Here is a 207,114-nt window from a genome sequence, read left to right on the forward strand (position 1 = left end):
ATTACTCGAAATAAAACAAATATAGAGCCCTATTTCACACATTATGTAAAAAATACTCAGGTGAGTTAAAAATCAACATGTAGAATCTAAGGAGTTTTAGAATAAAATACAAACTAATATTTTTCTTACCCTGAAGTAAAATATTCAAACCCAGAAGCTATAAAGTAAAATATCGACACTATGACTATATTAAACATTTAAGACTATATAGTAATATACATATAAAAAAAGTTAAAGGACAAGTAATAGAATGGGAAAGTACTTGCCACACATCTAAAAAGGGGTTAATAATTGTTGATTTGGATTTTTTAGGGAAAAAAATTCTACAAACATTTAATCAAAAAATGGATAAAAGATACCAAAAAGTCACTTAAAGCTTTTTTAAAAAATAGAAATAGCAAGAAATATACAAAGACAAGTTTAGTTTCAACAAAATTAATAAAGTAACAATTAAAATAACACATCATTGCCACAATCAGTTTCATAAGTATTAAAAATAGTGGTAATATCGAGTATTGGTGACCATGAAAGGGACTGGGTATTCACAGACTCTTCTACTTCATCTTCATAAAGCAGTCCTTTTAGCATATTTTACAATGTTGGTTTGGTTAAGGTATATTCTTCTGGCCTTCTTTTGTCTGAGAAGCTCCTTATTTCACCTTCCATTTTAAGTGAGAGCCTTGCTGGGTGGAGCAGTCTTGGTTGCAGGCCTTTGCTTTTCATGACTTGAAATATTTCTTGCCAGTCCCTTCTGGCTTGCAGGGTTTCTGTTGAGAAGTCAGCTGCTAGCCATATTGGGGCTCCCTTATATGTTAATACCTCTTTCTCCTTTGTTGTCTTTAGGATTCTCTGTTTGTCTTTGATATTTGCCATTTTAATGATGATGTATCTTGAAGTGGGCCTAATTGGGTTCCTCTTGAATGGACTTCCTGGGCTTGTGTGACTTTTTCTTTCCTCCAATTAGGGAAGTTTTCCATCATAACTTTTTCAAACAGGTTCTCTATCCCTTTCTCATCCTCTTCTCCTTCTGGTATGACTATTATACGGATATTATTATGTTTCAGGTTGTCTTGCATTTCCCTCAATGCCTCTTCATTCTTTTTTCATTTTTTTGCTCTTTCTGGGAGCTTTTTTCTACCTTGTCCTCCAGCTCACTGATTCGGTCCTCAGCTTCATCTAGCCTGCTTTAGATTCCTTCTACTGTGTTCTTCAATTCAGAAATTGTATTCTTCATTTCCTCTTGTGTCTTATCAATAGTTTCTATGTCCTTTTTCATGCTGATATCATTTGCAGTAAATTCCTCGTAGTTTCCCTGTAGTTTTTGGTAATTCTCTCTGAGCTCACTGAGCTCATTGAGCTTCTTTAGAACTGTTGTTTTGAACTCAATATCTGATAGTTTACTTGCCTGTATTTCATTTAATTCTCTTCCTGGGGATTCCTCCTTTCCCTTCAAGTTGGGGGGGCAGGTATTTCTTTGTCTTCCCATTATTTGTGAGACTCTTCTCTTTTGCTTCTGCTTCTTAAATTGATCTGTCTTGATTTCCTGACTTTGTGATGTGAACTTTTCCAGTAGGAAACTGCTGTTTTTACCTTCTGGATCTGCCTCTGATGATGTCAGATGTTCCCTGTCTGCCCTTAAGCTGTCTGTTTGAGATTTCCAGGAATCTACTGTTGGTGGCTGTCTCCTTCAGCTGTTAATCTAGTCACTCTGCACTCAGCAGGTGGCTTAGCACAGGGCGGGGCAGAGTCCCACCTGGGGGTGGGGCTATTGGGTCTTCTGATGCTTCTGCCAGTCAAGGGAGTGGTCTCTGCCTGAGCAAGATGGCTGCTGCTGCCACATGGCGGTGAGTCAGCACTGAGATTCCACTCTCTCAGTTCTCTCCCCAAAACCCCTTCCCCAGTCTCTCCTCAGGTGTCTCTAGTCCACTCTGCCCCCACCTTTGCCAAAGACCAGGGTAAGTGGCTGCAAATAAAAATTTATATGTTGGCCCTATAAATGGCTCTTTGCATCTCCAGCTGCCTGTCTCTGGCAGAGAGCGACCCTGATGCTTTTCACAGCTGGCTGTTTTCTGTGTACTTTTTGGGCTCTGGTGCTGTTCGCTGGAGATACCCGCTTTTGGTTTAGACTGACTCTTCTCAGGGGGATCCAACTGGCCCTTTCAATATCCTTCTGGTGCTGTCACCCGTGGGTGCCCCGACCGCCTTCTAGAGTCTCTACTGGACTCCTTACCAGTTAGATTGCGCTAAAGCCGATTTTTCTGTCTCTGAGGTTATAAGGCTCCTCTCTCACTATTGTTCAGTTGTTTGTTCCAGGTGATTTCTTCACCATTTAGTTGTAATTCCAGATTTGTCCTGGGAGGAAGTCAGTGTGACTTCCACTCACTCCTCTGCCATCTTGATTCTCCACCTAGTTTCAATATATTCTTAATTTGTCTTCTAATTTATTAATCCTATGTTCAGCTATGCTCAATCTGCTGTTATGCTTATCCAATGAGCTCTTAATTTCAGTTATTATACTTTTTAAGTTCTAGAATGTTCATTTATTTTATTTTATTTTATTTGTAGATCCACCTACCTGGTGACATTTTCTCTCTTTTCATCAATTTTATCTATCTTCATTTTATTCAACATAAATGTAGATGGGGATAATTTGAATTTTTAAGTATAACACATACAGTGAAATGTGTAAAGTGTGCTGCTAATTGTTAATGCATAGCTTGACAGGTTTTCACATTTGTATATATCCATATAAGCACCATCCAGATCAAGATAACATTTCCAGGCACTTCTTCCCCACTCAGTTATCACTGCCCTCTGCCCAAGAGATAATTACCATTCTGACTTCTATCACCATCAATTAGTTTTACTCTTTTCTGGACTTCATACATGTTGCCTTGTGCATCTGTCTCCTTTAACTTAATATAATGTTTGTGAAATTCATTTTTGTTATTTATCTATCAGTACTTCATTGTTATTTATTGCAGTATAGTATTTCATTGTACAAATAAAGCAAAATGTATGAATTCATCCTTCAGTTAATAAACGTTTGGCGTGTCCCCAGTTTTGGGCTATTATGTCTAAAGCTGCTATAAATATTCTTATAAATGTTGTTCAGTGAATATATTTACTAATTTCTCTTAGGTGTATACCTAGAAGTAGAAATGTTGAGTCAGAAGGTCGGTATATATTTAGCTTTAGTAGACTCTATTAAACAGTTTTTCAAAGCCGGTTGTGCCAGTTATTAATTTATTGCCTATTAGCTCCAAATCCAACCTTAGTTACTTGTCCTATGTTAATGGAGCTGGACCCCGTGAACATTTCTCCTTTGTCATTTGGCATAATGTTAAGCTTTGCCAGTAGAGAGCACTGAAAGCCACTGTAGGAGAGAGGCGTCTGTTCCTGGTTCTGACGTGCTCACTTGGCAGTTTCTTGCAGCACATGGTTCTGCACATGTGGTCATGCAGAAACACACAGCTCATCTTTATGGGCAGCTTCCTCCAGACTCCCAGAGGTTGACTTTCCAATGCATCACTCCTACAGGAAGTCTTCCAGCAACTTCCACAGTGTGGCACCTTTCCATGGAAGGCTTCCCTCAGCACCAAAGAAGAATGTTTTCCAGTGAACTCCCTCTGCATGGAACTTTGGTGAACTTCATCATTCAATGAGCCATGGTTGCACTGACTCCAAGAAGGTATGGATCTTAACGTTGTGGTAGAAGGAGAGGGTCAGGACCTCTTACAGCTTTGTTTCTTCCTTGGGTGCTCTGCCTTAGTCCTAGAGGATGCCCTCTGTATCTGCTCTAACTATAATGCTTTAGAGTTATCTTTCCCCTTAGTAGGTAATCTCCTCTTGTACTTACTAACTCTGTACATTAAAATTTCCTTGTCCAAACCACTGTAGATATACCATTTTACGCTTCTACCAGCAATTGTATGAGTTCCAGTTCCTCTACCATCAGTTATTTTAAAGTCTTGTCTACTAACTCCATCATCAGAATGATTTGTGTATCTGCTTCTATTGTCCATTTTTTCTTTTGCTTATCAATTATATTTTCATGCTTCTTCACCTGCCTAGTTATTTGTTGCTATGTGCAGACATTGTATATAGGGGTATAGAGACTTCAGATGATGTAATTTGCCAAACAAAGTGTTCCTTCTTTCTTCTGTTAAGCAGATGAGGGTGAGGGATGATTATCTCAACTCAGTGAAGAATTGAGCTAGGTTGGGGGTGAGTTTCAGTCTTTACAAGACAATCTGTCCCTGGTTTACACCTATTCCTCAGATGTGAATTTTGATTGAGAACCCTCAGGTCTCTGTGTCTTCAGCCATGAAAGACTGGAGATTCAACTCTGCTCTTCAGAGGTTCCCAATCCAGCTTTCCTGGCCCTGTCCCCATGGAGATGTAAAATCTGGCAAATATCATGAGGGAGGAGCTGGCCTTGTGTTTGAGACAGGCCCTTTCTTCTTGGGGAGCCTTTGTTTTTTTAAGCACGACGGGACTAGGGAGGATTTCACTCTGCTTATTAGAAGCATTCTCAGGCCCAGAACTCAGCAAATGTCACGTGGAGAAAATTGGTTGTATTTTTAAGGCCACCTGTGTTCCAATTTGTCATTCAAGTACCATGTGGCCACTAAAAGCTTTGCTGGTTTATCTTTCTTCCATTAGAGGTCTTCCTTCTGGGCAAAGCTTGATCATTGGCCAGAGCTCCAAACTGGCAAATGTCCTGGGGGAGGGGAGAGAGAACAGCTGGAGCGCCTCATTTCATTTCATTGTAGTAGGAGCGCTGGCCCGCCACAGCCTACTGCATCCTGCTTAGAAGACAAAATTTCCTAGGCCTTTGAAAATCCAAGCCCTTTTCTCTTTTCAAACTATTGTCCTAGCATGTATTTCAAAATCTTAGCATTGACTTTTCTTTCTTGACAAATTTCTGCTATAATGTCACTGCCCTGAGGCTCTGGGTTGTCAAAATACCAATCAGTGTTTTTCAGACTATAGGTCACAACCCATGAAATCAGTTTAGAGGTCTTGCTAGCATTTTTTAGTGAAACAGATCAGAATAGATTAGAACGCATACACATAGTCAAGATAAGTATTGCTTCATGAAATTTTTGTGTGTGTATATGTGTGTTCTGATTTGCAGTGTAAGCCTATTTCTTTCCTGTGAGATGCAGCCTAAAATGTTTAAAAGTCACTGGACTTTCATTTAAACAAAGGAAGAGTCATGGGGGTGAAAACAAACATAATAGTTGAGTATGGACAACTTTTTGGAAAAGTTTGGCCATGAGTAAGGAGTAGACGGATTGAAAACTGCTCTTCTGGCCCCTAGAAAGCAAGAGAAGCCCATATGAGGGATAGATCATGAGCGTCAGGAACCATAAACACCAGAGGAGGAAATCTAGGCCTAACTTCAAATGAGGCGGGAGCGGGGTGGGGAGGTGGTCACAAGGAGGGCTAAAGATGAGAACTGACTTAACAGGCATTAGTAAGAGCCATGAAAACCCTGAGAAAAGACTATATAGTTCTTGGTGCCATAATCATGGGCAGCCCAGGGAAGAAAGGCCTGTATTTGGCACAGAACAAAGGTCAGCTGAGGGGATGAATTGGCATGTGGTAGGGCGAGGCTCTTCTGCTAACCCATAATTGGTGCTCCGGGGTCAGCAAAAAGATCCAGTTTCAGCCACAGGTCCAGAGAGACTATGACAGAACAAGTGCTAGTATCCTCTTCACCTTTTCCCTGCTTTCCTAACACTAAACACAGACCACTGACCTGCCCATAAAAGCCAAAGACACAGCAGACTGTATCTCAGTCTACTGGTTGGGTGGGATTGGGCTTGGGGTCTTCTTATGTCTGAAACAGGGTGGGTGTGACCTTCTGCAAAGGTCATTGGGAGGTGTGCAGGCCCACCACTCTGCCCATGTCTGGCACACCATGGGTGCTTGGGAGCCTAGAGCTGCTTTTACCCCCAGGGACCACGCTGGGCAGAGAATTCTGAAGGAAGATTGTGCCACAATGGTCTGGCTGGCTCCTGGCTGTGAAGTACCCCAGCCCCCCAGGATTGCCACTTAACCCCCAGGCACCAGCTTGGATCAGCTCTTAAGCATGGCACTCAGTAAGTCTCGGGCAGAGAGGCACGCACAAGATACATCACAATGGGTGAGGCACATTTGCCTACGTCACTGAGCAGGAAACTTCTACTCTGGGTCAGTCCAGAGCCTCTGATGTTTGCCCCATTCCAGGAACAAATGTCCTGTGGCTGGCCTTGGAGACCTCAGGACCTAAAACTTGGGCCTGCCTCTTGCCTGGGTTTTTGGCCAGGAATCTGGCCTTCTACCATGCCCCGAACACACCTGCTCAGCCATGTGGATCTGCTGGAATTTTTGGAAAGACAGCTCACTCATGCCTCAGCATATAAAGGTTTTCTATCTCTGAGTGATTTAGCTGATTGTTATTTGTCTTTAAATCCCTGGTTCAGTCATCACTTCTCACTCTCCCGTCTCTGCATTCCTGCACTGGTTAGGTACCCCTCCTCCGGGCTCATGCACCTCCCTATTTCACGCCTTTTAAAAATTTTCATTAACTTATTTTTAGAGTGAGGGGAGGGGAGGGAGAAAGAAACATGAATCTTCTTACATGTCTCCAACCTGGGACCTGGCCTGCAAACCAGGCATGTGCCCTGATAGGGAATCGAACCAGCGACCTTTTGGTTTGTGGTATGACGCCCAACCCACTGATTCATACCAGTCAGGGACCCCAGTGGCTTTCTTTTTCACACCACTTATGCCTCAATGGCACTGCGAGTTTGCTTGTAGGTAGGTTCTGCAATAGCACCTGGTACATAGTAGGTGCTCTGGCAGTGATTACCGAGTGAATGAACTATCAAACCTACATCTCGCTTTTCTTCTCAGTGACCCTGTTCTCTGAAGCTCCTATTTGCCAGCAACTGAGCCATGTCATATCCAGGCTTCGAAGAGCAGAGGAAACAGCCCAAATGGGACAGGCACCCTGTTGTAAGACCCCAGCCACAGCCTGCAGGGTTTAATCTCATCATTAGCGAATCTCAGGTACCTGTGTGTGATTACTAGCTGTTTAAATTATATTTCTGAAGAGACAAATTATTAAAGATTTGGGTATGAAAGTGGTATAAAGGCAAATCTTTGACTCTTGTGCATACGTCTCAGCTCAAGCTGAGGGTGACAGTCTGAGGCCAGGAGGGAATGGGCCCAGGAGAGAATGTCTCTTCACAGAAGGACCCACGAGGGCCTGACAGACACCCAAAACACACATACCCCTGCCTGCCTCCCTCAAGCCCTGTGGTAAATGGAAGGGGGAGGAAGAGGCAAGTTCCGGGAAAGACCCAGCGAGGCCAGATGAACATCTGCCCTTAAAGTCCGCCCTCCATCAGTTCTGCTACTCCCTACCAAGGTGACACACACTTGATTGCACCCAATCCATGTCCCCCTGGCATGGGGACTCGGAGTCCATGGTGCCTTCAGAACAGCAGGCAGAAGTGGGGATGCAAAGGGCACAGCAGCTCTCACCAAATGGCTGCATCGCTCTCTGGGATGCCAATCAAAACCTGCATCAAATTGGGAGGCCCAGCACGGCATGAAGAACTCAGGGAAGTAAGGTCTCTTTAGGTCTGGGATGAAGGGTAAAGGTCTCAAAGTGATAAGGGTTCCCTGGATGTGGAAAGCTATTCCAAGTTACCACCAACATCCACCCACAAAAAGAACATCCTCAGAAATGACACTGATAATCAAAACTACAGCGAGATACCACTTCACTCCCACTAGGATGGCTATGATAAAAAATGACAGACAGTAAGAAGTGTTGGTCAGGAAGTGGAGACACCGAAATTCTCATCCATCATCGGTGGCAATGCCAAACAGTAGCTGCCTTGGAGAACAGTTTGAGGAGTCCTCAGAATGTTAAACGTAGGTAGCATATGACCCACAATTCTACTTCTAAATATATATCCAGGAGAAATGAAAACATATGTTCATACAAAGACTTGTTTATAGCAGCTTTATTCATAATACTCCAAAAGCACAAATAACCTAACTGTCCATCAGCTGATGAGTGGAGAAACAAAATGTGGTGTACACATACAATGGAATACTATTCGGTCATGAGAAGGAATCAAGTGCAATACAGAGCAACCTTGAAAACACGTGCAGTGTGAAAAGCTGGTCACAAAAGACCACATGTTGAATGATTCCATTTATATGAAATACGAAATGTCCCAAAGAGGCAAATCCAGAACTAGGTTAGTGGTTTCTAGGGGGTGGGGAGAGGCGGCAAGGAGGAGGGACTGCAAATGGGTACAGTTTTGGGGGGGAGGGGAGCGGGTTATGAAAATGATCTGGAAACTGGTCATGGTGAGGGTTGCATAGCTTTGAGAATAAACTACAAACCGCTGAACTGAATACTTTAAAAGGTGGAATTTTATAGCATGCGAATTGTATCTTTATTTTTAAAAGAGGGAAAGATGACGCCAGTGAAGGAGTTAGCGGAACTGAAACGAGGAAAGGGAGCGTGAGTGTCGCCTGTCCCCATCGCATCCATCTGAACGAACTTTGGGCCCAGGGATGGTGTACCAAGAGGGCCTGGAAAAGCAACTCTGGAGGCAGGATCTAGAAAGACACCCGCCTGGGGATTCTAAGAGAATGCGGTTAAAGTGGCGATCCGGGATCGCTTAGGACTGGGGAGGCTCAGAAGTTGACCGGGCCAAGCGGAGATTTAAAGGTTGGAGCGCAGAGGCTCTTAAAGGGGCCCCGGACAAATTCCCATTCTGCGTCCACCTTAAAGCCAGCTCCACGGCGCCACGGGTGGGACCTGGGTAAGTGCGCAGGGCCGCGGGGGAGGCACCAAAGCCAGCTCAGTTCTGTGGCCGGACTCGCGCGCCCTGCTGTGTCCGGGGCACTACGCGCGGGTGGCTGGCACTCGGCAGGCAGCGCGTCCCAGCGCCAGGGTGCAGGCGGGGGCTGTGGGGTAGCGGCGTGGGGCCCGTCTACCCCCGCGTCCCGGCAGCGCTCTATTTTTAGCAGGCGCTGTTGCAATATAAGGAATGCGCCGCGCGGCAGGCGCTCCGGGCGCTCGCGGGCTGCGCGGTCGCTTTAAGGAGGCGCCGGGGTGGGGACGGGCCAGAGAGGCCGGCGGGCCAGGAGCCATCAGTCCGGCTGGAGCATGAAGGAGGCGACCTGAGTGCCAGAGCCCAGCCGGGGCTGGAGCGTGCGGTGAGTGGTCGAGGCAGTCGGGGACAGGAGGGAAGAAGAAGGGAGGGCGCCCGGCCGCGCGGCCCCCGGCCCGGGCTGGCGCTTTGTTCCGGGGCCCGGAGGTGTGGCCGCCCCCGGCCGGGCCGCGCTCTCCTAGCTGAATGGGCTTTGGGACTGGCGGTGAGTGGTCTTTGACCCCAACGCAAGCTTCTGAATAACGGTGTACGATCGATCGAGAATTCGGCCACGACTGAGACTCCAGTGGGGAGGGCCTGCCCACCTCCCAAAGAGCCTCTGTTACGATAACTGCCCTTGGGTTCCTTGTCTGCCCCGGCGAGAACCCGCGGGGAGGTGGGCAACGCTGCTTTGGGAGTCGGGGGGCTTTCTCCCCCTTTAAAATGGCGTTAACAAGCGCTGGGGTCGGCGGGTGGAGTTGTCAAATTTAGCTGAATAACAAAAAGCTGCCTTCTTCAAAAACAACTCCTCACTGCGCTTGGCGCTCTGGTCACAACTAGGGCTGGGCTCATTCATTGACCAGACGTGGCTGGAGCCCCCACCGTGTGTGGGGCACAGTGCCAGGTGCTGCTCCGCGGGGACGGTGGGGGTGCAAACTGAGCCATAGCCCAGCGTGGTCGGTCCCGGGATCAGGGAAGCTCAGGGGTTCTGAGAGTAGACAGTGTGGAAGGTCAGGGAAGGCCTCCCAGAGGAGGTGATGCCTGGCCCTATTAGACTCTGTGGCTGAGACGGAAGTCTGTGCTGACTGGGGACAAAGCTGAGCCTGGAAAGGTAGACAAGGGCCACTTCGTCATGGTCCTGATCCCAGAGCTCTGGGCTTGCCCCTCTTCCCACCATGGGCCCCTGCTTGGGCTAGCATAGTTTTTCCTGTTCTAGGACTCAACTGTTCTGGACCTGACCAGAGAGGGGGACTGGCAAGGCTCAGAATTGTGGCCCAAAGAGAGCGACCTCCCTGGCAGCAGGAGTAAGAAGGAGCTCTGACTTGGAAAACCCGGCAGCTCTACTGAAATAAGAGCAGCCAACACGGCGCATGCAGACCAGGCATCGGTGTGCTTGATCATCATTTGAAAAGACTCAGAAAGATTTTATTATTATCCTCATATATGGGGTGAACGGGGGCTAAAAGGGTCCACAGCGTGCCCAAGAGCTTTTCTAGAGATCATGCTTTAGACCGTGCAGCTGTTCAGGACCCTCCCGTGAAGGTCAGGCTGTCCTGCGCTTGAGGGCTCCAGGTGCAGCCTGTGTTAGGCTTTTGCTCTGTTGCTGTTCTCTGGTGGGTTGAAGTGAGGGGTGGTGAGCGGTTCGTATGTATTAATAACTGACACGTGCCAGGGGCTTTGGTCTAAACAAAGCACTTTGACGTGACAGTTCTTAGAATTTCTCCTGCTCCTCTTCTGAGGGAAGAAACTTGAGCTGGCTAACATTTTGTAAATCTCCTAATTTCCTGTAAATCGCATGTCCCTGCGGACTGGGGTTTAAAATGTTTCAGGCCACTGGGTTTCACCCTTGGGTCTGCTCTCACTGCCTCGCAGCCAGTTAGCTTCTCTGTCTGTGGTTTATGGTGTTGTTTGTCCTTTCTGTGCCAGGGCAGGCGGCATGGGGCTTTGATGCTCTGGGGTTTTCAAGGCTGCAGGGTCTGCCAAGCCTCTTTGTGGGGAGGAGTGGGTGTTGAGTAAACCCAGTGCTCTGGTGGAAACTGCCGCCCCCTCAACATTTTCTTATGGAGAAGGAGGGTCAAGACCCTCTGCTGAGCCCTGGTGAGGCAAGCGACAGTCTTCCAGAGTTGCCAGCTTTGCCTCTGCATAAAGCAGTTAGTATTTTTCCACTACACTCATGTTTTCATCTACATAAGACGTTTTGGTGACAGGTATAACTTTTATTATTAGCTCTAAGCACAAGTATTTCACACCTTCCGTTGTCTAGGCTGCTTATAAAGTGACAAGTTACCATCCCTGGGGTTGGTTCTCGAGCTTGAGTGATGCTGGAACCAGGGGTTCTGATGAACTGAACTAGCTTCCAGGGTCCTCACATCAGTCAGAATCGCATGTTGAGCCTTCTAGAGTGAGTGAGTTCTCAGGGAAATGTGACCTCTATTTTATATTTCACATCTGGTGTGATCCTTGTTCTACCCATGAAATGCCCCCAAATGGAGTGTGCTTCCCCGCAAGTGATTGAAAACATACGTGCTCATGAGCATTGCATCATTTATACAAACCATACTCATATGAGCTAAGTGGGAACACATTCTTGGGCAAAGGTGGAATGTTCTCGAGCGTCCAGAGGGTGTGCATGGAATTCCAGAAGCTCTGTACCTTCCAGGCCCAGGACAGGTATCTGGCTGGCTCTAAGGTACAGTTACTTTTGTCTGGGGATGAGAAAAAGGAAGGAGCTGGGGGAGCTCCCTGTGCCCTGGGGCATCTGGCAGGTGCCCACTCTCTAGAGGCTGAACAGAGAATTCAAGCTCTGAGAGGAATTTTGTTGATGGACTCTAAGGACTTGCCAACCCTCATAGTCTTGGGTGATACCACTGGGCCCCTATGGTACTGGGTCAGTGGGGATGCTTTTGGCTGCAAATAACAACACCCAAGCAATAGTGGATTAAGCAGAGTTTAGATCTCCCAAAAAGATGCTCTCGGCTCATGTGAGGTCTCTGTACACGGGGATGGGATATTAGTGCCACTTCCAGCAAGTTCTTTCATGGGACAGGCAGCCTCTTGAATATGCCAATGAGAAGCCCAGAGAAAAATTGCTTGGGTGTACAAAATCGGGCATACAATTCAGGGGATTCTGGGATCTCTGAAAGCGAGACCTGGATTCCAGTTAGTTCCCCTGGTCTAAGCCATGCTGCCTCACTCCTGTTTACTTAGGCCTTACTGTGTCGCTGTACCTTCCCACCAGACCAGCATGTCTTTATGGTAGAGACAGTGTCAAGAATGGAAATAGAGAGGGACGGTTGTCAGTTCTCAGCCTGAGCTGAAGTCTGTGCAGTTCACCAGCGAGTCTGTGTTGTGGAACTCTGACCAAGAGGGCAATGCTGCCGCCGCCTCTAGCTTCAGACAAACCACGGTTGCCCTCCTTGGTGCCTGCCATGCATTCCTTGGTGCCCATCTCCAGCCTTCGGGGTAGCCTTCCTGCTGCTTGTGATGAGGTTTCCCTGCCTGTTCTCAGAGACTCTACATGCTGGCCCTCCTTGGCCTAGTCCCCGCCCCTGTGCCCCTAGGCCCTTTTAACTGGTGACCCTCCTTGGCCTAGTCCCCGCCCCTGTGCCCCTAGGCCCTTTTAACTGGTGACCGTGGCCCAAGGCAGCTTTCTGAAGCCATCTCTCTTGAGCAGGTCATAAAGTAGCAATGTCCTTTAGTATTCATTGTCCTTTAGTATTCTTAGTAGCTTCACTAGGTGGGGCCTGCTGATGGCCAATGACCAATGGCCACATGACAGCGCGGGTCATTACTGGTTGCTGAGGTGATATTCTGGGTCTCAGAGGGGCATATTCTCATCAAGAGAGCCTGGCATCTGTCTGTTGAAATTTACATCTGGGTTGTATTGCTAATGAGATTTTGGAAAGCACCAGGAGAAGATTTGGCTGTGAAGCGTGAGCGGAGGGTAGGGTGGAGAGCGGGGAGCTCTGATCCCTGGCTCCCGTCCTCTCTGACTATCTATAGGGCCTGGGGTGGGTCCCGTGCTGCAGGGGCCCAGGCACCATCTGTGACTTCTCTGCTGAGCCCTCAGGGTTGTCAGGGGGATTAGGTGAAATACACAGATGAGAACAGGCTTGGGAAACCAGGAAGGGTTATAAAAATCAAGAGCATTATCAGCATTCGAGCAACCTTCAGATAATGAAGCAGAGTCCCAGAGGGGGCCCCGGGAGCCGATGTGGCCTGGGTTCAGACTCAGTAGAGCGTATTTCCCGTAGTGGTGAGGGCGATGATTTTAGGTGGGACACAGACAGCTTTTAGTAGTTATATAGTTGTTTATACTTAGTATTAAAAATGCAGGCATCACATCAAATCTTTTTTTTTTAATGGATATTTAGCTCAGACTAAGGCTAAAGAAAGATTTTTAAGTGATCCCTTGAGTAAAGACTGGGAAACTTTCAGCAGGGGTCCCTCCCATGCAGCCTGTGAGGCTTTAGCCAGATCCTTCTAGAGACAGGGAGCTTGTTGCCCCTCAAGTCAGTCCACTCCACTGGGGGATGCGCTCATCCTTGCAAAGTTCTTTCCTTTCTCCCCTTACGCTGTCCCACTGGGTCTGTCCCATATAAACCTTTGACAATCATGCATTTCTCCAGCACCAGCAGCTCTACTTGCTTCAACCGCCCCTCAAATGGCTTGGTCTAAAGAACCGCCCCTCCGTGCGTCTGCCCGCCTGTCCTTCCCTCCCAGCTTTCCTTCAGCAAAGACTGGTGGGCCAGGCACTCTGTATTCGCCATCTCTAAACCTCACAGTTTTGCTGTTAGCCTTTTACAGGTGAGAGGCCTGAGGCTCAGGGAGTTTAAGCAGGCCACCACAGTGCTGCTCTGAGAGAAGCAGAGCCTGAAAGGAGCCTGACCAAGGTCTGCCTGGCCCCAAAGCACACGCTCCTTCTGTCACTCTGCACTGCTCCCGGAACTGGAGGACCGAAATGGACACGTCTCTTCTCTCCTGCTGCTCATGGGACATGTCCTGTGGGGGTCTGACCGTGTATGATCAGTGCTACAGGGGAGGGAAGGCCTCACGAGGAAAGGGGACAGATCAGCCCATGCACAGCGGTGTTAGGAAGCAGCAGAAGCCACAGAGGTGCAGAAACAGCTGTTTGGCAGAGAGGCAGACAGAGAACCCGGATGAGAGTCAGCCACGGACCCCTAAATCATTTGTGATTTGTTATATTTGAATTAAAAAAAATAACAATGGAAAAATATAAGGGATAATATAACAAACAGCATGTACCCATGACTCACTTGATCCTTTTCATGACAAGGCAGGACTTAAAACATATCCCTTATCTTTTGTGTGGGCCTGTCTCAGCCTGTGGTGGCCTTTTGGAAATGCCACATGGTTGTCCATGGAGGTTGAGGGTAAATCCTTTTGTTGCCTCTGACCACACGGGGGAGAAACCACAGGGGAGCAAGATGAGGGTGCATTTTTGGATTTAACCTTTTTCAAAAAGGGTGATTCACCCTCAGAAAACACCTGCCTTGACCCTTGTAGGCTCAGGCAAGACTGAAGAGCATAATTTAGTTGCAGCTGCCCAAACTGAACTGTCATTTAAATGGTGGGTTATATATTTGGAAAAGAGAAAGAATAAACATGATTTTCTTTTTATAATTAGATGACAACAACTCATTGAATAGCTCATGTTAAATGATCTTTAACAAAATACATTTTCTATTCTAAAGTATAGAACTACTTTAAAGGAAGGAAGACTACAGTACAATATAGAACCTTTCTAATCCCGAACTTCACCTTTCCATTTTTCCCTTTTCTCAGCTTGCCCAGCAAGAAGGTGCCCAGGTGCCTGGTCCCTAGTCCTGGGAGGGTCGGGGAGGGGAGGCAGCCCTCCAGCCGCAGAGGGTAGAAGGTCTCCATGACAACAGGAGGCATTTCTCACCCAGCTGTTCACAGCCTTCTTCCCACTCCTGCCTGCCTCCGGAGCTGGAGCCTGATTCCATACCACTTGTGTGGAACTTGGGCTTCAGTCAGAACATTTAGCAGAGTAGTGCTTTTTAACACTGACCAGAAAAAGATTCAAGCACTTCTGGAAAAACCTTCCACACTCAGGCAGATCCCGTTTTCAGGGAGTCACACACCACGGGGGGCAAAGATTTGAATTCATTTCATAATAGAACACTGGGGGCCTGAGGTGGCCCTGGAATCCTCTTCATTAAGTGGTGAGAATGAGTTGAAATGTTTTCTGTCCCTGTGTTGCTTACAAAGAACGGCACTGCCGGTGTCCTTCTCCCTCACGCTGATGGAGACGCTGCAAAGCCAGCGAGGGCTGGACACCTGAAGACCTCGGGAGAATCTGCTTTGTTGGGGTTTGTTTCCCCTTTGAAGTGATCAGAGACTGTACCAATGAAGGCAGTTAAACATATTATAAAACCAGTTCCTATTTGATTATACAGAAATACACACACACATTTATGTTTACAGACTGGCCTTTATTTATTTTTTTCCCAAATCCTGATGGTTTGGGTTATTTCTTAAATTCCTCCTCTTATTTCTAACCATTTCTCCTTTGACTCCAGCCTTAACATCTCTCACTTAGATTGCCGCAATAGCATTGCAACTGTTTTCTTTATTTCTGATTTTGCCCCCTCTAAATCCATCCTAACGTTGACCAAAATGAAGTATCTCAAAATTAAATTTGAGCATTTTACTCCCTTACTTATAGAACTTTTAATGAATAAGAGGAAGGGACTAGTCCTACCAGATATTTAAATGGACTACAGAACTAGAAGAACTAAAGTTGTATTGCTCTGATGTAGAAATAAACCGGTCATTGAAATAGAAGAGTGCCTCCCCGAAAGTTTGTCCCACTCCTGCCCTCCCCCCCAAGTCTTTTTATTTGAAATGAGGCTACGGGTCCACGTGTTAAAGAAAAGTTCTAGTTTTAAAAGAATCTGCTGTACATACTGTATGTTAGGCTGCCGCTCATACACCAGGTACCCAGGTGAAGAGCGAAAGTATTCACAGGCCTGCGCCGCTGTGTGGAGGTTGCTGAAGGTGTGGTGAGTTGGGGAGGCCCACCCACCCCTTAGGAGTTGACCCTTTGGGGGCGCTCTGGGGGTATGTTCTTGCCTCCCCAAAGCGTTACATAATCATTTCAAAAGCAAAATTAATTTTAATTCATTTTAGGTTTCTTTTCTTCTTATTCTTTAGAATTTCAACATACCTTCTTGAAACTGCCTCCCCCCTTTAGATAACTCACAAATTCCCCCTTGATATTTTCTCTCCACTGGAAATGAGGTCTCAAGGAAGAGAGAGCAGCAAACCCATCTTTCTTGGCGAGTACCATTCTCTCACAAGTAGGCCCAGCAGCCCAAAATAGCCCCTGTCATGTTCTTCCTTCAATGCCTGCTTTATTGGAACCGGAGATGATGGGAAGGGTGGAGCCACTGTCCCAAAGCCTTGGGGCATCTATGGAAAAAAAAAACAAAAAAAAACGAAGCTAGTATGAGATCTGTCTTCTCATCCATCCCTCCACACCCACATTCCTCAGGTTGAGATTCCTTGGGCAGTAGAGGCGGGAAGACCTCGTGCTCCTCACTCCGAAGCCCTTCTTTTCCTGCTCAGGAAGCCAAGCCCCGGGTGCCCTGGTGGCACTGCCAGGGCTAAGGTCGGCTGGCGTCGGAACCCTCCCACCCAGCCCCACTCCCCGACCCCAAGCCCTGCCCTCCTGAAGTGGGCAGTGGCCTGAGTCCACTTCTCTGGGACTGGGTGGGTGTTTCCTGCATGTTTGAGATTTTACGGAGGAAATCAAAATAAAGAAACAAAGCCTTTGTGTTACTTCTGGACTCACACTGGGGCCTGCTGGAGGGATGGAAAGGGGGAGCAGGAGCAGGTCACTTGGCACTTCAACAAAATAACCATTCTGATAAAGCATTTAACAGGGACATTTTTCTATTTAGGGTTGGCGTGATTGAAGAGGAGAGCTGGGTGGAAGGAGAGGGGCCCAGGGCGGGTCCCTGGTGGGGGATCTGGACCCACCAGCAGGGCTGCAGAATTGGCAGCCAGAGGGGCCTCGAGGGACTCTTAGCCCTCCCTCCCTCCCTTCCTCGGGAGACCCCCTGGAGACTGGGCAGGGATGTGGGCATGGGCTCCAACTTCTGTCCCCTCCCTGTTGTCTGTGTGACCTTGGTCCAGCCCCCACTGCTGCGAGCCCCCTTCGCCATGTTTACAGCAGGGACAATGCTGCTGTAAGGCAGAGGCCCCAGTCACGCCGTCCCTCTTTTTGCTCTCGTCTGGTTATGTGGGGTCAGGTCCTCATCCCACATGTGTGGAACTGGGGAGGTGCTGCCCCCAATATTTATTCATTTTTCTCAAAGGACTTCTCCTTGTAGAATCTCTCTGAATATATAATTTTTTTTTTTAAATTACCTGAGCACAGACAAAATCTGCACTATTTCTAGGGATTTCGGGGTGGGTACTGTGCCCTCTGGCCGCTTGGCCCCTGGCAGGGTCAGCTGCTGCACTTTGCATGCTGTTCAGTAGTCTTTGGCTTCCTCATTTCCTAAGCCCTGCTAAGCCATTAGGCTGTTGTGTATAACAGGCTTTCACCAAGGGCTCAGAACAGGGCAGAAATTAACACTTCAGACATTCTCTCCTTGTCTGCTCAGGCCTTTGGAGAATTTCTCCCTGTCTCTGCCTCCTCAGGCCTCCTTTACTGCCATTTAACAGGGGCCAATTTTCCTGGACACTTTCCCCAGAGCGTCTGAAAACTCCAAATTTCAATTACTTTTGGTTGGAGAGCAATAATGACAGCTATTCTAGAAGAGGCTGTGGGTCTACCTTTTACATCTGAAAAGAGCCATTAAAGATCTTGTCTAAATAAGAGTTCTGCCCCCCCATCCCTATACCTTAGTTTATCTGCAGTAAGAACCAGCGGGGGCCCTGGGATTAGCACTGTCATTAATCCTGGCCAGATCCAGTCCCCAGGTCAGGCCTGCTTTCCCAACTGCCAGAGCAAACCCAGGTGTTAACTCCCCCCATCCCCCAACCCCGTTAGAATAGAACATTTTGCAGAGTAGCTGTCTTTATTAGAGCTAATGTAGGTCAACAAATATTTATTGAGCACCTCCTTTGTGCCAGGCATGTGCTGGGGACCACAGATACACTGGAGAATAAAACAGGGGACAGGCCCTGCCTTCCTGGGGCTGACAGTCTCCAGGGGGATGATGCATTGCCTCATAAACAATTAGGCAACTGAGTACCAGCATGCAGAGTACCGGCATGCAGAATGCCGTCAGGACAGTTGGGTGTTTTGTAAGAGTGTAACAGTAATCTCACGTAGCCTGGTGTCGGGGCGGGTTGGGTGGTGAGGGAAGTATATGTAAAGTGTTTGGCACATAGTCAGGACTTAACAGGCATTGTAATCATAGACCCTGGCCACAGGACTCAGCTTGATTCTACCTTCAGAGGTTGGCTATTATCATTCACCAACAATAGTTTTGCACAGAGACGTTGTAATTTTTCCAAGGTCACACAGCTAATTCATGGCACAACCAGGATTCAAAACTAGGTCTTTTGGACCCATTCCCATGCTCCTAACTTTTGCTCTGCCTCCTGCTTCGCCCACTGTGGATCGTCCTCATTAGGTGGGCTGTAGGGTGGAATGTAGCTCCGCAGCTTTTCCCTTTACCTGCACCCCTGAAACGAGCCAGCATGGATGGTGGGTTGCGATTATTCCTCCAGTCGTCAGAAATAAAACGTGCTCCTTTGTCAAACCCTGGGGTGGCCCAGCAGTAATACTGGCTGGGGTCACTCTGTAGAGCGGACTGTGCGAGGTGATTCAAAGGGAGCACCTCTCTTCCTCCTCCCCTTGAGCGCTTTGGAATGATCCAGAAAACACAGTTCCATGTGGCCCCAGGCACCCTTCTGGCCTGTTTGGTGAAGTGAGGTCTTCAGAGTTCCTACAACGTACTGATGGTAATAATAATACCAAACACTTAATGTGCCAGGTACTGTTCTAAATACTGGCATATATTAGCTCGTTCTGTCCTTAAAACGATCCTGTGAGGTGGATACTGTTATTAACAGGCAGGGAAACTGAGGCACAAACAGGTTAAGCAATGTGCCTAAGGTCGCGCACCTAGCAGAGGGCAAATGCTTTGATTTATGGCCTTTAATAAAAGTGCTGTATGCAGAAGACAGAGGGACAGGAGGCTGGGCCCTCGGCCAGTAGTGGCTTCTGGATGGGTCCTACCCTTGGGAATGGAGCGGATTTGTCCGCTCTGCTGTTTGTCCCCTCTCTGCTCTTCAGGGTTTGCCATCTAGTCCAGCCTGGTCAGGCTGCTTATGAGGGTAGGAAAAGCTGTTGAGAGTTTGAGGAGAGAGATGTGAAAAGTGGCCCCCTGCCCTTCCAGCTGAATGGGCTTCAAATCCGGAGTTTGGAGGGGTCCCTGAGAAGGCATCCCACCCCACCTTCCGCCCTGTGCCAGCCAGCCAGACCCCTCCCTCTGCAGCCAGCTCCACAGCCTTCGCAGAGGAAAATCCCGTACTGCCCCAGGCTGCTCATTGCCGTGCCCGCCTCATTTTCAGGAAGTTTCCCTCTTATTTTGTCTTGCTTGTTCTCTAAATCTGATTACTCTTTTAAAATGGAGATTAGGTCAGCTGTCCCCACCCCAGGAAAGAGTCTAGACCCTGTTTCTTCCCATCTCTGGATCAAACAGAAAAAATTGTCACATTTTTCATTGATGGTGTTTAACAATTTGAATGTAAATGATGGAAACAAATCAAAGCAACAGTCATTTCTGAATGTGCCTTTCCGCCCTCCACCTCTCTGGGCTCTGACGCACTCCAGGGGTGGGCTGTGCCCACCCCCTAATGGCTGCTGGACTGGAGCGTCTCCCTCACGCTGAGAACCCTGCCTCTCATCTCCAGTGTCATCTCCACTTCCTCTAATCTCGCATCACTTTGCAGCCAAAGCCAGGCCAGGCCAAGGCGGTGCAAAGAACCGTCTGCCTGGGAGTGGCCACGCCATCCGATGTGCGCATGCCTGAGGCATGCTCCAGGCAGCCCAGGGTGGCAGCAGGTGCACTTGTGGGCTGGGGCCACCCAGGGCAGTGATTTGTTCAGTGTCTATAATGTGTGTAAAACTTTTTCATGGGTAGCCAACATTAAAAAATCAGTCTCATATCAAAATTCAGATTCCTAGCTACTCTTTCAAAATGATGTCCCCAGCCCAGAGGGCAGAAGTGATCAGGGAGCTGGGTCCCAGGAGCTGCAGGGGGCACAGCGTTTGGGAGTATAGGTGGCAGGAAAGGAGCCCCTCATTGTCACCGACTCCTCCTGCTGAGTTGGTGCCCATGTGTGTTTAGTGGTTCTCCTCGCATGGCATCTCCCTTAGGGCCCCTGGCCTCTGTACCCACCCGGCTCCCAGAAATGCAGACAGCAGCCTCATGGAGCGTCTCTCTGCAGAAAGCTGTGCCAGGGCTCTAAGGGGACCCTGAGATAAAGAAGACAAGGTCCAGCCCTCTGTCCCCCTACCCCACCTAGTAGGGGACATACAACAGTAAAACAGCTCCCCACTCCTAGAGTTGAGGGGGAAAGAGGAGGCGTGCACTTCCAGAAGAGGCAGAAGCTTTGTGGTCACTTGCAGATGGAGATGTGTGGCCTTGTACAAGCCACAGAGCCTCTGTGACCTCAGGGTTCCTCATCACTAACAGGGGCTAAACAACGCCTTCAGGGTGAGGAGTCAAATGGAATAATGGCTGCAGAGTCCTCTGGCTGCCCCCTGTCCCCTGGGCGGCCCTAGGCAGACACAAGCAAGATGGCTCCTTGGGAGGAGGCCTGGAGAGGTAGGAGGGGGCCCATGAAGGAGAAGGGGGATCACGCTGGGAAGCGGGGTTTAAGAAAGGTTTCCTGGGGAAAAAAGGGAGGCCGCTCCTTCCAGTTGGGAGTGTTTTCACCGGCAGGGGAAACGCGGTGCAGGCGGAAGACACTCGTTGGCAGACTTGGCGGTGCCCTGCCAGGGGCTGGAGCCCAGACACATCAGGCGCCGGTCGTGTGCCACTGCCCGCCCCGCCCCCCGCCCCCCCCCCCCCCCACGGATGCCGTACTTGGAGTAAGCGGGGTCGGGGGGTGGAGGCTGTATGAGAGGGCAGGGGTGCCCCATGCCCTGTCAGCAGGGAGAGCTCCAGGCACCCATGGGCCGTTTTTCCAGGAGGAACAGTGTGTGTGCTCAGGGGTTGCTTGAGGGGCAACGAAGCTGGGCTGGCGGGGTGGGAAGGCGGCGCTGGCGGAGGGGCCCGGGCAGAGGTGAGAGCCTAAGCACGGAGGTGGACGGGCCCCGGGCCACAGAGTTGCTAGGCCTCAGCCTCCGATTTGAGTGAAGGGATGCTTGAGCTGCTGGGGGAGAAAGAGGAAGAGAATGCCAGGCGAAAAGGCGGGACAGGGGCTCTGGAGGCCGGGGGCAGTGGGCGCCGCGGGCCGAGTCCAGTTTATGAAGGGCTGAGCCCGAGCCGCCCAAAGAGGCGCAGTGAGGACGCAGGGGCTCACAGGAGCCTCCCCAGGGTGGGGGCTGAGGGGGCAGCTGAATCCGAATCGGAGGGGGTAGGACAGCGGCCTGCCAGGCTTTGGGGAGTGTGGGGGCCCTCCTTTTGGGAAATCCCAGAGCGTCCCTGAGCTGGCCCTCCCTGGCAGGGCGACCACGAGCATGACTTTCCCGTGGGCGTGCAGGTTTCTAAGACTGAGACGTTCTGCTTAACTACAGGTGAGACTGCCCCGGCCCTAGGAAAATATTAATAGGCCCCCAGGGCTGAGAAAAAGAATTTAAACATAAAGTTACTTCCTCCTTTCTGCCCTGAGCTGCCACTGAAGGAAGCTGTGAGCCAGGCGGTAACAGAGGGGAGGTGGGACACCCTGCCTCTCTTCCCATCCTCCTCCTCAGCGCTGGACGTGGGAACACCTTGGGGGCCTGGGGTGGGACCTCTGGCCTTGAGGGCCAAGAGGCCAGGCGGCAGCATCCTCATGACTCGGGAATGCCAGTGGGACTTGTGGCTCTGAAGGGTTGTGTGGACCCTGAGACACTGGGGCCCTCACTGGCCCCTTGGGTTCTGAGAACCTCTCAGGCTCGCCAGGGACAGGTGTCCCGAACCAGCTGGGAGGTGAGTGGGGCAGAGTTTTAGTTTTTAGTTTCCAGTCCGGGTGCCAAATCTCAGCTTCGCCTGTCCTTTACCAAGCTGTGCCCTTGGGCAAATGCCTGAGTCTCTCTCCTTCTCCCTGCTGGCAAAAGGGGGGTGTTAAATGCCACGCATGCGTTCCTGACCTCAGGCCTTTGTGGCTGTGCCACACGCCATCTCTGTGATCTTCCTGCTCCCATATGACCTGTAGCCCTTTCCCATTTGCTTCCCCTCACCTCTGAGCTTCTGGAATACCCAGTTTGCCCTGTGCACGTTATCCAGTCTCCGCTGGTCTTTTCTCACTGGTTAACCTCACTGTGGTCATCAGAAAGGTTGTGGAGCCCTTGGATTGGGCAGCTGTCCAGCCAGCTGACATTGTGCCCCTGCAGGCCTATGTGGAGGGCAGCGTCGGAGGGCCTCCCGGACACATGGGGCCTCTGTGTTCCCCCTGCCTCGCCCTGCAGCCCGGCGCTGGTTCCTGCATTATTCGGTGCTGTGAAGCAGCCACTGTGTGCCAGGCACTGTTTTTGGTGCTAGAGATGCAACCATGAAGACCCCTGGTTGTTTAGGAGCCAAGAGGAGCCTCCTTCCCACTCCCCTTACCTCTGCCAGCCTGTTTACCTGGTGCCTCCTGGGCTTTTCGCACCTCTGTGCTTTACATCCTTGCAGCTTCTGTTCCTCACCTAGAGTACCTTCTCTCTATTGTTCACCTGAGCTAATACCTATGTGGCCTCCAAGATGCCATTTTAGCATTGTCTCTACCAGGAAGCCTTCTGCAATGCCCCCAGGCTGGGTGAGAGGCCCCTCATCCTCGTGCTCCCACTCCCACATAACTTAGCCCCGTGTGCTGTAGCCCTCCGTCTGCCTGCCCCCTCCCCTATACCACACATACCAGGTGCCTTAAGGCCAGGGGCCTGCACTCATACGGCCTGGACTCCTCAGGTCCCAGCACCAGGCATACTGTGTGTGCTCTGGGAGGATTTACTGGATGTGTGAGTCTTCTGCAGTCTGAGCAAATACGTATCATAAATATGGCGGCTTTCCCAGTTTATTCCTCCTAGATCATAAGACTGGGGCCTTTCTGATGTCGTGTGTCCTGTTTTTTCTCTCCAAAGAGGCATCCAGAGAGGGGCTAGGTTTTACAGTGGAGAGCACTTATGGATTTAAAGACCAGAGAGGGAATCCATATTTAATGCTGAGTTCCCAGTATTTTGGTATCTTCAGCAGTCTATTCAGTGAACAAGCATCTCCTGAATTCTTGGGGAAATGTCTTTAAGGAGCTTAAATCTCATCTGTCATTCAGTCAGCAAGCATGTGGGGGCTTGCCATCCTAGCGCATTGCTGTGGGGAGGACAGTGGCAGGCTGAGCCACTCTGCTGCCCTCCAAGGCAGGATGGGAGAGTGGGGACCAGCCTGCAGATGATGGCATGAGAGGAGGGTGTGGAGATGGGCTGAGCTGAGCTGTTGCCTGTAGAACCTGCTGGTTTGCAGGCATGAACTCAGGAAGCACTCTGGAGAGGAGAGAGGGCTTCCTGGAGGAAGGGGACTTGAGACAGACTTGGAAGGATACTGATGTTTATTGAACACTCACTATGGGTCACAGGCTGGGCCACGCAAATAAGTGTGTGGCCTTTCATGGCCATTGTGAAGCAAATACTGCCACTGTCCCCACCTTTATAGACGAGGCAACCAAGGTACAGAGGTGGGTAACTTGCCTAAGGTTGCAAGCTGTCTGAGTCCATAGCTTAAGCTCCTTGGTAAGGAGTTCCAGGGGAGAGGCCAGCCTTAAGCTGGGGAGGGAGCAGTCTGTGTGCAGGACCACAAGGAGACAGGTTGGGGCTGGGGCAGGACTGGCACAGTGGAGAGGGTCCCTAACTCAGCTGCTGGAAAATGAAGGCGTCAAAGCCACTTGGCGCTCCCACAATGCACGCAGCCCGACAGCCCCCGCTGCCTCCCTGGTCCTCAGTGCAGGAGGCCACCTGGCAGTACCACACCTGTGTCCTGTTTGTAGACTTTATCCTAGTAGGGATGAGGGGCACATCTGTTTTCAGTGACTAGTATTTGCCTTGGGGGCCTCTTGGGCACTGGTGTCCTCAGCTGTTCCTGCCCCAGGAACAGTGATCTGGCCTTGGAGGACTCTCTGACTGTGACGCCACCTCCCTGGCTCACTGCTGCCCTCCTCCTGGAACTCTGGGGTCTGCTGCCCAGACTGACTCCACCCCCGCCCCGCCTCGGCCAGCCTCGAGAGGATGCCTAGCGTGACAGGCTGGCCCTGGGCTCTGGAGCCACAGGACATGGTTCCAGGTCCTGGCATCGCCTGGGTGATCTTAGAAAAGTCATTTTTCTCCTTTGTGTCTCAGTTGCTTCAACTGTAAAATGGGGATAATCAAAGTCACACCTCATAGGGTTGTTGTGAGAATTAAATGAGTGAATTTGGTAAAATCTCCCAACAGCATCAGGCACTTCACTTACATTAAGTGTTTGTATTGTTTTTTAACATGATCACGACTGTAGTTCTTACACCAGGGGGTTTCTGCGCACCTGCTCTGGCACTCGGTGCTGGGGCATAGATCCTAAGCTCTACAGATGGCTAAGCTCCAGGAGGCACTTTCACACCAGCGGTAAGACCTAAGTGTTAGTTGTGGTATAAAAGGAAGCACAAAGTAATTGGAGGTGGTAAGCCCAAGGGCATTGTATCCCACATCTGGCTGACTTCCAGCATTGGTCTTTACCTGGATCTCTGGACCCTGCTGGACCATTTCTGCCAACAGTTTGGGTGTGAGGTGTGATCCCAGCAGAGGAGTTTGGATTTGATGGGATAGAAAAGCAGGAGCTGATGTAGTAACAGAAGACTTAGGTAATACAATCTGTTCATCAACAGAAGGACCTGGTTATCTCCAGAGTAGTACAGTGACATGCCGGGCTTGCATTAGCAAAGCGACAGAAGGGCTGGAGTTAAGTCTTGGGTTGGGGGGGTGCGGGGGGTGTGTGTGTGTGTGAAGCCTTATGGGTTATCTCCATAGATAGCCAGGCAGGCTATCCCTAAAGGTTCTAAGCTCTTCCCACAGAACAGGATGGCCACTAGGTGGGATGTTTTGAAGGGGACCATATGAGTTTTGGTTTAGATTTGGGTTAGCAAACTGGACCAATCAGTCACCCAGCTCTGGTTGCCAAGGGTGCCGCATGAAAAGGGTTCTAAGACTGAGCAGGAAAGAAGACCATGGTTGATTAATGATGTCTGCTATGGCTCTGGGAGCGGGTGGGGCAGCACCTGTGTCACAGACTCACCGTCTAAAGCCAATGATGTTTAATGTCTTTTCCGGCAGAAAATAACACACGTGGTTGGGCGAGCAGTTAAGTCTTAATAATGAAGTGAGAGGAATGCATTGGTAGCTTCCTGAGAGAGTTGAGTAGAGCAGTGACAGCGCTCGGCTTGATCAGCAAAGGTGCGAGGCAGAGGGCTGGAGCAGAACCTTGGGGAGGGAGAGTGAAGTCCTGAGGGATACCAAGTGGCCTAGACCCTGGCAGGGCCACACACCATTTAGGCACAGCCGCAAGTCAGCAGCCCTGTGGAAGCTGCCCATTTCTGGGAATTGTGCAGAGGGGAAGGGCAGCTCTTGGAATTCAGAGCCATTTCCTCCCCATGGGTTGGGTCACTCCCCTCCCTGTGCCCTCATCCCCCTGAGCTGGGCGCACCCAGATATCACAGAGATGACATTAGCTTCCTACGGCTGATTCAGCTCAGTGTGACTAGAAGTCCATTCACTCTCCTAAGAGCTCCATTAATACAGAATATGTTCCCCTCTTCCACCCTTATTTTCCTAAACAACTTGTAGTTCAACTGATGGGGTTCAGGAGAATCTGCAAAATAATTAGTATAGAAATGAGAAGCAAAAGCAATACAAACTAAGCCTTCAGTGATGGTGGCAGCACCCCTGGGAGAGGCTCTGAGTTGGCCACTGCCCCTGCTTTGAATCTGTGGTCCTATAGGCAGGGCTAAGGAAACAGCCACAGGATGAACCCTATGGGTTAGTGAGTCACAATTACAGTCAAAGAAAAGTCCTTTGATGCTGCAAAGCTGATTGTCTGAGGAGCTCAAGGCAGTGAGGTGCGATGGTTCCAAGCATGACCTTTGGCGTCCAACCAAGGCACCGCAGGTATCCCCTAAATGGCAGTGGTGTTACCGCTCTGTGGCCTCTCCTGGGCACCATTGGTTCCGGCCAGGACTCTATGACGCTGCTTAGGAAGTGATGGTGGCTGGGGAGATGCGGTGCAGAAAAACGGGCAGTATTTTAGGGTATTCTTTTGGGAAGCAAAATCTGTAGAAGCCCTAGAAACTGGGAACCTGGGGGGAAAGGGAAAGATTTGGTGATAAAACTGCTGAGGATCACTATTTGCTGGGAGCCCACTGCTGTCCTAGTCATTATATCTGACACAGTATTGAGTCACCAAGCAGCCCTAGGTACTTAGGGCTGTGGATGGAGCAGGCTAGTGGTCTGAGTCACTGGCATCTACCTGGAGGGAGACTAGGGGCAACTGCTTTGACTATCACAGCAGATATGCCTTTGCTGGGAAGTCCTCCAGTTTTTGTTTTTGTCTTTTTAAACTGGGATGTTACACATTCTTGAGCATCCTGTTTTCCTGTTTTACAAATGGGGGAACTGAGTCTGCTGGAAATTAAGAAACTTGCTTCAGGTCACACAGGGCGTCCATATCAGAGACATGAGTGAACTCTAGTGTCCGGGCTACAGAGTTGAAGGCTGTTACTCCGCGCAGTCCGTTCTGAAGAACAAAGCGGGGCTTTGCCCAAGACTGTCCCCAGGAGGGCTGGGCACCCTCGCCCCCTCCCGCCCAAGCACACTTGAAAATTGCTGGGCGAGGAAGTCATTCTGGGGTCATCAGTCTCCCAACCTCACCTCCTAGGGGTGTGAGCCTGCCCATCAGAACAGGCATCACCCCCTGCTACTTGGCCTAAGGGAGGACAGGGTGGGTCGAAGGCTGCTTGGGGGCAGTGTGGAGTCATTGAACGGACCCTGAGCCTTCCACGTGTTGGGCCTGTCTGGTCCTGTGAGAGGTAAGGAAATGAGGCGGCATGGCTCTTGTCCTCATAGAACTTCCAAGCCACTTAGGGAGGTGAATCAGCTGTTCAGGAAACAACTTGAAATTATGCAAGATGGTGCTAACCCTGGAGAGAGAAAGGAGCAAAGGATAGATAGCAGCCCCAAAAACTTATTTCTTGGCTTAAAGATACATGTTATCAGGATTGTTGAGGCAGCGATATTGCCTTTTAGGAAGAAGTTTCCAGTGGAAGCAACAGTTTGGGTTGCCTCTTGGCTGGGAAGGGCTCTCAAGAGGTGGTTGCCATGGGAACCGGCACCCATTTGCCAAGTGGCTGCTGTTCCAAAAGTTGGTTTCTAAGTGGAGGGGCTGCCTGGAACCTCAGAGCCACTTCCCATGGAAACAATGTTCTAAATGATGGGTGATGTTCCCACACAGGCCTATTTAATCTGACTGCAGTGGAGCTGAGATGGCATGGTGGCGGGGGGTGGGGGGGTTTTCTCATGGGGGAAGGGTAAGAGGCTGGGAATGCAGAGCCTCAGAACAGAGGAAACATGAGAAAGTCTCTCTCTGTCTTCCTCCCTCCTTCTCTCACACACACACACACACACACACACACACACACACACACACACAAAGTGAGGCTAGAGAACAAAGATTTGAGCTCCTCCCCTCAGCTGGGCACATTTCATGCATTTTAGTTTTATGCCTAGGACAATTCTGCAAAATATGATTCTCTAACCAACCCCATCTAACAAGTGAGAAACTGAGGCTGTAACGGGCACATTCCCAAGATCATTCAGCCGGTCAGAAGGAGAGAATCCCGCATGGAAAATCAGCAGGGAAACTTAAGGAGAGCCTTGGGTCCACCGTATACCACCGTCCCATCTCAGAGGGGCCATCCATGACTCCCCAGTGGCAAAGAACCAACATTCTATTTTTTAATTTAATTTTTTTTATTCCTTAGGTAGTGGTTTAGTAATAAAAATCAACTAAGATATAGTATATAATATGTTCTTCAGTGGGAAAAATTCTGACAAATGGAGGAGCACCAGAAAATTTATGGAGTTACCATCACATATGCGAAGGAAATATATGCTTGAGATGATACAAGTATAACTTAATCATTTGTATATAAATCTTACTATGAACTGTCTTCTGGTTCACAATTTGCCATTAACAAATTATTCTTTAAATTTATTTTTATTTTTGGTTTTAGGAAGAGGAAGGGAGGGAGAAAGAGAGGGAGAAAAACATTGATGTGAGATGAAACAGGTTGCCTTCCGCACACGCCCTGAATGGGGACTGAGCCTGCAGCCAAGGCACGTGCCCCAAATGGGAATGGAACCAGCGACCATTCAGTTTGTGGGACAATGTCCAACCCACTGAACCCACATTGGCTGGAGCATTATCAGATTGTTTTAATAAATTCAATTTATACAGATTTTTCTAAACTCCCTTTAATTCTGTTTCCTAAGTACATCATTTTAAGCATTTCTGACATTGAACAAAGGGAAAATCAATATGTTTAATGACACCACAATTTTTTCAAAACTATTTTCAAATAAACATATGAGATAGTGATAAATTAATTACCCTGTGTAAATATCCCAAATTTATAGTAAAACGCCTATGTCATCTATTATTAACATTTTAATAACTAGGAAGATAAATGAGAACATGCTGCTACAGGCATATGCTGCAGCTTCGGTGCCAGACAGCCACAGTAATGTGAGTGTCGCAAGAAAGCGAGTAGTAATATTTTTGCTGATGTAGGGTCTTGCCTTCAGTTTGTAAAAAACACAACATCTATGAAGCACAATAAAACAGAGTATACCTGACCCTGTCTGGGTAGCTCAGTTGGTTAGAACGTTGTCCCAATACGTATTGCCAAGGTTGCAGATTCGTCCGCAGTCCGGGCACATACAAGAAGCAACCAATGAATGCATAAAGAAGTGGAACAACGAATCAATGTTTCTCTCTCTTACCCTTTTTCCCTCTCAAGTCAATAAATTGAAAAAATAAAACAAGGTATGCCTATAGTAAACTATTTTTTATGAAGCAGAACACGAGTCTTTGAATATTTTAACATCCTAGTGTTAAAGCTATGACTCACTTATTGTGCATATTGTACCTTAGACTCTATTCTAATTTTAAAACTGTTTTAAATCATTTTTTAATTTTCAATTAGTTGAAATTCAATATTATATTAGTTTTACCCCCGTGATTAGACATTATATAACTTACTAAGTGATCATCCCAATAAATCTCCTACCCATCTGACACTATCCAAAGTTATTAGAGTATTATTGACTACATTCCCTATACTGTACTTTGCATCCCCATGACTATTCTGTAACAACCAATTTGTACTTCTCAGTCCCTTCACCTTTTTCGCCCAGTTCCCCAGCCCCTCTCCCATTTGGCAACTGCCAGAATGTTTTCTGTACTTATGATTCTGTTTCTATTCTGCTTGTTTGTTTATTTTGTTTTTATACATTTGGTTGTTGGTAGATATCTATTTATTGCCATTTTATTGTTCATATTTTTATCTTTTTTCTCTTCTTCTCAAAGAAGACCCTTTAACAATTCGTATAATACTGGTTTGGTGGTGATGAACTTCTTTAGCTTTTTCTTTTCTGGGAAGCTCTTTATATGTCCTGTGATTCTAAGTGATAGCTTTGCTGGACAGAATAATCCTGGTTGTAGGTCATCGCTTTTTATCACTTTGAATATCTCTTGCTACTCCCTTCTGGCCTGCAGTTTCTGTTGAGAAATCAGCTGACAGTTTTACGGGACCTCCTTTGTATGTTACTAATTGCTTTTCTTTTGCTGCTTTTGAGATTCTCTCTTTGTCTTTAACTTTTGAATTTTTTTAATTATGATGTTTCTTGGTGGGGGCCTCTCTGGCTTTGTCTTGTTTGGAACTCTCTGTGCTTCCTGGACTTAACGTCTATCTCCTTTACCAGGTTGGGGAAGTTTTCTGCCATTATTTTTTCATATTGGTTTTCAATTTATTGCTCTCTCTCATCTCCTTCTGGCATCTGTCCCCATGATGTGAATGTTGGTATGCTTGAAGTTGTCCCAGGAGCTCCTTATACTATATTCATTTTTTTTAGATTTTTTTTCTTTTTGTTATTCTGATTATGTGTTTTTTGCTCCTTATATTCCAAATCATTGATTTGATTCTTGGCTTCATCTACTCTACTGTTGATTCCCTGTTGCCAACTCTGTGGTGGGGGAGGGGGCTCAGAAAAGGAACAATGGCCTCTGCCAGTGCTTTTGTCTGGCAGAAAGCTGCCCTCCCGGCTCTCGCCCTGTTGCCAGACTGTTCAGTTACCTCCATATATCCCTGGTTCCTTTCAAGCTGCTGCCCCAGTTCTGGAGCTCAGAGGGAGTGAGTCTGAGTAAGTCTGTGTGTGGGCCCTTTCAGAAGAATACCTGAGACTCCAGAAACCCTCTGTCTCTCAGCCACAAAACCTTCTGGTTTGTACAGCCAGAAATTATGAGGACTTCTCTTCCTGGCACTAGAGCCATGGCTGGGGGTATGGTGTGTGGCTGGGACCCCTCAGTCCTCAAGGGGGAATTCTGCAGCCAAAATATCCCTCCTGATTTTTATCTGCTACATGTGGGTGTTGGACCAGCCCATTCCGCATCTCTATCCCTCCTACCAGTCTCCATGTGGCTTCTTCTTTAAGTCCCTAATTGTAGGACTTCCGTGCAGGTAGATATCAGGTGGTTTTGAATGATGGTTGAATGATGTAGTAATTTTGATGTGGTTGTGGGAGGATTCGAGTACCGCATTTACCTATGCTGCCATCTTGACTGGAAGTTAAGAACCAACATTCTAGAGTGATCTCCAAGGTGCTTTATAGTTGAATAGGCTGTGAATTTAAGCATTTTGCTCCTTAAGTACCAACCAACTTTTTATCCTGTGGTGATTTTCAACATAGCCTGTGATGACTTTTAAAAAATCTTTCCCTGTGCCACATAAGACCAGCCTATTTTGTAGGAGTGTAGTGCATGCTCTTTGGCATTTTGACTGCCCTCCCCATTTACAAAGACATAATTTAGTCAGGGATTATTTGGGGGGAGGTTGAGGACTGAAAAAATATGCCCATCAGGAGATTTGGCCAAGAGCCTAATGAATTGGGGAATTTTCTGGACTCCTTCTCCCATCCTGGAAACCCCTTTTTATTCTTCCTGAGCTCACAGTTGGTTCCAGAAAGGTCTATTGGTGTGACTAGTTCAACCAAGTAGAGGAAGGGAGACGGTCCCAACCCCTGGCTGGGAGAGTTGCCCCTTAGCCCTCTGCATGGTGAGGCCAGTGCTGCGGCCAGTAGGTGGTCTGGTGGTTGTTCAGAAGTGCAAGGGTTGAGCTTCTAGTTCCTTCAGTGAGTGCCTGCTCCGTGCTGGTGCTGTGCCAGCTTTTGTGCTACAGACAGGGGCCAGATACAGTTCTTGCCCTTCTGTGCAAAATAAGTGTGTAGAAGATTTTAGGTGTGACAGTGGCCTCCGCACCAGCAGCTCCGGGTTTTGATCCCAGGGCACAGGCACAGCGTCTCCGGGGAGTACAATTCCAGGGCTCAGGCCTGACCTGTGAAGAGGTGTTTGCTCTTGCTGGGGCCTCAGGGGTGTGCAGAGGACTCAATGTGACCAAAGGGCACATTGGAAGAAAACAAAGTTGGTTGGAGGAGAGAGTAGAGTATGAGAGGCTGCAGCACAGGTACTGACCAATGGAGAGGTCAGCGATGGCAGCTGATGGCAGCCAGTGACAGCCTTCAGTGTCTATGAAGGAGCCCAGACTCAACCTGTCAGCTGCGGGCAGCACTTAAGAGTTTTTCACCACAGGGATCCAGTCCAATTTTGGCGTTAGCCGTGCATTCCAACGCTGTTCCATTGAGCCTGAGTTGGGAGGGAACCCTGAGCTGGCTCCCGGGGTCTCTCAGGGTCTCTCGGGAACTCAACTCCCGAGTTCTGGGCTCTGTGGGAGAAGGGGGGCTCTCATCTGACCGTTTTCTGCCGGCCGCCTTGCATGGCAAGCAGAGTGCAGTTTTTAGTAAGTCCCCAGGTGATTCTGCTGTGGGTGGTCAGAGCGCTGACTCCAAAGTTCAGTTCATGTTCTCTATCATGTTTACTAGAGTATTTCTTATCCTGTTTTATTTTGAGAAGAAACTTAAGAGAAACAATTTTCCTTCCCAATACCTTCCCACCCACTTAGTATTTTTTGTTCATGTCACTGCCAGCAGAGAGTGGAAGGAGCTTTAAAAACAGCCTCTTTCATAGACAAGTGCATTTGCCCTGGCCCAGTGTCACCATTCACCCCAAGCCAGGACAGCAGTTAAGGAGGGACAGTGAGGAGCTGACACCACTCTCCCCTGACCTGAGAGGCAAAGGAAAGAGGGAGCTGGCTCTCTCCCACCTTTCCCCACGTCTGTCTCCCTCCAGCTCCTCTATGTCCCCTTGACCCGCCATCTCTGTCACGTGGGAGAGCTCAGTGTGCAGAAGCCTCAGCTTATCCCACCTTCGTAGGGAGGTATAGAAACCAGATGCTGGGGCTGCAGCTGGTCCCTGCTCCCTCTGTCCTGCACTAAAGGAGCTTAAATCTCCCTTGAAAGAAAGGGAATCACACATTTTAAGGTGGCCTGAACATTTGATTTTGTTGGTAACATTTTAATATTGTTAAGCTTTTCTGGCATACAAATATAATACATGCTTCTTATAGAAAATAGAAAAATTGAGGAAGTGCCCTGAAATCTGCATTAGAGACAGTCACCTGCCAATCCTCTCTCTGCCTGGATCCACATCTAGATGTGTAGGTTCACAGATGGGTAGCTTCATGGACATGCAACCATACATACTTGATGTTTTGCAGCCTGTTTTTTAATATACAATATGAACTTTTTCTAGGCAAGTGAATATATCTCTTTTTGACATTTTCGACATCAGTTGACATACAATATTATGTTAGTCCAGTGATTAGACATCATATAACTTACTAAGTGATGATCCCAATAAATCTCATACCCATCTGTCATCATATATAGTTTATTAGAATATTATTGACTATATTTCCTATGCTGTACTTGCATAGTATTTCATTGTTTGGATAACTTTTTCTTTAACTTACCCCTTCCAACATTTAAGTTATTTTCATATTTGTCCTGATATTAACATCTCTTACACTTGTCTGCCTATTAGAATAAATTTTCACGTCGGTATAGCTGCAAGAGAGGGTATTTCCATTTGAGATTTTGATATATTTATGCAAGTGTAGTCTCACGCCAGTGTGGACAGATTTGCACTTTCACCCTTACTTCCCCACACTGCAGGGAAATCCTAAATGTCAACATCAAGCTTCAGTAACTGCAAACGATTACACAATGACTCTCGCCTGGAGCCCCATGCAAATCAGTGTGGCCACATAACCCACATTTTTGTCTAACACCCTTTCTGCTGAAATGTAGACTTGAGGACTCTTTTGGAGAGGAAAATAACTGTAAAAAACCAGCCCTTTAATCTGCTAGGTGAGGGAACCATGGCTCAGAGAGATCAGTGGCCTTCTCAGACTGCAGTAATGTGCAGGGGACTCCCGATCCAGTGCCCCGCCAAGGCAAATACCTCCTTGCTCCCTGCTATGAGTCCTTAAGTTTCCCGGTCACACATACACCACCATGCCTTTCCCCCTCCCAATGTGCACACACACTGGGGAGGATCAAGCTTTCACCCCCTCAGCTCAGGGTTAGTTCTCGTGCTACCCAGGAGGTGGTGTTGCTTCTCCCCCGCGGAGCCTGCAGTTAGCAGTATAGGTCCCTGGCAACAACCCTCAGATTGTTCTTAGGTGACTCCCTCCTCACCCCCACCAATGTTTGACATTTGGTGATGTCACCCCCCCCCTCCTGGAGCCTGTGGGCTTCCCTCATTAGAATAGGTCCTGGTTTCCCTCTATTTTTCTTTTATTTAAATTTATTTATTTTTATAGAGAGGGGAAGGAAGGGAGAAAGACAGGGAGAGAAACATCAAAGTGCAGTTGCCTCTCGCATGCTCCCTACTGCGGACCTGGCCCGCAACCCAGGCACGCGCCCTGACTGGGAATTGAACCAGCAACCCTTTGGTTCACAGGCTGGCATCCCTCTATTTTTCTGAGTGCTCCTTCCATGCTCCCTGCCTGCCTCTTCTTGTTGTCATTTTGTGACACTCTTTCCAAAGATCACTCCTTACTTCTGTTGCCTCTTCACAATCATTCCTTATATGTTAAAGCCCAATTATTCTTAGCATCCTCGCTTCATATTTCCAGCCCCCTCCTAGTCACCTTAACTCAAGGTTTCTCAACTTTGGCACTATTGACATTTTAGCATGGACAGTTCTTTGTCATGAGGGTCTGCCCTGTGCATTCTAGGATATTTAGCAGCATTTCTGACCTCTGCTGACTAGATGCCAGTAACACCCACTTGGCTTTCACAACCAAAAGTATCTCCACACATTGTGAATATCCTGGAGTGGAGAGGAGACTTGCTCCTGCATGAGAACCACTGCCTTAGCTGGGCTCCATGTCATTAAAACAAAGCTGAGCCCTGCTCTTCCCTTCCGCCTCCCCAACCGGAACAGCGGTAACCAGATGCCACAAGATTCTAGCATGCCTTTGTGCATCATAAAAGTCAAGAAGACAGAGGGAGAAGAGCCAGGATCACAGAATTCTGAGATTTGCAAGGGGCCCCTAAGACCTTGAGCTCAAGTGTGCTAAGCTATCGGGCCCTTCTTTCCCTTTAAGCAAAGGAAGCTTCAAATCCTTCTTAGCACCGCAGACTCATAGATCAGAGTTGATGTGAAAGGTGAACCTCTGTGATGTCCCTGCTCAGACTAACACCCTCACGTTTATCTGTACAGGTACAGTGCGACACTTAGTGGTGGGAAAGCTTCTTTGACATGGCTTTTGGCTATACGTATTAAAGACCACATGACATCTAGTAGTACTATGTACTACTGGCCCCAAGACCAAGCCTGACACAAAGCTGGCATTCAGCAAATGATTGAATAAATCATTTTAACAGTGATTGACTCTGGGTGGTGGGACCAGGGGTGACATTTAAATTTTCTGTAGCAGTTTTATATTTTCAGAACTTTCTGTAATTGGGAGTGGTTATTCCTCTATAAAAAGGCAAGAAAAGCTATGGATGTTTTCCCCTAGGTCAGACAGGAAAAGGTCCCTGCCTCATTCCATGTGTCTTGCCTCCCCAGGTCTGATCCACCAGAAACATGGCAACCAGCGCTGTCCCCAGTGACAACCTCCCCACGTACAAGCTGGTGGTGGTGGGGGATGGGGGTGTGGGCAAGAGTGCCCTCACCATCCAGTTTTTCCAGAAGATCTTTGTGCCTGACTACGACCCCACCATCGAAGACTCCTACCTGAAACACACAGAGATTGACAATCAATGGGCCATCTTGGACGGTGAGACCTGGCCGGCAGCCCCTCAGGGGGCTGAGGCGTTCCATGCCCAGGGTCGGGAAGGTTTACAGGGTTCAGTGGGGCATGATGGTTTTCTGCATGTTGCCATTAGGAAAAAATTGGTATTATGAGACAGTTGGTACAAGGCCATGTATGGTTTCCAGGGTGAGCTCTGAACAGCTTTGTGGAAACCAAAATGTGTATTCAACAAAGAGGCAGGGCTAGAATCATGCCAGTGCGGTGATGTCATATTTGTTAGTTCTTGCGGATCAGAAGCTCTGATTAATATCCACAGATATCTCTAGCTAATAAACAAAAGGCGGGGAGGATAAATTTCTTAATAATCATAGTTTATTTGGTAATGTCCCTTGGTGGGGGAAAAAACTGGCATCTGACGTTGTATTTCTAGTTGAGGCTAAATTGGTCTAGATTTGCAGTTCTCAGAGTGTGGCAGCCAGGCCAGCAGCATCAGCAGCCAGAGAACTTACCAGAGATGAAAACCCTTGAGTCCTACTGATTCCGAAATTCTGAGGGTGAGGGTGCGCAATCTGTGTCTTAATAAGCCGTCCAGGTAATGCTGAAGTTAGAGAGCTGCTACTCTAGATTCTTCATGATTATTACTCTATACTCTGAGTCTCTCTCTTAAACAAAGAGCCATTAATCCTAGAATGTCTTCTAGGGGGGAAGCTTTGAAAACCACTGGGATACAAGTCCTCTGTCAGATATGTGATCTGCAAATATTTTCTCTTAGCCTGTGGCTGGTTTTTCATTCTTAGCAGTGTCTGTCAAAAACCAGATTTTTAATATTCATTATGTCCCCTTTATCAGTTTGTTCTTTTATGGATCATGCTTTAGCTGTTGTGTCTAAGAAATTGTCACCTAAGCCATGGTCACAAAAGTTTTTCCCTACATTTTCTTCTAGAAACTTAATGGTTTTAGGTTTATCATCTACCCTGAGTTAATATTTTATATGGTATGAGGTACGGAACAAAGTTCACTTTTTGGTATGTGAATATGCAATTGTTCCAGCACTATTTGTGGAAAAGATTGTCCTTTCCTGACTTTGTATCTGTGATGAAAATTGTTTGTCCATGTATTCCATTTCTTTGATCTGTATGTCCATTTTAACACTAATACCATACTGTCTTGATAACTGTAGAATTTATAATGAGTCCAGGAATCAGGTACTGTTAAATCTTCAACTTTGTTCTTTTTCAAAGTTGTTTTGGCCAGCCTAGGTCCTTTGTATTTCCATATGAATTTTAGAATCAGTTAAATTCTAAAATTCTAGATTTTGATGGGGATTGTGTTGAATCTATAGATTTGGGAGAATTGACGTCTTAACAATGTTGAGCTTCCTGCCCATGAACACAGAATCTCTCTCCATTTATTTAAGTCTTCTCTAATTCTCTCACCAATTGTTTTGTGGTTTTGAGTGCATAGATCCTTCACATATTTTGTCAGAGTTATACCTACATCTGTGTTATAAATGATATTGGTTTTTATTTCAGTTTTGAATTTTTTGTTGCTAGTATTTAGAAATACTATAGGATTTAGTATATTAATCTTATAACCTGCAACCTGGCTTAACTCATTTATTCTAGCTTTTTTGTAAGTCCCATTGGATTTTCTGCATAGATGATCATGTCTGTGAGTAAAGATAGTTTTACTTCTTTCTAGTCTGGATGGTTTATTTCTCTTTTTTTCTTGCCTTATTTCACTGACTAAAGACATATTTGTCTTGTTCTTGATCTTAGAAAGCTTTCACTCTCCGCATTATGATGTTAGCTGTAGGCTTTTTTTATAGATGCCCTTTATGATGTTGAGAAAGTTGCTTTTTATTCCTAGTTTGCTGAGTTTTTATCAGGAGTAGGCGTTAGATTTTGTCAAGTGCTTTTTCTCTGTCTACTGAGATAATTATATGATATTTCTTTTTTAGTAAGTTAATATGTGAAATGAACATTGCATCCCTGGGATAAACTTTATTTTGTCATGGTGAATTGTGTTTTTATATGTTCTTGGCTTTGATTTGCTAAAATTTTGGTTAGAACTTTTGTGTGTATATTCTTGAGAGATATTGGTCTGTAGTTTTCTTGTAATGGTGGCTTTATTGAATGGTCTGTAGTTTTCTTGTAATGGTGGCTTTATTGAATGCCTGGGGCAGCATGCCCCCTTCAGTTTTCTACAAGAGTCTAAACAAAATTAGTATTATTTTCTTCTTAAATGTTTAGTATTTACCTAAGAGGACATCTGGGTCTGAGGTTTTCTTTTTAGGAAGAATTTAAACTACAAGCTCAATTTCTTTAATAGATACAGGGGTATTCAGGTGATCTATCTTTTTCAGTGAAATTCCATAGTGTGTCTCAAAATTTTGTTTTAGTTCATCAAAATTATCAAATGTATTGGCATAAAGTTGTTCATAATGCTCTCTCTCTTTTTAAATCTTCACCCCAGGATATGTTTATTGATTTTAAAGAGAGGAATGGAGAGAGAGAAGTATCAATTGGTTGCCTCCCATTTACGCCTCAACTGGGGTCTGAGCCCACAACCTAGGTGTGTGCCCTGACCGGGGATCAAACCGGCAAACTTTTTACAGTGGGATGATGTATCAACCAACTAAGCCACCCGGCCAGGGCCATAATATTCCCTTATTGTCCTTTTAATATCTGTAGAATCTGTATTGATGCTACTGCTCTCATTCCTAACACTGATAATTAGTGTCTTTTCTTTTTTTCCTGATCCTGCTGACTAGAGATTTATCAATATTATTTGATTTTTTCAAAGAACCAACTTTTGAGTCCGTTGATTTTTCCCATTTGGCTCCACTGATTTCCACTCTCATCTTTATTTCCATTTTTTGTCTGCCTACTCTGGATTTAATTTACTCTTTTTACCTACCTTTTTAAAGTAGAAACTGACGTCATTGATCGGAACATTTGTTTTTTTCCTAGGTATTCATTTGCTGCTGTAAACCTCCCCTAACTGGTCATTTAGCTGCATCCCAAAATGTAATAAGTTATGTTTTTATTTTCATTCAATTTAAAATACTTTCTAATTTTCCCTTTGATTTCGTCTTTGACCCATTGGTTATTTAGAAACGTATTATTTAGTTCTCAAACATTTAGGAAATTTCCAGAGATCTTTCTGTCATTCATTTCTGTTTTTATTTTATTGTATCAGAGAACATACAGTATAGTATTTGAATTCTTTAAAAGTCATTGAGGCTTGTTTTATAGCCCAGGATTTGGTCTGTCTTGGTAAATGTTCTACATGCACATGAAAAGAACATGTTTTCTGCTGTTATTGGATGAAGTATTCAATCAATGTCAATTAGATCAAGTTAGTTGATACTGTAGTCAAAGCCTTCTATATCGTGATTTTCTGTCTAGTTGTGCTGTCAGTTACTGAGAGCGAAAGGTGTTGAATTTCAGAATATTATTGTGAATTTGCCTATTTTTTTTCCTATCACTTTTTGCTGCAGGTATTTGGACACTATTATTAAGTACATGAATGTTTGAGACTGATAACATCCTCTTGATGAACTACTCTTTTATTATTGCAAAATGACATTCTTTGACTCTGCATTTTCCCTCCCTGGACCATTGTGTGGAAATTCTCTCCAGACAGTAATCTGGGCATTTATAGGTACCCTCCCCTTTTTTATATCTCATCTTTCAGGGGTCACCATCCTTTGTTGCCTGAAGTTCAGTGTCTTGAAAACCATTGTTTCACATATTTTTGTCTGGTTTTTTTTTGGTTGTTTCAGGTGAGAAGGTAAATCTGGTCCTTGTTACTCCATCTTGGCCAGAACCAGACCAAATCATAACTTTAAAAAAAGATACAACTTTGTGTATATACTAAAAACCACTGAATTATAAAATGAAAAATATTTTTAAAGGATGAATATTATACTATTTGAATTATATCTTAATTTTAAAAAGCACCATCCTTCATGGGCCTGTCTGCAGCCCTGGAACTTTGAACAAGGTACCTGATGGTACCATACATGTTCCCACCTCAGGGACTTTGCGTTTGGTGTTCCCTCTGCCTAGAACATTCTTGCTGCAGAAATACATTATCATTTCATTCAGGTCTCTGCTCAAATGTCACGTAATCTAAGAGGTCTTCCCTGAGCAAACCATCGACACCAGTACCCACCCTACCCTGTCATTTCTATGGCCCGCTGAACTCTTTTCTTTGTTCTACTTTTTACTGTTGAACATATGTTTGTTTAATACATTTATTTGTTTGGTTCAGTTTTTATTATTCCCCACTAAAACATAAATTTATGAGAGCAGGGACTTTATTTTATTTACTGCTATATCCTCAGCATCTAGAAGACTGCTTGGCTCATGGTAAAACCTCAGTAAATGTGGAGCGAATGAAGGAATGAACCCTGAACAACATATATGCAGTCACAGGTTTGATGTGCTAGCTGTATTATTTGTAACATATATTAAAATAAATATATATAACTCTGGCTGGTGTGGCTCAGTGGATTGAGCACTGGCTTGTGAACCAAGGGATCACAGGTTCAATTCCCAGTCAGGGCACATGACTGGCTTGCAGGCCAGGTCCCCAGTAGAGGGCATGCAAGAGGCAACCACACACTGGTGCTTCTCGTTCTTTCTCTCTCGCTGCCCCTCTCTAAAAATAAATAAATAAAATCTTAAAAAATAATAAAAAATAAAATAAATATATATATATTAAAATTAGAAATGTACGGTTCTGGCTGAGAAATGTAGCTCAGTTGGTTAGAGCATCGTCCCAATATGTCAAGGTTACAGGTTCAATCTCTGATCAGGGCACATACAAGAAGCAACCAATGAATGCATAAATAAGTGGACAACAAATCGATGTTTCTCTCGCTCTTGCTCTCTCATCAATTTAAAAAAAATTTAAATAAATTTAAAAACTTACATTTACGAACTTTCTAAAATCATCTCATACATCACCCATTTGAATATATATAAGGTCTATCCGGAAAAAGTTGAGCCATTGTTAATATAACAAAAATGATTTGCCTGACATTTATGTAATCTGGCAGCCAAGGAGCGTGGACTGGAATGTGTGTGTGTGAACCATGATGACTTCACTGGACTAGTCAGTGGAGGTGGTGACACTGTTGAGTGAGCATGTGTACTATGTGGCCATCACATTCAAAATGACTGAATAAGTAGAGCAACAAATCTGCATCAAATTTTTGCATAAGCTTGAACATTCCTCCGTGGAAACTATTTGATTATTCAAAAGGCTGCAGGTATGAGCAATTGGTGATTGGCAGCTTCTTCATGACAACGCACCCTTTCATATATCACATCTTGCGCAGAGTTTCTTGGTGAAACATTAAATCACCCAGGTGACTCAGCCCCACTACAGTCCATATTTGGTACCCTGCAACTTCTGGCTTTCCCCAAAACTAAAATCACCTTTGAAAGGGGAGAGATTTCAGACTGTTGATGAGAGTCAGGAAAATACGACAGGGCAGCTGATAGTGATGGGGAGGGCTGTGTGAGGTCCTCAGGTGGCTACTTTGAGGGGGACTGAATGTACAATGTTTCTTGTATCATGTATGTTCTGCAATAAATGTCTCTTTTTCATATTACATGGCTGGATACCTTCTGGACAGACTTCGTACTTTGGGATATAATGAATTCAAGGAATGTAAACAGGTTTCTTTATTATAGGACTTAACCTTCAATATATGAACATACATTGCAAGCCTATTGGTGGAATATATTGTCTTTAGGATTTCCTTAAAGGACCATTTTCTGCCCACCATTCTAGGCTATTCCACAGAAAACATTATGAAAAATATCGCATAATGGATGTAAGAGAATAACACCATGCCTGGTATATAGTTGGAGCTCAATGAATATTATTTCTCTCTACACCTACATAAACTTTTTGCACTTTTCAAAAAGTAACTTATGGTATTATATTTACTTCCGAGGGAAAACCTTTTCCTCCAGGGTGGTTTTGAGCAAGGTTTTGTGATAGCCTTTATAGCAGTAGCAGCAGGGGAGGGAAGCATGGCCAGACACTGCTGTGCAAGCATGAATTTGAAAGGTCTGTGTTCGGAAGCTCCTGGGCTCCCCAGAGGGGCCATGCCTCTCAACCTGCCGCCGGGGTCAGGCCTGACTTAGGGCATTGCCCACCCAGGCCTGCCTCAGGAGCCAAGTGATTCCCACTGTCTTAGGTTAGCACACTTCTCCACTCTACTAGGTCTTCTATAAAGAAAAGGAAGGCTTAAAACATTGTAGCTAAATATTAATTAGTCCAGCATTTAAAAAGATGCCCCATATTTTGGGAAGTTTAATCAAAGGCTGGTTGGTTAGGCTCAAGTATAACTCTGACCCCTTCTGGGGTGGTTTGCAGCCCTGGGAGGGACAGGAAGCCCTGAGGTCTGGCTCCCCTGGAGGCTACACCACGGGAGGGAGGGTGCTGGGGGCTAAGCCTGGGATGCCTCCCCTGTGCTCTGAACTCTGGGGTCCTCTTCTTCCAAACTTAGAAAGAGTAAAAGTGTGGCAGCATGATAATGCTAATGATAGTGACAATGATGGTGATGATAAGGGAGAGGGTGATAATTATGATGACAATAATGATATTTATTGGGCAAGTACTGTGTGGAAGGCCAGAACTAAGCACTTTCCACATGCCCCCTTTCAATCTGTGCAAACACTATTGTGGTAGTTTCCGATATTTTCTCCTTTTATAGATGGAGAAAATTAAGCACAGAGGTTCAAAGGGCTGACAATGGTTTGAACTCCCCTTTGTCTCCTATACAGTCAGCCTCCCACCTTACACAGCTGGTCCCCGTGCCTCTGGGAATGGGAGCCGAAATGCGGGGCGGGGCGGGGGCGGGGTGTGGTCCGCATTATCAGGACCAACAGGCACATGCACTTGCCCTTCCTGCTCCTCACCCAGGGTCCGTCAGAGGCCAGGGGCTTCGGTTCTGATCTGAATCTCAGATCAGAGATTCATGAGTTTGATCAGGAAGCCTTCTCTGTGAGAAGCCTTCTCTGTAAGAGAACCTGTTTCTTGTTTTCTTTAAAGGTGCCTCATTGCCCTAGTCCTCCCAGAATCTAAGAGACAGGAGATGGCTGACTTGGGGGCCCACAGCCAGGCTTTCCACTGCCTGTGAGACCCCCAGGCTTTGGAGCAAATCCGCTCTGAGCTCTTTCCCACAAGGGTTTGAGACCTTTGTCTCATCTTTTATAATCGAGGGTCCAGCTCTGGGAACATCTTCTCCCCGTCAGGTCCCCATCTCTGCTGTGGGGTTATATCAGCTCCCCCACCTCCCAGGTCTCTGGCCCTCTCTTCTGGTGTCTGACTTTGTACCCCACTTCACCCTGGCCCTCAGCTGTGTGGCTCACTGTACCCCAGTTCCGAGGCTTTGTGAATCAGAAAGACCCGAGCCTTAGCAGAGTGCTGGAGGGGTCTGTGTGTGTGTGTGTGTGTGTGTGTGTGTCTATATGGTAAAATATACATAACATAAATTGATCATCTTAGTTATTTTTAAGTGTGTGGTTCTGTGGCATTAAATATATTGTCATTGCTCTGCAACTCGGACACCAGCCATCTCCACAACTTTTTTCATCTTCCCCAACTGAAACTCCACACCCATTAAATGATAACTCCCTACCTCCCTTCCCCAAGCTCCTGGCAATCATCATTTAACTTCATATCTCTATGAGTTTGACTATTCTATGTACCTTATATAAGTGGAATCAAAAAGTAATTGTCCTTTTGTGACTGGCTTATTTCACATAGCACAATGTCATTAAGGTTCATCCATATTTAATATGTGCCAGAATTTCCTTCTGTTTTAAGACTGAAAAATACTCCATTGCATGTATATACCACATTTTGTTTATCCATTTACCCAGCAATGGACACTTGGGTTGTTTCCACCTTTTGGCTGTTGTGACTAATGCTGCTGTAAACATGGGTGTACAAATACCTGTTCCAGTGCCTGCTATCAATTGTTTTGTTTTGGAGTCCTGGGTGCCTAGTTTTTCTGTTAGGTTGGAGCTGGGAGGTGCCAGAGCTCTGTGATGGCAGCCCCTCACTTTATACTGAAGAAACTGTGGTGCACGTGAAGAAGGGATTAGCCTAGGGTCAGACCTAGCTAGAGACAGAGCTGGGCCTGGGAGCTCTTGACTCTGCAGAGCACACCCCCATCCTGCCATGCCACCCCCTACACTGGCCCAGGTCTCAGGCTTGCAGGGTAGGAAGATGATCACATCTTCTGCCCACTTACAAGAAGGGCAGGTGTTTCTGGGCCTTCGCACTCATATGCCACCCCAGCCCCACCCTCTGCCTGGCCAGCCTCTGGAACCTTTCATCTTTCTTCCATCCACAGAAAACAGCAGTGGGCCCAGAGTTCCCAGACACCCATCCCACCTGGGGGCTCTTGGGCCAAGCTCCACAGCCATTCGGTCCCCTATATGCAAGGCAGGGGCTCAGTCTTTGCAAGAGCAGAAGTCCTGGCTCTTCTCCTGTACCCTCAGAAGCTGGGACATTTCCACCCTGGCTTCTGCCCAACCCTCAGACACAGCGCTGTTGTCTTCCCAGAAGGCCCTGGACCTGGCTTTTCCCCGAACACTGGAGTTCACACTCTTTCTGGGGGGGGGAAAGGGGAGGACACTAGGAGGGCAGTGAGAGGAAAAGGGACATTCATTGAGAGTTTCTTCGGAGCCGGGGGTTTACACGGTGGGCTTCTGTGCTTGGCAGCCCACAGGGCAGCTGCAGAGCAGGCGCTTCTCCATGGCTCCAACTAGGAGTGGGGCATATCCTCCCCTTTTCCTGCCTGCAGTGATATGGAAGGAATTTTCCTCTTTTCTACTGGCCTGAGATTATGACGTCCAGCCCTGCAGGCCCCTGCCTGACCTTTCCTCCTGGTTCCGTCAGCCGTCACCGCTTGGGTACTTCTCGGAATGTGGAGCTCACTGACCTCCAAGGTGCCTGGGGCGGTGCGTGCTGGGGGAAAGCCCGTCCTTACACTGCAGCCAGATCTGCCTCCCAACCTGTCTTTCCCTGTTGCTCCTTCTGCCCTCACAGCAATGTTAGCAGTTACCCATGACCAGGCTTTTCTTGAAGGCCAGACCCAGGGCTAAGGGCTTTGCAAATATTATTTTATTTCATCCTTGTAACAGTTCTGCTAGACTGGAGTGTACCACTTTGCAGGTGAGCACAGCTGCTCTTTAGCCAATATCCACCAGTATTACTGTACTGGTTGATAAAATGGTGAAATACATCCATACCATTGGAAAACTGCTGCCACCGCTGCTGCCCAGTACCTGCCCAGCAGCCCTCTGATTGGTCAGGCCCCTGCAGGTGAGGGCAGTAAGACTCAGAGTGGGGAAGTAACATTTCCAAGGTCACATAGCTGATTAGAGCCCCATTTCCGCTGACCCCAAAGCCAAGGACCTCAATCTTCCTCTGTGCTCCCCGTTGCCCCACTAGGCAGCCTGGGAGCTGAGGGGCATACTGTTAGCCCGTTACCTAAAGTCAGCTCAGCAAGGCTGAGTGATGAAGGTGGAGCGCAACATGCCCCCTCCTTCTGCAAAGTCACAGCACAGCCCGGGGTTGCTCCAAGCTTGCCAGCACCCCACACCGCAGGTGGTTTTCCTCTTACACTGGTGACAAGCAGGTCTTACCCTCCTGCAGTTCATTTTGGGCTTTGCCCTAACTCCAGAATATCGTGTGACCAGTTTGGGCTGGGTGCCCCAGCCCAGCAGGTTTGAGATCTCACCTGTCTGCCCTTGTGTTGGATGATGCCACGAGCTCCAGGCCCCAGTGCTGGCCCCCCAGTTAAAGAAGGCGGGTGCCAGGAGCTCAGCAAGGCTCGGACCCAGACGGGCTTGGGTTCAAATCGTGTCTCTTCTGCTCATTAGCAGTATGAACCTGATCCGGTCACTAACATCGCCCTGCCTCGGTTTCCGCACCTGGAAGATGCTGGTCTCCTAGAGTGATCTCGTGGTAGAAATGGGATTATAGGTCAACAGTTTGCTTCCCTGTTCCTCTCTACTCCCCACCCCCCTTCAGGCGGCCATCTGTCACTGCTTGTTCCTGAGCACTGATTACATAACCGGGACCCTTCGCTGCCCTTTCACCTTTCTTCTCTTCCCTCCCTGAGAGTGACATGTGGAGGGGCGGGGTTGATGCCCAAGGCTCCTCTAAGAACCCCCCCAAAGCCATGGTCCGCCTCCCCAAAAGGATGTGTACCCACGCATGCAATTTGTCCACCAACTCGGGATTCATGGTCCTCACGAAAACATATCCCAAGACCCCCTCACCTCATTCCCCAGCCGCGTCCCCAGGGGCAGGTGGTCAGCACTTCTCCCTTGGTACCATCTGAAGTCAGGTGCTGGCAGGTTGCGGCCACTGCCAGAGGGAATCTTCGTTGAGCTCCTGGGAGCCAGCCACACCAGCCACTGCGTTTTAGCCCCCCCCCTTCGAGAGTCCCAAGTGGCTTGCTTGTCTGTGCCCTGGCCAGCACTTTGGAGAAGAAGAAAGCAGCTCTTTTTCTGGGAACAGCACATGGTCGATGCAGCCAGCCCTTCCGCCTGGCGCCCAGCCTACTCCATCCACGCCCTCACCCAGAAAGGGGAGTGCGAGTTACAGCGAAAGAGTCCTCATCAATCTTGATACTCAACTAGGTGGCATTACTTATGGAAGTCTTTTCCTAGGAAGGACACAGGCTTCGCCACCGGCCTCCCTGTGAAACCAACACAACCCTCTGCCTCCCGCGGAGGGTCTGTGGATTAGAGATACAGCCCACAGGAGGCAAGGTCCCTGGAGGCACATTGCCCCTAGAAATTATCGTCTCTATTGTACTTCACCCTGAAGAGTAGTACATTACAGAAGTTAAAACATCAGTTTTCAGCGATTTCCCTTAAAGCTGGCCTGGGCTGTTTGAACACAGTAACCACTTTTGGTGAAGCATGCGCATGATTTGTCCAGTTGCGCTGCAGGTACTTTGTGAGCTCTCACTGGGTACTGAAGCTTTTGGGGGACCTGCCCTTTGGGCCCCAGCCCATGGTGGGGAGCTGAGCCAGGCCTGGAGGTGCAGGCGTGGGAGGTCCAATGCATACATGATAAGAAGGCTTCAGCAACAGCCTCAGGGGCTGGGCCCTCGGTCGGGAGGCAGGCTGTGGCTGGCTCGAGGGCGCTGGGAGAGCCCTGCAGAGGCACTCTGGCTGGAGGTCACAGGTTGGGTGAAGGCTTGGAATCAGGACACAGTCTGGCTGGTTCTAAGGAGGCCACACTTATGCTCTCTGGTTGGAGAAAAAATGCTGAACCAGCTCAGGCAGCTGGGCCTTGGGGATGCAGGAGTGCCCCCCTTCCCAGCACATGGCCTTGAGCAGATCCCTTTAACTCCCTGAGCCTCAGTTTCCTCATCTGATCTAGGGGCCAGTAGTACCTTCTTTTCGAGGCTGTGGGAGGACTGAGAGAGCGTGTGTGTCTGAAGCCCCTGGCACCGTGCTTGCTGCCAGTAGGAACATGGTGGGTGGCCCTACTTTTAGCCAAAGAGCTCGGACTGTACCCTGGGCTGCAGGCCAAGGCCAGATATCCCAGACCCCATGCCAGGGTTTCCCTCGCTCCAGAAGCCCTGGAGAAGGAGGGCAGTGGAGGAGGGAAGGGAGGGAGAGAGGACAGTGAAGTGTGTGGGGGGCCCCGCCCGCCTGCCTGGGCCCCATGTGCCACACCAGCATGTAGAACTCAACTTCTAAAATCCACAAGGTCCAAGAGCAGCCCCAAGGTTTCTACTTAAAATACTTAAATATTCCTCAGCAGCACTGCTGCCCCATCAGCCTTCAAGTGGGAGGGCTGGGGCAGGCCACACAGAGTGGCACGGTGCTGGCCCTTTGTCTCCAGAATCTGTTACTCTCTTCTCTGTCCTTCTCCAGCCTGGCTGGTGCACGCACGCGCGCGCTTTCTCTCTCTCTCTCTCTCTCTCTCTCATGCACATGCGCACACACACACACTGGCAGAACACCTCTTCTCCCACAGTGACTAATACTTTTTGTCTTGAAAGTCCTCCTACCTTCATGACACCAGGCAGGGGGAATACAGGCAGAATCATAATTTCTTAAAAGCATAGCTGCCCACTATCTCCAGCCTCCCCCAGGAAGTCTTGGAGGCAGAGCTGCTGACAAGGAGCCTGTGGCCAGGCACTTCCAGGTGTACATGTGGGGAGGGGACAAGGGATGGAACTCCATCCCAGACCAGGCCCCCAGCTCAGCCCCCAGCTCAGCCCCCACCTCCTCCTCCCTGGTTGAACCTGTCGTCCTGGGGCCCAAGGTTTGGAATTTCCAGGCGCGCTCAATTCTCCTCTCTCCCCTCAGCCCCCACCGCTGTTCCCCACGTTCTGTGTCCTTGGTGTGCCCCCCTCATTCTTTTCTCTCCCTCTCAAACACACCTCCAAGGCCTCCCTGCCTCCAGAACCGTCCCTCTTTGGCTGCCAAACTCTGACTATATCTCTCCCCTCTCTGAACCTTTAACAGCTCCCCAGTGCCCACAGAGTTGAAACGACATATTAGCTTAGCACCCAAGGTCCCCAGCCTCCGGTATCCCTGTCTCCTCTTTCTACCTCCTCTTCCCCCTCCCAAACCTTCTGCCCCAGCCCCCCAGCCCCCCAGCCCCCCTCGCTGCTCTCTTTTCCAGGCTCGAGGCCCTTGCTCATGCTGTTTCTCTGCCTGGAAGACCTTTCCCCAGGCCACGTCTTTTCATGTCAAATTCTGTTCTTCCTTCAAGGTCAGGATTAAATGTCTCCTCTTTGCCAAAACCTTCCATTATCCTTCCAAGCTGAAGAGACTGCACCTCCACCATTCCCTAGATCTCCCATAGTGTGTATCATTTTCTGTTGCATATTATTATTTTTCTTTAGTCCAGCTGGCCTCTAAGTATCTTGATAGCCAGATGCATCTTAGTGTTTAGCCACTTAAAGTACCACGCAGAGCAGTTGGCACAGAGCAGGTGCTTAGAAAATAATTGGTGCCCTGGCTCAGTGGACTGAGTGCTGGCCTGCAAACCGAAAGGCTGCTGGTTGGGCTCCCCATCGAAACATGTGCCTTGGTTGCAGTCCAGGTCCCCAGTTGAGGGCATGCAAGAGGCAACGAATTGATGTTTCTCTCCCTCTATTTCTCCCTCCCTTCCCCTCTCTCTAAAAACAAATAAATGGGACTTCATCAAAATTAAAGACTTTTGTGTTTCAAAGGACACCATAAAGTAAAGACACAACCCATAGAATGGAAGAAAAAAACTGTAAACCATATATGTGATAAGAAGAGACTTGTGTCTAATATAGATAAAGAACACCTTCAACTCCATAATAAAGATACAGAAACCCAATTTAAAAATGGACAAAGGATATGAATAAATATTTCTCCAGAAAATATGTACAAGTGGCCAACATGCACATGAAAAGATGTTCAACATCATTAGCCATCAGGGAAATGCAAATCAAAACCACCATGAGATACCAGTTCACACCCACTAGGATGATTGTAATTAAAAACAGATAACAAGTGCTAATGAGGAAGCGGAGAAATTGGAACTCTTATAAATTGTAAAACAATGCTGCCACTTTGGAAAATACTTTGTCAGCTCCTCAGAAGATTAAATATAGTTACCATATGACCAGCAAATCAACTCCCAGGCATATATCCAAAAAGAAATGAATGCTCGTACAAAAACTTGTACACAAATATTCAAGGAACAGCATGACCCATATTAGGGAAACAGTGGAAACAACTCAAACTCAACTGATGAATCAGTAAAATAAATGTCCTATATCCATGCACTGGAATGATACTTAGTAATAAAAAGGAATAAAGTACTGATGATGCATGCAACATGAATGAACCTTGAAAACATCAGGCTAAGTAAAAGAAGCCAGTCACAGAAGACCACATATTGCATGATTTCATTTATATGAAATGTCCAGAGCAGGCAATTCTAGAGGAAAGAAAGTATATGAGTAGTTGCTTAAGTTTTGGGGAGCTGGGGAGGAAAGATGATGTTAGGAGAAAGTGGAGAATGTGTGCTGATAATGGATACAGGGTTTCTTTCTGGGGTGATACATGTGTTCCTTTTAAAGATTTTATTTATTTATTTTCAGAGAGAGGGGAAGGTAGGGAGAAAAACAATGTGTGGTTGCCTCTCGTGTGCCCCCTACTGGGGACCTGGCCTGCAACCCAGGCATTTGCCCTGACTGGGAGTCAAACCGGCAACCCTTTGATTCACAGGCCGACACTCAATCCACAGAGCCACACCAGCCAGGGCAAGAAATGTGTTCTAAAACCAATCATGGTGAAGGCTGCACAACATTGTCAATTAAAAACCATTGTAGTATTGGAACTTTTAGAGATTTACATATAAATTCTATCTCAATGCATTTGATATTTAAAAAAGAGCTTCGCCAGGACAGATAGCTACAGGATGAACGTTGATACTGGCATGTACACTTAAAGAGGTGATGTTAAAATTTCAAACCCTTAAATAAGCATGTATAAAATAAAAATAAAAAATAAAGTCTTTTAAAAAAATATATATAATTGGTAAATGGATAACTGATATACCTCTTGGGTCCCACATGCAGGCCGCTGCTATTCCCGAAAGTGGGGCGGCCTGGCAGTCCCCACAGACCCTCAGGCGGCCTCTGTCCCGCTTGTTAGGGTTATGCTGGGCTCTTACAATGAGCGAGAAGGTTTCTGTGTTTCCCCTGCTCTGGAACAATTTGTAGATTACAAGAATAGCGTTATACCATTCATGGGGTAGATTTTATTTAATCATCTTCATCAATGATTACTGGCCTTATTGAACTTTTATATATTTTTGAACCAATTTTGCTTATTTATATCTTCTTAAATGATTTATTTCATCAAGAATCAAAATGTATTGCTATAAAACTGCATATAGTTCTCTCTCATAATTAGATATATATCTATACTAATAATCATTGGCCTTTTCTCATTCCCAAAGTTTATTTGTCTTTTCTTTTTTTCTTTGATAAGAATTGGTAGAGGTTTTTTGTTTTTTTTTTATTGGTCCTTTCAAAGAATCAGCTTTTTATTTGTAGTTATCAATACTTTTTCCTTTCTTCCATTTTCTTAATTTTTACTTTTAGTGATGATTTCTTATTTCTTTGGTTGTATTTATTTTTCCTTTTCTAGCCTCTTGATTTAAATACTTACTTAATTTTTAGTCTTTTTTGTTTTCAAAAGTGCATTTAAAGCTGTATTTTTCCTCTGAGTGTCACTGTGGCCTCACACCAGAGGTTTTGTTACTGTTTTCTAATTTGCTTTTCCTTTTAACGAGAGTTCTAGAGGTATGGCTTTTAAAATGTTCTTTAATACTCATGTTTCTGTTAATTTCTGATCTTATTGTATTATAGGCAAAAGATGGCTTATATGATTTTTGCTTTCTGGAATTTGTCGACATTTTTATTTATAGCTTAACATATGGCCAATTTTTGTGATGATTTCATGTGTATTTAAAAATGCTTATTTCCTGTTTGAGTGTAAAGTTCTCTCTGTGTCTTGTCCAATTGTCCGTCTATCTCAAAGGGAAGCCTGTTCAATTCTCCCACAATGATTATGGAATTTGTCAGTTCCTGTTTTTAAGAATCAGATAGATATATATATCTATCTCCACACACACATATATATTTTAGTTAACATTCTTAGATGCTTAGATTTGTGATTTTGGCACTTCATGATTTTCCTATTATAAATACCATGGTTTGTCCCATTTATTGCTTTGGCTCTGTATTCTGTTTGTGGATGCATGTGGCTGGCATATTCTTTCATTTTTTTATCTCTCTGTGTCATTTTGCTTTATATGTATTTTTTGTAGTAGTAGACAAATAGATTTTGTATTATCTGCTTTTTTGAGGTATAAGTGACATATAACATTATATTAGTTTCAGGTATATAATGTAATAAGTCAATATTTGTCTATATTACAAAATGATTGCTACAATAAATCTAGCTGGTATCTGCCATTATACGTACTAAGAAAAATTTTTTTGTTGTGATGAGAGCTTATAAGATCTATTCCCTTAGCAACTTTTGAAGGTACAATATAGTATTTTTTTACAATAGTCACCATGCTGTAAGTTATATCCATGGTTTATTTATTTTATAACTAGAAATTAGTATCTTTAAACCACCTTTATCCATTTTGCCCACACCTCTTCCCCTGCCTCTTATCCCTGCCTCTGTCAACCACCAATTTGTTCTGTGTATCTGTGGGCTCCTGATTTCAGTCTTGGAGATGATTTTGGATTTGACACCAAAAGCAAAGGCAATAAAAGCCAAAATAAACACATGGGACTAGTCAAACTAAAAAGCTTCTGCACAGCAATGGAAACCAACAACAAAATGAAACAGTAACCTACTGAATGAAAGAAAGTGTTTGCAAATGTATAAAGGACTCATACAACTCAATAGCAAAAAGAAAGAAAGAAAGAAAAAAGAAAAAAGAAAAAGAAAAGAGTCCAATTATAAAATGGGCAGGGAATCTGAACATTTTCCCAAAGAAGACATACAGAAGGCCAGCAGGTACATAAAAAGGTGCTCAACATCACTAATTATCAGGGAATTAAAATTAAACCACAATAAGATATCATCTCCTATCTGTTAGAGTGGCTCTTTTCGTAAAGAAATAACAAGAAATAAAAAATGTTGGCAAGGATGTGGAGAAAGGGAGAAACTTTGTGCACCGTTGGTGGGAATGTAAATTGGTACAGCCACTATGGAAAACAGTACGGAGGTTCATCAAGAAATTAAAAATAGAAATACCATATCCAGATATTCCACCTGTGAGTAGGTAGCTGAAGAAAAGGAAAACACTAATTCAAAAAGATATATGCCATGTTCACTGCACCATTATTTACGAATAGGTTAGGTTAGGAAACAACCTAAGTGTTTATTCCATAGGTACACACAATAGAATACTGTTCAGCCATTAAAAAGAATGAAATCTTGTCATTTGCACTACATGGTTGGATCTTGAGGGCATTATTCTGAGTGAAATAAATCAGATAGAGAAAGACAAATACCATATGATCTCACTTACATGTGGAACCTAAAAAAAAAGGAGCAAAAACAAAACAAAAAAAAATAAAACCCAGAACTTAGATACAAGATATCTTATATTCGCAGGTGAACTCAACCCATTTGCATTTATAGTCATTACTTATAGTTAGATTTATTTCTGCCATCTTATTTCATGTCTACTGTTTTAACTTTCATATGTTTGTTTAGTTTATTGCCTTTTGTTGGATTGGTCCCATTTACTTTGTTCTGTTTTTCTTTCTAATTATTAGGAAGTTCTGAGTTTTATTTCTATTCTAGTGGTTATTTTATATTTGCACACATACACATGTATAGATACACACACACACACACACATATATATATATATATACACACAAGTGTGTGTGTGTGTACTTACATTTTTCTATCAGCATTTGGATGTAATCCCAAATGAGGCAAGAACTTTAGTAGTAATTTACTTTTTCTCAGCCCCCATCCTCACTTATGGATCATCATAGATTTTATTTCTAAACTGTCATTTCTAAACAGCCGTAACCAGTTGTGGCCGTGGTTACAGGGGGGTAAGCGTTTCACCCCAGAAAGAGAGCAGGGCTAGGAGCACATGGGTGGGGCAGGGAGAGGAGATAGATGAGGGGGCGACCCTTTGCGGAGGTGGTTCTCCCAGCTTCCCACCCCGCTTCCAGCCCTGGCTCCCCTTCCCACCGTCCCTGTGACACCCTCGTCCCAGGAGGCAAGTGACCCTGGTTCTGCAGGGCCACTCCTTCTCCTCGGTCATCCCGGTATTGGTCCACTCAGGGGCGGAGGAGCCTTCTAACCCAGATGGCCTTGCCCGGGGCGCACCCACAAACAAGCTGTCCTCTCTTGGGGCTGCCAGGCAGAGGCACTGTTTGCATTTACAGAGGAGGAAAGGAGGCTCACAGTCAGGGCACTTCCCCAAGAATCCCTGTGGAAGGGCCGCAGCAGGGATCCAAGCCCAGGGCTGGGGACTGGCCAGAGGGACTTTGAAGCAGAGTTGATCACAGATTGTAGGAGGCTTTTCTGTAGACAGAGAACTGAGGCCTGGGAGCACCATGGGTTGGGATCAGTGGGGCCACAAATAAGTCAATTAGAGCCTCACACTGAGGTGGCTGCGGCCCCATTAGGACCCTCAGAGCACAGCCCAGCGAACGTGTGTGGAGTTAACGGGGACAGTTTGTACTGAGCCGCTGAGGGGACAGCAGCAGTGTAGGGGTCTGCAGGCCACAGGGGCTCCAGGGTGGCTGGTGACAGCCCTGACGGGCCCCCTCCCACCCCAGTCCTGGACACAGCTGGGCAGGAGGAGTTCAGTGCCATGCGGGAGCAGTACATGCGCACAGGGGACGGCTTCCTCATCGTCTACTCCGTCACCGACAAGGCCAGCTTCGAGCACGTGGACCGCTTCCACCAGCTCATCCTGCGCGTCAAGGACAGGTGAGCACGGCCGGGCCAGGCTCTCTGGCTCCTGGCTCAGAGCAGGCTCTGAATGTCTGTCTCTCGGTCAGACTTTCATCTGAAAGCGGAGGCGTACGGGGGCAGAGCTGAATTCAGAGCCTGGTAGCTCCGACTCCTACCTTAGTTCTTTCTACAGGACTGCTTCCTGTACAAACTGCTTCCAAGGCTTCGAGGGGGCAGCCCCTCCCATCCCTCCTAAATGGTCCCCACCAATGAATTAAGGGGTCATAAGTAACATTTCTGTTTTTCAGCTCCAATTCAACCAATTTTTTATTACAAAGGAACGGTTAGGGTTTTTTCTTCAGTATACATTGTAATTGGTTAAATCACATTTGAATGTGAGGCCCAATTAAAGGCTCATTTTTTTTCTTAGCATTGTATGTAGTAGTTAAATATTTGGAATCTGTTTTAAGCCTGACTGGTTTTATCAGTTAATTGTCTCTTAAAGAGACAATGTAAAGAAAGTAAAAAGGGCAAACTTCGAGCAAATCTCAGTAAATTCCAAAAATTCAGTTAATACCTACTTCAAGGGCAAAATGTTAATAACTTCACAAGGTAAAGGGATACACAGTTCTCTCTCTTTCATACATGTGCGCGCGCACGCGCGCACACACACACACACACACATTCTCACACACACACACAAACTCACACCCACACAAAACTCTAAAAGAGAAATGTGGGTTGAACCCCTGACTGTAGGAATTTCCAAAGAGAAAATATAAATGACTCAGATGTACATAAATATCCAAGCTTCTAGCTAATTAAAGAAGTGCAAGGAAAAATAATAAAGTTACCATTTTTACTTGTCCAGTTATAATTTTCTTAATAAAAATAGTGCTGACAGAGCTGCTGCCAGACCGGCATTTTGTCCACTTTTGGGCAGCAGTTTGGCCACATATGTCCATGGGAATCTTCAAGGCGCACATGCCCCTTGACGCTGCCCTTCGTCGTCCTGATTTTGCAGCTGCCACGCGTTGGGTGCCACGTGTAACACACCTTGGCCCCAGCGCCCTTCCTGAGTCATGACTGATGGCACAGCAGTCCTGCTCGGGTGGTGCATCAGGGTGGTCGAGAGACGGAAGGGAGCAGGTCTGGGCGCCTGGGCCCTGGCCCAGCAGCCCCTCGGTGCCCTCACTGACAGTTCTGAGCCCGGGGTTCCCCTGTTTGGGGGGGGCGGCCCCTCACTTACCTTGCAAAAGGCCTAAGCCTTAAAACCAAGACAGGCTGCAGCCATCAGGCCCCTTTCTTCCTGGAGATCGGAAGAAAGGATTCCAGTCAGCCCCGGGCCACTGGGGTGGCCGCTGCTGTGTGCTGTGTTATGCCTGAGGTGTGGCTGCACCGCCCTCGCTAGGGGTGGGGACAGCAAAAACTCAGGAGGCGCTGTTCCTTTGTTTCCCAGGGAGTCATTCCCGATGATCCTTGTGGCCAACAAGGTCGATTTGATGCATTTGAGGAAAATCACCAGGGAGCAAGGAAAAGAAATGGCGACCAAACACAATGTAAGTTCTGCGTGCGCCCACGCGTGTGTGGGGGTGTGTGTGTGTATTGGGGGGTGCTAGGGGCTGTATAAAAGTCAACACCCCATCACTCCTGCAGTCTGTCTGTGTGAACGGAACTCGAGCCTCGTACGTGGTAGGCCAGGTTCCTCAGAAAGGCTTAGCGGGCACATGTGATGTGGGATATTTTGTGAAACAAAACAAGACCAGAGAGAAAGCACCCCCTTGTCAGTCATTAGAGGCTCTGGTGTATGGAACAGGTACCTTCACATCCGGTTGCAAACTGTGGCGTGCAAGCCCCTGACTGGTGCCTGAGGCAGCAGATTGCTGTCTGGACCGTGCGGAGGACTGGCTCTGTCCTGTCTCTGAGCCAGCTGCCTGAGGATGCTCAGAATCCTTGAATCGGCTGCTGTTCACTGAGCCCTGCTCTGTGCCAGGTGTCATGCAGTTGGGGGTGTGGGAAGGTGGGTGGGCACTCCTCACAATCACACATGGAGGTAGATTCAATTATTTCCACCTTACAAGTACTCAGAGTGAGGTTTGCCCAGGCCATGCAACGTCAACAGACATGTTGGTCCCATTTGTAGTTCAGTGTGATGTCCCTTTGCCGTCTGGATGGTGCTGGGTGGGGTCACTGGACTTCCCCGCCTCTCCCCACAGCGGCACAGCCGTGCCCCTGGCCTCACTGGTCGCTAATGTAGAAGCCCACCGTGCCTGCCAGGGAGGCTGCCAGGCGGCCCCTGTCCTCTGCCCAGTGGGCCCAGCCCTGTGAGTAGAGGGAGGGGGCTCACTGCGAGGTCGTTCTGCTTGTCTCTGCCTTCTCTATTCACTCACATACTCATTCGACACCCCTCGGCCCTGGGAAACACAACTCCTTTTCTTCTAGTGACAGGAACAGACAATAAACAAAGCAAGTTAGAGTGTGTGGGGTGGCACGTGCTGTGGGAAAAGAGTGAATCAGGGAAGGGGTTGGGACTGTGGGGTGGCGGGGCGCCTCTCCTCACAGGGCGTCAGGGAAGGCCTCGCGGGAAGCGTGTGTGCCAGCGAGGACTGGGAGGGGGCAAGGGAATAAGCCCTGTGGGTATCAGGAAAGAATGGTCCAGCAGAGGGAATACTCAGGGCAGAGGCCCTGAGGCAGGAGTTTGAGGAACAGCAAGGAGGCCTGTGGACCTGGAGCAGGAATAGGAGGGGCAAGTAACAGGCATGCAGCCAGGGAGGTGGTGTAAGGCCTTCTGGGCTTTAACTCCGAGTGAGGGGGAAGCCTTTGGAGGGATCTGAGCGGGGAGTGATGCCGCCTGACTCATGGCCGAACAGCTTCGCTCTGGTGGCCGCATTGAGAATGGTCCGTGGGGACGTGGGTGGCAGCAGGGAGACCCGTTAGGGGCTGCAGTAACGGGGAGGGGGGGGCAGGCTGACGTGGGCTCGCGTGGCGCTCACGAAGGTGGCAAGAAGTCATTGCGTGTTGGATGTATTTCTAAGAGCCAACTGAATTTGTTCACAGGTGGGATGTGGGGTGAGAGAGGAGGAAAGGAATCGAGGATGACTCCAAGGTTTGGACATGAGTCACTTTCAGAAAACTGGAGTTACAGTAACGGGGCAGGGGGGACGCGGGGAGCTAGTGGGTGGGGAGGCCAGGAGCTCGGTTGTAGAGCTCTTTAGTGTGAGTAGCTGAGACAGCAGCCAGATATACCAGTCTGCAGGTAAATCTGGGACGTCAGCAGCGTGGAGATAGAATTTAAACCCACGAGCCCCACGGGAGTGGCAGCACATACTGGGGAAGCCTGGAATGAGGCTGGGACACAGTGCTGGGACATAGTGGGGAGCTGAGGAGGAAGCAGCAGCAGAGACTGAGCACTCAGTGCTGTGCGAGGACCAGAATGCCGTGTCCCCGGGGCCAGGCAGAGGAAATGCCTCAAGAGGAGGGACGACCGGCCAGGAATGGTGCGGCTCAGAAGTCTCTAGATGAGGCCTGGGAACTGACCACTGATTTAGCGTTAGATGCAGGCCCCCTCCACTGGCCCAACATCCTGGACAGAGAGGGGCCTAAGGAGCCATTTTCCACTCAGTCTTGAGCTTCATACAGTGACCTGGAGAGGGTTTGCTAAGACCTCCTGTGTTCCTCCCGGCAGCCCTGGGAGGGTGTCTGGGGAGCGGGGAGGGCGCTGCAAGGAGACCCCACCAGCCCCATGCTGCAAATCAGAGTGGACAAGACACAGGAGGTTAGGTGGCTTCCAGGGGCCTCAGGCTGGTGAGTAGTACCCCCCGCCCCCGAATCCAGGTCTCCGGTCTCTCAGCTGATACTTCTTCTAAAGCTAATGCTGCTGCCTCATTTATCATTTGACCAAATACTCTGCAAGCTGCTATTGAAAACATCCTAATTTTAGAGCTCATAAAACCAGTTTCTCTTCAGCTGACCCAGGCAGGTGGCCCCGCCCAGTGCAGGAAGGTGGCATTCCCTAGCCCTTTAGTGGAGTCAAAGGGTACTGCTGTTCACTGCCGGGCTTCCCTTGGTTTAAGTCTCATTGCTACCCAAATCCTAGAATTCTAAGAACCCGGATAATACACAGCAGCATGTCTTCAGTGGTAGAGGCAGGACCCCCAGAAAGACAGTGGAGGGTGTCTGGGGGCTTGAGATACTACAACCCATGTACTTCTGCGTGATGCCGTGAGACAGGCAGCAGTGGTCTGAGGCTCTGGAACCTGGGACTTAGGAGCCGGCAGAATTATAGGACATGAAAGGGCTCCATGTAGGCCCCGGCCCCAGCTACCGTGCCTTCCCTGTCCCCCTCTGGGTGCGCACAGGGAAGCGCATTGTCCTGACCTCATGACGTCACAAAGGACTGTCGTACCAGGTGTACTGGGGCACTGGCCACACCTGGAAGAAGCTCTACAGGTGACCTCAGTATCCCCACCTGCCCAGGAGAGGCCAGATGGGAAGTGGAACATGAACTTCATTCAAACCTTGAATCTCCACAGTATGGCCTTGGGCAAGTACATCACCACTTTAAGCTCAGTTTTCCCAGCTGCAAAATGGAGATCCTTGCTTACCTCAGAGGGTTGAGGTAAGGATTAAGGGAGGTCGGGGCTGTTGAGACCTACCTGGGGGACAAACAGCCCACAATCATCTCAGTGAACATCCTTAGGTCTATTAGCCGGGGGCGGGGCGGGGGACACTTTCAGGGCTATCAGAGGCTCAATATCTGTCAAGTGAGTGTTTCCAAGGCCTGAGCCCTGCCCTTTGTGCTCTGACCTTTGTGTCTGGTCAGCTACAAGGCCCCCTCCTGCTACGGCGGGCAGCAATGAGTGAACATGTGATCTCTCCCCGTGATAACTGATGGAAGGGTCTTTTATGACGTGTTTGCAAATATTCCTCTGGAATAACAACTTACTGCCCCCACCATGTGTTTCACGTGCTGATCATTATTCTATGTGCTGTGCTTTTCTTTTTCAAATGTGTTGTAATGAAATGCCTTAATTTTGTAATGAGGAAAAAAATCAGGAAAAATAGCAAAGTTCTTCAGGCCCATCACAGCTGGCTTACCCGCCCCCCCCAACCGTGAGGCGGCCTGCGTGGGCTGTGTGATCCCCACACACCGTCACTCGTGGGGCAATGGGGGCGAGCCCTTCCTGGCTTTGTGGGGTCCCTGTCATAGGAGGGGACGAGCGCTCAGGACTGTGTCCTGACCTCATGGGGCCTTTGTTCTCATCCCCATGCCAGGCTTGGTGTGGACATGGCCCTCGTGACCTGTCCTGCAGGGTCACCTCGGCCACTTCTCCCAGTGCCTGGCTGCCTTGCAGCCGGTGCTGGTTACCATGCATCACACATGCAGACACAGGCCTTCTGTGAACACGGCTGAGCTCGGAGCTCACGGCTGAGCTCGGAGCTCACGGCTGCAGACCAAATGCAAGCTGGGCCGGGCAGCCTTGTCAGGGTGGGAGGCACAGACTGGCCAGGGGTCACCAGGGGTCAGCGCCCTGGCGATGGCGGAGCCTTGCCTCGGCCACTCCTGCCAGAGTCCCCTCTGGAGGTCTGGGAAGAGGGCGGAAGTCCTCCCAAGGTGGAGATACAGACCTCAGAAAGAAGAGATGAGAGGAGTCAGAACACATTTTAGTTTGAAAAATGAAAAATCTTTAGTCTTCAAATATATAAAAAGATCATTTTAATTCTATTTTTAGGGAGCTATTAAATATCTGTGTGACTAGAGAACAAGAGGGACTTGAAAAAACTGTCAGTAAAACTTTCCAGCCTTGGTGAGAAGCCACCAAGGGACTTGAGATTGTTGGAGCCAGGCTTCTGTGGCGCCTTTAAAGGCACACGGTTCCTCAGGATGTCTGAGACTTTGCATTTTCAGGGAACAAGTCTTTTTGGATCTCAGTGCCACTTTTATCAAAAATGAGTTTTGACTTCTAGATTTCGTACATAGAAACCAGTGCCAAGGACCCACCGCTCAACGTGGACAAAGCCTTCCATGACCTGGTTAGAGTAATTAGGTGAGCACTACCTGCCTCTCTGGAAACGGGACCTCTGTCTGCAGCAAGATGGGCACCAGGCAGGCTGGAGGGACAAAGCTCCTCGATCCAAGGCTGAGGCTGGGCATCTCTGGGCCTATTTTTAGATTTCTTGTACCTCCATTTATTTCTTCACCCCTCCCTTCTTCCCACCTACCTTTGCCCGCCCAGCTATCTGTGAGGGAAGCCGATCGCTAGCTAAAGGGAAGTGCCTTCTGCCTGTGGCAGCAGCTCAGTCTCCTCTCTGCCTCCCACCCTGGGTCCTGCAGGTCACCCCGGTGAGGCATCTCCCTCCACCCTGCCCTCAGTGTGCCCCCAACACCGCCACAGACCCAGGGGCAAGGGAGGAGAGGGACAGGGAGAAGCCAGGCCTGTTCTGACTTTGATTTTCTGTCCTCCCCTGTCTCAAAAGGCAACAGATTCCTGAGAAAAGCCAGAAGAAGAAGAAGAAGACCAAATGGCGAGGGGACCGGGCCACTGGCACCCACAAACTCCAGTGTGTGATATTGTGATAGGCCTGAGGCCCTGGGCACAGTGACCACAAACTGGCCAGCCCTTGGGACCCCTCTACTGCCTAACCTCACTGAAAACCATTTCTAACCATGACCCTTGAACCGAGGACTTGGCACAGGAAGGAAGAAGGGGGGGGTGGGCAGGGAGGAGATTGGGTTCGGCTTCACCGAAAGGGCACAAGGAAGACACGGGGAAGCACCGCTGCACCAGAGCAGCACCCCAGCCTCTCGTGCTGATTGAGCCCGGTTCCTCCCCACCCCTTGGTGGCTGCGTTGTTTCTTTGAACTGCGATGTGCTAGTTTGAAGTGGAAGTCTTAATCTACCACATACAGAGTGCAAAACAAGCCATGACCCAACTCCCCCCTTGTCTTCAGTCCACGGTGTCTGACATTGGGTATCTTTTGTAGATTTTTAAATTATTTTAATGAGTATTATTGTATCAAGGGGGTCTGTGTCCACTGCCTGGTAAAGTTTCAAGTCTTTAGCAGATCTCTCTGATAACATGTCTGGAATAGTGTGGCGGTTTTTTGTTTGTTTGTTTTTAACTGAGTTTTCCCAGCAGTGCCAAACTCAACTCAGTATGAAAGTGCAGTGACTGAGAGACTGGAAGTTAATGGGACTGAAGCTGGAGGCCCCAGGAGAAACAGACCCTGCTCATGGCCTATAAACTGGAGAGATGAGAGATGTGTTTACCCGCAGGGCTTTACCGCAGATGCTAGGAGACAATTTTATTGTGCTGAGGGGAGAGGCTGGCACGAGCTTGTCCGTTCTAAAGCGGAGCTTTGTTATCCTGGAAAAGTATAAACTAAAGTAAGCAGATCTGCCCATATGTTCCTCCTTTTTCAGTCAGCGTGGGTTCACTTCTGTTCTCCCCGGCGGGGACAGGGCTTCCTCACCCCGCCCGCGCTGCCGGGGCCTCTCCGACACGGACCCACTGACACAGGCCTGTGTGCTGCTCCGCATCAAAGTAAGCCAACGTGGACGCCAGCCAGGAAATTCTGGTGCGTGCTGAATCTTACCCAAAAGTGATCCAATACTGTTATTTCTGAAACAGCACCAAGACCTGAAACCATTTTCCCTCTGAATCAACTGACGACCACTTCTTAAACCCAGTATGTAACAGCCCCCTTTAAGCCTTTGCACACTTAGCACGAGGCTGCCTTTGGGGCACCTACTTTGCTTAACCCCTCGGATCTTAACTGTAATACATGAGCAGAGTAGAAAGGAAGGTTGAGATGATGCTATCGCTCTCATACATGTTTCTACGAGGGGGCAGTTACCCAACTCCCTGATGATGTCCACCTCCCCCTCAGGTGCTGCTGGTGAGAGCCAAAGACGGGATTTGGGGGCCGGGTGGGGGTGGAGGGGCAGCTGAGAGGAGGTCAGAAGGTGAGGTGGCCCAGCTAGTAAACCTGATTTCCTAAGCGTCACGTATCAGGTCACTAGGTACCCCAGGACAGCCCCAGCAGGTGGCCTGGCCACTGTTTGGAGAAGGGATCCCAGAGAAAGTGAGTGCCCAGCTGGATGTCGAGACACCTGGATCCTTCTCCGGTTTTGAAAGTGTGCTGAGTTCCGAACTTGGCCAGACCGCCAGCACCAAGGGGCCAGCCCAAGAGCGATCCTGCTGCAGAACGAAATCGTTGAGACTTTGGCTGGAAATCAAACTCTTTATCTGTGTAAATGACCCTTTTTTCTCACCCTAAAAGAAAGGATAACAAAGAACATTCCATATCAAGCACCTCACAGCTCCCCAAGATCCTATAATGTTGACTAAGGGGCATTTTAAACATGAACAAGACAAGGCTCTTTCCAACCCTTATGCTCCTCTGAGCCAGCAGCCCGTGTGCAGTTTGATGGCAGCTGCAGACTGGAGGTGAGGAAGCAGCGAGGCAGGAGGGCGAGTCAGGGTGGCGGTGCTTTGCATCCAGGCCGTGGTGGAGTGGGGCAGGAAGCCCTGCACGGTGGGCAGGGCCCGCTGCCGGAAGACATCTGCGGGGCACGGGCTGCCACCAGCGTGCCCCCGCGCACTGTGGCGTCCACAACTCCCTGAGCACTACATGGAGAGTCTTGGAAGCAGATCAGCTGATGTAGAATGAAGCCCTTCACCATGAAGGTAACCAGGCAAAAGGGGTTCCAACTATTTCTAGTCCCCCACCCCCGCCCAACAGGGGCAGTGCGCCTGCCCCTCCCGTGGCCCCATCTTCCAGGGCATCATCCTGCTCTCGGCCCACAGCTGAACTCTGCAGCGCCCTAGAAAGAGAAAGTGGTGACGCGGGTGCCCTCTGCAGCCTCTGCTGTTGAACCAACGGTCCGCCTTCATCTCCTGTGACCTCATTTTCCTCAGAGGTGAGATGGGTGAATAACACTTTTGAAAGACAGGTTTTTGTGTTTTAGAGAATCATGGGCCCTTGTGGCAGTGAAGGCTTTCAGAAATGTGCCCTGGGCTGTCCTGGTACGTTTTTTCCATGGTCACCTGGCGGGGTCAGCCTGGGAACCAGCTGGCCATGCTACTCCATGACTGAGGAGCCCAGCGGGACTTGTGTCTTTTATGACATCCCAGTGCTCCCACTGTGTTTCCTAACTGCCTGACTGGTACATCCCCTGGAGCACACCCTTCCTGAAATCCCCTCACCTCATGCCTTTGCACTGTGTTCTCAGATTTCCTTCTAAAATTCTGATACCCTCCCCCTTCAAGGGCTCCTTTTCTCCCCAGCAGGTAATCCTAGCACCCTCCCCACCCCACGGCCTGGGGGTATGGCCACTGACTTCCTCTGCACTTTGCCACACAGGGGAAACTTAGATGGTTTTTCTTAGGACTTCGTCCCCCACCTTCCTGTGGCACTTGCTGTGGAGAGTACCTGGTGGCCCAGTGTGGCCCGTCTCACTTTGCCAGATGTGACCCACTAACACATCGTGGCAGCTCTAACTCAGAGGCCCTTCACGTGTTACAGGAAACCCAGAGCCATAGACAGGCTTCCTCCATCAGCGGCCCATTGGATTAGAAATTCCATGTCGGCTTTACTTAGAAGGAAAGATACTTGAATAACGGGGCGCCTGTGAGCGCCCGGCATCTGTTACACAGGATTGATAGGTGGCCGTTGTCATGAAATGAAAGTGATGCCTGGAGATCTCGGTGATGCTTGAGCCTTTTATGTAACTTTTTATTAAGTCTTTGTGTATCTCAGTTCATTAATAAAGAAAAGAGGAGGAGCACCTCTCTGTCTTATTTCCTCTTATTCAAATACTCCTGAAGTTTTGCGGAGAACATGGTGAGGTGACGGTGTCAGGCTCAGGACATCCATCTCTTACAGACAAACCTGAAGTAAGGACACTGCTGGGGGCCATGCGAAGCGTCTCCTTCCTGCAAGGAGAGTGCAGCAGTGGGCGGAGATGTGGCCTCTGACCTTCGGCAGCGCTGGACCCGAGCTCTGCCACCTTTCTGTGCCTTGGAGCAAGTTCCCCGCCTTAACGTTCAGCTGCCCTGCCCGTGAGTGGGCCCAGGGGTGCACCTCCTCGGTACACTGAGGGCTACAGGAAGCGTGGGAGCCCATGGTAAGGAGCCCAGAAATGGTGCTCTTAGGGTATTTTTTAATGTAAAGATTTTTTTTTTAACATTGATTTTTAGAGAGAAAGGAAGGGAGAGAGAGGGAGAGAAATTACTGGGTTGACAAAAAGTCCATTATGTTTTTTTCCATAAAATAAACATTTTTCATTTTCACCAATAACTTTATTGATTTGGATACCTGAGCATGTTGGCTGTCTCCCCTTACTGGCTTCTAGTGGGTAGAGGCCAGGGATGCTGTTAAACATCTTCCAATGCATAAGACAACCCCACAGCAAAGAGTTATTTGGCCAAAATAACAATAGTACCAAGAAACTTTGCAAACTACCTTTGACACGTTCGATCAGTCACAGAACCTTCTCCATATATTGCACAAACCCTTTCTTGCATTTCAGTTGTGTTTTTACCTTTCTTGAAATAATAAAGCATAATACACTGAAAATGTATATTTTAAATATTAAAATGGCTACACAAAAATTCACCAACTTTGATGTTTTTTTAAATGCACACTGATATGACAGCTGTCACAATACAATCTAACAAAATTGTTTTGAATTAAGTTAAAGACAACTAAGCACTACTAGAGCCATCAAATGGAAAAAACATAACAGACTTTTTGGTCAACCCAATGTTTATGAATTCATTGGCTGATTCTTGTATGTGTCCTGACCAAGGATCAAACCTACAATCTTGATGTATTGGGATGACACTCTATCAACTGAGCGACCCAGTCAGGGCTATAAAGGACACCTCTTTCGTTGCCTAATGTTGCTCTTCAGGGAAACTGCCCCGTCCCCACCCATAAGATCACAATCTTTTGTACAATGCCTTTTCATTTTTTTTAAATTAATTGAACCTAGTGAGTGCTTGGCCAAGCTGAGTCCCTCTTTTCTGTACCACCAGTTCTCTCTCTACTGGATCCTGCCCATCTTAAAACAAGAACGAAGACTTCCTTTGACCCACCCCCTCTGCCAGATATCACCCCTTGCTTCTCTGCTGTCTTTTGCGGGAAGCTATCTTAAAAGAGTAACCTATACTTACTGTTGTGAATTCCTCTCATTTGTTTCTCTTTATACTGCTCCAAAGAGGATTTCACCCATCATTCTACCACCACCCTTTCCAAGGTTTCCAATGGCTTCCGTCATGCTAAATTCAGTGGTTGGTTTGCATTCTCATAGTTGACCTTGCAGTGTTGACACAGTTGATTATTCCCTCTTCCTTGTTAAACTTCCTTCCACCAGCTTCTAGGCTGCTGCCATCTCCTGGTTTTCCTCCTTCCCTCATCTCCTTTGCTAGTTCCTCCTTCTCCACCTAACCTGTTAACTTTGGAGTGTCCAGGAGCTCAATCCTTTGTCCTCTTCTTTTGCCTAAACTTACTCTCTCGGCGATCTCATCCAGTCCTGAGCCTTAAATGCCTCTTATGTGCTGGTGCCTCCAAAAGGCGTATCTCCAGCTTGAAACTGCCAAACCCCATGCATGTGACCAGCTGCCTACTTGACATCTTCACTTGGATGTCTCGAGTAGAGCTCCTCAAAGCTAACATGTCCAAAACTGAGTTCCTGAGCCTCACCCGCCCGTGCCTCCTTCACCATTATCTTTCCCCAGTTCAATTGATGACACTCTATCATCACTGCTGCCGCTCAGTGCTTCTAGTTGCTCAGGCCAAAAGTCATCCTTAATTCCACTCTTTCTCTCACGCCTCGCATCCAGTCTGTCAGCAAATCTTGCTGACTCTGCCTGCAAAATACATCAAGAATCCAGCCATTTCCATCACCTCCACTGTTCACATTCTAGCCCAAGCCACCAGCCACCATGCCTGTTTCACCCTTGTCTTCCTGCCCTCTGTTCTCAACATAACAACCAGAGGAACTTTCATAAAATGGAAGTCAAATGATGTCTCCACCCCAGTGGCTCCTCTATCTCATTTTTAAGACATGTCTGCAGGGACTATGCCACTCAACACCTAGTACTGAGCTGGTATTCATTACCCTCCAGAGAAGGGAAATCAGATTCATTTATTCAGGCAACAAATACTTACTGAGCTCTGAACCACACAGCAGGGGACAGCAGAGGACACTAAAACCCAGTGTCTGTGTCACAGGGGTTCACAGAGGACCAGGGATGGTGAACCACTATGACCTGTGCACGGAGGGGCATTGCTCCCCCTGGGGCTGCCACAGGGGAGCGTCATCATAAACCTCGTAGGTGAGGACGTTGTTAACGGACCAGAGGAAGATTTCAGAGACATGCAGGGCCCACTAATTCCACTACTTTTGAAGATTATAGGTTTCACTTTCTAAGGTTCCCAGGTCCATACCAGAACTATTAACAATAAACTCCACCTCCACCTTCACACATTTCTGAAGACGTAGTGGATTAAAGTTCCTGGTGTCACCCATGTGAGCATTGCAGCAACAGCATCTCTCAGGAGCTTGTTGGAAATTCAGACTCTTGGGCCCCAGCCCAAACTTCTCAGTCAGAATCTGCATTGTAACAAGAACCCCCGGTGATTCAAGTACACAGCGGAAGTTTGAGCATCGCTGCCCTCGAACATCTACTGCGCGTCAGAATGAAACCTAGCCCTGGACTCACTGTGCTTCAGGGCCCAGTTCAACCACGTCCAACCAGGAGAAGCCTCATGGGCATTCATCTCAACAATTAGTTTGCTCCTCTGTCTGCAACCGCTGCAAGATTCTTCCTGACCAGGCAGTGAGCTCAGAAGCATCCCCATAGTCAGCATGTGGTTCCCTTAACTACGGGTTTTTACGCAAAGGCAAGTAGGCCCCCAGTTTGCTTCTCAAACACTCTAGCATTTTTCCTAAAATGTGGGCAACTATGTTGGATGTAAGAAACAAGAGCACACTGACAATCGGAGCTGAGAACACTTGAAGGCCCCATTCTTCAGGCACACTGACGGTGAGCTCCTGCGCAAACTGGAGATCCTCGCTCCCCAGGGCTTTCACTTTCTGGGCTCCAGTTGTGCCAAATAGCTCATTATCATGCTAATGTGGAAAACTAAACAAAAACACAGATAACAAGAAAGCCGAGTTTACACAGATCCCAGAGCTACTGGATGCTTTCAATGGGATGTATATCCTGGCAACAATGTGGTAAACCATCAACTCCGATAGGAACCCAGCTTCCTGGTCAGTGCCTGAGCTGACAAGCAGAGGTAAAATAATTGGATAAGTGGTTCTCGAGGTCTGGTCCCCAGGCCAGCAACTTCATTGTCACCTGAGAACTTGTAGGAAATGCAAACTAACTGGCCCCATCTCAGACCCACTGAATCAGAAATTCTGAGTTGAGGATGACTTAACAAGCCTTCCAAGAGTTTCTGATGCTCCCTAAGGTTCGAAAACCCCTGAATTAATACATGGAGGTCAAAATTAATAATCCCATCACATGCAAGTAAATGACAGCTTGGTTTGTTCTCACCTGCAAGACAGCAGCTGGCTGTCCGGACAGAGTTGCCCAGCTCCTTCCCGCCTCCTCCCTGCATCTGGACCCACGGGACCCCAGGACAGGGGCAATTAACCTTGGCTCTGTGGGGCGACAGGAGGGCTGGCTGACACTCCACCCCTGTCAGAATCATGCAGAATTATGTATATATGTGCAGTCTTCTGGGGACACAATCATATTTTATCAGAGTCGCCCTGCGCCACCCACTGTGAATACCCAGCAGAAAAATGAACTGGCCCCTTGACCTTCCTTTTCTGACTTCAGGCCCTCCTGATAGTTTCATGGCTGCTGAGAGCGGGAAGAGGAAATGAAAGGAGCAAAGATCCATTTACCCTTCGAAGAAGCTCTGACAAGATTCATTTGGTTGACACATCCCTGCGCTCTCCCCCACAACATCCTGAGGAAGGGGGCCAGCCTCCCTTCTCCCAGTTCCCCCAGTGACTAAGCGTGTGACCCACGCATGACTCACTCTTTGCCTCCCCCACCGTTGGTTAGCACCACCTGCCACTCAGGCCCCAACACCCGGGTCCAGAACTGGCAAAGAGGGGGAGCAAACCTGGGTGCTGTGGCAGCCCGGGGACTACTTGGGTGGGGGCCCAGCTGGGAAACGGAGGCAGAGGAGGGATGTGAGGCAGGTAGCAAAGCCACTTCAAGTCTGATGCCATCACAGCGCGTTCAGTCACCTAGGCCAGTGGTTCACAAAGGACTGTGTATTAGATGTGGACTCACTTCAGGAGGCTGGGGGGAAATCTTGAGGCCCAGGCCACACCCTAGAGAATTCGGAGCAATTGGCCTGGATTGGGACCCAGTTGATTCGGCCATACAGCCAGGGCAAAACCCCGAAAGGGTTCCATTCTGGTCCCTTGGATACTATGGCTTCTCAGTGATGATTGGTTAATAGAAGAAACAACCACCTGGAGGAGCCCGTGCCTGAAATCACAAAGGACCCTGGTTTCCCAGCCCTTTGTAAATGGACGTTTACCACGGGTATCTTCTCCTTTCATCACAGCAGGTCCTTTCAGAGCCTGGCTGGACCTGTTGATTCATCTGGGCACAGTCTGTCATGATATCTCATTCCTTCACTTCCCTTCCGTTTTTATGGAAGGCCTGGTTGTACAAAGTTAACACAATGTTTATTAAATGCATTAAAAATTATTACAGATATCAGCAGGGGCCTCCATGCCTTAAAACCTAAGCCAGGCAGGCTCCTGCTCTCCTTCTTCACGCCCCATCCCATGGCCTATGGCAGCCCCAAGGCCAGCTGCAGACCTCAAATATTATAGTTCCCAAGGGTCAGGTTCTCAGTGACTCCCACTCCTGCCTGCTCCACCGCCTCCCTACTCTGAAGTGCAGCTCCTGCCTCAGTTTTCACAAAAAAAGCCCACTCTCAGTAACCATCACTGAGATGGTTTGCTAGGGACTTGGGGGGTCCCAGGGATGGTCCCTCCTCTGCTCTCCAGGCCTCTCATGCTACACAAGACCCTCCACCAATCTCCCTCCTCCCCCACCATTAGCCCCTATCCTTCTTATTCTTTCACCTCCACTGGTTTGCTGTCCTTTGCTGTGATCCCATAATCCCTTTCTGGGTTGAGGTATGGTTCCAATGGTTAATAGGATGACCAAGGTTTCCAGTTTGCTCAGGACCGAGCACTTTTCTGGGACATGGGACCTTCAGTGCTAACTCCAAGACAATCCCAGGCAAACCAATAGTTGGTCACTCTAGTAGCAAGAATTAAACATCGTCACCTTGTTCTATAACAATATGAGTCACTACCAGGTGGGAATTCTCAAACTTTATCAACCATAATAATCACCTAGGAGGCTGGTTAAAATGGGGGCTTTTCTGATTCAGTAGGTCTCTGGTGGGGCCTGAGAATTTGTACTAATCACAACTTCTTGGGAACGTGATATGGCGGGTCTGGTACCACACTTGGTAAACCTTGAATTATAATCCACGTTATACATTTACAAAGTAAATGCACAGCAAATACTAGTGACCAGCAAAGATTTTATTGAGCTCTTACTGTAAGCCAGGCTCTATGCTATTTATATATATTATTCCATTTAATCCCCACTGGCAGGCACCCTGTGGGGTAGGCGATATGGTGCTTGTTTTATAGAGAGGAAAACCAAGGTCCAAGGACAGTCCAGAGTGAGTGAGCCCGAACTTGCACCCAGTTCTATCTGGCTCCTCGGATTACCAAACCCCGCCTCCCTCCGCCCGGCCCCGCCCCGCCCCGCCCCGCCCCCGCACCTTGCTGAGCACAAGCTCACCCCAGCTGGCCACCCCACGCTTTCTCATATCAACTTGTTTGAGGAAAATCTTTCCATGCATTTCCCACACCCCTACTTTCTTCCAAGTGAGCTGAATGCAGATCAACTTGCCCTGGTGATTCGGCAGCAGCATTTTGAACCTAGTTCTCTGTCATTTTCCTGAGCTTCTTCACTGGGCTTCCTCCCAGGCACACAGCCTCAAGCCCTGTCCCTCCAGCTGCCTTCATTCAGCCCTTTCTCTGCAAGGCCAGGCCAGCCCAGCACTTAGCAGAGTAGGTGAGACCCCAGAGCCCTCACGTGCAGTCTGGAGGCCTATGGTCTCCAGCCCAGGGCAGCACCCCACAGACAGGGACCCCACTTGGCCCTCCTCCCTTGTAGGCAGCCTGGAGGAGTCCTTGATGCAGGACACCACAACTGTTCTTTGAGGTTGGCATTGCTGAGATTCTGACGTTTTTGGTGCACAGAGGCTGCGTGGGCGTGGTGGTGAGAGCGCAGTACCCAGGTCTCGCCCCACTTTGCAGCTGGCCAATGACCTTAGGCAAGTTACATGACTTCTCTATGCCTTGACTTCAACTTCCTCATTTGTCAAATGGGGTTATTGGGCTATTGTTCGGTTTGAATTAGATATAAACTTTCAGAAGAATGGCTGGCACATAGGATCTATTTAAATGTTAGCCAAGATCCCAGAATCAGTCTTTAAAGATTTTATTTACTTATTTTTAGAGAGGGAGACAAACAGCAATGTGTGGTTGCCCCTTTCGCACCCCCTACTGGGGATGTGCCCTGATTGGGAATTGAACCAGAGACCCTTCGGTTCGCAGACTGGTGCTCAATCCACTGAGCCACACCAGCCAGGGCTCAATTTTTATTTCTTACAGAACGCTTATTTATGAACTCTCTTCAACTTCTAGTGGAGATTTCACTTTTCCTATTTATTAGTTTTTATGTATTAAGTTTACTGACCACTTATATGTATTGCAAAAATTTTCCTAGAATGTAAAATTTTTCTCTTAATTTGATTTATAATTTATTTTTACACCGTAGATATTTTTATTTTAAATGTTCAAAGCTCTCGTTTTATCCTTCATGATTTTTGCCTTTCATGTAATGCTAATGGGGTCCTTTCTCATTCATATATACACATTTATACCTTTACATATATACTTTTTTTCTGGATGACCTCCTATACACTAAATAATAAAATTAAATAGTTCTACTTCATACCATTATAGTGAAGATTAAATGTGCTAATTCATTAAAAGCTCTAGAAACAATCAGTGGCACATAATAGGTACTTTATTATTCATTTAAACATTAATCCATTGGAAATTTATTCTGGAGTTAGGTGTGAAATAGGTTTTAGCTTTGTGTTAAGGCAGTTGTCCCAACATTATTTATTCAATAACACATTCTGTCCTCATCAAAAAGCTTGTACCAGAATGTACAGAGCTCTGAGTTGAGCTCACCCTGTCACTCAGTACTCTTCCTGGTGCTAAGATCAAGGGCTTGTTCTAACAGGTTTCCTAAGGAGAGGGTGCAGGACAAGTCATTCTCAGCTGACTCCTATGTCCATTCCTGGGCCAGGTTCAGTGCCTCTTAGCCTCAGTCTTTCTACAAACCCTTCACTTTGGCCTCTAGAGCTAATGAGATTCCTGTTTCTCTCATTACAACTCCTCCCACAGCCCACGGAATCTTCTTGGCCAAGGTCACTGACTGCCCCCCAACCCTAGTCAGCATGACCAGGTAGGAGGAGCCAAGGGACAGATAGGACCTTTGTTTTGCCCTGGGTGGTAGTGAGGGGGCAAAGGATTCTCTGTCCCCTGGCGGCCACCCATACAGGTTATCTGGCCACTGCTGGTTCCTGGGTCCAATAACCGCCAGATTTCCATGGTCTGAAGCTCAAAAATGTTAATTCTTTCTTCTCTGCGAGGAAGTTTTTCAGGAGGGACACACATTTGTTTCTGAGGGACATGGTATCAGAGGTTAGGGAAGGAGAGGGATTTACTGCCCGAGATGCCTCTTTTCCTTACGCGGAGAGCTGCAGGCCACTCTTCAAGGGCTGCCTAGCCCAGGCGGCACTATTGTCAGGGCATTTCTGTGAGCCGCACCCCCCTGGCCTGCAGGGCAGCCAAGGCAGGTGCTGAGAGCTTTCCGCCAGGTTACTTCTCATTGAGTCTGATGAGGAGGCATTACACACCTCTCAGGTGGGGAAACTGGGCTTCAGAGAAGTTAAATAACTCTCCTAAGGTCTCACCGCCCGAGGCAAAGCCAGGACTCTAAGCGTGCCCTCCATGCCAACCCCAAATTGGGATCGAGAGACACTTCCTCACAAACGTTGTGGCCTTAGCAATCATTCCAACTCTGCGTGCCGGAGCTCCCTCATCCGAATAACAGGGCTCATAAGGGTCCTTATATCTGTATTTGTTGCGAGGATTAAATGAGTTGGTGCATTCAAAGAGCTTAGATTACTCTGTCATACACATAGAAAGTTCTCAATACCCCAAGTTGCTCTTTATAGCATTATTATTGAGGTAGCTCCAGCTGGCATTATTATTCCAATATGAGGTGCCCACCTCCCCTTACCCGCGCCCGCCCACCCTCCGCCAGCCCCCGCCGGCTCGGAGCACGCAGGGGAAGCCGGACTGGTGTTCTTTTTTTCCACCAGGTGGCAGCAGCGCAGAGCGAGTGGATCCGTTCCCAGTCTCTGCTTTGTTTGCAGGGAAGCACGCCCGCTCTACCCCCCTACCCCCACTCCGTGCTCCCGCAGAGACCCCGCACCACACCCATTATCAAAGGTCTGACTTCTGTGCCACCTGCCCAAATTCTCACACCTACTCTCTTGAGACATCCCGCCTTGAAAGGCTGCCTGTACCCAGATACATGTACACCCTGGGGACTCAGGGCTGGAACGAAGCAAGTTCACAGTTTGCGATTGCCAATGGCTCACACAGGGCCAGGCCTTCTCAGGAACCATTTGATGAAGCCCTCTGAGTATCATCTTCCCCACCCCAGACAAGGCTGGCTCCTTCTGGACGCTTCGTGCTAACAGCCAGACCCTAATCCCTCTTGGCTGATGTCACATGCTTTCCAGTCATCCATTGCTTCATCTGCTTCAAGCTTCCCAGGTAAACACGAGGAAATGTGGGGGCTCCAAGGAGTTTCAGGCAGGCTCTCCTTGATTCGAATCTCTCCAGGCTCCAAACAGGTTCACAGTCCCACCACTACAACCGCGTTAGGAGATCCCAAGGCCCTGACCCCTGTCTGGTTGACGCGGCAACCAGAGTTTTACAGAATGTATGAGGACCTCAGCCACAGATAGAGCCAGCAACAGGCAGCTTCTAAAGCCCCACTTTGGGCCAGTGGTTCTCAAGGTGAGGTCCCAGGGCAACTGTTGCACATCACCTGGGAACCTGTAGAAGATGCGAATTATCCCAACTCCAGGGCTATTGAATCAGAAACTGTGGGTGGAGGAGCAGCTAGCAATCTGTGGTTAACAGGCCCTCTGGGTGATTCTGTGACACTCTCTCCTCATCTGTGGCTGCAGGATCCTGCCCCACAGACACTGTCAAATCTCTCTCTTCTGAGGCCTAGCAAGTTTAGTTCATCATTTCTAAGGGGCTGAAGCGTTTGTCAATGGTATGATTGGTGGGTTGTGTGGTACGACACCCGACATGGTTGTGATAGGTATTTTCCCATATGATGGTGTTCAAAGCTATTGTGGTTTTAGTTTTTATCTTGATGAAAACATGGAATATTTTCATTAAAGTTGCTTAGCAAATAGAACACTGACTTGTAACAGCCAACTTCACAGATGATCAGATTGCATGATCAGTCTTGTTTCTGACAGCTATTCTATTTTTTTCCTCTGGGGCAAGAGGAGGTTGCCCTGAGACACTGATGTGGCCCTATTATAGCGTGAAGGGGGATCACTCCGATACATATGGTGAAAGAGGAAAGATAGACTTGTTTCCTGTAAAAATGGAGCTGGTGGCATGTAAACAAAGCTCTCTCAATGGCTCTGGAAACGGCCAGAAAATAGATTTTTATCTAATTACAAGTAAACTTGTATTTTTTTCTCAGGAACCCTCAATCCAGTTCTTATGATTGTAAGAATCGAAGTGTAGTGGGTTGAATAGTAGCCCTCCAAAAAGATATGTCTAAGTCCTACCCTCCAGAACCTATGGATGTGACTTTATTTGGAATTAGGGTCTTCACAGATGTAATTAAGTTAAAGGTCTCATGATGAGATTATCCTGGATTTAGGATGGGTCCTAAATCCAAAGTCTGGTGTCTTCATAAGAGAAAGGAGACAAGATGAGAGCCACACAGAGGGGAAGGCACGTGATGATGGAGGCAGAGGTTGGAGGGTGGCATCTACCAGCCAAGGACCACCAAGGACTGCGGGCAGCCACCCGCCACTGGGGGAGAGGCAGGGAACGGGCTCTCCCTCCGAGCTTTCCGAAGGAACCAACCCTGTCAGCGCCTTGGTTTCAGACTTCTGCTCTCCAGGACTATGAAAAACAATTTCTGATGTTTTAGGCCACCCAATTTGTGGGAATTTGTTACAGCAGCCCTGGGACACTAACACAAGGACATCCCATGCTGCTTTCTGGCAATAAATGTGAAAGCCGAAAAAGAAAATGCATGATTTTCTGACAAAGATTTTATTGCCAGATACAACAATCCAGAAGGAAATAGAAAACTCAAAACAGTTCAGTAATAATAAAATAACTTGAAAAAGTTGTTAAAGATTTATCACTTTATAAAACACGATGCCAAGATTGTTTACAGCCAAGTTTTACATAACTTTCCAAAATAAACAACTCCCTTATTCAAACTATACAAAATATAGAGAAAAAGTCCCTAAGTCATTTTATAAACATAGAACATAGAAATATCTCTGTATGAGTCTGATAAAGCAAGTAGGAAAAGTAAATGAGAAATTTTACATATGAAAATAGATATAAACATTAAAAACATATTAATAAATCTGGCAGTGTGTAAAAAGAATTCTATGCGATGACCAGGAAGATTATTCAGAGTAAGGGCTATTAAAACAGCACTTCTGAGATCTGGCTTTTGGCAGAAGCCCCACAGGCTGAGGACAGGAGTGGAGGGGCCGAGCACCTCCCTTTCTCACAGGAGCCGCCTGACCTTGGCCACCTGCTAGGACTCTCCAGGCCATGAGGTTTCCCTAAGAGGATGAGAAGTAGGAGCGAGGAGGTGTCTGGAAAGTGTTTGTCGATGAGCACCCCCCAACACACACACACATGGTCTTCTACCTTAAGTCAAAGGAGGAGACCCTGAAACGTGAGGGACACAGGAACCAACAAAGAGTCAGAGTCAGAGGCTGGGGCTGGAGCTGCCCCTTGTCTGGCAGCAGATTAGGAGTGAGGAGCGCCTTAAGAGAGGCCCGCACTCCCGGCTTCAGCAATGGCATGTTCATATTTCCTGTGGGCTGGAGCTGGACCCCGTGGCAGGGAGTGGTATTTAGTGGAGACTCCCACACTGGGCAGAACGGCAGACAGGGGACTGGGGGGGAAAGTCAACACTGCCACCTTGAGGAGGCATTGCCTGAGTGAAAGGCTCTGAAGGTGGGAGAGCCGCAGTGTCAGGGGAGGAAGGCCCCCTCAGTGACTGTGAGTGCAGCGCACTCCCAGGGTACGATGCCAAGTGACAAGGTACCAAACTAGTGGACCTTCCTTCTCCTCATCTCTGTTCTCTCCCCAAGGGCCCCGTGTGATAGTTAATTTTATGCGTTAATCTGACTGGGCCATGGAGTGCCCAGATACGTGGTTAAACATTATTCTGAGTGGGTCTGTGAAGGTGTTTCCAGATGAGATTAGCTCTTGAATCAGTGGACTCAGTAAAGAGGGTCGCCTTCCCCAATGTGGGTGGGCATCATCCAATCCATTCAGGATCTGACTAGAACAAGGAGCAGAGGCGGGGAGAATTCACTCTGCCTGGCTGCTTGGGCTGGGATATGGTCTTCTGCCCTCAGATTAGGAATTATACCACAGGCTCGCCTGGTTCTCAAGCCTTTGGCCCCAGACTGAATGACCCCACCAGCTCCCTTGGGTCTCCGGCTTGCAGCCCCACACAGTGGAACTTCTCATAATCATGCGAGCCAGTTCCCGATAATAAACAAACAAACAAATCCTCTTGGTTCTGCTTCTCTGTAGAACCCTGAGTAATACTGCTCCCAAAAGCACTTAGGAAAGAGCTGATGCCCTGTCCCCATCACAGATTTTCCAGTGTGAGGCAGAGCTAAAGGTGGACAATTTCAATTAGATAAAAGGTTGGAGTTTAAGTATGGTATTGAATAGGGCTTAAAAAAATTATGTATGTATGTATGTATGTATGTATGTATGTATTTAGAGAATGGAGAGGGAGGAGAAAGAGAAGGAGAGGTCGATTTGTGAGAGAAACATCCATCAATTGCCTCTCCCATGTCCCCAGCTGGGGACCCGGCCTGCAACCCAGGCATGTGCCCTGACCACGGAATCGCACCAGCAACCTCTCAGTTCACAGGATGGCACTCAGTCCACTGAGCCACACCAGCCAAGGATGAATAGGGCTTTTTTAATTACTAAAATGGAACTGTTTTAGACCAAAAGCAATTGGAAAAGCTGAGGGCTGTCCAAGACTTCATCCAGAGCAAGGAAGAGCATTCCCGGAGGGTGGGCTGGAAGGGTGGTGGGGCGAGGGTGCTTTCTGCGCGCACCTTACTGAGCAGAGACCTCTGCGATAAACACATTCCGTCAGGAATGCAAGTATGGCTCAGTAGTCGGTCATTTAAAAATTATGAGGTTGTATTTGTAGATGTTAGGAAGACATTTGATAAAATTCTGTACACATTCCCAATAGAAAACACTGGATAAAATAAGAAGAAAGAAATCACTAAAAATTTTAGACCATGTATTCAAAACCAACAACTATTATCTACTTTTATTTTAAAAATTCAGAAAAGTACAAAGAAAAACAAAAATCATTTATATTCCCATCACCTAGAACTAATAAGTTGGCATATTTTCTTAACTGTTTTTTTTAAAAGAATAATTATTCTTCACGAAATATGTTTTGTTAAAAAGAATTTAACAATGAAAAAAAGTGCAACTATGAAGATTTTTTAACCAATCAGAAACAATTATTATTATTATGTAAACGGCATTTCCGGTATCTTTAATGTTGGGTTGGACAAAAAGGCAGTTACTTTTCCCCCCATACAATGGCTCTAGTAGCACTTAGTTGTTTTTAACTTTGTTTGAAACAATTTTGTTAGATTGTATTGTGACAACTGTCATATCAGTGTGCATTAAAAAAACTTATTGAAATTGGTGAATTTTTGTGCAGCCATTTTAATATTGAAAATGGAAGAAAATATGCAATATTTTTTTATGTATTATGCTTTATTATTTAAAGAAAGGTAAAAACACAATTGAAATGCAAAAAAAGATTTGTGCAGTGTATGGAAAAGATTCTGTGACTGATCAAACGTGTCAAAAGTGGTTTGTGAAATTTCTTGGTACTATTGACATTTTGGCCATAATGCTGTGGGGTTGTCATACATTAGAAGATGTTCAGCAACACCCCTGGCCTCTGCCCACTGGAAGCCAATAGCAGGAGATAGTCAACATACTTAAAATATCTAAATCAATAAAGTTATTGGTGAAAATGAAAAATGTGTCTTTTATTTTATGAAAAACATTAAATGGACTTTTTGGACAACCTAACACATATTTACAGATAGAAGTTAGAGAGATATGCATGCATACACACAGTTATTAAATTTTACTTAAATTTTCATCTATGTTCATGAGAAATACTGGTCTGTTATTCACTTTTTCTGTCTTAATCTAGTTTTGGTATGAAGGCCCTAAAGTGAATTGAGAAGTGTTTATACTTCTCTATTTTTTAAAAAGATTTTGTATAGATTTGATTTTTTAAAAAATGTTTCATAGAGTCAGTGAGAGGAGACTTCTGGGCCTGGAGTTTCCTGTGTGGGGATTTTTAAATTACAAATCAAATTTTTAAAGAAAATTTTAAAAGATTTTATTTATTTAGTTTTAGAGAAAGGGGAATGGGAGGAGAAAGAGGGGGAGAGAAACATCAATGTGCTGTTGCCTCTTGTGTTCCCCCATCCAGGGACCTGGCCCGCAACCCAGGCGTGTGCCCTGACTGGGAATCGAACTGGTGACCCTTTGGTTCGCAGGCTGGCACTCAGCCCACTGAGCCCCACCAGCCAGGGTACAGATCCAATATTTGAAATAATATAGGGCTATACAAATTTTCTGTTTCTTCTGGGGACAGTTGTGACAGTTGTGGTAGTTTTTGTCTTTGAAGGAATCTGTTCATCTCATTTAGGTTGTCCAGTTTTGTGGGGCATAAAACTGTTTACAATATTCTATTCTCGTTATTGTTTTCATATCTGTAGAAACTGCAATGATATCCCTTCTTCCATTCTTATGTTTTTTTAATCCTCATCGAGGATATGTTTCTTGATTTTAGCGAGAGAGGTGGGGAGAGAGAGGGAACCATCAGTTTGAGTGAGACATCAATTGGCCTCCTGTACATGTGCCCTGACCAGAAATCAAACCGGCAACCTTTTGGTGTAGGGACGATGCTACAACTGACGGAGCCCCCCAACTAGGGCCCCTCTTTCATTCTTGATATTAATATTTTATGTCTTCCTTCTTTTTCCCCGGGTCAGTTTAGTTAAAAGCTTATCAATTTTATTGATATTTTCAAGGAATCAGTTTTTGGTTTCATTGAATTTGCAGTTGGTGACCTATGCTCTATTTCATTAATTACTTCACTTGTCTTTATGATTTCTTCCCTTCTTTCTACTTTAGTTTTAATTTGAACTTCTTCTACTAATTTCTTGCAGTAGAGGCACAGATCATTGACTTTAAATTTTTCTTCTAACATAAGCATTTAAAATTAGACTTTTCCTTTTAGCCTTACTTTAGCTGCACCTTGCAAAATGTGATGTATTGTACTTTATCATTAGATTAAAATATTTTTCAGTTTTTCTTGTGGGTTTCTTTTTTTGACCCATGGATTAGATAGAAGTGCTTTGTTTAATTTCCAAATATTTCAAGTCCTTCTAGTTATCTTATTATTGAGCTCTAATTTAATTGCATTGTGGTTGGAGGAAATACTCTGTATAATTTCAATTCCAATTTTATGGCTTAGCATATTGTGTACCACATATACTCGGAAAGTATAGAGTTGGCCATTTTGTCATGCAGCGTCCTACAAATATTAATTAAGTCAAAGTGTGATAGTGTTGTTCAGATTTTCTAAGTTTTTGCTGACTTTATGTCTGGGTCTATCACTTTCTGAGAAAGAAGTGTTAAAACCCCCAATCATGCTTGAAAATTGTCGATTCTCCCTTTGCGTAATTTTTTTTTTAATGGTAGAAGGAGAAAAAGGAAGAAAAACACACCAGATGGAACAATGAGTGGTACAGCAGACTAAACCCAAATATACCATTTTTTACTGTAAATACAAAAGGACTAAACATTACAATTAAAGACAGAGATTGCCCCACTAGTTTTTAAAAATGACCCAACTTTATACATATGATACACTTTAAATATAAGAACACAGAGAAGTTGAAAGTAGAAGGATGGATAGGGATACTCTCATACCAGCAGCAGGTACAAGAAAGCTGGAGTGATTATATTCATCTCTGGCAAAATAAACTTCAAGACAAGGAGAACCATCAGAGACAAACAGTGACATTTTATAATAATGAAGTGGTGAATTCATTAGGAAGACAATTATAAATGTGTCTGAGCCTAATATCAGTTTCAAACACATGAAACAATATTTGACAGAACTAAAAGAAGGAATAAACAAATCAACAATGACTGGAGATTTTAACGCTCTTCTTAGTAACTTATAGAATAGCTAGACAAAAAGAATGTAATGATGTGGAAACTCTGAACAATATTATCAATCTTCTTGATCTAAATGACACTTTATAAAATATTATACCCAACAACTACAGAATATTCTGTCAAGATAGACTGTATGTTGGGGCATAAAACAAGGACTCAACACATTTCTGAGGATTGAAATTATATGAAATATATTCTCTAATTATAATGGCATTAAATAAGAAATCAATAAATTTAAAAAAATCCCCAGCTTTTTGAAAATTAAACAGGAACTTGTAAATAATCAAAGAGGGTGTGTGTGTCGGGGGGGGGCATTGTTGAGAACTTTTAAGGATACAATCTTTTAGCAGATTGCAGTATAATACAGTATATTTTTTAACTATAGACACCATGTTGCACATTATATCCCCAGAAGTGTTTTCTGTGTTTTAAATGATATACAAATGACCAACAAGCATATGAAAAGATGGTCAACATTACTAATCATCAGAAAAATGCAAATCAAAACCATATTGAGATATCACTTCATACCCATTAGAATGACTACCAAAGGGGGAAAAAAACCTAGAAAATAACACATGTTGGTGGAGAAATTGGAACCCTTGTGCACTATTGGTGGGAATGTGAAATGGAACATGCGCTGTGGAAAACAGTATGGAGGTTCCTCAACAAATTAGAATTGCCAAATGGTCCAGAAATTCCCCTTCTGGGTATATCACTCCCAAAACTGAAAGCAGGATCTCCAAAAGATATTTGTACATTCATGTTTATAATCACATTATTCACAACGGCCAAAAGGTAGAAATAGCCTGAACCCATTGATTGATGAATGCATAAGCAAAATGTGGTCTATACATATGATTCAACTTTGAAAAGGAAGGAAACTGTTTTACATACTACGATGTAGATGAACCTTGAGGACATTATGCTATGTGAAATAAGCCAGTCACAAAAGTCAAATCCTGTATGATTCCACTGGTATGAGGTCCCTAGCGCAGTCAGATTCATAGGGACAGAAAGCAGAACGGTGGTGGGCAGGAGAAGGAGGGAGGGTGGTTTGGGGAGTTAGTATTTAATGAGTAAAGAGTTTCAGTTTTGCAAGATGAAAAGAGAGGGATAATGTGATTGTTGCACAACAATATGAATGTATTTATTACCACTGAAATGTTCACCTAAAATGGCTAAGATACTAAAGACCATGTGTATTTTATTGCAATAAAAATTTTTTAATTATACGGATAATGCATAAGTACATTCTTTCTGTAAAAACTCAAACAATACAGACAAAAAGCTAAAGTCTTCCTTGATAACTTCCCCATCTGGCTATACAGCTTTATACACACAGTGTCTTACTTAATCCTCATAACTACTCAACGATTGAAGAATTACTCTGATCTCTGTTTTATAGGTGAGAAACTGAACTGCTGAAAAGCTAAGGATCTGTCCTGGAGTCAGTAAGTGCTTGGGTCTAGATATAAACTCAGACAAATGAATTACAAAGACCCTGCTCTTACCCAGTGCCCTCTCACCTCCCCCTGTGTGTCAAACTCTGTGCCAGCCACTGAGAACATAAGATGTATCAGGTGGAGCTGCTGCCCTTGAGGAATTCCCAGCCTGATGGAGAGGGCAGACACAAAGAAAATTACTCTTCCGTGGTTGGTGTGGCTCAATGGATTGAGTGCCGGCCTGCGAACCAAAGGGTCACTGGTTTGAGTCCCAGTCAGGGCACATGCCTGGGCTGCAGGCCAGGTCCCCAGTAAGGGGCATGTGAGAGGCAACCACACATTGATGTTTCCCTCCCTCTCTTTCTCTCTCCTTTCCCCTCTGTCTAAAAATAAACAAATAATTTTTTTTTAAAAAATTAAAAAAGAAAAAGAAAATTACTCTAGATCCACAAGGAAATGCAAGAGTAACGCTAACAACATCTACATAGCAGAGGTTATTTATCTTACTATTCCAAAGGAGAGATGCTTTTATGAAATATTAAGGCTTTTTTTAAGATGAAATTGCAGATACACTTTTAGTCTTCTTTTTTTACTTAGGTCTCATCTCCAATGTGACTTCCTCAGAGAGCGCTTTCCAAATCAGCCCTAGCTAAACAGCCCTCCACCCAACACCAGTCCCTCTGTCTCACATCAGTTACTGCATTATCTTCATGGCACTTGTCCTTACCTGCTCTTTTCTTGTTCTTAGACAGTTTATGGTCTGTCTTCCCCTAGTAGAACATCGGCTCCGTGAGAGCAGGAATCCTGTCTATTCTGTTCACCCTGAATCTCCTGTGCCTAGAATAGTGCCTGACACTTGGCGGCTGTATTGGTTTCCAAGGCTGTCAAAACAAAGTACCACAAACTGGGGGGCTTAAAACAATGGAAATTTATTCTTTGCTGTCCTGGAGTTTCACTGCGTGAACTTGGAGGTTCAGACCTCCACCTGCTCTGACAGTTCACAAAGGATTAGACAGAAACTCAGGGCGTGACAACTGCCCCTCAAGCTCCCTAGGGTTTGCTCATCGTTTCTGTTGTCATTCACCCATCACTTGCGGTGCTGGGTGCCTCAAAGATGAGCAGAATTGGCCTGGCCCTCGGAAAGTTCTGGTCTGATGATGCAAGGAATGAGGATCCAAAATAACACCCGCACAGAGGGTGAGGAGTGCGGAGGCAGAGGCTGTTTCGGGCACAGGAGGGACCTTGAGCTCGGCCAGGTAGGGCTGGCGGCTAGGTCTAAGCTTGATAGTTGCTAGAAAAGGGAGTGCGGGGCTTTGGGGTCCACAATGGGGCTGAGAGGCCTTAGAATGCCCCTTAAGAGTCCACACTGGAGTGTATATTGTAGACTGGGTGTAGGAAACAAGTTTTAGATGATGTTTATGTATGACAAAACATTTGTGCACAGGCCTCGGTGAGTCATATACCGTCTGGGGCAGCACCTGGTCCACCCGGGGTTCTAATTGGGTGTTGCAGCTGAACCCTCCGCTGACGCCCGCGCGGGACATTGAGGTTCGAGGGCGCCCAAGAAGACAGCATCATTTTTACACCGAGGCAATTGCCAGCCCCGCGGCCTGACCCCGCCCCCTTCCGTCTGGACCTGCCCCTGAGGGCGGAGACAGCCTCGGTCTGCGGCTGGGAGCTGAGAGGCACTTGCAGCTGTGTATTCCCAGGCCCTGCGCTCCAGTGCGCCCTGCAGGAAACCAGCTCAGAGTGCCAGGGCCGGCGACAGCGTGTCCCGCAGAGCAGGTGCGACTTGGAGGTCTGGTACTTACCCTTGAAGAACAGATGTGCCCAGACGTCGGGGCGCGTGGGCCTGAACCCAAGTGAAGGTTTTGGAAAGGGCAAGACGGCGTCGACGAGATGCAAACGGAGAGGGCTTGCGCCCCTGGCGCACCTGGTGCCCCCGGTGCCCCCAGTGCCCCCCGACAGCAGCGCGCGCCCGGCCCCGAGCCACGCGTGTCCAGCCAGCTGCTGCCTGAGCTCTACACCTTCGTGACGCGCGTATTGTTCTACCTGGTGCCCGTCTACCTAGCCGGCTACATGGGGCTCAGCATAATCTGGCTGCTGCTCGGCGCCCTGCTGTGGATGTGGTGGCGCAGAAACCGCCGCGGGAAGCTCGGGCGCCTTGCGGCCGCCTTCGAATTCCTAGAAAACGAACGCCAATTCATCAGCCGCGAGCTGCTGGGCCAGAACCTGCCAGCCTGGGTGAGCCGGGCCGAGCTGGGCGGGAGTTGGAGATGGGGTGGATGTCCTAGGAGGCTGGAAGAAATCTGCGGTCCGTCGGAGAGCTGGGACGCGAGGACCGAGGGAGGGCGGGAGCCCGGTGACCCGCGCACTTGGTCCCCCACTGCACCCAGCTCACATACCCTGGGGGCGGTGATCGAGCCCCTCGCTGCCCCTCGGTCTCATCCCCACCTCTGGTTCGCCTGCGCTGGGAGAGGGAACCTGAGTTTCGTTTAGGGACCCAGAGCCTGGGAGAAAAGTCACGGGCAAGCCACACCCAGGGGAAACACAAGGGCGTCTGGGACTGCGGAGTTACTCGGAGGGAAGCAGAGGGCATTTTTTTTTTCCACCCGCCTGTTGATTCAAGGAAGGAACGCTACACGCAATGCTGATTGACAAATACAGTGACAGATACTGCAGACTAGTTGCTTCACAGAGGTCGTGACAGAGGGAGGGGCAGGGCTAGAGATGGGAGTGCGGAGATGGTGCTGAGCAGGGGCACAGGAGAGGCTGGCAGGGCTGGATCACCAGCTTCTCTCCCACCCTCTGCCTGGTAAGGATGCTCAGGCTCGCCCAGCTGCACACTCATACCCTCACACTCCTTCTACTCCCTCTGCAGATACAAACCTACCTCCTGGATTGGAATGGCCTGGACTATGGTTTCTCACACCTCTGGTACTGAGAATCACCTGGCCCACTTAACAAAATCAGGTTCTGGGCCTCATCTCCCAACTTGCAGATGGGACTGAGGCACCCTGGTCTGTGGCAACCCCCACCCCCCCGCCCCGGGTGCTGTGAAGGGGGGGGCTCCAATCTTCTCTAATTTCTTTCAGATAGACTCAGGCCCACAATGGGAGGTGCCCAGTGGCCACCAGACCCCTCATGTCATCTGGTTTGGGGCCTGTACTCTAATCAGCCAGGCCATCGGTTCCTCACACCTGCCCGTGCCAGTAGCATCTAGAGAGGGGTGAGGAGAAAATATTAGAAAGTCCTCTAAGACTTACAGCATTAGTTTGTTAGTGTTGACATAAAATACCACAGACAAGATGACTTGAAAAACAGATATTTATCAAGATCAAGATGTTGGCAAGGTTGGTTTCTTTTGAGGCCTTTCTTCTGGCTTGTAGATGGCTGTCTTCCTCTGTGTCTTCACTGAGTCTTCCATGTGTACATATCTGTGTCCAAACTTCCTCTCATAAAGTCATTAGTCAGATTAGATTAGGGCCCACCCTAATGGGTTCATTTTAACTTAATCACCTCTATAAAGACTATTTCCAAATGCAGTCACATTCTAAGGTACTAGGGGTTAGGACCTCGACATGAATTTTGGGAGACATAATTCAGCTCATAACACTAATATTTAATATATGGATTGACTGTAAAGCTTTATAAATAGATTTGTGTATATTGGGGATGAGAGGGCCAAAGACTTTTACTGCTAAGGATGTGCAATATAAAGACACAGTGACCACTTTGCTAGGACAGCAACCATGGGTGCGGTGTTTGGGGCCTGTCTCCTCCAGACCTTCATCATCCGGGTTGTTCTCCAGGGCTTTGTATGGGCCCAGAGAGCAGGCCTAGATCTGTCCACACTCCTTGCTCACTGTTGAGGGGACCCAGGTTGCCTGTCAGACCTTTGCTGTGACTCCCATGGTAGCTTCAGACCATGAGGGTGGACCCGTGAGGCCTCACCCAATGGCAGCCTATCTTTCTGCTCCTTATATCAGGAAGGCAATGTTTCTGAAATTGGGGCGAGAATCAGATCTGGTAGGGGCACGACACCCACCCATCCTCTCCCATCCCTATGCATGCAAACACCAGAGAAATTATTCTGGTGCTTTTGGGGGGATGGGACCCCTCCCTCCAGGACTACATGTTCCTAGCCAACAGGGTGCCCAGCCTGACAGGTAAGACAGAATACAAGAAGGTACCTCCTGGGTTTTCACCCCACCAACCATTCTGCACGCCTGACCCAGCTGGATGTTGGGACACAAAGAGGAAGGTGATGATGTCTCACCTACCTACAGGGCAGCCTGGGGCAGAAGGCAGATGCATATAACAGGTAACCACCATAGAGGTCTCAGGGAAGCTGGAGACAGGAGTCTGAACAGGGTCCAGGCAGGGGGCACAGTCCTGGAGTGAAGGACACCATGCATGGCTTCTATATCCAGTGGTCCCCAGACCGCAGCCTCCTGCTTGCTGGGCAGAGTCCTGGGAAGCCTGGCCTCAGCCTGCATTCTCCAGACTCCCCTGGCTGGCATGGCTGGCTAGCTTGGCGGCCAGGGCCTGGATAGCCTTTTGGATTGAGACAGGGGTGCTCACTGGGCACCCAAACAGAAGGAGGCCGGGGCACATATTGGAGGTGGCGTGTCCAGCATATGAGGGAGTGTGGTGTGGTCTGGCCTGGCTGAAGTGTTCAGGATAGAGGCAGGCTTGATGGAGTCTGGGCCTGATTCTGAAGACCGCAGGAGCTGTGGAAGGTTTTGTAAAGGTCCTGTAAACCCAGCACAGAGGGAGGAGTGAAGCAGGAGGAGAGAGACCCATTGAAAAATTGATCTGAGCCAACAGGCTGGTAGTGGCCCCCAAGAGGAGGGGATGGGATTCTAGGTGTTTGGTGGCCTCTAGCACAGGGTGAAGGAGGGACCCAGGGGTCTTGCAGTCACCTTCTGATTTGGGGAGCTGGGTGCCCATGACTGGCATTAGGAATTCCGAATAAGAGACAGGTCTGGGGAGGCTGGTTGTCTGTGTGAACACCCAAGAAGAGCATGTAACGTGGATGCAAATGTGGGCTGACCGGCCTCATGAAGGTTTACAAGCTGGGAGATGAGGTGGAAAACCTGGGACCTGCCCAGCTGAACCGTCTCCATCCTCCCCTGCCTGCCGAGGTACACGCGCTGTTTATGAAGACAAAGAGAAACATGGGCCTGGGAACGGTGGGGGCAACGTGACCCTCGCCCACAGTTTTGGAGCCCAGTAGTCTATCCTCACAGGCACGCCTTTCAGCATGCCGCCGTGCCTATTTTGAGAACTGACTTTCTTGCATGGAAGTGGGGTCGATGGCTTAGGATCTCCTTTGATATCAAGAAATACTTTTACCAATTATTGTGGCAAACCTATAGTTGGGGGATTGAAGAAAAACCGAGGGTCTCCAGGGCCTTGGCTGTGGCTCGTGTGCGAGCCATCCCCTGTAGAGCAGCACCCAGGGGGCGGGGGTGGGTATCCAGCCCACCTGCTGCTTGGAAAGCACACCTCCTTCTGATTTACACCAAGCCCCCGGGAGGGACAGGGGCCAAGGCTAGGCTGAGCAGAGATGCCATCACTGTCCCCTGCCAGGACATGGCAGTCAATTCGCAGTCGAGCAGGCTTTCCTGTCCTGTTAGATGCCTTCACAACACATTGTTCCAAGCTGCTGCCTCCAGGTGATCTTAGGCATTGTTTTCCCTTGTTGGGTCTCATCATCCCCACCTGTAAAAACCTGTAAAAGGCGGTTCCTCCTAGTCAAATTTCAGGCAGCCCTCCTGCTCCTCCCCTCATTCCCTTCCATAGAACATATAGCTCAAAGGAGGGATTCTTCAGTCTTAAAAGGGATCAGGACTGAAGAACCTGTGGCCATCCTTGTCTTGTGAATGTGGCCGGGGCATGTGGAGAGAGAAGGCGGGGTTCCTCCACGGCTTGTCCTCTGGACAGAGAAGCAGCTGCCATGATTACGTGTGAGTGTTCCTCACACACAGTTTTTAGGTCTGTTTTTGAAGGAATTAAGAGCCGCCTCAGTCAGCCCTCCCTGCCAGAGCTGGGGACTGTGGGGACAGCATAGTGACAGGAGTGGAGTCCTTGGTGCTACCGAGCTGGTGAAACTCAGCTCACCTGTTGTTGAGCTGCAGGCCTTGGCGGCCGTTTCCACATGCAGTCGGGGTGAGCTGAGTGAAAAGCTGCTCGTTCAGAGCCAGACACAAGCGAGGACTCAGTGGGGGCTGCTGCTGCGTTCCCAGTTTCCCAGGCCTCCTAACTCTACCTCTCCCTACTGTGAAACTCTTTCCCAAGTGTCCGAGCCACAGATGTCGCTCTGGAGCTGGGTGACCGCGGCGGGTGGAGCAGGGCACGGAGACTCCCTCCTGGGGCCTGGCGCTGCCTGGGACTGTCCTGTGGGTTCGTGGATTCCGGCTGCGGGGCCCAGAAACCGCTTCCCTTCTGATCCTCAGCGCCGCTCCTCCACGCTCTGGGCTCCTCAAGGCCCTTCTTTCTGGGGTAACTGTGGCTGCTTCTCCGCCCCCGCCTCCCATGGCAGGGCCCCGGGGAAAGCTCTGCGGGCCGCACTCCTGGACTCGGGACTGCGTGCAGTGATGGTCCTTCCTCAGGCCCTTGACCAGCACTCAGTTGCCGGTGGCTTCGTTTATTGGATCTTTATTTAGCGCCTGCCATGATTGGGCTCCTGCAAGGGGGACAGTTTGATGACAGCCTCTTCTGGCCCCAGGATGGGTGGGAGGTGTTTGGCGGATGAGAGCCTGAGGCCAGGTAGAGAGGGAAGAACTCAGAAAACTTGGTGTTTTGTCTGTCTGCGGTCTCAGGTGTGGCCAGGCTGGCTCTTCTGCCAGCTGATAGCAATCAGTTGGCAGCCTCGTTAGGGACAAATTAACCTTTGTGTATCTGCTGGGGTGGGGCGGGTTGATACGACATGGTGGCAGGTCTGGACTTGGAGTCTATGTTCATTCATAAGGAATCATGCCAAGGTCCCCTGTCTTCTCTGGGTCCCTGATTTCTCTCTGGAAATGCTGAGGATTTAGGAGGTGTCCTATAGAGTCTTTTTAGCTCAAAGAGTCTGCCATGATTAATCAGTCCCCAGCTGGCCTTTCTCTGGTGCCCCCTGCCCACTGGACCCTGTTTGCCCAACCTTTCTGCCTACCCACCACCTCACTGGGAGCATCGGAGGGATGGCGGCTGAAGGGCGAACCATCGCCCAGAGTGGGGAGCCTCCCAAGGCTCATAGTAGCATCCCTGGGATGGTCTCTCGAAACCTCTGTGCCAGCCATTCAGGCAGCCAGCCAGGGTTGAGTGCTTCCCTTTCCTGAGAGTTTGGCATTCCTTCCATGGGTGGAGCGCCAATCTTCTAGGGCCCAGGCTCTCATGGTCTGTCCTGTACTGATACTTTTGTTAATTAGGGGAAGTAAATGCAATGACAGCTCTGAGCTAGGCTGGGCACTCTCAAATTAGATTACAAGGCTCAGTTCTTGGAGCTAGTGTGTGGAACCTGGTTTTAAACATCAGGACTGGTTGGGGGCCACTTGGAACTGGGGGACTTCCTACCCGTGAAGTCCCTGAAGCCCTGTGAGGTCATTCATACGGCTCAGAGTCAGGTTTGTCCTCAGGAAGTGAGAGGCATGGCAGGTTTTGGTCATGCCTCTGGGTCTCTGCCCCATGTCTTAGAGATGCTTCATGGACTTATCATGTCCTGGGCCAGGGTTGGGCAAGAGAGGGATAGAATGTGGGCCCCTCCCTCCAGGCCCAGCGCAGGGATCTTAGGCATCCTTTACTCAGTGGGCAAACATCTACCGAGGGCTTCCAGTCTGTCAGGCACAGTTCCACAGGCTGGCCCACACTGTGAGTGACACAGGTTCCCGCCCTTGAGGAAGCTGCGGGTTAGATGGGATTCAGAGCCTTGAGAACAGTCTTTTCTGACACAGCGTGATTAGTCCTACAAGGCAGCAGTGCATGGCTCTGCGGAAGCCTGGGGGAGGCCGTCTAGCCCAGCTGGAAGTGGCGCTTCGGTGTTCCTGGCTGCAGTAGGGGTTAGGGATTCTGGGCCCAAAATTTTCCACGGTTTTGGCTATTTGAGTTCATTATCCCACCCTGGGGTGAGCAGATTCTGGACAGTAATGCCTGATAACCCAAACTCCCATGAGACTGCCTGAAGCTTAATTTACAGGGGGGCTGAATCTTTCTGGAACAGCGGTGTCCATGGCAACCTTTCCTCCAAGCCAAGTGCCTGAGAACCTGAGCGATTCAGAGGTTACCTGGTGGGTGAGGATTGGGGCCAAAGGTGGGACAGCCCCTGTCCTCCTCCTCTGTCGTGGCCCCCTGTCCAGTGCGCAGAGACGTGTGGAGAGCTGATCTCCAGCTTCCATTGGCCTCTGGCCTCCTGGCCCGGAGCTATGACAGCATCTCTGTGGAAATGTCCCCAGTGGCTTTGGGGTAGCCACTGGGAGGTGTGAGCTGGCTCCGGATGGTTGTGGGGCCACAACGAAACTATGAAGCTACGTCAAGGAGGCAGGGGTGTGGGGGAGGGGCTAGCCTTCCCTTCCTCCTTCCTGCCTCACCACCCTCCATTCAGCGTCATGTCTGGCAGAGTTCTAGGACTTTTTAAATCTCAGGAAACCTAGAGCTTATAGCCCCAAAGTGTTCACATGTGCTTAGGGAAAGTGATTTTCCCCTTTCCTCCTCCTCCCAAATTGCAAATAGCAAAGAAAAATTAAGATGTCTTCCCCATGGGAACTCTTAAAGGGACAAAGGCCCATTCTCTTTACATACCCTGTCATTTCAAGCCAAGGGTCTGAGAATGACTCCCTCCCACCACACCGGGAGGCGGGATCTGGCTTCTGCCAGCCCACGCTCTGCAGGAGAGCAGGGTGCACACTCCTGCCCCAGAAGTCCCCAGCCAGCGTGCCAGGAGCCACGAGTCCTCAAACACTCAGCATAAAAAGCAGAGGAACTTCTCTAAGGATGTAGGATATTTCAAGACCCCAGAATCGCCCACTCCATTTCTTTGCCCATATTGTGTATACTTTTTAAAGTAACTGGTTATAAACTGATTAAAAATATGGCCTTTCTGGTTATAAAAGTACAAATATTCCCATTTTAGGAAATGGCCTAAAAGTAAAAATTAGAATAAGCATATACAATCTCCCCCATCCAGAGAGAGATTTTGTTTGGGTGTACTTTCATTGTATACAAGGCATATATGAAAGCAGTCCTCAAAAACTTGTACCCTTTTTTCATATTAGTTTTATGTTCTTAACATATTACAAACATTCTTCAAAAACATGTTGAAGGATTATGGTACCCTTAATATCAATATACCATAACTTGCTTAGCCATTTTTCTAATGCTGATCATTTCAGGTATTTCCAAGGTTGCCCTGTTCACATGGATAGCTGAGGTGGGTGACGTTTTCTGTATCTATCTGCAAATTCTCTTTCTGATCTGCCAGTCGGGCTCCCTTGCCTCTTCCTTCAAGTCCAAGCTCAGACACCTGCTCGAGGACCCTTCTTCTTAGGCCCCTACTCCACTTCCCATGCTGATTTGCATCTGCCTATATTTATGTCTGACTTTTTCCTCCAGACTGAACGCTCTTGTAAGGCAAGGCACATATCTTGTTCATTGTTGTACCTAGCTCAGTGCCCAGTACTTAGTTGGCTCTCAATAAAAATGCTACGGTCAATGTCCGTATATAAAACTTAGTCCATGTTTCTGAAGTTCCTTACTATAGATTTCTATTTGTTAAATTATATGTCAAAGCTCATGAACATTTTAAAGATTCTTGTTTCCACTTCACTGTGACCTTATCAGTATTGTGTATTATTATTTTTTGATCTTTCACTAGTTTGATATACAAGAGGATAAGTTTGTTAACTTTTAGGCATTACCAAAGCTAACTGAATCGTTGAACTGTCTGGCATTACCATTCCACTCAGGTCTCCTTGACAAAATGACTCTGTGAGCAGCTCCAAGCCCTTACGTCTCAGCAAAGGTGACAGGAGGCTCCTGGCACCAGTGTTCTTGTCTCTGATGGCTGCCTTTGGGGTTTTATCCACTCAGCTTTCCTTCTGCTGGGCCCGGTAGACTTAGGCCAGTGTGTAGGCTGGGTGTGTTGTTAGGGATTGTAGATTCCAGAGCAGCAGTGGAGAGAATTTCAAGTTGGCACAGGAGGGCTTTCCCCTCCAAGCACGGTTAGCAGGGTAATTTTGAACAGAAGAGTGGGCAGATTTAAAAGCAGTTTTTATGGTTGAACGTTTACCTTTTAAGAACAGAAGGCTGAGCTTCTTCAGGAGAAAAGTAAGTGAAATCGAGGGACTGTTTCTGGTGGAAGAGGAACCGCTGTCTCAGGAAGACAGGAACCAGCCTGGGCTCCAGTGTGACCCCCCTGCGTGGGACGTTCCTGCAGGACGCCCCGAATGAGGGCTCTCCCCTCTCCTCTGAGCCTGGGGCGGGCATTGGCAACATCAGTCCAGTCAGCCGGTGTGTGTGCATGAGGCTCCTCCCCTCCCCGCCCCCAGGAAAGAGGGACTGTGACTTTGTGTGCATGTGTGATTCTGTGAATGTCTCTTTATTTGTATGTGCGTCTGTATGTGATGTGTGTCTTTGTGAGTATATCTGCATGTCTCTGTATCTCTGCGTCTGTGTGTGGCATGTGGCTGGGAGGAGCTACAGTGTCTGTGAAAGAGCGGGGTTCACCTGGTGACGGGCCTGTTAAGTGGAGCCCTCCACCGTCTGCCTCCTGAGAGGGCCTGGAGGCCAGAGCCCCCACACCCAGCCCCCCGTGGGCCCCGCCTGGGCCTCTGCCCCGGGGGATGCCACCATCGCTCTGGCTCCGCTGTGGAATATTTTCTCCTAAACAAAGAAAAGAAATAAAGCATGTGACCACCTAAAGATTGCTGGGGGCCTCGCTGGTGGCCTCTGCTAGCCAAGAACTCTGGTTTAAGCTTGAGTTTCCTTTACAATCTGTTTCTCGTCTCTAAGCACTCATTGCTGCCACTCCCATGACAATGTCTAAGAAATGCGGTTGTCAAAATATGAGTGCACTTTGTTGGGGAGGCTGGTCCCAGGCACACTAAGGGCAGAGAGAGGTGCACGAGCTGAGGGAGGCCTTAGATGTGGGCTGAGCCCTGTCTATTTAAACTTCCCTAAGCGTGAGTGCAGGGGGACTACCAGACATCTGAGATCCTGGTGATTTGACCTGCTGACTTTGCAATTTCCAGGCTTTCTTTGGGGACGTGTTCATACCTGTAATGTGTCAGTTAGGATAGCATTCCCATTTCTGTGGGGAGGAACCTGGCTACAAATGCTGCATTTGTCCCCATTTGGAAGTGGATTTTCATCCATTATCTCTCTCGAGTGTAGATCTGGGCAGCACAGGAATTAACAGTCAGTGGGAAACCTGAGGCTGGAGGCAGTGAGTCAGGACCAGACCCCAGTCCTCATGCCCAGGCTACACTTCCTACTCCTGCTGCCCAGCTGCAGAAAGCACACAAGGCGGGAGTGGGTGGGGGAGGCTGGCTCAGCTTTTAGGGGGAAGGGCAGTGCCCAGAGACTGGTAGAATCATGATGTGGTTTTTTTCTGCCTGAGAGCTCTTCACTCCCCGCCCGCCCCTCCTCCCCAACCCTGAAGGCTTTTAGTGGCACAAATGATACTCCTTTTGTAAAAGAATTGAGGTCCGTGGGTTGCTGGTATAAATTTGGTGTTCTCCCAGGAGTGACAGCTGGAGACCCATCCTGTGACTCTGGAGCCCTAATCAGGAATCCCAGGGGGCACAGGGGCCACCTTCTTCCAGGGCTGGAGCAGGTCTTCCAGCCTGGAGCCCTGGGTACTCATCCCTCCAAGCCTTCTTCCACCAGCATCAGAACGACCTGGGGAGCTTGTTCAAGATGCAAGTTTCCAGGTCCCTCCCCCAATCCTCCTGAATCAAAACTTCTGAGGGCCCTAACCAAGTATCCAGGCTTTTATGAGCTGCCCAGGTGATGTTTTTGTGAAGAAAAGCTTGAGAACTACTGCCTGAGTCTAGCCGTTTGCATTGCCAGATTGTGTGGGTGTCTCCCCCTGCATGGTCCCAGATACTCCCAACATCATGGGGACTGGAACAGAAGCTCAGTGACTGTAGGACTCAGTCTGATAGTGAGCCACTTCTCTTCTTTTCCTGCCTTCCCTTTGTTTGCCTAGTGAGGGAAACACACAAGACAGGCTCTGATTGGGTCCCTTTTCTGCACCTCACTATGGAGTCCTCTCCTCTTGGGCAGACTGCCCCATGGACGCCTCACAGGCATTGGGCCCAACCTGTGTGTGGCTGTCTTTAGCGGGGGTCACAGCTCCCTTGGCCAGTCAGTGGAGGCCAGGGACACAACAATCAACTATGCTCCCTCCTCTGTGGTCTCAGCCACTTTCACTATGGCATCTTTTCTCCATTCACTTTATCTATCTATCTATCTATCTATCTATCTATCTATCTATCTATCTATCTATCTATTGAGAGGAGAAGGGAAGGAGAAGGAGAGGGAGAGAAACATTGGTGTGCGAGAGATACATCAATCGATTGTCTCTCACAACCAGGTGTATGCCATGACTGGGAATCGAACCAGGCAACCCTTTGGTTCACAGGCCAGCACTCAATCCACCACTGAGCCATACCAGCCAGGGCAGATTTCCCCATTTTCTATTCTCCTGTCTCAGTGGTCTTACAAAGTGCAGAGCTGTAGGAACCAACAGACTCAGAGAATTTGCTGGGCTTTGCTTGGATCAGGTAGAAATCTACACAGAGCCCATGTGACTTTGTTCTTGGCATGTACCTGAGCTCATAGGTGTCCAAGTGTTAGAGGGTCTGTACAACTTCCAAAAAGTCACCACTTCTGGGGCATTTACTCTGAGCCAGGAAGGGTGCTGAGCCAGGAACCCTGGAGAGTTGGCAGCAATGTATCCATCTTGTGGATGAGAAAACTGAGGTTAACAGAGATCAAATTTTAAATGTACAAGGAACAGGTTAACAAAACACTAATAAATGGATTTCAAATACTGAAATCTCAGGAGGAGGATGGGGAGGGGAAATAGATGAGAAAAATATTTCAAAGCTGGGCTCAAATCACACCCAGGTGAGAAGATCTGATCTCTAGTCTCTGAGTCTTTCATCTGCAAAATGGGGATAATTGTGTTTTTTCGCTCTCACTATACAGTGCTGGAGAGATCAAGTAAAAGTGTCTATGGAACAGCCTTTGTGAGTGGCAAAGCTTGGCCAACCAGTGAGGACTCGGGACCCATGAGGGCAATACACTGCTCAACTAGACTTTCTGTCCAGGAGGAAAATATAATGTGTAAAGAAGAGGGGTGGAGTGCAAAAGTGTAGACAGCCCTGAGCTGGGTCTCGGCTCTAGCTCTACAGAGCTGGTGATTTTAAGTAACTTCTGAGCCATAGTTTTCTTATCTGTAAGCTTGTTAACCTAAAAAATAACAAGACCTTTCAGAGTGAGAGGCAACATTTATTTGAAATCAAAGAATAGTTCTTTGGGAAGTGCTGATTAGGGCAAAAACTCAAATAATTTTTTGATTAGAGGACAAAGGCTACAGGTATTTATGAGAAAGGGAAGGGGAACAATTACATCAATAGAAGGAAGGCACTGTGGATTGTGTGGTTCAACGGGTTGAGTGCTGGCCTGCAAACTGAAAGGTTGCCAGTTTGATTCCTGATCAGGGCACACGCCTGGGTTGTGGGCACATGCACAAGAGGCAGCCAATTGATGTTTCTCTCCCTCTCTTTCTCCTTCCCTTCCCCTCTCTCTAAAAAATAAATTAAAAACCTTAAAAAAAATAGAAAGACAACATTTCTATTGATGCAGATAAGCTAACATAGTGATGCTAACTCCAAACAATGTTTTAAATTTTTAGTCTGGTAGTTATCAGTCTGGTAGTCATAGTATCTCCTTTCTTGTTATCTTTGCAGTTGTTTTGGGGGGATGGGGGTGTATAAAGTTACTTTGGGCCTAGTCCAAAGGTGATTTTTGCCCTGCTCTGACATTCCAAAGGTTTGAGGTATAAGATGTGCAAGCTTGTTCCTTCAGGATGGCAGCTATGGCTCCATTTATTATTTTTTATAATCTAATAAGGGATTAGGGGGAGTATTAAATGGCATGAGATAATGTGAGCTCAAAAGGTTTGAAAATAGGATTGGAAAAAGATACAACTGGGCAACTTCGAAACAAAAAAAGCTGGAGCAGCAATTTTCATATTAGACAAAATAGAATATATCTCAAATATTTTATAAAAACAAAGAAAGGTGATATATTCTCTTAAGAGAAAGCATAATTAAGAATATATAATAATCATGGCCTTATATATACTGCATAATATAAACCTGAAATATAAACCAACAACTGACAAACAGCACAAAGAAGAGATAAATCAATAGTTGAGCCTAAAATCTTTAATACTGTCCTCTCTGAAAATGAAAAGTCAGTTAGACAAAGAGTGAGCAAGGATAAAGAGTATTAAAAGGACATGATTAATAACTTGACCATACATGGAACAGTCATAGAAATGAATCATGTACTAAAGCCACAATGGCATTATCAATATATTCCAATGAATTGCCACCCTACAGACTGTTTAGACCACAAAGACATGAAATTAGAAAACAATAATAGCTATAGAAATCTCACATTTGAAAACATTACTATTAAAAAACCATTGTTTAAGAGGAGGTCATGGAACTTATAAGATAAACAGAGAGTAGAATAACAATGAAAATGCTAGGTTAAAAATTGTAGGGGAATTTATAAGAATATTCAACTCTAAGATTCATAAAGTTCAACTCTAAGAACATAAAAACAACAGATTTTTTTAAAAATTACAATTTACATTCAATATTGTATTAGTTTCAGGTGTACAGCAGTAGTCTATCATACACTTCACAGAGAGCAACAGATTTAGATCAAAGAAATAAGAAGGAAGGAAATAATAAAGATAAGGATGAAAATAGAAATTATAAAGGAAAAGGAAATGGGAAATTATTAACAGCAACAAAAGTTAGTTTCTAAAAAGATCAATATAATAGGCAAAATTTTTGTCAAAGTTTGATTGTGAAAAAATAGAAAAGATGAAAATAAGATATGGAATGAAAAGGAATACAAATATAACAGATTTAAAATAATAAAATATTATAAACAACTATATATCAATACATTGGAAAACCTAGATGGAATACATTTCTAGAAAAATATAAATGCCAAAATTACCACGATAGGAGATAAGGAGACTTTGAATATACTACTAACCACCAAAAAGAAAAATGATAATGCACCACCCCCAAAAGCCTCAGACTAAGATGGTTTTATTGGTAAGATGTACTGAACTTCATGGATCAGATAGTTTCTATATTTACAAGTTGTTCCAGAAAAGAGGAGGCCTAGGAAAGGTGTCCCAGTCATTTTACAATTTATTATAAAATCTTTATACCAAAACAAGGTATGAATTATATAAGAATAAAAATTGTAGGCATCACTTTAAATCATGGGTGTATAAAACCTAAATGAAATATCAGGCTGACTAACTATGTTACAAAAAGGGGGGTTTAACCCAGGAGCTTGAGATGGTTCTGCTTTACAATGAAACATCAGTTAAGTTGACCACAGTAGTGGATCAAAGGGGAAAAAAAAACAATCTCAATGGTTATGAGGCTATATTGAATAGAGTTCAATACCCATTAATAATGAAAGGCCTTGGAAACGTAAGAGTTAAAAAGGACTTCCTCAATCTGATAGAGGCTGTCCTTCAAAAATCTACAGCAAAAATCATGTTTGACTGAGAAACTTGCCTTTGAGGCAGGGACAGGGCGAGGTGCCCGCTGGTACCACGCCGGCGGGAGCAGGGCGAGAGGTCTTGGCCAATGAAGTCACACAAGGTAAATGACAGGATAGGGCAGGGAGCAAAAGACAAAAATGGTTATTATTTGGAGATTATAAATGTATATAAGTAACCTCTGAGAATCAGTGAATGATGACAACTACTAAGAGATTTCAACCAAGTTGCCCAGAAAATGAAATTTCTAATAACCGAAAAACCCACAAAGTAATCTAATAACAACAACAACAACAACAACAACAACAAAAAATGTACAAGACTTTAATAGAAAGCAGTTAATGATCCTACGTGAATAGGATCATTTAATCAAATAGTTCATTTAATCAAAATGACTAGAGGGAAATATTCTATTCATGGATGCACACTTAATATTGTAAAGATGTCAGTTCTCCCACAGATCAATCTATAAATTAAAAAAAATTAAGCAATCAGAATCCCAGGAAGATTTTTTTTTTTTTGAAGAATGACAAGATGATTCTAAGTTTCATATGGAAGTATAAGTACCTATTTTCTAAAAATCAGCCTGAAAAAGAAAGGCAGCAAGAGGGGATTCATCTTAGCCCAGATAATGTTGCAAAGCTAAAGTCATTGCAACAGAATGGTACCAGCTCAGGAAAAGGCCACGGAGCACAATGCCAAGTTCAGAAGCACATGGAAGCTGGTTTAGGAAGGAAGTCGCTTCACAAGTTAGGAGAAAATGTACCACTTCTTTTTTCGGAGGTTGGGGGGTTTGTGATCTTAGAAAACTTCCTTAGAGTGTAAGAGAAATGAAATTATAAGCCTATCTTACCCATTATTAAATATTCTAGACAGACTGTAGACCTAAATTCAAGAGCTAAAATATGAATCCAATAGATAAAAACAGGATAACTTTGAGAATTTGGAGTAAGGAAAGATCCAAAAAAGACCAATGATAATGGAAAAATAGACTAATTTGTCTATGTCAGACTGAACATGGGGTATGGGGAGTTGCTCCATAGGTGTCAGTCTTTTAATTTCTTTTTTTTTAATTTTTAAAAAGGTTTTATTTATTTTTAGAGAGAGAGGAAGGGAGGTAGAAAGGGAGGGAGAAAGAGAGGGACAGAAACATCAATGTGTGGTTGCCTCTCAAGCACCCGCTACTGGGGATCTGGACTGCAACCTAGGCGTGTGCCCTGCCTGGGAATCAACACCAGCCAGGCGTCCGTCTCTTAATTTCATTACCTGTTTCAGAACCTATTCAGGGACACAAAGGGGGTGGCCTGGTTCTTGTATTGACTCCCTGGAGAGAGATGGTAGGTGCTGAGAGTCAAGCCCTTCAGGCAGGGCCTTCAGAGGGCCTGAGGCAGAACGGGGTGACTCAGTGCTCTCTTATTTTCTTGGTCTGATTTGCCGCTCTGCCCGGGAGCTCAGGCTCACCGTCTGGAGGAATCCCTTAGCAAGAAGCCTCAAATACAGGTGTGGGTGGCTCCAAGACACCAGGCAAAGCTGATCAGTGCAGGCCCTGGGCACTCTGTTGCTGTCCTAACTGTCAGGGTGAGTGTGGGTCACTCTGACGCAAGCGATGGGCTGGTCAGCGATACCGCCCAGCCACCCCTGACTGAACTCCAGAATCATGCCAGCAGCTTGTTCAAAATAAAGTGGAAGGCCCCGCCCTGATGCAGACTGATTCAGTAGGTGGGGCAGCTCAGGGATCTGTCTGACTAGATCCTACGTGTGGCCAGGGTTTGACTGCCAACTTGGATCCCCTTTCCAGGTCCAGCAGATCAGGCTTCTCAGCTCCCAGAACCGCCTGGGGGCAGCGGTTTGCACACGGTTTGCCCTGGGGCAGGATGGGCGGGAAGTGCTGTGGTCAGGATGGGAGGAGAGGAAGAGGTCCAGCCAGAAGGTGCCCGTGAGAGCCCAACTGTAACCAAACTCTCCTCTGCCATGTTCCCTTCCGCCTGCCCCTCTTGGCTCTGACCTTACACTGGAATGATCTGTGAATTGCCTGCTTCCTTCACTGGCCTGGGGGCAAATTGAGGGCAAGAACCTTGCATTCATTCATTCATACATCCATTCATTCCACAAATATTTATGAAGACATTCATATGCCAGGGTCAGGCCCTAATAAGGAGCAAGGCTGAGTCAGCCCACTAGAGCTTCCAGTCTAGTCAGGAGGCAGGTTATAAGGCGAAGCAGCTCTAATAACATGTGTGAAATGCCATGATGGAGACACGCAATAGGGACACCCATCCCCTGCTTGAAAGGTCTGAAAAGGCGGCCTGGAAGAAGTGGAGTCTAATATGGTGGTGAATGGAGCAATCGAAGGGGAGCAGGGACGTGTGTTCCAGACCCACAGAATGGCATGTGCAGGCCATGGTTGGTCAAGGTGCTGTACTGAGAGAAGGAGGGGATGAGGCCATGGTGTGGGCTGGGCCCCTCGCAGGGCCCACATGCTGGCGTTTTTACTGCAGCACCGCGCCCTGCGGTGGGGGCAGTGAGAGGGTCCCTCCTCCGCTCTCCAGACACCCAGCTTGGGACCTGTATGGGGAGCAGGCTGCTTTTCCCGAGCTGGGCAGGTGGGCCTGACTCCTCTTCCCCCTCACCCTGCTCTGTTCCTGGTGGCTGGGCCAGCTCTCCCTCTGGAAACCAGGTATTCCTTCAGCACCTCAGAATAGAAGACGCTTCTCTAGGTTAGTATGGGCCATGCCCAGAGCTGAGGAAACTGAGGCTGGGCAAATGGCATGGTGTCCCAGGAGTCTCAGAAGCGCTGGGCTCTGACCTCTCAGGCGACTGTAAACTGTGCTCCAACGAAATTCAGTTGCTCGATCCCTCCTTTGGGAATGGCTCTCCTCCTGGGCAGGTGGCTCGGCCAACATCTGAGTTTGGGCCTGCAGGGCATCTTGGGGATTGACGGGTGTGCACTGGGTGTGGGAGCTGCGTGGGCACCTCCCCTCAGTCCCTCGGCAGTGGGCCCCGGGGCGCCAGATGGGAAGGGCAGGCCCTTTCTCCACCTCGGGAGGTCCTGGGCCCATCTGGAGCTGGCCTTGTGCACAGGGACTTGGGGCCTGGCAACAGCAGTGGCCATTGCTGACATTTTATTGATTCATGCTTTGTGCAAGCTGCTCATACACTCTTTGTCCTTTCTGTTCATCCCAGAAACCCTGGGCGGGACAGGAGGGGTAGGGGGTGGTTTAAAAGCTCAGCAAATACTTTTGGAGATGGAGACTCTTGTGAGGAGGGCGTCAAGCTCCCTCAAATCATGTCAGGCAAAGGTTAGCCAACAGGATTTTCACTTTGTCTTGGGGAGCTCCTCTCCCAGGACGTGGCAGGGCTCAGCCAGCAGGCACTGGCTGGGGGCCGCGACCTGGAGGGAGCTCTGCAGGGGACCTGCCAGAGGGCCTGCCTGCTGGGGAAGGGGCGAGGCTTGGGCGGGGCTCCTGGGAGCCGAGCAGGGTCCCCCAGCAGCCCTGCTCCCCAGTTGCCAATGGGAACCACATGATGCCCTTTTTGGCTTTTCAAATTGACAACAGTTACCTTTAGAGTCAGCACAATCACAATGTATCCCTAAGTGAAAAAAAGCATGCTACAGAAAAAGCACTGTGACCTCAATTTCTATGAAAACTACACCTACTTGTTTCTGGAAAAGACTGGAAGGAGATGTATCAACCTGCTAACAACCATCACCCCTGGGTGATATTCTGTAATAAAATATTTTCCCTTTGGCTTAGCTACATTTTCTAATTTTTCTACTGAGTATTACTTGTGTCATTAAAAGGAATAAGGGGGACAGAATTTGTCAGGAGCAAGCTCAGTGTTACCCTGGGGGAGGCTCAAGGGGAGCCTCAATGGGAGGTCCCAAGCTTCCACTGGGAAGGCGGGCCTTAAATGCACAAGTGAATGAGAGGGTCCCAACCCCTCTTCTAGCTGGTGGGCCCAGGTTGCGGGGGTGGGGGGAGAATTCACCCCAGAGCCGTCCATGAGGGCACCCCAAGCCACCCCAAGCGTGGGACAGAGCTGGTGTCCCCCACTGTGCCTGTGCCATGACTGTGCGCAGATGTGTCTGGTCGTTTGCAGCCTGCCCCGCCGGATGGTGCGATCCTGGAGGGCAGGGGTGGCTCTGAGTCGCCGGCCAGGCGCCGCTGGGCGCTCGGTGCCAGTGGGAGTGAGGGCCTGCCCTGCAGCACTGCCAGGCGGCTTGGGCAGCCCGTCTGCCTCCCAGGGGCCTGCAGGTCTCAAGTCTAACTTCTTGGTCTTCTGTTTCCTAGATCCACTTCCCGGATGTGGAGCGGGTCGAGTGGGCCAACAAGGTAAGGCCAGCATGGCCCCTGGGACTGGCGTCCCTCCAGGCCTGGCCCGGCTGCTGGGTCACCTGCAGGATGGGGGCAGGGCAGCGCCGGGACGACGGCCCTCACTTGGGTTGCAGCCTTCTGCCTGTCTCTCCCCTTAGCGCTTACCGCCCTCCTGGTTCTTCTCATCACCAGACCATGACTTTTCTTTAAAAAACATATTTTTAACTGTGCAATTAATGCATAGGTGCAGCAGAAAAGTTAGAAAATACTAGAGAGAAAAGCGCAGCCTCCAGTGGCCCCCAGGCCCGGGTTAGTGCCTCCTCAGGAGAGCAAGGGGGCTGACTCCGTGGCTGCCTCTGCCTGTGGCCTAGTTCACAGCCCAGATCCGCCAGCACTGGCTGGGTGACCTTGGACAGGTCGCCTGACAGCCCAGCGCTGGCTCCCTCCTCTGAGCAATGAGAATAATTATGGTCCCTGCCCGTGAGGTTGTTGTGAGGATTAATGAGGTAATTGGTGCACCGCAGTGCCTGGCGCATCGTGGGTGCTGGCGCAGCTGTCATGGCAGGCGTGACTGCTGTTGGATCACATGGGGAAGTCCCTGCGGACTCTGCTGCCAGTTGCTCCTGGGTTGGGCTCTGATACTCCAGGTCTGGCCCCCAATCACCCACTCCCCCCCTTGCCGCCCCTTACAGTGAAATCAGAGTCTGATTCCTGCCTGATCTGCCCAAACCTGCCCCAGATGTGAAGGCTTGCACCGCCCACCTTGAGTCTCCTAACTTTATCTAACACAAACCTTACCTCTTATGGATAGAGGTTTAGCCCAGAGCCAGAATGATTAGGTTAGATATAAAAGGACTTCCTGAAGGTTTTTGATCTATGGTTGTTATTTTACTCTTACCCCAAATGCCATTATGAGTGGATCAAAAACTGTTCTCAGCCTCCAGGTAAACTTTGGAGGAAGCAGTTGCTGCTTTAAGAGGAGTGGACAGGTCTGTGCGGATGCACGCAGGCCCAGGGCCGCCCGGGCTCCCCTTGTGCTGTGCCCGCACGGGACTCTTCTGCGTGTCGGCCTGTTCCCAGGCCCCGCATGCATGAGATCTTCCTTGGACCAACACACACAGACCAGTGGGATGAAGCTCCCAGATGGTGAGACAGTATGTAGACAAGCCACATGCTAGGGCACCAGGTATGTCCCAAAGAGCTTAGCACTCAAGAGGCACTTGGCAAATAGCAAAGCAACGAGACAGGAAGATGGGAAGATGGAACCAGCCCCGAGAGGCCCCTGAAAGATGGGGACGAACCTCACGCCTCCAGGCTCCTCCAGCCACGGGTTTGGTAAGGAGAGGTACATCTTTAAACTGAGGTCCAAGTCAGAGAAGGAAGGGGAAGAAGCCTTGCCCCACACAGAGCTTGTCGGCTGGCTCACCCTTCCTCCTCACCCCTCTCTGATCACCATGTCCAGCCGCCAGGCCCCGTCTCTGCCACGTGGACTCTCCCCGGGCCCTGTGCTTGTTCCCAGACCAGCACCGTGAACCATTCTGCCGTAGAAACCTGCTATAGAAGGCAGCCTTTTCTGATTGCTAGGAAAAAACTAAATCCACAGGAAACAATTTAAGTTTCCGTGATTTTTTTTCTTAAACCCCTAGCCAGCTGCTAGTTATTTCTCCCACAATGAAGATTCAGATAATTTATGTTTTAGCACAGAGCTGAAGGGCTTTGCAGCATGAGGCTCAGCGAATGACTATTTCACGGTGCTCTGCAAAACGGCACCAGACCTTGGGGCCCGCTGCCTGCGCCGAGTGAGAACCACTGCTCTAGTTACCCGATGTGCGATGGCCAGGTGGACAGATGGGGAGGCAGGTTGGGGGGCGGGCAGGCAGATGGGTAGTGCACAGTAAGGATCCCATGGCCCTCGTGTGCATATGCAAGTATTTAAATTAGATTTTTTAAATATGAAATTTTAATGTTAAATTTTTGAAGTGAAACTTCAAGTTAGACTTTTAGCAAGAGCTGTGATTAGCCCAGAGATGGCCACGCTCCAAGGCCTTAAAGCTCCAGACAGCATGGGTCTGGGGTGGGCGCACAGGCCTGACCACCAACGCCTCTTCCCGTGCTCACAGATCATCTCCCAGATCTGGCCCTACCTGAGCATGATCATGGAGAACAAGTTCCGGGAGAAGCTCGAGCCCAAGATCCGGGAGAAGAGCGTCCACCTGAGGACCTTCACCTTCACCAAGCTCTGCTTCGGACAGAAGGTCAGTGCCGACTCTCCAGGGAAGCGCATCCTGGGCCTTCTGTGAGGCCTTCTCTGTCCCCATCCCTGTCCCAGGTCACTTTGCTCTGTGAGAAGATTCCACTGGGCTTCACAGGGGCCTGGCCCCCACGCTGTGCTTCCCAGCCCCTGGGCCTCAGTCTAGGCTCCTTGGCTCCAGATCTCAGCCCCGCCACCTCAGTGGGCTCCAAGGAAGCCGCGCTCACAGAACCAAGAGGAGGGCTGGGAAACAGTCCCCAATGTCAAAAGCCAAAGTTTGAAAAGATGCCACGTGAGGCGGAAGCCAGCCAGATATAAGATGCAGGAGTCTCACTTGCTACCCCCAGGCTTCCGCTGGGAGAACACACCCTCTCGGAGTGGACAGCGTGTGCCGCTCTGCTGACGACGGACTCCGGCAGTCAGCGGCACAAGCCCAGGCTAGTTCAGTGAAGATGATAGGTGGCCCAAGGTGAAAGAAGGTTCAGTTTAACACACCTAACGTCATATCCCTATTCTAGGCTGTGTTTCTGATTCCACCCCCCTGCCCCACTCCCCTTGCCCCGAAGGGCCCCCTTGATAGGAGCTGTACTTAGGTGATCTGGAAATGCACGCCCCAGGCAGAGAGCCACTGCGATGTCCCTCACCCAGTGAACTGGAGGTGCTGGCCTCTGCTCTGCTCTAGAATAAGCGGGGGTCTGCCAGCCACAGGGCATGGACCTTGCTCGAAACCGCCAGCCCCCACCGTGGGGTGGTCAGGCTTGCCTGAGCCCTGGACATTCTGGTACTTGACACTCCAACTCTGCCAGGACTGACTGTGCCCAACATATGCTGGTTCATTTATTCATTTCCTGTTTTACTCACGTGTGACTTATTGAACATGGCTATGTGCGAGGTACCGTAGACAGAGGTGGGCATGGCTGTGTCCCTGCCTTCAGGAAGGTCACTGTCTTGTTGTGCAGGCAGATGCATACGCAGGTGGATGACAACATGGCAGTGTAGGCAAGGTGGTGGAGGAATGCATGGATTCAGGAGGGGAGAGGCATGGGCGCTGTGGTAGTCAGAGAAAGCTTCCCGGAGGCGGTGATATCTAAGTTGGCATTTGTAGAACTCAGCAGGCTGAGAGCCAGGCAGCCTGCACACTGCTGGGTTTATAGCAGAGTGTGCTCAGCAGGGCTGATAGTCTGCTGGTGCCCGTGGGATGTGGAACCGCTGAAGTTGGTCCCTTGCTGGCAGCAGAAGCAGGCCTCAAGGTGGCTGGTCCTGAGGGATGATTTCTGTCACACCAGGAGGACCTGGCCAGGGACTTGAAGGCTGGCTAGACACCCTGGCCCTGCAGAAGAAATACCTGGCTCCTGGCACTCAAAGCCCTTCCTGTCCTGTCTCCTCTCTCCTAGGCTTTACCCCCACTCCTCCATTGTGGGGACCGCAGGAGGCTCCTTGGTGACCTTCCTGGGCTTGGCCAGGACCCAGGGCACTCACCCCAGGCCCTTCCTTCATCCCCATGAGTGTTTACAGCTTCCTCCGATCGGTGTCCATGCCCAACTCCACACTGTGCTGTGATGACCTAGGGCCAGTGACATATCCTCTCTGAGATTGTTTCCTCCAATGTAAAAGGAAATGATCCACTTCTAAGGGTGGTTGTGAGGCGTCCCTAACAGGCCCAGCCCCAGGGCTGCTCCGCGTGGCTGTGTGAGCAGCAGCGCTTAGACAGGCACCTGGCCGAGAAAGCCAGTGGAGGCCAAATTCCAGCCTTGAGTCCCTCCCCTAACTGAGCCCTGGGCTAGGACTGCCCCACCAGCCAGCGCAGATGCTCAAACGGTGGCTCTCCTTCCTTTGTGGTCAGGCCCCCAGGTGGGCAGCCTGCCCTAGGACTGGGCTGCGCAGGTGGGGTCCTGGGGCCAGCTGAGCTGTCAGAGGGTGCCTGCAAACTGACCCCTGCTTCAGGGGCAGCAGGCTCCAGGCTGTGAGAGGTCGGTTACAGCCACCCCCCCAACCCCACGTGTTTCCACTGACTTTTCTGGGTCTTTAACATCAAGGCCCTGGAGGCCAGGGTATAGCCAGGGGCTGTGGGCCTGAAGTTTCTGCAATTCTGGGAACCTTCTTAAAGAAAAAGAATGTAAAATATAAAATTAGGACAAAAAATGAATATCAAGTAAATATGAGAATGAGAAAAAAAATCATGGCAATTTAATATATCACACATATCCAAAACTCTGGAAAAACTGCATAATAATGTTAATTACCTGCTCAACACTTCCCTATACTACCTTTTTCCCTACATATTTGGCTCTATACTTTTTGATAATCTTTTCATGTGACAATGCCTATGTGAGTATCGCTTGCTATGGGGAAAATAGAGAGATAATGGAATCTTTCCTCTAGTATGGTTGATTGAATTTTTCTTTAATATTTTATTATGAAAATTTTTAAAAACAAAAGATTGAGAATTATGCAGTGAACCATCTGGGGTGTACAATTAACCTTTTCTGTATTTGCTTTAATACATATCCATGCCTGTATCTCTCTTGCCATCTTTTTTTTAAACTCATTTCAAACTAAATTCCAGACATTTGTGAGTTTCACCCCTAAACACTTCAGCGTGTGTTTCACTTACTCAAATTCAAATGAAATTGATTTTTTTTATTCTTGACAAATAATAACCATGCCCCGTGCCAATGCCACCTGACAGGAGGAGAAGAATCTGGGCAGAGCGGGGAAGAAAAGCAATCTAGGAACTCAGCCCTTGGCCCCAGCAGCTGGGGACTGTGGTCCTGGCGTGGGACACCCGGATTCCTAGGGTGAGATCACCCAGCCAGGGACTCTGCCCTCTTCCTTCACCCCTCAGAGGGCAATTCCTACTCACCTTCCCGAACTGTTTAAATGCCAGCTCCTCCTCCAGGAAGGCTTCACTAATCTCTGCCCACCCCAAGCTGGGCTGGAAGGTGCTCCGGAGTCCCCAGATGCCCATGTGAGGGTATAGGCTGCCCCTCCCCCGCCCACTATCTCCTTTGCTGGGCTGTGAGCCCATGAGGGCAGACTCAGTGACCTTGCTCCTTGCCTTGTCTCCAGGCACCTGGTGCAGAGCAGGTGGTGAGAGAGAGAGATACAAGGGTACACATTCTAGGGAGGGAAGTATCGGGGTGACAAAGGCGGACAGGGGCTACAGGGTGGGTTTCTGGGTTTGCGCCTAACCCTAGGAGTGCAGAGGTCACATTGGTTGTCACGGACAATACCCCGTGCTGGGGGGAGGGGGAGCAGCAGCCATCTCTGCTGCAAGGCCTTTGCTGACCCAGGCCCCCGCCCCACCCCGGCATCTCTTCCAGTGCCCCAGGGTCAACGGCGTCAAGGCGCACACTAACAAGCACAACCGGAGACAGGTGGTCCTGGACCTGCAGATATGGTGAGCCCTCTCGCCCGCGGGGGCCAGGTGTGGGGTCCAGGGCCACACTCTGTGGGGCCAGCCAGCTTGAAGCTGGAGTGGCATATACACGCTCTAATTTGGGGTGTGAAAGCCCCTCAGAGCACACCCCCCACCCTTGCCCTGGGCTGGAGCACAAGGTCCCTGCTTGGGATGGGGAAGAGTGTCAGGAGAATGAATGGATGGTCCTAGGGGAGCCGCTGCCCTCTGACCCCGCAGCCCAGGTCCGGCTTCCCCCATCAGGCCGGGCCCTCAGCGTGCTCTGGTACCAAGGCCCAGGCAGCCGCGCTCCCTTAGAAGCCGGGGCCAGGTCACCTAGAGGTTCAGAGCAGCTGCCTCAGGGAGGATGTGCCAAGAGGGAGCGAGGGTGACAAGGAGATGCCAGGACTTGTAGGGAGGCCCAGGGAGCTCCAAGCACAGGCTGTGGGAGGCCAACCGGAGACCTGGGCTCTGTGTCACCTCAGAAAAAACCAAAGGATGCAAAGACACACGAGTGACTGGTTCAGTGGGTTGGGCAAGAGCACCTTTTTGGAATGAGGTTCGTAATAGGCTTGAGTTGATGAGAAGGGAGATAGAACCCAGGAAGTCTTCCTGGGGTGGTGAGATTTAAATTGTGTTTTAAAGAAACAAGGATCAACTCCTGAGGTTCCAGAACGTTGCTGTTCCTCTCCAGTGTCTCTCATATGCTGTCCTTAGCCCAGAGGCCGGCACTGAGGGCACACTGGGAAGGCAGGGGTCAGCTCTGGGAACACCCTCCCCATTAGAGGGCTGGTCTCAAGCGTGTTGGCATGGTGATGGCCATTGGGCATCCTGGCCCCAAGGCACTGCCAAAGATCTTGTATGAATGCTTGGGGCCTGGCGAGGTCATCTGGCCCGCCCACCCAGTTTCCTAGTCAGCTCAGGCAGCTCCCAGAGTTCCCAGGTTCTCCCCCCGACCCCTGATCCCTTTGGGGGCACTCAGATGTCATTTCTGTGACATCAGAGATATTTGGTAGCTGCCTTCTCCCCCAACTTAGCCTACTGAGGTTCTTCCACGGGGTTTCCCGATCTTTAGCCTCAAAGGCACTCACCCTGGGCTCCCTGTGCCCATCACTTGGTGAGAGCCACCAGCAGGACTCAGGCTCCTGAGAACATTACCTTTTCCCTCTCCGCCACCCCCAGCAACAACCGGGGCAAAGGCTGGCTGTAAGCAGTGTGGCTGCTCTGTCCTCAGGGAAGAGACCTGGGCAGAGATGGGGCAGAAACACAGCCGCGGCAGATGGGTGGGTGCTGTGTTCACCAAGAGCCCCTCCTTCTCATCCATGGGGTGCTGTGGGACAAGGCGGTGCTCAGAGTTGCTATCCTCATGGGCAGAGGTGGCACTGTGCTTGGGCCTCCTGGGTGCAGGGACCTGGGGCTCTGCCTCCCCGAGTCTGGGCCTTGGTCGGTGTCTGCTGAGAGCCGAGGAAAGCTGAGACGGTGAGATAGTGAACCCACATCCAGGTGAGGCAGTGCTCAGGCTGGGGAACCGCCGCCTGGGCGGGGGCCGGTGGCGCTGGGCAAGTTTCCCAGCCTGAGTGGTGGATGTGCCCCTCTTCCCCACCTTCCCTGTCCCTCCCCACTTTCAGCTACATTGGGGACTGCGAGATCAGCGTGGAGCTGCAGAAGATACAGGCTGGTGTGAACGGGATCCAGGTGGGCGAAGCCTGACGGGACTGCCCCCATTCCTGTTCCTGGGGCGGGGGGGTCAGAGCAGCAGAGGGGGCGGAGGGGGGGACAGACTTACGCTAGAGCAGGCTGCAGAAGCGGGTGATGACACCGAACACAGGCTGGTAATGACTGAGGGACTCCAGGCCAGTGGTCACATGGCCAGGGAGGGATGGCTGGGCCTCACCAACCTGCTGCTCCCTCACAGCCCTACGCTTGTCTCTGTTTGTAAAGTCCCACAGAGAGACTTTGGTGGCCCAGGGGAGAGAGAGGTTCTGTTTCCAGGGTGATGCAGACCCCATGCTTAGAAACTTAGGTGGATCGAGAAGGTGGGACTACCTTGTAGCAGAAGGAGAGGAGCAGAGGGGGACCCACTCCTGGGCTGCCGCTGGCTGGGCCGTCCCAAAAGGTGGGTCCAGTGCACCATGGGGAGGCAGTAGGGGCCAGCTCATGGCCTCTGGGGAGCTGGCAAAGAAGCGTCAGGTTTCCGTGTCCGAGTGTGGTCCCTGCTGTGACAGCAGGCGGTCCTGGCATTTGGGGTGGCACGGGCATGAATGAGACAGCCGTGGCCTCAGCCGCGCGCAGCAGGCGCAGGAAGACGGGAGGCTGAGGCCCCTCACAGGCCCTCTGTGCCATCCAGTTGCAGGGCACACTGCGGATCATCCTGGACCCCCTCCTGGTGGACAAGCCATTCGTGGGAGCTGTGACCGTGTTCTTTCTTCAAAAGCCGGTGAGCCCCATGGAAGCGAGGGGGGCCTGCCGCTCCCTGAGAGTGAGCCTGTGCCCGCTGGGCCCCTGGCACTGGCTCGAGCCATGAACGGAAGCTGCCTAAGCCCACCTGGGCCAGGGCACTCCACACACCTGTCCCATGTACTCTAAGGCGCCTGAGGTCCCCACCTCTGCTCCCCTCAAGACCAGAAACAGCTCAGAGAGGTGGCTTGCCAGGGCCACACTGGGTCCACGCGCACCAGCCACTCCTGCGGTCACCCTGGCAGGAAAGCCTGACAGCCCTGGCCCACCCTGAGCAGGACTGGGAGGTGCCCTCACCTGCCAGGCACCCTGCAGCGGGTGCCCCCTAGCAGGCCGGGTTCTCCATGTGGGTGGGTGTCAGGCACTTGGCAGAGGGTTCTCAGTCCTGGGCCTCCGGCTCCTTGCAGCCTAACAGCCCCCCTCTGCCCCACAGCACCTGCAGATCAACTGGACAGGCCTGACCAACCTGCTGGATGCGCCAGGAATCAAGTAAGTGCCCGTGAGAGCCGCCAGGTGGAGCCCCAGCACGGGGTCCTCAGGATCTATGCAGTCAGTGAGGGGAGGTGCCCAATGGCCACCCTCCCTCCTGGCTCCATGTGTGAGGAGTAGGGGTAGGCACCGAGTCCCCGCCTCCAAAGGGAGACGCGTTGGCATGTGGGGGGTGGGTGAGGAGGGCTAACAGTGTTGTCTGGCCTCCGTGGGCAGGCACTGTGCCCAGAACACACACACACACACACACACACACACACACACACACACACACACACACACACGTGCACACATACCCACGTTGTGGGTGCACAGGGGAAATGGTCAGATGAGATATCCTAGCAGAGCCATGCGGGCTAATGAGGCTCCTGGCTCTGCTGGTTAGCAACTGTGTGACTTTGGGCTACTTGCTTCACCTCTCTGGGCTGTTCCTCAGTAAAAGCAGGGCCCGGTTCCTCTGTCTCGGGGTCCCTGGGAGAACATTTAGGGGTGTGTGGTGGTGGCAGAGTGGGAGTGGAAACATGCGAGTGTTCTCTCATCCTTCTCTCACCAAGTGTGTGGTGACAAGCCCATGTGGCCGCCCCCAACCATGGTCCAAACACCAGTGGGGCAAGGGGCCCTACAGCAGGCGCCAGTGAGGAGGGGCTGGTCTGGGCAATCCCACCTCCCTGGGGCTGGCAGGGCAGGGGTGCTACACTGAGAGCCACAGGCTCCCGGAGGAGAAGGGCTCCAGCCCTGAGTGGGAGGGACGGCTGACCAGCCAGGGCACGCACCTGCTGGCTTGCCAGGCTTGGGCAGCTGCCCCTATCTGCAGGGAGGACCCTTTGCTTGCTCACTGGGGGACATTCCCACTGATCTCGGCACCCTGGACCCAGAATCCAATCACAGATTTCTTCATCCAAAAAATATTTACTGAGCACCTACTGTGACCAGTCCTTTTCTGGGAACTGTCCCTGCTCCCTCTGTGGGGGAGAGGGAGTCAACCAGTAGATAAAGAAAATTTGGATGCGATGTCATGGCTGAGGCAGCAAACACTCAGCTGGCATTTACTGGGCACTCAGCACTGTTCTCAGCACATTGCACATGTAAGTCATTCTCGGAAAAATGCTAGGAGGCAGGTATAACGATCCTCGGATTAGATATGAGGAAACTGAGGTTCAGAGGTTAGCAAGGTCACACAGCTTCTCGTGCAGCTTCAGGCCGTCCCTCTTTGCTCCCGTGCTGTGATGCCTTAGGGAAGAACAAAGCAGGACTAGGGGCACCACGGTCACGGGCTGTCGGTACCTAACGCCCCACAGGCCCTGTCCACACAGGCTGGGGTCAGGGCTGTGCCCATGCTGGCGCTCTGCTCCTGTGCCAGCTCCGGGGACGGGTGGAGGGGCAGGTGGCCTGGGGGAGGTCGTGCCACCCCTCCACAGCGGGTCATGCCCACTGTCCCCAGTGAGGTGTCAGACAGCCTGCTGGAGGATCTCATTGCCGCCCACCTGGTACTGCCCAACCGCGTGACTCTGCCCGTGAAGAAGGATTTGGATGTGACCAACTTGCGCTTCCCTCTGCCCTGCGTGAGTACCTGCCTCAGCCACAGAGCACAGGGCCGTGTGGGGGAAGACGCATTTCACAGGGTAACCCTTACTCCTGCCCTGTGGGGACATGACTCCTCCCTTTTATAGGGCGAAGGCTGAGTCACGGGGAGGCAGAATGACTTGTCCAAAGTCACCCATCTAGGGAGGGCAAAGCCCAGGTGGCCTTCCTTCCTGGATCCTGGTGCCCCTGTGGGGCCCGGGTTGGGGACTGTGGGCAGTAACCCTCCGGCCCCAGGAAACTCCAGGAGCCTCCCATCCTCCTCCAGGGACAGGAAGCTCCCCGACTCCATCCTTGGGGTCTACAGGGAAGGAGAATGTTCAGTAGAGCCAGAACGTGGGGCTTTGTCGAGTGCTCAGCACCACGGTCCCCTCCAGCTGTGGCGGCCCCTGAGGACAGCCATGTGGTCTCCCCACGGAAGGTGCCCTGGCTGTGGCCCGGAGCCCTCTGGGCTGAGAGTCAGGGCCCCAGGAGAAGAGAAAGTGCCATTTCACCGTCAGCACCAGGCATGGCAGCAGCCTACTCGGGCCAGGCAGGAGGGGCCGGCCGGCCAGAGAACACAGACACCCTCTCAGCCTTCCCATATGGTGCCCGGGCTCTGTCCCACACCACGGGTTAGGCAGTCTCCGGAAAACGATACAGCACCATCACCTACGTCATAACTACTAAAAACATTGTCCTTAGGGTATATGCCACTCGAGATGTACTGTCAAGTGGCTACTATTTAAACTCCCAGGGAAGAGGTCCTCTGTGCGTGACACCAACTGCCCGTGAATATTTACATTGATTTCACTCCTTTTTCTATTTTTAGAGTTTAATTTTACCTTAACTTCCTTTTACAATCATTTAAAAACATGGGCACGCTTCCAAAGTCCAATTTTAAAAACCAAATTATATTTTAAGGAGTTTGGCTTCTGTCCCTTGTCCCTCTACCTAATCTCCACCTTCTCTCTGTACATCATGGTTTATCCTTCCACTCTCTTTCACGATTGGTGTTCCAATATGAGCAGATACGTACACTTGGTGATGTGTGCGTGTCTGGTTGTTCTCAGATTCCCGCTCTGGCGGACGGCCGCACACGCCGGGTTCCCCCGCTGCTTCTGTCGGGTCAGGAGCCCGGCACCTCGCCCACGACCGTGTCAGCAGGGCCGGTCCTCATTCTGACAGCGGTACAGCTCTCTCACCAGCTCTCGACTGATAGGCAGTTGAGTCGTGTCTCGTCTTTTGCTCAAATATACCGTCATGAACAGCCGTGTACATCTTTTTATAGTTTTGCAGTGTGCCCTTAGGGCTAGAAATGGGGTTGCTGGGTCAAAGGAAAACTACATATGTACTTACTAATATTTTAAAAAAAAATAATTCTAGGCAGGAAGGCTGATAGCCCCTAAACTGCATTTTTCCCAGTTCTTGGCTCTGTTCTGTCTTAAGACATAGCGCAGAATATAAGGGGTCCGGTGCTGGGGCCTCAGTGCTGGGGCCTCTGTGAGCACAGGAACCCATTGGTAGAGCAAGCAGAGCCCACGGGGCTGTCTACACCTGGGCACTGGGAAGAAATGACACCGGAAGTTGGTCTACATGCAGGTTACAGAGAGGGGCTGAACACAGGAGGAAACCTTCTCGGGTGGTTGGGTTTGGCATGGTTGTTGGCACAGGAGGAAATGGCTGCAGTTGAATAAGCCATTCACTTGGCAGGTCGGCAAGGCCAGCAGTCTGGGTGCGGCTTTGTGATGTAGCCATCGCTTGCTGTGCAGCTTGGCCAGGAGACTGCTGTCTGTGGCTTCTGACTCCCCACCCAGACCGCGGAGAGGGGGAGATGGGCTGGGGTGGTGTCTGATGGCTTTGGCTCTGATATTGCGGGCCTCGAGGGCTGGCGCAGGCCAGGAACCGTGGTGAACGTTGGGCTGGGCATTTTCCAGGGGGTGATCAGAGTCCACTTGCTGGAGGCGGAGAAGTTGGCCCAGATGGACCACTTCTTAGGGATCCGAGGCAAGTCAGACCCCTATGCCAAGGTGAGCATTGGCCTGCAGCATTTCCGGAGCAAGACCGTCTACAAGAACCTGAACCCCACCTGGAACGAGGTGTTTGAGGTGAGGGTCTCTGCAGACACAGTTGGCTGCTTTAATGTCTTCCAGGCTCCCCTCTGGTTCATGCTGGGTACAGACGGGGAGCCTTGCCCTTGCGTCCCAGTCGGGCAACACTGGGCGGAAGGAGCGGGCCTCGGGCGCAGGCAGGATGTTCTGTGCAATTCCCACTTCTCAGATCCACCAGGTTCCCAGAGGTGGGCCGCTGCGGCCCTGCTGGCAGGATAGCTTATAGATGAGTCCCCACATCCTTTTCCCACCACAGTCAGCTGCTTTGTTGGAAGTGTTCAAATCAAAGTAAAAGAGAAAACCTAGAGGCAGTTCTGCCCCAATCCTCTCAGCCAGAGCCAGACACCAGGAACCTGAAGTTCTTCCTTAAGTTCAACCACGACACCTACTATGTGACGGGTTGGCCCCACAGCCTGTTAAGGGCTCTAGAAGCTGCAAGCCCCGTGCAGAACACACAGCAGCCACTGTCCCCGAGCATCACCCTGCCGTGGGCGTGCACCTGTTGCCTCTGATCTCTGCACCCTGCAGGAGGGCACCGCGCCCTTCTCACGGGAGGGGTTTTCCAGGCTCTGAGAAGGGCAGGAACCTTCCCAGAGCTCCAGGCTGGTGGTGGTGGAACTGGATTTTGGCTCCCCTTGGGTCATGTGAGAGCTCTGCTTCATCAGCTGTTGTGGCCTGCAGGTCAACTCACCTCTCTTCCCCTCCAGTTCATAGTCTACGAAGTCCCCGGGCAGGACCTGGAGGTGGACCTGTATGACGAGGATCCTGACAAGGACGACTTCCTGGGCAGGTGAGGAGGGTTGAGCTCGGCGTGGGGTACGGGGCCTTCTATCCCTGTGCCTTCCAAACCTCCCTTCTAGAGGTCTCTTGAGTGCCCAGCCCTGGGCTGGGGCCTGGGGTAGGGAGATCCCCAAGGTTTGTATACCATAGGCTCTGCTTTCTGGGCTCTTGGTAACGCACCCGGTGTCCCCAGTTAGAGCAGGGGCGGGAGGAGAGCTGGCGTGGATGGCCAGGTCCCCAGTGTCAAGGAACCCAGGCCGCTCATTCAGGGGCAGAATGCAGAGCCTTGGCTGCGTGAGGACTGACATGGCTTGGCTGGGGCTGCCTGTCAAAACTGCAACTTTACATGTCTTTTGGTCCAGCAGTCCCACTTCCAGATCCTATAAAAGCATTGCACCTGAAATGTTTATTGCAGAACTGTCTGAGGTGGCAAAGGGAAAAAGCAGGAAATAACCCTGGCTGGGTGGCTGAGTCATTCGGAGCGTTGTCCATTCACCAAGACGTTCCCGGTTGGAGTCAGGGCGTGTACAGGGGGCAACCAATCGATGTTTCTCACACTGATGTTTCTCTCTCTTTCCCCCTTCCTCCCTCTCTCAAAATCAATAAAATATGTCCTTGAGTGAGAATTAAAAAAAAAAAAAAAGCTAAAAACAATTGGAATGTTCAGCCTCAGAGGACACTGACTGAATGAATTTGCCATTGCCAAGCTAGAGGATATTCTGCAGCTTTTAGAAACGATGAGTGGGATCCATGTGTGTTAACCTGGAGGATGTTCGTTACATTTGAGGAAAGGGGAGAGAGCGGTTGGGAGTGGCCTGTGCAGTGATTCATCTCACCAGGAAGGACCCTGGTGAGGGTGGGGTGGGGGGTGTGTGTGTGTCCATGTGAACACACAAAAAGGTGTGGAAGTCACACAACAGGCTACTCATATTGCTCATCTCAGAGGGTGGACTGGGGGGCAAAGAAAGAATTTTACACAAGTCTTCATACTCCTGCAGCTTGTTTCCGGGAACACAGAATTTTAGAAAGTATGAACAAAATAAAGTGGGAGGGGCACAATCCGACAGCCTAAGAAACAGCTCACAGGCAAATGCTGCTTATCTTTTTTCTCATCTTAATAAAGAAGTTGTAGTTTTGGTAATGTTGCAGATATGAAGTGTGGCTTGTGATTCACGTTTTTTTGTAACTCATTTCAACATTGTTTTGAGCTCAAGCACACTTCTAACAGTCACATAGAATTAATTTCCTCTCTGGCTTGAGTCAGGGTAGGTGGGAGGCAGGCTGTGAATGTGGGTGTTCCCTCCCGTCTCACCCATGCCAACTATGCTTGTCCTGTGGAAGGCATGGGGGCAGTTTGGAAATGGAGAGGCAGTCGGGGTTGTTGCAACGACTGCAGGAGGTGGTGCCACTGGCATTTAGAGGGCACCAGTCAGGGAAGCCGAGTTCCTGCAGTGCAGGGGCAGTTTTGCACAATGAGGATTCATTCCACTCAAATGCCAGTAGCACCATCACTGAGGATCTGCAGCCAATGTGTCCAGCAGTACCTGCTCACTCCCCTCTGGGGATGGCAGCCACCTGCCTCCTCGGGCACCACGCCCACGGGCAGCAGCACTGATGGCTGGATAGCCCTCCCTCTGCTCGAGCTCAAAGTGGTCTCCCGTTGGTTCCTTGGCATGAGTAAGATCCTGTCTTGAGGGCCCCACTCAGATATTTGAAAATAGATCCCAGGGTAGGCCTCCACACCGTCGGCTGCTTGGCCCCTCGGAGGCCGAGCTGACCCCACTCCCTGTGTCTTCCAGCCTGCAGATCTGCCTCGGGGATGTCATGGCGAACAGAGTGGTGGATGAGGTAGAGTTGGTGTCTCCCTGTGGACAACTCTAGCAGGTTGCTTCAGCCCAGCAAGTCCTATGAAATGGGCCCCGTCCATGCTGAGCCACACGTGCTGGTCTTCAGGAGCAAGAGCTGGGCAAGACACAGAAGGGTCCAGGGAACCCGCCAGGGCCTGGGTTGGAGGAAGCTCCCTGGAATGCCCACAAAACAAGGACCTCTGGCCGGGGATGGTCACTTTATAGGGGAGGGCAGGCTGGGCCTGGGTAGGAGGGCTTTTCCATCCCCAAGTGTAGCACTTCAGTCCTGTAACCACGTCTCCCAGTCCCTCAAGCCCAGAGTCCACCCTGCCTGAGCCGGTCCCCCTTTTCCCCGAGCCTCTGTTAGGGCCCCACCAGGTCCCAGGACTGAGCTGCCTGCAGAGGGTCGGTAGCACCTCACTGGCCCTCCCCTTGAGCTTTTCTGTCCCTGCTTGTCTCCCCACAGTGGTTTGTCCTGAATGACACAACCAGTGGGCGGCTGCACCTGCGGCTGGAGTGGCTTTCTCTGATCTCCGACGCTGAAGCTCTGACTGAGGTGAGTAGGAGGGGCGGGGGCTCCTGAGCAGAAAGGAGGCGCTGCGCTGCGGTGGGGCTGGCCATGTGTGGGCTGTGCGTGGGGAGGGAGGGAGCTGAGCTCCCGCATCTTGCTGAGTCTTCAGGCCAGCCCCACCTTTTAGAGAACATGTCCTTCAGCCCAGCCTCCACACAGGGCAGCTCCTGATCTCTCTCAAGAGCTGGCCTGAGCGTCTCAGCCACCTTCACGGAAGCTGGGATCCTCAGCTCTGTTGGTGCCTGTCAGCCCAAATCATAGGGAAAAGCCACCCTGTGTCTGACTTAAATCCGCCACACTGCCGTCAGAGTCTAAGCCTGAACAAAAAGCTAGGTAGTGAGGGATCTTACGGCCAGTCCGGAGGGCTGGCTGCCTGGCTTCCTCCTGCCATGAACAGGCTTCTTTCTAAAACCAGTCTGTCTGCCAGTGCTGAGGGTCTGTGTCTGCTCACAGGACCATGCTGGCCTTTCCTCTGCCATCCTCGTGGTCTTTTTGGAGAGCGCCTGCAACCTGCCGGTGAGTGGTGACATGGTCAGTGTCACGCACACCCTGCCTTTTGCCCATCTGTTTCTAATGCTCACTTGCCATGGAAATTCACAAATGTTGTGTTGCTCATTCACCCTTCTTGTACTGCAGAGAAGCCCTTTTGACTACTTGAATTGTGAATATCGAGCCAAAAAACTCTCCAGATTTACCAAGGTAGGAATGTGTGCGTGGCTGAAAATTTGAGAGAGAGCAAGTCCTAACTCCTTTTTCCCAGAGTAACCACAGCCCATGTTTTCCGGGTGACAGTCTGCACATCAACAGCCTGGGCATGACGAGAGCTGCTGTCACCGTCTACTGTGTGCCACGCACTGGGCCTGGCAACTCAACCCCCACATTCGTGTGCCTGGGTCCCATCCTGACTGTCGAATTTCATTGCCCTTTTACAAATATGACTCAGAAGGTTAAGTGCCTGGGTCACGCACGACATGGGTTAAGTGCCTGGGAGCCGTAACTTGAATCCACCCTGCGTGTCCCTTAGCCCCAGCCAGGCTCAGCTCCGGCCACCTGTCTCTACTTGAGCCTCCCCCTGGAGTCAGCCCTGTGAGGCCAGCACAGCAATGGCGGCCCCGGGGCCGGCAGCACTGGGTAGTCTTCTCTCAGAGGGAAGCAGGTCCCACTGATGCTCCCGAGGGCTGGGAGGTGGGGCTGAGGGTGTGGTGTCGAGCTGACACTGATGGTGCCCCTGTGTTGTTGTGGATTTGCTCCCTCACAGAATAAGGTCAGCAGAGACCCTTCCTCCTATGTCAAGCTCTGTGTGGGCAAGAAGACATACACAAGCAAGGTAAGACAGATGGGTGTGTCGCCCTAAGGAAATGGGGCTCCTGGCCCTTCTCAGGGAGAGAAGCAACAGACAAGAGAATTAGCTTATGCTGAATGCCAAGTATGTGCCAGGGCCCATTCTAGGCACTTTATATGAGTTTATTGTCTTCAGAGTAACTTCATGAAATTTTATAGTTCAAGAACCTGAGGGTCAGAGATCAGTGACTTACCCAAGGGCACATGCTAGAAAGCAGAACTGTGGTTCAAGCTTAGGTATGGCTCTGAGCTGTGTCCTTTCCGCCCCGCCGCCCCCCACCCCCCGGCCTGGACTCCCAGTCCAGCAGCAGAAATCCTCCCCTCCCAAGGTGGCACTAATGCTAGTAGGATTTTCAGCCTCTGTAAAACTTCTTGGTAAAGCTCTTTGCTTTTGAGTCTGGCCGCCCTACCTTAGTGCTTCCCACACGCTGAAGTGTGTGTGGGATTCCTGGGCAGGTACAGAGACCACCACCAACGGTACCTGGGGGCCAGAGTGAGAGCAGAGGGTGGCGTTACCCTGCTCTGCCCAGCCAGATCCTTTAATGCTCTCTCCTTCTTCTGTCCCCAGACCTGTCCCCGCAGCAAGGACCCTGTGTGGAGTCAGGCATTCTCCTTCTTTGTGCACAGTGTGGCATCTGAGCAGCTGCATCTCAAGGTTTGCTTGAAGCTGGGCTCTCGGAACAGAACTAAGAGGTGTCTAACCTGGGAGGCGTGGGAGCTTAACGTGTACCTTGAGCAGATTCTCCTGGCAGGAAAGTCAGCACCTGTGTGTGGGAGAGGATACTGGGTTCCTCACATCTTAATGAAGATAGTGCCTAAGGGCACTGGGTAAGGGGCTGTGGAAGGACAAACCCTCAAGTCCCTTGGCTCTCCCTGGAAGAGTCTGTCTGGTTGTTACACAGCACTCAGAGTGGCCTGTATTGAAATCTACTCAGGACATTAATGATGATTTTTTTAAAAACTCCTCACCTGGGGACATTTTTTTATTGCTTTTAGAGAGAGGAGGTTGGGGGGGGGGGTGTGGGAGAGACACATCACTGACTGCTCTCTTGCACGTGCCTGGACACGGGATTCAAACCCACAACCTGGACCTGCGAACTTTTGGTCCACAGGATGCTCCAAACAGCCGAGCCACACCGGACAGGGCAATGATAATACATTTAAAAATATATATATATTTTAACCCTTACAAAAGATCTGTAGACAAGAAATAATCTTTATTTTACACATGAGCAGAAGCTTAAACTTGTCTAAGACCCCATGGCCAAGAAATGGCAGAACTAGGATCTTTAGGGGGCCTCAGCCCTGTCTGGATGTCTCATCACGGAGCAGCACAGCTCATCAGTCCCTAAAGCCCCATGGCCCTGGGCATTTGATAGACATACCTTATATGGATCATAGCTGCTGCTACTCTTGAGTCTCTCCCCTCCGGACTGAAGGTAGGGGCCAGGCCTGGTCCCATTCTCAGTTTTCAGAACAGGACCAGAGACCAACAGAAGCATAGGACATACTTAACTGAGGTGAAGTGAGACTTGGCCGGGGCCCAGACCGTGGCGGTGATGAGGGTGGGGCTTTATGACTCTCGTTTTGTGGCTGGCTCACTGCCCAGGTGCTTGATGATGACCGAGAGTACGCTCTGGGAGTGCTGGAGCTGCCCCTGTGCCAGATCCTCCCCTGTGCAGACCTGACCCTCGAGCAGCGCTTTCAGCTGGACCACTCAGGCCTGGACAGCCTCATCTCCATGAGACTCGTGCTTCGGGTAACTCGCTTCTCTCGGCCCTCAGGGGAGGCAGGGGGTGGAGCTCTGGCTCAGGAGCAAGGTGGTCTGCCCCAGTGCTAAGTACCTCCTCTATGTTGGGAAGAAGCTAGGAGATGGATTTGTACTTTTCATCAGTTTTGGAATATTGTCAGCCATTATCTCTTTAAGCATTGCCTCCCCCATTCTTTTACTCTTTCCTTCCAGAACTCCTTCCATGCTGAACTTTATCTTCTCCATGCCTTGACCTGACCTCATCTTCATATTTTCTATCTCTTTGTCTCTTGCTGCTACATTCTAACTTCCTCAGATCTTCCAGTCCCCTAACTCTTTCTTTGGCTATGCCTAATCTGCTGTTTAACATGTTCATGGTTTTTATTTCAAAGGCTATTTTTTATTCTAATTTTATTTTTTTCAAATACACTTTGTCTTTTGCATTGTATTTTATTGTCATTCCATCTTTAATCATCTGAAAATACTTATATAATGTAGGCCTGTTAATTCTATTATCCAAAGATCTTGGCAGTTGAATTTTACTGTTTGTTTTGTCTCCTGATGTTTTTTCATGATGATTCATTTCTGTGTTTGGCAGCTTGGGTTGCAAACATGTGGTCAGTGTTCCTTTGTAACCTGGATTGAGGCTGTTCACTTCCAAGGAGACTGCTGTTGCTGAAGCCAAGAACCTCAGGGGCACTACAAACCTGGGTTCTTTTTATACTAATTTTTAACTTGGGGTTTCAAAACACCACAAGTATATGGGACCACCCAAATTCATATGAGAGAGGCCTATAAGGTGTCTCACTCTCAGGAAAGACTTTTTTATTTCCTCCAGTCTGAGTTCAGGCTGAGACAGACACACTTCTGGTCGCCAGCCTTTGATGGTGGGTGGAATGTTTATCCTACGCTATTTTTTCACTGAAGAGAGTCTACCTTCACGGATCCTACATCAACTACCAGACTCACATTGATCAAGGCCTCTTCTCCAAACTCCTTAGATTCCAAGTTGGTAAATGACCCTAGGAAAGCTTAATCATTATTTTTTAGTTTTATCCTTTTTTCTTTTTAAACCCGAGGGATTTTATTTACTTTCCTGTGAATTTGGCTGTGCATTTAAAAGGATGTCTGTTTATTTTATTGGGGCATTCCTACCAAGATATTTTTCAGAATATTTTGACCTCCATATGGATGGCAATGGAGGCTCTTAGGAAGGTCCCTGATAATTAATGAATGAAGGGGAAAAGGAAAGGAGAAACGCAATGGCTGAGGTTTGAAACTTTGGTGCTAGGACCACAGGGGTATGTCTGGGTAGGAAACACATTTTAGGGAAAGCAGTGGTGAATAAGGTGACAGCTGGAAAACGATCATTTCCAGAAGGTAGCTGGTGATAGATGTAAAGGTTAAGGTGAGAGCAAGGCTGAAGGAGTGGGTCTGGGAGTCCTCTGCACAGGGGGAAAGCACGTGCTGAGAGTGGCCAGGTCTCCTGCAGCCAGTATGAGTACAGAAAGAAAGGACCAGAGCTGAGTCTTCATGAAGACCCACTAGTGAGGCAGGAGGAAGGAAAGGACAGAGAAGCACTGGTGAGAGGGGGCCAAGGGCAGAGAGAGGTTAAGGAAAAATATGGTCTAGGGGCAACATTACATTGGGTTGATGGTCAGGAAGGAACTGAGTCTGAGAAATCTCTTCCTCCCAGAGGAAAAGGAGAAGGAACCACTTTCCAGAGGTTAAGGTGAGAAGAGAGGTGGAGAAAATGTAAGTGGTGGGCGCAGCCCATAAACAACCCTGCTTTCTGCTTGCAGTTCCTACGTGTGGAAGAACGAGAGATGGGGAGCCCATACACAGGACCTGAAGCCTTAAAGAAAGGCCCTCTGTTCATTAAGAAGGTGGCCACCGACCAAGGCCCCAAAGCCCCACCCCAGGGAGAGGGTCCTGCAGACTTGCCATGTCCCCCAGACCCTGCTTCTGACACCAAGGAAGTCTCCAAGAGCAGTACGACAGCCACCAGTGCCACCACTATTGCCACTGAGCCCACACCCCAAGAGGCAGGCCCAGAGCCGAAAGGCAAGGACAATGCCAAAGGTTTCTGTGAGCCCATGGGGGAGAAGAAGAGTGCGCCCACCATGTTCCTGACTGTCCCAGGCCCCCACTCTCCAGGGCCCATCAAGTCACCCAGACCCATGAAATACCCCGTCTCCCCATTCGCATGGCCGCCCACGAGGCTGGCTCCCAGCATGTCCTCGCTCAACTCCCTGGCCAACTCCTGCTTTGACCTGACAGATATCAGCCTCAACATTGAGTATGCACTTCTCTGCTTAATCTTTTCTAAAAATCATCTGCTTGAAAAATAACTCCCTCGATGGAAAAGCACCTATGAACTGGCTTTTCTGTTCAAGTTTTGGTTTTTCACAGAATGCTTTATGAGAGGCAGCATGGTGTGGTAGAAAAACATAGGTTGGGGCGGAGGGAGCGGGGAGAGCACAGAGCACGTGTGCACCAAATAGCCTGGTGTGGCTCTAGCTATACACCAACTGTAGGAGATCTTGGACTCTGGCTCGTCAGTCTCCTTACAGGAGAAAACTTTCCTGAATTCTAGAGTTATAGTGATATAATATGGAAAGTTTAGAATATGGAATTACATAATCAATGACTACCACTTAAGTGTTTAGTATGGGCTTAGCACGTTACATGATTAAATCCCATCTTCACAATAACCTTAAGAAATAGAACTTACTGTACTAACGGTCAAATAACTCACCCAAGTTCCATAAGAAGCCATGATATAAACACAGATCCCACTCCAGGCTTCATGCTCTTCCTGTGGTAAAGTAGGACAATTTACGAGGATGCTGGATGGAACTGATTTCCAACTGAAGAATTTTAAAATTAACCCACATGTTTTGAATGCCAGACATGCTCTGTCTTGGGGGTTGGGGGGAGGCCAACACTTGTAATGGTGACAGAAGTGACAAGCCCCTTGTTTACAGAGGCAGGGATCTCTGGCAGCGGCGGCTGGGTGAGATTCAGCTCACGGTACGCTACGTGTGTTTGCGGCGCTGCCTCAGTGTGCTAGTCAACGGCTGCAGGTAAAAGGATGCTGGGGCCAGGAAAGGTGACCAAAAATCAGAGTGGCGGCACTTGGAACATTGGCAGGGGTGGGCAGCCCTAAGGTAGACACGTGATTCAATGAGAACAAGTGAGCTTTGAAGGCTCTCATGCTGTAAGTGACAAGATCTACTATGGTGCCAATGGGTTCCAGAGCCAAGGGCTTTGCTCGGATGTTAAGTACTGCAAAACTTCCGGGGTAGTGGAAACCAGGCCATTTCTCAAGTGGTAATCAACTTCCTTTAGATGGAAAAATACTTGGCTCTACTCCAAACTTTACAAAAAAGCGTATTTTCAAAACCATGCATCTGATGTTTTGTCCTCCAAATTCTACAGACTTTTGCTCTGCTGGTCGTCTAGACTACTGGGCACTTTTTATCCTCAAGGCCATCTAAAGCTGAATGGCTAGTACAGCTTTCTCCAAATGAGTAATTTCAATGTTTGAAAACCAGGACCTTTTTTCTTCAGAAACCTGACACCTTGTACCAGCAGTGGAGCTGACCCTTATGTTCGTGTCTACTTGTTGCCAGAAAGGAGATGGGCAAGTCGTAAGAAAACCTCGGTGAAGCGGAAGACCCTGGAACCCCTGTTCGATGAGACGTAAGTGGGCCAGTTGGCCTGCCTATAATGCCATTCAAGCACTTGCTGAGCACCTGTTGTGTGCCTGGCAGCATGCCAGGTCATGTGAAGGGCTAGGGCTAAATGGGACAACAGGGTCTATGGCTTCATGAAGCTTCTGTATACATTAGTGAAAGAAAAGGACTGCCAGGGCAGTTTGGCAAAACAGCTAACCACTTTTCTTGCTCATAGGGGCTAGTGTTTGTGATTATGTAATGTTCCACACTCTCTTTAAATGAAGCCTCTTTGGCAGTAAAAGGATTTGAATTTGGTCAAATATATTTCCTTTGAATCTGTTTTAAAGCAGCAGTTAATAAACATACCTTGAACCAAAGGACCTAAAATTTCCTCCAAAGCTCCAAGTTCTTTGGCCTGTCCTCCCTCCTGCAACAAAGCATAGGGGGAAGGTAAAACAGATACCCTCCCCTAGTTTGTCCTCCCATATCATCGGGGATGTTGCTTGTTTTTGATGGCTCTGTGGTTTCAAGTCTTATCCTAAATATTTTTATTCTTGATTTCAAGTTGACCGCAAGGTACAGAAACCAAAATCCCATCACTGCTTCCTTCTGTGTCAGGATCCTGAGAAGACATTTCTAGCCAGCTTAGGAAGATATACCTGATAATTCTGGTTTCCTCTTGTCTTAGAATAACTGCTCATTTTAGCTTTTACTTCCCTTGCCTTTGGGACCAAGTTCCCAAAGACTCCTCTGAGACCAAAGTCCGTAAGTTCAGTGCCTATGTTTTCTGCTATGTATCTTACTGTTCCAGGTCTTATATTCAAGTCTTTTATCCATTCTGAGTCAATTTTTGTGTATGGTGTCAGATAGCTGCCTAGTTTCATTCTTCTGCATATGGCTTTCTGGTTTTCTCAGCACCATTTATTGAAGAGAATTTCCTTTCTCTATTGTATGTTTTTTGCTCCTTTGTCAAAAATTGGTTGCCCATATACATGTGGTTTTATCTCTAGGTTCTCAATTCTGTTCCTCTGGTCTGTGATTCTGGTTTTCTGCCACTACCATACTGCTTTGATTACTGTAGCTTTGTAGTATAATTTGAAGTCAGGGAGTGTGATACCTCTTGGCTTTGTTCTATTTTCTCATGATCACTTTGGTTATTCAGGGTCTCTTTTTCCATACAAATCTGAGGATTTTTTTTTGTTCTGTTTCTGTGAGAAATGTCATTGGCATTTTGATAGGGTGTACATTAAATTCATATATTGTATTAGGCAATATGTTCATTTAACATAGTTAATTCTTCCAACCCACGAAGATGGAATATTTTTCCATTTCTTTATGTTGTCTTTAATTTCCTTCAACAATGTCTTGTAGTTTTCAGTGTAAAGGTCCTCACCTTTTTTGTTAGGTTTATTCCTAGGCATTTTATTCATTTTGTTGCAGATGCAAATGGAATTGTTTTCTTCATTTCTCTTTCTGATATTATATTGATAGGATACAGGAATACAACAGATTTTTGTATATTAATTTTATATCCTACAACTTTACTGTATTTACTCACTGTTTCTAATATTTTTTTTGTGAACTCTTTAGGGTTTTCTTATATATAGAATCATGCCATCTGCAAATAGTGATCGTTTTACTTCTTAATTCACAATTTGGATGCCTTTCACAGGATGGAACAAAAATAGGTTTACAGTTGCTCTTAAGAAAACACAGTTAGTTGGTCCGAAGGTTGTGGGTTATTGTTAAGCTGAAAACACAGTTAATAGTACAAGAATAAAGTCTGTTTTGCATACTCACAACTATAAATTTACTTTTGTCCCACCCTGTATATCTTTTTCTTGCCTAATTTCTCTTGCCAGAACTTCCAGTACTCTGGTGATTAATAGTGATGGGAGTAACATTCTTGTTCCTGATCTTAGAGGAAAAGCTTTTGGTTTTTCACCATTGATATATTATCTGAGAATCTGTTATATAGGGCATTATGTTGAGGTACTTGCCTTCTATACACATTTTATTATTTTTATCACAAATGGATGTTGTATCTTGTCAAATGTTTTTTCTGCATCTATTGATTTGATCCTTCGTTTCGTTAATGTGGTCTATCACATTGATTGATTAGTGTATATTGAACCATACTGCATCCCTGGGATGAACCCCACTTGATTGGGATATATTATTCAATTTGCTAGCATTTTGTTTAGACTTTTTGCTTCCATGTTCATCATGGCCTGTATTGGCCTGTAATTCTTTTTTTTTTTTTTTATGTCGTCCTTGCCTGGTTTTTGGTATCAGGGTAAGGTTGGCCTCGTAAAATGAATGAGAAAGTATTCCCTCTTCTTCAATTTGCTAGAAAAGTTTGAGGACAGGTATTTAATCTTCTCTGAATGTTTGGTAGAATTCTCCATTGAAGCCATCTGGTCTTGAATTTTTGTTCTGTTGGGAGGTTTTTGATTACTGTTTCAATTTCCTTACTAGTGATCGGTCTATTGAGGTTTTTCAGTTCTTCATGGTTCAGCCTAGGAAGGTTATATAGTTCTAAGGATTTGTCCATTTTTTTCTAGGTTATGAAATTTGGTGGCTTAGCCCTTCATAGTGTTCTTGTATAATATTTTGTATTTCTGTGGTATCCAATGTAACTTCTCCTTCTGACTTTGAGTCTTTTCTCTTTTTTTCCTTAGTAAGTCCAGCTAGAGGTTTGTCCATTTTTTCCAAAGAACCAGCTATTTGTTTCATTGATTTTTTTTTCTTTTTGTTTTCTATTTCATTTACTTTTGCTATTTTTTATTAGTTCCTTAGAACTAGTCAATAGAAGGCTATTGACTTTGGGCTGTTTGTTCTTCTTTTTCTAGTTATTTAAGGTGTACACATGTTAAGTTTAAAGTTTATTTTTCAATTACAGTTAACATTCAGTATTATTTTATTTCAGGTGTTAGGTTGGTTTTGATTTTTGTTTCTTAACGTAGGCCTATAATGCAATAAACTTCCTTCTTAGTACCACTTTTGCTGTATTCCCCAAATTTTGGTATGTTGCATTTTCATTTCTCTATTTGATCTTTTATTTCCTCTTTGACCTAATAGTTCAGTAGTGTGTTGTTTAATCTCCATAGTCATGGTTTTTCTAGCTTTCTTCTTGTAGTTAATTTCTAGTTCTATACCATTGTGGGTCAGAAAATACTCTTGGAATTATTTCAGTCTTCTTAAATTTATTGAAACTAGTTTGTGCCCCAACACATGGTCTAGACTTGAGAAGAGTGTATGTGTATTCTATAGTTTTGGAATAGAAAGTTCTATAAATATAGATTATGTCCATTTGGATATATTTCCTTATTGATTTTGTTTGTATTATCTATTATTAATTGGGTATTCATGTTTCCTACTATAATTGTACTTTTGTCAGTTTCTCCCTTTAGTTCTGTTAGTAATTGCTTTATATATTTTGGTGCTCCCAGACTGGGTACATTTCTATTGATTAGTATTATGTCTTCTTGAAGAATTTTCCCTTTATCATTATAAAATGACCATCATCTTTGTCTTACTACCTTTCTTTTTTTAATCATGAAATCTGTTTTGTCTGATATAAGCACTGCTATACCCACTTTTCTCTCAATGCTATCTGTCTGAAGTATCACCTGCTACCCACTCACTTTGAGCTTGTGTTTGTCTTTGGAGCCAAGATGTCTCCTTTAGATAACATACAGTTGGGTCTTGTTTTTCAATCCATCCTGATATTCTGTGCTTTTTGATTGGTGAGTTCAGTCCTTTTACATTTAGGGTGATTACTGATATGAGTACTCACTACAGATATTTTATCTTTCATTTTCTGGTTGCTCTGTATCTCCATTGTTTCTCTTCCCTTGTGTTTCTGTCTGCTATTTTAATTTGGTTATTTTCTACAATTTTTTTTTTCATTTCCTCTTTTTTTGGGGGTTACATCTCAGCTCCAGATTTTTGTTTTGTGGTTATCATTAGGTTTATGTAAGAAAAGTTCCCTACCTATAATAGTCCTTTTTCTTCTGATTGCATCTTATCCTCATTCACTTGTGCAAATTTACTCCTTTTCTACCTCCTTTTTTGTTTTTTCTTTCATAAATTATCCCTTTTTATGATGTACAAATAACTATTCCTTTTATAAATCTATATATGAGTCTTTTTGGACCAAATCTAAGAATAAATTCCTTCAAGAGCTACACTTTGAGTTTATCAGGAAAGTGTGGGAGAGAAAACTTTTTTGTTCAATATTTATTGAATTTTATGCCAGGCGCTATCCTATATTATAGAGCCACACCAGTAAAACACTTTGTAATAAAAGAGAGCTCTAACAGAATTATAAAAAGATGTCAAAATTGCTACATAGAAACACAGGAAGGAGAGGTCTGACATTTGTGGTAAACCTAATCTGTTGGTAATTCTCTCAAAACTGTGTCAGCAATATATGTCTGGAATACCTGGAGGGTAGCCTGGCAACCTCCATCCTAAAGCTAAATATAGAAGGAGTCCAGAGGCCTCTTTAGAGTACTTAACCCACACTACACATATTATAATTAAAATGTCAAAAGTTAAATATAAGGAGAGAACCTTAAAAATAAGAGAAAAAAACTTGTACAATGGAACAACTGTAAGAGTTCCATCAGGTTTTTCCGCAGAAACTTTGCACGTGAGAAGGGAGAGACACAGTAAATTGAAAGTGCTGGAAGGGAAAAAAAAATTCCAACTAAGATTATATTACCTGGCAAAGTTATTCAGAATGTAAGGAGAGAGAAGTTTTCCAGATGAGCAAATGCTAAAGGAAGTCATCACCACTACACTGGCCTAACAAGAAATGTAAAAGGATTTCTTTAAGCCAAAAAGAAAAGGGTGCCGATTAGTAACAAGAAAATATATAAAAGTTTAAATCTCATGGGTAAAGATAAACATATAATAAAGGTAGCGGATTAACCACTTATAAAGCTGGTAGAAAGATTAAAAGACAAAAGTAGTAAGATTAAAAGATGAGAGTAGTAAGTGTAACTATAATTAGCTAAGGAATACACAAGATGCAAAATGTGGGGTCAGAGAGTACAACTATAGAGCTTTATAATACATTCATACTTAAATTGTTAGCAATTTAAAAAAAGACTTTTCTAAATATAAGTTATATATAAGCCTAATGGGATCACAAAGCAAAATATAGTTGGTAGAGAACTACAAGACAGCCAAAAAAAGAGACAAAATAAGTATCAATAATTAAATATAAATGAACTAAATTCTTTAAACAAAAGACATAGAGTGGCAAAGGCATGGAAAGAGATATTCCACACAAATAGAAACCAAAAGCAAGCTGGGTTATATATAGTTATCTCAGACAAAATAGACTTTAAAACAAAGGCTGTAATAAGAGATAAAGGGGTCAGCCCAACATAGGAGCACCTAAATATATAAAGCAAATATTAGCAGACCAAAAGGAACAAATAAACAGCAATACAATAATAGCAGGGGACTTTAATACCCCACTTTCATCAGTAGATAAATCACTAAGACAAAATCAATAAGGAAACATTGGGCTTAACAAATATATACAAAACATTCCATCCAAAAGCAGCCAAACACACATTCTTAAGTGCTGATGGAACATTTTTTAGGATAGATTATATTAGGCCATAAAGCAAGTCTTAATACATTTAGGAAGACAAATCATGCTGAGCATCTTCTGCAACCAAATGCATGAAATCAATTATTTTTTATTTTTTATTTTTTATTGTATTTTCCCATTACCATTCAGTCCCTTTTACCCCACTCCTCTCCACAATCACCACACTGTTGTCCATGTCCACAAGTCCTTTTTCCTTTTTGCTCAGTCTCTCCCTTCTTACCCCTCTTAGCTGTCATCCTGCTCACTATGAGTCTGTCTCTATTTTGCCTGTTAGTTCAATTTGTTCATTAGATTCCACATATGAGTGAAATCATATGGTATTTATCTTTCTCTGACTGGCTCATTTCACTTAGCATAATGTTCTCCAGGTCCATCCATACTATCGCAAAGGGTAAAACTTTTTTTTTATAGCCAAGTAGTATTCCACCGTGTAAATGTCCCATAGTTGTTTTATCCACTCACCTACTGATCGACACTTGGGCTGCTTCCATATCTTGGCAATTCAGAAATCAATTCTTATGTGAAGATTAAATAACTTGCTATTGAACAACAAATGGGTCAACAAAGAAATCGAAAGACAAATTAAAATGTCTTGAGACACATGAATATACAACATACCAAAATTATGGGATGCAGAAAAAGCAGTTCTAAGAGGGAAATTCATAGCAATAAAATCTCTAAACCAATAAACAAGAAAAATCTCAAACCTAATTTTACACCTCAAAGAATTAGAAAAAAAACATCAAAGTCCATATTAGCAGAAGTAAGGAGAAAGCAAAGATCAGAGTAGAAATAATGAAATAGAGGCTAAAAAGACAATAGAAAAGATAAGTGAAACTAAGAGCTGGTTCTCTGAAAAGAAAACATTGATAAACCTTTAGCTAGACTCCTCAAGGTAAAAAGACAACTCAGATAAAATCAGAAAGGAAAGAGGACATGTTACAACTGATAACCACAGAAATAGAAAGGATCATAAAAGACTACAATGAATAATTACATACCAACAGATTTAACAACCTAGAAGGTAAGGATAAATTCCTAGAAACATCCAACCTACCAAGGCAATCATAAAGAAACAGAAAATCTGAATAGACCAATTACTAGTAAGGATATTGAATAAGCAATCAAAAATCTTTCAACTCCACTTTCCTTGTTAGTTCAGTATGTTCATTAAATTCCACATATGAATGAAATCATATTTGTCTTTCTCTGACTGGCTTATTTCACTTAGAATAATGTTCTCCAGGTCAATAAACACATGAAAAGATGCTCAACCTCACTAATCATAAGAGAAAGGCAAATTAAAACCACAATAAGGTATCACCTCACACCTGTCAGAATGGCTGTCATCAATACATCAACAAACAACAAATGCTGGCGAGGATGTGGAGAAGGGGGGACCATTTTACACGGTTGGTGGGAATGCAGACTGGTGCAGCCACTGTGGAAAGCAGTATGGAGATATCTCAAAAAATTACAAATGGATCTGTTTTTTGACCCAGCTATTACACTTCTGGGAATGTACTAAAGGAACCCAAAACACTAATCCAAAAGAACATTAGCACCCCCATGTTCATTGCAGCATTATTTTTAACCACCAAGATATGGAAGCAGCCCAAGTGTCCGTCAGTAGATGAGTGGATAAAACAGCTGTGGGGCATTTACACAATGGAATACTGCTTGGACACAAAAAAGAAAAGTTTACTCTTTGTGACAGTATAGATGGACTGCTGCGGGGAGGGAAGATTAAAGTGTGGACAGACTGGGCAAAAACAAAAAAGGACTCATGGACATGGATACAAGTGTGGTGATTGCTGGGGGGAGGGGGTAAAAAGGGATTAAATGGTAATAGAAAAAATACAACAAAAAAATTAGGAAATAAAAACACCTTTCAATTACTGAAAGTCCAGGACTAGATGGTTTCACTGGTAAATTCTACCAAACATTCAAAGAATTAACACCAATCCTTCTCAAACTCTTCCCAAAAATACAAGAAGGAACACTTCCAAACTCATTTTATAAGGTCAGCATCACCTAAATACCAAAACCAGACAAGAGCACCAGAAGAAAAGTAAATGAGAGGCAGCATCCCTGATGAATGTAGATGCAAAAATCCTTGACAAAACATTAGTAAACCAAATTCAACAATACATTAAAAGGTTCATACACCATGATAAAGTGGGTTTAATTCCAGGGATGCAAGGATAAATGGTTCCAGATTTGGAAATCAATCAAGGTGATATACCACATCAACAAAATGAAGGATAAAAATATCATCTCAACAGATGTAGAATAAGTGTTTCACCAAGTTTTTCATTCCTGAGGAAAACTCTCAACAAAGCTGGCATTCTCAACATAAAAGGGCCATTTATGACAAGCTCACAACATCACGCTCAAGGGTAAAAAGTTTAAAACCATTCTTATAAGAACAGGAACAAGACAAGTTTGCTATGCCCATTCTTGTCACTTTTATTCAACATACTGGAAGTCCTAACCAGAGCAGTCAGGCAACAAAAAGAAGAGGCACCCAAAATGGAAAGAAGTGAAACTGTTACTATTTGCAGATGACATGATATTATACATGGAAAACCCTAAAGAATCCACCAAAAAAAACATTAGAATCATCAAATCCAATAAACTTATAGGATACATAATCAACATAAAAAAATACATTACATTTCTATACACTAATAATGAACTATCAGAAAAGAGGAACTAAAACAATCCTATTTACAATTTCATTATAAAGAGTAAAATGTCTAGAAATAAATTTAATCAAGAATGTGAAAGACCTGTATACCGAACACTACAAGATACTAATGAAAGAAATTGAAGCAGACAAATAAATGGATAGTTTGTGCTTATGAATTGGAAAAATTCATATTGTTAAAATATTCATACAACCCAAAGTAATCTACAGATTCAACTCAACCCCTATCGAAACTCTAGCAGTATATTTCACAGAAATAGACAGACAATCCTAAAATTTGCATGAAACCATAAAAGACCTAAAGCAATCTTGAGAAAGAACAAAGCCTGAGGCATCATGTGCCCTGATTTCAAACTATATTACAGAGCTATAGTAAATCAAACAGCATGACACTGGCATAAAAAGACACATATATCAGTGGAACAGAATTGAGAGCCCAGAAATAAAAGCACATATGCATGATCAATTAATTTACAACAAAGAAGGAAAGAATATACAGAAAGGACAGGCTCTTCAGTAAATAGTGCTGGGAAAACTGGGCCACTGTCTTACACCATACACAGAAATTAACTCAAAATGGATTAAAGACTTGAGTGTAATATCTGAAACCATAAACTCCTAAGAGAAAACATAGGTGGAAGCTCAAAAACATAGGTGGTAAGCTCCTTGATATTGGCCTTGGTCATTTTTTGGATGATACAAAAAGCAAAGGAACAAAAGCAAAAATTTAAAAGTGGTAGTAAAATTAAAAAGCTTCTGCACAGCAAAGGAAACCATCAACAAAATGAAAAGGCAACTTTACGGAACAAGAGAAAATACTTGCAAATCATATTTCTGCTAAGAGGTGAATATTAAAAATACATAAAGAATTCATACAACTCAATAGCAAACCTCTCCCAATCAATTAAAAATGGGCAGAGGATATGAATAGACATTTTTCTAAAGAAGTCATACAAATGGCAAAAAAGTCATGAAAACGTACTCAGCATCAGTAATCAGAGAAATACAAATCAAAATCACAATGAGATACCACCTCCTGGGAACCCTTGGGCACTGCTGGTGGGAATGTAAATTGATGCAGCCACTATGGAAAATAATATGGGGGTTCTTTGAGAAATTAAAAATGGAACTACCATATAATGAAGCATTTCTACTTCTGGGTACTTATCCAAAAAAACCAAAAACACTAATTTGAAAAGATAGATGCATCCTGATGTTCACTGCAGCATTATTTACAATAGGCAAGGCATGTAAACAACCTAACTACCCATCAATGGATGAATGGATAAAATGTGGTGTACACACACATACATACTCACACACAGTGGCACATTATTTACCCATAAAAAAAAAGGGAAATTCTACCCTTTGTGACAACAAGGATGAACCTTAAGGGCATTATACTAAGTGAAATAATTCAGACAGAAAAAGTTAACTATGATCTTATATGTGGAATCTACAAAAGAAAAAGCCAAAAACAAAAAGACTGAGCTCATGGGGACAGAGAACAAACTAGTGTTTGCTTGAGATAGGGGGTGGGCAAAATGGGTGAAGAGAGTCAAAAGGTACAAATTTCTTGTTATGATTAAGTCATGGGGTTGCAAGGTACAGCATGGTGACTATAATCAATTATACTGTATTACATATTTTAAAGTAACTACGAGAATGAATCTTAACATTCATCACAAGAAGAAAAAAATTTTTATACTTATGTATAGTGGTGATGTTAACTAGACTTATTTTGGTGGCCATTTTCAATATATACCAATATTGAATCATTATGTTGTGCACCCGAAACTAACAATGTTATGTCACTTATACCTCAATAAATATTTTTAAAAATCTTACAAGGAGTCCAGAGGATTCTTGTGAGTACATGACAAAGCCTGTACACTAAGATTTCTCTGCCTTACTCCAAAGGAATAACTGGAAATAGTCCAGTTATTTCCCATGCAACTCCAGAAAACCTAACTATTCAGCATCCTAGCCTTTAGCTGGTCAGAAAAACTTAGAAACATTTGAGGTGGTCCTATGAGCAGGCACTTTTCAGAGTGAGACGAGGCAACTTTAAAGAGTGGCAGTCATGTCCTGGCCAGGTGGGTAAGCTGGTTGGAGTGTCATCCTGTACACCGAAAGGTTGTGGGTTCGGTCTCTGGTCAGGGTGAGTAAGGGAGGCAACCTATTGATGTTTTTCTCTCTCTCTCCCCCACTCTGTTTCCTCCCCATTATATTCTCTCTAAAATCAATATACATATCCTTGGGTGAGGAGTGAAAAAAAAAAGTGACAGTCAAGGTAGAGTCTGAGAAAGCAAGAAGCAAATTGCAAAGCATAGTAGTCCACAACACGTAAAGAGAGGCAGATGGGCTCTTGACACTTCCTGGGTGTGTGAGTAACACAGGACAGTGATTATGTATAATAATGATGCACTGAGTATCTACTATAAGCCAACACTTCTCGATCCTACTCTCAATCGTCTATAGCTTCGTTTTAAAAGTAGGAAGATGGATGTAACTTTAGATTTTAAACAAAAGTGATGAAAATATGTAAATCTGATTTCCTGGTGTTTTGCTTCTTAAAGATTTGAATTTTTTGTTCCCATGGAAGAAGTACAGAAGAGGTCACTAGATGTCGCAGTGAAAAACAGTAGGCCACTTGGCTCACACAGAAGGAAGGAGCTAGGAAAAGTAAGTACAAGAACTCTTAGTACTCTCTCCCTCCTAGTACTCTAGCTGGAGTTCATTGGTGGAACACACCCTTGTAGAAATTCTGATGGGATCATTTGACTATTACCGGAACAGACTTCAAGGAGAGTATAGTTGCCATCAAAAAAAAACATAGGTGTTTTTTTTTAATAGTCTTGAAACTAAATAATGTAGATGTATAAATTAATGATAAATCTATTTAACAAACTTGAGAATACACAAATTCATTATTGCCCAAGCAGTTGGACATCTACTATGGTAATAAGTATTGTTTTGATATATACAGCACTATTGTGAAGCTTGGATCTCATTACATCAATATTTTGCGGTGATAGGATTTTATTTAAAGTAGTAGAGGAAATACAATCCTCAGGAAGATGCCAAAGAGAGACAAAAGAAGAGTGGTATTTGTACAATAGTTAGTAGTTGTATTCTAATAAATACCTCCTTATGCTCTTTTTAAAGACCACTTCTATGAAGTAGGTGATATTATTCCCATATTTACAGTTGAGGCAATTAAGGTATCTTGCTTTAAATTACCAATCAGTTAATGAGTAAAGGTAAGTTGTCCTCTCTGTAACATTCATAACTACATTCTTGAGGTCTACAGCAATTCACCTTTTTCCAGGACACTGAGGTCAGTGTCTGTACTGCCCTTCTGGACAGGTTCCATGTTGAAAGCCAAAGGAAAGAGTCCCCACTCAAAACTATAAAAGCCAAGGGAGCCCTTTTTATCAATTCCATTTATCCCAGTCTCCATTTAATGCATGTGTGTGTGTGTGTGTGTGTGTGTGTGTAAGGGAACTAATTATTTTTTATTTTTTAGGTACTGATTGATTTATCTAAAGAAGATCTGATTATGGGCTTCTCACGATGGTAAGCAAGCCCTTTCACTCTATCACGGTAATCTGCTAGTCCAGACATTGCCTCAGTTGCCCATATTCTCTCTCCAAAGATTTCCCTTTTCAGCACATTTCAGCTCCTTTGGTTATCAAGGAGGGAAGCTGATTGTCACCTTTACTGCCTGCAGATCTCACTTACCTAAAGGATCTCTGTCAGCTCTGTCCTTAATCCTGGCTGGCCGGTTTACAAAGAGATGGGTTCTGCTGGCCCCATACAGGCCAGGCTGGCTAGACTGTCCTTACACTACCATGACACACTCTCGGTACTAACTTAAGTCCAAACCCAACTGTCTTACAGGTATGAGCTCACTCCAGATGGACAGCCCAGAAGTTGATGATAAGCAACAGTATCACCTTTATTTATTTATTATTTATTTTTTAATCCTCACCTGAGGATACCTTTTATTGATTTTAGGGAGCGAGAGAGAGGGAGAGTAAGAGGAGAGGAGGGGAGAGAGAGGGAGAGAGATACACATCAATGTAAGAAAGAAATACCAATTGGTTGCCTCCCATATGTGCCCCGACGGGGGATCAAACCCACAACCGAGGTATGTGTCCTGACCAGGAATGGAACCCTTGACCTTTTGGTGTATGGGTGATGCTCTAACCGAAGCCGCCTAGCCAGAGTGGAACATTATCACCTTTATATTAAAATGTGTACATATGTATATTTTGTAATTTAAATCACAACAACCATTTGAAAAAGATATATACATACATTCTTGTATGAAATTTAACTGCATGACTGGATAGTATTAGTAAAAGCAAGAACTACTCTCTCTTGGTTGGATTTAATTGTTCAAATCCCCTAAGAAATGGGGTATTTGTGGCTAATAAATTATGAGAACCTCAGTGGTGATTTTTCACTTTTGATAGGTAATTACAGACCATCTGACTTAGGACTTGCCTGAATGTATGTGTCAAAAGTGTCCTGTCTCAGACACAGTGGGTGAGGGAGGTCTAGTCCTGGAGCAGCCAGTGATATCCCTGGGGCAATGACTGACCAAAGGAGATGGCTTCTTTTATGGGACTAAAAGGTGACCCACCTCCAAACTGCTAAGAGCTAACCGACCTAAGCCCTCTGGCTGCCCCTTCTGGTCCTCCTCTACCTGGGGATTTGTCCCTGTATCTGAATTGGAACTAAAATGTACTTTTCTGATGGCAACAATGATACAGTGATGTGCCTAAATACCTTGAGTTAAATACTCCAGTGTGGGATAGGATGGGACCAAACTCCAGAACGTGGCATTATTTCCATAGGGAAAGGCAAGCCAAGTTCCAAACCCAGGACTATGCCTCCACTCCCTTAACGGAGCCCTGGAGGCTGCTGCCGAGTCAGTGCCGGAGGACCACAGGGGCTTTCTGCAACTCCTCAGACAGGCAGGGGAATTGGGCTCCACTTTTCTATGAGAAAGCTGGTTCACATAATAAATTACATGTAAAAAGCAAACTATGTAAATTGTATATTTAAACAAGTGCCTCTTTCACATTTCAAACTTTATAAAACCAAATATTCTTATGCTCTGATGTTTCTGGAGCTGTTAACAAGGTCACACTCTCATCTCTCATCCACTCAGGCAATAACCCCTTGCCTTCGATTTCCTGTCCCCGTTCCCCCCTGCCCTACCCCCTGTATTCACTGCAGCTTTTCTGAATAGAACCATTTTAAGAGTTTTACTCTTACTTTCACCTATAAATGACCTATTATTTTCTCTTTTTACTTTATTGATGACACTATTACCTAAGTCCCCATCCCCTCGACTTTTGCCCGGCTCCACTCAGCCCCCACCCCCTTCCCTTTGGCCATCAGCACACTTTGTCTGTGTCCATGGGTCATCCATGTATGTTCTTTGGCTAATTCCTTCACCTTCTTCCACACAGTCCCTCTCTCCCCACTCCCTGCTGACAGCCATCAGTCTGTTCCATGCATCTATGTCTCTATTTTGTTCATTAGATCCCACGTATAAGTGAGATCATATGGTATTTATCTTTCTCTGACCAGCTTTTTTCACTTAGCATTATAAGGTCCATCCATGCTGTCACAAAAGGGAAGATTTCCTTCTTTTTTAAGGCCACATAGTATTCTATTGTGCTACAACTTTTTTATCCACTCATCTACTGATGGACACTATCAATATGTGAGTGGATAATATTTCCTCTTTTCTATAAGACTAAAGCCCACTCTTTAATTTGCCTTTTAAACCTAACATAATCTGGTCTCCAGTTTTTTGCTCCTTTATTTATATGCAGATGCTCTATTCCAGAATAGTCCAAGTACTATTTTCTGATGATGATTAAAATCCTGCTCAGCTCTTAAAGGCCTACCTCAAATCCTCCTCCACTGGGCCAATCCCCACTGAAAGGGCCTCTTCCCACCACTTACAGCGTTACTGTCAATATTGTGCATTTTTCATTTTAACAATTTCTTGTTTTATAACATGTAATTTTTAAAACATGTTTGTTAGGTATCTACATGCTAAGCAACTACTTGTAATGTGTTTGGTATTTTATGCTTCCACTGTCTCCAACGGAACTATAAGCTACTGGAGTTTCACCATCATCCAAGATTATGCTAAATACATGACAGATGTGTAATAAAATGTTTCTGCTGAGATTTCTATTTTGAGTAACCAATTCTCATAATAAAATGGGGCAAATGATGCCTGTCATATCTACCTCACAATGGCACTGTCATGTTCAGGGGCACAAAAATGGTAAAGTACAAAAGAAGTACAAGGGATGTTTCATATATCATATCCTGAAATTAGGCAACCCTGAAATAACTTATCAAGATGACAAAGCAAACATGAGAAAACCTATCTTTCCTCTTCCAAATATATAGAAAATCTAAAGCATGAACATTTGATTTTTTAAAAAAAACTTTTATATATATATACACATATATATATTCATATATATATATATATATATATATATATTTAGAGAGAGAGGAAGGGAAGGAGAAAGAAGGAGAGAAACATCAATGCAAGGGAGAAACATTGGTTGGTTGCCTTTCACCCAGACCGGGCACCGAACTGCAACCCAGGCATGTGCACTGACTGGGTATCCAACTAGTGACCTTTCACTCTGTGGGACGATGCCCAACCTGAGCCACAGCGGTCAGGGCAGCACGAACATTTATTTTAAAAAATGGTTGACTAAAAAAGTAATACAGGTAAAGTTGCTGGTGGCCCTAAGAGGAAATCTAAAGCAATGCACAGGAGCTGAAGGGGTTAACAAATGTTGAAGGGAACCAGATGTTTAGCATACACCAGATAGGAGGGAAGGCTATAATGTGAGAAACAAGGAGCCTGAAAATTTAGTGTCATCAAGAAAACACCTTGGTGGCCAATAAACACAAGGAACTGGTTGTCAGCAATGGATGAAAACAATCAGCTAATCTCCCCTCCAGGAGCACAGGATCTAAAGTTAAATACAACTCACTTGGTATGGGAATCCCAAAACTTGAAACTAATGTGGAAAATTGGTTTAGAACCCGAAACCTTGGGAAGCCCTGTAACAGGCAACCACAAAACTGGCCCTTGGGGTTGCCATGCCAATCTGGGGTTGCCATCAAATAAGAAAAATAGCCAGTACGCGTATTTCAGCAAGAAGGAAAATGTAACATTAAGTCAGAAGCAGTGTGTGGGATACAGTGGAGAGCAAAGAAATCTGTAAAATATACTGGTAAACTTAAATCCTAATTGTTTAAAAAATACACACAAGCAAGCAACAAAAAATTTTTGCAAACATTGGGTTCAAAAACAATGTTACTAAAATGTTAGAACTAGCCTTGATTGGTGTGGCTTGGTAGATGTCATCCCATGAAGTGAACGGTCACAAGTTCGATTCCCACTGAGGGCAGGTGCCTGGGTCACAGGTTGTCACCTACAAGGGCACAAACGAGAGGCAGCCAACTGATGTTTCTCCCTCCGCTCCCTTCCTTTCCCTCTCTCTAAGAATAATTGAAATCTTTTTAAAAATGCTAGTGCTAACATCGAAGAAGGGACATGAGGCTTTTTCAGAAGAAAATTAAAGTGTTCAGGTCCTTATTTAGAAAGCTAAAGATAGTTTTATATTTTTAAAATTATAAATAAGTGGCGGTTACTAGTTCATTGCCTCGCAGCTCCAAATCAACTCTTCTTTGGCCGGTTTCGACAGAGCAGACACCGCAGACTCCAGTCCTTTGCCAGGGGACTGGATGCCTTGCCAACAGAGGGCACTGGAGAGGGACTGCAAGGCCAGAGCAAAAGGAAGGACTTCCCCCCGCCCCGCCCCGCCATGTGCTGTATTCCATGGCAGCTAGCAAAGTGGCTTTTGCCTTCTCATTGGACAATGACTCACAAAGTATATATTTACAATTCTAAAATAAACAATAAAATAGAGAAACAACAGAGAATCAACAGAGCTGAAGTCTAAAACTTCCAAATCGATAGTGAAGAAATGGTAATAAAGAAAAATCAACCCCCTAAAAAATAGACGGGAAAAAAGCACACAGAATATGATAAATAAAAAAATACAAAAGATGGTCCAAATACCTCTAACTATATTTTTAATCACAATAAACCCACTATTAAAGTCTAGAATGTTAAAGTCCATGAAAATATAGTTATATACTGTTTATAAGAGGTTCACTTCAAATACATTAAATTATTGAAAATAAAAGGATAAAACACATACACGCAAACACACCCTGAAGGATAATTTAGATTTCTATTTATAGTAATGGTAGCAAACATCATACTGAATGGTGAAAAAGTGAAAGATTTCCTTTTGATATTGGGGGCAATAAAGGGCTGCTTCCTATCACCCCTTCTACTTAGCACTCTACTGAAGCCTGTGTAGCAAGCCAAGAAAAAAACAAGTCTATCTGGCTGAACCTGTTATATGCAGATGATATGACTATGAGCATAAAAATCCAAAATAATTTAAAGATGAACTGCTAGAATTAATCAGAAAGTTTTTAGCAAGGTTGCTGGATACAAAGTAAATATTAGAAAAGCAACTGTAGTTCTCTGATCCTGCAACAGTTAGAAAATGAAATTTTAAAAAGATATTTTATAAATGTATAAAAAGTCAAATACTAGAACATACCCAATAACAATTATAAAACTTTAAGAAATGTTAAAATAAACCTAACCAAATGGAGAACTATGCCACATTTGGAGTTGGAAGATTCAACACTACAGATGCCAATTTTCCCCACTGAATCTATGTTTAATGAAACTCCAATAAAAATCCCAAGCGGGTGCATTTATGTATGTGTGTAACTTGATAAGCGGATTCAATGTTCTTGGAAATACAAAGATGGGTTGAAATACAACCCATCTGTATCACTGTACCAGCTGGCATGGTTGGGAGAGTCCATGTTCGTCTTCAGTGAATTCTTTTTGAAGACGCTTTCATTGCGTTTGTCATTTCATGATGGGTGATTTATGAGTGCACCCACTTACACTGCGCTGAGTGTTCATCAGCAGTTTTTGACCAAAAACTGCACGACCCTCATGACCCATCCTCCCTATTCACCAGATCTCACTCTGAGCAACTTGCTTTTGTTTCCCCAGATGAAAAAAAATCCTCAAAAGAAAATGTTTTGCTGATGTGAAAGAGGTGAAACCAAAAATGGCAAAAACATTAAAAAGCATCAAAATTGATGAGTTCAAAAACTGTTTGAGCAGTAGAAAAAGCATCTCCATAGGTGTCTTGCATCAAATGGAGAGGACTTTGAAGGTGACTGGAGTTTAAACATGCAACAATAAATACACAATTTTTTATAAATAAATTCTGGGGTTTTTGGGTCCCCCCTCATATATGTATATCAGAACTTAACAAAACTATATACTTCCTATTTGTATAGTTTATATGTCAACTACACAGAACAAAATTCTAAGCAAATCAGGAGCTAAATAGTATTTTGCAGTACTTTACTGATATTTTAAATAACTGAAATTGGGTTACAGTAACCCTGATAAAGACGGCTTACTAGTCGTCTTACTGCCGGCGCTGCCCCCCCCCCGGTGGTCCTCCCAAACACGCCCAGGCCTCTGAGGAACAGTCCGAAAATCCTGTTTTAAACTAAGAGTTAGCAGACTCTCAAGCGAGCTGACAAACTTTAGATTAACATAATTTTTAAATTACATTTCTTCCTTTCAAATACTGTTAAGTTTCCAAACTGTCTCACAGCAATTACTTGCACTAATGTAATCAATTCGGAGTATTGATATTATTGAATATCTAAATATTCTTTTTTATCCAACCCTTAAAGACATGGGTTCTTTCACAAATTATGGGCTCGTGTTTGGAAATGTAACCGCAGGATAACAAAACAAAGAATTTTAAATCTAGAAAGAAGCATATGTCTAATCCTTAAGATCACAACACGAAAGATCTGGATGCTTATCTATTGACATGTAGTCTCTCCATTCTACCTTGCTGTTTCCTGGAAATTCTTTACAATACTCCATGCAACAAACAAGACTAACTGAGATGTCTTCCTAAGCCTATTACTTATGAAAGTGAGGGGGTGGGTGCCAGGGCTGTGGTGGTGGGGAAGCAGCAGTAACTCCAAGTGGCTTGTACTCAGAGATGTGAGGCAGAACACTAGTCCTTTAGGAAAATCAGACTGGAGAGGAGAACCAAAATGGCGGAGGAGTGAGTGGAAGTCACACTGACCTCCTCCCAGGACCAACCTGGAATTACAACTAAATTGTTGTAATCTCAGCTGGAATGAACAACTGAACGATAGCGAGAGAGGAGCCTTTTAACCTTGGACAGACAAAAGAATCAGCTTTAGTACAACCTAACTGGTAAGAAGTGCATTAGAGACTTGAGAAGGTGGGCAGGGCACCCACAGGTGGCAGCGCCAGAAGGATATTGAAACAGCCAGTTGGATCCCCCTGAGAATAGTGGGGTCTAAACCATAAGCAGGGATCTCCAGCCTACAGCACCAGAGCCCAAAAAGTACACAGGTAACAGCCAGCTGCAAATAGCGGCAGGTTGTTCTCTGCCAGAGACGGGCAGCTGCAGACACAAAGAGCCATTTAAAGGGCCAATGCATAAATTTTTGTTTGCAGCCACTTACCCTGGGCTCTGGCAAAGGCAGGGGCAGAGTGGGCTGGAGACGCCTGAGGAGAGACTGGAGAAGGAGGCTTTGGGGAGAGAACGGAGAAAGTAGCTGGCAGGATCCTGGTGCTGACTCCTCGCCGACATGGCAGCAGCCATCTGGCTCAGGCAGACCACTCCCCTGAGCAGCATCAGCATGAGAGCACCCTGCCCACAAGAGGGACTCTGCCTTGTCCTGTGGTGTCTCTAAGCCAGCCTGCTAAGTGCAGAGTGACGAGATTAACAGCTGAAAGAGACTGTGGCTCCATAGCCACAGACGGTAGATTGCTGGAACTCTCAAACAGACTGCCTAAAGTCAGACACGGTCAACATCTGACATCATCAGAGGCAGATCCAGAAAGAAAAAACAGCAGTCTCCTACCATAGAAGTTCACACCACAAAGTCAGGAAATCAAGACAGATCAATTTAAGAAGCAGAAGCAAAAAAGAAGAGCCTCACAGATAATGGGAAGACAAAGAAACACTCCCCAAGTCGAAGGGAAAGGAGGAATCCCCAGAAAGAGAACTAAATGAAATGGAGGCAAGTAAACCATCAGATATTGAGTTCAAAACAATGGTTCTAAGGAAGCTCAATGAGCTCAGTGAGCTCAGAGAGAATTACAAAAAACTACAGGTAATCTGCGAGGAACTTATTGCAAACTATCTCAGCATGAATAAAGGATACAGAAACTATCAAGAAGAGACAAGAGGAAATGAAGAATACAATTTCTGAATTAAAGAACACAGTAGAAGGAATCAAATGCAGGCTAGATGAAGGAGAGGATCAAATCAGAGAGCTGGAGAATAAGGTAGAAAAAAAGCTCCCAGAAAGAGCAAGAAAATGAAAAAGACTAAAAAAGAATGAAGAGGCATTGAGGGAAATGCAGGACAACTTGAAACGCAATAATATCCATATAATAGGGATACCAGAAGGAGAAGAAGAGGAGCAAGGGATAGCAAACCTGTTTGAAAAAGTAACCATGGAAAACTTCCCTAATTGAGGAAACAAAAAGTCACACAAGTCCAGGAAGCACAGAGGGTCCCATTCAAGGGGAACCCAATGAGGCCCACTCCAAGACACATCATCATTAAAATGGCAAATATCAAAGACAAACAGAGAATCCTAAGGGAAGCAAGGGAGAAATGGGTAGTAACATATAAGGGGGCTCCGATACGGCTAGCAGCTGACTTCTCAACAGAAACACTACAAGCCAGAGGGGAATGGCAAGAAATATTTCAAGTAACAAAAAGCAAAGGCCTACAACCAAGACTGCTCTACCCAGCAAGGCTCTCAATTAAAATGGAAGGTGAAATAAGGAGCTTCTCAGACAAAAGAAGGCTAAAAGAATAAACCTCCTCCACCAAACCAGCACTACAAAATATACTAAAGTGACTGTTTTAAGATTATGAAGAAAAAGAGTCTAAGAATACCCAGTGCCTTTCATGGTCATCAATACTTGATCTTACCAATATTTTTAATACTTATTAATCTGATTGACAATGATGTATTATTTTTTTACCTTATTATTTGTTGAAACTAAACCTGTTTTTGTAAATTTCTTGCTTATTTCTATTTTTAAAAAGCTTTAAATGACTTTTTGGTATTCTTTATCCATTTTTTGATTAAATGTTTGAGAATTTTTCCCTAAAACAACCCCCCAAACTATTAACCCTTTTATAGATGTGTTGCAAATACATTATATTGTCAACATTTTACTTTATACCTTCTGAGTTTGAATATGTTACTTCAGGGTAAGAAAGTTATTATTTTGAATTTTCTCCTAAAACTCCTTAGATTTTACATATTGATTTTTAACTCACCTGAATATTTGTTGTATAATGTTTGAAATAGGGTTCCATATTTGTTTTACTTCAAGTAATAGTGATCCATACACCTTATATGTTGAATAAGCCTTATTTTCCTCATTGATTTGAAATATTAATTTAATCATATATTACACTGTTAGAAAGGTATATACATTTGATTCTAGAATGCTCACTTTATTTCATTGATCTACTTGACTATTTCTGTGCTGGTGTCATGATTGCTGAGACTTTATAATGGATTTAAATTTAATATTTTCTAATGGAGCTTAAGTAACTAAAATCAATCTGCATTTAAGAAGAAAGGAAGGAAGGAAGGAAAAAGAAAGAAAGAAAGAAAGAAAGAAAGAAAGAAAGAAAGAAAGAAAGAAAGAAAGAAAGAAAGAAAGAAAGAAAGAAAGGAAGGAAGGAAGGAAGGAAGGAAGGAAGGAAGGAAGGAAAGAAGGAAAGAAAGAAAGAAAGAAAGAAAGAAAGAAAGAAAGAAAGAAAAGAAAAGAAAAGAAAAGAAAAGAAAAGAAAAGAAAAGAAAAGAAAAGAAAAGAAAAGAAAGAAAGGGAGAAAGAAATAACTCCTACCTTTTGCGACAACATAGATGGAACTGGAGAGTATTATGCTATGTGAAATAAGCCAGTTGGTGAAAGATGAATACCGTATGATCTCACGTATAAGTGGACTCTATTCAACAAAATAAACTAACAAACAAAATAAATCACAGGCAAGGAAACATGGAGCAGACTGAAAGTGACCAGAGGGGAAGGGGAAGGGGAAGGAGGACAATGGTAGAAAGAGGGAGAAGGGACTAGACAAAGAACATGTATGAATGACCCATGGACATGGACAACAGTGTGGGAATTGACTGTGGGAGAGAGGGGCGGGGTGGGATGGGTAGGAGAGGGTAAAGGGGGAAAAACTGAGACAACTGTAATAGAATAAACATGATTTAAAAATAAAATTAAAAGAAAAAAAAAAAGAAAGAAAATCAGACTTGGGTACTGAGAATAGAGTAAGTAGACAGCAGCAAGGGAGAACCTGCTGCCCAAAGAAGGCTCAGCCTAGAAAGAGAATATGATTCATTATTTGTAAGACAAATAAGTCACTGAGGACACTTATATTAAAAAATTCTTCACAAAAATTTTATTTAAGATCTCATGCCTTATAAAAAATATATTACATCAAGATTGCAAAAAAAGACACTTTTTATTGAGAGACTTTTATTTACTCACCTATATTATCTGGTAATTCATTTCCTTCCTTAGCACATTTCCTCCTCCTTCCTTTCCTTCCTCCTGCTTTGACAGGACAAGTGCCATGGGGGATCTCCTAATAGAATGTGCCATTTCCCGGCCAGAAAAGCAATAGCTTCCTACTGGCTGGACTTAAGAGAGCCACTGGCATTCCTGTTCCCAGACCAGAAAGGTCACTAAACCCTGAACTGAAATGTGAACTTTTTATTACTTTCACTCTTTCCCTGAGTTTCGCTTTTACTCACACATTTTACTTTGAAACAATCTTAAATTTTATGCACTCAAGAATTGCTTAAGAAATACTGTAATTAAAGGGTAAAACTAACTTACTAGTTTAACTTAACAACTGTTTCCTACATAAGGATCTTAAAGTTAATAAAAATTATGAGTAGGGGATCCAACACTAAGAAGGGGAGGAATTATGAGAGTAAATACATTTTATAATCCTTGTCTCAAAAGTAAGATCAATCCTACAAAATACTTAGAATGTTAAGAATGCAATTTACACAGTAAAAATGATTTGTTTTCAGTATGAAAGTATTTTTAATTTCTTTACTGCAGGTACAATGGCATCCAAGTCATCAATTTCTGTAATAAAAAACAAGAATAATAAAAGAGTAGCTTTATCTAGTGACAGGCTGAGATGAAGTGAGAATCTCTATGCAAAGGCAAACATTAAACCAAAGGCAACAAAACTGGTGCTTTTGAGCACACAAAATTTTTCTCCAATAGTATGATAAGAGTATCACTAATTCAGACACAGATGCTTCACAGAGCATCTTTGTAAAATTTACCACATGCCTACAAGCATCCACTGACTCTGAAATTAATCTCATTAAAGGTATGCTCTTATTAACAAATCCTACTGGCTACATTTATAATTATGTTATTACCTCTTTAAATCTGTATAATTACATGGGTGACCCTACATGGTGAAATCCCAGGTAGAGGCTGTCTCTCTCCTGGGTCCCTGAGGACTTCTTTGCATGGAACACAGTCCTATCCTTAATTCTCTTGGAAAGATTTCTCATTAGTAGGATCACTCTTAAGTCTACCTTTTAGCATGGAACATACCTACCTAATAAAAGGCGTGAAGCTTCACAAAGCATAAATCTCAGGTGCAACGTATTATAGAGCTTAGCCACCCCAGCTTACCAGATAAACCAGTTTAGGTTTTTCTTGGCCAGGTTCTTTCTGAATCTGATTTTTCTTCCTAATACTATTTTCTCCCAATTGGCCTGTTAGAACTCTGTTTGAAAGCTCCTGGCTTCTGAGGAAGCAAGGTCCTTTCTCTCATATTCTAGACTCCAATCCTACTTAAGGTAAGCCCCACTGGCAAGTTCTCTAGATTATTCTGCTAGGCCACTGTTCGTAAACTCATTTGCTTTACATAAAACATGCTTCCTTGGGCCCTGGCCAAGTAGGTCAGTTGGTTAGAGTGTCATCTGAATACGCCTAGGTTGCGAATTCAATCCCCGGTCAGGGCACATACAAGAATCAACCAATAAATTCATAAATAAGTGGAACAACACATTTCAATCTCTTTCTCTCTCCCCTACCCTCTCTCTCTTAAATCAATAAACTGTTTAAAAATGAATGAATAAATAAATAAATAACAAGCTTCCTTGGAATCCACCTCTCTCCCTCGATGTTTAGTTGGATTTTGGTTGTTCTTCCTTTTGCCTAAACACATGACCCATGTTGTTTAAGCTCCTGATTTCAGTCAGAATACTTGTCTGGATCCAATTATAAAGCATCAAGATAAAAGAAAGAAAAAAAATATATAAGCAAATCTACAATAGAGAATTTGGTTCACACATTACATCATAATAAGGCACAAGATCAAGCTATTCCCTGACTTCATTCTGAAATCACACCAGATTTCTCATTTCAATAAATGAGAAATCCACCTTATAAATGAACCTCAGAGAGAAGAATCCTGGCTGATATGAGATTTTCCTCAGCTTATATGAAAGGAAAAATGCCCTTCTCCATAGCTGGCATTCAATACACAACTCTAGTTCTAGATGCTTACTATGACATCTAGTAATAAAAAAACAGTCATGTTTGCCAAAACAGATTTAGCTTTACCAATGTTGTAATATTTAACTAAAAAGCAGAGCTCATCTGCAGACAAGCCAACTTGGCTTCTTGAAGCAAATGATCTCCCATGAACCATGCTGATAATATTTGAGAGGAAGTATCTATAGGAGTCTGAAATAAGTGTTACCAGTACACCAAGTAAAATATTTATTAATAATGAGAACTTCATTATTTAAGTTAATTGCTACCCCAAAGCAAGCAAAATCGTGTTATTCTATGAGACAAGGCTTGTTAGGATACAAGGCAACACATTTCTACAATTTCATGTCTCATCTTAAGTTTAACTTTCAAATTACATTTTGCCATTGCAAACATTGGAATATGCCTAAAGCACACTCACTCACTGTCTCCCCTGCTTCCACCCTATATAAAAGTGGTCCTAAAATGTCCTTTACATTCACTAGGCTATATACGCCAGTCAGATGCTTCTTCCATTTCTCATCTTTTTACCAAATTTTAATTTATTCAATCCCTTATCTTCTACTAAACTTCATTTCCTTCTAATTTGATTTCCGATGTCGAAGAGCCATTGTTAAGAAAACAAAAAACAAAAACAGCCCCCAATCTTTCAAATGAGCTACATAAAAATAGTTAGTGAATAAATCACCTTAAACTTTAAAAAGTGTTCTTAATAGTAAGATAAATTATTTTTACAGCCATATATAATCACACAAAATAAGAGCCTTAGGTCTCTATTTTGCCTATAATTCACAAGCAAATTCCCCGTCAATATGACAGAGAATATTAACGTATCTCTCCCATTCCATAGATTTATAAATTTATCTCTTCCTTTCTAGAGATGTTTAGTTCTTATCACCAGAATAAAAATACTTTGTATATTTGAATAATTTAGTAGATAGGTACTATTTTTAAAAAGGAGGAAAAGAAAGAGAAAAAACACCTTACAAGGTCATGAATTCTATCAAGATTTCTGACTACGTAGTGACAGAGTCAGGGCCTCCCCAGACGAATGGCCATTTCTCATCTTAAGGTCCCAGAACAAAAGCAGCCCCTTGCTCGTTAAGGGATATGTGCTTCTCTCTTCTGTAGACTACTCCCGACCATCTCTAACTGCACATTAGGAGTGTGTTTCCAGAACTGTTAGTGGTTGCCAAACACTTTCTACCTAACGTTCTAAGTAAAAACATAAATCCAGTGACTACGGAACATTCTTCCCTCCAATCCACTGACATTTTAAGACTTGAAATTTAAACATGATCAACGAAGATCTTACCTAAGATCTCAAGTAGCTCATTAGTGAATGCCTGAAATGCTGGAAAAAATTCCTCATGTTCTTCCAATTTGATGATAATGCTTAAAAAAAAAAAAAAGCACAGTTTACACTGAATTTCCAATTTAAATTTCTTGTACCTGTTAGAATATAGAACATTTTCAAAATAGAAATTTTCCTGCTGATTTAAATATAAATTTAATGGTAATTTACTGCAATCTTTCCTTTTGAGCTCTTTGTTCATTAAATACCACTTTTCTAAAAAAAAAAAAATCTATTTTCAGTGTAAATTTATTTATATAAAGTTTCCCTAATATGCTTAGCTCACGGATTCTTAAGAGACCATGTTTTTTATAACATATTAAAAATAACTGACTTTTATATCCAATATTCTATTAAACAGTAAGTATCAGTAGTCAGTAAAACTGTGGGACAGGAAAAACGACCATTGTTGACATAAATGTTCCTTTTAAAAGCATCAAGTATCAGAAAATTCAAGTGTCAGACTGGGTAAGGGTTCTTCTTTGAAAACATGCAGAACATATGGACGATATATGTGTTTCCCTCCCCCATGTTTCAGTATAAAATTTGTGCGTGGTGGAGAGGGGAAGCTATATATTAGAAATGCCTAGTTTAAAAAATATCCTTAACATTTTATGTTCTAATCAAATATGGTAGTGTACTAAAAATAGAACGTGCTTATATATTCTAAACTCACATGAAGTTGCTAACAAGGTTTAAATTTCTCCATATATAATTTTCCCCTGGGAACAGGCTTACAGCAATAATGCTGGATTATATTAACTTATCCACCTTATGCAAACTTATAGGCCCTACAATCTACTTTTATCTTTAAAATACTTGGCATTCTCTCCATCCCTAAGGTGTAACTTTTAAGTTATTTGAAAGATGCTATTCTGAACAGGAAAGGTAAGTAACTTATGAAGTTGTAAAAGTTTTTAATTTCACCGCTCCAAGCAGTCTGGATGATATTTCGTAAGCTATTTAAAATAAATACCTTTGAAGGTCTTCAGGTCCCAATACCTGCATAACCTGTTCATTCACATCCTCATTAATCAGCCTACACAATTTTCCTACTGTGCTCACCAGCACACACAAGGAGGATGAACTATCTGCAAAAAGAGGTATAAAAGAATAGGATATTTTAAGAGAATTCTCAAAATCATTAAATCAAATACTTAACACTTCAGTTTTCCTCAATTGTTTTACTTTAAAAAATTTTTACCTACTTTTTGTTGATTTATTAGGAATAATTCTTAAATGAGGGCCCAAAATGAAAAAGGGTCATCACCTAATTCTAAGAGTTCTTGGAGGTTTCTCACAGCATTGTTCATTTCTCCAAGTCTAGTATAAACTTCATTCATTCGGGGATAGACTCCATTTAAAGAAGGCACATCAAATAATTTTTGGAAGTGAGAAACAATAGCTTGCAAAGTTTGAAAGTTTGGCAAATTGCTGTCCTGTCCAAAAAAGAGAGAAAGAAAGATAGTTTGCACCTTATAATACTTCCAAATCTTTAATTAAAACTTTTAAAAGAGAAATAGAGTCCTAGTAGAACAAATATTAATATCCATATTGTTATCAGTTTTAATATTACATTAAAATGTAAACATTTACATAAGTATTAAGCATTACCTTTTCCTTATTTTCAATTTCTTCCAACATGGTATCTACTATAAACAACAGATCTTCAACTCTGATACCTTCATTTTCATCCTGCTTCTTTAAATTATGCCAAGGCACCAATTCTGCAGATAGTATTTTCAAGGATTTATACAGATCCTTTATAACAAAAGAAATGACATAGTATTATTGATTTAAAAAATAGTTTCCATAATTATGCTAATAAAATTATGTTTCAATATCTTTAAAAATCAGGATTTATGCTAGGGTTTAATAAATACATTAACCAGTATCAGTATTTTTTTTTTCTAAATACCATTACCAGTTTAGAAAAAGTCTGTTAAATTAGTTCTCTCCAGGTAAATATAGGCCTTACATTAAAACAATCCATATTAATTATCTTGAATCTGGATGTGTTAAGTAGTTATATGTCATTAGCATGTGTTATTTAAGTAATTGGCTTGAATTATTGATGGATAAAATATAACCTTGTTCTTTATATTTTGGCCTTAACATTTTTATAATACTTACTAAGATGTAATTCACATAGCATAAAATTCACCCTCTTTAAGTGTACAATTTGGTAGTTTTAATAGATTTACAGAGATGTACAACCATCTCCATTATCTAATTTCAGAACATTGTCATCAACACAGAAATAAACCTGTATCTACTCGAAGTCATTCTCCATTCTCCCCTGCTCCCAGCCCCTGGGTAGCTACTAATATTTTGTTTCTATGGATTTGCCTATTGCAGGCATTTCACATAAAATGGAATCATACAATAAATGGCCTGTTGTGACTGACCTTTTTCACTTACAATAATATTTCCCAGATTCATCCATACTATAACATATATCTCCTGGAAGATTTTAATTTGAAAGGGTGCCTAAATTAATTCTTAATATTCATGATGGCCTACTTAAGTTTTCTTGACCTAGACATGTTGCTCTAATCAATTTTAAATTGTGCACAAGAGGCAATGCTACTGAGAGTTTAGAACTCTGAGACTGGTCAATTGGTAAATCTTTACTGAACATCTATATGTGCCTGGCACAGTGCTTGGCCCTTTAGAACAATGCTGCCCAAAAGAAATGTAATGTGAGTCCCAGTTTTAAATGGTGTAGTAGCTGCACTTAAAAAAGTAAAAAGAAAAGAGGTGACATTAACTCTAACAATATATTTTATTTAACCCAATATATCAAAAATTGTATCATTTAATACTTAATATTTTAATTATTTTTTCCATACTAAGTCTTCTAAGTCTTGTATTTTATACTTACAGCATATCTCAGTTGGAACTAGCCACATTTCAAGTGATCAAATCTACATGTGAAGGTGGTTACTGCATTAGCGCAATTCCAGAATACATAAAGAAGTATGTAAGAAATTCTTTTTCCAGCTTCTTTTAGTCCTCCACTTAACACTTTCCAATTAATTAATGCTCAGGTCTCACATATTGATATCTTTAACCTTTCATCTGATAAGAAGGCAATTACCTATTTTAGCAACTCAAGGCAATACATTCAGTGTCAAATGAATGTTTTAAACATTAAATGCCACCAGAATTTGAAAAAAGTCAGCAAGTCACAGCATAATGATACTTTCATTAACCTATGCTCCATCAACAAGGTGCAATCATAAACAAATGTCTATGGTGAAAACCACACCAAATATTAGTTTTGGCTTGAGAATAAAAGTATTAACAAAATTAAGAAAAGGAGGATGTTCTGGTGTACTTAGCAGTGCAGAATGGCTATAGCACAGTCCATCAAGCAAGCCCTAAGAAATCTAAAAGAGAGTCTCCTAGGTTCTCCACACTGCTCAGCTGCGGGGACGCAGAAGTACAAGCAAGGTCCTGTCTGACTTCGGATGACTGGCCTCGAGCACTGGAGACTGGGCCCACAGTGTACTGGGCGAGGAAAGCTAAGAGTCTGGAACGGTGGGTGGGAAAGACAGAGGAAGGAGGCAGGTAGCTAGCTAGCTCCATGCCTTTTCCATCCTTCTCTTTTATGCCAAATCTAACCTGAGAAAAAAAACTAATCTGGGAAAATGGTTGCCCCAATCTTATAGGCTGCTACAGAATGGAAAACCTTTCATATGAGGAGGCCTCAAATTGAGTATAGTTTCTCAATCTGGATTCTGAGTCTGCAACCAGGTAAATATCTGAAGCAATGCCCCAAATCCACAAGTTACTTCAGTGGCAGAGCCACGAAATTCCTCCAGGGAGTTGGGGGGAGTCCTCAGGATATTCTAATTATAAAGCTGACTTTCCTTGTCTCCTTCTAGAGGGAAAACCATACAGTAGCAAAAACTCACCACCACTGTAAAGCTTTCCTTAGGAGGCCCCTCCTTCTCCAGAATCAGGGTACAAGTTACCTGCATCATTCACTTGGTACTTCATGGCCTGTTTTCTTTTCTTCCAATGGTATCATGAATGGTTGAATTTTATTTCATATATTTTAGAATGTTTTGTCTCTCCAATTAATCTGAATCTTGTGTTCACCTTTTCCAATACCCCCCACAATGCTTTGAACAAAGTAAATAATTAATAACTATCCATTTATCTGATTCTTCCCTTGTCTCCTTTCTCTTCTAGTCTTTCCCTGGTCTTGGGAAGGCTGGGGCATTTTCTAGCCCATCTGCCCTGAGGAGAAAAGTAGAGCCAGCACTGTTCCCTCCTCCTGAAGAAACCCCTGACAAGCAATGGTTGGGGAAATGCCATGACTTACCCCAACCGCTAACTATTTCACCCTTTTCTGAACATAAACTGGAGGAACTCAGGCCTATAAGATAGGTATGTTAATCCAACACTGTCACTCAATTAAAAAATTTTTTATAGCTCTATCTGAACCTTATTTAAAACAGGAAAGAGAAATTTGGCTGAATGTGAAGATTCTTTCATCAGTTACAGGTGTGTTTTCATTAAATTTTTTTATTTCAGTATCATCTCCAATTTGTTGCTTTGAAATGTGTAGTTCTGCTTTATTCTTCTGACAAATATTGAACATTTATTATATATCAGGAGGTTCCTTAGCAAATGTCAGAGAACAAAGACAAAACTCATGGAGCTTACACATTCTTACACTTATCTTCTGCATCATTTACACTTCATGCAATAAGGCTTCTATTGATACACACTATTCCTAAATCACACCTTCATGAACAGAGATATGCTACATATGTATTAGCTACTGAAAAATCTAAAATTTAAAGGGAAAAGAAATTCAATACTATTGATATTAGAAATTTGCCTTTCAGTAAGCTCATTCAACAAAACATGAAAAAACCTGAAGTTAATAAAGAATATGCAATAACTTGATAAAGTGAAGAAATTTTTATCTTCCATGGATGGACAGAATAGGTAACAGCATTGGCTGCTCTCTGACCACAATCTGCTCTACAGTATAAACAGATAAGGAGATAAGCTTTGAAAAAAAGGAAAATAATTACAAATACCAAGAGAAAAAAAATCCTCAATTAAAATGGAATGAAAAGTAAGACATTACATCTGAAGGGGAATAAGGGCCACAAAAATCTGTAGGATAGGGACACCAAAAAGATGGAGATGAAGGTAGACCAGGGAAGGACCTAGAAGAGCAAGGTGGATCTACTATAGATTCTCAACAAGGCAATGGACCTAAAAATGTCTTGTTTGGTAGAACCTTATAGGAGGCAAAGTTAATAATAGTAATGACAATATCAAATAGGTAGTACTTCAAACAGATATGTAAGTAGCAAGATTCACAGGTAGATAAGAAGCTAAGCCTCTTCAGCTTTACAGTCAAAACAAATTAAGCCTAGTCCTATTAATAAAGTACACAGACTCTAATTGATTTTCAAAGCATGTAAAAAATATTCAACCCCTTACCTTTAGGGAGGTCAGTTGATCTGCCCACATTTCTATTATAGGAACAAGATGCTCAAATCCACAATTTTGAACAAAATGTTTATTAAAATGTTGGGTTCCTCCTTTACTCTGTTTATAAATTATTACTGGAGCTCTTGGATTGTGAATAATTGAATTGATGCTGCTCAGCACCTTTAAAAAAATGTTTTTAGTTGAAATGTTTACCATAGTCCTATAAAAGTGACATATGTTAAAGTAGTGCTTTATATGTCAATATAATGTCATTGTCAGAGTTAATTTTAGGCATTAAGAAGATCTTTAATAAGACTAACACTTGTAATGTTTTGGAAGTACAACAGCTCCATAAACATGATTAAACATGTGAGTTCTAATGAGAACCACAGAATTCACAAAGAAACTAAAATGCATTTTTAAATCATTTGGACTTAAAAGTAGTTATGACCTATTATAATCCACATAGAGAAAAATAATCATCCAGATATCCTTAGCTAGAGTCCCACATTTCCCTTTTTCTATCCCCTCATATTTAAGCCAATTTGGATGTTAAATGGGGCATTTCCTGTTGTTTCACAGCTTTAGCTGAAGTACAGAGTAAAGACAATAAATTATAAAAGCCAACACATTCTAAAGAGAAATCCTGGAAATATTATGTGGGTCTTGCTAAGAGGTGATTAAAGCAATCCTGGATAGCGACCAGCCCATTTAAGAAAATGTTAAGAAATTCAATGGACAGGATTCACCAAGATGAGTGTATTTTTAAAGAATGTATAAAACCAGTAAGTGAAAAAGTGCTGTGTTCTTTTTCTTTTCTCCCCATAAAAGCTACAGGTCTCTTAAGGATTTGACTTCTGATGCTTATTTACAAGCAGTTTTGTTTGTTATTTTAGTGCATTTCAATATTTCATTTCTATTATATTTAAACTCTTTGAACACCATTTTAATGGAAAAAATTTCCCTCCACTAAATTATCAATGACAGCGAGAACATAGTCCTCCCCCCTCTGCCTCAGACAAAAGGTAAGGAGGGCAGGCAGAACCCATACAAGAGACCAGGGAGCTGATGCTAGCTGTGCGCTTCAGAAGTTCATAGGGCAATCCCATTCCATGACGGAGGAGATGAACCAAAGGAGATTACATGTATGTCTAGCAGTATGTATCCAAACTTTGTGGTGATGGCTTGCAAAAATTATTGCAATTATTTCTCTTCTTTATAGCCTCCCCCCTTTTTCAATGTACCACTGCAGGTTCTCCCATCAAGAAATGGAGTCTATTTTCTACTCCTTGAATCTGGATTGGTCTTGGGCCTTGCGCTGGCCCATAGTAAAGGAAGTAATGGTGTGCTAGCTCACGGCCTAAGAGTCACGGCACCTTGATTATTTCTGTTCTCTTTGAACTCTACTGCCACATGGACAAGACCAGGCTAGATGGCAGATGATAAAAGGCACATGGCTCAGTCATCTCCAACACCCTGTGCCCATGTCCACCCAAATTCCAGAAGCAGAGCCACTAAACTGACTTGTCTCTGACAGCACATGCATGAGGGAGCCCAACCAAGGTCAACGGAACTGTCCAGCTAGCCAAGCACAATTAAAGGGCTGTCACTAAGTTTTAGGACGGTTTGTTACACAACAAAAATGAACTGATACATATGTAAAGATAAAGATGGAATAGAGCAAGGAGAAGAGGCAGCAACAACAGAAGCCTGCCTTTTTACACTGTACTTGGGTAAAAATATACCCTGTGGCAAAATGAACACTTTGGAGGAGAATCAAGCTGTGCTTTCGTGGGATAAAACTAACTGTTGCTGAAGAACCCTAGGGGACTATCACTTTCCAGGAGGAGGAGGAAAGGGTTCCTAAGAGGTCAACTAGAAAATGCACTGCCCAGAAAATGAATGATACATTGCCAAGGTCCCAATGTTGGTGGGGAGGAAATAACTACATACACGAACTGTTCATCTAGAAGAATAAATGTGCTAATATAGCAAAGGAAAAATTTTAAGAACAATGACAAGGTTTTTAACCTAAAAGGTATTAAAACTACAAAAATTAAAAGAATGTGAAAATAGCATAGAAATAAAACAGACTAGAGTCTAGAAACAAATCTATGCATACAGGGGAATATGGTACATGATCAAGGTTTCATTTCAATATTCGGCTGGAAACTGCAAACTCAAATGCCTAGAGACACCAGGTAAGAGCATGAATGAGCGAGGCAAGGATGGGTGGGGACCATGGCCTACTGAAGAGCACAGGCCTGTACATGACGAGGAAAGGCACGATTCTGCTCTGACAATGACTGCACTGGATTTGTTGCCAGATTCTCTTTTCAAGAGAAGCTACAAATTAAGAACTTAAAAAATAAAATCTCTTAATTTAAAAAATATTAGTAATAAATTCAAAGTTTTTTGAAAACCCTGTGTGGGTCCAATAAAATAAAAATGCAGGCCCAGTTCTGTCAGTAAATGACCAGGTTTAACTGCACATCTATTCGATAAATGCTCATCTATCTATCCTATAAAATCAGTAAGGTATGATCTTTACATCATACCACATAAAAAGTTAAATTTCAGATGAACTAAATAACTAAATAAAAAGATAAATCATACAAGGACTTTAGAAAACAGATTTACTTATATAATAATAACCCTAACCATAGCAACAACAAAAACAATAAAAAGCGAAATGGCTTAAGGGAGGAAAGTAGGGAAAAAGATAAAATCTTTCCAAAATCTTATGAGCTTTTTACTACCCTGCTTTGAACTAAGCTCTTTTAAGGGCTAAGCCAAATTCTAAGTTGAAGAAACTACAACATTTTTAGCTAAATAGATATGCCATGACAAGACAAGACAGGATAAGCAGACACAAAAACAGGATACAAGTCTTCCTTACCAACCAGTAATTTATTACACTGTGATTGAAATCAAGGTTAACTCCAAACATCAGTCTCTTTGCCAGCAATTCAATACCTGAAAGTATCTCTGGTCAATTAGGGACTGCTGCTGGTTATCTTTGCTGGGTTCATCTTTTTTCTCTGTGTCCTCAGCCTTGTTTTGACTGATAAGATCCTGTAATCTAAAGGGGGAAAATCAAGATAATACAAAATGCTTTCCTAGACACTGTATTAACATAACGAACTGAGCCAGTGATCCAGCTACCCTCCCAAAAGCTTTATGTCATTTTAGATATATCTATGTGTACGTGTGCACACACACATGCATGTGTGCATTTTTACAAATTTTAAGTCATACTGTCACTGGAAAACAAGAGGGTTCTCTCAATAGACCACAAATTAGAAGGAATCACCAAAAACAAAAGGGATCACACTGAAGAAGAAAGTTCTAACCACTCCCCAATACTTGCAAAAAAAATATATATATATATATATATATATATATATGAAAGAACTACAGCAAAAGATGGAAGCAACATCCTAGGGATCCATGCTAGGAGGCCACAGGTAAGGGAGGCAAGAAGCAATGGGCAGGGCAATTAGTTTGGGCACTGTAGCAGCAAGAGCTAGAGAGTATGGCCCTTCCTCCTTCACGTTCCATTTATGCCAAAATACAGACAAGAGTGATGCCTGGGTCAGTAAAGAGGGCATGAAAACCCAAGAGACTATTGTTCTTGGAATGCTAGGGGAGAGTCTCTTTGCCCAGAAACCTATCTATCTATGTATGAGTATCCACCTAGTAGCAAACCACTGACCTCCTCTAAGTATCTCTGAAGTCAGCCTGTAGTAGACATTCCACCTACCATATATTTGAAAAAAGTGGTCTCTTATTAGACCCATCTCAAATTAACCATTTTACTGGTAACTTTGAGCATGCCTATTGGTTTCCTACAGAAGCTTGACCCATCAAACTGATTCCATGACTCATTAATGAATTTGATCTGCTATGTGTAAAATAGAATAGCAATGTGCCATCATGTCATTTGCCTGCTAAAAAACAATCAATTGCTTCCCACTGCTTTGCGAATTAAACCTAATCTCCTTGGGTTGGCATTTGAATCCTTCCATGATGTCAGTCCTGACCCAATATTCCTCCTGACTCCTTTCTTACCTCGTCTTACTACTACTACCCTATCATTATCTACTCCAGTCACATGTATTGCCCTTGATCTTCATTCAACTGCTCTTCTCTGCTCTCTGGTGAGAATATGACCAAAAAAATAAATAAATGGCATAAGCTCTGGGTAAAAAGTCAACCTTTTTTCTCTAGTAGACACAAAGATCTCAAATCCTACTTAATCCTACTTAATCCTACATAATTCTACTTGATTTCCTACCTATTTACCATATTAACATATTGTTCTGAGGAGTTTTGCCAAAAGGCAGTGCCAGGAGGATATTATCTAGAATACAAGAGACATAGAAAAGTCAATATGCTCTCTAGTGGGAATACAAGTAAATTGATATATTTGAATTTAAATGTTAGATAACCTTGCAGTCTTGCTCCCTGAACCTTTGGAATGTTTAAACTGGGCAAAATAATCTTTGGACTGGACCTAAAACATCACTGTATTTCAAACAACTATTTGCAAAGCTAACAGGAAAGTAGACATTCTGGAATGAAAATTCAAGACATTCTTTAGAATTAGCACTACCATGTTTAGCTAAAGAATATCTTAGCCTATCTGCACCTGTAGAATTCCCTTCTTTACTTACTAATACCAATAGAGATTCCTATCTTCTATTCATGTAATTATTCCCCTCCCTTTTCTCATAAAAGCCCTTTGCCATTAACTCCAATCTGAACACTATTTGAGTTTCTGCCTGAATCAGTGCTTCCCGAATAGCTATTCTCTTGGATCTCAAACAAATGCTTGTTGTCTCTCACTTTGGCCTTTTATTTTTTAGATTAACACTTCTATTCACATAATTGTTCTTCGTTTCTCATAAAAACCCCTTGCCTTTATACTGTAATTGGTACACTATTTGGGTTTCTGTATCAATCTGTAATCAATTCTTTTTGATCCTAAATAAATACTGTTGCTTCTCATTTTTGACTTCTTTCCTCTAAGTTCTTAGTTTACTAATCCTCTCATGAAAAATCTGCACCATCACCACAGATAAAGTGACTGCAGAATCTTTACTCTTTCCTTTTGCCAGTGCCAACACTGGCCTCTGTGGTCCCTGAACTTTCTCCATTCTGTTCTTGGATTCCTTTCGTTGTTTTCTTGAGGAATCATCAATCATGCCAAAGCCAGTTGTCTTGCCACCACCAATATGGGTTTTGAATCCAAATACAAAGACAGCATCTTGTTTTTCTGGAATTTGTCTTAGGTACCCATGCCTTCCCAGGGAGAAGGCCATCATCGGTGACCACTGTTTCTGTACGAGTCATAAACTTTCAGTCCAGATAGTTATTGTGCCATTCATGATGGCGGTGACCTTCAGGCAGCTGGAGAGGAAAAGCTTCTTCTTTTTTTTAAATTAACAGTGTTTGAGAAACCTATGTTGTAGCAGAACAAGCCGTACTCAGAAATATGCTAGGGTTGTTTTGTAGTTTCCAAAGCAGTGAGCAGGACCTGAAGGCCATAAAAATGTCCTAAGAGTGGCTAAGGAATACTATGTGTTTCTTTGTGCAATCTAGGAAAACTAAAAAACTGTCCTTTTAACTTAAAATATGCTGTGTTATCTCTGTAAGTTTCTATGCGCAGACACTTTAGAGCTTTTGTGCCTGCTGAAGCCTTTCCATGATCCCATTCTGAAGGTAAGGTATGAGCTGAAAAGTGGAATGAGAATTTTCTTTTAAAATCATGCTAATTTAGCCACAATGATACAAAACACATGTGCACATGCATCAATGTGAGCTTCTCAAAGTTGTATGTTCCCTGAGTTCTTTTCCCTACATTCCTATGGGGGTTTTTTTTTCCCTTTTTTTCTTTTTCCTTAGGATTTCTAAAATTTTTTTTAAAATTTTATATATTTATTTTTAGAGAGGGGAAGGGAGAGGGGGAGAGAAACATGAACATCTGGCTGCCTCTTGCACACTCCCTATTGGGGACCTGGCCTGCAATCCAGGCATGTGCTCTAGACTGGGAATAGAACCGGGGACCCTTTGGTTTGTAGGCCGGCACTCAATCCACTGAGCCACACCAGCCAGGGCTCCCTAGGGTTTTTTTTTAAATGAATAGAATGAAAAGAGGGGCAGTGCCCTTCAATTTAGCAGTTACAACTCTGAAGACAGTGTTTTTCTAGGAGGGCATCCAGTTCCAGGCCAAAATTCCACACCATAGGCAATTTATGCAGGCTTTGCCTGGAAAGCCTCATGGGGTACACTGCTCCTCCCCACACCAGACTTGGTGCACAGACTGTGCATCGAAATCTCTTGAAAGAGTAGCTGTCAAGAGTTCAGCGCCCCCAACCTCTCCCCTCCCCCCGACTCCCAGCTGGCCATGCTCACATGAATGTCAGCATTCCCAGGTGCCTCCATTCTGAGGCCTCTTTATAGGGAAGCTCTAAGAGAAGCAGTTTTCCCTTCTCCTTAAGAGGTGGGGAAAGCCTTAACTTTTCTTTTCTGCAGTCTGGCTCTATTTTTCCACTACTGGACCTTCTCCTAAGCCCATGAAATGGTAGGAGTCTTCTGTGCCAGGCTCCTAAGGCAGTGAGATGTTTCCCCCCATCTGTTCTACACATCACTGACTGACCTTTGCCTGGTGCCAATCCCTGGGAAGTGGAACTCTAGAACCCAGCCTTTTTCTTTCTGGCTCCTTGCTTATACGTTTGCTGTAAGTGAATGAAGCCTAGATTGTTAATTTCAATTTGGCTGATTGGTCTAACTGACCACCTCAACGCTTATCATCTCAACACCAGAGTGATAGGATTCTGATTTTGTTTCCTCCTAGCAAAATAAAAATACCATTGAAAAATTAAATGGAATTGTGCTTTGTTTATCTTGCACTAACAAACGTGTTTGATCACTTCTTAGCAACAGAATTTTTTTAAAGATTTTATTTATTTATTTATTTTTAGAGAAAGGGGAAGGAAGGGAGAAAGAGTGGGAGAGAAACATCGATGTGCGAGAGAGATATTAACAGATTGCCTCTAACACACCCCCACCTGGGGAACTGGCCCACAACCCAGGCACATGCCCTGACTGGGAATCAAACTGGCAATCTTTCAGTTCACAGGTCGGCACTCAACCCTGAGCCCACCAGCCAGGGCAAACAACAGAATTTTATAATTAATCTCTTTGTAATATTAACTTAAACAAGAAGACTCCATGTTAAATTAAACCATTGCTCCTAGGGGAAATACAGGGTCAGGTTCCTTCATGCATCTGGTTATTGTTCCTCAACTGATCAATAAATAACCTAGTTTTATGTGTGTTAATGTTTAAAGAAATAGCTAACAGGACTATAATTCATGCCTAAATGAAGTTTACCTAACATATGTAGTTTTTCTATAAGGCACATTACAGTGCTCATTACAGTTGTAGGGACACTAGACAGCACTTTGACACTATACTTGAGGACCACCTTGGAGAAATCACCAATAAAAAGTACAAAAATGACAAAGAGAAAGTGGCACTGTGATAACAAAAAGGATCCTAGTTTATAGTAAGAAGGCTGAAACAAGAGGGAAGAGCCTCATCTTGTTCAGCAGCTGGAAGTGTTTGTGTTGAGCATGTCCATGAATGATTATGAAAGTACAGCAAATATTGATTTTGGGATTAAAAAATAAAATTTAGTAGGTAGGCAAGTTCACAAATATGGAATCTGTGAAGAATAAGGGTTGACTATGTTATCTCTGTATATGTAAGTACATTAATGTGTGAGTTTATCTTAACTGATAAACTTGTCTTGAAGTCAATGAGATTCCTTTCCAAGGGATCAAGATATATACACTCCAAAATATGCCACTCCAGCCCTGGTCGGGTAGCTCAGTTGGTTAGTGTCACCCCAATACACCAAGGTTGCCGGTTCAATCCCCAATCAGAGCACATACAAGAATCAACCAATGAATGCAAAAATAGTGAAAGAACAAATCAATGTTTCTCTCTCTCTCTCCATCCCTTCCTTTCTCTCTCTAGAAAAGTCAATTAAAAAATATGCCACTTTAAAACTCCCTGGCTGGTGTGGCTCAGTGGATTGAGTGTTAGCCTGTGAACCCAAAGGTTGCCAGGCAGATTGATGCAGCCAATGTGGCAAGTAGTACGGTATTTCCTCAAAAAATTAAAAATAAACTGCCTTTTGCCCCAGCAATTCCATTGCTGGAAATATACCCTAAGAATCCATTTCAAATAACTTATTCACCCCTGTGTTCACAGCAACATTATTTATAATAGCCAAGTGTTGGAAACAGCCTAAGTGCCCATGATGAATAGATTTAAAAACTGTGGTACATTTACACAGTGGAATACTACACAGCAGAAAGAAAGAAGTTCTACCTTTTACAACAACACAGTTGGAACTGGAAGTTATTATGCTAAGTGAAATAAGCCAGTCGGCTTACTGAAAGACAAATACCATATTATTTCACTTATAAGAGGAATCTAATGAACAAAATAAACTAACAAGCAAAACAGAACAAGAGTCCTGGAAACACGGAACAGACAGCTGCCAGGAGTAGGTGGGGAGGAGTGAATGGTGGAAAGAAGGGGAAGAGATTAGTCAAAGAACATGCATGAGTGACCCATGGACATGGAGAGCAGTGTGGGGACTGACTGTAGGAGCGGGGGCTGGGCTGGGCGGAGAAGGGTAAAGGGGGAAAATTGGGACAACTGTAGTAGAATAAACAAGAATAATAAGGTAAAAAACAGTGAAATAAGAAAATAAATAAAAAATAAAATAAAAATGCCACTTTAACCTAAGAAATATTTTAAGCTGAAGGGGTTTGAAAAATGGCAGGTACGGGAAAGACTCTCTGAACTCCCCTTTTCTTTCTTGAAGCAGATCATAAGACCCTCAAGTGACAGGCACCCTCCCTGTACCAGAAGGAAAGGGGCGTCTTCATCTGTGAAGACAGAGAGACAACATGAAGAATCTGAGTTTCCTCCAGTTTCCTACCCTTAGCTCACTCTTTTGTCCTATCACATTTTCCCACAGCTTTCCTCTCTTCATCAAATCTAGTATAAAAACACTCAGGCTTAACTGCTTGTTCAAGTCTTTATTTCCTTAAGGAGGCTCCTAACTCACCTAAAACTTACATTCAATATATTTGTGTGCTTTTCTCATGTTAATCTGTCTTTGTCAGCTTAATTTTCAGGCACAGCGAGAGTCGTAAAAGGGTCTACGAAAAGTTTTTCCTCCCCTACACTTTCTCCTGACTTTTTACCTCCTTACTTCCTCCTTTCACTAGTTGCTTCTCAACCAATTTTCCCATCTCAGTTAATGCATCAACAGTTACCTAGTTACTCAGGCTTAAAACTTAGGAGTCTTGATTTTTCCTTCCCAGCTGCCTATGTTCAATCCATCACCAATCCTCTCAGTGCTACTTCTAATATTCCAAACACTTACCATCTCCATGACTACCATCTCTGACCATGTCACCGCCACCTCTTGTCCAAAAACTCACACAATAACAACTCTTATGCTATTTTACATTTAAGTACTTCTATATCAAAACTGTTTTGTCTATTTTCACTGTCCTTTTCCCTTCACGTAATCTCCTTGAGGACAGGAACCTTTTCTATTTGGTTTAGCACTGTAATTCCAGTACCTGAAATGCCAAGCAGACAGTAAGAGATATTATAGGTACCCAAAATGTCAAGCAACAGAAGTAGGAAGGAAACAAAAATATTAATTGAATGAACAAATGCAGCTTTTCCAAACTTTCCACTTCTCTCTTTTTAAGTTTTCCTTCCCTACTGTTTTAATTTAACTCAATATGTAATTCCTGGGTATCCAGAAAACTTGCCTTTCACTGTGGCATGCTTTGCCATAAGAAGGTGGAAACACAGCTGTGACTAAAAACTGAAACAGCTTACACTAATACATTTAATACATCTCACACATATATTAACTCATATAGTTTTGAAAATATTTCATCCCAATGCTCCCTCAAGTCCTATTCCCTTGAACCAAAGAGTACCCATAGATTTCTTTAGAAAATACTATCACTATTGGAGGACACATTTTTTGAAACTTCTCTGAGTACGTGCTTTTCAAAGTCAAGAAAGATGCAAGTGGTGAATATGAATGACTCATTGCATTCATTCTGGCACTTTTAAAGTATGATGAAGCTATATATTCTTCAGGTCATGGCCACTACCAACAAAAATTTGGGGCTTGTCATTTCTAATTTCAGTGATTCTCTTACAATTCCTCCATGACCTTGAAAGATAATTTTCTAGTTAAAATCTTGCCCTTTATTGTATCAGGCAAATAAGTTTTTCTTCTTCTTGCTTAAAATTAACATACAGCTAAATCAAACTGGAGACCATTATGCTAAGTAAAATAGGCCAGGCAGTGAAAGACAAATACCATATAATCTCACCTATAAGTGGAACTTTAACAACAAACAAACAAATGAGCAAAATAGAGACTTGGAAATAAAGAACAAACTGCCAGTGACCAGAGGGGAGGGGAAAGGAGGATAAGGGGGGAAAGAAGGGGGAGGGGCCGCAAGGGAACACGAACAGAGGACTCACGGGCACGGGCAATGGGGGCGACTGACTGAGGGAGTGGCAGCGGGTGGCGGTGGTGGGGACCGGGCAGGGGAGAGCAATAGGGAAAAAGGCAGGACAACTGTAACTGAACGACAAGAAATAAATTAAATTTACATATAGCTAAATCCAACACAACAGAAATGTTTTTAACCTGTGGAGCCAGAAATAACCCTTTTTAGTATCATTTCCCTCCACCAGCCTGGTAATTTCAAGCCAAGCCCACTATGAGGTAAGCATGAGGTAAGCTAACCTGTCAAATACAAAAGCTTAATAAATTTGTAACTTTGGTAAAATATAATTACTTGATGTTTTTCTTTAGGGCTTTCTCCAGTTTCTTCACCTGTTGTTTATAAAGTCTTAATTCATGCTGTGTGGGCCTGCAGAAAATAAATCATGTTGAATATATTCAATTTATTGAATAAAACTATAAAGATATTTAAGAATGAACAATAGAGTATACCTTGTTACTTATAACAAATACGCTTGTTAAAATTCTTAAAATATTTCATGACTGCTACTGAGGGGTTTATTGAACACTGGATTTCTTCTTCTCTGCATTCCCTGTTCAAAACTTTTTACCCATTTTTATTGTTGTTAACCTAGTAATTGTCTTTTATAGAGAAATATTTCAAATGTACAGACAAGACTAGAAAATAGTAAAATAGTTTTAATATTTCTTTTATAAGTAGTTTTACACTATCAAAGTTGACTATTAAGATTTGTTTCTAATTTTTAACTAAAACATTTTATATATACTTAGAACTCCATGTGTCCCTCATTAATGTCATTCCTCTCCTTTGCATTAACATAGAAAACCACTATCCCAAATTCACTGTTCATGAGTCCCATAATGTTTTAAAACTTTTACTGTGTATTTATATAATCATAATTTTACATATTACTATGTGGCAGGTTCTTAAAATTTATAAAAGTGGCTTAAACTGTAGGTATCAGTTCTCTCTCGATTAAAGAATAAGCTTTATGAGAACAAGATATTTGTTTTGATCATGATACTATACTAGAGCTTAGGATAGTGTCTTAACTCATAATAGGTGTCCAAAAAGAAGTTGTTGAAAGAAAAGTCTCATTCCTTATTACTCACTGTCAACATGTGGAGCCTCATACTTTTGTGGTTAGGTGTGCTGTATATAAATATGCCTTTCTGTTGTATGCCACTTAAACTTTTTAGTTATCCCACAACATAGGGATAAAATGAAATAATAAGATGTTCTAAAGGAATTTGGGAATGGGAAACCTGCTACTATAAGACTGAAGCTACTTTGAGTTCCTACCCAGTTTTATCTTTTTAATGTAGATTCTGATTTTCTCACCTCACTTGCCCACTTATGTGTTCTTGTTCCATCCATCATATTAAAGACAACTGACTAAAATGAATATGAGTATGAATTTCCCCAAGAGTAGTTTTACAGTAAAGGGCTAGAATGACTTATTCAAATTCCAATATGTTTATTTTCCAAAGGTTACATAAAAATGACTTAAGTTTCTCTTACCTGGTTTCCAAATCTTTTTGGAGATTCAGCTTTTCACTTAAAAGTACATCAATCTTAGCTTTTGATTCCTTCAGCTGATTCTGTAATGACTGCAATACATTTCATAGAAAAATAGTTGACTTTCCTAGATAATTATTTTGCTTTATGAAAAAGTATTCATGAGTCATGTAGTCCCCATACCATGAGAAGGCCTTTATAAGTTGGTGAGGCATCAAGACTTCTGTAGTCATCTTCTGATTGACTTTCATCTTCTTTATACTGCCTATGAAAAAATACATGCAGTATACTTCTTAAGAAAAAAAATCTATCTTCAAAGAAAAAAAAATCTAGCTAACATAAATTAAATCAATCCAATAAGGGTTTGATAGCCTAAATATGAATTAAAATTTAAGCCAAATTTCCTACTTGTTCTCACGGAGAACGGTGTTAGGTATAGGTACTATTGTTGTATATCTGTTCATTATCACCTTAATTAGAATGTGAGAGCCATGCAAACTAGAACTTTGTCTTGTTTCCACAGTGTCTCATTGTCTAGAAGAGCATGAGGTATAAGAGTGAAAAAAAACACTTGTTGAATGAATAAACAAACAAAGCATACTGTTTTTTCCTTCTAGTGCTTTTAAGCCACCAAAACCCCCCCCAAAAAACTATATGAAGAAATGTAGAGTATAAGTGGCAAAGCTACAGATGTAATAGTCCTAATTCAAGTCCTTACACCACCATTAACCAGTTGTGTTATCTGAGTAGTAGGTTAATCTCTCAGATTTGCTTTTGCATCTGTCACATAGAGATAATATCTGTCATATATGTCTCACAGGACTGGTGTTAAAAGTAAACAAAAGATATTAAAGCACTCTGTAAACTGCAAAGTACTACTAGCAAATCACTATTATTATTTTTAACAATCATGCACTAACACTGAGCTAATATGGTAAACACTAGTATGTGTGGCTAATGAGCACCTGAAATAGGACTAGTGTGACTGAAAAACAAAATTTCTCATTTAATCTTAATTAAAATAATTTAAAATCTGAAGCAGTGTAAAATATTTTTCTGCTAACGACAACCTTATGATTTAGGGCTAAATTCGACTTTGTTACATGATGTTAAGGTACTACTGTTGTAGCCTAATGTGCACTGAGTGTACATGTGGCTTGTAGTACCACGTGCAAACATACCCCCTTTCTAGTCAGTGTCAATGGATTGATTCAGTTTGAGTAGTTTTTCTTTCCTATAAACCCATATAACATTGTAATATGTTTATTCTGATACTGCATTTATGGTGCTACCTATACAAATCATAATTAATAATTAAATAGATTTATCATTTTCCGAACTAAATTATTTTTACAATTTAAAAAATAATTATGAAGAGATTTTTAACAGAAATAAATGGAGGTAACATCTGAAACAGTACAACTGGGACAATAAAAAGACCGAAAGAAGGTATGTCATAAATTTCCTAATGAATGCTATTTTGATTTGCTGCAGAACAAAATGAAAATGCTATTGGTTCACAAGTGAAAAAAGAAAAAACAGATAAATTGGACATCATAAAATTTTAAAAATTCTTGAGCTTCAGGGACACCATCAAGAAAAAAAGACAACCCACAGGAGATATTTGCAAATCTGATAAAGAACTTGCATCCAGAATACATAAAGAACTCTAGCAACTCAACAATAAAAAGACTAATCTCAATTTAAAATTAGGGAAAGGACTTGAATAGACATTTCTCAAAAAGTAAATGTAAATGACAATAAGCATTTAAAAAGCCTCTCAACATTATTAGTCCTTAGGGAAATGCAAATCAAAACTACAATGATATATGACTTAAAACCCACTGGCATGGCTATAGTTAAAAAGATAGACAGTAACAAGTGTTGATGAGGATGTGGAAAAATTGGAACCCTCAAATACTGCTTGGTAGAAATGTAAAACAGAATCACATAACTCAGAAAACATGTCTACACAAAATCTTGTAAGCAAATGTACATAATAGCATTATTTATAATAGTTAAAAAGTGAAAACAACCCAAATGTCCATCAACTGATAAAAGGATAAACAAAATGTGGTATATCCATACACTAGACTATTATTCAGACATAAAAATAAGAAATACTGATACATACTATAATATGAGCCTTGAAAACATTATGCAAAGTACAAGCCAGTAAAAAATGATCACATACTGTATATGATTCAATTTATACAAAATTACCAAAATGGGAAAATTCATAAATACATAAAGTAGATTAGGGTTTGACTAAGAGTTGTGTTGTAAGCAGGTAGGGAGGACAGGGAGACTAATTGCTAATGGGTATGGGTTTTCACAATAGGGTGATGAGCAAGTTCTCAAACTGATTATGCTGATAGGGACATAACTATGGGAATATACTAAAATCACTGAATTGTACCTGTAAAATGGTGAATTTTATGGTATGTGAATTATACCTCAATAAAGCTGTTATTTTACAAAGTTAGTTGTTATATAAAATATTTTAAGATAAAAAATAGAAAATGTTAACAGGCATTTTCAACAAATACACAGTCAAAAAAGCTTTGAAGTTAGCCACTGAAATCAAAATTAAACCTCCAACAAAATCTTATAATTTTTTAAGCAGAATCTGAGCTTGTAACTTTGGTCAGCTATAAAACATTCTGACGTCTTGCATAAAAACAGAAATTGTTTTTAAATGTAAAAATAGTAAAATAAGTTATTTCAGGTATGAAAATTTTGTATGAAAATTATAACGAAACAAAACATTTTATATAAAGTGAAAAATCTTCAATTAAACCCCAAAACAACTGCCTGTAAAATACAAGATCTTTCTTATAATGTCAAAAATCAGTTAATCCAAAAATTGAATAATGTCAAATATTTTTATCTTTTGATGAGCCATATGCCCAATTAATACTTTGGGAATGTTTTGTCTCAAAAAGACTTCCAAATTTACCAGGAAATGCTTCAGACCTTAAAAAAAAACCAAACTAACATGTGGTATACGTGTTTTTGAATTTTACATATCTGTCAAAGAAGAATTTCAGCTATATATGAAAAAAATAATTTTTTATCACAATGAAAGATGCTCCAACTTTGTTAGGTCAAAAATCCAGAGTTATTGGAATTTAAAAAAAAAAACATGTTTCTCTTATTGCTTTTTTATACTGAATAATACATACATATTGGAAATACTGGTGCTCAGTTTTCTGAAGCAGATATGAAAAGTGTCATATATACAGTTAAAATTATTCAACACACATGCAAATGCTGTGCCAGTTTGTTAAACTGTTGAAACAAAGAGAAGACAATGAATTTTAATGATCTGTTTTTTGCCAATGCTCATTGGTTGAGTTATGGAAGTTACAAAGATTTACTACACTGTTTAACTTGAATTCGGTATTTTCTAGAAAAAAACCCTGGCTGGTGTGGCTCAGTGGATTGTGCCAGCCTACGAACCAATGGGTCATCAGTTCAATTCCCAGTCAGGGCACATGCCTGGGTTGTGGACCACGTCCCCAGTAAGTGGCACACAAGAGGCAACCACACATTGATGTTTCTCTCCCTCTCTTTCCTCCTCTCTTCCCTTCTCTAAAAATGAATAAATAAAATCTTTAAAAATATATATATATTTTCTAGAAAAAAGATGGTTCAATACTCAAAGACAAAAAATGGTTATGTGATTTATGTTTTTCACCAATATGACTCTACATATGAGTAAGCTAAATTTGTTGCTCCAAAGAAAAAACATTATTTGTGACTAGCTCATAGGTATGAGAATTTATATTGAAAGGGAAACTTTTCATAATACAAATCAGTATTGATTTTTATATTTTACACATTTTTCTAATATGAGTCAATATGTAGAAAATTTTAGTTTTCATTAGTAGTTCATGTAAACTGGCTATTAAAACAAGAAAACTTTGAAGAACTTTTTGTTTCTATTGATAGATTTAGAGTCACTCTTCAATTTTACAATACCCTTCCAAGTTAAATAAGAGCTAGTGAATTTATTTAAGTTGGATATAGTTTTGAAACAGATGTCTTTGATTCAAAGTCAAATCAATTATTCTAAAAAAGAAAAACAAGTTTTGGAAATATGAATGGAAATATTAAAGAAATAACTATTTTTTATATTTAATTCAGTTGCTAGAAAAATTTAGTTATGTTTAGAACAAGTTGGATATCTATACCTATTTTTCAACTGTAAACTTCATGAAATCTAAATACAGATCAAGTATTTATGATGAAAAATTAGTACCTGGAGAGATCCAAGATGGCAGAGGAGAAAGTGGAAGCTACACTAACCTCCCAAGACCAATCTGGAATTACAACTAAATTGTAGAGAAATCATCCTGAATAACCAACCAAAAACAGCTGGAGAGAAGTGTTATAACCAAGGACAGACAGAAGAAACCACTTCACCACAAGACTGGTAGGGAAAGCAGAGGAGGCAGGATAGGACTAGCTGGGCTCCCATGGGTGGCAGCTGAAATTCTGGAGGGATATTTCAGTAGCTGGGGGGGGGGGTTCCCCCATGAGAAGTATGGTATCTAAACCCCCAAGCTGGGCTCCCCAGCCTCCAGTACCAGAGTTGGAAAGAAACCCAGATAATATCCAGTTGTGAAAAGCAGCAGGGTTTCTGTCTGCCAGGGAGAGATGTCTGGAGACCCAGAACCTCTAAAAGGGCCAAAATACAACATTTTGTTTACAGCCACTTACCCTGGGTTCCAGCAGAGGGAAGGCAGAGTGGACTAGAGAAGCTTAAGGGAAGTCTAGGGTTGGTGGCTCTGGGGAGAAAACTGAAGGAATAGCTGCCAGAACCCCTGTGCTGAGTCACTCCCTATACTGCAGAAGCCTTATTTCTCAGGCAGAGCAATATCCTCCAAGTGGCATCAGCCTGAGGGGAAGCAATAGCCCCATCTGCAGGAATTACTCTGCCCCACCCTGTGGAGCTTAACCTGGACTGCTGAATACAGATTCATTAGTTTAACAACTGATCAGTCTGACAGCTAATTAGTTTAACAGCTAAGGTGGAAAATACAAAGTGCGTCCAAAATGAGAAGACAAAGAAACAGACCTCAAGTGAAAGAACAAGAGATTCTCCAGAAGAACTAGGTGAAATGGAGGCAAGCCATTTATCAGCTAGAGAGTGCAGAGTAATAATTATAAGGAAACTCGACACCATGAAAAAAGACATAGAACCCATAAAAAAGGACCAGTTAGAAATAAAGAATGCAATATCTGAAATAAATAATACACTGGAAGGAATAAACAGTAGGTTAGATGAAGCAGAGGATTGAATCAGTGATTTGGAAGACAAGGTAGAATAGAACACACAGGCAGAACAGCAAAAAGAATAAAAGATTTATAAAAATGAGGAGAGCTTAAGAAACATTTTAGACAACATGAAGCATAACAACATCTGCATCATGGGAAAACCAGAAGGAGAAGACAGCAAGCAAGGACTCGAGAACCTATTTGAAGAAATAACCAAAAATATCCCTAATCTGGTGAAGGAAAAAGACACACAAGTCTGGGAAGCTCAGAGAGTCCCAAAGAAGCTGGACCCAGAGAGGCCTACACCAAGACACACTGTAATTAAAATGACAGGCTTAAAGACAAGGAGAGAATCCTAAAAGCCACAAGAGAAAAGTAGGTAGTTACTTAAAAGGGAGCACCAAATAGACTGTCATCTGATTACTCAACAGAAATATTTCATATCAGAAGGGAGTGTTGTGAAATATTCAAGGTGATGAAAAGCAAGGATCTACAACCAAGGTTACTTTACCCAGCAAGGTTATCATTTAAAATCAAAGGAGAAATAAGAAGCTTTCTGGAAAAGAAAAAGCAAAAAGAGTTTGTTAACCTCAAACCAGTAATACAACACATGTTGGAGGGCTTACTTTATGAAGAAGAAAAAAAGAATAGAGAAAAACAGTATAACAATAAAATGGCACTACGTGTGTCTATCAATAATCACCTTAAATATAAATGGCTTAAATGCTCCAACAGAAAGACATAGGGCAGCTGAATGGATAAGAAACAAGACCTGTATATATGCTGCCTCCAAGACACCCACCTCAGAAAAATATACACAGACTAAAAGTAAAGAGTTAGAAAAAGATATTTCATGCAAATATAAAGGAAAAAAAACCAAACAAACTGGGGTAGCAGTACTTATATCCAACAAAATAAATAGACTTTAAAACAAAGTCCATAGTAAGAGACCAAAAAGGACTCCCTATAATGAAGTTCTCCTATAAAGGGAACACTCCAACAGGAGGATATAAACCTAGTAAACATTTACGCACCCAACATAGGAGCACCTAATATGTGAAGCAAACCTTGATGGACATAAAGGGAGAGACTGACAGAAATACAGTCATAGGTGGGGATTTTGACACCCCACTAACTTCAAAGGGTAGATTTTCCAGGCAGAAAATCAAAAAGGAGACCGTGGCCTTAAATGGTCAAATGGATTTAATTGATATTTTCAGAGCATTTCATTCCAAAGCAGCAGAATATACTTACTTTTAAAATACACTAGGAACATTTTTTCAGACAGACCACGTGTTAGGACATAAAACAAGTATCAATAAATTTAAGAAGACTGAAATCGTATTAAGGATCTTTTTGGACCACAATGCTATGAAACTAGTAATCAATCACCAGAACAATGAAAAACACATAAAAACATGGAAGCTAAATAGAGTTTGTTATATTGTTATTAAACAATAACATGAATGGGTCAATGAGATCAAGGATGAAATCAAAAGATACCTTGAAACAAATGAAAATGAGGACACCACAATCCAAAGCTAAAAAAAAAGAAAAAAAAAATTCTAACCTTACACTTAAATGAACTTGACTAAAAAAAAAAAGCCCAAAGTGAGTAAAAGGAAGGACATAATAAAGATCAGAGCAGAAATAAATGAAATAAAGTCTAAAAGAAGGTACAAAAGATCAATGAATTCAAGAGCTGGTTCTTTGTAAAGATATACTAGACTGGCAAACCTTTAACCAGACTCAACAAGAAAAAAAGAGGACCCAAAAAAATAAAATCAGAAATGAAAGAGGAGAAATAACAACTGAGACCAAAGAAATACAAAGGATTGTAAGAAAATATTATGAACTACTATATGCCAACAAACTAGACAACTTGGATGAAATGGATAAATTCCTAGAAACACAATCTTCTAAAAATAAATCAAGAAGAATCAGAGAATTTGAAGAGACAGATTATACCTAGTGAAACTGAAGCAGGGAATGAAGCAGAAAGAAAAAAGGACTCATGGACATGGCCAACGGTGTGGGGAGTGCTGTGGGGAGAGAGCTATAAGGGGACTACATGATAACAGAATACAATAAAGATAAAATTTTAAAAATTTAGTGTCTGAATTTAACTAAGCTATGTAAAAATATTCATATTTCTATGACTTAATATGAAAAAATGAAATAACTTGTTAATATTGCTCTTACTGATTACATATTGAAATGATATTTAGAATGTTAAATAAGATATTAAAATTCATTTCATTTGTTTCTTTTTACTTTTTAACTTGGCTGCCTGAAAATGCAAAATTATGTCTGTGTCTTTTATTATATTTCCATTGCAGAGTGCTGTACTAGTATCTCTCAAATCTCCTAAAACATATTCTAGCCTTGAACAAATGGCCATTTTAGGAAAGATGGTTAATCACAAGGGTAACTAAGTAGCTATTATATATAACAAGTGCTTAGGTAGATATAAACTATTTCACATTTAACAAATGAGGAAGTAATGTTTAGATGAGGTATACAACTTGCTGAAAGTCACACAAATACTAACTAGTAGTGGCGAGATTCAAATTGAAATCTGCCTGGCTACATAGCCTACGCACTCACATCATTCCCTATATGTAGTCCAAAATATCTGCTATTATGGCTACACTTGTTCTCAAGAGAAACCTAATATGGAGGATGATTTTAGACGAGACTGGGCGCGTTCAGGGTGATACGGCCTAGACTGGAGGATGATTTTAAATGCATGCACACCTAAAGGAAAAGGATTTCAAAAAAGAATCCTCATGCTATTTTCCTGTAGTCCTTTATTTAGCACTGAAAGATTTTCCTGAAGTAGAAACACAATTCTAAGCATGTCCCCAAGCCCTCATTTGGACCTGCGACCCCCACAGCCAAATTCGTCCCCACCCTTTCTCCAGTGGCCTCCAGAAGCCTCAAAGGGGGGCCAAATGTTGAAGATGATGCTACTTACGGGATAAAGAGAAAGAATGAAAACTAAAAAATCTTATGTCTTATTTTCTTCCCTAATCCAAATGTGATCATGTTCAGGAGATCAGAAGTGAACCTCGAAGTCACCTGCTTCCATTTCCTAATGCCATTTTTAAAATTTCTATCTAAAGAGAATAAAATCAGACAAGAGAATTTCACTCAACTACTAATTCACTATAAAACTATTTTCCTTGGGGTAACTTTTCAAATGCCCCTGACATCTCAGAAGAAACTCCATTTGAGCCTCCTAGGTTTTCTTCCTTTGTTGTTTTCCTTAGCTCTTCAATCCTTTCCACAAGCAACAGAAATACTATTGCAAATAACGAGCAATATATTCCATGTAATCTATATTGATATATTAATATTGGGTAAAGAAAAGTAGGTAGAGTAACACAGCTGAGAGCCTATCATTTTAAAATTTACCTTTCCTTCTTCAGAGGTTGTAGCATGCTAAGACTTCCAGACCACTACAATAAAGCAAAGTCACACAGTGTTTTTGCTGACAAAGGGTCTTGCCTTTAATTTGTAAAAAATGTGACACCTCTGTAAAGCACAATAAAGAGAAGTGCAATGAGACAAGGTATGCTTGTATTCACATTTCTACAGCCTTGATTGCTGCTTCCTTTGCTTTCTGAGTTTCCTTATGCATGGAGACAAAAAGGAATACCAGCTCACAATATTCAGGAACTGTCCTTCACAAGTCCCTGTGGGGAGGCCTTCTCAATCCCATGCCCTAAAGCAGAGCCCCCAAATGGTAGGGTGCTGTGCAAAGGGCTACAGATGTGCCAGAATAGTCAGCCCCCTCAGCCCTCAGGAAAACTGGGTAAGGCTTGGGGTGTTCAGAGTTCCTGAGCCAGGTGCTTCCAACTGCAGCTTTGTCTGGTTACCCCAGTGTGGCACACAAACATCACTTTTGGTGTTTCATGATGGGAAAAACCTTGAACAATGCTGACTCTGCAAGAGGCCCATGTCCTTGTCTGTCTTCTTCCCTGGTCTTGCTCCTCTAGCTCTGCAGGTACATGCCTCCTTCTCCTATGCTTCCTGTTTTTGTCCCAGTTAGGCCTCCAACTATAGCCTGTGTTCCCTCATTTTCTCCTTTCACTTCTTTTTTCTTTAAACTCTTCCATCACCTCTTCTTTAGTAACAATACTTGTTAATTATTATACTTTCCTTTTACAGTACTCCTGCTTCTTCAGGTGATGCTAATATCCTATCTGTAGATCTCAAAATCCACCTTGAAGCTGCCGCTGTCTCACTATCAAGTTAGTACTCACTCTTAGAAAGGGGGCTGAGCTTATAAACTCTGTTCAGTCCATGAACTCAAAACCCTCTCCTTAAAAGAGACTCCGCATTATTGCAAAGTTTAAATGTCTTTTAATTTTCTCATCTGTAAGAACATTATTTATAATGTAGCTACTATTTTCTTCCTACCTCCTTCTCCCTTAATGAGAGACATTCAACCCCAATATCTGACCTAAGCAGTTTGTACAGGCCAAAATATTTCACTTTAGCTACAAAGGTGATGATGGGATTAAGTGAAAAATTCATTTTATCCAAGTGTCTCATTCTTCGGTCTCAGAGTTTCACTTCAAATTCGTGACAACCAAATTCAACACTGTTCACACACAATGGCATCGATCCTTTTGTCGTTTTTAGTCAGAGAACCCCAGTTTGCACGACTTCAGAGGCAACCTCTCACACCATATTCTACATGAAAGGCTTCAATGATGGCTATGCTAAACCTTCCCTTGCTAAAAGTCCCAAACTCTCTTCATTATCTAGATCAGCAGTCAGCAAACTGCCGCTCGGGGGGGCTACTTCTAGCAGGCCATTGGTTTTAATAATTAAAGTTTTATGGAACCCATGCTAATTCATTTGCATATCATCTATGGCTGATCTCACGCTACAACAGTAGAGTAGCTGCAAGAGACTAAAGTGTCTAAAGTGCCTAAAATATTTACTGTCTGCCTCTTTACAGAAAAAACTTCTCCAACCCCTGAATCTAGATTAACATTTACTTAAGGACATAGGCATCAGGTTGTAACTAATACTTGGTTTGGGCCATACAATATTTTTTAAAGCATTGAGTTAATTGTGAACATTAAAAATCTGATTTCATTTGTAAATCAAAGCTTGTAGCTTCTCCTGAAACTCCAGCAGATCTAGCCACGCTGGGCACATATGCTTGCATGGCATTAGCTGGGCGAGAGGGTTCAGTAACCGCCCCCTTAAGACAGGGGGTGCACAGCTCTCCACTTTGCCACAGTCCCCATCTAACCACCCCCAGTCATTGTCACTGTTTTCTTGATTCTGTGAGTGTAAGAGTTTGCGGCCTCTCCAGCCATGAAATTCTTCATTTTCCTTCTCTTTACTCTTGCATATTATCACTGTTAATTTTAACGTCAACTTGGCTAGACTCTGGCGTCCAGCTGTTTGGCCAAACAACAGTCTTGATATTGCTGTGAAGTTATTTTTCAGATGTGATTAACATTTTAACCAATAGACTCTGAGTAATACAGATTAACCTTCATAATGTGGGTGGGCCTCGTGCAATTAGTTAAAAGCCTCAAAAGCAAAGACTGAGACTTCCAAAATGGACAGTATTCTGCCTCCTGAATATCTTCAGTCTCGACACTGCAACATCAACTCTTCCCTGGGTCTCCAGCCAGCAGGCCTGCCTCATAGATTTCAGACTTGCCAGCCTCACAATCAATAAACCAATTCCTTTAAGATATATCTTTCTCTCTACATAAATGTACACCTAACTTGTTCTGTTTACCTTAAGGACCCTAATACACATACTTATAACCCTATCACACACTTTTGCCATATTAAAAGAAGGAATGCTTTCCTTTTTTCCAAGACAAATGATGTCTTCCCATTCCAGCTTCCCCCTGGTCCAGCATCTGAATGACTGCTCTCTATAGATTATGACCTTTATCTATCAATATACCAACAAATCCCTTGAATTCCAAACTAACTGGTTTAATTACAATGCCATAAGAAAGTCTACACTTTTCTATGTAGGCATTTTTGCTCATAACATCCAAGCAGTATAAAATGACTTCTACTTCTTTACCTTTCTCCTTTCCCAAATTTTACTTATTCTTCAGGCTCAAGTACAACCTCCATATGCTGTGTAAAAGCTTCCCTGGTCACTAATTTGTTCTTGTTTTATACTCCTATATTACTGTCTGTATAATTTTTAGTAATTATTTTGACATTATTAGTGTTTTTAAATCTCACATTATTTTTCTTAATTATTATGTGGTTACACTTTATCTCCCTTAACAGATTGTAAAATTCTACAAAGGACCACATCCAGAACTTTGTCCTATCTCTGTAGAATCTAACACCAAACCTACCATCTAAAAGATAACAATTTTATTTGAAAATCAGAAGGCCCATGAAGTTACTTACAATACTGCTTTATGAATAGAATGAAGTAAAGAATTATTCTATCATTAGTTGTTCTTTTCTTGTCTTCCCTCCATCCTACTCCCTTTTTTTTAAACAGTCCCCAAAGAGCTAGAAGAAATCAGCAACCCGAACAGTTCTGTCACTGGTCCTGACAATAGTGCAGTGATTGCGGGGGTTAGGGGGGAGGTAGAAGTGGAAGAAGGTACAGGGGTATAAATGGAAGTGAGAAAAATACAATAAAAAATGAAAAAAAAAAAGAATACTAGAATGTATGCTTGACGAAAATGGAGAATTTATCTGCTTTGTCTATTATGATATCCTTAGTACCTATGAAGGAACATGGCACAAAGAAGGTGCTCAAATAAATATCTGTTAACAGAACTGTTCCATCTATAAGCAATGAAACAGAATAGCTACTGTTTTAACTATCTTATATTAAAGCACATTAGACTATTTGGCTTTAGATATCCTTCAGCTGTTTTAGGTTAGTCAAAGGCCATTATTTTAATCTTTACCCTTAATCAGAGGTGACAAGTGTGTTTTACTCTACATGCCTCATTTTTCACTATGACATTTTATCTTTATCTCATATAAATCTGCATACTAATTAAACTGTACTTTTGGTAATGTAATCCTATGCACTTTGTGAATATACTCAGTAACTATCCAATGACTCATGACATCAGTAGAATGAATTATGATATTTCAAAATGTAAAGTAAATTATATTTTTTCTGTGACTAATATCTTGGTGAAGTAAATATATATATTTAATATAAATGCAACAATACATTTTAAAATAAGTAGTAAAGTAGAGTCTTAAGATCTTTATTAAAAAAAGTTCATAGTTACATATTACTTAGATTTCCAAAGCATATTTTAAGTTTCAAAGGCTATGAAAACTTTTGGTGTGATTCATGACTGGATAATTACTTTAAAAATTGTAATACATAATTAGTCATACCTTTGTTTATGAAGTTTTCTAATTTTAGATTCATAGTAATCAATTAGGCAAAGCAACCTAGAACCCAGAAAATAAATCGAATTATTTTCAAAATGTGATATTGTAGCATTTACTATTCTCTCTACATAATTTAAAATTACAGTGACAAATGCACAGATAATCTAGCAAATTTACATTTTAAGTAGTTTTGCCACAAGTATTATACTAAATCATATATTTTATATTATTTTCAAAGTATAGTTTTAAAAATAACCACAAACATTATATCTCAACATATTAAATGTATATTCTCCTTGTCACAACAATTCTGCCTCTCTCTAGCAATCACGCGCACAGAAATATTTGCCCAAGTTTATAACTCAAAATGAACAAAGTTGCTCATTGTACCATTATTTAGAAAAGTGAAAACTGAGAAACAATTTATTCTTCAACAGGGAAAAAGTTAAATAAGTAAGGGCGCATCCATACTATAGAAAATGATGCAGCATTAGAAGAAATAGTGTGGACTTCGGGTCAAGGTGCCTTGCCTCCTCACACAACTACATCAAAATTACAACAAAAATCACTAAGAACTGTCGGAAATTGAGCTGAATGGAAGTCTGACAACTGTAGAATTAAAGAAACAACATCCCTCCAGACTGACAGAAGGGGCAGAGACGAGGAATGGCCTGGTCCCATATCCACATAAGGTGGATAAAAATATGGGAGGGATTATCTCCGGAGCAGGGAGTCCAAGTCCCACACCAGGCCACCCAGGCAAGGGTTCCCCTGCCAGGGAGATAAGTCCCCACAACTTCTGGCTACAAAACCAGTACAGACTGAGTCAGTGAAAGAAACTTCTGGAGTCCAAGCAGTTCCTCTTAAAGAACCCACACACGGACTTACTCAGACTCACTCCCTCTGAGCCCTGGCACTAGGGTAGGAGCTTGAAAGGCACAAGTGACATACAGGGAGGAACTGAAGTGTCTGGCATCAAGGCAAGAGCTGGGAGACAGCTTTCAATTGGACAGAAAGGTAGACAGAGGCCACTGTCCCTTTCCTGAGCCCTCCCCCAACAGAGCCACAGAGCCAGCAGGCAGGTGCCATATCTGAAACTCCATCAAAGTGGTTAACACTGTTTGCCCTGCCCTGGAGATCCCCTGAGACTGCATCCCACCCAATATGGGTTCACCCAAGCTGTTTTTCCATAAGAATGGCTGGTCTTGGCTCATGATTTACAACTTCCTAAATCCTTTCAAACAACTAACAGCCAACATTAGTGAGCTCCCAGCCCCCATACCTCTTGCTAAGTGGCCCCAGGTATGGCACCAGCAGCAGCCAGCCTAGATTTACAACTTGGTTTCACCTGGGAATCTCCAAGCCCAGCACAAGTAGCAGCCATCTCAAATCATTTTATAACTCAGGCAGGCAAACCACAGGTGGGGGCTGACCTTGACCTGCACCGCCCAGGAAACCCTAGAGCCTGCACACCCAGTGGACAGCGACAGACCACATTAGAGCACCACCATCCTGCCCCTAACAGCTGATTTTCCATGGAGGGCAGAGGTTGGTGTTCAGTGGTCAGCCAGTCCTTGTAGCTGACTGATATGGGTAAATCGCTCCCATTGATTTGCCAGCAGTAACCAAGGCTCAACTACAAGAGGAATGTGTACTCAGCCCACATGAAGGGCATAGCTCAAGTATCCAGCCTGGGTAATGGGGGAGGCTGTGCCACTGTACCCTACGGGATACCTACTACATTAGGCCATGCTACCAAGATACGGAGTCAAAGCAGCTCTACCTAATACATAGAAACAAACACAGGGAGGCTTCCAAAATGAAGAGACAGAGAAACATGGCCCAAATGAAAGAACAGGCCAAAACTCCAGAAAAAGAACTAAATGAAATGGAGGTAAGCAACCTATCAGATGCAGGGTTCAAAACACTGGTTATTAGGATGCTCAAGGAACTTACTGAGGACCTCAGCAACATAAAAAAAATCCAGTCAGAAACAAAGGATACGCTAATTGAAACAAAGAGCAATTTACAGGGAAATGACAGTAGAGTGAATAAAGCCAAGAATCAAATCAATGATTTGGAATATAAGGAAGCAAAAAGCAACCAATCACAACAAGAAAAAAGAACCCAAAAAAACAAGGATAGTGTAAGCCACCTCTGGGACTAGTTCAAGCATTCCAACATCTGCATCACAGTGGTGCCAAGAGAAGAGAAAGAGCAACAAATTGGAAATCTATTTGAAAAAATAATGAAACAAAACTTCTCTAATTCGGTGATGGAAATAGACATACAAGTCCGGGAAGCACAGAGAGTCTCAAACAAGATGGATGCAAAGAGGCCCACTCTAAAACACATCATAATTAAAATGCCAAAGGTTAAAGATAAAGAGGGAATCTTAACAGCAGCAAGAGAAAAGAAGTTAGTTACCTACAGGGGAATTCCCATAACACTGTCAACTGCTTTCTCAAAAGAAACTTTGCAGGCTAGAGGGGATTGACAAGAAATACTCAAAGTCTTGAAAAGCAGGGACCTACAGCTAAGATTGCTCTGTCCAGCAAAGCTATCATTTAGAATTGAAGGGCAGATAAAGATCTTCCCAGACAAGAAAAAAACTAAAGGAGTTCATCATCACAAATCTATTATTATATGAAATGTTAAAGGGATTTATTGAAGAAAAAGAAGATCAAAACTATGAACAATAAAATGGTAATAAATATATACCTGTCAACAATTGAATCTAAAAAACAAACTAAGCAAATAAGAACAGAGACAGAATCATGGATATGAAGAGCATTTTGATGATTGCCAGATTCAGGAGGGGAGGGTGTGGGGGAACGTGTGAAGAGGTGAGGGGATTAAGAAGTACGAATTGGTAGTTACAAAATAGCCATGGGGATGTAAAGTACAGTACAGGAAATGAAGTAGCCGAAGAACTTACACGCATGACCCACGGACATGAACAATGGTGTGAGGATTGCCTGAGGGAGTGGGGGGTGCTGGGTGGAGGGGGGTAAAGAGGGAAATATCGGGACAACTGTAATAGCACAATCAATAAAATACAATGAAAAATAAGAAGAAATAATGTAAATTTGTATGTCCTCATAAGGAGTAAGAGGAAATGACTGTTGTATAGCCAAAAGTATAATATTACTATTTTTTTTAAAAAGAAAGAATTGTATGTGATTTTGTATATGTATTGACAAAGAACTCTACAGGTTCTTAACTAGGGGATAATATTATAATCTAGAGAACACAGTTCGGTGTCACAATGACTAGATGGGGAGGAGGTCGGATGCTAAAAGTTCATCAATGAACACAACAACCCCACACAATAAAAAACTGTCTCTAGTGTTGGGAAACACTAGGAAGAGCACAAACCAAACTATTAAAAGTGGTTATCTCTAGGATGTTGGAATTAGGAGAGGTAAGCAGGTCTATAACATTTTACTTTAAACACTTTTATATTGTTTGAATTTTTATAAGCATGTACTGCTTTTGTAATTTAAAAAAATCCACAAAGAAAAAGAAACTAACACTATACTTTCACATGTTATTCTTTTTAAAGTAAGAATTCATACTATGTCCCTCCTATCTTGGGAAACTTACCCATCTCCTCCCTTCAAAACTAATTCAACCAGTTGTGCTTTTAATAAAACTTTCTGGATTATTCTTTCTCTTTGACCTTTCCCCATCCCAACATATACCAGCTTTCATATGATCCTGCAGACATGCTTTAATCTCCTTTATATCCTTCACAAGCACCCTCACCCCTACGCTTCTCCCTTTTGCTACCATTCCATTTCTATCTTTTCCTTCTAGAATCACCCTTCACTCATTCTGGGTGATTGTTACCTGCTACCTTCAATAAACTTTCAGGGAGGAGTTGCGTGTCAAACTGGGAATTCTGAGCAAATAAGACAGGAGGAAGGCAAACACATAACCTGATGAGGCAGCATGTAATACTTCCTAACAACCTCTCCTTCTTCAAACACTCTGTTCCTTGGTTATCCTGACACCCAAATACATGTAACTTCTCCTTTGCCTCTTCTATGTCTATCTGAAATTTGGAAGTTCTCTGGAGTTTGGTCCTTATTACTACAGACCAAATATTTCTACATGGCTGACGGATTTCTAAGAACACGTCCATAAACAAATTCGTCATCTTCCCTCCCCATTCCCCAAACCTAGCATGCAATCTAACAATCTTTTAATTCCCCTCCTTCTTTCAACAACCATAGCCAGTCAGTCTGGACAATTTCTGTCCACCTCTGCAATAACTCGCTTTTCGCCTTAACACAGCCTTCACTTCATTACCTCTCACCTAGGCTATTATAACTCATTACCAACTTGCCATTCTGTCTCTAGGCTTAATTTCTTTGCTTAGAAATCCTGGAGATTTTTATCCTACTACATAGAGTAGAACCCTGTTTATGAGATATACATAACCATTCTCAAGATAAAATCAGTTTTAAAAAAAAATGATGAATCTATCTACATATCAATTTATGAAGCAAACCTTACTGTCTATCCAAGATGGTGTGAGGAACTCTTTTGCAGAGATAAGAAAACACTCTGTTTTGAGTGACAATGCGCTCTTCCTCCTCCTTTGTTAATCTATAAATATCCTTTTGCAAAGAAGCAATAGTCTCTTCTTGCTCCAATCGTTTTTTCTTATAATACTGACATTTTGCCTATAAGAAAATTTTCAAAAAACATAATTAGGATATGTACATCTAGAACACGCTGTCCTAACAATACTGTACACAAAGCCATCTTCAGTTTCTATCAAGCTGCCTCATTCAAGAACTTCAGTACTGAGGCTGTTATTTAAAATGGGCGCTAGCTCCAGAAACTGTCATAAATGCAAAAACGTTAACAAGTAAAATAGGTATAAAATGGGGGAAATACCACTGGGGAGTTCTGAGCTCCTAAGTTGAAAGCCATTGAAAAGGTAAGGAGAGAAGCAGCAGGAGAAGAGGAGAGAGAAATGAAGGTGACTTGGACCAGAGTGGAGACTAAAAGAAGAAAGTTTGGAGAGGAAAATTCAGGAACTCGGTTATAGACATGTTAAGTTCTAGAAGCCTATTAGATATCCAGTAGAGATACCAAGGAGGCAGTGGGGTATGAATTGGGAATTAAAGAGGTCTGGGCTAAAGGTTTAAATTAGGTGCTAAGAATTAGACTGAGCATCACCAAGAGAGTTAGAGTATATAGGGAAGAGAAAAGGTCTAGGAATCCCAACACTGAGAGGTTGGGGAGATGAGAAGAACCAGCAGCAGGGTTAGAAGGAAACCAACAGAGGAGAAATTCTAGAAACCAAGGGAAGAATCTCAAGAAGGGAAAGTAGTAAGTCAAGAAAGGTAAAGACCACTGAATGAATTAAATGGAAGTTGTCTGTGACCTTGATGTGCTGTTTTAGTACAATCATGTAAAAAAAAAAAGACAGAACTCAGTACCTGTAGAGCTTTATGCTCCTTTTGAAGATCTTTTATTTTATTTTGCTGCTGGCAAACCCTATTTATGGATTCATCCTCTAATTCGCCAATTTTGGATTTCACGCTCTCCATAGTTTGTTCCAAGTCATTAGCTCGTTGTTCCTGATCTACTGCTCGGCATTTTTCTAGCTGAAGGTCTTTTCTAATAATAAGCACAAATCATATCAACAAACCTACATCTAACAACATCAAGAATTTCTAAAATTTCTTTGCATTCTTAAAATTTCTATCTTATAACACAAACCAAGAGAAGAAATATATGATACCATTACATATTTAAGCTAAGCTATTTCCAAAAAATTACATATTAAAAATATTTCTTAAACTGGTATTTAATCAAAGTGAAAAATTAAATTTCAAGATTCTTTTCAAGGCAGTTATTTCTAAAATGCATTCCACTTGGATACTAAAAAATTCAAGAGAGATCTTTTTTCCATTTTCTTACTTAAGCTGCTGATTAGTTTCTATGAGCTCCTGGATCATGTTCTGTTGACGGGTTGTTTCTTCCACCAATGTTTTCAAGTTCTGTCTCATCCTTTGTGATGACTGTTTGTCAAAAATGATGAGATCTACATTTTTAAAATGTAATACAAATAGTAAAAATAAAGGTAAGGAAAAATTTTTAAGAAAAAAATATTCTAAGTGAAAAAAGAAGCATACAGAGCAAGAATAGGCTCTGATTACCTTTCAGATCTGTTCTTTTGACTAGACATAAAGGTTTTAGGCCATGTGTCATCAACAGCACATTTATGCTCTCCCATTCTGCCTCTTCCTGCTACAATTACAAAGGAGAGAGTAAAGGATCAACTTTAGAATATGAAGTGAAGAAACATACTCTTGTATATAATTTCCTTTGTTTTCAGAGCTTTTTATTTTTACAAGATTTTATTTATTTAGTTTTAGACAGCAGAGAAGGGAAGGAGAAATAGAGGGACGGAAACAGCAATGTGTGGTTGCCTCTCGCACATCCCTTACTGGGGACCTGTCCTGCAACCCAGTCACATGCCCTGACTGGGGATTGAACCAGTGACCCTTTGGTTCACAGGCTGGCACTCAATCCCCTGAGCCAAAACAGCCAGGGCTGCTTTCAGAACTTTTTATCCAAAAGTTTTTAATATGAATTTTCATGCACATTCAATGATTAAAATTAAAACAAAGTAACTAAAAAAAAAAAAATCTCATAATTGCAGTGAACCACACCTTAGGTTTTTTATTTAACTGAACCAGACCAGGTTCCAATCAAAAGAAATAGTTGCAAACTAGGTTATATTAATCGAATATTAAAGAAAAGATAAGTCACTTGAAAACACTTTCCACTTAGTTTAACAATGACTAAGGTCACAGAAAAAAAAAAAAAGGGAAGAAAACAGAAAAAAACCTGACTCGTTAGAGCCAATAATTTAGGTATTTCCCTGTATAATGGACCTGGTCTAGCTATAAAAAGAAGTCTCTCACCCTGGCTGGGTGGCTCCGTTGGTTGGAATGTCATTCCATACACCAAAGAGTTGTGGGTTGGATCTCTGGTCAGGGCACATACCTAGGTTGCAGGTTCGATCCCTGATGGGGGCACATGTGGGAGGTAGCCAATCAATGTTTCTCCCCCACACCAACCCTGGCCTCTCTCCCTCTCTCTTTAAAAAGCAATGAACATATCCTCAGGTGAGGATTAAAAACAACAACAATAACAACAAAGGAGCCTGTCCATCCATCTACGTAACTGATTCTAGTAGAATCGCTCTGTAAGATATTCTCAAGTCTTGTATCCCTGATTCTAAATATGTAATTACACAACAGAGCTGAGTGGGAAATTCTAACTTTCTAGATTAAGTGAACAAAAACATAACAGTGGGAAGAAAAAAGTAACATGGACATAAAATAGGAATAGAAATAGAGATGATTTTTTTAATGACACATTTACATCCTTGATACTGATATAGTAGTTCTATAATGGGCTTTTAATATTCGGTATAGTGATATATATTTTGAAATTACTGTGTGAGGTGCTCTGCTTGCTTTTTAAACTATTAAAGTGTATTTATGAAAAGGCAATTTGAGTGATTTTTCAGTGTTTAAATGCTTGAAAAAAAACTCTCCACATCCAAATGCCCCTCTAACATTAAAGATTCTATGAAAACAAAAAAGGGACAAATTACCCTGATGACTCTTTGATAGCATTATGACTCACAGAGCCAAATAAATGTTTCCTTCTGACTGCTGACTTTCTGTACTTTATCTTTTCTACACTGCTCTCCTTCCTACAACCTTTCCTCTTATTTATGCTGTAGGTCCTCCGGTCACAAAGATTAATGACACAACTAAAATTATTACTGATATCTGTTTTAGGTGCCAAATGCTCTGCGTGGATGTCTCAGCAGAGGTTTAGTATGACTCATAAACACAAAATGCTTTGTAAATAATAATGTCATGAACACTGAATGATCAAATTATACATGGTGTTTCCTGATACCTCCTTTAAGAGAAAGAATAACAGTTGTTTGCAAATTCTGAACAGAGCTACGAATGGCATTTTCCAAAGTATGTTCTGCAGAACACTAGTCTTATGAAATATAATTAGGAAAAGCTGTATACTAAAGTCTCCTTTTGGAGACTGATAGTATTGTGAAGTCTTAGAATAATGAAATCATTAAACAGTCTTTAACCCAGCATGTCCCAAAATTATTTTACTAAATAACCTTTTTATTTTATTTTTCAATTACAGTTTACATTCAATGTTATTTTGTATTAGTTTCAGGTGTACAGCATCATGGTTAGAGAGATAATCATATACTTTAAAAAGTGTTCCCCTCAATATTTCCAGGACCCGCGTAGCACCATACATAGATTATAATATTATTGACTATATTCCCTATGCTGTACTTTAAACGCCCCCAAAAAGAACCCTTTTAAAGTTAAGGTTTTTCACACTTGTGAATGTAGTATTCTTTGCCACATACTTTGAAAAACACTGGTTTCAAATATTTAAGTTTACCTGTTTTTCAGTCATGAGTCTGTTGGATGATTTACTGGACTCCCGGGCTGTGGGGGCTGCCGGAGATACACTTTCGTTTGCAGAACCAAAGTAGAGACTGGCAATGAAAAATGGTGAGTTGCCTAAATTAAGAGAGAAAAGTGCAATAAATGTTAAATGAAATTTTATTTGAAATAATCCACTACGCTTGAGCAATTTAAGTCATTCCTGTGTCAAAACTTTTGTAGCTTCTTAGAAAGCTGATTTAAAAAATGATTAGAACAAAGCCTATCTTATAATGTTCTCCTCTAGATATAAAACAATATGGGGTTTTACACACATATCAACATAAAGGAAAATATTTGTTTTAACTAGATAATGTGAAAAGCACATGATGCTAATAAACTGTTATCTTTTGGAAGCTGCTTCTCAAAAAACTGAAAGAATTGTGCCTGACCCACAAGTTACAGGCCAGTCTAACAACTTGCTAGACTATTTCCAAGAGTGAATGGAGTGCCACTTTCTTAGGTGGACTTTATTTCTAAGTAGATCAGAGCTTAGCAACAAAGGATTCTATTTGACACACACACACACACACAAGTTTACGTTCTGTCTAAACCAGGGGTGTCCCAAGCGCAGCCCATGGGCCACATTCGGCCCTAGATGGCTATGAATGCAGCCCAACGCAAAATGGTAAATTTACTTAAAACATTACTTAGTTTTATTACTAAGTTTTATACTGTTTTATTACTTAGATAGGTACATTTTCTATATTAGTGATCACAAACTTGGGACCTGCTCAACGATTTTAAAAGATTATTGAAAGGGCTGCTGCATAATTAGGGTTATTATATGAGGACCTTTTTGTTTATCTGTGGTGATAGATATCATGAAAATTATGCAAAGACCTTTTTTTTGCTCATCAGTTTTCATTAGCGTTTATGTATTTAATGTGTGGCCTAAGACAACTCTTCTTCTTCCAGTGTGGCCCAGAGATGCCAAAAGGTTGGAAACCTCTGGTCTAAACTACCGTCACTTGCTGTTGTTATCTAAGATTCTACCAGTCTATAGAGAAAAATTTCCTTGGATTATTTTATATACAGGTATAATTCCTCCTCTCCAGAGGCACAATCCCACATATTCATTAGCATCATGAAATTTTAGAACTTGAGAGGACCTTGGAAATTGTTTAATCCCAAATCTCTAGCTATTCATCACTGGCAGAAAAGAGTTTCAGGAGAGTTATACCAATATATCAGGTACTAAAGCCATCTGAGGCCCAGAGAAGTGAAATGATCTTCCCAGGAATGATCAGAGGTAGTCCTCCCTGTTGCCAATTCAGTATTTCTTCCAAAGCATCTTTCTGCCCTTCTCTATCTGCTTCAGAGAGTGAAGTCCAACTAAACAATTTACTCGTCACCAATAATTTATTTCTAGCTAAACCCAGTAACATATTACCAATTCTCAAATTCTGCCATTTTTGTGGTTTCACATCAGAGTTCTTTCTCTCTTTAAAATTTGGTCTCTTTCAATAACTCAATCACCCACTAAATTCAATCCTCCTGCCTTTATTTTAAATAAATATCCTTTTCAGAAACGTCAGGCAACTTCAGTTGCTATCATCTTTCAGCTAGTTATTTTTTTTTTTAACTTTTCTTCAGAGAAAATTTTCAAAAATACACAACAGTAGAGAAAGCATAATGAACTCATGTATTCATCAATCTACCATAGTTTCAATGATAACTAACATTCTTCCGTTGGTAAATTTCTTCCTCACCCACTTATCTTACAGTATGTCTCTCTAACAAATGGACTCATTATCGTACCAATAAAAATAGCAATAATTCCTTACTATCATTTAATACCTAGTCTATGTTCAATTTCTCCCAAATGTCTTATGATTTTTAAAAATTTTTTTAAAAGATTTTACTTATTCCTAGAGAGGGGGAATGGAGGGAGACAGAGAGGGAGAGAAACATCAATGTGTCGTTGTCTCTCATGCGCCCCTAACTGGGGACCTGGCCCACAACCCAGGCATGTGCCCTGACAGGGAATCGAACTGGCAGCCCCTTGGTTTGGAGGCCAGCACTCAAGCCACTGAGCCACACCACCAAGGGCTGTCTTGTGATTTTTTTAAACAAGGTCCATATATAGCACTCTTAAGTTTCTTTTAATTTTTAACACTCCCAGTCCCCCTTTTAACATGCCATTTATTTGTTGAAGAAACAGGCTATTTGTCTTGCAGAATTACCCTCATTTCAAATTTGGCTTACTATATCCTCACCATTTAACATATTTTTCCAGCTCCTATATCTCTTGTAAACTGGTTACATCTAGAGGCTTTATTAAAAGTTGAGGTTCGGTATTTTTTGACAAAAGTAATTCAGAGGTGGTGCTGTGTTCTTCCTATTCCACCACCATTAGAAATCAGCCAGAGTTTTAAAATGGGAAGAATGCTCCATGGAAACCAGACATAAGGGTGGTAGACATCAATGTAAGAGAATCTCCCAAAGAGCCACACATTCTGACAATCTTCCTAACAGCCACTCTGGACCTCTCTCAAAGGCTCAAAGTGTCATCTCCCTCCAGTTTCAAAGCCTGGAAACTCAACCTTTTCTGCACTTAACTCATACTCAACCTTCAGATGTCAGCTCAAATTTCTTTCTTTGGGGAAATCTCCCCTGATTCCATGACTAAATCAAGTCCTCTTGTTAAATGCTCGCATAGCACTATAAAGAGTGAAGTATAGAGGTTTAAAGTTCAGAGTCAGATGGCCTGTGTGACAACCAGCTTAACCATTTTTTAAACTATGTGACATGGGTAAACTCATTAACATCTTTGAGCCTTGATTTCTTCATTTGTAAAAGAGAGAAGATAATAATAATACCTACACCTCATAGGTTGAATTAAGCCAGACAACATATAGAAAGTATTCAGTACAAGAGGGTGGCACATAGAAACTTATAGATAGTTGGTAATTGTTATTATATAAGTATGCTGAACAAAATGGATCTTGCCTACTCATTCCATCATATATCATCTTACAGCTTTTTCTACAAATTACTCAGCTAACTACCTGATACAAGTTGTTTTACATAAATATGTCTAGGTTGAATTATATTCTGTAAGTTGTCTACTTTTTGGTAATGGTTGAGTAGACAACTCTGCCTCTAAAGACAATGAAGAAAGCCAAATAAAACACATTATTGTTTTTTTCTTATACGCATTAAAAAACTAACATGATATGAGGAATTACCAGGCAAAAAAAAAAAATCAAGAAGATGAGAACCCACATTTTCCCTGAAGGCCTTCACCAAATCCAAAAAAAGGACAGTGAGAATGAGTGTTTAAAGATAAAAGCCACCCTATTTAAAATTGTTACCTGCAAGGGCTACAACTCTCAGAAGAGTGAACGAGAAGTAAACCACCTCTCCCATGAACTGAAACCTGATTTCCCCTTCTCTATGTCATTCCAGTATTTCAAGAATGTCCCAAATTAACAGTGCTTCCAAGCACCTGGCAGAGCAAGTGAAATCTCTGGAAAAAGGCCAGAAATTAACCCCACAAAAAAACATTTCAAGTACAACATCCAGAAAATAGCTAAATATAACCAAGGCATACAGGAAACAAGACATAAGGAGAACAGAAGCAACAGTCAGGAAAAAACCAACCAATGAAGACAACTTCTAATGTTATAATTACTAGGCACAGACCATAACAATCGTTCAAACAAATAAAAATTTAAAAAAATAAGAATAAAAATAAAAATCCGTCATAGTAGAGAACTATAACTGATTTGAAAAATAAAAAATTTAGAACAAATGGTGTGAGAATCAAGATGGCAGGGGAATGAGTGGAAGTCACGCTGACCTCATCCCAGGGCCAACCTGGAATTACAACTAAATTGTGGAGAAATCACCTGGAAAAAACAACTGAACAATAGTGAGAGGAGAGCCTTATAACCTCGGACAGACAGAAGAATCAGCTTTAGCACAACCTAACTGGTAAGGAGTGCAGGAGAGACTCGAGAAGGCAGGCAGGGCACCCAGGGGCAGCAGCACCAGATAGATATTATAACGGCCAGCTGAATCCCACTATGAAGAGCAGGGTCTAAACCATAATCAGGGATCTCCAGCCTACAGCACCAAAGCCCAAAAAGCACACAGACAACAGCCAGCTGTGAAAAGCGGCAGGGTTGCTCTCTGCCAGATACAGTTGGCTGGAGATGCAAAGAACTGTTTAAAGGGCCAATGCATAAATTTTTATTTGCAGCCACTTACCCCGGTCTCTGGCAAAGGCAGGGGCAGAGTCGGGTAGAGAGACCTAAGGAGAGACTGGGGGAGGAGGCTTTGGGGAGAGAACTGAGAAAGCAGCCGGAGGGATGATGGTGCTGACTCCTCCCCCACATGGCAGCAGCCATCTGGCTCAGGCAAATCACTCCCCTGAGCAGCAACACAGTGGGAGGACACAATAGCCCTGCCCCCAGGAGGGCCTCCGCCCTGCCCTGTGGTGTCTCTAGCTGGCCTGCTGAGTGCAGAGTGACTAGATTAACAGCTGAAGGAGACAGCCACAAACAGTAGATTCCTGAAAGTCTTAAACAAACTGCCTAAGATCAGACAGTGTCAACATCTGACATCATCAGAGGCAGATCCAGAAAGAAAAAACAGTGATCTCCTACCACAGAAGTTCACATCACAAAGTCAGGAAATCAAGACAGATCAATTTAAGAAGCAGAAGCAAAAAAGAAGAGTCTCACAAATAATGGGAAGACAAAGAAACACCCCACCCCAGACGAAGGGAAAGGAGGTATCTCCAGAAAGAGAACTAAATGAAATAGAGGCAAGTAAACGATCAGATATTGAGTTCAAAACAATGGTTCTAAGGAAGCTCAATGAGCTCAGTGAGCTCAGAGAGAATTACAAAAAACTACAGGTAATCTATGAGGAACTTATTGCAAACTATCTCAGCATGAAAAAGGGCATAGAAACTATCAATGAGACAAGAGGAAATGAAGAATACAATTTCTAAATTGAAGAACACAGTAGAAGGAATCAAAAGCAGGCTAGATGAAGCAGAGGATTGAATCAGTGAGCTAGAGGATAAGGTAGAAAAAAGCTCCCAGAAAGAGCAAGACAATGAAAAAAGAGTCAAAAAGAATGGAGAAATGTTGAGGGAAATGCAGTACAACCTGAAACGTAATAATATCCATATAATAGGGATAACAGAAGGAGAAGGAGAGGAGCAAGGGATAGAGAACCTGTTTGAAAAAGTAATCATGGAAAACTTCCCTAATTGGAGGAAACAAAAAGTCACACAAGTCCAGGAAGCACAGAGGGTCCCATTCAAGGGGAACCCAATGAGGCCCACTCCAAGACACATCATCATTAAAATGGCAAATATCAAAGACAAACAGAGAATCCTAAGGGAAGCAAGGGAGAAATGGGTAGTAACATGACAGGGCCCCGATACGGCTAGCAGCTGACTTTTCAACAGAAACACTACAAGCCAGAAGGGAATGGCAAGAAATATTCCAAGTAATGAAAAGCAAAGGCCTGCAACCAAGACTGCTCTACCCAGCAAGGCTCTCAAATAAAATGGAAGGTGAAATAAGGAGCTTCTCGGACAAAAGAAGGCTAAAAGAATACACCTCCTCCACCAAACCCGCACTGCAAAATATGCTAAAGTGACTGCTTTAAGAAGATGAAGGAAAAGAGTCTATGAATACCCAGTTCCTTTCACAGTCACCAATACGTGATTTGCCAATATTTTTAATACTTATTAATCTGATTGTGACAATGATGTTATTTTAATTGTTACTTTTTTTTGAAACTAAACTTGTTTTTGTATATTTCTTGCCTATTTCTATTATTTTTAAAAAGCTTTAAATCACTTTTTGGTATTCTTCATCCATTTTTTGACTAAATATTTATAGAATTTTTGCCCTAAAAAAAACCCCCAAAAAACTATAAACCCTGTTTTAGATGTGTTGCAAATACTTTCCTATTCTATTACTTGTCCTTTAACTTTTTTTATATGTATATTACTATATAGTCTTAAATGTTTAAAATAGTCATATTGTCAACATTTTACTTTATAGCTTCTGATTTTGAATATTTTACTTCAGGGTAAGAAAAATATTATTTTGAATTTTCTCTGAAAACTCCTTAGATTTTACATATTGATTTTTAACTCACCTGAATATTTTTTGTATAATGTGTGAAATAGGACTCCCTATTTGTTTTATTTCAAGTAATAGTGGTCAATGCACCTTATTTGTTGAATAAGCCTTATTTTCCCCATTGATTTGAAATATCAATTTTCATATATTACATTGTTAGATATAATACATTTGATTCTAGAATGCTCACTTTATTTCACTGATCTACTTGATTATTTCTGTGCTGGTGTCATGTTTTAATTGCTGAGACTTTATAATGATTTTAAATTTTTAAATATTTTATAATGGATCTTGACATTTAAAAAATGAGTAAATAAAATCAATCTGCATTTAAGAAAGAAAGAAAGAAAAAAAGAAAAAGAGAGAAAGAACTCCTACCTTTTGCGACATCATGGATGGAATTGGAGAATATTATGCTAAGTGAAATAAGCCAGTCAGTGAAAGACAAATACCATATGATCTCATGTATAAGTGGAATCTAGTTAACAAAATAAACTAACAAACAAAATAAACCACAGGCAAGGAAACATGGAGCAGAATGAAAGTGACCAGAGGGGATGGGGAAGGAGGACAATGGTGGAAAGAGGGAGAAGGGACTAGACAAAGAACATGTATGAATGACCCACGGACAAGGACAACAGTGTGGGAATTGACTGTGGGAGCGGGGGTGGAGGGTGGGATGGGTGGAGGGCAAAGGGGGAAAAACTGAGACAGCTGTAATAGAATAAACATGATTTAAAAAAATTTAAAAAATTTAGAACAAAAAATTACAGTAACTGAAATTAAGATCTTAAGTCACAGGCTTAACAGTAGATTAGAAAGAGCAGAACAGAAAATTAAATGAACCAGAAGGGAAGTTACAAGAGACTACTTGCATTTTTAGTTCTTTCTGCTGCATTTGGGAAAACATAGAAGAGGTTCAGCTTCAAGTGGAAGGAATACTGGCATCCAAAAACAGAGGTCAAATGAGAGCAGGAGCATCATTTGAAGATAACACAAAGAAGTTGAGAGCCAATGAAACACTTAAGTCCACAGATTCTAGAAGCCCAACATAATAACGCATTAGGATAGAGGGGAAAAAAAAATCACACCTAGACATATCATATTAAAGTATTTTTTAAAAAGCTTAAAAGCAATTACAGAAAAAAAATGATAACCTTCAAAGGAGTGGCAGAATGTCAGCTAATTTCTTAGCAGTAACAGTGGAAACTAAGAATAGACTACTATCTTCAACGTGCTGGAAAAAAAAATTGCTGATCTAAAATTCTAGACCCAGTGAAAATATCCATTAATAATAAAGTCAAGGGATATTGTCAAAAAAGACAAAACAAATCTGACAGTTCTGTTTTATAAAGAAATTCTAAAGATGCTTCCTGCAGAAGATTTCTTGATAGAAAGAGCTGTAGAAAGAAATAAAGAGCAAAGAAATGAAGGGAGTATAAATACACATTGACTACATAAAATAACAAGATCTTGTGAAGTCTTAAAATATACCTAAAATTCATATGACAAAAATATAATAGTTGGAAGTAGGGTAAATAGATAAACAGTGTACTAATTTTGTTTGTAATCCAGGAGGAGAGTGAAGGCAGGGACTGCCATCAGGATTTTGTTAAGGATGCTCGACAATTTTCAGGTTAACAACTGAAGAACAGAACACAAATGTGTAATTTCCTAGTGAATAAAGGGGGAAAAGAGACCACGATGATGAGTCAAAATAATTTCAAAAGGAGAAACTAAACAGAGAACAAAGAGAAAGTACATGATAAGATAGCAGACTTAAACTCACAGCGGTCATTATATTAAATGTAAATAAAGTAAATGGTCCAGTTAAAAAAGAAAGATGGTCAAGCTGGCTTTAAAACAAAAAAAAATCAAACTATATGTTGTTGGAGGAAAAAAGACACCTAAAATATTAAAAAGCCATAAAATATAAAGAATGGTAAAAGAATAAAGAAAGGACTGATGGCAATGGTGACAGCATAGTTTAATCTCTGAATCCCCACAAAAAACAGAAGCAACTAGGTAGCAAAGGCAAAAGCAAAAGAACAATAGTTTTATCAGCACTTAGTGACAAGTTATTACCACAACCATCAAAACAGAAATGGGTGGAGACAATCACTAACAGCCAGAAAAACTGCAGGGTATCAGCATCTTTGTAGGAAGACAAAAAAAGGCAACACACAATACCTAAAACAGTTATGGGGAAAGGAGGAATCCCAAATCATTGATATTTGCTAATATTCACTACTGCACTACTATGAAAATAACAAGAGGAACTGAAGGGGGTTTTGCCCTCTTTTGCCGTAAGGAGGACTGAAAATGCTAGAGCTCTGTAACACTGAAAATTGACCTGTTAGGGCTCCATCACAAGACCCACAATAAGAATAAACTTCCAGGAATGAAAGCAAAATTGAACAAGACAAACAAGAAGGAGGAAGGGAAAGTTAAGACCAAAGTGGGATGGAAAACAGGGCCAGGAAATCTTAGAAAAAGAACTGCCATATTTTCAAACACTACACAAAGGCAACAGAAGAGGGAAATCTGAGAAGTTAGAAAGGTTTTCCTGAATTCTACCCCACTGTAAAAGTTTAGGAGGTGAAGATTCAGAAAGGGCAGCAAAGCAAGAAGCACCAGGAAAGTCTCCAAATACCAAGATTGTACGATCTGATCACTGATTGCTGCTTCAGACCCTAGAGGAGCGGACGGAAGAGGCAGGGGTGGTTGTCATACCTCTCCCCATTGTTGTAAGTCCCTCCCTCTCCAGCTAAAGTGAGTTCCAGGGGATGTAAAGGGCTATCATTCTTTCCTTTTCCTCTTCATTTTTCCCCTTTTCCCCTTTTGGGAGCCAGACACTAAAGGCTAGGACTTTAAAAGCAAACGTATAGATGAAGACTAAAAAGTTACTGCACATGCCCAAGGAAATGTTCAGACTAAACAAGATCTGAAAAGACCTTAAGTTTATATCTCAGACTGATCCTCAGGACAGAGGCAACCTGCAACAATTAAAAAAGAAAAATATAAACAAAAACAAAACCCCAAAAGTCTTGGTGAAGGAAGAGAACCTGATTTTCAGAGTTACCACATTATTAGATTCAAATGTCTAGTTTCAACAACAAAAAGTGAAGACATACAAAGAATCGAGAAGTATGGCCTATTTAAAGGGGGAAAAAAATCGACAAAACCTGTCCCTGGGTGGGGGGTGCAGGTGGGGAGGAGGACCTGATGGCCCATCTATTAGGCTTTAAAACAACATCTACTGGTTGCCAGAGGAGGGGGGAAGGGGGCTGGGTGAAAAAAGGAAGGAATTAAGAAGTACAAATTGGTAGTTACAACATAGTCATGGGATATAAAGTACAGAATAGGGAATATAGTCAATAATATTGTAATAACTATGCATGGTGACAGTTAGGGACTAGAACTATCATGGGGAACACTTCGTAAAGTATATGATCATCTAACCACTATGCTATATACCTGAAACTAATACAAAATGATACTGAATATAAACTGTAATTGAAAAACAAAACCCAACCATATACTGCCTTCAGGAGACACATGTAAGCTGCAAACACAAATACAGACTCAAGGAAAAGGGGTAGAAAATGATTCTACAAGCAAATGGCACTCACAGAAAAGCAGGTGTGGCCATACTTATACCTGACAAAACAGATTTAAAGGGAAAAAAAGGTAACAGAAACAAAGATGGACATTTAATAATGATAAAGGGAATACTACATCAAGAAGACATAACGACAGGGTTCCAGATCCTCACTGTGGACGCCCTGCCTGTCTCGGTCTTCATGGAGAAGAGGCCCATGGAGCAGATGCAGGCGGCTCCCTGGGCCGAGTCCAGTCTGTTGGACAGAATGATGATGACCGGCACCACCTTGCTGTATGGCGCCATCCACATCGTGTCTGTGTGCTACCAGAGGGCACCCCAGATGATTACAACCCCCCTGAAGTACCACCAACACAAGGCTTGGCACTTTGGCAGCTGCTTCATGTATTTTATCAAGAAGGCTCCATAGGAAGGATTAACTGGGCAGACTGTTTTCAACAAAACCAGCGACTTCGGGACCAGTTTTGATCGGGACATCATCAGTCTGAAGGAGGACGGCCTGGGAAAGGTTGTGGTGTGGAGTTCTGCCGAGGGGCTCAACATCACAGAGGCTGCCAAAAGGCCGAGAGCCTAACGTCACCGACTCTGACAAATAGGTCACTCATCATCAACTTCAGTGCTGCCCTCAGAGAGCACTGGAACACAGGCCAGAGGCCTCCCAAAGCCAAAGCACTCTGTCCTCATGCCTGCCTGCCTGCCAGGCCAGGGCAGTCCCGAGTCCCTTCTGCAGAGGCCTGTGTATTTGCATCTCACCCCCACCTATTCCTGAGCCCCAAAGTCTGAACAGGAACCATGATGGTATGAAAGAAAGAAGGGCTGACCTGATCTCTGGACCAGGACTCAGAGTCTGGCTCCTCCACCTCAGTCCCCAGGGAAAAGGCCCTTTCCACAGGTCCCTCCACCTGTGGTGGGTGCTCTGGCCATACCTGGAAAGCCCATCAGGTGCTGGGAGCCCACACACATACCACACTCCAAAGTACTCCATCCTAAGAGCTCCTGGAAATAGTCACTCTACCTGCCATCCTCCCTCCAGTCCCAAGACTGAGCAGTGCCACTTTCTTCTGACCTTTCAACCCAAGGAGGGGCTTTTGGGGTCTCCTAGGGTCTCTTCCCTTTGGATCTCAGGATGGGCAGGACGTACTCAGGTAACTGTCCTCCTTTGAGTGGCAAGTGCTATGCCCACTCCACGTGTGCCAGCCCCTCTTGGAAAGCCTCCAGGGTGACCAGAGGCTCAGGACCCTCCCTCTCAAAGATACCGCACTGCTCTTGGGGGCCCACGCTGGGTCATGTTGTGGGGAGGCAGCCTGGTCACAACCTGGTGGATTCTGACCAAAGACTCTTTCAGGAAAATTCTGGTCCTGGTCAGCTTCTCTGTATAATGAAGCAGAATGTTTACATGGGGTAAAAAAGAAGACATAACAATTCTCAATATATGTGCACCCAATTTGGGAGCACCAAAATATATAAAGCAACTACTAACAGAACTGAAGGGAGAAACTGACAAAAACACAATCATAGTAGAGGACCTAAATACCCCATAGATAGCTGTAAATAGATCATCCAAACAGAAAATCAATGAAGAATGATACATTAGAACAAATGGACATAATTGACATTTAGAGAGCCATTCATCCCAGAACACCAGATTATACTTTATTCTCCAATGCACATGGAACATTCTCAAGGACAGACTGTATGTTAGGATACAAAACTAGCCCCAACAAATTTAAGACTGAAACCATACCAAGAATGTTCTCTGACCACAATGCATTGAAATTAGAAAGTAACTGCAAAAAGGAAGCAAAAAACTTCACAAACATGGAGATTAAAGAACATGCTACTAAAAAAATGACTGGGTCAAAGAAGAAATAAAAGGTGATATCAAAAGATATATAGAAACAAATGAGAATGACAATACTGCATGTCAAAATTTTGAGGATTTTGACTGAAGAGGCAATACCTCCCAATACATTTTATGAGGTCAACATAACCCTGATACAAAAACCTGGCAAGGATAACACAAAAAAAGAAAACTACAGACCAGTATCTCTGATGAACATGATGCAAAAATCTTAAACAAAATTCTATCAAATACAACAATACAGTTAGAAAATAATATATCATGGACTTCTGGTCAAGATGGCAGCATAGGTAAATGCAGTACTTGCCTCCTCCCACATCAAAATTACAACTAAACCACAAAACAACCAGCACTTAGAACTACCTAAAATCTAGCTGAATGGAAGTCCTACAACTAGGGAATTAAAGAAGCAGCCACATCGGATCTGGTGGCTTCACTGAGGAATTCTACCAACCATTTAAAGAAGAACTAATATCAATCATTCTCAAATTTTTCCAAAAAACCAAAGAGAAGAAAACACTTCATAACTTATTTTTGGAGGCCAGCATTTGTCATATGAAAGTCAGACAAAGACAATACAAGAAAATTAATGACCAATATTCCTTATGAATATTGATGAAAAAATCTCCAAAAAATATTAGTAAAACCAAATTCAGCAGCATATTGAAAGGACCATGACTTAGTAGGAGTTACTCCTGGAATGTAAGAATAGTTCAATGTATGAAAAATGAACAATGTAATACAGGGATTTAATGGAATACACTGATTCATTCCATTAAGTTAATGGAATGAAGGTGAAAAAACTCATGATCATCTCAATTGATGACGAAAAAGCAGTCGACAAAATCCAATGCCCTTTCATAATAAAAAACTCAACAAACTAGGAATAGAGAAGGAAACCACCTTAAGATAATAAAAGTCATATATGAAAAGCAGCAGACATCATACTTAATGGTGAAAGACTGCAAGTGTTTCTTCTAAAATCAGGAACAAGGCAAGGATGTCCACATTTATCATTTCTTATCTAGCCAAAGTTCTAGCCAAAGCAGTTAAGCAAGGAAGAGAAATAAAAGTCATCCAAATTGGAAAGAACAAAAATTATCTCTGATTGCAGGTATAATCTTATATGCAGAAAACCATAAACGCACACTGTTAGCACCAATAAATTCAGCAAAGTAGCGAGATACAAAGTCAATACACAAATATCAATTGTACTTCTATATACTAACAATAATCTAAAGGGGAAATTAAGAAAACAATTCCATTTATAACAGCATAATTAAATTGGAATAAACTTAACCAAAGAGGTAAAAAAGTTACACAATGAAAACTATAGCAGTCCCCTCTTATCTGCTGGGATGCATTCCAAGATCCCCAGTGGATGCCTGAAACTGTGGATATTAATGAACCCTATATCTATTGTTTTTCCTATGACAGGTACGAATACATACTTATGATAAAGCTGAATTTATAAATTAGGCATAGTAAGAGATAATAACAACAGAGCAATTTTAACAATATAGGCAGCTCACATACCAGCTTTAAACTATACTCCATTTATAAAGAACAAAGCCAGAGGTAACACACTACCTGATTTCAAATGATGCTACAGAGCTATGATAATCAAAACAGCATAGTATTGGCAGAAGAACAGACAAACAGACCAATGAAACAGAACTGAGAGCCCAGAAAACCACATGTATATGGGCAGATAATTTTTTACAAAGGAGCTAAAAACACACAATGGAGGGGGGGGAAAAGCCTCTTCAATAAAAGGTGCTGGGAGAATTGGAAACCCACATGCAAAAAAATGAAACTAGATTACAGTTTTTCCCCTGTTAAAAAAATTAATTCAAAATGGATCAAAAACCTAAATATAAGATCTGAAATAATAAAGTACATACCAGAAAACATAGGTACTAACCTTATGGACCTGGGTTGTAGAGAACATATGAATTTGACCCCAAAACACAGAAAGTAAAGGCAAAAATGAATGAATAGAACTACGAGTCTATCAAACTAAAAAGCTTCTGTACCACAAAGGAAACTGCCAACAAAACAAAGGCAACTAACCAAATGGCAGAAGATATTTGCAAACAACAACTCCAACAATGGGTCCAAAAATATAAATATTTTCCAAAATATACGAAGCTCCAAATACATACAGCTCCAAAACATATAAAGAACTCATACAACTCAACACCAAACAACCAACCTTGACTGTGGTGATGGTTTCACAGGTGTATATGTATGTTAAAATTGATCAAATAATATTCTTTAAATATGTTCAGCTTATTATATATATCACATATATCTCAATAAAAATAAAGATTTTTCTGAAATTAAAAACAGAAAGATGTGAAACTGCATATGGAAGGAGCTGATCAAGTACTTCAGAATACTGACCCAGAACAACCAACACCAAGACACATTCTGATAAAATCACTGGACTCTAAACAAAAGGAAAAAAAGGAACATAACTTCTAAGGGGAAGAAAAATTAGATGATCATCTGACTTTGATACCAATGCTTTATATCAAAATTGGAGTAATATATTTAAGAAACTCAAGGAAAAGAAATATGAGCTAAAGATTTTATATCAGCAAATGTGACTTTCAAGTATAAAAGGCACAAACTTTTATCAACATGCAAGAACTAAAAGAGTATTCCTTTTTGACGAATCTAATAAAAAAATGAGCATCATTTAATCAAAATGCCTAGAAAGATATCAACATGAACACTGTTGGTGAGCATTAAATATACCTAAAGAACTAAGAATAGCCTGGCCAGTGTGGCTCAGTTGGTTGGACCATCATCCTATGCACTGAAGAGTTGTGGGTTCGATTACCAGTTGGGGCACATGCCTGGGTTGCACATTTGGTCTCCAGTTGGGGCACATATGAGAGGCAACTGATCAAAGTTTCTCTCACATTGTTGCTTCTCTCTCCCTCTCCCTCTCTCCATGTCTCTGTCTCTGTCTCTGTCTCTCTCTCTTTCCCTGGAATCAATAAATATGTATTAAAAATTTTAAAAATAATTAAGAATAGCCCTGGCCAGGTGGCTCAGTTAAATGGAGTGTCATCCCATACACCAAAATTTTATGGGTTTGATTCCCCGTCAGGGACTGTATGGGAAGCAACCAGCTGATGTTTCTCTCCTATCATTGTTTGTTTCTCTCTCTCTCCTTTTCCCTCTTCCCCCCCCCCCCACCATCTTCCTCCCTCCCTCTATCTAAAATCAAACATATCCGCAGGCGAGGATTAAAAAAAAGGAACTAAGAATAAATAAAGAAAAAGTACAACGTGTAATAACTATATGCTCTGACAATGTAAAGTACAACTATTTTTTAAAAAAAGAAAAAAGGAGGTAAGAATTGGAAGAACATAAGCACAAAAGTTTAATGTTTCCAGTAATCATATTGGTGGTGATACCAGTAATATAATTCTGATATTGTTGTGTGTGTAAAATAAAATGAAACAGAAGAGCAATTATGGGACATTCTAATTCTATCACCTCCTATGTCCTCAAGAGCCAGTATTCTTGGTGTGGAAAAAGGGGTTACAGATATAATAGAAAAATTAAATAATAAGCTCTGTAGACTCGGTTTGAATTGGAAGTAGTCATATGAACTCATGAGATGTTTTGTCTTTAATGTGTGCATCTATAGATAGATAAAGGTATCCTAGCTCTGTCTACTGAAAAGCCTAAAACAGTGCTGACTCAGGATCCCCAGCATACAGACTACGATCTTAAAATGCTATTCACCATTAAAAGAAACCAGAGTTTCTTGAAGAATGGATAATTTCAGACTGGGGAAAGAACTTTAAAGCTATCAGACAAGGAAGCTATCCAAGACTAGTAGAGTCATATCAAAAGGGTAGGCTTGAGTAAGGTGCCCCTCCAGCCAAAGATGAAACAACGTACCTTTTTTTCCGTGTATAATGCACACCTTTTTTGCCCAAATTTTTGAGGGAAAAATAAGGATGTGCATTATATGTGGGTAGTACTAATTCTGTATCTATATAAATGTTTTTCATTCTTCTATTTATGCTGCGTTAAAAGTGTAACTTGCCCTGGCTGGTGTGGCTCAGTGGATTGAGCTCCAACCTGCAAACTGAAAGGTCACGGGTTTAATCCCTGATCAAGGCATATGCCTGGGTTGCGGGCCAGGTTCCCAACAGTTGGGGGTGTGCAAGAGGCTTTTTGCACACTAATGGTTCTCTCCCTCTCTTTCTCTCTTCATTCCCCTCTCTCTAAAGGTAAATAAATAAAAATAAAATCTTAAAAAGAATAATACAAACACTTAAAAAAACTCTGGAAACACTATTTAAAAAAATGTGTAACTCTAGAAAGCAATAATGATACCTGCATGCAAAATAATACCCTGGAATATGATAATCGGTGTTGTTTCTAAATATAAATAAATAAATAATTGAATTAAAAAATTAAAATGAAAGCTTTTTTTCCTGAAAGTTTGGGCCAAAAGCGTGGGTGTGCATTATACAAAAGAGCACATTATACATGGCAAAATATGGTAAGTGCCAATAGTGATAATAATTGCAATGAACTGAAACCCATCAAACATATTTAAATTCATGACTTTATACTGATATTAAATTTTTTTAATTTGTCTTCAGAAGAAATCAATATACAAGATTATTTACTACAATATTATTTATAAGAGTACAAAAAAATGGAAGGAAGCTAGATATTCATCCACTAGGAGCTGGTAAATAAATTCTGGTAACATACAATGTACAAGGATAGACAAATGAAAATATTATGTAGATGTAAAAATAAATGATGATGCTCTTCATCTACTGGTTATGAATTATTTCAAAGATATATATGTATATTAAAAATCAAGTATAAATGTACATAATTTCTTGTTTATGTATAAATGTTTTCCTAAAAATAAATGCAATAAACAAAAAATATTTGTTGACCTTGGGGAAGGACCAGATTTATTAAAATAGTGACTTAAGTGAATATTTTCAATATATACATTCAAATAGGAAAATTCAACTCTGTGAACATCTAACATTGTCAATAATATATGCATTAAAATGTAAATTTAATAAAATTTAAACTGTAAAAAAAGGAAGATAAGGAACCAGTTTATTATCCTGAAAATCAGTAAATAAATGGCAGGACTCGAGTATAAATTTTGCCTTTCCTAAAGGAATTATATATACCACTGCCTATCCAAATGATTAGATAAAGGACTAGTATTCCAACTAGTAAGTGAAAAGCACATGATAGAATTACAATACTACTATTTTGCAACTCTCAGTGGACAGAGAGACGCATTAAGTAGCACCAGCTGCTGAGATCAGGAACAGAAAAATAATGATGCACTATGTGCCTCCTATGGTCTCGTCAATCACCACCTAGAGAATTGCCAAGGAGATTGATTCTAAGCCTTATCCAGTCTGGAATCCAGCTACCAAGGTGCAGGAATTACCCACAGCAGAGAAACATATGAATTGTACATGATTATACAATCAACAATATCCAGATTGCAGGATATATAGGTCAAATAATCAAGGTTCTTCATCAGATAAATGATAAGAAAAAGAATGGAACAGAGAAAGCCTACAAATTAAAAAAAATTTTTTTTTTTTATTTTGGGGAACTGCCCTGGCTAGTGTGTCTCAGTGGATTGAGTGTGAGCCTGTGAACCAAAGGGTCGCTGGTTCGATTCCCGGTCAAGGCACATGCCTGGGTTGCTGGTCAGTTCCCCTGCTGCAGGTATGAGAGGCAACCAGTTGATCTATCTTTCATACATCGATGTTTCTCTCCCCTTTTTTCTCCCTCCCTTCCCCCTTCTCTAAAAATAAATAAAATCTTTACAAAAAGGCTTTAAAAAAATTTTTTTTGGAGAACATTATACTAAGTGAAATAAGCCAGTCAGGAAAAGACAAATACCATATCATTACACTCATATGTGGAATCTAATGAACAAACTGAACTAACAAGCAAAATAGAAACAGACTCATAGATAGAGAGCAGGCTGGCAGCTGAAGCTGCAGGTGGTTAGGGGATGGAGGGGTTGCGCTAAAAGGAAAAAGGATTCCTGGACATGGACAAAAGTATGGTGATAGTGGTGGCCTCGGGTGGGGGTATGAGGGGACTAAATGGTAGTAGAAAAAATACAATAAAGAGTAAATAAAAAAATAAAAATAAAAAAGTTAAATGAAATAGAAATATTGGCATAAAAATTTTTAATAAATTGAAAAATTAAAAAAATTATGGCAAAACTACATTATGTCTAGGAAGATGTATTTATGAAAAAACTTTTTTAAAACATGAGGGAGCAATTAACTATAGAAGTCAGAGGAATGGCCATTACTGGGAGCACAGAAGTAGTTGTGACTGAGACGGGGCAATGGAGCAGCTCTGGCACGGCTAGCACGGGTCCACACCCTGACCCAGTGTACCATCTTTTAATAATTCATTAAGCTATACATCTGGTATGTGTATTCTGTTCGATTTCATAATAAAAATTCATTTCACTACTCAAAAATTTGTTAAACAACAATAAAAATAAAAGCAAAGGAAATACTAACTAAAAGAAAGCTGGTATAATTTTATAGCGAGACTGCCTGGGTTTGAATTGTGGATTCTTCCACACAGCCAGAAAAGTACTAATCTCTCTGTGCCTCCATTTCTTTATCATGAAGTAAGGATAAGAAAAGTTATTTAGCTCATAGGTTGTTAGGAAGATTAGGGGAGTTAACATACAGGCATGCCTCAGAGATACTGCACGTTCGGTTCCAGACCACCACAATGAGGCATACATAAAAGTTATGTTTTTACTATACTCTAGTCTATTAACTGTGCAATAGCACTGTGTCAAAAAAAAATGCATATACCTTAATTTGAAAATACTTTATTGCTAAAAATACTAACCATCATCTCAGTCTTCAGTGAGTTGTGCAGGGAAGTTACGTACAATAAAACAAGGTATGACTGTAGAGAGGAACATAGCAGGACAGAGGTGGTGATCAATTGTGTTATCTTTGTTACTTAAACTCTCTGGACTTCAATTTCCTAACTGAATTTAAAATATCTACCTGATAGGATTATCAGGAGGTCAAAAGGAAATATATGTACTATACCTAGCATAGTAATCAATAAACAATAGATTCTTTCCATGGTCTCCCAATACCCAGACAGTAATCTGTCACATTAGGCATACCTCAGTCACAGCACATTCCTCTTGCACCTTTAACCAGGTCATTCAAGTTGATCTCAATGAAATGATCACCCAGTGAATCTTATGTCCGAAACTGGATCTTCATCTACGTTTCAAAAAAGAAAAAGAAAAAAAGGAAAGAAAGAATCCAAAAATCTTAAAATGTCCAACCTCCTAGTAAGAATGGTCTTGTGTTACTCCCAGAGCAGCCATCCACAGTGCTGGTAACCACTGAACTGAAGCTAAACAACTAAAGTTACTGCTAATGGACTCCGATGCTCAACATCATGTGCCTTCTCCCCCTTTTTCCCCCCTTCCTAACTTTCTTCTCCCTGCTGGGAGTCCAAATCTATCTATCATCAATTATGACTTCTGGCTTCACATGTAGAATATTCTCATTTGCAAGGATACTAAAATGAAGCATGCTCAGA

General features: G+C 43.9%; 3 protein-coding genes across 4 annotated transcripts; 2 read left to right on the forward strand and 1 right to left on the reverse strand.

Annotated features, from left to right (window-relative positions):
- The first annotated feature begins 8,785 nt into the window (after positions 1-8,785).
- On the forward strand, positions 8,786-61,925 carry MRAS (muscle RAS oncogene homolog). Of its 2 annotated transcripts, none has more exons than XM_054595800.1 (6): positions 8,786-8,840; positions 35,345-35,555; positions 53,917-54,070; positions 55,494-55,593; positions 60,002-60,081; positions 60,512-61,925. In XM_054595800.1, the coding sequence occupies exons 2-6, from the start codon at positions 35,363-35,365 to the stop codon at positions 60,609-60,611; spliced, it is 627 nt and encodes a 208-aa protein (XP_054451775.1). In that variant the 5' UTR covers positions 8,786-8,840; positions 35,345-35,362; the 3' UTR covers positions 60,612-61,925. The 2 variants fall into 2 exon arrangements, with proteins under 2 accessions (XP_054451775.1, XP_054451776.1); XM_054595801.1 differs by lacking the exon at positions 8,786-8,840 and adding an exon at positions 9,100-9,237.
- A 21,231-nt stretch (positions 61,926-83,156) lies between these two features.
- On the forward strand, positions 83,157-136,011 carry ESYT3 (extended synaptotagmin 3). Its single transcript, XM_054595833.1, has 23 exons — positions 83,157-83,501; positions 101,361-101,402; positions 103,505-103,639; positions 106,959-107,035; positions 108,661-108,727; positions 109,380-109,469; positions 109,923-109,978; positions 111,420-111,540; positions 113,476-113,646; positions 114,357-114,439; positions 116,229-116,277; positions 116,743-116,832; positions 117,301-117,363; positions 117,484-117,546; positions 118,106-118,174; positions 118,757-118,843; positions 119,798-119,947; positions 121,741-122,237; positions 122,926-123,024; positions 123,512-123,643; positions 134,540-134,645; positions 135,490-135,539; positions 135,864-136,011. The coding sequence occupies exons 1-23, from the start codon at positions 83,157-83,159 to the stop codon at positions 135,898-135,900; spliced, it is 2,679 nt and encodes an 892-aa protein (XP_054451808.1). The 3' UTR covers positions 135,901-136,011.
- Positions 136,012-145,740: 9,729 nt separating this feature from the next.
- Positions 145,741-206,783, reverse strand: CEP70 (centrosomal protein 70). Its single transcript, XM_054595043.1, has 17 exons — positions 206,687-206,783; positions 187,846-187,967; positions 185,541-185,631; positions 185,302-185,425; positions 184,818-184,998; positions 183,883-184,052; positions 179,365-179,421; positions 166,888-166,969; positions 166,708-166,796; positions 165,499-165,573; positions 157,550-157,655; positions 154,583-154,753; positions 150,725-150,871; positions 150,381-150,549; positions 150,087-150,201; positions 149,072-149,151; positions 145,741-146,322 (listed from the first exon to the last, which is right to left on the reverse strand). Exons 2-17 carry the CDS (start codon positions 187,858-187,860, stop codon positions 146,261-146,263), a joined length of 1,734 nt encoding a protein of 577 aa, XP_054451018.1. The 5' UTR covers positions 187,861-187,967; positions 206,687-206,783; the 3' UTR covers positions 145,741-146,260.
- Between the last annotated feature and the right edge of the window lie 331 nt (positions 206,784-207,114).

This window comes from Pteronotus mesoamericanus, unplaced genomic scaffold (genome assembly GCF_021234165.1).
Source record: "Pteronotus mesoamericanus isolate MK-2021 breed Mesoamerican mustached bat unplaced genomic scaffold, CSHL_Meso_final scaffold_54, whole genome shotgun sequence".
NCBI lineage: Eukaryota > Metazoa > Chordata > Mammalia > Chiroptera > Mormoopidae > Pteronotus > Pteronotus mesoamericanus.

What these genes read in the sequence shown, in the direction of transcription:
- CEP70 (XM_054595043.1), bottom strand. An exon ending in CTTATAAAGGCCTTCTCATG is followed by an intron (nt 166,797 to 166,887) that starts GTATGGGGACTA and finishes AATGTATTGCAG; the next exon opens with TCATTACAGAATCAGCTGAA. An exon ending in CAAAAAGATTTGGAAACCAG is followed by an intron (nt 165,574 to 166,707) that starts GTAAGAGAAACT and finishes TATTTTCTGCAG; the next exon opens with GCCCACACAGCATGAATTAA.
- MRAS (XM_054595800.1), top strand. Translation starts at nt 35,363, where the DNA reads ATGGCAACCAGCGCTGTCCCCAGTGACAACCTCCCCACGTACAAGCTG. An exon ending in AAATGGCGACCAAACACAAT is followed by an intron (nt 55,594 to 60,001) that starts GTAAGTTCTGCG and finishes TTTGACTTCTAG; the next exon opens with ATTTCGTACATAGAAACCAG. An exon ending in GACCTGGTTAGAGTAATTAG is followed by an intron (nt 60,082 to 60,511) that starts GTGAGCACTACC and finishes CTGTCTCAAAAG; the next exon opens with GCAACAGATTCCTGAGAAAA.
- ESYT3 (XM_054595833.1), top strand. Translation starts at nt 83,157, where the DNA reads ATGCAAACGGAGAGGGCTTGCGCCCCTGGCGCACCTGGTGCCCCCGGT. An exon ending in CTGGTGTGAACGGGATCCAG is followed by an intron (nt 108,728 to 109,379) that starts GTGGGCGAAGCC and finishes TGTGCCATCCAG; the next exon opens with TTGCAGGGCACACTGCGGAT. An exon ending in TGTTCTTTCTTCAAAAGCCG is followed by an intron (nt 109,470 to 109,922) that starts GTGAGCCCCATG and finishes TCTGCCCCACAG; the next exon opens with CACCTGCAGATCAACTGGAC.